The sequence below is a fragment of the Phyllobates terribilis genome, unplaced genomic scaffold, assembly GCF_046119375.1.
Source record: "Phyllobates terribilis strain yellow unplaced genomic scaffold, ASM4611937v1 Scaffold_5__5_contigs__length_657084704, whole genome shotgun sequence".
Taxonomy (NCBI): Eukaryota; Metazoa; Chordata; class Amphibia; order Anura; family Dendrobatidae; genus Phyllobates; species Phyllobates terribilis.
Window position 1 is genome coordinate 230,867,456 of NW_027362765.1, and position 251,472 is coordinate 231,118,927.

Below are 251,472 nucleotides of genomic sequence, written 5' to 3' on the forward strand. Positions count from 1 at the left end.
TGGGCCAGATCATGGATACCAACGCGTGGCCTTGCCCGCGGTCACTTCATCTGGCGTAGTCGGCAGGATCTGTGACCAACAGGATTCCCACCCAGGCCACGTGTACAGTCAGAAAGCCCCGCCGGTGTCTATTGTGAATCAGGTCAGGAAATTTGGCGGACGAAACTACCCTGTACCAGAGTGGGCGGAACAAGTCCGGATACTGGGGGAAATGTATAATATTGACCCTAAGACCTTGGCAGAAATGGCGGTACTGACGCTAGAAGGGGAGGCATGGACGACAGTCAGACTGGAGACGGGAACACTGCGACACATGTTCTTTAGACGGACGCAGCTTGAATGGGAGGATATTCCTCAATATGCGAACGCCCTTCAGGTACTCCTTGAACAAGCCTGTGGAAAAGGGGAACAACTAGCTGGTATGGCTCCTCGTGACCTGGTACTGAGAGACCAATTTGTAATAGGACTGAGAGACCAGTATCTTAACCGCACGTTACAGGACTTGATCCGGATGATGCCGACTCTTACTTTTGCTGAAGTCAAACAGGAAGCCATAGAACGTTCAAGGGGACCCGTCATTGATGTGGGGATTCAAGGTGCTGCGTGCAGATCCATATCTGACATTAAAAATCCGAACAGTGACACGGAAGACCTGAAACAGATGGTAGCAGACTTACAGAAACAGATATTATAGTTAACATTAGACCGACAGGGAGACCAGCGAAGACAGCCTAGCCGTCTCGTGGGACAGTGTTGGTCATGCGGTGATCCTCGCCATAGGGCAAATCATTGTCCTCAACACTTCCCTCCGCAAAAACCTCCGTCGCACCAACGAACAAACCCTCAGTCACCTCAGCGAAGGGAATTCCGATCAGACCAGCGAATGGAACCCCAGCCATATCCACAAGCAGAGCTACCACGCCGGGCCTCACCACAATGGCCGCCATTAAACTAGAAACCCCTGCAGCTGAGGCTCGCGCAGCAGGGGAGGCCAAAGAGAGGGGTGTGGAAAAACAGAGTTGACGGCGGAGTGCTCTTGCCTCGAGTAGCCCGACACTTGAAGTTGTCCTGGAAGGAATTGCCGTACAGGGACTGATGGACACTGGGTCACAAGTGACCACGATCTCTGAACAGTTTTACGAAAATTACCTCAAACCAAGAACTGCTTGTGACCCGGACACCGCCATTAAGATTATTGCGGCTAATAATCTACCCATTCCAGTGACCGGAGTTGCTTGGATGGACACAAAGGCCTGCGGACAGGACTTAGGGAAACGAGGGATCGTCATCATCAAGGAAGGTTTCGGCTCCGAGACCCCAGTGATAGTTGGAATGAACATCTTGAAAGACCTGGATCTTATGCTGTTGACAAGAAAAGGACCCAAATACTGGCAGAAAGTCACCAAACATAAGCCGACTTGTCTGGCGTTCCAGCGCGTAATCCGGACCGTTGGACTTCAACAGATGGCAGAGGAACAACTATCCCTAGCCGCCATTACGGTGCCACGCCTTACCCGGATTACTTTGCCCGCTGAAAAAGAGACAGTCATTTCCTTACCCCTTAACACCCACCGACAACTTGAGGGGGTTGAAGTGTTGATCGAGCCGAGGACCCCAAGTGGGGGTAAGCTAAACCCACTAGTTGCTCGCACTCTAGCCGTCGTGAATAACGGGAGAGTCCCTGTCAGGCTAAAAAAAAAACCCAGTCGTAGGCCTAGCCCTTGAAGCCGGCACTTAACTTGCCCGGGTATATGCTCTACCCACGGAAGTGAATCCCATTGGACCCCTAAAATTCACCCCGTCTACAGAAGGCGACTGGACGGTAACCGTCTCAGCCATAAATGCCCAAGTAGACGATGAAGACATTGGGTGAAAACTACGGGAAAAAGTACAGCTAGACACGTCTCAATACACCAAACAAGAAGTGTCTCAAGTGGAGGAACTTCTGCGGGAACACCAAGACTCCTTTGCAAAGCATGACACAGACTTTGGGTGTACCCCCAGTATCCAGCACGAGATACCCACGGGCGATACCCCCCCTATCCGCGAGAGGTACCGGCAGATACCACCTCAACAATACCAGGAGGTGAAAAGCCTATTAGAATCCATGCTACATGCCGGAGTGGTACGTGAAAGCCAGAGCCCGTGGGCTGCACCCGTGGTTATAGTCAAAAAGAAAGATGGTTCCCTGAGATTTTGCGTAGACTACCGTTGGCTGAACGCTTGCACTATCCGGGACTCATATCCACTTCCCCGGATCGAAGAGTCACTGACCGCCCTGAAGAAGGCCAAATATTTTTCGTCCCTAGACCTGGCCAGTGGATATTGGCAGGTTCCAATGAGTGAGAAGGACAGGGAAAAGACCGCCTTCATCCTTCCCATGGGCCTGTATGAGTTCGACCGGATGCCGTTCGGCTTGAATAACGCATCGGGGACCTTTCAGAGACTGATGGAACGCTGTCTGGGAGACTTCAACTTTGAGTTGACGCTGATATACCTTGACGACATTGTGGTATACTCCGCCATCTTTGAGGATCATCTTCACAAGCTTGGCCAAGTGTTCCAGCGCTTGAGGGGACACGGCTTGAAGTTGAAGCCCAGCAAGTGCCGTCTGTTCCAGCAGGAAATCGACTACTTGGGTCACCGGATCTCGGCCGAAGGTGTACAGCCCTCTCCGGAGAAGATAGCAGCCGTTCAAGAGTGGCCGCAGCCAACTACCGTCAAAGAAGTCCAGGCTTTTCTGGGACTGGCAGGCTACTACCGTCGGTTTGTCAAGGACTTAGCTCGGCTTGCTGAACCACTGCATGAGGTTCTCCGAGGGACCGCGAACAGTCCCAGAGGACGACGCATCAGTTGGGGGCCTGACCAAGAAAAATCCTTTCAGGCACTTAAGGCTGCTCTAACATCACCCCCTTTTCTGGCATATGCAGATTACACATTACCGTTTCAGTTGCACACCGACGCCAGCCTTCAAGGTCTAGGGGCGGTCCTCTCTCAAGTTCAAGATAATAAAGAACGTGTGATAGCCTATGCCAGTAGGTCTCTCCGTGACACCGAAAAGAATCCCGTCAACTACAGCGCCTTCCGCTTGGAACTCTTGGCTCTGACTTGGGCTATGACGGAGAAATTTGCTGGCTATCTGACAGGAGCGGAGGTGCTGGTCATGACGGACAACAATCCTCTTGCCCACCTAGAGAATGCCAAACTAGGGGCAATGGAACAGCGCTGGATGGCCAGGCTCTCTAGATTCCAGTACAAAATTAAATACAGAGCGGGGAACGAGAATCAGAATGCTGACAGCCTGTCTAGAGTGACATCATCCCCGCCAGTGGGGGACCGGGATGAAGAGTTGGAGGAAGATGAGATGCCTGACTTTGCCCGGCTCACAAAGCAAATAGAAGATAGCCGCCAGTATGCTGTAGGAGGGATTGAAGCCGTAGTGGGATCTCCCCTGTCCCAGCAAGAATGGGCCAAGCTTCAAGATCGAGATCCCGAGCACGTCTTACTGAAACAGTATGTGAATAAACAAGAGAAACCGCCCTCTGAAGTGAGAGCCCGACTATCGACCGGAGCCTTGACTCTGCTTGCCCAATGGGATCGGCTGATCGTGAAAGATGGAGTCCTGTATCGCAGGGCCCTTTTATCCCATATGCTGGAGGAGTATTTGCAGATTGTCGTCCCGGTGCAGTTGGCCCATGAGATGGTGGGCGAAGCTCACAGGAGGAACGGCCACTTCGGCATAGACAAGACCCTTCGGTGGACCCAGCAGTTCATTTTTTGTCCGGGGCTCCGTAAGCTGGTTGAAAACGTCTGTCAAGAATTCCGTACCTGTGAATTCCACAAGTCAGCTGAGCAGCGTGCACCCGTCCAGACTATTAGGACGTCGAGGCCCCTCGAGCTGTTGATGGTGGACTATCTGTTGATCGGAACGGCGAATAGTGGCTACCAGTACTGTCTGGTGATGGTGGACCACTTCACGAAATTCACCGTCGCTGTTGCTACAAAGGATCAGACTGCCGAATCAGCTGCACAGGCCATCTGTCAGCAGTTCGTTCGAGGACTACGGGTGTCCGGAGCGGCTGCACTCAGGGGGCTTGTATCGAAGGGTGAGTCATTGAAGAACTCCAACGGATGTATGGAATCAAGAAGTCCAGGACCACCCCTTACCATCCACAAGGGAATGGCGCGTGTGAACGCTTTAACCGGACCCTCTTACAACTGATCCGGACATTGGCTGAAGACAAAAAGCCCGACTGGCCTCGATTCCTCCCAGAACTGCTGTGGGCCTATAATAATCAAGTTCATTCCGTCACGGGATACACCCCATACACCCTTCTCTTTGGCCGTCCAGGCAAAGACATCCATGAGTTGCAACTGTCTAGCTCCGAAGAAGATACCTGTGGTACATATCCTTCCTGGCTACAAACACACCGCCAGAGAATGGAGACTGTCTACCGGCTAGTAGGCCGACAAATCCAGAATCAAGTGCACGCTGACCCACTTCCGGTACAAGAGGACTCACTGAATGTAGGTCAACTGGTCCTAGTCCGTATAAAGAAACCGCAAGGGAAACTCCGGCCCAAGTGGGAGACCGAAGTCTATCGAGTAATTGGACACCCGTAACCCGGTGGCCCCATCTATCGAGTGCAGGGCGAAGACAGCGGCAGCATCCGAACTTTTCACCGTAATATGTTGCGCCCCTGTCGCTCCCAGCCTGACTCCCCTACTGTGATACCTAGAGAGATGGATATCACTAATACTGTCGGAGACACTGACCCCGGGGATGTAGAGATTGAATGCATGCCTACCCCTGTCCGTCTGACTGATGCACTTGAACCGATTACCTCCTCTACAGACATGCCGACTGGGAAAGAGAGTGGGGTGACTGATCGGAGAGAGGGGATCCAACCCGTTAGGCGGACAACGAGGACCACTGCAGGGGTACCTCCAGGACAGTCCTACAGAGACCAATATGTGTGGCCCTCTTCCCAGCCGCCCCCTGTAACATCCACAGCCATCGCCGCCCTGGAGCCGGTCGTTGGCAGGGACTGCCAACCTTTGAGCGGGGGGGCGTGTAGTGAGCTGGCAGGCTCTGGCTGTTCTGTGACAATTGAGATAGAGCCTGTGACAGAAATGATAATGCAGGATGGTGTTGCCACCTTGTGGCCAGAGGTTGCACCTGCGCAGGATGTGATGACAGAAAAAAAGACTGAGTCTCCTGTGTCCCTCCCTGGAGAGTCACGTGAGCAAAGTGAGAAGCAGAAAAAACGCGCGAAGAGTCTGAGGTAGTCTGTGAAAAGAACCAGGACGGTGTGCAGGTCCTCGTGTGTGCCGTAGAGGATACTCTCAACGTGGCTTCTGTTATCTGACACCTCATCCTCAGAGTTTTCCCCAGCTTCCGCACTGCTGAAGGATTCAGCTGTTACACTCCCCGCTACTGGAGTGTGAACTACATAAGGGAATCCACAAGAGCTGCTACCCGGATCAGAGAGACTGTAAGCGGGACCTCTGGCGAGAGGCCGAAGCATTCCTTCCTTTCAGCGAAATTTGTTGTTCCTGTTTTCTTCGGCTGGGACGCCTTCCTGCAAAGACAGACAGGCCTGCGACGGGGGACACATCCTTCTGGAGTAAAGGACTGGTAACGTGTGAGTAGGGACAGTGAGGGTCAGCTTATAAGTACACGTTATTGCTGTGAACATTTACGGTTGTCATTTATAGTGTTCTCCTGTGTTAAAAATGTATACAAGTAAAGATATGGTTATCAAGGTAGAGTCTGTGTGTGGGGATCTTGCTGGGCCAGATCATGGATACCAACGCGTGGCCTTGCCCGCGGTCACTTCATCATGGCCGGATAATTTGAAAGAAGCTTCATCACCCCACATAATGTTATCTAAAATTACTGGATTTTCATCAATTTCGTTAAGCATAATCTCACTAAATTTCAGCCGCCTGTCTGAATCATCCTCGAAAAAACCATGAATTAGACGTGAACGATAAGCTTTCCACCCAATAGATTTCAGGATTCGCATGATAGAAGCTCGTGAAATTCCCAATTCCAATGAGGCTCTTCTGGTGGACTTTTTTGGACTCTGAACAAATGTTTCAGCAACAAGTTGTTTATTATCTTCGGTACAGACTGTTTTGGGTCAACCAGTTTTTGGAGCATTAAGGATTGAGCCAGTGGCATTGAATTTGTCACGAATGCGGTAAATGGTTTGTCTCTTTGGGGCTTGAGTACCAAATGTTTCAACCCAATTTGCTCTAACGATTTCAGCATTTTGAGATTTCCAATACTCTGTTAAAATCCATTTTCTTTGATCTGTATTTAAATTATTTGCCATTATGTGTTATCTGAATTATCTGAAAAGAAAACAGATTTGGGGGAGATCTATCTGTGAAAACTAGATATGTGAAACTGGTTCAGTTGCCATTAGCAACCAATCAGATTCCACCTTTCATTTTCCAAAGAGTCTGTGAGGAATGAAAAGTGGAATCTGATTGGTTGCTAAGGGCAACTGAGCCAGTTTCACTTTACACCATGTGTGATAAATCTCCCCCTTCATAACCTTATTACACTTTCTGTCCACCTACTTTTGGACAACCCTGTTTATATACAGCTCTGGTAACAATTAAGAGACCACTGAACAGTTTTCTTTTGGAAAGCATGGAAGGACTGGTGGAAAGCATGCCAAGACACATGAAAGCTGTGATTAAAAATCATGGTTAGTCCACCAAATATTGATTTCTGAACTGTTCCTGAGTTAAAACATGAGTAATTTGAGGTCTGAAAGCACTGTTTCTTTTTTAGTATTTCGACGCTTTATCATTTGCTGCAAATAAATACAAAATTTTTAGCTTTGAATTTCGGAGACATATTGTCAGTAGTTTATAGACTAAAACAACAACAATGTACATTTTACTCAAAAATATACCTATAAAGAGAAAAATCGGGGAAACTGAAAATTTTGCAATGGTCTCTTAATTTTTGCCAGAGCTGTATATTATCTCTCTCTCTCTCTCTCTATATATATATACATATATATATACTGTATATATACACATTTTCTGTTAAAAATTGTTTTTAATTACGTTACATTGTACATTTTAGGTGGAGCAATATCCTCAGATCTTGTATCCCGCATGTCCTGGATACAAGGACAAACTGCAGCGGGACCAGTGCTGGCACAATGTTATCAAAAACCTTTATGTGGAATGGGAGGACGCTTCGACACCTATCCAGAAAGCAATTGGTAAGTGTTTGTTTTTGTTCTTTTTAAATTTACAAAAATTTCTATAATGCAGTAAATAAACAGTGTTTTTGTATTGCAGAAAAGGACATCCGAAACAGGTAGCGGTCAGTAACAGACCGCTACATGAAGACCCAGCAGGGGAAAAGCGGCAAGTCCTTTTGCGGATCTGCTGCACTTCATTAGCACTAGCCAGACATTACGAAGGTAATTTTATATTAATTTTTTATTAATTATTTTTTAAATGTATATTTTTATTAACATGCATGCTTTTTTCTATTTCTCACAGTATGGAATGAAATATGGGTGCTGCTGTTCACGGTGAGGAACAGGATGTCACGATGGAGAATGTAGCAACAGGCCAAGATTATGACATCTTCCTCACATCCTCTCTGGATCCTGCTGCTGCTTCTTCTGCCGCTGCTGCTTCTTCTTCTGCCACTGCTGCTTCTTCTTCTGCCACTGCTGCCTCAGCTGCTGCTGCTGTATCAGGGGCCACAGTGATGGGCACTGACACTGCCTGTCCCGTGGCACAAAAAAGGGCCCTAGGCAAAGGTAAGCAAAAAAAACAAAAAGGCTAACATGATGTGAGCGACGTTCAAACTCTGATGACTCACACCCTGAATCTTATAGACAGGGCCAACCGGGAGGACGAATTCGACCATTACAGGGGGAATGGTGGCTAGTCGGCTTCGGGCAATACCACAGGACAGGCAGTCCATTTACATGGCAGCGAACACATCTATGCTTACTGCTCTGGAAAGTCAGGGCGGAGTCTCCAGCAGTCTAGACAGACCGCACCCGGCAGCCAAGATGGAGAGTCAGGAGCCAGCTCCCGTCCAAGGCCTGCAGCGGTCATCAACGCCTCTCACCCAGGAGGAGGCAATGGCAGAGCTATCCCTGGAGGATACCGAGTTCCTCCAGGTTGAAATCCAGGAGCTAGGCCGGAGAATGGAGAGGGCCCAGCAGGACGCCATTGCCGGTTGGAAGAAGGAGCTGCTGGAGAAGCTTATTATACGGCAGCAGCCAGCGCTGCACTCCACCAGCAGCGTCCCAGCCCTGGAGGAGCCGGAACAGAACCAGGAGGCAGAGGATGGCATGAGCGCGGCCGCGGGAGCAGGTAAGGAGAGACTCCCTGTCCCGGGCACTGAGAGTGCTGACCTGCTCCTGGGCCCCCTGGCAGAACCTCAGATCCCGGGCACCTGCTCCACCAACATGCTACTGGGCCCCCTGGTGGAACCTCCAATCCCGGGCGCCTGCTCTGCCGATCTGCTCCCCGATCTCCAGGCGGAATCTCCCATCCTGAGCACCTGCTCCACTGACCGGCTCCTAGGCCCCCAGGTGGAATCTCTCATCCCGGGCGCCTGCTCCGCCGACCTTCTCCTGGGACCCCTACCGGAGCCACCTGCCCCCGCACCCGAGTGGGTGTATGGAACCCCCTCCTACAACTGGTCCGCCAGATATGAAGACCAGCAAGGACCCCCTCTGATACCTGCACCTGCACCCCCGGTTACCTGCCAAGAAGAAGAGGAGTTTCGGTGGGACAACTGAGAGGGGGACCTCATAGGGTTCCCGTGGGAGACCCAGGCCCAGGCCCGGAGGAGGGAAGAGCACTGCAGGAGGGAGCTCCTGCAGCTGGAGAAGGAGCGTCATGACCGGCAGGTGCAGTGGGAACAAATGGAGGCCCGGAACATGGCAGCCAAAACCCGGGCCCACAAAGCAAGAGCGGCCACCCCTAGTCCCCGTCTGGAGGGGATAGTCATCAAATTTGATCTAGACGCCAGGTGGGGCTTTGTGAGAGAGCCGCACACTAATCGGGACGTTTTCGTCAACAGACGTCGCCCGACAAGGCCCGCGGGTACTGGATTGAGACACGAGGTGTGAGGTGTAGGAAGACGGCCAGAGAGAGAGAGAACACACAGAAGGGGGTCCCACTAAGTACTCCGGAGATATCTGAGTGTTGGCTGAACCCCTCGCTGAGTAAGAGCAGCACGACGAGGGAAGTTACACTGGTACCTGTAACTTGGATTGCAACAACCGTGAGTAAAAACCCTGAAGACTGCACCCCACTGCCTCTGTCCGTTATTGCTGCTGCGCCATCACCCCTGCACTACACCGCCCAGCATCACCTATAACATCAACAACATTTCTACACTGCCCTGGAGCTAAGCTCTGCCTGTGGGGAGATGAACCAACTCTGCTGCGTCCACATCAGCTCCAGAGGACCTGCTCCGCAGCAGCGGCTCCCTTTAGTCGCATACCACAGTTGGCGTCACGAACTGTATATAAAAACTATAAATCCACTGTAAATATTCCCCTTTTGATTGACTGCCCTCGGTCACGGACCGGGTCACCGCCACTGTGACATCTCTCCTAGCAACGACGGGTCCGGCACCGAGTACCCCACGGCCCAGGGGGTGCGTCACTTCTCTGTGCTGAAGAGGGTCGAAAGTGCGCCAGCTTTGAGCGCCATACAAGAAGCATCATCCACATGAAGAACGACGGCCATTGCGGTGCTGGAGGAGGTGTCAGACCAAGAACGGCGACACTCATCAAACTGGATTATGACGTAGATGATTATAATAAAAGGTGTTTCGTTTTATATCTTATAAACAGAACGTGCCTACAGATGCTGGCTGTACTTTATATGGACCAAAACTGTTCACAGGTTGCAAAATAGTTTTTTTCCTGTTTGGGAAAGTTAAAAGTGGGTTGTATGACAATTAGTAGTTTATGAATAATTGTTATATTTTGGTTCAGGTTTAATGACAATGTTTGTCATGATTAGTTGTTTCATGTAAAAATTACAATGTTTGTCATCATTAGTTTATTATGTATTACTTTTTTGTTTACTTTCAGCACAGGCGCCGCTGGTGAGAGACTACTCCTCCCATCCAGCGGTGCCTGCTATTTCCTATGGTGGTAGTAGTACCATCAGCCGGCGCCTATGACCCGCAGTAAGCTTTTTCATCTGTCATCATGATCCCACAGCGCTCTTGTGGCGCCCCTGAGGGTTCGACCACCACAGGGATGCTGCATTTCTCTAATGGAGTGTAGTGTTCCTCCTCTGAGGTAAGAACAGTGCGATGGTCAGGACCCTTCCTCCACATCCAACACCACACTTCTCCCACCAGAGGGGGCTAGTAGGCACTAGGTGCTGCCCCTACTGGCAATCGGGAGACTGGGGAACCAAGAGATAGGGGAACCAAATTAGTGGGTGAGGGTGGAGGATTCACATTTTAGTGACACTTTAAATTTCATATTTAACCCTAGAACGCATGACCATAAAAATCTACACTTTCACATACCTGGGGCCTTTTAGGCCCGTGTGCAAATAACATGGAATAACTCAAACTCAAATGACAAATAACTATATACATGAAGAATACCTAGAGTTTCAAAATTCTAACTAAAGTAATCTTGCAGAAAATAGAAAACAATTAACAGGGCGGGCCTGCGAGGCCCCAGGTATGCGTTCTAGGGTTAATACACAGCCATTTTGGTTCTTGGTTCTTTGATCGTCTCTTGTATTGTGATCTCCCACGCTGAACGTGGATCCTGTGTGGACCTGCAGCGGAGGGAGACACGGCCCTCGTACTCTGGCCTTGGGTCGAGGGGCAGGTTGCAGATGAGGTATGTCTACGCCCGGTCAAGGACCATGACCAAGAAGGCCCGGAGCTTAGGAGTGTAGCTCCACCGCAAATGGATCCCAGGGAGGATGCAGACGGAGCGGTATACGCCACCTGTCCTCGCCAACCTGATTTACTCAGAGGGATTCCGGCTGCAAGAGGGGTACCGGCCCCCGACACCTGACCTTGCTACTCTACGTACTGGTCAGGGAAGTCCGGTAGGCCCTGAGGATCCCACCGGGTAACGGAAGGAGCGAAGCTGCCACCCGTACCCTTTTTCTGAGACAAGTTCAGAGGGAGGCCCGGCCTATCTACACACACAGACAGGAAAGGATCTGGTTTGAAGTCTAGGAACACTCTGGTGTGGGGTCCTGATTGAACACTGTACTTACTCGGAGGTTGTCGGACCCCCCCGTCTCTGGTGACCGCAGAACTCCGCGAGCAGCAGGGAGATGCCTTACTACTGCCATCTCCATCGTGAGTAAAAACCCTGGAAGTTAACCCCTATGGCCTCCGGACTCTTTATTCTGCACTACACCGCACTACGCAGCACCAGACCTCCTAGACTACTACCCCCTCCATCCTGACTCTCTCTGCCCTGAGGCCCTGCTCCGCCTGTGGGGAGTAGTACCAACAACGGCTGCCATAACACCCGGCCTCAGCGGTCTGCAGCAGCGCTGGTGGCCTTCACCAGGTGCCACAGGTGGTGTAGTCGAGATCAGCCACTCAACCCGGATAAGCCCATACCATCCTTTTTTTTAAGTGCGATGGCCCTGGGCACGGAGCGGGTCCGGGCCACGGCTGCACCCCATCTACCACACAGGACCCGGCTCCGAGTCCCCATCTCCCAGGGTAGGGCTTTCGAGCGTCACACTCTGACCGCGATAACCATGTACTAACGATCAGAGCCTGTGTGTCCTGCGCTGTCATGCAAATGACAGCGCGGGAAACACCAGAACCCGAACAGTAACACGGACTTCCTGATGAAGTCCATGTTCGGGGTCCGTGCCCGAACAGTAGGTGTTCGGTATGGACCCCGAACTTTAGTGTTCGCGTTCTCCCATCACTAATTAGAAGTTGTTTCATCACATTGCTTCCCCATCTTAATCAGCCAGACATGATAGGATCCCAATCCTCCTTGTCCACTTATTGGGAACAGTCCATCAGCATGTCTTTAAGCACAGACAAGAATGTAACATATCTCACCTTCATGAGAACAAAACTTTACATCATCCAGTTTCCTCAGAGCATATTCCATGTCTTCCTTGCGAATATACTCCACACATAATTGACGACAACTGACTCTTATCCATTGTGTCTACAAATGCCGCCCTCAGCATCCTGTGGTTCCTGAATTAAATCCGATGAGTGTCGGAGGCCTGGTATTCAATCCGTTGAAGCTGGCACAGCTCCTGTAGTTGCCATTTCTTGTTGCTGCTGTATATCCTCACCGGTCCTCCTCCCAAGGCCGGGCTGGTGGGGTCTGATATGTTAGCATCCGAAACCTGCTGTGTACAGTACAGACCAAAAGTTTGGACACACCTTCTCATTTAAAGATTTTTCTGTATTTTCATGACTATGAAAATTGTACATTCACACTGAAGGCATCAAAACTATGAATTAACACATGTGGAATTATATACTTAACAAAAAAGTGTGAAACAACTGAAAATATGTCTTATATTCTTGGTTCTTCAAAGTAGCGACCTTTTGCTTTGATGACTGCTTTGCACACTCTTGGCATTCTCTTGATGAGCTTCAAGAGGTAGTCACCGGAAATGGTTTTCACTTCACAGGTGTGCCCTGTCAGGTTTAATAAGTGGGATTTCTTGCCTTATAAATGGGGTTGGGACCATCAGTTGTGTTGTGCAGAAGTCTGGTGGATACACAGCTGATAGTCCTACTGAATAGGCTGTTAGAATTTGTATTATGGCAAGAAAAAAGCAGCTAAATAAAGAAAAACGAGTGGCCATCATTACTTTAAGAAATGAAGGTCAGTCAGTCCGAAAAATTGGGCAAACTTTGAAAGTGTCTCCGAGTGCAGTTGCAAAAAACATCAATCGCTACAAAGAAACTGGCTCACATGAGGACCGCCCCAGGAAAGGAAGACCAAGAGTCACCTCTGCTTCTGAGGATAAGTTTATCCGAGTCACCAGCCTCAGAAATCGCAGGTTAACAGCAGCTCAGATTAGAGACCAGGTCAATGCCACACAGAGTTCTAGCAGCAGACACATCTGTTCAACAACTGTTAAGAGGAGACTTTGTGCAGCCGGCCTTCATGGTAAAATAGCTGCTAGGAAACCACTGCTAAGGATAGGCAACAAGCAGAAGAGACTTGTTTGGGCTAAAGAACACAAGGAATGGATATTAGACCAGTGGAAATCTGTGCTTTGGTCTGATGAGTCCAAATTTGAGATCTTTGGTTCCAACCACCGTGTCTTTGTGCGACGCAGAAAAGGTGAACGGATGGACTCTACATGCCTGGTTCCCACCGTGAAGCATGGAGGAGGAGGTGTGATGGTGTGGGGGTGCTTTGCTGGTGACACTGTTGGGGATTTATTCAAAATTGAAGGCATACTGAACCAGTATGGCTACCACAGCATCTTGCAGCGGCATGCTATTCCATCCAGTTTGCGTTTAGTTGGACCATCATTTATTTTTCAACAGGACAATGACCCCAAACACACCTTCAGGCTGTGTAAGGGCTATTTGACCAAGAAGGAGAGTGATGGGGTGCTACGCCAGATGACCTGGCCTCCACAGTCACCAGACCTGAACCCAATCGAGATGGTTTGGGGTGAGCTGGACCGCAGAGTGAAGGCAAAAGGGCCAACAAGTGCTAAGCATCTCTGGGAACTCCTTCAAGATTGTTGGAAGACCATTTCCAGTGACTACCTCTTGAAGCTTATCAAGAGAATGCCAAGAGTGTGCAAAGCAGTCATCAAAGCAAAAGGTGGCTACTTTGAAGAACCTAGAATACAAGACATATTTTCAGTTATTTCACACTTTTTTATTAAGTATATAATTCCACATGTGTTAATTCATAGTTTTGATGCCTTCAGTGTGAATGTACAATTTTCATAGTCATGAAAATACAGAAAAATCTTTAAATGAGAAGGTGTGTCCAAACTTTTGGTCTGTACTGTATGTCTCACCTATGGTCTGCTGGGTCTGTCTACATGCCTCCCTGGTTGTGGAGCCCGTTGGAAGGTGTGTGCTAACACTAGTCCCCTTGCAACTCCCCCAGATCCTCTGGGCTGAGTAGTATCCCACTGTTGCCACCAATAATGTGAAGACCTGGGTCTTCCAAGGGCGTGATGCTACTCAGACAATACAGGTTGAGGGTAATACAATGTGGCAATACATTATTGAACCGCCAAATGGACAATACACACGTAGAATAGTCCAAGCAAATACCCAAGATGGGACAACATTACACAGTCTCACCCTTCCGCTGGCCCGCCTGGGATAGAACAACTGTGACTTTGGGACTTCCAGGGCCAACTACCTCAACCAGTGGCCCCCTGCTTTTGGTGGACCCCCACCAAGAGGAGCTAGCGACAAGCTTAGGAAGCTAACAGTCCATGGAGGTCTGGCCTCTCCGAGAGTTTCCATGGGGCCAGATGACCGGCTGGTCCCAATCTGGCTTCTCCGAATGTCTCCATGGGTTCCAGGCAACCGGAGGGTCCCAACTGACAACCCCAAACAACATATCCATGAGGTCAGTTGACTTCATCGTCCCAACCTGGTCTCCCAAAATGTATCCATGGGCTCTCTGATGGTCAATGAAGCAGTTCCATATCTTTCCAGTCAGGGCCATATACCCTTAGGCTGGAATCATGTAGTATCCAAATCTGTGTCTCTTTGGATAAACCCATGCTACCAAGCTGATTGTTTGAAGAGAGTCTGATCTTTGATTCTCCTTGTAAAGTCTTTTTCACTTCTCTGTTTCAAATCTGCCTGCTACAGAGGCATATGTCACTTAAATAGTTCACATTTGTTCTTTCAAGTACACATCTACAAAGTGAGGGTTAGGGAGGGTATTATTTCACAGGACTCAGGTCTAATTCCCGGCAGGTCAGCGGAAAGGGTGATACTCTGTCATTTGCATTATCTTATGTGCTTGTTGGGACTATACTATATGTTATTGACTCTTGGTGATCCAATAAAGTATCACCCCATTGTGTTACCCTCACCCTGTGTTGCCTGAGTAGTATTCTGCCCATGAGGAAGGAGAACGGGCATTCAGTGGGATGAGCCCTGGTCCCGGTGGGATGAGCAACTGCTCTGGGGCCCATGAGCTCCCGCACCGGGCTCCCCCTCAGCTTGTCAGCACCGGCAATGATGATAGAGGAGGGAGCGTTGGCTGATGCTTTCAACCCCATCACTCTACCTCAGTGTCTGATGTGTCAGAACAGCAGGTGCAATTACATCTTTACAGTGCCCCACTGTTCTGAGATTCACACCACATGCTCAGGAGATGGAACGAGGAAAGGTGAGTAATGTATTTTTTTTTAATCAGTGATTGGTGGCCATAATAGAGTATGGAGGACCATGGGGGTGCATTATATTGTATGGAGGACCATGGAGGTGCATTATATTCTATTGAGGATTATGGGGGTTCATTATATTCTATGGAGGACATTGGGGGTTGCATTATATTCTATGGAGGACTATGGGAGTGCATTATATACTATGGAGGACCATGGGGTGTGCATTATATTCTATTGAGGACCATGGGGGTGCATTATATTCTATGGAGCACCATGGGGGGTGCATTATATTGTATGGAGGACCATGGGGAGTGCATTATATTCTATGGAAGACCATGGGGTACATTGTATTCTATGGAGGACCATAGGGTATTGCATTATATTGTATGGAGGACCATGTGGAGTACATTATATTCTATGGAAGACCATGGGGGTGCATTATATTGTATAGAGGATCATGGGAACGTATTATAATGTATAGAAGGCCATGGCGGGTGTATTATATTCTATGGAGGGCCATGGGGGGGTGCATTGTATTTTACGGAGGACCATAATGGAATGCATTATATTGTATGAAGGACCATGGGGAGTGCATTATATTCTATGGAGGACCATGGGGGTGCATTATATTGTATATGTGTGGAAAGCTGTGTGGGGGCCATTATACTGTTTGTGTCACGCAAGATGTGGGAAAGACACCTCTGCTGTCAGGGCAAACCGGGAACTGCAGGTTGGCAACAAATGCACCCCTTGTTTATCCAACTCCAGACTACCAAGAGTTAATAGAGTCTCCTTTTGTTTAGGAATTGAAGGACAGGTCCCAATAAAATGTCCCTTTTTCCCACAAAAAATACATTAACCTTTTTTCTTGCGAATCTCCGGGGGAATGTATGATGCAGAGTGTGAAGAATATTCAAGATAATCCCATGTCTATCACTGTGCCCTGTTTGACGGGAGATTACACAGATCACAGTGTAAAGATGTCATCCGACACTATTGCAGCTCAAGCAGAAGGGAGGGGGCTGAGGGACAGTGAGTGACAAAACCCCCCACCAGCAGTTGTGGAGCTGCCACAGGAAGGCCCCCTGTGGACCCAGCCATGCGGCTTCCTTTATGTCTGATAGTATAATTCAACACTGAGTTATGGGAATACGATACATCCCAGTGATACACCAAGTAGATTTTTGGAAACCCAAAGAATGGGGAATGTCACCCTGGCTTTCAGCACAGTCCAGCGCGTAGGGAAAGGAAGATATAAGGCGCAGCCTTGCGGGGGCCCGTCGGGCCCCGGTGCTTGGTATCCACAAATTGCAGGGGCCCAGCTGTATCCGATGATACCAGAACCGGCTCCCTAGGACCATCCGGTAAGGACATATAGCCCATTTTAGTTTTGGGAGTTTTTATCTGAGAGAGACAAGGGGTGGAGATTTAGGTTCAACCAGGGGGCAGTAAGGGGAGTAACCCAGCTAGAGCCCAGTGACTTTTTTCCGTCGAGGTTGTGACGTTACATCATGTGGGAGAAGTCCTGCAACAAAGAGAGAGGGCCCCACAAGCCTCCCATGTGGCAGCCCTTCCCCCAAAAGCCAGGTCATCCATCTAACTGGTAACTGACTCTTAATAACTGCTTTATATCTTTTGTACCCCTACCATTGTGCTTGAAACTCTGACCATTGTGTTTGTATAACCCTTATGTATATAGCATATTTTCTTGTGTGCCCCTAAGGCAATTAAATATATAATTTAACCTTGGGCTGCTCTTTTATCTCGATCCACGAACTCTCAGGTCCGTTGTTCGGTCCAACGAACACGCTACCGGGCTGGTCTCTAGCCCGATATAATTCCGTTATATCTAATAGCAACTGGTGGCAGCTCTCCAAGGTTGACCAGGCTCTGCTTCACTGGAGCTAGTGAAGGAGCCTCTCAGCCTGTCAGGGGTGTGAGCGAGTGTGGTTCCACATCAGTAACTGAGTGGGCCACCTCTTCTCACTCCCTGGTGCCTTCCTGTACCCGTGTGGACAGGGGGTGTCTGTGTAGAACGGTACCAATCTGACCTTACTTGTCCCCGAGGTGGGTGCGGAACGTCACGTTGGTGCAAAGGGCAGATCCGTATCACGTGTTCCATCTGATGTAATGGTGACGTCAGGCGGGTGGTGGGGTGTGGATCCATCACAAGTGGTGGCAGCGGTGGGATTCTGCGGGGTCTCTCTGCTGCCATTTCATCACATTGGTGGCAGCAGTGAGATTCTGCAGGGTTCCTCTGGTGCCATTTCATCACATTGGTGGCAGTGGTGGGATTCTACGGGGTCTCTCTGCTGCCATTTCTTCACACAGAGACACCCCCTAACTGCATGGGTTCCTCCACCTCCCCCAGTACTGGTCCATCGCCAGACAGCTCACTCGGCAGAAGTACATAACCCCGACAAGAAAGCCCCGGAGAAGGTGGTCTCACACTCATATCCCGAAGGCGTCTATAAAGACGTATGGCCAATGGCATGGCAGCCTCCAAAGACTGACGGGTTTCATACACTGCCAAGGCATCTTTCAACCTTTCAGTAAGACCCTCACAAAATTGACTTCTAAGGGCAGAGTCATTCCATTTGGAATCCGTTGTCCATCTTTGAAATTCCGAACTGTACGTCTGCACTGACCAATTCTCCTGCTGAAGGCGACGTAGCCTAGACTCAGCTAAGGCAACTCAGTCAGGGTCATCATAAATGAGGACCAGAGCCACGAAAAAAAACCTGTACAGACTGGAGACAAACCGAATCTTGTGGTAAAGAAAACGCCCACGATTGAGGATCTCCCTGCAGTAGAGAGATTACAATTCCAACCTGTTGCTCCTCATTTCCAGAGGAGTAAGGACAAAGTTTAAAATACAGTTTGCAGGCCTCCTTGAATACAAAAACTTGTCCCTTCCTACTGAAAACCTGTCCGGGAGGGCAACCTTGGGTTCAGGCTGGACAGGCCTACCTGCAGAGACCCCCACATTAGCGACCTGTAGCCGCTGATGTTGTTGCTGAACCTCACAGCGGAGGTCATTCACCTCCAGAGACAGACTGTTCAGCTGCTCTGCGAGCTCTGCAACAGAACCCATACCAAGGGAGGAAAGGAAAAAAAGTCCATGCTCAAAAAACACACACACAAAAAAAAAGTGTCAGTTTTTTTTTTCGAAATGTACACGGCCGGAGATAATGTAACGCAAGGTGTGGGAAAGACTTTGTGCAACACAAAGGGAAAGGGTGGAGAGGAGACCTCCTAGGCTGATCTGATATCAACCTGTCTCCACTAACTTCCCTATATTGGTTCTTCACCAATCGCAGCATGCGAAACCCTGTATTTCCTTAGCGCTTGGCCCTGTATAGGGAAGGGGGAGAACGAGCGCTAGTTAGTTCCCACTAAACACTAAAGACAACAAGGTGAGACAGACAAGGAGGAAATAGCTTAGCATTAGCTGAATTCAGAGAGATAACTCCAAGCATCCTCCTAGCACCACAGAGGAAGATAGCAGTCTGAGAGCTCCAAGCATTCACAAGGAAACATGTGAATATCACCGGCACCTCCCTCTAGCAAACATCAGGTATTCATACACCCAGGCCAGGGTGTTAATTAGCAAGAGGAAGGTAGCCACTGAGTCCTAGAGAGACAGCTTCTAAGAAGGTATCTGTAATGCCAAACGAAGAGATTTCCTGCAACCAACTGCAGGGCGACTGCCTGTAACTTCTGACACACTCGTGACATTTTGGAGGGCTAGTGGGGGCCATTATACAGTGTGTAGAAGTGTGGGGCTATTATACTGCATGTAGGCCCATTATACTCCATGAAGGATCATACTATGTTGAAGTCACCATACTTTGCCTTGGGAGTTGAGGTGGGGTACAGTAGGGTCATTATACTGTGTATGTGGAGGCTAATGTGGAGGGACTCATAATGGGGGTATCATACTGTGATTGGGGGGCACTTTTGTTGGCATCATACTTTATCGGGGCAATGAAAGATGAATCTAGGACTTCAGCAGGAGGAAAATTACTATGTAAAGGATGAAAAGTTGCGAGTTATACTCTTCTGGGGCCCCATCAATTATTTATTTCTTTTTTGAGGGGGAGGGGACCCAATTAGAATTTCTGCTATGGGCCTTATGATTTCTATGTACGCCCCTGTCACTGACCTTCATGTCTCCACAGAAGGTTATTCCACTCCGGAGCAAATAACAGCTGATCAGTGGGGTGTGAAATGTCAGGTCTTCACTTATCTCATATTGATGGAATTGAGCTTGCCACGACTGTATTCATCGAACATTACCTTTTCATGTCTGTGGTTGCCACTCCTTTCATGGACTTTCAACTTAATATGCATTTTTTTTGTAGCATCGGCATCTCTGCCCCCTGCCAGGCAGAGACGCTGTCCCCCTTACCGCCGCGCTCCTGGTCCGGCGTCTTCCCCCCTCCCTGCTGCTGCTGGTGCTCGCAGCTTCCTGGGCACTGTGCTTAGGACACGCGCGCGCGCGCTCCCTCCCTCTTAAAGGGGCCTCGCGCGCCATCCTAAAAAGTCCCCTTCCAATGGCCGGAGGACTTTCCCTATTTAAAGCACCTCTTCCAATATGGAGGTGCCCGTGCAAGGTCGTTGATCTGTGATTCTTACTGTTGCTTCAGCCCTCAGGTCCCTCTGCAAGTCAGTCCTGTCCGCCAGTCTGTTCTTCAATCCAGTCCGCCAGTCTGTCTATGGGCTCTGCCCGCCTGCTTACCTGGAAGCACCTGCCTGTTACCTACCGTGCCTGCCAGCCTGCTTACCTGCATGCACCTGTCTGTTACCTGCCGTGTCCGCCAGCCTGCTTACCTGGAAGCAGCCGAATCAGCCTGCTTGTCTACCCAGACCACCCGTCAGCCTCCCTGCCGTGCTCATCCGCTGTACCGGTCAGTTCCTGCCATCTGACCCGTGGGAGTCACCTGCTCTCATACAAGGTCGGTCCCAGAGTGGCACCTGGTCCCCCTGCTCGGTCCCTCCCTGGTTCACGGAGTCAATTGAGCCGCCGTGCGAGCTTGTTCAGGCCGAGTAGGTACTTAGTTACGCCCCTCTGGTCCCTCCTTGCACCGCAGCACAGAGGTTCCACCACCCAGATCCTTAACAGTTTGCACGGGCCATGGAACCCGGTGGCCCCCTGGCTCCTTCGCTCTCTGACCTTTACTAGGAGGTTTCTCGTCAGAGATCCCAACAGGAAACTATCCTGACCTACCTGTGATCTGTCAACTCCCGCCTGGACATGCTGCCCACCCCATCTGTGTCCGTCTCGAGCTGAGCGGCACCCCCTCCGGCGGCGCCTCAGCCTACTAGTGCCATGGCATCCAGCTCTGGTCCCCAGCTCTCTGCGCCTCCACATTTTGGTGGTGACCCCGTCTTATGTCGGGGTTTCCTAAATCAATGCACGCTGCACTTTGAACTCCTGGCACATCAGTTTCCCTCCGAACGGGCCAAGGTTGTGTTCATCATGTCTCACCTCACCAGGGAGGCATTGGCATGGCTAAACCCTCTGTGGGAGAGAGGGGATGCCCTGGTGTCAGATCGGAAGGTCTTCGATGAGCCCAGACGAAAGACGTCTACTGCCTCCTAACTTCTCCGTCTCCGCCAAGGGAGTCTCACCATAGGCCAGTATGCCATACATTTCCGTACCCTCGCATCTGAGCTTGCCTGGAACAATGAGGCCCTGGTGTCCACCTTCTGGGAGGGTCTTTCTGGACGGATCAAGGATGAGCTAGCCGCTCGTGACATCCCTTCCACCCTGGATGACCTGGTGTCACTAGCTACCCGGATTGACATCAGTTTTTTGGAACGAGCTAAGGAGACTACCCGGGAGAGAAGATTTCCACGTCTCGCTACTGTATTCCAAAGCCTGCCTCTCAACCAGCAATTCCCCGGGCACGCTCACCTGAACCCATGCAAGTTGACCAAACCAAGATGGTCAAGTCTCGCCAGGAGACGCGCCGAGCCGAAGGTAGTTGCTTCTATTGTGGCAGTAAGGAGCATCTAATCCGTTCCTGCCCGGTGAGGCTGGGAAACTCCATTGTCTAGGACCGCTCAGAAAGGTCGCCGTAGGCAAGAGTAAATCCTCTCCGACCTTGACTCTATCCATTTCTATTTCCAGTGGTGAGACCCGCTTCTTTGAGACCGCCCACCTGGATTCTGGAGCCACTGGTAATCTCATTTCTCAGGCCCTTGTGGAGCGGTATCAGATTCCTACCATACGTCTGGCTTAACCATTGGCAGTCGCTTCTGTGGATGGGAGACTTCTTCCGGAGACCATCTTGCTCGTCACAGAGCCTTTAACCCTTCAGGTGGGAATGCTGCACTCGGAAAAGATCTCCTTTCATGTGCTGTCCGGTCTCTCTCACTCCTTCTTGCTTGGTCTACCCTGGTTACAGAGACATGAACCCGTCCTGAATTGGCGATCTGGTGAGGTGCTATGTTGGGGGTAGGATTGCCATGAGTCCTGCCTGGTTCCGGTTCGTCCAGCTCGACCCCCGTCTACTCCAGCTAATCTACTTGGTCTGCCGGCACCCTACTGGTCCTATGCAGATGTCTTTGACAAGAAGGAAGCTGAGACACTACCACCTCATAGGCCGTATGATTGCCCAATCGAGCTGGTACCCGGTGCTTCTCCTCCCGGCGGGCGTATCTACCCCTTGTTGCAGGCTGAGACCCGGTCCATGTCTGAGTACATAGAAGAGAATCTTGCTAGGGGATTCATCCAGAAATCTACCTCCCCGGCTGGAGCAGGATTCTTCTTCGTTAAGAAGAAAGACGGCTCGCTACGTCCGTGTATCGACTATAGGGGTCTTAACCAGATTACCATCAAGAATAAGTACCCCCTGCTTCTCATCTTAGAGCTGTTCTACCGCCTTAAAGGCGCGAAGATCTTCACCAAGCTCAATCTTCGTGGGGCGTACAATTTGGTCCGGATCCGCCAGGGAGACGAGTGGAAGACGGCATTGAACACCCGGGACGGTCACTATTAATATCGCGTGATGCCCTTTGGCTTTCGTAATGCCCCAGCCGTCTTCCAGGAGCTGGTTAACGTCATCTTCCGTGATCTCCTGTATTCCTGCGTGGTGGTGTACCTGGACGATATCTTGGTCTTCTCTCCGGATCTGCCCACACACCAGAGGGATGTTCGTCAGGTTCTGCTAAGGCTCCGGCAGAATCGCCTATACGCAAAATTTGAGAAATGCCTCTTCGAGCAGACCTCCCTTCCATTCCTGGGCTATATTATCTCCGAGACTGGTCTGCGGATGGATCCCGAGAAGGTTTTTGCCGTCTTAAAGTGGCCCCAACCAGAGGGGTTGAAGGCGCAATTTATTACCGCCTCTTCATCCCTCATTTATCCTCCCGGACCGCTCCCATCTCCGCGCTCACCCGTAAGGGAGCAAATCCCAGGGAATGTACTTCCGAAGCGGAGGAGGCCTTCGTCTCCCTAAAACAAGCCTTCTCCTCCGCCCAAGTGCTGCACCGTTCGGATTGCAACAAGCAGTTCTTCCTGGAGGTTGATGCATCCTCCTCCGGAGCCGGAGCGGTGCTCACCCAGAAATCCCTGTCTGGGAGAATGGTAACCTGCGGCTTCTTCTCCAAGCTCTTCTCCTCATCCGAGTGCAACTACTCCATAGGAGATCGTGAGCTGCTAGCCATCAAATTGGCACTGGAGGAGTGGTGTTACCTACTGGAGGGGGCTCTGCACCCTGTGGTCATCTACACTGACCACAAAAACCTGGCTCATTTACAAACGCCCAAAGACTTAATCCGCGTCAGGCCAGGTGGTCTCTATTCTTTGCCCGATTCTGCTTCACTCTGCATTACCGCCTGGCAGACAAGAACATTAAGGCTGACGCTTTATCCCGCTCGTTCCTGTCTACTGACCAAGAGGAGGAGCCTCTACATATCATCGACCCCTCCAAAGTAATGATTGTGGCTCCGTTTGACCTGTCTCTTCTTCCACCCGGTAAGACTTTTGTGGCAGTTCCAGATCGTAAGAAGGTTCTACTCTGGGGCCATTCATCCAAACTAGCCAGTCATGCTGGTCAGAGGAAGACCTTTCTGTTCATCGCCCGACATTACTGGTGGCCTTCTCTGCGCAAGGATGTTGCGGCTTTTTCCTCCTGTGCCCGGAACAAGGTTCCCCGGCACCTTCCATCCAGCCGTCTCCTTCCTCTTCCCGTGCCTTCCACTCCGTGGCAACACATAGCTATGGACTTCATTACGGATCTCCCTGTCTCTGCCGGTTGTACAGTCATTTGGGTGGTCGCTGACCGCTTCTCTAAAATGGCCCACTTCATCCCTCTGCCTGGTCTTCCGTCTGCATCTGTGCTAGCCAAGGACTTCATCCATCACATCTTTCGTCTTCACGGCCTACCCCACCACATTGTGTCTGATCGAGGGGTTCAGTTCACTTCGCGCTTCTGGAGAGCTACCTGCAAGCTGCTGGACGTCTCCTTGGATTTTTCCTCTGCTTATCACCCTCAATCCAATGGTCAAGTGGAACGTATCAACCAGGTCCTTACCAGTTTTCTCCGGTACTTCGTCAATGCTCACCAAAACGATTGGGTTGAGCTCCTACCATGGGCCGAGGTCTCCTATAACAACCATGAGAGCGAGTCTTCTACTAAATCCCAGTTCTTTGTGGTCTACGGGCAACACCCCCAGATTCCGTTTCCCGTCTCCTCTTCGGTGGACAATCCTGCCGCGGAGTCTCTTGTCAGCGAATTTTCGGCAATTTGGGAAGCCACTAAATCTGCACTCCTTGAGTCCTCCGAGCGGATGAAGAGACATGCTGATAAGAGACGTCTGGATCCTCCCTCCTCAGTTCCGTCCGGGAGACAAGGTCTGGCTTTCCTCCAAATATGTCCGTCTCAAGATACCTTCCTATAAGTTGGGTCCGTGGTTCATCAGTCCGTTCAAGGTTCTGAACCAAATCAATCCCGTGGCCTACAAGCTGAAACTCCCGGTCACCTTACGCATTCCCAACTCCTTTCATGTATCACTCCTCAAACCTAAACATTTTGGCCACCAAGAGGGTAAGAGGAAAGACTTTCTTTCTTGTGGATTGGAAGGGGTTTAGCCCTGAGGAGAGGTCTTGGGAACCCAGGGAGGACATTCATGCCCCTCATCTTCTTAAAAAATTTCTCTCAGGCTTAAAGAAGGGGGGTGTAAAGGGGGGGGTACTGTAGCATCGGCGTTTCTGCATCCTGCCGGGCAGAGACGCCGTTCCCCTCACCGCCATGGTCCTGGTCCGGCGTCTTCCGGCTCCCGTCCTGAAGCTACTGTGGCGCGCACTGCGTGCAGCTTCCTGGGCACTGTGCTTAGGGTGCAAGAGCGCACGCTCCGTCCCTCTTAAAGGGGCCGCGCGCACCGTCCTAAAAACTCCCCGGCCAATGGCCTGAGGACTCCCCCTATTTAAAGCACCTCCTCCAATATGGAGGTGCCTGTGCAATGGTTGTTGTTCCGTGTGCTAACACTTGCTTCAGCCCTAAGGTCCTTCTGTTTGTCAGTCCTGCCCGCCAGTCTGCCTGTCAGTCCTGCTCACCAGTCTGCCTGCCAGATACCTGTTGTGCCCGCCAGACTGCTTACCTGGAAGCACCTGTCTGTTACCTGTCGTACCTGCTAGGTTGTCTACCCGGACCACCCGTCAGCTTTCCAGCCATGCTCATCCGCTGTACCGGTCAGTTCCTGCCATCTGACCCGTGGGAGTCACCTGCTCTCACACAAGGTCGGTCCCAGAGTGGCACCTGGTCCACTTGCTCGGTCCCTCCCTGGTTCACGGAGTCGATTGAGCCGCCGTGCAACCTTGGTGAGGCCGAGTAGGTACTTCATCACGCCTCTCTGGTCCCTCCTTGCACCGAAGCACAGAGGTTCCACCTCCCGGACCCGTTACAGTCTTTATCTCTTTAATTGAAAATTCATTATAATTTTATTAATTAATTGTGTTTGTACATGATTGGTCACTTTTAAATTATTTTCACATGATATTTTGGTTCACTCTATGAATAAGGGTACAGAGTTGCCAGAAATGCAACAGTGAATACTATGACCTTGTCATATGGATTTTAATCCATTGTCTACTCCCTATGGATTTCCATTAAAGAAGTAATGTCTTTAATGAAAACTGTGGAAGACGTATCCTAAGCGTAGGTCAATATTACTGTAGTTGAAAATCCCTTTAATACTGTAATAATAAATGCTCATGCATTTTACAAATGCTCGGCACTCAAAATTGAATCTTTCATAATATATTTCTTTATTTCATAAAGAAATCCCAAAATTAGGTGTAACGTTTCAGCCCTATACACTGGGCCTTTCTCAAACACGGATTGCAGGTACAGTATGTATAGAGAATATAAGATGGGGCGCTTAGAAAAGCAGAATGTGCTGGTAATATTAACTTTTGAAAATATGAAGAACAATGTTATATGATGCTTAGAAAAAGATGTTACCTGGGAGCTGCACTTAAAATATCAGTTCTCCATGGGGAAGCACCAGAAAATACCTCAGGTCTACATGGTATGTCTGCAACAGCCACCTTCTAAGAAACAGATCTTTACCGTTCTTCCTATCACATGTCCCCCTTTTATGGCTGATCTCTATATTGTGTGTATTTTGTTCTCATAAAAAGAATATAGAACATTATTACAAAGCTGGAGCACTATATGTTCGAGCCTTAGTTAAATACAATGTATAGCCTCATATATTTCTCAGTGCATGGTAGAGATTTTCAATAAAGGCAGTGTATATAAAAAAAATTGAACAGTTCCTTATTGGCGACAACAATTTTTCTAAGATCAACAGAGCAACATTACGCCCTGAATTTTCCATCATAAGAGGAACTGACTAATCTGGTGAGGTTGATACAACAAGAGAATAGGTGAGTGTTTCCAGTACAGGTGTTGTAAACCAGATCTCAGGATTGATGATTACAAACGGTAAGAAGACTTGTGAGTACATCTATATGTGTATTGCTAGTGCCTTATAACATGGTTATAGGTAGATATCTAATGGATACAGTACTTTGCAACTTAGACATCTTCAACTTTAGTTCTTGTATTTATGAAATATGAAAGGCCTCAGACTGGTTTTAGTTAATGCTAGATCCTACATGCCATTTAAATTTGTAGGCTTTTAGCCTGGGAGAGGAATGATATTAGGTTAGGGTCCCATCAAAGAAAGTTACGCCTTGTTGGGGCTCGTGGGTTGTCATGAATTGACTAGGTAATGTGTGAAGTACCTTCACTTTATAAGCATATTCTATACAACAGCAGCAATGCAGTCCAAATTTCACATCTTCAATGTTTTCACACATTTTTAAACTTACAGGGGCTGCTATATTCTTTGGTTTGTATATGATATGGGCTCCAGAAATTCTAGATTTGGAGACTTGTTTGGTGAAGTTCTCACATTGTCGAGCTGTAAGTGATGGGGACAAAATACTGATTTTCATGAAGTCTATTTTTGTCTCCTTGGCTAAATAAAAGAGGTCGCTCTTCCCTTCATAGCACAGACAAGTACAGTTACAGCTGAAGCAACCCACACGGTGTGAGAACCTAACCAAATAGCTCCCCATATCCCAGCTTCCTGGAGCCTGTGCGTTGGACACAGGGAAATGGAATATTGGGGTTTGAGACAGTTACCACATAATTTTTAGGTTCTGAATTGATTTAAACTTTTTATGTCTCAACTGTCCTTAAAAGCGTTGTCCAAGATTTTTATGTTTCTTCTTTGTACCTAGGGTTTGAGCTGTACAGTAGGAAATAACAAACAGCTATACTTACCCACTCCAGGTTCAATGCTGCATTGAATTGCACTAATTTTATTTATATAGCGCCAACATATTCCGCAGCACTTTATAATTAAGCTGGGACATGTACAGACAATAAAGACATTACCGAATAACACATAACTCAACAATTACAGGAGAAGTGAGGGCCCTGCTCGCAAGCATCAATCTATAAGGAAATAGGGAGGACACAATAGGTAGAAAGTGCTTGTCATATATGGTCCAGCCATCATTTGAAATAGGGCATTTCAAATAAGCTGCATGTTCCGATTATCAGCCAATATCTAAGTACGGCTATCAAGTGATATTGGGTGCATGGCGGAATTGGAGACAGATGAATAAGAGGGACCAGATTCTGAGGAAAAGTTAGAAAAGGGAAACAGGAAAGAGTTAGAATTGTGAAGTGAGGTGATATGCCAGGCTAAAAAGATGTGTTTTTAAAACATGCTTAAAAATGTGGGGGCTAGGTATTAATCGGATTGTCTGGTGTAGTGCATTCCAGAAAACTACCATTTTTGTTGATGGACTGCAGCGGGACATCGCAACTTCCATGAACATGATTGCTGCCATCTATGTTGGCATCAACGCTGATGCCTGTAATTGGCGGTCATGTTCATTATAACCATGGTGTCACAGCTGCAAGCTATCAACAAAGACCGGCGTAGTGGTGGAGAGGATGAGTATTGCAGAGTTTCTAATTTTCTACAGATTATATTATATTTCATGCTGGAAATGTTGTGGTCAATGGCATATATTTATTGAACACTGTTATTGACAAAGCACATTATATTTTGTTATAAAACACCCAATTATTTTTTTTCTCCCAACTAATTTTTATTGGAGTATATTTATTTTGCAAAGGAACACAAAAATGACACGAATGAAACTAAAGTCGCAATAGGCTGAAAACATCACTGATTAAGTACCCAATAATCGAAAAAGCCCATAGTTTTTCATTGTGAAACTAAGAAGGACTGAGAGACAGAAACAACAATAATTTTACACTAAACATTTGACATGAAAGATACGGACAACCGAGATATTGAATGCTAGTGCAGCTGTCACAGTTATTAGAATTAATCTAAGCAAGGCTAGCCTTCATTTTCACAGATCCCAAATCATCTCAAAGAGTTCCAGGTTGTTGTCTAAAGAGGCAATAAGTTATTCAAAGGATTTAATATCCTTCAGTTGCGTGACAAGATCAAGGTGGGAGTGAGGAGCAGTTTGTTTCCACAAACAGGCTATAAAGGTCTTGGCAGTGATTAGATTGTGCGGGAGCAGCTCCGCTGGCCTCTAACCTACAGTCCTTACTTTTCAGTAAATACTCGAGAGGGCGGAAGGGAATATCACTGCTGAGTACTTCCCATTTACCTTGTTCCAAAAAGGCGTGATTCTAGGGCAGGTCCAAAAGATATGGAAAAATAGACCCAGTGGCTACCTGGCATCTCCAGCACGGTGATGGAACTATTAACATTATTTAGTAATTCAGGAGTATGGTACCAACTTATCATTAGCTTGTATTGCCATTCTTTGCATGCTGTGGAAATGGATGTCCATATAACGTTCAACATTTATGGAGAGATGAATAACCCTAGAACAGATTCTCTCTTATTCATATACATATGTGAAATATAGGTGTTAACAGGTAAAGAATTGAGATTAGTCCCCTGGTTGATGTGCTCATTCTATACAGCCTTTCAAACATAGAAGGAATAGCTACCTACAAAATAAGAAAATAATTTTGGTGAGTCCCAAAAATAATTAAAATCCTCAATTTATTACAAAATAATTTAAAATATCATACAGGTTGGGAATACATCTCAACGCGTTTCTGGCAAAAAGCCCTTATTCACTGAGATATAGATTCCTTATGATACATGGTATAAAAACAAATGGTAACCAACCGTTGATCAATAAACACATGTGTTAACAATCAATCACATTTGAGAATAATTATCATAATCACAAGGCTAAATCACAAGGAAAACCAGAAGGAGAGAAAAATAAAAAAAAATAAAAACCCACAGAAAAAAAAAAAACACCTGCATTCAAATCCCTAAAATGTAATATAGGTAAAGAGTATCATTCCTATGGTTCATGCCGTTGGGGTATTTTGTATCAAGCTTATGATCCAAAATAATTCTCTTAGGAGGAGTTTTTTCCTCCAATCCCCTCCTCTAATAGGAATATCCACTTTTTCTATCCCATAGAATGAAAGATTGTTTAATTCCCCCTTATGTCTCTCTACAAAATGCTTAATGCTCCTGAATAGAATGCGTTTTTATTTTTGATGTTGGTAACATGTTCTGCCATCCTTTTCTTTAATTTACATATTGTGCAGCCAATGTATTTTATTTTACATTCTTTGCAAAATATGCAATACACAACATAATTTGTATGGCAATAAAGCTTTTAATATCATTGGCTGCATCAATGTTTTGAGTTTGCAATGTATATTGGCACATCGTACATTTGGAACATGCACATTTAAAAAAACCTTTACAACTTAGCCAGGTTCTTTTATCACTTTTTTTGTGGCATGTATATATTGGGGAAAGAGTAGCACCTATTGATCTCCCTTTTCTCGGCACACATACTAATACATTTTTCAGGATTTTATTTAAGTCCCGATCTTGGAATAATACAGGGACATATCTGTTTATAATATTTTTTATTTCCTGAAATTGGCAACTATATGGGGTACTGAAGATGTTTTTTTTGTCCATATTATTCAATTTTATTGTTTATTGGTTTCTGGTTGTTATTAGCCATGAGCAAGCATGCTCGCTACTGCTCGGTGCTCACCCTAGCATCTCACTGCTCGAGATGCTCGCCGAGTATTTCCGGGTTGCTCGGGCGGGAACTCGGGTCCCCTCCCTGCATGTTTGGCGCTCATTAGAGAGCCAATGAACATGCAGGGATTGCCTGCCATGCACTGTAATGCCGTAGCCATGTTGGTTGTGGGCATTACAGTGATTGGCTGGCCGCACAGCGTAATCAGGTCTATATCAGAACTGGCACCGCCATGCTCGTCACAGTCACTCTGGATCAGACAGCGTCAGGGAGAGATTTGATTGTGTATTAGGTAGTGTAGGGAGAAAAACCATACATTACACATATTCATCTTAACAAACAGTCTTTCTGAGGACTAATCCATCTGCAGAGATATCAGGCAGGCAGGGTGTATAGACAGGCAGTGTATATAGCAGACTGCAGTGCATATAGTACAAGAGGCTCCATTTCAATACTGCCTTCTGCTGCTGTTATATATTTCTATACAAAGGCCCAGGTCTCAGGAGCCAGGAATACTTTTCTTTGGATCTTAATCCTCATTATTTGCTTAAAAAGCAATCCAGAGAACACCATTTTTCTGTGCCATTTGCTTGTTGGCACTGCAGAATACAGCCAGGTCCTTCCCATATTACAGCGCTAGAAATCCAGCTATTTAAAACCGTGTTTTCTCCGTCAAACGGATCACATATACATTGTCAGAAAATACTGCCATTTCTGGCCTCCATTAAAAATTTCCTTTAGTGTGTCATTGAAGCAATTCACAGCAGTTTACTGTTCAAACTACTTACCTACAGGCCAGGTATTTAAAACTGTGTTTTCTCTGTCACACGGATCACATGTAAGTTCACTCCAAACTCAGTCATTTGTAGTGAGCGTGGAAGATACTGTCCTCCATTTAAAATGGGCAAGGCAGGGGGCAAGGGACGAGGAACTTGACGTGATGGTAATGGTGCATGCAGACGCCGAGGACAAGGCCGTGGGCAAGCCGAAATTGTACCACAACAAACACCCATATCTTCTCGCCTGACCTTCCTGTCCCAATTTCTAGGGGACCACAGCACACCACTATTGAACCCAGAGCAGTGTCAAAAGGTTGTTGGTTGGATAGTGGGTAATGCTTCCAGTCACTTAGCCACCACCACCACCACCCTGTCTTCCTCACGGTCAAGTCTCAGTAGCCGTGAGTCAGGACCGCATATTCCTCACCCTGATCCTCCTTCCTCCCACCATGCCGAGTACCCAGAGACAACTGATCCCACACTTGGACACTCTGAAGAGCTGTTCACTTTTCCATTTATAGATTTGGGCCTCTCACCGGGTCCACTTGAAGCGGAGCAAGAGGAGATCGCATGTAGCAATGCCCAAATATTTGAGCAGCCACGGTCACACGAAGGCGACGGTGGGAAAGTGTCACAAGAGGTGGACGATGATGAGACACAATTACCAGAAAGTCAGGAGGAGGACCAGGGTGTGGAAGTGGAAGACGACGTGGTGGATGATATAGTAACTGCCCAACCTGGCAGGAGGACATGCAGAGTGAGGACAGCAGCACACAGGGGGAGGGAGGCAGAGCACCCCAACAGGCAGGAAGAAGCAGTGCGGTGGCCGCAGACAGAAGGCAGGCAACCGTTCCCCGTAACACCAACATGAAGGAAGTTGTCAGTACAACTGTTAGGTCTTCCCGAGTCTGGTTGTTTTTTAAAGACTCTGCCGATAACCCCAAAAAGGCCATTTGCACCACCTGCCAGGCCAGCATCAGCAGGGGTGGCAAAACGACCAGCCTGACCACCACCAGCATGATCAGGCACATGGCAGCAAAGCGCCTGACTTTGTGGGCCGAACCCCAGGGTCCAGGAACAGTGTCTGCGGGTGGCACCATTGCTTCTTCCACTGTTGTGCATGCAAGCCAATCCCCTGTCCATGGTGCATGCGAAGATGCCTCCTGCCCTGCACCTGTCGTTGCACACTCTCAAGTAGCAGCATCAGGAAGCACGTCCATGTCCTTGTCCCAGCGCAGTGTTCAGTTGTCCATAACCCGGTCCTTGGAACGCAAGCGCAAATATGCAGCCAACGCCCCACAGGCCACACTACTAAATTCTCACATTTCACGACTGCTTACGCTCGAAATGTTGACTTTTATGCTTGTGGAGACGGAAGCATTCCGCAACCTGATGGCGGCGGCCGTCCCTCAGTATTCGGTCCGCAGCCGCCACTATTTCTCCCAGAGTGCCGTCCCCGCAGTACACAAGCAAGTGTCCCAAACCATTAGCCGTGCCCTCAACAACACAGTTACCTGTAAAGTCCACCTAACCACGGACACGTGGAAAAGTGCTTGAGGGCAGGGACGGTACATCTCGCTGACAGCACACTGGGTTAACATAGTGGAAGCCAGGACCCAGTCAGACCTTGGGACGGAACACGTCCTCACGACGCCAAGGATTGCGGGCCCTAGGTCAATCAGGGTTGCCCCCACAGTCTACAGCTCCTGCACCTCATCCTCCTCAGCCTCCTCCTCCTCTTCAGCCTCCATCTCTGAAATGACCACATCTGTCACAAGCTAGAAGCACTGCAGCACTGCCACGGCCAAGCGGTAACAGGCTGTGCTGAAGCTAATATGCTTAGGTGAAAAAACGCACAATGCTGAAGAGTTGTGGACAGCTCTGAAAGAGCAGGCAGATCTGTGGCTCACACCGCTGAACCTACAGCTAGGCATGGTCGTGTGTGACAATGGCCAGAACCTGGTGGCGGCTCTGAGGCGAGGCGAGCTCACACACGTACCATGCCTGGCCCATGTGCTTAACCTCGTGGTTCAGCGGTTTCTCAAATCCTACCCGGAGCTGCCGGATCTGCTTGTTAAAGTATGCCGCCTGTGTGCCCATTTTAGAAAGTCAGCTACAGCTTCCGCCACCCTTGCAGTGTTTCAGCAGCGTTTACAGCTTCCGGCTCACAGACTGGTGTGTGATGTCCCCACGCGTTGGAACTCTACACTGCAGATGTTGGGAAGGATTTGTGAGCAGTTGTTGAGTACCAGCATCAACAAGGCCGTCGATATTCAGTTCAGACTCCACACATAAGACCTCAGGAGTGGACATGGATGTCAGACATATGTACCATCCTCCAAAACTTTGAGGACTCCACCAAGATGGTGAGCGGCGATGACGCCATAATTAGCATCACCATCCCGCTTCTCTGTCTTCTGAAACGCTCTCTGCTCACAATCAAAGAGGATGCATTGCAGGCAGAGCACGATGAGATGGAGCAAGGAACCATACAGGGTGATTACACACAGCCAAGCCTCATCTCATCCCTACATGGATTGGGTGATAATGAGGAAGAGGAGGAGGAGGAAGGACAGGAGCTAGTTTCATTCACTATAGATGGTACTACCTGCACAGCTGTCATACCGTCTGTTCAGCGTGGCTGGCCAGAGGACAGAGAGGAGGAGGAACATGTCGTACTCATTACTCTGTCCCTGCTCTGTGTGTCTTTAAATTCTTAGTGGGGTTTTTCCTAAAATTGGTCATCCGTTGGACTCACTGCATACCCTATAACTGTATAGCAGACTCTCTCCTTTCTTATGGGAATTTGGCGTTACTGTGGCCCTGCTCTTTGTGTCTTTAAATTCTTAGTGGGGTTTTTCCCAAATTTTGGCAGCCCTTGCAGTCACAGCATGGGCATTACCACTATAGGAGACCCGCTCCTTTATAATGGGAACATTTTTTTTACTGAGACCCTCCTCTATGTCTCTTCAAAGGGGTATTGGGTTGCGTCCAAATTTTTGGCAGCCCTTGCAGTCACTGGATACACAATAACAGTATAGGAGACCCACTTGTTAATAATGGGAACAACAAAGCATAGCCGGCTGATGGCTCTCTAACAATAGCGAGGGCCGACTGCTGGCCTTTTAAGAATAGTAAGGGCCGTCTGATGTCCCTATAAAAATAGGCTTTATGATTTTCAGAGTCCCTCCATCATAAATAAAACAGGATGTGTCTGATGATGTGTCACACACCACATTGCCAGATAAGGTTGTAAAATGTTAAAATGACATTTCCCGGTGAATGCATTTGTCTTAAAAAATAACGTTAAAAAAACAAAACAATAGGATCTTTCTATAGTATAAAAAACAGCGTCACCACTTTAACCTCAATGTAATCACATTATTCAGCTCATGCACCTCCTCCTCCATCTCCGAAATGACCACATCAGTCACAAGCTGACAGCACTGCAGCACTGCCTTGGCCAAGCGGCAACAGGCTGTGCTGAAGATAACATGCTTAATGCTTAATTGACAAACCACCCAGCGCTGCCGAGTTGTTGAAAGCTGTAACACAGCAGCCTGATCTGTGGCTCTCACTGCTGAACATACAGCCAGACATGGTCGTGTGTGACAATGGGCGGAACCTGGTGACGGAGAAATGACAGCCGGAGTAGATACGGTTTACCTATATGTCAGTCCTTTCTCCGAGCTAAATACAACTCTCAGCAAAAAGTGGACTCCGTACCGTCCCTCGCCACATTCACCTATCTATCATCATGGCCTCACCTCGGCACTATGAACTCTCCTGAAGGAGAAGCCAGGGCCCACTGGAGGAGTCTCCGGTTCTCTGGTGGGCCCGTCCAACCCTGCCGAGAAGCAGCCCTGGCTTAGAAAAGTGTGGCGGAAGGTTCCCGGACACTCTATGGCTGCTTTTTTAATGTGGATAGGCCATGCTTATGCATGTTATTTCTTAAATCGCATTAAAGGCCATTGTACAACTCTATATGCAAGAAATTAAATGCGCAAAGAAAGATGTGTGTGTGTCAAAGCACTACCGACAACAGCGAGTTGCTGTTGGACGGGCTGCCATTGCTTCTCCAACAAGGTGCATTAGAGGACTTCCTAGGAGAAATGACACGCAGGGTAGATACGGTTTCCCTCTATGCCAGTCCTTTCACCGAGCTAAATACAACTCTCAGCAAAAAAAGTTTTGGACTGGCTCCGTACCGTCCCTGGCCACATTCACCTGTCCACGTGTTTGTGGTTAGGTGGTCCTTCCTAGTAAGTGCACTGGGGAGGGCACAGGTAATGTTGTGGGACCCGTGCTTGTGGAAGGCGGAGGCGACACCGGGAGAAACAGTGGCGGCTGGGGACCGTCTATGGACACCCGGCCGCCGCCGGCATGAGGTTGTGAAAAGCTTCCGCCTCCACGAGCTTAAAAGGCCATATTTCAAGTGCAAGCAGCTGCCCAGAAATCTCGCAGTTTAGTGTTGTGGCCTGTAGGTGGGTGGGTGGCTGGCTGCATACTTGCACTTGCATTCCAAGTAACAGAAAACAAAGCAGATGGTGGCCTCTATCATCATCATGGCCTCACCTCGGCACTATGAACTCTCCTGAAGGAGAAGCCAGGACCCACCGGAGGAGTCTCCGGTTCTCTGGTGGGCCTGTCCAACCCTGCCGAGAAGCAGCCCTGGCTAAGAAAAGTGTGGGGGAAGGTTCCCGGACATTCTATGGCTGCTTTTTTAATGTGGATCGGCCATGCTTATACATGTTATTTCTTAAACTGCATTACAGATCAGGCCATTGTCCAACTCTGTATTCAAGAGATTAAATGCGCAAAGAAAGATGTGTGTGTGTAAAAGCACCACCGACAAGGGCGAGTTGATGTTGGATGGGCTGCCATTGCTTCTGCAACAAGCTGCATTAGAGGACTTCCTAGGAGAAATGACACGCAGGGTAGATAGGGTCTCCCTCTATGCCAGTCCTTTCACCGAGCTAAATACAACTGTCAGCAAAAACAGTTGTGGACTGGCTATGTACCGTCCCTGGCCACATTCACCTGTCCACGTGTTTGTTGTTAGGCGGTCCTTCCCAGTAAGTGCACAGGGGAGGGCACGGGTAATGTTGTGGGACCCGTGCTTGTGGAAGGCGAAGGCGACACCGGGAGAAACAGTGGCGGCTGGGGACCAAGTATGGACACCCGGCTGCACCGGCATGAGGTTATGAAAAGCATCCACCTCTACGAGCCTAAAAGGCCACATTTCAAGTGCAATGCAGCTGTCAAAAATTTGGCAGTATAGTATTGCAGCCTGTGGGTGAGTGGGTGACTGGCTACATACTTGCGCTTGCATTCCAAGGAATGGAATAGAGACAACTGAACGCTGCACTGGGACAAGGACGTGGACTGTGATTGTTGCAAGTCTGCAACGACAGGTGCATGGCGGGAGGCATCTTCGCATGCGCCAAGGATCACTTATGATGGGCACACTTTTAGGCAGTGACCTGGGAGTCAGAAATGCTTCCAGAGATCTTCCCCATGCTGTTCCCATGTCTTTTCAGCACTGTATGCATGTGTCTGATGATGTGTCACACACCACATGGCCAGATAAGGTTGTAAAATGTTAAAATGACATTTCCCAGTGAATGCATTTGTCTTTGTTGATAGCAATACAAAAGTGCAAAAACGCATCAAAAACGCTACGTGTGAACATAGCCCAACGTGTGGAGGAGTATTTTTGTTTTTGGTTATTTATTTTGCTTTATATACATTGTACATGTCATGGAAAGGATGTTCCTTAACATATTTCCCAGGAAAATCCATTTTGGCTTCGGTTTGGTATGTTTTATTGTGAGTCCGTAAAAGTGGTGTAATACCTCTGACAACGTTGTTGACAGCAGTGACCTGGGCATCCGAAATGCTTCAAGGTGTCTTCCCATGCTGTTCCCATGTCATTTGAGCACTGTTCCCATCGATTTGGGCAATTTTTAGGTCCTCTGCAGACCGCCGGGGGGAGCCGCCTGAAAAATGCTCGAGTTTCCCATAGGCTTACATTGGGCTCGTTGCTCAGGTCGAGCACTCGAGTATTCCAATTTGCTCGACCCGAGCAACGAGTACCCAAGCATTTTAGTGCTCGCCCATCACTAGTTGTTATTAATACCATCGTCACTGTTGTTTAAATGAGTATTTCTTACAATAACTTTTTTTAATGCTGAATCAATATGTTTTTTCTTATATCCCCTTTCATTAATCTAGATGTTGCTGCCTTTGCTTGTTCATTGAATAGTGTGATATCAGAGCTATTTCTATAAATTCTATTTAATTCACCATAGGGGATTGAATTCACAGTATGGGCGGGGTGGCAGCTGTCTGCTCTAAGTGTAGTGTTCCCACTAATAGGTTTTCTATAGTTGCGATATCTAACCTTTTGTTGTTTTACATCCCCCATGAGATACAAATCCAAAAAGCTGATTTTATCCTGCAGTTCAGTATAAGTAAATTTTAAATTTACATTATTAGCATTGATATAGGATATAAAATATGGGATTTTTTCCACTTCTCCTACCCATATTAGTAAAACATCGTCTAAATATCTAACATATAGTTCAATGTCATTTCTAAAAGGCATCCTATTCAGGAGCATTAAGCATTTTGTAGAGAGACATAAAGGGGAATTAAACAATTTTTCATTCTATGGGCTAGAAAATTGGATATTCCTATTAGAGGAGGGGATTGGAGGAAAAAACTCCTCCTAAGAGAATTATTTTGGATCATAAACTTGATACAAAATACCCCAACGGCATGAACCATAGGAATGATACTCTTTACCTATATTACATTTTAGGGATTTGAATGCAGGTGTTTTTAGTTTGTTTGTTTTTTTGTGTATTTTTTTTTTCTCTCCCTGTGGTTTTCCTTGTGATTTAGCCTTGTGATTATGCTAATTATTCTCTAATGTGATTGATTGTTAACACGTGTTTATCGATCAACGGTTGGTTACCATTTGTTTTTATACCATGTATCATAAGGAATTTGTATCTCAGTGAATAAGGGCTTTTTGCCAGAAACGCGTTGAGATGTATTCCCAACCTGTATGATCTTTTAAATTATTTTGTAATAAATTGAGGATTTTAATTATTTTTGGGACTCTCCAAAATTAATTTCTTATATGAAGCCGTAAGTCACGGCTACTGGTTGGAGACCTCCAACATTGTAAGACGGACTGAGTCATATAAATAGGACACGGTGAGGCTGCTTTTTTGTTTATCTACCTACAAAATGTTTAAATTGAAGATTGTGAAATTGTTCCAATTTAGGTAATACATGTGCAAATTGTCTGCAATTCATGATAGTGGGGATCCACCACACCCACCACATAGAAGAGACCTAATGAAGACCAAGTCTGCACCAGAGGGGAAGTTAGACTATGAGGAAATGAGGCATTAAGGAGAAAGTATTGGATAATTCTCCCCTAATTTCCTATCTTGAAATGTTTAAAGCATACTGTCCATATGTGGTTTGTGAATTCGACTGGATCTACAAGGGGTGGTAGAGGGAAGCATTAGGGAAACTTGCTAATAAAGTAAGGCATTAGAAAAATAGGGCCGGCCACCTTCCACTCTAAATCCATTCACTTGTTTTAAGCTTGGTACAAAGTCCTTTCGGAAATAAGTTGCAAATAGACGGCCTAATAATATATAATCAAATCAAGGACAATCATGTCTCCTTGGTGTTTGTTTGAAATCATCAGGATCCTGAGTTTTTTTAAAGCCCATATAAATGTAAGTATTAGCATCTGAAAAGATTTTAGTTTTGACTTAGTTCAAATTGGCATAGCAATTGTAGTAGGAGGTTCACCTTGACAGGAGAGATACATCCCAAGGCCATAGCCCCACTATCAGTATTTGGTCAGTATTCGGTCAGTATTTTTTCTCAGGAGTGGGAGCCAAAACCAGGAGTGGGTGATAAATGCAGAATTGGTGACTTGTTTCTATTATACCTTTTCTCTGACTGTTCCTCACCTGGTTTTGGCTCCAATTCCTGAGAAAAAATACTGACCGAATACTGATCAAATACTGATAGTGGGGCCGTAGCCAAATACTGATATCTGGAGAGGTTTTCAATCTTACAGAAGCAATTTCCTAAATAGCCGAAGAAAAATAACAGTAGAGCAAGGAATATGTAGAAGTAAGTTTCACTCCAAAGTAACTGAAGTAGAGTTCCAAAGTTAATGAAAGTTAGAACAGAGTAGATCCATTGCAAATGGGGAAATATTTAGAGGCATCACCTCGGTTTTAGAGGTATTGACCTTATAGCCTGATGAATTGACTTCATAGAACTACAGAAGCATGGTCAAACAAGAAATTGGTTTGCTTTTATTTTTTGCACTTTACAGTAGATGGAGAGTCAATGTATTCCCAAAGAGATGAGAGAAAAAAGTATAGGACCTTTTTTTAGGGTGGTTAATCCTCCATGAATTGTACAACCAGTATGAATGAACAGATAGGTGAAAATCAGAGCAAAGGAGAGATTAGATTTGGGATGGGAGCTTATCAGAGAAGGATAATCTGTCAAAGGTCTCTGACATGCTTTTGATGCATTTTTTGAAGCATTTTTGTACATCAATGAATGCTTTTTTGAAAAGGAACGTGGGACATTGCTTTAACCCTTGGATTACCATGATAACTGGGGTGAGTATATTGGTTAATTTAAGAATGTGTCTGCTGTATTTCAAATAAAGTGTTTGCTCTGTGTCTGTGTGTTTATTTAACTCTTTACTTTAGTTTAATTAGGTTTGGTAATGAGAGGGTCTGATTGACACCTTGTCATCACTAAACAAAAGAGCTAGGTGTCAGTTAAGCCCATATATACAATCTTCATTAGCATTCCCATTCATGTCTTTTCTATGGCAGTTGAGAGCTGCTATTTTTAGCCTGGGAAGGTGACATTAGTCAAACATGTTCCCTGGCTATTATTAATAGCTCACAGCTGTTTCGTCAGCCGCTACATCCCCATGAACAGCAACAAGCAGCGCTTTGGACGCAGCATATTTTTGCTGTGTCCAAAACGCAGTGTTCTAATGCTGCACTTTTGCTGTCGGTACATGTGGATCCACCGCATATATTGACATTTCAATTGGTTAAAATCTGCAGCGGTGACTAGCATGTCCGCTACAGAAATTGACATTCTGCGGGTGAGTTTGGGTACATGGCCACGTTTAGGAGCCGCTGCCGGATTGACGCTGCGTGTTTATACAGCATGAAACCCGCAGCGTCCAGATGTTACTGCACAGAGGATGGGATCTCTAGAAATCCCATGTCCACTATGCGTGCATCAGAGGCTGCGAATCACCCGCGGACACTGACATGCAGCGCATCTTTCAGGACCGCATGTCAAATTCTCTTGCAGAGTCACTAGTCTCCATAACAGAAATTTGACCACTAGAATGTATTGAATGTGGTAAATACGCATGGTTCAGTGAACACATGCGGATTTACCTGTGTTCAATACAATGCAACGATTTGGACGCAGCAAAAATATGCGTCCAAAGTGCTGCTAAGTCTGAATCATAGGCACATAGCCTAAAATGTAAAAAAAAATGGTGTGGGCTCCTGCGTCATTTTCATAACGAGCAGAGGGAAAGCCGACCACTGGGAGCTGACATTAGTAGCGGGGGAAGGGGCCATTAGCCAAAATGTTCCCTGGCTATTAATAACAGCCCACAGCTGTTTGCTTAGCCTTTACTAGCTAGATTACAGGGGGACCCCAGAAAAAATTTACTTAGGGTCCCCCTATAAAATCTAACCAGAAAAGGCTAAACAGACAGTTGCGGGTTGATATTAATAGCCAGGGAAGGGGACATGGATCTTGGTCCCCTCCGCAGCTAATAATATCACCCCTCCAGAGTCCCAGAACTGACACATAAATAAGATGTGCCAAATCTGGCACTTAGCCTCTGCTCTTCCCACTACCCTGTAGCAGTGGCGAGTGGGATAATGGGGTTGGGGTTCATGTCAGCCTTGTATTGGCGGCTGACATAAAGCCCAGGTTAGTGATGGAGCGGCGTCTATAGGACGCCCCCATTACTAACCGCGTACTAAAGTTTTCGCTGCTTTTTCAATAAAAGACACGGCCAGAAAAAAGTATTTTATTGAAATAAAATGACACACAGTTTTAATCATTTTTTAATTGCACGCCCAGTTCCCGAATCTCTCAATCTTCTGTAAAAAAAATAAAAATAAAAAACAACCATATCCCTCACCTGTCCGCCGTCACAACATAATCCAGATTGTCCCTCGGCGATCAGGGTCACTTCTGCAGCAGTGACATCAGCAATCACTGATGTCACTGCTGTAGAAGACAACAATGTACACTGACAGGAGTGTAAAATCACTCCTGTCAGTGTACATTGCCCTGCCCGAGCAGTGTACCTGTCGGCCACGGGGCTGAGCGCATCGCCGGGGACATCGTGAGGACTAGGAGGACACCGGAGGGCGCCGGACAGGTGAGGATAGGTGTTTTTTCATACTTTTTTTTTTTTTACACAGTGCGCAGCCTCAGCTCGGTTGAGGACACTACTACTCCCCTCAGCCGTGCCGCTCTCGCTGTTATCAGCGGGAGCGGTGGTCGGATGATGAGAGAAGTAGTCTTCCCCAGCCGACCCGGGTACCACGCTATGTGCGTTTCTGCACATAGAATTGAATTAATTGAACCGCAGCAAATTCGCAGGTATAAATATTATACCCGCAGATTTGCTGTGGTTCAATTAAATTCAATGGGCGGGAAACGCTGCAGAAACGCTACATAGAAAGGACATGCTGCATTTTTAAACACAATGACAAGTCTGAGCGGAAATTTCCGCATCATGTGCACAGCACATTAGGATTGCCATAGCATTAGCTGGCAGACCGATTACCAAGCATTTTTGACGCATTTCCGCACAGAAAAACCTCCGCGAAAATGCATCAAAATCGCTACGTTTGCACTTAAATGCATCCAAATAATCAGCTTTTCTGCAAAACAGATCATAAATAATTTTGCCATTGAAGAAAGTGCTTAATGCAATATAAACATCTACATTGTTGCTGAGATGTAAAATATGCTCTATAGAAGGAAAATAGACCTCTTGAGATAACACTATAATGATCAGCCTCACTGCAAAGTGCTATGGGATATGGGATATGGAAAGTGCATAGTGCAAAATAACTGCAATATGGTGGATATTCTACAGAGGGAAGTCCCATCAAAAATAGTTACTTGATTATTTGAGGACCTCCTTTTACCATGCAGCATGTCCACCATACGCACAGAGGATGTATGGTTCATCCTCAGTAGGGGTCTTGTTTCGCAATATGTATTTCTTTCCCCTAAATTTATAAATTTTTGTATTGATGTTTTGTATTGATATATATATATTATGAATTAAAATGAATCTGGCTCGGGCAGACATTTTCCTGTAGATCACGGCTTCAGAAAGATGGCCATGGCCACCAGAAAGTCGCGCATGCCGCTCTGCCTTGCTGCCGACAGCCGCAGCATCTCACCTTTTCTTCTGCTGTTGGCACCACTGGGTTCAAGAGGGAGGGAGGGAACAGAGGGCCCTGCGATCCCGCTCCACCATCACCAAAACTATCCGGTAAAGTAACGCTCGAACCATAAAACGCACCCCCCATTTTCCTCCCAAATTTGGGGGGAAAAAAGTGCATCTTATGGTCCGAAAAATATTGTAAATATAAATGCTATGATAATCCTATAGCTCAAAAATAAATTACTCCCAATATGATGCAATACCTATTCTTTAATGTGTATATATACAGATTGGAGCCCAGTTTAAAAGAATAAGTCTGCTCTGACAGTCTTTGCTAGTTAATTACTAATACAAAGAATGCCACCTTTCAGCATATAGCCGTCAATAGGTCAATACATTATATGATACATATGATGATACAAGTACATACTTGGCGAGCAATAGCAGAAAAGTATGAGTGAATGTAACAAGCTATTACTTACTGAGTAATTATGGGTTGTGCCCTGCTGACAGACTGAAATAGGTTTTGCTCAAGAATATCCCTGTATTTCGCACCATCTTCCCCTCGACTCGGACCATTTTCCCTGTCCCTGCTTCCGAAAAATATCCGCACAGCATGATGCTGCCACCACCATGTTTCACTGTGGGGATGATGTTCTTGCGGTGATGAGCTGTATTGGTTTAGCGCCAGATATAGTGTTTACCTTGGTAGCTTAAAAGCTAAATTTTGGTCTAATCTGACCACATCACCTTCCTCTATACATTTGGGGAGTCTCCTACATGTCTTTTGGAAAACTCAAAATGAGCCTTACAATTTTTGTTTGTAAGTAAAGGCTTTTTTCTGCTCACACTTCCATAAAGGCCACCTCTATGGAGTGTATGGCTTATTGTGGTCGTATGGACAGATACTCCAGTATCCGCTTGGGAACTCTGCAGCTCCGTCAGGATTACCTTTGGTTTCTGTGCTGCTTCTCTGATTAATGCCCTCCTTGCCTGTGCTGAGAGTTTTGGTGGCTGGCCCTCTCTTGGCAGGTTTGATGTGGAGCTTGTTCATTACATTGGATGACAATGGATTTGATGGTGCTTGGGGGATCATCAGAGATTGGGATATTTGTTAATAACCCAACCCTGACTTGTACTTCACAACAACTTTGTCTCTGACTTGTTTGGAGATTTCCTAGGTCTTCATTGTGTTGCATGGTCAGTGGTGCATCTTGCTTAATGGTGTTGCAACCTCGGTGGCCTTTCCAAAAAGATGTGTATATACTGACAGACCATGTGACACTTACATACAGGTGGACTTCAAAAAGATGTGTATATACTGACAGACCATGTGACACTTACATACAGGTGGACTTCAAAAAGATGTGTATATACTGACAGACCATGTGACACTTACATACAGGTGGACTTCCTTTCATTAAGCATGTGATTTATGAAGGTAACTGTTTGCACCAGAGATGTTTAGGGGCTTCATCGCAAAAGGGGTGAATGTATATGCACATGCCAATTTTTACTTATTTGATCCCATAAATTTATTTACGCCTATATTTTGGTCACTGTGTTTCACCAATTTAGTCTATTTAGTTTTGATGCATCACACAAATCTCATTACAAAAATATTTAAACACAGGTTGTAATGTAAAAAAATAGCTAAAAAGCCAAGGGGTCTGAATACTTTTGAAAACCACTGTACATGAATAGGGATTTACACTGTAAATGCTGTGATAATGTTCAGTACTATAAACATAGATAAGATTTTCAAAACTATATCGACACTTAGTAGAGAAAACCATTTGCATAGCAATATAAGCATTCTGCAGATTTTTAATATTCTCACCATGCTCAATACGTTAAGGAAATGTTGCAGGTTAAGGCTATTGATGCGTTTTCGCTGTTTTTTTCCGTGCGGAAAAGCACCGAAAACACTAGGTAATCCGTGTGCCAACTAATGCAATGACAAGCAAGATGTGCTGTGCACATGATCAGGAATTTTCCTGACATTTTTGTCATTGTGTTTAAATCTGCAGCATGTCCATTCTTTTTACTTAATTTTAGTAAGAACACAAAAAAAATTCTGCATTGTTTTTTTTTATTACATTTTTCATTTATGATGACCTAAAATATATTTATAGAATATGTATGCATGTAAATATATATTACATGTTGCATGTTTGGTATGCTTAGAGTTTGGCATACTAGATATTTGAACTTTATATTATCGTGTTTGATTTTTTACAATAGTTTTTTTTTACCTTTGTTCTCTCATAAGGAAACTTTTATTGAAAGTTCTATTTATTGTTACAAGAAACTCGAGTTTAGAGATCACAGATAAATGGCAACTTCCTTTTGTGCAGTGAAGTGATCAGAGTTTTTTCCAATCATAGCAGTTTAGTTGCTATTTGCAGTAAACCTTACACCTAGTGTTTTTATGGACAAAGAGGCCACATTATCCCCTTGGCACAGGGACCTACTATTCTGCGTGTACTATGGTTTTAGAGCATTACAATAAAAGTAAAATTTTATAGTTTCAAATGCTTTATTGTTTCATCTACTTATGGACTGTACCTTGGAGTAATAGCATAAGAAGGTGCAGCAACTGCACGTGCATCTCACTAAATTAGAATATCATAAAAAAGTTAATTTATTTCAGCTCTTCAATACAAAAAGTGAAACTCATATATTATCTAGAGTCATTACAAACAGAGTGATCTATTTCAAGTGTTTATTTCTGTTAATGTTGATGATTATGGCTTACAGCCAAGGAAAACACAAAAGTCATTATCGAAGTAAATCAAAGTAATTAAAAAAACACCTGCAAAGGCTTCCTAAGCATTTAAAAAGGTCCCTTAGTCTGTTTCAGTAGGCTCCACAATCATGGGGAAGACTGCTGACTTGACAGATGTCCAGTCAGTCATTGACACACTCCACAAGGTCCCAGAGTTCCAAATTTCATTTGAAAATCAAGGTCCCAAAGTCTGGAGGAAGAGTGCAGAGGCACACAATACAAGCTGCCTAGTCTAGTGTGAAGTTTCCACAATCAGTGATGGCTTGGGGAGCCATGTCATCTGCTGGTGTCGGTCCACTGTGTTTTATCAAGACCAAAGTCGACGCAGCCATCTACCAGGAAATTTTAGAGCACTTCATGCTTCCCTCTGCCGACAAGCTTTTTGGAGATGGAAATTTCATTCTCCTGCAGGACTTGTCACCTGTCCACACTGCCAAAAGTACCAATACCTGGTTTAAAAACAACAATATCACTGTGCTTGATTGGCCAGCAAACTCGCCTGACCTTAACCCCATAGAGAATCTATGGTGTATTGTCAAGAGGAAGATGAGAGACACCAGACCCAACAATGCAGATGAGCTGAAGGCTGCTATCAAAGCAACCTGGGCTTCCATAACACCTCAGCAGTGCCACAGGCTGATCGCCTCCATGCCACGCCGCATTGGTGCAGTAATTGATGCAAAAAGGAGCCCGACCAAGTATTGAGTGCATTTACTGAACATACATTTCAGTAGGCTAACATTTCGGATTTTAAAAACATTTTTTAAGCTATTGTTATAAAGTATTCTAATTTACTGAGATGATGACTTTTGTGTTTTCATTGGCTGTAAGCCATAATCATCAACATTAACAGAAATAAACACTTGAAATAGATCACTCTGTAATAACTCTATATAATATATGAATTTCACTTTTTGTATTGAAGAACTGAAATAAAATAACTTTTTGATGATATCTTAATCTAGTGAGATGCACCTGTACTTGAAGTACAGTACTTGGTGTTCAAATTCATCAAGGTGTTGAGGGCAATGTGTTATGAGAAAATTACTTTTGTTTAAATACTTTTTTTATGTTACATTTATTTATTTATATTTTTTATTATTTTTCATATGACTATATTAAAAAAAAATCTTGCCATTTTCACACTGGCCGCTAGGCCTAAGTTAAGAATCATATTTTCTGCTATGCACAAGGACATTAGCAGCAATAAATATTTATTTATAGATTCATAGAATGTTAGAGTTAGAAGGGACCTCCTGGGTCATCTGGTCCACCCCCCAGATGTCTGTCCAGCTTGTTTTAAGACGTCCATTGAAGGAGAACTCACCACCTCTCGTGGCAGCCTGTTCCACTCATTGATCACCCTCACTGTCAAAAAGTTGTTTCTAATATCTAATCTGTGTCTTCTCCCTTTCAGTTTTTTTTGCGCCTTAATTGTGCACTGAATAGTTAATACTTTATTTGTACAGCACATTACAAGTATAACAGTTAAAATGGCAAAAACAACTGCAGAATTGCTGTTTTTTATCTTTCTTATAAAGAGTTAATAAATGTTAGATAATATGTTATATGCAGCCTAAAGTGGTGTCATGGACAAATATAGTTCATACGGCAACAAAAACAATAAAAAAAGAGAAAATACTATAAATCCTAAAATACAACGAATTTAAAATAAAAAAAAAATGTTTGGTTTTTATAGCCAACTTGGACTATGTCCTCTTTTTCAAGGTAGCAGGATGTTTATTGTTCTGAACCCACTTTCTCTTCTAAACTAAACACTGACAAAATATTGATCAACCTGAAAACCAAGTTTGGTTTATTGTTCCTTAAACTGTACCATAAACTACCAGAACCGAACTGTCATATGCGCTCATAAAATTGATTATCTTTCCATAAATCAAGTGCGTACAAAGAGTGGCTACAATGGCTATTATGGCTATACTGTATGAGTGTTTGGTGTCTCATCTCAGGGATTGTGGAAGACATGCAGATTTACACTGGGCACTGTGCAAGATACAGTAACATTACTCACGAAGAGGCAGCGAGATTTAAGGCTAATGGCTTCCTAAGAGGCAGAATGCTTGGTGGTTACAAACATTTTATAAGAGGCAACAAATTTAACAAAAGTATGTATATTGGCATAAACCTCAATAGTTAGCTTAAACTTGCGATATTTTACTCAACTTGCTAGCAGACTCTTCAACAGTACCTTGTTACTTCAGCACCATCTCCATGTCACTCCTGTAACAGCACAGCACTGTCTCTTTAAGTCAGGGATGTCAAACTCAAACACAGAGGGCCAAAATGAAAAACTTGGACAAACGTGGGCCAACCAGTATACAGTGTAATGGGCCCCACATAGTCCTCCATACAGAATAATGGGCCCCACATAGTCCTCCGTACAGAATAATGGACCCCACATAGTCCTCCATACAGAATAATAGCCCCACATTGGGTGGCTGATTTTGTGTCGCAGGACAAATATAACCACCCTGCAGGCCAGATTTGGCTCACGGGCCAGAGTTTGGCATGTATGCTCTAAGTGCTTATTTCATCCCCTCTTTTAATCATGTCTCTTGACTGCAATACAATTAGCAATTAGCACATCTGGCAAATTAGGGCCCTCCTGTGGTCAACTTGCATATTACCACTTATTCTGTGGTGATAAAAGCACTCACTTACTGACTCACAAGCAGTAAACAGTAAACCTAACAGTACCTAATATAATGGCCCCCATATACATGACAAAAATTGGCCAAACCCGTCGTTATTGGATCAGCCAACAGTCTAATGTGTATCGGGGCCTCATAACTTTTCCCAGCCACCAGACATCATTTATCATAGTAGGATTGAGAGGTTTCTATACACTTTGGGGTCAGGCGGCTTGAAGTTTAACACCTAATCTTTTTGTTATACAGGAGAAAAGCCATAACATGTCTGGCAGTAGCATTCTCTAATCTCTAGGCAGAGCACACGTTCACTCTGTCAGCACCATTATAATCTATGGTCCTATCAGCACATATGTCCAAATCCAGTTTTGAGTTGAGTTCGGATGTAAGCCCCGACGTGAGCCACTGAACGGGTGCCTAAACGCAATGTGAAAGCACCCTAAGCCTCCTCGCCCTCCTCTGTGGTGGATTTCCTAGCCCTCTCTAAGCAATGGTGGTACTATCTTTAGCAGTTAACAAAAAAATAGTTCATTAGCTCACTGTAATTTGCATTGTTAGTGGACCTGGAGGAGTCTCAGGTGGGATAAACAGAAAGTTTAATCCTCACTGGTTTCCAGGTACATTTCATGCATTCAATGTTAGGAGCACACCATGATCACCCATGTAGTTACAACTCCAATTTATATTCATAAATGCAATAAAACAGCTAATAATGTGCAAAAAAGAAGAGGGGAGAGTGGGGATACTAGCTTGTTTTGAACCACTTACAGGTTTTTCGTCATAGTGAATTATACTTTTTGCAGGTCTTTTGGTAGGTCTTTCCTACCTGAGACAAAAAACAAGGTGGGCAGTTGAAGCTTGAGCTTCATGCTTTGTTCTTCTGCTGCCTTTACTCCATTACTATAGCCCTGAGGTCACCCACCATATATAGTGAGTGCTACTGACCCCTACTTCTATCTATCTATGATGCAGCGACTTTCTTCTGTGCTCCACAACTCTCCACCATTCTGCCAAACTGTTTTGCCGAGTCTTACCTATACTGCCAAGAAGCAGGACTTTTTAATGGACTCATTACTAGGACTATACATGTGCATTTAATGTCAAACCTATTACGCCCTCTGACCAAACCATGTCACCTGCACCCAGTACATTAACTATTGGAAGGACACAACACAACCCTTATTTTAACTAGCAGCAGTTCATATCTGTAAGCCGCTATCAGTGACAACCTGTGGGAAACAACTGATCTAGAATGTTTCTACCATAAATTGTCACTCACTCACATTACATTACTGTATGAGTGTCCCCCCCCTCAGGGATGGTGGAAGACATGCAAGTGTACACTGGGAACTGTGCAAGATACAGTATTAGAAGGATAAAAACTTGGATGAGAGTGCATCTTTAATGCGCAACTTTTTTTTTGAGTACGTGAACCTGTTGACTATTTGCAGCAAAACTTTTGATGGTTCTGTGATTATGCCCAATATCTTAGCAATTTCAAGAGTGCTGCATCTCTGTAAGACTTTTAAAAATATTTGACTTTTCAGGGTCAACTACATCTCTTTTTGGCCCATTTTAATAAATAAGCTGCCTAATATTTCTGTATATCTTGAGGAAGCAAATATGGCAAACTCTAACTTGCAGGGTGATTATATTTGGCCTGTGATGCCAGTGTGACGCTCATAGCCATCACCCTGGGAAGTGGGGTTACTCGGAGCCGGGTCAGATGTTGGGGGGGGTTGCAGTCGTGGCCCGGACCCGGTCCGTGCCCAGGGCGGTCACATAAAAATAATGGGCTGTCAGGGTTGAGTGGTAATTTTCCGACTACGCCACCTACGGTTTCCGGTGATGGACACCAGCGCTGTTTCAGTCCACTGAGGCCGATGTTACGGACAGCTAAGATGGGAAGGCTCCCCGCAGGCGGAGAAGGCCTCAGGGCAGTATGAGGAAGGATGGTGGGTGCAGTGCCGCGCAGTAAATAACAGGCTGAAGCGGGGTGTGAAGTCATCCAGGGTTTTTACTCACATTAAGATGAACTTTAGCCGCAAAGCTTCCCTCTGCTCCTCGCGTCGTGCTGCAGCTACCAGGACGGGGGTCCAGCACTTTCCAGATAGATCAGGAGCACCTGTCGAGACCCCTCTGGTGTGTGTTCCTCTCCTTGGTAAGTTCTCCCACTAAGTCTTCACTCGACTGTTTGTGTGGTTAGAACTAGGTGTAAGGCCGGGTCCCACTGGATGAACGGAGGTAGAGAGGTACGGGTGGCGTATGCCGCTCCGTCCGTATCCCTCCTGGGATCCACTAAGCCTCCGGGTTTTCTGACAGAGACGTGAAGTAACAAAGTCAGATATCGGGGGCCGGTCACCCTTCTTGCAGCAGGAGTCCCTCTGGCTAGGCCAGAGTAAGAAATACAGGTGGCGTACGCCGCTCCGTCCGTATCCCTCAGGGATCCTTTTCCCTGTGAAGCTTTTCTCCTCTACTCCCCTCCAGGCCTTCTTAGGTAGGGACCTTGACCGGGTAGAGGCAGTGGTTAACTCAGACCCGCTCCTCGTCTCAAGGCCAGAGAAAGAGGACCGTGTATCTTCGATAGGCTGCAGGTTCTATCAGAAAGCCACAATCAGCGATGAAGATCACAATGGGTGCAGCGATGATGTTATAACCCCCAACGGGAGGGGTATGGCCTCAGGGCAGCAGATGAAGATGATAGGGGTTGTGACGGTGCAGTAAGAAGAGTCAGAGTCAGGAGATGCAGTTTCAGGGGTTTTACTCACAAGTGTTCTCTCAGTCACTCTGGCCTTGAGTGACCACCCGAGCCGTGCTGCGTCCACCAGGTCCTGGACTCGGCTAACCCCCAGGCAGTTCCGGAGCGTGGTCCTGAGCTCCCTTCTCCCTCTCTGTCTCTGGCCATTCCCACCAGGGATCCACCTTTGGCCGGCTCCCTCGGGTCTCTTAGTGGTCAAACCTCCTCTGGGTTCCCTGACCCTATGCTTGGTGTGCCTTTCTGGTGGATTTGGTGAGGGTCGTGGCAAATCTTGACCACGACCTCCGGTTCCTGGCTGAGGATAAGTGGCCTCCACCAGTTCGGGTTCCGGTACCCATGTCCGCCAACCCTTCACCCTTTTTGGTCTGATTCTGGGTTCTTAGGGTTCCTTCTGACTCTGCTTCTCTGGGCCTTTCTTTCTCCTCTCTCCTCTGCAGGCTTGGCTCTGGAGCTGGGCCCAGCCGGAGCCACAGCTCCCTGTCAGCCCTCCTGGCTGAGCTCCCCTGCTAAAAAGACCCTGTCCTAAGATGGTGCCCACCATATATACTCCCTCTATGTGTGAGCCCAGGTGACTAGCACCCAATGAGCTCCTAGCTTTACCCAGAGTACTCCCCCTATCTGCCCCTACACTACTGGGATGTTCCACCCCCCTCCCACTCCAGCCAGGGACAGACGCTGTCGTACCTGCACATATACTTGGTGGGAGTACCGTAGTTCTGTCCCCCGGAAATGGGATGTATGTAGTGCATGCAGCCTACTGAGCTCAGTCCCACACTCCATCCTTACCCGGGAGTGGAATACCACACCTCTGGAGTGAGGTGCAATACCCCTGTAGCAGCCGAGTCCTCAGGGTGCTACAAGTGCATCCTAAAAGTGTGTCCTCCACCCTCACCCACTACATGGTTCCCCCTATCTTTGGTTCCCCCCATCTCCTCTATCCTGGGCCGGGGCAGCACCCTGGTGCATTTAGGCCCCCTACAGGACAGGAGTGGTGTAGTGTTGAATGATGAAGTAGGGTCCCGAGAAGTGCTCCATCCTTACCTGGAAGAGGAGATACCACACCTCTAGCTGAGGTGCAGTACCCCTGTGGCGACTGAACCCTCAGGGGCGCCACACCAGCATCAGTATTGCACTTCAACTATATTGGCATTGTAGTTTCATTTTCTACTTTCCAGGGTGCTTCATTTGATACACTGCCAGGCAGACAGGCGAGAGACAGGACTCTCCGGGTGGAGCTGGCGGAGGACAAGACTTCATTGATCTTCTGCCTGATTTCATTTAGTTAGAATTCAAAAATATGTTTAGTGGGTTAAGGGCTGTTCATTATCCATTCAGCAGTGTGTTTATGACTTAAATCTGGGATTCCATCTGAATCAACGAAAAAAGGATTCAGACTTCGGCTCTAATGGGCCCATAGAGTTGAGTGAGGCAAACGGAGTCCAAACTTTAAATTTTAGCTTCAGTCAAATTTCAACGGGTTGTGAAGTTGGAAACAAGGTTGAGTTGTGTTTTTGCCAAGCCTGAAGAGTGTGCTATGGAACATAAGATCATTTGAAATAGGCTGACACCAACTTCCTCAAGCATGCATATTTGTGAAAGAAATGTTGCACATTTAAATGTAGGAAGTGGGCCAGGCTCATGCATGGAGTGTGAGTTACTTTGCCCGACCATAAGGCAGACAGAATTGTCGCTCATGACAATTCCAAGTTGCAGTTCGCAGAGAAACAGCAACCTTGTGAATTGCGACTTCATGCACATGAGAAACTTGTCCACTGCATGACTTTTCTTACTCAGTATTTAAAACAGTAACATTGCTTGTCAGTCCTTCACTTTGCATGAGCAAAATAATGAGGTCAGAATGTGGAATCAATACTGTGCTCTATGCTTATTGGGGATGGTGCATTTTCTGTCCTAGCTGTGGTGGTACATAGCTGCTACAAAACCCATTCACTTAGTGAGTCATGAAACTCATGCATTGTCTCTCCTCATAATTGCTGATCCGGGTATCTACAATGCAGGGCACTTTAGAGCTCAAAGACAAGTAGTGATGTTGTCTTGTCTGTTGAGCAGGATCCAAAGGAAGTGTAGAAGGAGACATATAAACGCTATCTGGAGGTGGAAACAGACTTAGCTCCCAGTCGCGGAGGCTTCATCACCTGTCCCACTTTGGAGAAGACTAGTTGAGAAAACATCCCACATTTTCTTGTACACGACAACAGAGAATGGGCACCCCTTTCTGCAAAAAATATGGAGGCTGGATATCTTCTAGCAAGGCTGAGTGCCCACCATCATCTCTCATGAGGCAAAAGACTCTACAAAGTGGTACAGCAATAACCTCATCACCAGCAACTTAATAAGATGAGACTTTTATTGACAAATCAGCTTTAGGCTGCTACTTGTGGGTGCAACCTGGCAAAAAGAAAGACAAGTGTGGAAAGGTGGGGGAGAAGGAAAAATTGAGGCTAGCTCTGATTCTTGGTCACCTTGACTTTGCCAAATAAGCAGGAAATGTTGCTACACGATGAAGAGATTGTGGGTTGTGACACATCTGCCCAACCAAGGACATGATCCCAAGAGGGAGGTATTAAGGAAAAGACACTGTGACGATACAGCCTATAATCTTAATAAGCCAGATGTTTAGTTTGTTAATCCAAGAGAAATACATTATTTTCTTTGGGTTGACTTGTAAATATATGTGTATTTATGTGCCTGGTCAAGAAGAAAAGACCAGTATTTGTATAACCCTGATTGCTGTCTCCTATTTCATTCTGGACCAAAGAATGCTTGCTAATTATTTTGATTAACGATTGCGGACCCTGTGGCTTATTGACTCACAAGACAGGAGGACAAACTAAGCAAATTCATTAAATGCTCAAACAATGAGACATGAGGCTGCCCTCCCTGCCCCTTACTTGTGAATGTGTACTTGCAAGGACAACTGTAACTATTTTAAGAGGCATGTGCTTCTGTAGCAGTCAGACTTGAGACAGAGAGTCAGAAAGGTTTTTCAAGGAGAATGAGAGACATCCTTCAGGACAGTAGATGGATACGATGGCGGCTGCATCCAAAGAGACACAGATTTGGATCAGACTCGCAGACCATCAGCTTGGAAGGATGGCTTTACCCAAAGAGACAAAGAGACACAGATTTGGATTCTACATGATTACAGCCAAAGGGTATATAGCCCTGACTGGAACGATATGGATCCGCTTGACTGACCATCAGAGAACCCATGGATACATTTGGGGAGACTAGGTTAGGATGATGAAGTAACCTGGATTCATGGATATGATGTCTGGGGTTGGCAGGAGGGACCCACCAGTCGCCTGGAACCAATGGAGACATTAAGAGAAGCCAGATTGGGACCAGCCAGTCATCTGCCCCCATGAAAACTCTTGGAGGGGCCAGGGTGGGACCCTCAGGTCTACTGGCCTTGTACCTTGATGGACTGCTAGCTTCCTAAGTTTGCTGCTACTTTCTCTCTGTGGGGGCCAGCCAGAAGCGGGGGGCCACTGGTTGAGGTAGTTGGCCCAGAAAGTCTCAAAGTCACAGCTGTTCTATCCCAGGCGGGTGGAGCGGAAGGGTGAGACTGTGTAATGTTGTACCATCTTGGGTATTTGCTGGGACTGTTCTATGTGTTTATTGTCCGCTTTGTGGTTCAATAAAGTATTGCCACGCTGTTTTACCCACATCCTGTGTTGTCTGAGTAGTATTACGCCCACGGAAGACCCCGGGTCTTCACAGACACATGTTTGTGTATTAGGAAGTGGGTCTCCCATTGTGTTTGCCTATGCAGTGAATGCAAGGGTTGCCAAAAATTTGGAGGCATTCCAATGCCCCTTGAAAGAGACGTGGAGGTCAGAGGGCCTCCTGAAAATAATGTTCCCATTATTAGGAAGTGGGTCTGCCATTGTTTTTGCCTATGCAGTGAATGTGAGGGCTGCCAAAAATTGGGAGGACTCCAATGCTCCTTGGAAGAGACGTAGAGGGTCTCATGAAAAAATGTTCCAATTATTAGGAAGTGGGTCTCCCATTGTGTTGGACTATGCAATGAATGCAAGGGTTGCCAACAATTTGGAGGTACTCCAATGCCCCTTGGAAGACAGGTGAAGGTCAGAGGGCCTCCTGAAAACAATGTTCCCATTATTAGGAAGTGGGTCTCCCATTGTGTTTGCCTATGCAGTGAATGCAAGGGTAGTCAAAAATTAGGAGGCATTCCAATGTCCCTTGGAAGAGACATAGAGGGCCTCATGAAAAAAATGTTCCCATTATTAGGAAGTGGGTCTCCCATAGTGTTGGTCTATGCAGTGAATGCAAGGTGGCCAAAAATTTGGAGGCACTCCAATGCCCCTTGGAAGAGACATGGAGGTCAGAGGGCCTCCTGAAAACAATGTTCCCATTATTAGGAAGTGGGTCTCCCATAGTGTTGGCGTATGTAGTGAATGCAAGGGTTGCATAAAAATTGGGAGGCACTCCAATGCATCTTGGAAGAGATGTAGAGGGCCTCCTGAAAACAATGTTCCCATTATTAGGAAGTGGCTCTCCCATAGTGTTGGCCTATGCAGTGAATGCAAGGGCTGTGAGAAATTGGAAGGCACTCCAATGCCCCTTTGAAGAGATGTAGAGGGCCTCATGAAAAAATGTTCACATTATTAGGAAGTGGCTCTCCCATAGTGTTGGCCTATGCAGTGAATACAAGGGCTGCCAAAAAATGGAAGGCTCTCCAATGCACCTTGGAAGAGACGTAGAGGGCCTCATGAAAAAATGTTCCCATTATTAGGAAGTGGGTTTCCCACAGTGTTGGCCTATGCAGTGAATGCAAGGGCTGCCAAAAATTGGGAGGCACTCCAATGCCCCTTGGAAAAGACGTGGAGGGGGATCATAAAAAAATGTTCCCATTATGTTCCCAGGACGTTGGTACGGTCGGCAAGATACTCCCTCAGCATCTTCCCAAACTTTGCACTCCTTGTAAGAGTACCCGCTTCTCAGGGCCTGTGCAATGGGAGGGGCTGAGAAAACTCTCCCAAAACTTTGACATTGTTCCCCTGCCTCTCCTGGATTGGAGTTATGTCTCTCTCGCCTGTACTCATTGGTTGTCCAATGAACTGTGACCTCTACCGCCAGCGTTTTCATATGGGAATTTTTTTAATAGTTCCGCAACAAGGGCCTTCTTGTACTGCCCCATTTTTGTAGACCTGTCCGCCTCAGGAATAAGAGATATAAAGTTCTCCTTGTAGCGTGGGTCTAGAAGTGTCACCAACCAGTAATGACTGTCACCCAAAATTTTCAGAACGCGAGGGTCAGGGAAAGGCAGCTTAACATAAACTCAGCCATGCATGTCAGACTGCTAACAGGCAAGACTTCCGTGTCCTCACCAATAGGATGACTGACCATGCTCTCTTCCTCCTCCTCCTCCCTGTCCTCAGGCCATCCACGCTGAACAGACGGTATGACAGTTGTGCAGGTAGCACCCTCTATAGCGCATGAAACTAGCTCCTGTTCTTCCTCCTCCTCCTCTTCCTCATTGTCACCCAATCCACGTTGGGATGAGATGAGGCTGGGCTGTTTGTAATCACCCTGTATGGTTCCTTGTTCCATCTCATCGTGCTCTGCCTGCAATGCATTCTCTTTAATTGTGAGTAGAGAGAATTTCAGAAGACAGAGAAGTGGGATGGTGATGCTAATTATGGCATCATCGTCGCTCACCATCTTGGTGGAGTCCTCAAAGTTTTGGAGGATGGTACAGATGTCTGACATCCATGTCCACTCCTGAGGTCTTATGTGTGGAGTCTGAACTGAATACCGACGGCCTTGTTGATGCTGGTAGTCAACAACTGCCCTCTTCTGCTCACAAATCCTACCCAACATCTGCAGTGTAGAGTTCCAACAGGAGGGGACATCACACACCAGTCGGTGAGCGTGAAGCTGCAAACGCTGCTGAAGCACGGCAAGGGGATGTGGAAGCTGTAGCTGACTTTCTAAAATGGGCACACAGGCGGCGTACTTTGACAAGCAGATCCGGCAGCTCCGGGTAGGATTTGAGAAACCGCAGAACCACGAGGTTAAGCACATGGGCCAGGCATGGTACATGTGTGAGCTTACCTCGCCTCAGAGCCGCCAGTGGAATAATAATGCATACATGGATAAAAGAATAATCCGGTAGCACAATATCCTTTACCACACGATGGAAAATGGCCCTAGCAAAACCCCAAAGCTAACCTATGAACATGTCTGTGACGCGCCCCTGGGCCTGTGTCGCGCTGCATTGCGCACGCGGGAGCTTACCCGGAGCCGTATCTCTTGAGGGTTGTAGTCTCGTGGCGGTGATCCGGTCCGTGCCCAGGGAGTCAGACTAAGTGGCGCTGTATTAGCGGTAGATGTTGGATGACTACGCCACCCGTTGAGTACAGCTAAGGAGCTGCTGCTGCAGGGCAGACCGCTGAGGCCGGTGGTAGGATTGTGCAGCGTGATAGTATAACCCCCAACGGGAGGGGTATGGCCTCAGGGCAGCCGACGTGGATGATGGGGGTAGCAGGAACCACTCGGAGACGGTACGGTGTAGTTCAGGGTCTTTACTGGTGACAACGATAGACCCTCCCGGAGTACTGGCTAGCGATTGGGGCCTGGTCAGTCCTTGAGCAGATGGGATCTCCCCTGGCCAGGCGGAGTTGTAGGCCTCCCAAACTAACGATACTCTTCTGGCTACCTTGCTAGAAGCGGGTATAAGTAGCCCACGTCCCTGAGTGTACCGTGTGGTGCTCACCCGTATGGCCGGTGACTCGGGGCCTTCTAGTAGCTTCCGCTCCATGACGGCGGTGCTGGTCCCACGCGTGTGACCGTGCCTTCGGGTTTCTGGGCCAGAGGACCTGCAATCCCCTGCCGGTCGGTTTCTGCTGCTGGATAGGAGTTAGTCCCCACAGCCTCGGACTCCGGGTCCGGTGATAACTTCTCAGTCAGGGCGAGCTCTGCAGCTGCCAGCCCCTGACTCCTTGTAGCACTGCTCCCACAGAGCTCCTGATGTTCTTTTCCTATATCTGCTTCTCTTCTCTGTCTCTACTTCTTCTCTACTCACTAACCCTGCCTCAGCCCCAGGTTTATATAGGGGAAGTTCTTCCCCTCCCAGGACTGGGCAGGAGGTGTGGCATGCACAGGATCCCTGACCAAGAGACCTCCCACCTGCTCTCAGACATAACATTGCTGTTACTGTGGAAACCAGACCCCTGGGGTGCCACATTCCCCCCTAGTGAAATTTAGTACTCCGGGACTAAACATATTTTTAGAAAAACATAACAAGGTATAAACAATAATAATACAATAAGAAAAACACATAAAGATGGTTACGGCGTGTCCGCAACCGGGTGCAGTCTTTGAAGAAAACAAAGGTGTCCATTTCACCAAAACAGGGAGACGTAACCAGGTAGGGGTCTGTCCTGCCCCGAGTCCTTAACAGTCTTTAGTCCATTCCTGGGTTACGCTCCAACCATGTACAAGGATTCCCGGTAAATCCACCAAGGACTCCTATAAACAACTAGAAACACATAATTATACACAAGCAACAAGAAAAACAGGTAACCACAAATAAAACTATTTATACACTTCAAATCCTCCAACGTGCGGGTAACTGGCCTCTAGTGGCCCTAGTGGACCTACGAAGCTGACTGTCTAGCCCTGAACTACAGGGTGTAGGAGCTGTCAAGGGTAAACTGGGCAGCTGTCTACCGGCTCTTTGGCTCACTAGGGGTACGGCAGGCTCACTATAAGCAGAGGGTTGATCCTCCTGTTCTGCTTGTGTGGAGTCTTCTGCCTCCTGGACCGGCTGCTCTTCCAGCTCTACCTGTTGCTCCGTAGGCACTTGGGATGCTGGTTGGAGGAACGTGAGGACGGGTACCACAACTGCACCATTGACTTGAGTCCAGGACCGAGGGAAGTCTCCGAGCACAGTACTAACCATATCTTCCCTTTCCTCTACGGGTCGATGGTCTTCTTGTTCCTCTTCAGGGTTCCGTAGCTGTTCAGGACACTTCTTCAGGTGATCCCGGGATACAATGGCTATGGTCTCCCCTCCGTCTTTACTGATGGTACAGACTTTCGGGTTCTCGTGGCTTGAGGGCAGTACGGTGTACGGGTCCTTCTCCCACTGGTCGTCCAACTTGTGGAGCCGTCTTTTCCTCTTCAAGACCTGCTCTCCGGGTACCAGGGGAACAGCGGGAGCATACTGGTTGTAAGTTTTCTCTTGTCTTTCCCTAGCCTGACAGAGACTTCGCTCCACGCTCTCCTGTACTTTCCGGTACTGCTGCTGCCTCTCTGTGTCCCAGTCTGCTTCTGGTGAAGTGTCCTCGGGTGTCAGGACTCCCATTTCCAGGTCAACAGGTAACTTACCAGGTCTCGCCCTCATTAGGTAAGCCGGGGTACAGTTGGTGGAACCCACCGGGATGTGGTTGTATAGGTCCACCAGATCGGGCAGCTTCTCAGGCCACAGACTGCGTTCTTCCAGGGGCAACGTTTTCAGGAGATCCATTACCACCTGGTTCATTTTCTCACAAAGTCCATTAGTTTGCGGATGATAGGGTGTCGTCCTTATCTTCCGGCAGCCATACAGATTGCAGAATTCCTGGAAGACCTCCGCTTCAAAGGCAGGTCCCTGGTCCGTCAGCACCTGGTCCGGGTACCCGTGTGGACGGCAGAAGTGCTGCTGGAAGGCTCTAGCTGCTGTTTGAGCCGTTAAGTCCTTAACGGGGACGACAACCAAGAACCGGGAGTAATGATCCACAATGGTTAACGCGTAGACGTAGCCACTTCTGCTTGGGGTCAGTTTTACATGATCCAAGGCTACCAGTTCCAACGGCTGCCGGGTGACGATGGACTGCAGGGGAGTCTTCTGGCTGGCACGGTCCTTCCTTCTTAGGTTGCACGGGCCACAGTCTCTGCACCACCTCTCGATGGTTCCCCTCATGCCTACCCAGTGGAACCGCCCACGCAGCAGGAACTCCAGCTTCTTCCATCCGAAGTGTCCAGCCCCGTCGTGGTATGCTTCCATCACCATGGCTGCGTCTCTCCGTGGCACCACTACTTGCCAGATTAATTCATGCGTCCGGGAGTTAACCATTCTGCGGCACAACTTCCCCTTGTAAAGGAACAGTCGACTCTTCTCAGCCCACAGTTGTTTGGCTTCCTCCGCAGCATCTGGGTCAAGGCGAGCCTCTGGCCGAGTCAGCATCTCCTTCACCAGCCGGACGGCAGGGTCACTGTCTTGCGTTTCCTCCCAGTTGTAGTGAGGCAAGGGGTTAAACGTAGCGGCTTGCTTACTCCTTACCCGATGGGAATACTGGATAGTCCCATGACGGTGGAACGCGGGGAGTTCGACTTCTTCCAGTCCCTCTGGATCTTCTCCTACGTCCGGTAGGTTTGGCATCCTGGACAGGGCGTCCGCGTTGGTATTGGAGCGTCCTGCCCGGTATTTGATTGTGAACTCGTAGTTGGACAGACGGGCCATCCATCTCTGCTCTAGGGCACCGAGTCTTGCCGTGTCCAGGTGTGTCAACGGGTTGTTATCCGTGTACACGGTGAACCGGGAAGAAGCGAGGTAGTGCTTAAAGCGTTCGGTGACTGCCCACACCACTGCCAGGAACTCTAGCTTAAATGAGCTGTAATTCTCAGGGTTTCTTTCGGTGGGTCGCAGTTTTCGGCTGGCGTAAGCGATTACTCGTTCTTTCCCCTGCTGGATCTGGGACAGCATGGCTCCTAGCCCGATGTTACTTGCGTCGGTGTAGAGGATAAAGGGCTGGCTGTAATCAGGGTACGCCAGGATTTCATCCCCCGTGAGGGCCATCTTCAGCTGGCGGAAGGACTCTTCTTCTAACTTCTCCCATCTGAAGGGTGGCTTCTGGTTCTTGGCCTTCCGGGACTGGCCTATCAGGAGGTCCTGCATAGGAGCTGCCTTTTTGGTGAAACCGGGGATGAATCTGCGGTAATAGCCTACCAACCCGAGGAACTGCCGCACTTCCTTTACACTGGAGGGACTTGGCCATTCCTTAATTGCGGTGATCTTATCAGGGTCGGGAGCCACTCCATCAGCGCTCACCACGTGTCCCAGGTACTGCACCTTTGGTTTCAGGAGGTGACACTTGGAGGGTTTCACCTTTAGGCCGTAGCTTGCCAGAGCTTCGAACACTTCCGCCAGGTGTTTCAGGTGGTCCTCATACGTCTTGGAATATACGATGACATCGTCCAGGTACAACAGGACCGTCTCGAAGTTTCTGTGGCCCAGACAACACTCCATTAATCGTTGGAAGGTTCCTGGTGCATTGCAGAGTCCGAACGGCATGCAGGTAAACTCGCTAAGTCCCATCGGGGTGGTGAATGCGGTCTTCTCCCGGTCCGCCTCTGCTACAGGAACCTGCCAGTACCCACTAGTGAGATCCAAGGTAGAGAAGAAGTTAGCAGATCTTAAAGCAGCCAAAGACTCCTCTATCCTTGGTAAGGGGTACGCATCCTTGTGTGTGATACGGTTGATTTTCCGGTAATCTACACACATCCTCATGGTGTTGTCTTTCTTTTTGACTAAGACTAGTGGAGCTGCCCAGGGGCTACAGCTATCCCTGATCACCCCAGCCTCCTTCATGTCTCTAAGCATCCCCTTGGCGTGTTGGTAGTGTGCAGGGGGTACGGGTCGATACCTCTCTTTTATGGGAGGATGGTCTCCCGTGGGGATGTGGTGTTCTACCCCCTTGACTCGCCCGAAGTCTAACGGGTGTTTACTAAACACTCTCTCGTACTCTTGAACCACCCGATAGACTCCCTGTTTCTGGTGTGAGGGAGTGGAGTCAGTACCCAAATGTAGTTGCCGTTACCTTCCTCCAGGGAAGATGGAGGCAAGGGTTCTACGGACTGTATGGAATCTTGATTGATGGTATACAATTTGGCTAGCGTGGCATACCGGGGCAGGTACACTTCCCTCTTCCCGATATTTATTATGCGAACGGGCACCCTCCCATGGCGTACATTGACCACCCCCCGTGCTGTCAAAATGGTGGGCCTACTGTCTGAGTAAACTGGTTCTACCATTGCCTGGTAATCTCTACCTCTCAGACCAATAGCTGCCCGGCACCAAATCATCATTTCACTTTTCGGGGGCATGGCAATAGGGAAAGGGTCACACATTCGCACGCTACCAATCTCACCACCGGAGAGTTCTAGCTGTTGCCGTCGCATCAGTGCCCGGATCTCTTTCTGGAGCACTCGCTGCTGGCCGGAGCTGGCGTTCTTGGCAACCTGCTGTAAAAGGAAAATCACCTCTGCAAGACAATTTTCAATTACATTAGTTCCTAGAGTTATCTTTGGGTGACTCTCGTGTTTATCAATGTCTACAATGATCAGTCCCTGTGCTGCCAGTTCGACTCTACCGATTTTAATGGTCACCTCTTTAAATCCAATCTGTGGCACGGGCTGACCATTGCTGGCGATGATACTCAAGTCGTCGTCAGGGTAGCGGGTGATATCCGAGTCATTCCAGTACTGCTTGAAGAGCACGTACGGGATGGTGGTGACCTGTGACCCGGTGTCCAGTAGGGCACTCATAGGAATGCCATCCAGTACCACGGGTAAGACTGGACGTCCTCCCACATATTTGTCGTGCCAGTTCGATGGGCCTGGTGATCTTTTTCCTGGGGGTTGGCCCTCTACCCCAGGTTGTGCCAGTTTAAAGGACAGTACCTTGCCATATGTCCGGGTTGATTGCAGCGGCGGCAGATGGGTCGTCCGTCCTCGTTGTATCGGTCGCTGGGTCTTCCTCTGGCCGGTGGGGTCCTCCTTGGTCGACGCCACGGGATGTCCTCCGGTCCGGATGCCAGCTGGATCTTCCCTGGAGTGGAAACCTGTAAAGACTGCACAGTTCGGGTTAGCGCAGCAACGCTTTTAGCTAGCTCTTGGACCTGATGGTGCAAGTCTGGAGCCGGGTCATTGTTCAAAGCCTGCGCATCAGCTCCCACAGGCCCTGCCGACAAGGGCGCCGCCTCCTGGTGGTAAGTGGTAGTGGGGCGTCTGGGGGTCACAACGCCACCTGGTGCCGGTTCTCGAAGCACCCGGATGGCTCTGTCCTTGAACTGTGCAAATCCCAGATGAGGGTCCTGTAAGGCCATTGCCCGCAACTGGGTTCGGTGGGCATTGCAATATAAACCCTCTATAAATTGTTCAGTCAACAGCCTGTCCTCGTCTCCCACGCCGTCAGGGTCGGTCTGCTTAATGGCTCTCAGGGCCTCTTGTAGGTTCAGGGCATAGTCCCTTATACTCTCATGTGCCCGCTGTTTGCACCCGTAGAATCTAAGCTTGATCTCGGCTGAGGTGCGGGTATCAAAGGTGTCCCTCAGCCGGGTTAGTATCCCTGCGACAGTCCTCCCCCCAGGTGGCCAGGACTTTACCTCCCTTTGGGCTGCCCCGGTTAATTGGGCCACCAGGATGCTCACTTTTTGCTCCTCTGTGAGGGGGTACACCTGGAAGAGGCTATCCAGCTTTTCTCTAAAGTCATGCAGGGTATGTGACTCCCCTGATTACTGGGGTAGCCAGGCTGCCCCCGGGATATAGGGCATGGTGAAAGGCATGACCGCAACAGCGGTGGCGCTGGCGGGGGTTGAAGCGGTGAAGCTCTCCTCCATATCCGGCATCCTTCTCCCCCCTAGTGGACCGTGGCCTACCTTGCGATGATCCTCTTCCGTAGGCCGTGGCTCCGCAGTGGATCGTCAGGGTTGAGGACCTTCCGTCGCGCTCCTGTGACGTCGGCGTCTGCTGGGCTTCTTCCAGGACCTTACGCAACGTCCGGACGTGAGGCGGGGCTTCAGTTCTCGCGCGCTTTCGGAGTCCACGCCCCTCTTCTTCCCGCGCGGCGTCCTCAAGATGGCGTCCAATGGCGGGAAAACTCCACGTATGGCGGGAAGAAGGCTGAAGATGGCGCCGGATGGCGGGAAAACTCCACCGATGGCGGGAAGGAAGCGGAAGATGGCGCCGGATGGCGGGAATCTTCACCACAGGTAAGTTTGAACAGTCTTTTTCAGGCACGCAGTACCCGGTGGTTGCGGGCACGAAATCCTGCCGACTACGCCAAAAGTTGACGCGCCCCTGGGCCTGTGTCGCGCTGCGTTGCGCACGCGGGAGCTTACCCGGAGCCGGATCTCTTGAGGGTTGTAGTCTCGTGGCTGTGATCCGGTCCGTGCCCAGGGAGTCAGACTAAGTGGCGCTGTATTAGCGGTAGATGTTGGACGACTACGCCACCCGTTGAGTACAGCTAAGGAGCTGCTGCAGGGCAGACCGCTGAGGCCGGTGGTAGGATTGTGCAGCGTGATAGTATAACCCCCAACGGGAGGGGTATGGCCTCAGGGCAGCCGACGTGGATGATGGGGGTAGCAGGAACCACTCGGAGACGGTACGGTGTAGTTCAGGGTCTTTACTGGTGACAACGATAGACCCTCCCGGAGTACTGGCTAGCGATTGGGGCCTGGTCAGTCCTTGAGCAGATGGGATCTCCCCTGGCCAGGCGGAGTTGTAGGCCTCCCAAACTAACGATACTCTTCTGGCTACCTTGCTAGAAGCGGGTATAAGTAGCCCACGTCCCTGAGTGTACCGTGTGGTGCTCACCCATATGGCCGGTGACTCGGGGCCTTCTAGTAGCTTCCGCTCCACGACGGCGGTGCTGGTCCCACGCGTGTGACCGTGCCTTCGGGTTTCTGGGCCAGAGGACCTGCAATCCCCTGCCGGTCGGTTTCTGCTGCTGGATAGGAGTTAGTCCCCACAGCCTCGGACTCCGGGTCCGGTGATAACTTCTCAGTCAGGGCGAGCTCTGCAGCTGCCAGCCCCTGACTCCTTGTAGCACTGCTCCCACAGAGCTCCTGATGTTCTTTTCCTATATCTGCTTCTCTTCTCTGTCTCTACTTCTTCTCTACTCACTAACCCTGCCTCAGCCCCAGGTTTATATAGGGGAAGTTCTTCCCCTCCCAGGACTGGGCAGGAGGTGTGGCATGCATAGGATCCCTGACCAAGAGACCTCCCACCTGCTCTCAGACATAACATTGCTGTTACTGTGGAAACCAGACCCCTGGGGTGCCACATCTACAGTAGGGCCTAAGACAAACAGAAGAGGATGATACCAAATGGTGGGGGCCATTCCACTGGCTTGCTTCCTTGTTATTGCACATGGTTACATTAGTCTGACTGTAGGCACCTCAAGCTATATTTTGCTGTTTCAGCTATTGTATTTTACACGCCTTCTGTTAGCTACTCTTGTCTCTGATACATGTTCTGCTGGGTCTTTGTAGTATTGACCATCACAGATATTGCATTGAGCCTGTGCGTTTGATTTTACGCAACTTTTTCCTTGCATTATTATATATTGCATTATCACTTATTATTTTCCATTTTCAGTGTATCAGCTGGCGTCTTAGACAGTGGTGTTCTCCCACTACTATTTTTAATGATGTTTCACTTGTTTGTCGGTCTGTCATTTCTGTGTATTTGTGTCAGGAATTTTTTGTACTTAATAAATTGATATATATTTTTATAGATCATTGTTGATATTGATTATTTGGGTGATCACTGCTATTTTGCACCTCTTCTTTTTGTTGTTTTCATCAAAATTTAAATGTAGGCCAGAAATGGCAATATTTTCAGGGCAATTATATATGATCCGTGTGACGGACAAACCACAGTTTTAAATAGCTGGCCTGTAGGTAACTATTTTTTAACAGCGCCGACCTCGTGTCAATAAGTTCACTGACATACTGCAACAAAATTTCAATGGAGGCCAGAAATGGCAATATTTTCAGCGAAATTATATGTGATCCGTGTGACGGACAAACCACAGTTTTAAATAGCTGGATTTTTAGCGCTGTAATATGGAAAGGACCTGGGTGTATTTTGAAGTGCCAACAAGCAAATGGCACAGAAAAAGGGTGTTCTCTGGATTGCTTTTTAAGCAAATAATCAGGATTAAGATAAAAAAAAATATTCCTGGCCCCTGATACCTGGGCCTATTTCTACAAATATCTGTAAAAGCACCAGCAGACAGAACTGGAACTCTTTTTATTAGAAAATTACAAAAACACAGATACACAACACAAATACAAACATTATACAATAAGAAACAAAAACCCCAGCAAAACACTGCCCCAAATCCCAAAATTATGTAGAGTCCAATAAATTAACGTACGACACAGAAATGTCCACACAAAAATGTCTCTGTAGGAGACCCCCCAGCAAGGGAAGACCCTAACACACCCTCTTCCTGCCTGAAGTATACTTGACCCCCAACACTCTTCCCACTCACACCTGCACATTTACACCTAACCCCCTAAAAAGGAAAACTAAAAACCTGGCCCATCGCCCAAAATCAAAATATAGGCCACCTGGCCAAAACTTAACCCACTCTATAACACAAATTTTTTTTTTTTTTTTTTCCCCACCACCATTTTTTTTTAACACCCAAGGTCCCACTAAAGTCTGTGGCCTTATCACAGCAAGGTAACCACGAAAGTTTGTGGCCTACACAAAAAGGTCCTTTTGCCTTTTCTGGCATCCCGCAGGACGTCCAAAATTCCTCACAAAAACACCACAACACCTACCCCCCACCCCTCTAAAGCCCCCCACCCAACCTAAACTAACCCCCCCACACGCACAATACACATACATAATTTATATACAGTACACAACACAACAGTAACAACAATACACAACATAATAACAATATAACAAAGACTAACCATATACCTACATGACATAACAACTTAACCATAAGACCACTAACCATGTACCAAAAGATCAGACCCAAGTTCAGTATTCCAAGCCCTATATTCACATTCTGATACTGTAAAACAAAAACCTACAATGTGAGGGGAGCAGCCCACCACCAGGAAACTGGAGACTACCGAGGCTCTCACCCTAATCTAACACACAAACAGCCTGTCCCTCCCTATTAAAGAAAAAGAAAAACCTGTCCCTACCGCCCTACCAATCTTTCCCTACCTGTCCCTCTCTGACCCTCACTACCAACCTAATGCTAACTACCTATCCCTAAAGACTGTCCCTGTCTGTCCCTCCCTGACCCTACACATCCATCTGACCCTACAAATAAATATAAAATATAGAAAGGGACTAAACTAACCCTATCACAGACACACATACCCTAACTCTCCCTAGGGCACATTAAATGAGAACCCCCTCCATAGAAGGGAAGCCCTCCCTGCACACAGCCTCTCATACTCCAGTGAGCGCACTTTTGCCAGGTCACCCAGGATGTTCCTAATCACCTCTTCCCGGGGGAGGACTTTCTGCTGGGTGGACACTAAACACCGTGCGTTCCACGTGTAAAACCTAGTCACTAAGCTAACTAAGAAAACAGTGCCCCGATCTCGGCCACCAAGGGATCTGAATGCCCCATAGGCCCACTCCGCATAGGAAAGGCCTGCCAGCCTGGGCCAGCCAATGGAAGCACCCACCCTCTTGTAGACCTCTGTATTAAAAGGACACCGAAGCAGGAAGTGCTCCATGCTTTCAAGCATGTCGCCACACTCCTCGCGGGGACAATCCCGGTCATCAGAGTTCCTGTACTTCAGGTTGTCCCTCACATACAGTCTCCCATGGAAGCAGCGCCAAGCCAAGTCCCAAAACTTCAAGGGGATCCGCTTAGAGTTTAATAACCCGAGCCCCACCTCCAGATCCCGGCTTGGGCAATCCTTGAGGGCCAGGGGCTTCTGGAAGTGGGTCAACAGAACCCTATTGTCAAGTAACCTCCTTGACAAGGTCCTGATCTCCCACACTCCCAGACCCCACCGGCGGATCACCTTCACAACCAGGGTAGCATAAGCCGGAAGATGCCCATGAGGCGTGCGAAGGTCCTTCACCCGCCCTCCTGTCTCCCATTGCTGGAAGAAAGGCCGAAACCACCCCCTACAGGAGAATACCCACGGAGGAGCCCTCTCTAACCAGAGGTTGGCGATGTTTGCCTTAAGAAAGGTGTTTACTAGAAACACCACCGGGTTGACCATACCCAACCCTCCTAGTCTCCTCGTGCGGTACGTGACCTCCCTCTTGATCAGGTTCAGCCTATTCCCCCATAATAGTTGGAAGAACAGGCTGTAGACCCGTGTCCAAAGAGGTTCTGGCAAGATGCAGACGCTGCCCAGGTATATTAATAAAGGGAGCAAATACCCCTTGGCCAGGTTAACCCTTTCCCTCAGGGTCAAGGACCAACCCTTCCACTGATCCACCTTCTGGGCGGCAATCTTAAGTCTGCCCTCCCAGTTTTGCTGGGGATAGTCCCCCGGGCCGAAACTGATGCCTAAAATTTTTGCTGTGGCCTGAGGCCCTGGAAGGATGTCCGGGAGATCAAAACTAGGATCTCCCCCTCCGAGCCAGAGACTCTCACACTTATCCCGGTTGATCATGGACCCAGATGCCACAGAGTAGTGCTCAACCTCAGACATGACCCAGTCTGCCTCCTCTCTTGAGGATACAAAAAGGGAAACGTCGTCGGCGTACGCCACTACCCTCAAGGTGGTCTCTGGCTCTGCCCGGTCCATCCCGACTCCCACCAACGGTCCGCGTTCCACTCTCCTTAAAAAGGGGTCGATCGCGAACACGTATAACAGTGGGCTCAGAGGACAGCCCTGGCGGACACCAGACTTCACCTCAAAAGGGGGTCCGACCCAACCGTTCACAAGCGGAAAAGTCTCTGCCCCATTGTATAATACTCTCAACCAATCAACAAACCTCCCGGGCAGACCGTACCTCAGAAGGACGGACCAGAGGTACTCATGGTTAACCCGGTCAAAGGCCTTCGCTTGGTCTAAGGACAGCAAGTACCCCTTCCAGTGACCTGCCCTGCCCTGCTCCACTGCCTCTCGGACACCGAGCACAGCACTAAAAGTACTGCGGCCTGGAACAGAGCAGTGCTGGGCCCCCGAAAGGAGCCGGGGTGCAAACTTCACCAACCGATTAAAAAGCACCTTTGCCAGAACCTTTCGGTCCGTATTGAGAAGCGCTATGGGACGCCAATTCTCAATACGGGACCAGTCTTTACCCTTCGACAGAATAATCAGGGCGGACTTCCTCATTGAACCGGGCAGAATGTCCGAGGAGAGACATTCATTAAAAACCTCAGTCATGAGGGGGACCAAAGAGTCCCTAAAAGTCCTGTAAAACTCGGATGTTAAGCCATCCGGACCGGGCGATTTTTTGGGCCGGAGCCCATCAATGGCCCGTCTCACTTCCTCTTCCCTGATTGCTTCTGCCAAAACATGAAGAGAGGGGTCATCCCCTGGCTCAGGGATGGTGTCAGCCAGGAAAGCCGACATCTCATCCCGATCTGGATCCCTCCTTCCCAAGAGGTGCGAGTAGAAGGATCTGACCACCTCCAGGATCCCTGATTTGGATCTGTTCAGGGAACCCGTACTGTCGATCAGTCCTGTTACCATCTTGCAACTCACTGACATCCTGCAGTTCCTGTAGGGGTCGGGCGAGCGGTACCTCCCGAAATCCCTCTCAAAAACTAAGGATGTGTGCCTATCATACTGGCACCCCTTCAGCAAGGCCTTCACCATGGAGATTTCCTCACGGTCCCAGTCGAGACGAGCTGCTCGAGTTTCCTCCCCAGCTCCCGATACAGGCGGTACCTGTTCAGGCCTCTGAGGCTCGAGAGCTGACGGAAGAACCCCGCAACCCTTGTTTTGAAGATCTCCCACCACTCAGACTTACTGCTACAGAGACCCAAGAGAGGTACCTGGCTCTGAAGAAATTCCTCAAAGGATTGTCTTACATCCGCCTCTTCCAACAGGGATGAATTCAGCTTCTATAGGCCTCTCCCTATCCGGGGAGTCTCTGTAACATTCAAGGAAAAGAAAATGAAACAGTGATCGGAGAATTCCACCTCAACAGCGGACACTGCAGAAGAGACGGCTTCCTCCTTTAAAAAAACCTATCTATCCTAGACCTACAACTACCCCTATGAAAGGTGAAACCCCCGTGACCTGGGGTGTGCCGGATGTGGACATCCACCAGGCGAGCTTCACTTGCTATGCTGTTAAGGGTATTACTATCAAAAGCCAGCCTTCGGTCTCCGGGGCCTCCCCTATCACGGGATCTGGTTATAGTATTAAAGTCCCCACCGAAGACCACCTGCCGGCTGGTAAAAAGATAGGGCTTGATCTTCAGGAAGAGACATTTACGGTCCCACTCTGACTGTGGACCATAGATGTTAATGAGCCGGAGCTCCTGTCCCCCCATGAAGACGTCAAGGACCAAGCACCTCCCCATTTCTACCTCGATCACCCGTCTGCATTCCACCGAAGCGGCCTTAAAAAGGACCGCTACCCCGCTATACGGCTCGGCCGCAAGAGACCAGTATGAGGGCCCGCACCTCCACTCCCTCCTTGCTTTGTAAATGGCCCCCATGTCCGTTAGTCTGGTCTCCTGCAAAAATAAAATGTCAGCCTCAACTCGGTTGAAAAAATCAAAGGCCTTAAATCTGGCCGTATCTGACTTTATACTGGCGACATTAATCGACGCCAGAGTCAACGGGGTAGGTTCCGCCATCATGGGTGATTGAGTTAGACGGCCTTCTTTTTGACCGTACCCCCAGATTTTTTGTGCTCACCTTCAGAGGAGGAGCCAGACTCTCCCCTCCTCTTTAGTGACACAGAGGTGTCCATGGTTGTTGTCACCTCCTTCCCAGTACTGGGTTCCTCACCTCTGGACCCCGGGGCAGTCCCCCCCCCCCCCCAGAGGAAAGTGAGCCCCCCAAAGGATGGACCCCGCCGCTCCCTGAAGGCACCTCAGATGTTACCGCCGGTCCCTCGCCCCCGACCTCCGACACAGCAGAGTCATCGAGGGCATGGAACCGGTTGGAGAGGGGGATCAGAGGGGAGCCGGTGAGCCCTTCCGTAGGCACCTTAGTGGCCAGGGGGGGGGGGCTTTAGATGTTTCTGCCCCTTTTCGGTTCCTCCTCCTCCGACTCTTACTGGCCTTACTGTCACCTGATTTTTTAGGCTGCTCCACCACCTCCTCGTCCAGACTTTCATACTGGGAGGAATCATCAGAAGCAGCCACCTCCTCCCTCTCCATCCTCCTGATCTCCTCGTTCACCGCCTCCTCCCCCAGGGCCTCAGGGGCTCCGGCTGCCGCTTTTGGGGTGGGGACAGACATCACTCCAGTTGCCTGAGGCTTATCCTGCCCCCTACCCCCACGGCGCCTCACCTGTTGCCACTGGTGGGCAGATGAACTGGCCTCGCCTTCCCTCACTGGCCCCTCAGCTCCTCTCCCGCCCCCATCTCCAGCTCCAGCAGAGGATGCACCACCGGGGACCCCCCCACGGCTCTCCCCTGCCTGAGCAGAGACGGTGTTAGAAACGGAGCGGGGGCAGCGGCTATACGGGTGACCTAGGTCACCACACAGGTGACACCTAATGTCACCACAGGCCGCGGCAAGATGACCTACCCCGCCACACAAGGCACATTTCTGCACCTTGCAGCCCGCGCTGAAGTGACGGGGATCACCGCACCTGTGGCAGACCTTCGGTTGCCCCTGGTAGAAGATCAGGATCCTGTCCCTCCCCAGAAATGCTGAGGAAGGGATGTGGGTGACAGTACCACCTGAGACCTTCAACCTCATCATGAAGGTCCAGCCCCCTGACCAAATACCAAACTCGTCCCTGTTTTTTTTTGGGACGTCCTTGACCTCCCCATAGCGAGAAAGCCACGTCACGATGTCAATACCAGAGAGTGACTCGTTATTGGTTAGAACGGTCACTCTCTTTACTCCGTTCTGGCGAGACACCGCCTGCACGGCAAAGTCTCGCCAGCCGGGCTCCCCCTTCACCAGTTCAAAATTCGACCAGAAAAGCTCTAGGCCCTCCGGTCGAACAAAGCTGATGTCGAAGATGGGGGTACCAAAAGGATGGATCAGGGCAAAGATGTCAGTTGCCCTGAAGTTCATCTTCAGGAGGAGCTCCACGACCCTCGCTCTTGGCGGGCACACTTCACTGCCCCTCCATCGAAGACGGACTACATTCCTCCTGGCCACCCCCTGCCCGGCTGTCGGGAGGGACCACGCTGTCTCCCCCTCCCTTTTATCTTGGAAGGCGGCCAGGCCGTGTCTATCCAGCCAAAAGGCCAGGTCCACCTCTCTTCCCTCTTCCTGGATCGTCCGTTCTCCCTTTTTGAGGGCCTCCAGGAAACGGCGCCGCAAGTCACCATCCCTGAGGTCCAGAGGTGAGGAAGCCCCCCTAGAAGACCCCGAGGCCCCGGCTACTACCCCCGCAAAACTCCGGGGACCAGCAGTCGGGGGGGCAGATGGACCAGCCCCGTCCCCACTCCCCCCACTACCCACAGACATACCATTCTTACCCCCTGCCACAGACACACCAGCACTCGTATCCTCAACCACAGCCACATTCATACCCACGCCATCCGCATCCATGTCAACAGTCACCCCACTCCCACTCACATGCACACTGGGGTCACAATTTTTCATTTTCTGCAAACGTTTTTTTCCTGCAGTTTTTTCACTGCTGCCACCTGCTGGCAGCACCTTCCCTGCCGGGGGGTTTTGGGAGCCAGTTGCTGCTGGCAGTTTTGCCGGCGCCCCTGCCCCAGATAAGCCCACGGGCACAGGGGACAGGCAGGCACCATCTCTGCTGTCTGTTGCAGCCGTAGCACTACTGCTCCCAGCAGCTTCCAGCGCTAAGCCCCGCCCCTTTTCGGGCGGAGCCACGCCCACTTTGGCGGGGTTTGCCTGCGAGGCCACGCCCCCCGCACCAGGCAGCACGGTGGGGGCCCCAGAGGCCACTCCCACCGGTGCCGTGGGTGACAGGGAGACCAAGCCCCCCGCACCAGGCAGCACAGTGGGGGCCTCAGAGGCCACTCCCACCGATGCCTTGGATGACAGGGAGGCTACGCCCCCCACACCAGGCAGCACAGTAGGGGCCCCAGAGGCCACTCCCACCGGTGCCGTGGGTGACAGGGAGACCAAGCCCCCCGCACCAGACAGCACAGTGGGGGCCTCAGAGGCCACTCCCACAGGTGCCTTGGATGACAGGGAGGCCACGCCCCCCACACCAGGCAGCACGGTGGGGGCCCCAGAGGCCACTCCCACTGGCACCGTGGACGGCTGGGAGGCCACACCCCCCGAAGCCGGCCGCGCCGGGACCCCCGAAGCTGACCCAGAACCGGGTCTACTCACAGGGGCCCCTGGACCAGCGGCACCAGCTCTCAGGGGCATAACACCCCCTACCGTCACACCTTTCACCACAAATAGCCTGGCCACCCCAGCTCCGGCGGCCGGCCCCAGGCTAGGCCACTCCCCATCGGCACCCAGCGGCGGTGGAGCCCCCCGCGCTGACCCATTACCGGGCCCCTGCGCAGGGGGCCCCGACCTCGCCGCGGATTTTGCCAGGGGAGCAAGCCCCATCTTACGCTTATGAGCCGGCTCTGCCGGAGCCGCAGGCCCCGCGCCCTTCACCTTAACAGGTCTCTGGGTCCCTAAAAGTGATCCAGATTTTTTAGTGGATCCGTGTGTGAGGGACCCAGACACCCCAGCACACGCCGCCGGAGATGCGGCCCCGGCTGTCGGTGCGCCGCCGGCAGCGCAGGAGGCAGCGGCAGATGTACACGCTGCCCCCTGCACGCCAGCAGGCGCACCAGGCGCCAGGCCAGACACCCCTCCTACAGGGGATCCAGCACGAGCACCACCACTGATAACACCCACCGCCGGGCCGCCCTCCGTGCCATGCTCCATATCAGACACCTCTGACCCACTGCCTCTATTACCACAAACAGAGGCAGCGCTCTGCGTGCCATGGCCTATATTCTCCCTGCTCCCTCGCTGTGGACCCACAACAGAGTCCAAGCCGGGGTGGGTGGCGGGTGCTGCACAACGGGACAGGGGGGCCCCAGAGAGGGGGACATACACAAATTTATGTGCAATAGATGTTTTCTTTTTTTTTTCTGCTTTTCTCTTCGTCCCCCTCCCGGGTGCCTCATCCTCGCAGATCTCATCCCCGAACATAAGTTGACCAAAACGTACCGGGGACTCGATCTGCTGGATCTGCTGCATGATAAGGCAGCCCCCCTCACTGCTGCTACTCCCATCCTCCTCATCCTCCCCCTCGCTCCCGCTGCCCTCTGAAGGGCTAGAATCAGACGGGAGAGCCATCTGCTCAGGGGCTATCCCGCTATGCGATGCCTGGAGATCATTTACCAGGCCATCAGGCGGTGGGTAGGGTGCAACCTCCTCCACGCATGCCTCTTCCTCCTCCACCGCCTGGCCGGGGACCTGCGACCCCTCCAGAGCCCGACCGGTCATGGCTCTGAACCGGTCATCGTTCATCAGCTTCTCCCGAAAGGGTCCACTGCCCGCCAATATGGTGGCTCTGCGGTCCTCTAGCTCTTCAATGGCCCGTTTGATTTTCCGGACCGCGGCGGATAGCTCAGGCTTCTTGCTGCCAGGGGCCCTCTCGGACCTCTCCTGAGCTACCCTCAACTCCCCCCAGAGGGAACTCAGCTTTTTAGAGGTGTCCTCATACTCGCAGAGGTGCGAATGGACACGGGAGGCATAGGTGACGGCTGCCTCCCTCGACACCTTGGTACCCCAATCAGGGGGCACCGCTGCAGCACCTCTGCTGGCACTCGACCTACCTCTGGAGGGAGGAGCCGCCGCGGTCGTAGCCTCGGGGGTCCTCCGGGTCTTCATGGTGGATCCCTTGCTGCCTTGGCCAGATCTTGCAGCCTTAGCCTGGTTGGTGTTGCTCCCACCCCCCGCCGGCTTAGACCGGGAGGTGGGAGCCGGGGGCCCAGCCCCGGAGGCCAGTCCCACTATTAGCTTCCTTTCCTGGGAAGGGGGCAGACAAAAAGTCCCAGATGGAAAAGATTACCTCCCTTCCCAGGAGCTCTCTCCAAACACAGCCAAACAGTACAGGAAGAACACTGCACACAGCACACGGCAGGCTCCGCCTCCACCACTTCCTGAATGAAGGTGCAACAGTCTGAACTGGAACTCTATTTTATTATAAAAGTACAAAAACACATATACAAAACACAAAAACCAAACCACAGATACAATTATACAACAAACAAACAACTAACAACCAACAAAACCCCAGCAAGACATAACCTAAAATCTGAAATTATAGAGAGTCCAACAAAGAAATATATGACGACACAAAGTTCAAGTCCTCCGGCAGACTCTCTAGGAGACCCCCCAGCAAGGGAAGACCCTACCATACCTCCAGGGTGCGCCCTAAAACGCACCCGACCCCCAGCATACACAACATCCATACCTGCACATTCATACCTAACCCCCTAACAAAAAAGGAAAACTAAATAACTGGCCCATCGCCAAAAATAAAGAAATAGGCCACCTGGCCAAAAATTTAATGCACAGCAACCCTATTTTTTTTTTTTATATATATATTTTTTTTTTCTCCCCATCACCATTTTTTAAAACACCCAAGGTCCCACGAAAGTTTGTGGCCTTATCACAGCAAGCCACGAAAGTTTGTGGCCATCATTTCCCGCATCCCGTAGGACGTCCATTTTCCCAAAACCCCTCCCCCCTCCCCCCCTGAAACCCCCCACCCATACAATACACAAAACTATACACGTATATACATTACACAACATAACCAAAGCAAACACAACATAACAATAGCACAATATAAACAACTGACCATAAACATGAACCAAAAGTCAGACCCAAGTTCAGTGCTTGCAAGCCCTATATTCGGGTTTCCAATGCCGTAAAACAAAAAACTATAATGTGAGGGGAGCAGCCCACCACCAGGAAACTGGAGGCTACCGAGGCTCTCACCCTAATCTAACACACAAACAGCCTGTCCCTCCCTATTAAAGAAAAAGAAAAACCTGTCCCTACCGCCCTACCAATCTTTCCCTACCTGTCCCTCTCTGACCCTCACTACCAACCTAATGCTAACTACCTATCCCTAAAGACTGCCCCTGTCTGTCCCTCCCTGACCCTACACATCCACCTGACCCTACAAATAAATATAAAATATAGAAAGGACTAAACTAACCCTATCACAGACACACATACCCTAACTCTCCCTAGGGCACATTAAATGAGAACCCCCTCCATAGAAGGGAAGCCCTCCCTGCACCCAGCCTCTCATACTCCAGCGAGCGCACTTTTGCCAGGTCACCCAGGATGTTCCTAATCACCTCTTCCCGGGGGAGGACTTTATGCTGGGTGGACACTAAACACCGTGCATTCCACGTGTAAAACCTAGTCACTAAACTAACTAAGAAGACAGTGCCCCGATCTCGGCCACCAAGGGACCTGAATGCCCCATAGGCCCACTCCGCATAGGAAAGGCCTGCCAGCCTAGGCCAGCCAATGGAAGCACCCACCCTACTGTAGACCTCTGTATTAAAGGGACATTGAAGCAGGAAGTGCTCCATGCTTTCAAGCATGCCGCCACACTCCTCGCGGGGACAATCCCGGTCATCAGAGTTCCTGTACTTCAGGTTGCCCCTCACATACAGTCTCCCATGGAAGCAGCGCCAAGTCAAGTCCCAAAACTTCAAGGGGATCCGCTTAGAGTTTAATAACCCGAGCCCCACCTCCAGATCCCGGCTTGGGCAATCCTTGAGGGCCAGGGGCTTCTGGAAGTGGGTCAACAGAACCCTATTGTCAAGTAACCTCCTTGACAAGGTCCTGATCTCCCACACTCCCAGACCCCACCGGCGGATCGCCTTCACAACCAGGGTAGCATAAGCCGGAAGATGCCCATGAGGCGTGCGAAGGTCCTTCACCCGCCCTCCTGTCTCCCATTCCTGGAAGAAAGGCCGAAACCACCCCCTACAGGAGAATACCCATGGAGGAGCCCTCTCTAACCAGAGGTTGGCGATGTTTGCCTTAAGAAAGGTGTTTACTAGAAACACCACCGGGTTGACCATACCCAACCCTCCTAGTCTCCTCGTGCGGTACGTGACCTCCATCTTGATCAGGTTCAGCCTATTCCCCCATAATAGTTGGAAGAACAGGCTGTAGACCCGTGTCCAAAGAGGTTCTGGCAAGATGCAGACGCTGCCCAGGTATATTAATAAAGGGAGCAAATACCCCTTGGCCAGGTTAACCCTTTCCCTCAGGGTCAAGGACCAACCCTTCCACTGATCCACCTTCTGGGCGGCAATCTTAAGTCTGCCCTCCCAGTTTTGCTGGGGATAGTCCCCCGGGCCGAAACTGATGCCTAAAATTTTTGCTGTGGCCTGAGGCCCTGGGAGGGTGTCCGGGAGATCGAAACTTGGATCTCCCCCTCCCAGCCAGAGACTCTCACACTTATCCCGGTTGATCATGGACCCAGAAGCCACCGAGTAGCACTCAACTTCAGACATGACCCAGTCCGCCTCCTCTCTCGAGGATACAAAGAGGGAAACGTCGTCGGCGTACGCCACTACCCTCAAGGTGGCATCTGGCTCCGCCCGGTCCATCCCGACTCCCACCAACGGTCCGCGTTCCACTCTCCTTAAAAAGGGGTCGATCGCGAACACGTATAACAGTGGGCTCAGAGGACAGCCCTGGCGGACACCAGACCTCACCTCAAAAGGGGGTCCGACCCAACCGTTCACAAGCGGAAAAGTCTCTGCCCCATTGTATAATACTCTCAACCAATCAACAAACCTCCCGGGCAGACCGTACCTCAGAAGGACGGACCAGAGGTACTCATGGTTTACCCGGTCAAAGGCCTTCGCCTGGTCTAAGGACAGCAAGTACCCCTTCCAGCGACCTGCCCTGCCCTGCTCCACTGCCTCTTGGACACCGAGCACAGCACTAAAAGTACTGCGGCCTGGAACAGAGCAGTGCTGGGCCCCCGAAAGGAGCCGGGGTGCAAACTTCACCAACCGATTGAAAAGCACCTTTGCCAGAACCTTTCGGTCCGTATTGAGAAGCGCTATGGGACGCCAATTCTCAATACGGGACGAGTCTTTACCCTTTGACAGGATAATCAGGGCGGACTTCCTCATTGAACCGGGAAGAATGTCCGAGGAGAGACATTCATTAAAAACCTCAGTCATGAGGGGGACCAAAGAGTCCCTAAAAGTCCTGTAAAACTCGGATGTTAAGCCATCCGGACCGGGTGATTTTTTGGGCCGGAGCCCATCAATGGCCCGTCTCACTTCCTCTTCCCTGATTGCTTCTGCCAAACCATGAAGAGAGGGGTCATCCCCTGGTTCAGGGATGGTTTCAGCCAGGAAAGCCGACATCTCATCCCGATCTGGATCCCTCCTTCCCAAGAGATGCTAGTAGAAGGATCTGACCACCTCCAGGATCCCTGATTTGGATCTGTTCAGGGAACCTGTACTGTCGATCAGTCCTGCTACCATCTTGCAACTCACTGACATCCTGCAGTTCCTGTAGGGGTCGGGCAAGCGGTACCTCCCGAAATCCCTCTCAAAAACTAAGGATGTGTGCCTATCATACTGGCACCCCTTGAGCAAGGCCTTCACCCTGGAGATTTCCTCACGGTCCCCTCCAGTCGAGACGAGCTGCTCGAGTTTCCTCCCCAGCTCCCGATACAGGCGGTACCTGTTCAGGCCTCTGAGGCTCGAAAGCTGACGGAAGAACCCCGCAACCCTTGTTTTGAAGATCTCCCACCACTCAGACTTACTGCTACAGAGACCCAAGAGAGGCACCTGGCTCTGAAGAAATTCCTCAAAGGATTGTCTCACATCCGCTTCTTCCAACAGGGACGAATTCAGCTTCCATAGGCCTCTCCCTATCCGGGGAGTCTCTGCAACATTCAAAGAAAAGGAAATGAAACAGTGATCGGAGAATTCCACCTCAACAGCGGACACTGCAGAAGAGACGGCTTCCTCCTTTAAAAAAAACCTATCTATCCTAGACCTACAACTACCCCTATGAAAGGTGAAACCCCCGTGACCTGGGGTGTGCCGGATGTGGACATCCACCAGGCGAGCTTCGCTTGCTATGCTGTTAAGGGTATTACTATCAAAAGCCAGCCTTCGGTCTCCGGGGCCTCCCCTATCACGGGATCTGGTTATAGTATTAAAGTCCCCACCGAAGACCACCTGCCGGCTGGTAAAAAGATAGGGCTTGATCTTCAGGAAGAGACATTTACGGTCCCACTTTGACTGTGGACCATAGATGTTAATGAGCCGGAGCTCCTGTCCCCCCATGAAGACGTCAAGGACCAAGCACCTCCCCATTTCTACCTCGATCACCCATCTGCATTCCACCGAAGCGGCCTTAAAAAGGACCGCTACCCCGCTATACGGCTCAGCCGCAAGAGACCAGTATGAGGGCCCGCACCTCCACTCCCTCCTTGCTTTGTAAATGGCCCCAATGTCCGTTAGTCTGGTCTCCTGCAAAAATAAAATGTCAGCCTCAACTCGGTTGAAAAAATCAAAGGCCATAAATCTGGCCGTATCTGACTTTATACTGGCGACATTAATCGACGCCAGAGTCAACGGGGTAGGTTCCGCCATCATGGGTGATTGAGTTAGACGGCCTTCTTTTTAACCGCACCCCTCAATTTACCTTTTTCACCCTCAGAGGAGGAGCCAGACTCTCCCCTCCTCTTTAGTGACACCGAGGTGTCCATAGCACCCGTCACCACCTTCCCAGTCTTACCGGGTTCCTCACCCCTGGACCCCAGGGCAGTCCCCCCCCCCAGAGGAAAGTGAGCCCTCCGGAGGACGGACCCCGCCGCTCCCTGAAGGCACCTCAGATGTTACCGCCGGTCCCTCACCCCCGACCTCCGACACAGCAGAGTCATCGAGGGCATGGAACCGGTTGGAGAGGGGGATCAGAGGGGAGCCGGTGAGCCCTTCCGTAGGCACCTTAGTGGCCAGGGGGGGGGCCTTAGATGTTTTTGCCCCTTTTCGGTTCCTCCTCCGACTCTTACTGGTCTTATTGTCACCTTTTGTTTTAGGCTGCTCCACCACCTCCTCGTCCAGACTTTCATACTGGGAGGAGTCATCAGAAGCAGCCACCTCCTCCCTCTCCATCCTCCTGATCTCCTTGCTCACCGCCTCCTCCCCCAGGGCCTCAGGGGCACCGGCTGCCGCTTCCGAGGAGGGTACAGACATCACCCCAGTCGCCTGGGGCTTATCCTGCCCCCTACCCCCACGGCGCCTCACCTGATGCCACTGGTGGGCAGATGTACTGGCCACGCCTTCCTTCACCGGCCCCTCAGCTCCTCTCCCGCCCCCACCTCCGGCTCCAGCAGAGGATGCACCGCTGGGGACCCCCCCATGGCTCTCCCCCGCCTGACCAGAGATGGTGTTAGAAAAGGAGCGGGGGCAGCGGCTGTACGGGTGACCTAGGTCACCACACAGGTGACACCTAATGTCACCACAGGCCGCGGCAAGATGACCTACCCCGCCACACAAGGCACATTTCTGCACCTTGCAGCCCGCGCTGAAGTGGCGGGGATCACCGCACCTGTGGCAGACCTTTGGTTGCCCCTGGTAGAAGATCAGGATCCTGTCCCTCCCCAGGAATGCTGAGGAGGGGATGTGGGTGACAGTACCGCCTGAGACCTTCAACCTCATCATGAAGTTCCAGCCCCCTGACCAGATGCCAAACTCGTCCCTGTTCTTTTTTGGGACGTCCGTGACCTCCCCATAGCGGGAAAGCCACGTCATAATATCGACCCCAGAGAGCGACTCGTTATTAGTTAGAACGGTCACTCTCTTTACTCCATTTTGGCGAGACACCGCCTGCACGGCAAAGTCTCGCCAGCCGGGCTCCCCCTTCACCAGTTCAAAATTCGACCAAAAAAGCTCTAGGCCCTCCGGCCGAACAAAACTGATGTCGAAGATGGGGGTACCAAAAGGATGGATCAGGGCAAAGATGTCAGTCGCCCTGAAGTTCATCTTCAGGAGGAGCTCCACGACCCTTGCTCTTGGCGGGCACGCTTCACTGCCCCTCCACCGAAGACGAACTACATTCCTCCTGGCCACCCCCTGCCCGGCTGTCGGGAGGGACCACGCTGTCTCCCCCTCCTTTTTATCTTGGAAGGCGGCCAGGCCATGTCTATCTAGCCAAAAGGCCAGGTCCACCTCTCTTCCCTCTACCTGGATCGTCCGTTCTCCCTTCTTGAGGGCCTCCAGGAAACGGCGTCGCAAGTCACCGTCCCTGAGGTCCAGAGGTGAGGAAGCCCCCCGAGAAGACCCCGAGGCCCCGGCTACTACCCCCGCAAAACTCCGGGGACCAGCAGCCGGGGGAGCAGATGGACCAGCCCCACCCCCACTCCCCCCACTAGCAACAGACACACCAGCACTCGCTTCCTCCACCACAGACACATCCATACCGACAGTCACCCCACTTGCCCCACTCCCACTCACATGCACACTGGGGTCACAGTTGTTTTTTTTCTCCACACACTTTCTGCCAGCAGGTTTTCCAACAGCATTACTACTACTGCCACCTGCTGGCAGCACCTTCCCTGCCGGGGGGTTTTGGGAGCCTGGTGCTGCAGCTATTTTTGCCGGCGCCCCTGCCCCAGATAAGCCCGTGGGCACAGAGGACACTGGCAGGCAGGCACCACCTCCATTTTTAGCCACAGCTGTGGCACTACTGCTCCCAGCAGCTGCCGGCGCTAAGCCCCGCCCCTTTTCGGGTGAAGCCACGCCCACTTGTGCGGGATTTACCCGCGAGGACACGCCCCCTGCACCAGGCAGCACAGTGGGGGCCCCAGAGGTCACTCCCACTGGTGCCGTGGGTGATAGGGAGGCCACGCCCCCCGCACCAGGCAGCACAGTGGGGGCCCCAGAGGCCACTCCCACCGGTGCCGTGGATGACAGGGAGGCCACGCCCCCCACACCAGGCAGCACGGTGGGGGCCCCGGAGGCCACTCCAACCGGTGCCGTGGGTGACAGGGAGGCCACGCCCCCCGCACCAGGCAGCACAGTGGGGGCCCCAGAGGCCACTCCCACCGGTGCCGTGGATGACAGGGAGGCCACGCCCCCCACACCAGGCAGCACGGCGGGGGCCCCAGAGGCCACTCCCACCGGTGCCTTTGGTGACAGGGAGGCCACGCCCCCCGCACCAGGCAGCACGGTGGGGGCCCCAGAGGCCACTCCCACTGGCGCCGTGGACGGCTGGGAGGCCACACCCCCCGAAGCCGGCCGCGCAGGGACCCCCAAAACTGACCCGGAGCCGGGTCTACTCACAGGGGCCCCTGGACCAGCGGCACCAGCTCTCAGGGGCATAGCACCCCCTACCGTCACACCAGTTGCCACAAAAAGCCTGGCCACCCCAGCTCCAGCGGCCGGCCCCAGGCTAGGCCACTCCCCCTCGGCACCCAGCGGCGGTGGATCCCCCCGCGCTGACCCATTACTGGGCCCCTGCGCAGGGGGCCCCGACCTCGCCACGGATTTTGCCAGGGGAGCAAGCCCCACCTTTCCTTTATGAGCCGGCTGTGCCGGAGCGGCAGGCCCCGCGCCCTTCACCTTACCAGGTCTCTGGGTCCCTGAAAGTGATCCAGATTTAGTGGATCCGCGCGTGAGGGACCCAGAAACCCCAGCACACGCCGCCGGAGATGCGGCCCCGGCTGTCGGTGCGCCGCCAGCAGAGCAGGAGGCAGCGGCAGATGTACAAGCCGCCCCCTGCACGCCAGCAGGCGCACCAGGTGCCAGGCCAGACCTCCCTTTTACAGGGGATCCAGCCTGAGCACCACCATAGATCACACCCACCGTCGGGCCGCCCTCCGTGCCATGCTCCATATCAGACACCTCCGCCCCACTGCCTCCATTACCACAAACAGAGACAGCGCTCCGCATGCCATGGCCTATATTCTCCCCGCTCCCTCGCTGTGGACCCACAACAGAGTCCAAGCCGGGGTGGGTAGCGGGTGCCGTACAACGGGACAGGGGGGCCCCAGAGAGGGGGACATACACAAATTTGTGCGCAACAGTTCTTTTTCTCTTTTTTTTTGCTTTTCTCTTCATCCCCCTCACGGGTGCCTCATCCTCGCAGATCTCATCCCCGAACGTAAGCTGACCAAAACGTACCGGGGACTCGATCTGCTGGATCTGCTGCATGATAAGGCAGCCCCCCTCACTGCTACTGCTCCCATCCTCCTCATCCTCCCCCTCGCTCCCGCTGCCCTCTGAAGGGCTAGAATCCGACGGGAGAGCCATCTGCTCAGGGGCTATCCCGCTATGCGATGCCTGGAGATCACTTACCAGGCCACCAGGCGGTGGGTAGGGTGCAGCCTCCTCCACGCATACCTCTTCCTCCTCCACCACCGCCTGGCTGGGGCCCTGCGACCCCTCCAGAGCCCCACCGGTCATGGCTGTGAACCGGCTATCATTCTGCAACTTTTCCTTAAAGGGTCCGCTGCCCGCCATGATGGTGCTCCTGCGGTCCTCCAGGTCTTGTATGGCCCGCTTGATCTTCCGGACCGCGGCGGATAGCTCAGGCTTCTTACTGCCAGAGGCCCTCTCGGACCTCTCCTGAGCCACCCTCAACTCCCCCCAGAGGGAACTTAGCTTTTTTGTAGCGTCCTCATATTCACAGAGGTGCGCATGTATACGGGAGGCATAGGTGACGGTTGCCTCCCTCGCCGCCTTGGTACCCCAATCAGGGGGCACCGCTGCAGCACCTCCGCTGGTACTCGACCTACCTCCGGAGGGAGGAGCCGCCGCGGTCGCAGCCTCGGGGGTCCTCCGGGTCCTCATGCTGGAACCCCTGCTGTCTTGGCCAGATCTTGTCGCCTTAGCCGGCTTTGTGTTCCTCCCACCCCCCGCCAGCTTGGACCGGGAGGTGGGAGCCGGGGGCCCAGCCCCGGAGGCCAGTCCCACTATGAGCCTTTTTTCCTGGGAAGGGGGCAGACAAAAAGTCCCAGATGACAAGAAAAAAACCTCCCTTCCCAGGAGCTCTCTCCACAGCAGCACACAGTCCAGACAGCACACTCAGCACAGCTCGCTGCAGGCTCCACCTCCACCACTTCCTGAAACAAGCTGCAACAGGCTGAACTGGAGCTCTTTTATTATAAAAGTACAAAAACACATATACAAAACACAAAAACCAAACCACAGATACAATTATACAACAAACAAACAACTAACAACTAACAAAACCCCAGCAAGACATAACCTAAAATCTGAAATTATACAAGTCGAACAACGAAATATGTGACGACACAAAGTCCAAGTCCTCCAGCAGACTCTCTAGGAGACCCCCCAGCAAGGGAAGACCCTATCATACCTCCAGGGTGCGCCCTAAAACGCACCCGACCCCCAGCATACACAACATCCATACCTGCACATTCATACCTAACCCCCTAAAAAAAAAAAGGAAAACTAAATAACTGGCCCATCGCCAAAAATAAAGAAATAGGCCACCTGGCCGAAAATTTAATGCACAGCAACCCTATTTTTATTTTATTTATTTTTTTTCCCACCACCATTTTTTAACACCCAAGGTCCCACGAAAGTCTGTGGCCTTATCACAGCATCTCTTTTTAGGTCCCACGAAAGTTTGTGGCCCACAAATAACGGGTCCTTTTTCCCGCATCCCGTAGGACGTCCATTCTCCCAAAAACCCCTCCCCCTCCCCCCCTGAAACCCCCCACCCAACCTACACTAAACCCCCCCGTGCGCAAATTACACATACATACAATACACAAAACTATACATGTATATACAGTACTCAACATAACCAAAGCAAACACAACATAACAATAGCACAATATAAACAAATGACCATAACCATGAACAAAAGTCAGACCCAAGTTCAGTACTTGCAAGCCCTATATTCGGGTTTCCAATACCGTAAAACAAAAAACTATAATGTGAGGGGAGCAGCCCACCACCAGGAAACTGGAGACTACCGAGGTTCTCACCCTAATCTAGCACACAAACACCCTGTCCCTCCCTATTAAAGAAAAAGAAAAACCTGTCCCTACCGCCCTACCAATCTATCCCTACCTGTCCCTCTCTGACCCTCACTACCAACCTAATGCTAACTACCTATCCCTAAAGACTGTCCCTACCTGTCCCTCCCTGACCCTACACATCCACCTGGCCCTACAAATAAATATAAAATATAGAAAGGACTAAACTAACCCTATCACAGACACATATACCCTAACTCTCCCTAGGGCACATTAAATGAGAACCCCCTCCATAGAAGGTAAGCCCTCCCTGCACCCAGCCTCTCATACTCCAGCGAGCGCACTTTTGCCAGGTCACCCAGGATGTTCCTAATCACCTCTTCCCGGGGGAGGACTTTATGCTGGGTGGACACTAAACACCGTGCATTCCACGTGTAAAACCTAGTCACTAAACTAACTAAGAAGACAGTGCCCCGATCTCGGCCACCAAGGGACCTGAATGCCCCATAGGCCCACTCCGCATAGGAAAGGCCTGCCAGCCTAGGCCAGCCAATGGAAGCACCCACCCTACTGTAGACCTCTGTATTAAAGGGACATTGAAGCAGGAAGTGCTCCATGCTTTCAAGCATGCCGCCACACTCCTCGCGGGGACAATCCCGGTCATCAGAGTTCCTGTACTTCAGGTTGCCCCTCACATACAGTCTCCCATGGAAGCAGCGCCAAGTCAAGTCCCAAAACTTCAAGGGGATCCGCTTAGAGTTTAATAACCCGAGCCCCACCTCCAGATCCCGGCTTGGGCAATCCTTGAGGGCCAGGGGCTTCTGGAAGTGGGTCAACAGAACCCTATTGTCAAGTAACCTCCTTGACAAGGTCCTGATCTCCCACACTCCCAGACCCCACCGGCGGATCGCCTTCACAACCAGGGTAGCATAAGCCGGAAGATGCCCATGAGGCGTGCGAAGGTCCTTCACCCGCCCTCCTGTCTCCCATTCCTGGAAGAAAGGCCGAAACCACCCCCTACAGGAGAATACCCACGGAGGAGCCCTCTCTAACCAGAGGTTGGCGATGTTTGCCTTAAGAAAGGTGTTTACTAGAAACACCACCGGGTTGACCATACCCAACCCTCCTAGTCTCCTCGTGCGGTACGTGACCTCCCTCTTGATCAGGTTCAGCCTATTCCCCCATAATAGTTGGAAGAACAGGCTGTAGACCCGTGTCCAAAGAGGTTCTGGCAAGATGCAGACGCTGCCGAGGTATATTAATAAAGGGAGCAAATACCCCTTGGCCAGGTGAACCCTTTCCCTCAGGGTCAAGGACCAACCCTTCCACTGATCCACCTTCTGGGCGGCAATCTTAAGTCTGCCCTCCCAGTTTTGCTGGGGATAGTCCCCCAGGCCGAAACTGATGCCTAAAATTTTTGCTGTGGCCTGAGGCCCTGGGAGGGTGTCCGGGAGATCGAAACTTGGATCTCCCCCTCCCAGCCAGAGACTCTCACACTTATCCCGGTTGATCATGGACCCAGAAGCCACCGAGTAGCGCTCAACTTCAGACATGACCCAGTCCGCCTCCTCTCTCGAGGATACAAAGAGGGAAACGTCGTCGGCGTACGCCACTACCCTCAAGGTGGCCTCTGGCTCCGCCCGGTCCATCCCGACTTCCACCAACGGTCCGCGTTCCACTCTCCTTAAAAAGGGGTCGATCGCGAACACATATAACAGTGGGCTCAGAGGACAGCCCTGGCGGACACCAGACCTCACCTCAAAAGGGGGTCCGACCCAACCGTTCACAAGCGGAAAAGTCTCTGCCCCATTGTATAATACTCTCAACCAATCAACAAACCTCCCGGGCAGACCGTACCTCAGAAGGACGGACCAGAGGTACTCATGGTTAACCCGGTCAAAGGCCTTCGCCTGGTCTAAGGACAGCAAGTACCCCTTCCAGAGACCTGCCCTGCCCTGCTCCACTGCCTCTCGGACACCGAGCACAGCACTAAAAGTACTGCGGCCTGGAACAGAGCAGTGCTGGGCCCCCGAAAGGAGCCGGGGTGCAAACTTCACCAACCGATTGAAAAGCACCTTTGCCAGAACCTTTCGGTCCGTATTGAGAAGCGCTATGGGACGCCAATTCTCAATACGGGACGAGTCTTTACCCTTTGACAGGATAATCAGGGCGGACTTCCTCATTGAACCGGGAAGAATGTCCGAGGAGAGACATTCATTAAAAATCTCAGTCATGAGGGGGACCAAAGAGTCCCTAAAAGTCCTGTAAAACTCGGATGTCAAGCCATCCGGACCGGGCGATTTTTTGGGCCGGAGCCCATCAATGGCCCCTCTCACTTCCTCTTCCCTGATTGCTTCTGCCAAACCATGAAGAGAGGGGTCATCCCCTGGTTCAGGGATGGTTTCAGCCAGGAAAGCCGACATCTCATCCCGATCTGGATCCCTCCTTCCCAAGAGATGCTAGTAGAAGGATCTGACCACCTCCAGGATCCCTGATTTGGATCTGTTCAGGGAACCCGTACTGTCGATCAGTCCTGCTACCATCTTGCAACTCACTGACATCCTGCAGTTCCTGTAGGGGTCGGGCGAGCGGTACCTCCCGAAATCCCTCTCAAAAACTAAGGATGTGTGCCTATCATACTGGCACCCCTTGAGCAAGGCCTTCACCCTGGAGATTTCCTCACGGTCCCCTCCAGTCGAGACGAGCTGCTCGAGTTTCCTCCCCAGCTCCCGATACAGGCGGTACCTGTTCAGGCCTCTGAGGCTCGAAAGCTGACGGAAGAACCCCGCAACCCTTGTTTTGAAGATCTCCCACCACTCAGACTTACTGCTACAGAGACCCAAGAGAGGCACCTGGCTCTGAAGAAATTCCTCAAAGGATTGTCTCACATCCGCTTCTTCCAACAGGGACGAATTCAGCTTCCATAGGCCTCTCCCTATCCGGGGAGTCTCTGCAACATTCAAAGAAAAGGAAATGAAACAGTGATCGGAGAATCCACCTCAACAGCGGACACTGCAGAAGAGACGGCTTCCTCCTTTAAAAAAAAACCTATCTATCCTAGACCTACAACTACCCCTATGAAAGGTGAAACCCCCGTGACCTGGGGTGTGCCGGATGTGGACATCCACCAGGCGAGCTTCGCTTGCTATGCTGTTAAGGGTATTACTATCAAAAGCCAGCCTTCGGTCTCCGGGGCCTCCCCTATCACGGGATCTGGTTATAGTATTAAAGTCCCCACCGAAGACCACCTGCCGGCTGGTAAAAAGATAGGGCTTGATCTTCAGGAAGAGACATTTACGGTCCCACTCTGACTGTGGACCATAGATGTTAATGAGCCGGAGCTCCTGTCCCCCCATGAAGACGTCAAGGACCAAGCACCTCCCCATTTCTACCTCGATCACCCGTCTGCATTCCACCGAAGCGGCCTTAAAAAGGACCGCTACCCCGCTATACGGCTCGGCCGCAAGAGACCAGTATGAGGGCCCGCACCTCCACTCCCTCCTTGCTTTGTAAATGGCCCCCATGTCCATTAGTCTGGTCTCCTCCAAAAATAAAATGTCAGCCTCAACTCGGTTGAAAAAATCAAAGGCCATAAATCTGGCCGCATCTGACTTTATACTGGCGACATTAATCGACGCCAGAGTCAACGGGGTAGGTTCCGCCATCATGGGTGATTGAGTTAGACGGCCTTCTTTTTAACCGCACCCCTCAATTTACCTTTTTCACCCTCAGAGGAGGAGCCAGACTCTCCCCTCCTCTTTAGTGACACCGAGGTGTCCATAGCACCCGTCACCACCTTCCCAGTCTTACCGGGTTCCTCACCCCTGGACCCCAGGGCAGTCCCCCCCCCAGAGGAAAGTGAGCCCTCCGGAGGACGGACCCCGCCGCTCCCTGAAGGCACCTCAGATGTTACCGCCGGTCCCTCACCCCCGACCTCCGACACAGCAGAGTCATCGAGGGCATGGAACCGGTTGGAGAGGGGGATCAGAGGGGAGCCGGTGAGCCCTTCCGTAGGCACCTTAGTGGCCAGGGGGGGGGCCTTAGATGTTTTTGCCCCTTTTCGGTTCCTCCTCCGACTCTTACTGGTCTTATTGTCACCTTTTGTTTTAGGCTGCTCCACCACCTCCTCGTCCAGACTTTCATACTGGGAGGAGTCATCAGAAGCAGCCACCTCCTCCCTCTCCATCCTCCTGATCTCCTCGCTCACCGCCTCCTCCCCCAGGGCCTCAGGGGCACCGACTGCCACTTCCGAGGAGGGTACAGACATCACCCCAGTCGCCTGGGGCTTATCCTGCCCCCTACCCCCACGGCGCCTCACCTGATGCCACTGGTGGGCAGATGTACTGGCCACGCCTTCCTTCACCGGCCCCTCAGCTCCTCTCCCGCCCCCACCTCCGGCTCCAGCAGAGGATGCACCGCTGGGGACCCCCCCATGGCTCTCCCCCGCCTGACCAGAGATGGTGTTAGAAAAGGAGCGGGGGCAGCGGCTGTACGGGTGACCTAGGTCACCACACAGGTGACACCTAATGTCACCACAGGCCGCGGCAAGATGACCTACCCCGCCACACAAGGCACATTTCTGCACCTTGCAGCCCGCGCTGAAGTGGCGGGGATCACCGCACCTGTGGCAGACCTTTGGTTGCCCCTGGTAGAAGATCAGGATCCTGTCCCTCCCCAGGAATGCTGAGGAGGGGATGTGGGTGACAGTACCGCCTGAGACCTTCAACCTCATCATGAAGGTCCAGCCCCCTGACCAGATGCCAAACTCGTCCCTGTTCTTTTTTGGGACGTCCGTGACCTCCCCATAGCGGGAAAGCCACGTCATAATATCGACCCCAGAGAGTGACTCGTTATTAGTTAGAACGGTCACTCTCTTTACTCCATTTTGGCGAGACACCGCCTGCACGGCAAAGTCTCGCCAGCCGGGCTCCCCCTTCACCAGTTCAAAATTCGACCAAAAAAGCTCTAGGCCCTCCGGCCGAACAAAACTGATGTCGAAGATGGGGGTACCAAAAGGATGGATCAGGGCAAAAATGTCAGTCGCCCTGAAGTTCATCTTCAGGAGGAGCTCCACGACCCTTGCTCTTGGCGGGCACGCTTCACTGTCCCTCCACCGAAGACGAACTACATTCCTCCTGGCCACCCCCTGCCCGGCTGTCGGGAGGGACCACGCTGTCTCCCCCTCCTTTTTATCTTGGAAGGCGGCCAGGCCATGTCTATCTAGCCGAAAGGCCAGGTCCACCTCTCTTCCCTCTACCTGGATCGTCCGTTCTCCCTTCTTGAGGGCCTCCAGGAAACGGCGTCGCAAGTCACCGTCCCTGAGGTCCAGAGGTGAGGAAGCCCCCCGAGAAGACCCCGAGGCCCCGGCTACTACCCCCGCAAAACTCCGGGGACCAGCAGCCGGGGGGGCAGATGGACCAGCCCCACCCCCACTCCCCCCACTAGCAACAGACACACCAGCACTCGCTTCCTCCACCACAGACACATCCATACCGACAGTCACCCCACTTGCCCCACTCCCACTCACATGCACACTGGGGTCACAGTTGTTTTTTTTCTCCACACACTTTCTGCCAGCAGGTTTTCCAACAGCATTACTACTGCTGCCACCTGCTGGCAGCACCTTCCCTGCCGGGGGGTTTTGGGAGCCTGGTGCTGCAGCTATTTTTGCCGGCGCCCCTGCCCCAGATAAGCCCGTGGGCACAGAGGACACCGGCAGGCAGGCACCACCTCCATTTTTAGCCACAGCTGTGGCACTACTGCTCCCAGCAGCTGCCGGCGCTAAGCCCCGCCCCTTTTCGGGTGAAGCCACGCCCACTTGTGCGGGATTTACCCGCGAGGACACGCCCCCTGCACCAGGCAGCACAGTGGGGGCCCCAGAGGCCACTCCCACTGGTGCCGTGGGTGACAGGGAGGCCACGCCCCCACACCAGGCAGCACAGTGGGGGCCCCAGAGGCCACTCCCACCGGTGCCGTGGATGACAGGGAGGCCACGCCCCCCACAGCAGGCAGCACGGTGGGGGCCCCGGAGGCCACTCCCACCGGTGCCGTGGGTGACAGGGAGGCCACGGCCCCCGCACCAGGCAGCACAGTGAAGGCCCCAGAGGCCACTCCCACCGGTGCCGTGGATGACAGGGAGGCCACGCCCCCCACACCAGGCAGCACGGCGGGGGCCCCAGAGGCCACTCCCACCGGTGCCTTTGGTGACAGGGAGGCCACGCCCCCCGCACCAGGCAGCACGGTGGGGGCCCCAGAGGCCACTCCCACTGGCGCCGTGGACGGCTGGGAGGCCACACCCCCCAAAGCCGGCCGCGCAGGGACCCCCAAAGCTGACCCGGAGCCGGGTCTACTCACAGGGGCCCCTGGACCAGCGGCACCAGCTCTCAGGGGCATAGCACCCCCTACCGTCACACCCGTTGCCACAAAAAGCCTGGCCACCCCAGCTCCGGCGGCCGGCCCCAGGCTAGGCCACTCCCCCTCGGCACCCAGCGGCGGTGGAGCCCCCCGCGCTGACCCATTACTGGGCCCCTGCGCAGGGGGCCCCGACCTCGCCACGGATTTTGCCAGGGGAGCAAGCCCCACCTTTCCTTTATGAGCCGGCTCTGCCGGAGCGGCAGGCCCCGCGCCCTTCACCTTACCAGGTCTCTGGGTCCCTGAAAGTGATCCAGATTTAGTGGATCCGTGCGTGAGGGACCCAGACACCCCAGCACACGCCGCCGGAGATGCGGCCCCGGCTGTCGGTGCGCCGATAGCAGAGCAGGAGGCAGCGGCAGATGTACAAGCCGCCCCCTGCACGCCAGCAGGCGCACCAGGTGCCAGGCCAGACCTCCCTTTTACAGGGGATCCAGCCTGAGCACCACCACAGATCACACCCACCGTCGGGCCGCCCTCCGCGCCATGCTCCATATCAGACACCTTGGACCCACTGCCTCCATTACCACAAACAGAGGCAGCGCTCTGCGTGCCATGGCCTATGTTCTCCCCGCTCCCTCGCTGTGGACTCACAACAGAGTCCAAGCTGGGGTGGGTGGCGGGTGCCGCACAACGGGACGGGGGGCCCCAGAGAGGGGGACATACACAAATTTGTGCGCAACAGTTGTTTTTCTCTTTTTTTTTGCTTTTCTCTTCATCCCCCTCACGGGTGCCTCATCCTCGCAGATCTCATCCCCGAACGTAAGCTGACCAAAACATACCGGGGACTCGATCTGCTGCATGATAAGGCAGCCCCCCTCACTGCTACTGCTCCCATCCTCCTCATCCTCCCCCTCGCTCCCGCTGCCCTCTGAAGGGCTAGAATCCGACGGGAGAGCCATCTGCTCAGGGGCTATCCCGCTATGCGATGCCTGGAGATCACTTACCAGGCCACCAGGCGGTGGGTAGGGTGCGACCTCCTCCACGCATACCTCTTCTTCCTCCTCCTCCACCGCCTGGCTGGGGCCCTGCGACCCCTCCAGAGCCCCACCGGTCATGGCTCTGAACCGGTCATCATTAAGCAGCTTCTCCATGAAGGGTCCACTGCCCGCCAAGATGGTGCTCCTGCGGTCTTCCAGGTCTTGAATGGCCCGCTTGATCTTCCGGACCGCGGCGGATAGCTCAGGCTTCTTACTGCCAGAGGCCCTCACGGACCTCTCCTGAGCCACCCTCAACTCCCCCCAGAGGGAACTTAGCTTCTTTGTGGCGTCCTCATACTCGCAGAGGTGCGCATGTATACGGGAGGCATAGGTGACGGTTGCCTCCCTCGACGCCTTGGTACCCCAATCAGGGGGCACCGCTGCAGCACCTCCGCTCGTACTCGACCTACCTCCGGAGGGAGGAGCCGCCGCGGTCGCAGCCTCGGGGGTCCTCCGGGTCCTCATGCTGGAACCCCTGCTGCCTTGGCCAGATCTTGTCGCCTTAGCCGGCTTGGTGTTTCTCCCACCCCCCGCCAGCTTGGACCGGGAGGTGGGAGCCGGGGGCCCAGCACCGGAGGCCAGTCCCACTATGAGCCTTTTTTCCTGGGAAGGGGGCAGACAAAAAGTCCCAGATGGAAGAAAAAAAACCTCCCTTCCCAGGAGCTCTCTCCACAGCAGCCAAACAGTCCAGGAAGCACACTCAGCACAGCTCGCTGCAGGCTCCACCTCCACCACTTCCTGAATGAAGCTGCAACAGGCTGAACTGGAGCTCTTTTATTATAAAAATATAAAACAAACCATAATTACACACTATATAAAATCCAAAACACAAAACCCCAACAAAACACATCCCAAAGGAAACCCCAAGTCCAAAATTATAATGTCCAGTTAAAATGTCCTCGAACATAAGCTGTTCATTTTCCCAAAATCCCCCCCAGCAAGGGAAGACCTTAACCTCTTTTTTTTTATTTTATACCAGAAAAAACCCCTACAACATTCACTCACATCCATACCCATACACTTATAACTAACCCTAAAGAAAAAACAACAAAACTGGCCCACTGCCAAAAATGTAAAGAAATAGGCCATCTGGCCGAAAGCACAATACACAGCAAACTCTCTTTTTTTTTTTTTTTTTTTATATATAATTTTTTTTTTTTTTTTTTCCCCACCACCATTTTTTAACACCCAAGGTCCCACGAGAGTCTGTGGCCTTATCACAACAAGGTCCCACTAAAGTTTGTGGCCATTTCACACACAAAAAGGTCCCTTTGCCTCTTCCGGCATCCCGCAGGACGTCCACATTTTTCACAAAACCACCGCAACCCCTCCCCCCTCCCCCCTAAAGCCCCCCACCCAACCTAAACTAACCCCCCCACACACACAATACACATACATTACATACATTATTTATATACAATACACAACATAACATAACAGTAACAACAATACACAACATAACGATGTAACAACAACTAACCAAATCATCATGACATAACAACTTAACCGTAAGACTACTAAACATGAACCAAAGGATCAGACCCAAGTTCAGTGCTTGCAAGCCCTATATACAGATTCTGAACCGTAAAACAAAAAACTACAAATGTGAGGGGAGCAGCCCACCACCAGGAAACTGGAGACTACAGAGGCTCTCACCCTAATCTAACACACAAACAGCCTGTCCCTCCCTATTAAAGAAAAAGAAAAACCTGTCCCTACCGCCCTACCAATCTTTCCCTACCTGTCCCTACCTGTCCCTCTCTGACCCTCACTACCAACCTAATGCTAACTACCTATCCCTAAAGACTGTCCCTACCTGTCCCTCCCTGACCCTACACATCCATCTGACCCTACAAATAAATATAAAATATAGAAAGGGACTAAACTAACCCTATCACAGACACACATACCCTAACTCTCCCTAGGGCACATTAAATGAGAACCCCCTCCATAGAAGGGAAGCCCTCCCTGCACCCAGCCTCTCATATTCCAGCGAGCGCACTTTTGCCAGGTCACCCAGGATGTTCCTAATCACCTCTTCCCGGGGGAGGACTTTATGCTGAGTGGACACTAAACACCGTGCGTTCCACGTGTAAAACCTAGTCACTAAACTAACTAAGAAGACAGTGCCCCGATCTCGGCCACCAAGGGACCTGAATGCCCCATAGGCCCACTCCGCATAGGAAAGGCCTGCCAGCCTAGGCCAGCCAATGGAAGCACCCACCCTACTGTAGACCTCTGTATTAAAGGGACATTGAAGCAGGAAGTGCTCCATGCTTTCAAGCATGCCGCCACACTCCTCGCGGGGACAATCCCGGTCATCAGAGTTCCTGTACTTCAGGTTGTCCCTCACATACAGTCTCCCATGGAAGCAGCGCCAAGCCAAGTCCCAAAACTTCAAGGGGATCCGCTTAGAGTTTAATAACCCGAGCCCCACCTCCAGATCCCGGCTTGGGCAATCCTTGAGGGCCAGGGGCTTCTGGAAGTGGGTCAACAGAACCCTATTGTCAAGTAACCTCCTTGACAAGGTCCTGATCTCCCACACTCCCAGACCCCACCGGCGGATCGCCTTCACAACCAAGGTAGCATAAGCCGGAAGATGCCCATGAGGCGTGCGAAGGTCCTTCACCCGCCCTCCTGTCTCCCATTCCTGGAAGAAAGGCCGAAACCACCCCCTACAGGAGAATACCCACGGAGGAGCCCTCTCTAACCAGAGGTTGGCGATGTTTGCCTTAAGAATGGTGTTTACTAGAAACACCACCGGGTTAACCATACCCAACCCTCCTAGTCTCCTCGTGCGGTACGTGACCTCCCTCTTGATCAGGTTCAGCCTATTCCCCCATAATAGTTGGAAGAACAGGCTGTAGACCCGTGTCCAAAGAGGTTCTGGCAAGATGCAGACGCTGCCCAGGTATATTAATAAAGGGAGCAAATACCCCTTGGCCAGGTTAACCCTTTCCCTCAGGGTCAAGGACCAACCCTTCCACTGATCCACCTTCTGGGCGGCAATCTTAAGTCTGCCCTCCCAGTTTTGCTGGGGATAGTCCCCCGGGCCGAAACTGATGCCTAAAATTTTTGCTGTGGCCTGAGGCCCTGGAAGGGTGTCCGGGAGATCGAAACTTGGATCTCCCCCTCCCAGCCAGAGACTCTCACACTTATCCCGGTTGATCATGGACCCAGAAGCCACCGAGTAGCGCTCAACTTCAGACATGACCCAGTCCGCCTCCTCTCTCGAGGATACAAAGAGGGAAACGTCGTCGGCGTACGCCACTACCCTCAAGGTGGCCTCTGGCTCCGCCCGGTCCATCCCGACTCCCACCAATGGTCCGCGTTCCACTCTCCTTAAAAAGGGGTCGATCGCGAACACGTATAACAGTGGGCTCAGAGGACAGCCCTGGCGGACACCAGACCTCACCTCAAAAGGGGGTCCGACCCAACCGTTCACAAGCGGAAAAGTCTCTGCCCCATTGTATAATACTCTCAACCAATCAACAAACCTCCCAGGCAGACCGTACCTCAGAAGGACGGACCAGAGGTACTCATGGTTAACCCGGTCAAAGGCCTTCGCCTGGTCTAAGGACAGCAAGTACCCCTTCCAGAGACCTGCCCTGCCCTGCTCCACTGCCTCTCGGACACCGAGCACAGCACTAAAAGTACTGCGGCCTGGAACAGAGCAGTGCTGGGCCCCCGAAAGGAGCCGGGGTGCAAACTTCACCAACCGATTGAAAAGCACCTTTGCCAGAACCTTTCGGTCCGTATTGAGAAGCGCTATGGGACGCCAATTCTCAATACGGGACGAGTCTTTACCCTTTGACAGGATAATCAGGGCGGACTTCCTCATTGAACCGGGAAGAAAGTCCGAGGAGAGACATTCATTAAAAACCTCAGTCATGAGGGGGACCAAAGAGTCCCTAAAAGTCCTGTAAAACTCGGATGTTAAGCCATCCGGACCGGGCGATTTTTTGGGCCGGAGCCCATCAATGGCCCGTCTCACTTCCTCTTCCCTGATTGCTTCTGCCAAACCATGAAGAGAGGGGTCATCCCCTGGTTCAGGGATGGTTTCAGCCAGGAAAGCCGACATCTCATCCCGATCTGGATCCCTCCTTCCCAAGAGATGCGAGTAGAAGGATCTGACCACCTCCAGGATCCCTGATTTGGATCTGTTCAGGGAACCCGTACTGTCGATCAGTCCTGCTACCATCTTGCAACTCACTGACATCCTGCAGTTCCTGTAGGGGTCGGGCGAGCGGTACCTCCCGAAATCCCTCTCAAAAACTAAGGATGTGTGCCTATCATACTGGCACCCCTTGAGCAAGGCCTTCACCCTGGAGATTTCCTCACGGTCCCCTCCAGTCGAGACGAGCTGCTCGAGTTTCCTCCCCAGCTCCCGATACAGGCGGTACCTGTTCAGGCCTCTGAGGCTCGAAAGCTGACGGAAGAACCCTGCAACCCTTGTTTTGAAGATCTCCCACCACTCAGACTTACTGCTACAGAGACCCAAGAGAGGCACCTGGCTCTGAAGAAATTCCTCAAAGGATTGTCTCACATCCGCTTCTTCCAACAGGGACGAATTCAGCTTCCATAGGCCTCTCCCTATCCGGGGAGTCTCTGCAACATTCAAAGAAAAGGAAATGAAACAGTGATCGGAGAATTCCACCTCAACAGCGGACACTGCAGAAGAGACGGCTTCCTCCTTTAAAAAAAACCTATCTATCCTAGACCTACAACTACCCCTATGAAAGGTGAAACCCCCGTGACCTGGGGTGTGCCGGATGTGGACATCCACCAGGCGAGCTTCGCTTGCTATGCTGTTAAGGGTATTACTATCAAAAGCCAGCCTTCGGTCTCCGGGGCCTCCCCTATCACGGGATCTGGTTATAGTATTAAAGTCCCCACCGAAGACCACCTGCCGGCTGGTAAAAAGATAGGGCTTGATCTTCAGGAAGAGACATTTACGGTCCCACTCTGACTGTGGACCATAGATGTTAATGAGCCGGAGCTCCTGTCCCCCCATGAAGACGTCAAGGACCAAGCACCTCCCCATTTCTACCTCGATCACCCGTCTGCATTCCACCAAAGCGGCCTTAAAAAGGACCGCTACCCCGCTATACGGCTCGGCCGCAAGAGACCAGTATGAGGGCCCGCACCTCCACTCCCTCCTTGCTTTGTAAATGGCCCCCATGTCCGTTAGTCTGGTCTCCTGCAAAAATAAAATGTCAGCCTCAACTCGGTTGAAAAAATCAAAGGCCATAAATCTGGCCGCATCTGACTTTATACTGGCGACATTAATCGACGCCAGAGTCAACGGGGTAGGTTCCGCCATCATGGGTGATTGAGTTAGACGGCCTTCTTTTTAACCGCACCCCTCAATTTACCTTTTTCACCCTCAGAGGAGGAGCCAGACTCTCCCCTCCTCTTTAGTGACACCGAGGTGTCCATAGCACCCGTCACCACCTTCCCAGTCTTACCGGGTTCCTCACCCCTGGACCCCAGGGCAGTCCCCCCCCAGAGGAAAGTGAGCCCTCCGGAGGACGGACCCCGCCGCTCCCTGAAGGCACCTCAGATGTTACCGCCGGTCCCCCACCCCCGACCTCCGACACAGCAGAGTCATCGAGGGCATGGAACCGGTTGGAGAGGGGGATCAGAGGGGAGCCGGTGAGCCCTTCCGTAGGCACCTTAGTGGCCAGGGGGGGGGCCTTAGATGTTTTTGCCCCTTTTCGGTTCCTCCTCCGACTCTTACTGGTCTTATTGTCACCTTTTGTTTTAGGCTGCTCCACCACCTCCTCGTCCAGACTTTCATACTGGGAGGAGTCATCAGAAGCAGCCACCTCCTCCCTCTCCATCCTCCTGATCTCCTCGCTCACCGCCTCCTCCCCCAGGGCCTCAGGGGCACCGGCTGCCGCTTCCGAGGAGGGTACAGACATCACCCCAGTCGCCTGGGGCTTATCCTGCCCCCTACCCCCACGGCGCCTCACCTGATGCCACTGGTGGGCAGATGTACTGGCCACGCCTTCCTTCACCGGCCCCTCAGCTCCTCTCCCGCCCCCACCTCCGGCTCCAGCAGAGGATGCACCACTGGGGACCCCCCCATGGCTCTCCCCCGCCTGACCAGAGATGGTGTTAGAAAAGGAGCGGGGGCAGCGGCTGTACGGGTGACCTAGGTCACCACACAGGTGACACCTAATGTCACCACAGGCCGCGGCAAGATGACCTACCCCGCCACACAAGGCACATTTCTGCACCTTGCAGCCCGCGCTGAAGTGGCGGGGATCACCGCACCTGTGGCAGACCCTTGGTTGCCCCTGGTAGAAGATCAGGATCCTGTCCCTCCCCAGGAATGCTGAGGAGGGGATGTGGGTGACAGTACCGCCTGAGACCTTCAACCTCATCATGAAGGTCCAGCCCCGTGACCAGATGCCAAACTCGTCCCTGTTCTTTTTTGGGACGTCCGTGACCTCCCCATAGCGGGAAAGCCACGTCATAATATCGACCCCAGAGAGCGACTCGTTATTAGTTAGAACGGTCACTCTCTTTACTCCATTTTGGCGAGACACCGCCTGCACGGCAAAGTCTCGCCAGCCGGGCTCCCCCTTCACCAGTTCAAAATTCGACCAAAAAAGCTCTAGGCCCTCCGGCCGAACAAAACTGATGTCGAAGAAGGGGGTACCAAAAGGATGGATCAGGGCAATGATGTCAGTCGCCCTGAAGTTCATCTTCAGGAGGAGCTCCACGACCCTTGCTCTTGTCGGGCACGCTTCACTGCCCCTCCACCGAAGACGAACTACATTCCTCCTGGCCACCCCCTGCCCGGCTGTCGGGAGGGACCACGCTGTCTCCCCCTCCTTTTTATCTTGGAAGGCGGCCAGGCCATGTCTATCTAGCCAAAAGGCCAGGTCCACCTCTCTTCCCTCTACCTGGATCGTCCGTTCTCCCTTCTTGAGGGCCTCCAGGAAACGGCGTCGCAAGTCACCATCCCTGAGGTCCAGAGGTGAGGAAGCCCCCCGAGAAGACCCCGAGGCCCCGGCTACTACCCCCGCAAAACTCCGGGGACCAGCAGCCGGGGGGGCAGATGGACCAGCCCCACCCCCACTCCCCCCACTAGCAACAGACACACCAGCACTTGCTTCCTCCACCACAGACACATCCATACCGACAGTCACCCCACTTGCCCCACTCCCACTCACATGCACACTGGGGTCACAGTTGTTTTTCTTCTCCACACACTTTCTGCCAGCAGGTTTTTCAACAGCATTACTACTGCTGCCACCTGCTGGCAGCACCTTCCCTGCCGGGGGGTTTTGGGAGCCTGGTGCTGCAGCTATTTTTGCCGGCGCCCCTGCCCCAGATAAGCCCGTGGGCACAGAGGACACTGGCAGGCAGGCACCACCTCCATTTTTAGCCACAGCTGTGGCACTACTGCTCCCAGCAGCTGCCGGCGCTAAGCCCCGCCCCTTTTCGGGTGAAGCCACGCCCACTTGTGCGGGATTTACCCGCGAGGACACGCCCCCTGCACCAGGCAGCACAGTGGGGGCCCCAGAGGCCACTCCCACTGGTGCCGTGGGTGACAGGGAGGCCACGCCCCCCGCACCAGGCAGCACAGTGGGGGCCCCAGAGGCCACTCCCACCGGTGCCGTGGATGACAGGGAGGCCACGCCCCCCACACCAGGCAGCACGGTGGGGGCCCCAGAGGCCACTCCCACCGGTGCCTTTGGTGACAGGGAGGCCATGGCCCCCGCACCAGGCAGCACAGTGGGGGCCCCAGAGGCCACTCCCACTGGTGCCGTGGACGGCTGGGAGGCCACGCCCCCCGAAGCTGGCCGCGCCGGGACCCCCGAAGCCGACCCGGAACTGGGTCTACTCACAGGGGCCCCTGGACCAGCGGCACCAGCTCTCAGGGGCATAGCACCCCCTACCGTCACACCCTTCACCACAAACAGCCTGGCCACCCCAGCTCCGGCGGCCGGCCCCAGGCTAGGCCACTCCCCCTCGGCACCCAGCGGCGGTGGAGCCCCCCGCGCTGACCCATTACTGGGCCCCTGCGCAGGGGGCCCCGACCTCGCCACGGATTTTGCCAGGGGAGCAAGCCCCACCTTTCCTTTATGAGCCGGCTCTGCCGGAGCCGCAGGCCCCGCGCCCTTCACCTTACCAGGTCTCTGGGTCCCTGAAAGTGATCCAGATTTAGTGGATCCGTGTGTGAGGGACCCAGACACCCCAGCACACGCCGCCGGAGATGCGGCCCCGGCTGTCGGTGCGCCGCCAGCAGAGCAGGAGGCAGCGGCAGATGTACAAGCCGCCCCCTGCACGCCAGCAGGCGCACCAGGTGCCAGGCCAGACCTCCCTTTTACAGGGGATCCAGCCTGAGCACCACCACAGATCACACCCACCGTCGGGCCGCCCTCCGCGCCATGCTCCATATCAGACACCTTGGACCCACTGCCTCCATTACCACAAACAGAGGCAGCGCTCTGCGTGCCATGGCCTATGTTCTCCCCGCTCCCTCGCTGTGGACCCACAACAGAGTCCAAGCCGGGGTGGGTGGCGGGTGCCGCACAACGGGACAGGGGGGCCCCAGAGAGGGGGACATACACAAATTTATGTGCAATAGATGTTTTCTTTTTTTTTTTTGCTTTTCTCTTCGTCCCCCTCCCGGGTGCCTCATCCTCGCAGATCTCATCCCCGAACGTAAGCTGACCAAAACGTACCGGGGACTCGATCTGCTGGATCTGCTGCATGATAAGGCAGCCCCCCTCACTGCTGCTACTTCCATCCTCCTCATCCTCCCCCTCGCTCCCGCTGACCTCTGAAGGGCTAGAATCAGACGGGAGAGCCATCTGCTCAGGGGCTATCCCGCTATGCGATGCCTGGAGATCACTTACCAGGCCACCAGGCGGTGGGTAGGGTGCGACCTCCTCCACGCATACCTCTTCTTCCTCCTCCTCCACCGCCTGGCTGGGGCCCTGCGACCCCTCCAGAGCCCCACCGGTCATGGCTCTGAACCGGTCATCATTAAGCAGCTTCTCCATGAATGGTCCACTGCCCGCCAGTATGGTGCTCCTGCGGTCTTCCAGGTCTTGAATGGCCCGCTTGATCTTCCGGACCGTGGCGGATAGCTCAGGCTTCTTACTGCCAGAGGCCCTCACGGACCTCTCCTGAGCCACCCTCAACTCCCCCCAGAGGGAACTTAGCTTCTTTGTGGCGTCCTCATACTCGCAGAGGTGCGCATGTATACGGGAGGCATAGGTGACGGTTGCCTCCCTCGACGCCTTGGTACCCCAATCAGGGGGCACCGCTGCAGCACCTCCGCTCGTACTCGACCTACCTCCGGAGGGAGGAGCCGCCGCGGTCATAGCCTCGGGGGTCCTCCGGGTCCTCATGGTGGAACCCCTGCTGTCTTGGCCAGATCTTGTAGCCTTAGCCGGCTTGGTGTTCCTCCCACCCCCCGCCAGCTTGGACCGGGAGGTGGGAGCCGGGGGCCCAGCCCCGGAGGCCAGTCCGACTCTGAGCCCTCTTTCCTGGGAAGGGGGCAGACAAAAAAGTCCCAGATAGAAAAAAAAAACCTCCCTTCCCAGGAGCTCTCTCCACAGCAGCACACAGTCCAGGAAGCACACGGCACACAGCTCACTGCAGGCTCCACCCCCACCACTTCCTGTAGGGAACTGCAACAGGCTGAACTGGAATGGAGCCTCTTGCTATGTGCACCCATATATACCCTGACTGCCTGCCTAGCACTGATATCTCTGCAGCTGGATTAGTCCTCAGAAGCACTGTTAGTTGAGATGGATATGTAGAGAATCTTGTAGAATACCTACACTAACTAATAAACAACCGAATCTCTCCCTAGCTCAGCAGTACATCTCCCTACATTATAGAAAACACTTTGGCCAGCATATTGAAAACAGCGGATAGGTGGTGTGGAGGGGATACCACTCACACCCCATAACCGCGAAGCAGCGTCTACTCAAAAAATCAATGGAAAAATGAAGAGGGCAAATGAGTAAACTGGCATAAATAAGCTTTATTGTTAAAATTTATTTTTTATATAAACAGTATCAAAAATATAAAGGCAATGTGTAGACATGCGGATCAAAAGTCCCACCATATCCTTAGCCCCATGGAAAAGTAAAGGACTAAGTATCTAGACAGTACATCACAAATTTGAGATGAAAAAATGAGCACAGAGAAAGATGACTATAAATAAGCGTGGGTCCCCTAGAGGATTGCGTCCTGGGGGGAACCACGAAGATACATGAACTTCACAAGATGGGCTCAGGTCAGTGACTAGGTTTGACGCTTAACCTAGAGGTATCATCCAAGAAAAATAAAGGTAGAGAGTGAGTAAAAGGAAGGAGATGGGAAAAAGAGAAGGCGGGAAAGGTGGTACAAGCAAACATAGAAAATACTAAACAGTGAAATGTGATCAAGCAATATGGCCGCCACCGGGGCGGCATCTACGGCGCATGCGCTGGAATCGTCATCGGGGCACTATGTACCGCTATCAAACCTAGTCACTGACCTGAGCCCATCTTGTGAAGTTCATGTATCTTCGTGGTTCCCCCCAGGACACAATCCTCTAGGGGACCCACGCTTATTTATAGTCATCTTTCTCTGTGCTCATTTTTTCATCTCAAATTTGTGATGTACTGTCTAGATATTTAGTCCTTTACTTTTCCATGTGGCTAAGGATATGGTGGGACTTTTGATCCGCATGTCTACACATTGCCTTTATATTTTTGATACTGTTTATATAAAAAATAATTTTTAACAATAAAGCTTATTTATGCCAGTTTACTCATTTGTCCTCTTCGTTTTTACATCTCCCTACATTGCCTGATTGCAGAGTAGACTGTGACGAGCATGGCAGCGCCAGGTCTGATGTAGACCTGATGACGCTGTGCGGCCAGCCAATCACTGTAATGCCAAAACCAACATGGCTTCGGCATTACAGTGTGTGGCAGACAATCCCTGCATGTTGATTGGCGCCAAATATGCAGGGAGGGGACCCGAACTCCCGCCGAGCAACCACGGAAATACTCGGCAGTGAGATGCTCGGGCGAGCACCGAGCAGTAGCGAGCATGCTCGCTCATCACTATTCTCATGTCGTCAGACAGTTCTCTTCTTTTTCTGTCCTCCATGCTTAGTGTGGAACACACAGGCACACAATGCAACGCTTGAATCCACTTCTCCCCTTTTTATCTGGTTTCAGGTGTGATTTTCATATTGCTCACCCCTGCTACTTGCCATAGGTGAGTTTGAATGAGCATCCCATGATTGAAACAAAGTTGTTTACTCATAATTTTAGAAAAATGCCAACAGTTTTGGGGGTTTTGTGTGAAATTATGTCCAATTTGCTTTTTTTTCTTTGCTTTTTAGTGATGTTCCAGTACACACAAAGGAAATAAACATGTGTATAACAAAACATGTGTAATTGCAATAATTTCCTGGGAGAAATATTTCATTTTCTGGAACAATTTCAAAGATGCCAACACTGCCATGACTATAAACCACATAAACTCAACGGTCTCATCCTCCAGGGGTGTATAGTGTCCATTACCGGAGATACACTGACCCCCAGAATACAGAGTCCCAGTTCTTTGGGCCCATGGGCCAACACACATCAGTTTGACCAATAGTCCATGGGCATGGCTTGTTACATTCTCCTCCTGCGCCTTACTTAAGTTTTACAGTTATTCACCAGTTAGAGCACTAAGTATCGAAGACCCAGACTCCATCTTCTGCACAACACTTAAGTTACTGAACGTCTCTTTCCACTCAATATTAGCCGATCCTCTTGGTTAGGACCAAGTAACCTGTGTCCATCCGAGTCCATGTTTCTTTTAAAACAATGGCCCTTAGCCCCACACAACAATGGCTCATCAGTCCATGAGCACAGTCCATTATCTTCAACTCGGTTGGGACATCGGGTCATCCATACCCCCTTCTCAAACATTTGTCCTTGTGGCAAGGACACAGTCCATAAAGTCCTCACCCGACTGGAACATCGAGTTATCCGTTTTCCTTCCCTCCCCCTTTTGTGAGCAACAGTCCCTTTAATTGCACAATGCCACCCGTGTGTCAGGCTCACAGCCCCTTGGGGTCAAAGTTCACGGAGGGTATGAGGTAGAGTTCAGGGGGGAGATGAGTCCATGGGGCTAAGTGCACAGTCCTCAGGGACAGAAAAAGGGATTGAGATCCTTCAGCCAATCACAGTCACTGAATCCAGCAGGGGAATGCGCAAACGTGCGCAAACAAAAGTGGGAGGGGGAAACACAAACTTCTCGGCCGTTCTGGCCAACACTGGGGATCCCGGTCACTATTGTGCCTTCCGCCCCGGAACGCGGAACAGATCAATTTTCACATGCAACTAGCATAGCTGTAACATCGTCAAGGCTGACCTTTCACCTACGACCGCTATATTGGATTCCTGCAGCCGTTCTCAAACCCAGGACTTTTTGGCACCAGATTTGCCAATGCAACCAGTCGAGTAGGGGCTCTGAGACACAATCACTGCGGCTAAAGCACTGGCTGCTTCAATTAGGCCCGAGGTCTGGGTGCTGCCCTTGGAAAATGCGGAGCTGATAACTGTTTCCCTGCTGCTTTTTCGGGTGCGTTCTGTTGGGCCTGAGAGTGCAGGGCTCGGAGGGGTGGGAGCCCTGGCTATGGGCTGCTCTTGCCGGAATTGAGCAGCCGCCTGGGGGTTCACCTCTTCTGGCTGGATGACTGCCACAGCCACCACATACCATCACTGCGGCCCATATTCTTTTATAAATTGGTACAGCCCCCTTGCTGCAGAGTGGGTATGTACCGCTGGAAACCATCATTCACATACACTCGATTGCCGGTTCCATCCTCCAGACAAAGCCGTACACCCACATAGGGTCAAAGTACCTGACGCACCCACTCGTCATTTGGTCGCCAACCTCGCCACCTCCAGGGCACTCTAGTTGGGCCCACACCCACTTCTCCCATTCCTTCTTCCTCTGGATGATCTTTGCCTCCCATCTGGCCTTAGCGGAGTACCGGGCTGAGGTCTCTTCTTCATTTACAATTGGCAGGTGAACGGGGGCTGCTTCCCGGGCGGGTATCTCTCTAGGGGGCCGTGGTTTACTCACCACAAACGCTGTCACCATGGCTTTCTGCCATCCCACCCATCAACAGGGAATCAGCCATCCTGACACGGCTGCCTTCATCTTGGGATCGTGGTCCGGATCTTGGGCCATTCGCTGGGGCCTTGGCTAGGACCTCCGCTAGGGCCTCCGCAGGGACTGCTGACGTGCCCCCTGGGCCGTGGGGTACCCGGTGCCGGGCCGGTAGATGCTGGGGATGTCACAGTGGCGGTGACCCGGTCCGTGACCCAGGGCGGTCATTCAATAGGGGTTTATTTACAGGGGATTTATGTACAAAGTTCGTGACGCCACCTGTGGTATGCGGCCAGGGGAGCCGCCGCTGCGGAGCAGGTCCTCTGGAGCTGTTGTTAATGCAGCAGAGTTGGTTTAGCTCTCCACAGGTAGAGCTTAGCTCCAGGGCAGTGTAGATGTTGCTGTTATGGTGTAGTTCAGAGGATGGCGCAGATAATGATCACAGAGACAGTAAGTTGCAGTCCTCAGGGTTTACTCACGGTTTCTTAGACTTCCAGTTACCAGTACTAGAGTAACTTCCCACGACGTCCTGTGCTTACTCAGGGAGGGGTTCAGTCCACCCTCAGATATCTCCGGAGTACTTAGCAGGACCCCCTTCTGTGTCCTCTCTCTGGCCGTCTTCCTGTACCTCACACCCAGTGTCACAATCCAGTGACCGCGGACCTTGTCGGGCGACGTCTTCTCTGTCTATGGCCACCTTTCTGGTGATCAGATGTGTTTTTTTGGCTGCAGTACCTGAAATACTGCAGCCTCCGGTTTTCTAGTTGAGGCTTAAAGAACTCTACTAGTTTAGGGACCGGTCCCCTTTGTGCGACCTGACCCCTCCACCTCCTGGTAGATTTGGGTAAACGGGTGGCCTCCAGCACTACCCGTACCCCACACCTCTGGGTGAGATGCAGTACCTCTGTGGCGACCGAACCCTCAGGGGCGCCACACTGCCATTGCTCACAATCCTCCCAGCCACATCTCTTCCTCCAGCTGGGCCATCCTCCGCTTCCACTTCAACCATCCAGAGCCTCCGTGGAGTGCGATGCTACAGAACTGGCTGTCCCTTTCTACAGGATACCAATAACACTCCATCATGACCTGATCGCTATTCTCCTTGTTCACCAACAATGGTGCTGGTCCACTCTGCTTTGGGTGTACTACTCATTTGCACATTTTCTGGGGTGGGGCTACTTTTGGCTCATCTGTCCTTTTCTTGGGAGTCTCCGCCCATTCTCCCTTGGCTTGTTATAATGGGCGTGGTTTCTTTTTCTTTCTCCGCACCCAGCAGGGATGGGCACCTCTCACTATGAGCCGACATCTCAAGACATGCCCCCTTCTGGGCCGGGTGGATTTTGCGCCTTTCTGATGGGCCTTTCCACTACGTGCGGAGTTTCCTCTGCCTCGTGCATCACCATATGCCATCCTAGGTCTGGCTGCGGCTGCCATCATTTTCACAAGTATCCTTTCCCCATTCTTCAAGTCTACTTGATGCATGAATCAACCCTGCTCGCAGCGCCAAATGTAAAGTGACCGAGAGTGGTAGCCATGACCGAGCTACAGCCTCATTACGCCCTAGCACTTTACAGTTAAATCATGTCCCAGTCACAATTTTCTGCCCAGTGTGGGGTGCATCACACTCACGTGAGGGCCACAGACCTCCACTGCTTCCAGGCCTCCATCTTCCAGAGCCGATGCAAATAACTCAGAGGACACGCAATTTGTATCAACCAACAAAAGTTTACTGGACAGTTCATGTTCACCAGATTGCAACATGCAGTATCGGCACCACACTTCTTGTTCCTCATTTCCTTAACACAGTCTGTTTCCAGCATTACTATCCGTTCCTTCTGTCTGCCCTAGGGATTTCCTGTCTAGTCCCACAATACACCCGGGATCTGTTGCTTTCCCTTCTTGTGGTTCCGCTTTCATAATAATCCCCTGTACGCCAGGGGATAAGGCACTCCTTCCAGTACCTATGCCAAGCCCTGAGCTCTGGACGTTGCAGAAATGTCGGCAATGGATATTAGAAAGGCCTGCCACTGCCATGAACGATAGATCCTCGCTGCTGCCAACAGCCCACTGCATTTGAACTTGACCTTGGTTAGTGTACTTCCCTATCTGACTAACTATCAGGACATAGTCTGCTTTATACTAGCACTAGATCCATTCCATTATGGGCTAGTCCCAAACATTAACTTTAACTTATCCTATGTCCCCAGCTAACTACAGTTGCTATCTTATACCAGTATGTACTAAGCCTATTGCCTTTATCTTATGTCCTAGATATTAATCTACATCTTAGCCTATGCTGTACAGTACCATATCACAGTCTATTCACATTATACATGGTATACTTATGTATTACCTCTACATTACTCATGCACTATACATTATCAAGATATACAAAAGACGTATAACACCATATACATGCAGCAAGAGCTGGCCCTACACTACCAGATATCTCCTTGCCATCCCCATCATATTCTACACTGTGTGGTTGTTTCCAGCTACCACTTCCATGGCTACTGTCATTAGATGCTCACCTCACACACATATCCTATACTTGTCTATCATGTTGTATAGCTAGTATACTTTATTGCTGCTGTGAAGCATATATTCTTCACAATACATAAACATAAATCTTCTCCCAGCAAAAGATACTTTTTTCACAGTTTAATTACAAGTCATAGATTTTTCGCTTTTAAAACTCCAAATATTTCGCTGTTCCATAAATGATGGGATAATTTTTGAATGACTTGATAAAGAGATTGTAACTTTTTTTTTTGCAAATTGCAAACCTATTGCGAGTCCTCAGAGATATTTTTTTTAACTCCAAGTTGAAAAGTCTTTACTTCTTAACTTGTTCTGGTCCCTAAATAGATACTTTTTTCACAGTTTGACAATACGCCATTCTTTTTTCATTTTGCAAGTAGCATTTCTCTGGCATATCCCAAAATAGGGATAATTTTTGAATGGCTCTATACGAACTTGCTTTAGCTTCTTTTCTATCTCAACAGTGAACAGGTTGTTGTCTGCTGTTTCCAAAACATAGATAATTTTTGGATGGCTTGTGAAATGATAAACCACTTGAGATTACCCAAACAGAGAAAACTTTTGCACCTTATTGTGAAAAAGCCACATCTTCTTCCATGTTCTCCACATGTATATAAACACCTGTATGGCAGACATCTGTCCCTAAAAAGGTATAATGACTGGGTCAATTTTGACAATTGAAAAGCTTAAAAAGTCTGTTAGTGCTGTCTGTTGTTAAAAAGGCTGTTGGTTACTAGCTGTTATCATCTATTTATATGATGAGGACACTTCTAAGAATGGTTTTAAATTAAAGATATTAAAAGGAACCTGTCACCAGAAAAAGAAGACTATTAACCTGCAGATATGGTGTTAATCTGCAGGTTAATAGTGTTATTAACCTGCCCAGCGGCCGCACTTGGCTGAATGCTGCCGAGAGAAAGCCTCTGGGACTGATTTACAGCCAGACCTAATGCAGAGCCAGTGTCCGTCGGGGCACGGTTACAGCTGCCCCTCTGTATACTCAGAGCGGTGACTGAACCCGCGCAGGCTCTGTGAATGAAACTGGAACGGTGACAGGGAGAATAAAGTTCATTTTCTCCCGACAGCGTTTGGCTAAGTGCACGTGCCGGGCAGGTTAATAATGCTATTAACCTGTAGATTAACCCCATACCTGCTGGTTAATAGCATTTTTTTCTGGTGACAGGTTCCCTAAGGGGTTCAATACATCCCTAAGAGACTTTAGTGTGCTACAAGTCTTTTTTTTCTGGAAATTAAAGGCTTAGCAGTACTGGTGATGTGCTGTAAATTGATTAACTGAAAATGTAATTTTTTTGAAAAATGAATCAAACTATGTACATTTGAATTTCAAAATCTTACTACATAAAGAGCTTAATGTTGAGGTGAGTCCGATTTACTATGGCTCTGTCATTATTACAATCAACAACATTAACTTACCAACACAGCTTCTACTGATCTGTTCTTTTCTAATTAACTCAAAGCTTAATGCTACAACACAGAATCAACCTGCTTATGAAATACGTATTTAAACGTGGGGAATCCAGGAATGTAATTAGTTTGTTTTTTTTATTGGAAGTGGTTACAAAAATATGAAGTTTCATTAAGGTATTTCCATCATACAATAATGCATGTGCTAGAAATCCAAGTGGCCGAATTAATTCTTTAGTATAAAACACATATCCAAATTGTTTTCATTCGCGTGTGGCCAGGATGCTTTGTATATTATACACTGCACCTATTTGCCCTTGCTCTTATTAAAGCCAGAGCAAATAAACACTTTAACTGTTTTTTTCAAAACAAATCTGCGGAAGTGCAAATAAGTCTCATGGGCAAACACTTAAACGAGTCCGAATTTATTTGCCTGAGCTCGTGTTTGGACATGGCCAATTATATGTGGCGTTTTCAACAGTTCGTAGGAGAGCAGATATAAGGGTGAAGGTATTGGATTGATTGAAAATTGTGAAAGAGTATTCACTCGGAACATTGTGTACCAAAAGGTACTTTAACGTAGAGATAGAGAATTTAGCCTGCGGTGGCTGAAAAAACTGCCAGTGTCTACTTCAGTAGGCCGAAGGGGCAGCATACAGGGAGATTTCCACGTCATCTGCCGTGGGCAATTCACTTTTTGAATTGGCGAACGACTCTGTAATCTTCTAAATTGTTTTTTTGTTTTCCGTAATGCCAATTACTAATTTATTAATTATGACAACTTTGTTGTTTATTGTGTAAAAAGGCTGAAAGTGAATAGACCTGTGTAATTTGAGTTAGTTTTTATTATGTAGAGCGCACTTTTCTAGCTTCCAAAAAGTATTTGTTTCGGAACTCGGGCTGTTAGTATTTGATAATCTCTTCTGATGACTATTCAGCTTCTGCTATGTTCTCTGTAATGAGGGTCAGTATTTATCTCACAATGAGAGGTGACCCTCTTTTCATAAAGCTAAGGTTATGGGAAGAGCTTAACAGTGAGCATGCTTAACTTTAATTTAAGTCAATTGCTTGTTTTCTAACTGCATGTCCTACAGTAGCCCTGTATAGAAAACATGACAAAAGTATATTAAAAACCGGAATATGATTTGATGTGTATTTTGAAATCGTAAATGTGATATATTCTGTTTAAGAGGTTATAACTTGAGAATAAAAAGCAGTTAAGTTATAATCATTACTAAGCTCACTTTACATTTCTACTTGCAGTGCCAACATCCACAATGTTTGCAACAAACAATGAAAATGTTCCTCATACATACGAGACCATACAGAACCAAGCTTCACCGGCTGTCCCTAACTGGAGAACATCAGTTCCAACATGTCAGCAAAATGTGTACCCTCCTATACCTGCATATACTACCTCCCCTTCAACACAGGTGTGGCCTGCTCCCGCTGTAGCACCACAAATGAATGCGACTGCTATACTGGCACCAAATACACTTCCTTCATCTACTTTTTACCAAACATTTTTGAAAAGCAAACCAAAAGCCTTGGGGGTAAGTAGCCATTAAACAGTAGGTACCTATTGTAGAATTATATTATTTTATTTTTAATTTTGTGATATTTAACTGAAAATGATTTTCTGAATTAATAAAAAATTAAGTATCTAGATGTTTTTGAATGCTCATCAGACGATGTAAGCGTAGTTCAGAAATGTTTTTTTTCTTCTTCATAATCTTGAACAGCAATGAGCAGCACTGTTGTTTTAATCCTGCCAGAGCTTGCTGCTGGGTTCAGGATTACCACTGTAAAGATCTTTCGTTCCCTTGATTTCTCTCAACAGACAGACAATGCCATTCTTTACAAACACCTCTATAGCCCTCAAGTGCAAGGCTCAAGGGGTTGCCTACCCACAGTGGTTATTAAAATAGAGCAAAACAGATATTCACCTACTGAACACCTGATGTTCCTCCTTACATCTGCCTATCTCTCCCTTGGTCCCTTCACTTCCTCCCTTTCCCTTCGACTCTTTCTTCCAGCTTGAATAGAATGTCAAAGCTGCAGCCAATCAGTGGCCGCAGGCCAAAAGAGAAAGTGAGATTGGTTGATTACAGAGGCAGCGCTATGGAAGAGAAAGGGAGGTTCAGTAGGTATCTGTTATTTTTGTCTTAATAGAGATGGGCCAAATTTTAGTATAAAATATGTAGTGGACAACCCCTTTATGGAAGTGCCGTAATTACCACTTGTCTTTGTAGACAACACAGTGAGACACTTCTCTGCTACTTAGCTCAGAAACAGATATCAAATTGAAAACTCCAAGAAAGTACAATATAATAATATTTAAAATACTAATAATATATTGAATTTTTGAAGCTCAAAATACTAATAGGAACACATAAGATGTGTTTACTTTGTACTGCAAAATGTAATTACTAGTGATGAGTGAGCATGCTCGCTACTTCTCTGTACTCACCCGATCATCTCACTGCTCAAGATGCTTGGCGCTTGGCAAGTATTTCCAGGATGCTCGGGCGGGAGCTCGAGTCCCCGGCCCGCATGTTTGGCGCTGCTTTAGCAGCGAATAAACATGCAGGATTGCCTGCCACTCACTGTAATGTCGCAGCCATATTGGTTGTGGCATTACAGTGATTGGTTGGCCACATAGCATCATCGGGTCTATATCAGACCACCGCCATGCTCATCACAGTCTACCCTTCAGACAGGCAGAGAAGGGAGAGGTGCTGCTGAGCCTAAACTAGGGAGACTATTGGCGGTTTATTAGTTAGGTATTCCACATCCACAGCAACATATATACTATTAGTTCAGATGTGTATATATATATACATATATATATATATACATATCTGAACTAACAGTCCTTCTAAGGACTAATCGAGCTGCATATATTATTACTGGTGACAGCAGGAGTTAGGCAGACAGAGTTTGTGGAAAGTGTATAGAGCAGAATAGGGTCCATTGCACATGCTGTCTGCTGCTGTTACTGATAACTAGAGATGAGCGGTGTTCGACTAGAACTGTTCGCCAATCTCAAATTCGAGCTGTTTTGGGCAGTGTTCGAGTTGTTCGACGAACCCGAACGATTTGCAAAAAATTCGGCTGTTCGAGGTTATGTTCGATAACTGTTCGTGCACCAAAAGCGTGTCCTGCATGTCTGGCGCTATTTAGAGCACCAATCATGCAGGGATTGTCTGCCACTCACTGTAATGCCACAGCCATGGTGGTTGTGGCATTACAGTGATTGCCCAAATCGATGGGAACAGTGCCAACAGTGAAACATGAAAAGCCGGCAATTCAGCAGCGGCATACACCGGTACCCGACAATTTAGAACCGAAAGAATAGAGCTTCACACATAGATTAGATAGATATAAACATGTCAGCCACATATATACGAAGTACAGTGAAAGTGCTGCTTACTGTACTTGTCATTTAGCGTAAAGGATTTATCAAAAAAAATAATAGTGTTTTCATGCACCGTCTCTTTAAAAAAGCCGGCCGGCAATTCAGCAGCGGTACCCGACAATTTACAACAGACAGAATAGAGCTTCACACATAGATTAGATAGATAGAAACATGTCAGTCACATATATATGAAGTACAGTGATAGTGTTGGTTACTGTACTTGTCATTTAGTATTAAAATAAAGGATTTATTATTAAAAAAATTGGCGTGGGGTTCCCCTTAATTTTAGGCTCTAGCGGAGGTTAAGCAGACGGCTGGGGCAGATGTTTGAAGCCTGGGAAGGGGGTAATACCCACGGAGCTTCCCAGGCTACTAATATCAGCCCCCAGCTGAATACATAGCCTTTACTAGCTATTAAAATGGGGGACCCCCCAAAAAAAATGACGTGGGGTCCCCCCTAATTTAATAGCTAGCAAAGGCTAGGCAGACAGCTGGGGGCTGATATTAATAGCCCAGGAAGGGAGCCATGAATATTGGCCCCCTCCCAGGCTAGAAACACCAGCCGTCAGCCGCCCCAGAAATGGCGCATTCATAGGATGCGCCAATTCTGGCACTTAGCCTCGCTCTTCCACGCTGCCCTGGTGCGGTGGCAGGGGGTAATAGGGTTGGGGTTGATGTCAGCTTATAATGCCAGCTGACATCAAGCCCAGGTTAGTAATGGAGAGGCGTCTATAAGACACCCCCATTACTGACCCCATAGTCAAAGTTAAAAAAAACACAAACACCCAGAATAAAGTCCTTTAATTGAAATAAAGACACAATCCTTTATTGTTCTAAATTAAACCATACTTACCGTCACGCCCATTCCAGCTGAAGCCAACGATCTCCTGCAATAAAAGAAAAATAACAAAGCAACCTCATCCTTACCTTTCCATGGTTCCCACGACAGCTTCAGCTCTGCTACATCGAGATGACAGGCTGGACCGCAGCAGAACGCTGCCATCCAGCCTCTCATCCCGCAGACACTGAGAAGCGCAGGCTTGCTTGCGCTGCTCAGCGTCTCTCTGTGACGACATCCAGATGAGCCGAGTTCATGTCCAATGAACTCGGCTCACCTCATGCACGTCACTGACAGCGTGGGAAAATTCTCACGCTGAAGCGGTGAGTGCAGGAGAATTCTCCCACGCTGTCAGTGACGTGCATAAGGTGAGCTCATGTCCAATGAACTCAGCTCACCTCCTGCACGTCACTGACAGCGTGGGAGAATTCTCCTGCACTCAGCGCTTCAGCGTGAGAATTCTCCCACGCTGAAGCGCTGAGTGCAGGAGAATTTTCCCACGCTGTCAGTGACGTGCATAAGGTGAGCTCATGTCCAATGAACTCAGCTCACCTCCTGCACGTCACTGACAGCGTGGGAGAATTCTCTTGCACTCAGCGCTTCAGTGTGAGAATTCTCCCACGCTGAAGCGCTGAGTGCAGGAGAATTTTCCCACGCTGTCAGTGACGTGCATGAGGTGAGCCGAGTTCATTGGACATTAACTCGGCTCATCTGGATGCCCTCACAGAGAGACACTGTGGAGCGCAAGCAAGCCTGCGCTTCTCAGTGTCTGCGGGATGACAGGCTGGATGGCAGCGTTCTGCTGCGGTCCAGCCTGTCATCTCGATGTAGCAGAGCTGAAGCTGTCATGGGAACCATGGAAAGGTAAGGATGATGTTGCTTTATTATTTTTCTTTTATTTCAGGAGATCGTTGGCTTCAGCTGGAATGGGCGTGATGGTAAGTATGGTTTAATTTAGAACAATAAAGAATTGTGTGTTTATTTCAATTAAAGGACTTTTTTCTGGGTGTTGTGTTTTTTTTAAATACTTTACTAGAAATTCATGGTGGTCATGTCTAATATTGGCGTGACCCCATGAATTTCGGGCTTAGGGCCAGCTGATAATGCCAAGCTGGCCCTAACCCCTTTATTACCCAGTGAGCCACCGCATCAGGGCCCTGGATGAGTTGGGTACAGCGCCAGAAGATGGCGCTTCTATGAACGCGCCATTTTCCGGGGTGGCTGCGGACTGCAATTTGCAGCGGGGGTGGCCCAGAAAGCTTGGGCCTCCCTGCGCTGCGGATTCCAGCCCCCAGCTGCCTAGTTGTACCTGGCTGGACACAAAAACAGGGCGAAGCCCCACGTCAATTTTCTTTAAATTATTTCATGAAATAATTAAGAAAAAAAGGGCTTCCCTATATTGTTGTGTCCGGCCAGGTACAAATAGGCAGCTGGTGGTTGGGGGCAGCCCGTTCCTGCTTGCTGTACCTGGCTGGACACAAATATAGTGCGAAGCCCCACGTCAATTTTTTTTAAATTATTTCATGAATTTCCTGAAATAATTTAAAAAAATTGAAGTGGGGCTTCGCACTATATTTGTGTCCAGCCAGGTACAGCAGGCAGGAACGGGCTGCCCCCATCCACCAGCTGCCTATTTGTACCTGGCCGGACACAACAATATAGGGAAGCCCTTTTTTTCTTAATTATTTCATGAATTTCATGAAATAATTAAAAAAAATTGAAGTGGGGCTTCGCACTATATTTGTGTCCAGCCAGGTACAGCAGGCAGGAACGGGCTGCCCCCAACCACCAGCTGCCTATTTGTACCTGGCCGGACACAACAATATAGGGAAGGCCTTTTTTTCTTAATTATTTCATGAATTTCATGAAATAATTAAAAAAAAAGTACGTGGGGCTTCGCCCTATTTTTGTGTCCAGCCAGGTACAACTAGGCAGCTGGGGGCTGGAATCTGCAGCGCAGGGAGGCCCAAGCTTTCTGGGCCCCCCCCCCGCTACAAATTGCAGTCCGCAGTCACCCCGGAAAATGGCGCGTTCATAGAAGCGCCATCTTCTGGCGCTGTACCCAACTCATCCAGGGCCCTGGTGCGGTGGCTCACTGGGTAATAAAGGGGTTAGGGCCAGCTTGGTATTATCAGCTGGCCCCAAGCCCAAAATTCATGGGGTCACGCCAGTATTAGACATGACCGCCATGAATTTCTAGTAAAGTATTTAAAAAAAACACAACACCCAGAATAAAGTCCTTTAATTGAAATAAAGACACAATTCTTTATTGTTCTAAATTAAACCATACTTACCATCACACCCATTCCAGCTGAAGCCAACGATCTCCTGCAATAAAAGAAAAATAATAAACCAACCTCATCCTTACCTTTCCATGGTTCCCACGACAGCTTCAGCTCTGCTACATCGAGATGACTGGCTGGACCGCAGCAGAACGCTGCCATCCAGTCTGTCATCCCGCAGACACTGAGAAGCGTAGGCATGCTTGCGCTCCTCACTGTCTCGCTGTGACGGCATCCAGATGAGCCGAGGTCATGTCCAATGAACTCGGCTCACCTCATGCACGTCACTGACAGCGTGGGAAAATTCTCACGCTGAAGTGCTGAGTGCAGGAGAATTCTCCCACGCTGTCAGTGATGTGCATGAGGTGAGCTCATGTCCAATGAACTCAGCTCACCTCCTGCACGTCACTGACAGCGTGGGAAAATTCTCCTGCAATCAGCGCTTCAGCGTGAGAATTTTCCCACGCTGTCAGTGACGTGCATGAGGTGAGCCGAGTTCATTGGACATGAACTCGGCTCATCTGGATGTCGTCACAGAGAGACGCTGAGCAGCGCAAGCAAGCCTGCACTTCTCAGTGTCTGCGGGATGACAGGCTGGATGGCAGCGTTCTGCTGCGGTCCAGCCTGTCATCTCGATGTAGCAGAGCTGAAGCTGTCGTGGGAACCATGGAAAGGTAAGGATGAGGTTGCTTTATTATTTTTCTTTTATTGCAGGAGATCGTTGGCTTCAGCTGGAATGGGCGTGATGGTAAGTATGGTTTAATTTAGAACAATAAAGGATTGTGTCTTTATTTCAATTAAAGGACTTTATTCTGGGTGTTTGTGTTTTTTTTAACTTTGACTATGGGGTTAGTAATGGGGGTGTCTTATAGACGCCTCTCCATTACTAACCTGGGCTTGATGTCAGCTGGCATTATAAGCTGACATCAACCCCAACCCTATTACCCCCTGCCACCGCACCAGGGCAGCGTGGAAGAGCGAGGCTAAGTGCCAGAATTGGCGCATCCTATGAATGCGCCATTTCTGGGGTGGCTGACGGCTGGTGTTTCTAGCCTGGGAGGGGGCCAATATTCATGGCTCCCTTCCTGGGCTATTAATATCAGCCCCCAGCTGTCTGCCTAGCCTTTGCTAGCTATTAAATTAGGGGGGACCCCACGTCATTTTTTTTGGGGGGTCCCCCATTTTAATAGCTAGTAAAGGCTATGTATTCAGCTGGGGGCTGATATTAGTAGCCTGGGAAGCTCCGTGGGTATTACCCCCTTCCCAGGCTTCAAACATCTGCCCCAGCCGTCTGCTTAACCTCCGCTAGAGCCTAAAATTAAGGGGAACCCCACGCCAATTTTTTTAATAATAAATCCTTTATTTTAATACTAAATGACAAGTACAGTAACCAACACTATCACTGTACTTCATATATATGTGACTGACATGTTTCTATCTATCTAATCTATGTGTGATGCTCTATCTTTCTGTTCTAAATTGTCGGGTACAGATGCTGAATTGCCGGCCGGCTTTTTTAAAGAGACAGTGCATGAAAACACTATTATTTTTTTAAATAAATCCTTTACACTAAATGACAAGTACAGTAAGCAACACTATCACAGTACTTCATATATATGTGACTGACATGTTTCTATCTATCTAATCTATGTGTGAAGCTCTATTCTTTCTGTTCTAAATTGTCGGGTACAGATGCTGAATTGCCGGCCGGCTTTTTTAAAGAGACGGTGCATGAAAACACTAATATTTTTTTTAATAAATCCTTTACACTAAATGACAAGTGCAGTAACCAACACTGTCACTGTGCTTCTTATATGTGTGACTGACATGTTTCTATCTATCTAATCTATGTGTGATGCTCTATTCCTTCTTGTCTAAATTGTCGGGTACCGGTGTATGCCGCTGCTGAATTTGCCGGCCGGCTTTTTTAAAGAGAGTGTCTTCTGAGCAGTTTGTCAGCTTTTGGACACCTTTGCAGGTGTTTTCTATGTGTTTCTATGTGTTTTTGTTTGCCTGCCATTGGTTTTAACGGTGTTCGACGGTGTTCTAAGGTGTTCGACGAACAGTTCGACGAACAGTTCCTCGAACATCCCGGTGTTCGACGAACCGAACCGAACCCGAACACTACGGGGATGGCTCAACACTACTGATAACCATAGATATCAGGGCTAATTTTTTTTTTGCTCTTAATCCTGATTATTTGCTTAAAAAGCAATATAGTACACCATTTTTACTGCTTGATTTGGTTGAATTTATTCGCATTGCTGTATTGTGAAAGCAGAGAAACTTGTCCATCATCAGAAGTGATCCGATATTACTGCCGTAATAATCGTGACATTTTTTGGAGCCTGCCAAATATTGCACTCCAGTTAAAGTCTGTCAGTTGTGTGTTGTTCAACCTATCCACACTTGGTCGCTGACCAATACTATATCTCTGACGCTACTGCCTAAAACTGTGGTCAACAGACGTGATCCAATATTACTGCGGTAATAATCGGCACATTTTTTGGAGCATGCCAAATATTATACTCCAGTTAAAGTCTGCCAGTTGTGTGTTGTTCAACCTATTCACACTTGGTCGTTGACCAATACCATATCTCTAACGCCACTGCCTAAAACCGTGGTCATCAGAAGTGATATTACTGCGGTAATAATCATCACAGGATAGTGAGCTGTGAGTCTGGACCACATATTCCTCACGCTGATCCTCCTTCCTCCCACCATGTTGAGTGCACGGAGAGAAGTGATCGCACACTTGGACACTCCGAAGAGCTGTTCACTTTTCCATTTACAGATTCAGGCCTCTTACCCGGCCCTCTTCAAGCGAGACAAGAGGAGATCACATGTAGCAATGCCCAAATACTTGAGCAGCCTCGGTCACACGAAGGTGACGGTGGGAAAGTGCAAGTACTGTCAGAAGAGGTGGATGATGATGATAAGACACAATTGCCAGCAAGTCAGGAGGAGGCTCAGGGTGCGTAAATGGAAGACGAGGTGATGGACGATGAAGTCACTGACCCAACCTGGCAAGGTGACATGCATACTGAAAACAGAAGCACAGAGGGCGAGGGAGGCGTAGCACCACAACAGGCAGGAATAAGCACTGGGCTGACCACTACCTGTCATTGCACACTTGCAACCACCACCATCAGCAACCACGTCCTTGTCCCAGCGCATTGTTTAGTTGGGTTATAGGAAGTTTCGCCCCCAGCAGTTCGCCCCCAGCAATTTGCCCCCAGCAGTTCACCCCCCGGTACATTTCGCCCCCGCACATTTCACCCCTATCATTTCGCCCCCAGGAAGATTCGTCCCCGCACATTTCGCCCCCGCACGTTTCGCCCCGGACGTTTCGAACTGGGGGCGATATCTGCGGGGGTGAGATGTGCGGGGGCAAAACATCCTGGGGGCCAAATGCTGGGGACGAAATGTGCGGGGGCGAAATGTACCCAGGGGAGAATTGCTGGGAGCGAACTGCTGGGGGCGAACTGCTGTGGTCGAAACATCCAATTCCAGTTTAGTTGATTCTACTCCAGTCCTTTGAACGCAATCGCAAATATGCAGCCAACCACCCACAGTCCACAGCGCTAAACTGACACATTTCTAGATTGCTTGCACTTGAAATGTTGCCTTTTAGGCTTGTGGAGACGGAATCTTTCCGCAACCTCATGGCGGCGGCCGTCCCTCAGTACTCATTACTCAGTCCCCAGCCACCACTATTTCTCCCGGTGTGCCATCCCCACCTTGCACAAGCACGTGTCCCAGAAAATTACCGGTGCCCTCAACAACACAGTTATTGGGAAGGTCCACCTAACCACGGACACATGGACAAGTGCTTGTGGCCATGGATGGTACATCTCGCTGACAGCACACTGGGTTAATATAGTGGAATCTGGGACCCAGTCGGTCCCTGGTACGGAACACGTCCTCCCGACGCCGAGGATTGCAGGCCCTGGGTCAATCGGGGTTTCCCCCACATTCTACAGCTTCTGCATCTCCTCCTCTTCTTCAGCCTCCATCTCCGAAATGACCACATCAGTTGGAAGCTGGAAGCACTGCAGCACTGACTCGGCCAAGTGGCAACAGGCAGTGCTGAAGCTAATATGCTTAGGGGACAAACTGCACACCGCTGCAGAGTTGTTGATAGCTGTAACAGAGCAGGCAGATCTGTGGCTATCACCGCTGAACCTACAGCCAGGCATTAGCCAGAACCTGGTGGCGGCTCTGAAGCTAGGCAAGCTCGCACCTGTACCATGCCTGGCCCATGTGCTCAACCTAGTGGTTCAGCGGTTTCTCAAAACTTACCCGGATCTGCCTTATCCGCTTGTGAAAGTACGCCGCGTGCGTGCCCATTTCCGAAAGTCACCTACAGTTTCCGCCACCCTCGACATGCTTCAGCAGCATTTGCAGCTTCCAGCTCACCGACTGGTGTGCAATGTTGTCACGCATTGGAACTCAACGTTGCATATGTTGGGAAGGATTTGTGAGCAGCAGAGGGCAGTTGTTGAGTACCAGCTTCAACACACCCGTCGGTATCCAGGTTAGCCTCTGCACATAAGAACTGATAAGTGGACATGGATGTCTGACATCTGTGCCGTCCTCCAAAACTTTGAGGACTCCACCAAGATGATGAGCGGTGATGACGCCATAATTAGCGTCACCATCCCACTTTTCTGTCTACTGAAACGCTCGCTGCTCACAATTAAAGAGGAAGCATTGCAGGCGGAACATGATGAGATGGAGCAAGGAACCATAAAGGGTGATGCCACACAGCCCAGCCTCATCTTATCTCAACGCAGATTGGATAATAATGAGGAGGGGAGGAGGAAGACGAGGAGGAGGAGGTACAGGAGCTGTTTTCCTGCGCTACAGATGATATTACCCACAAAACAGTCATACCGTCTCTTCAGCGTGAATGAACTGAGGAGAGGGAGAACGAGAAGAAGGACCAGGAGGAGGATGCGGAGGAAAAGAGCATGGACTGTCGTCCTCTTGGTCAGGATAGGGAAGACTTGGCTGTTGGCAGTCAGGCACACATGGTTGACTTTATGTTCCTCTGCCTTTCCCATGACCCTCGCGTTGTACATATTTTGGCAGACAGTAATTACTGGTTGGTTACACTTCTAGACCCACGCTACAAGAACTTTCTATCTTTCCTTCCCATGGTGGAGAGGTCTAATAAAATGTTGCAGTACCAGAAGGCCCTTTTTGAGGAATTATTAAAAAAAATTCCCATTGGAAAACGCTGGTGGCAGAGGTCACAGTTCGTTGGACAACCAAGGAGTACAGACAAGGGAGACACAAATATGATGCAGCAGAGGCAGGGGAATACTGTCAAAGGTGGGACAGTTTTCTCAGACCTTCCCAGCACCCAGGCTCTGATGCGTGGGGTACTCTGACAAGGAGAGAAAAGTTTTGGAAGATGCTGAAGGAGTACCTTGTCAACCAAACCAACGTCCTCCGTGGTTCCTCTGTGCCTTATAACTATTGGGTATCCAAGCTGGACACGTGGCATGAACTGGCTCTCTACACCTTGGAGGTCCTGGCCTGCCCTGCTGCTAGCGTTTTGGGGGACATACTACGACGGAAAATTTGAATTTCAAAAGATTCGCTCAGTTACAGCACCTTAATAACAGCCTATTTTTTTATTCTTCACACATTACAAAGAAGGAGGGCAGTATTAATCCCATTGCTGCAAATTTTGCTGCTAAACCAAAATCCTGATTCTAAAGCCTGTGTATCTCAGAAAGTGCGCTTTCTACATTGTATGGACAAGCCATATTTTTATTTTATTTTTGTACATGAGTAAGATAAATTTCCATAATTCAGAAAGTCTGTACGTTGTAAAAAATTATTTACTTTGCACATTTCGTTATTGTAATAGTCCAATATTAAACTCATACACACACCACCTGAATACAAAAAACTGTTTCAGGTCCTTGCTTTTGGGACATAAATCTATTAAGCTTTTTTATTCTTTCATATTTTTGAAAAACAAGCCTTTTTGGTCATCACGGGAATCCTGCACATTTCTGGTTGATTTAATATTCTTCTCACGTTGGTTAAATTTTTAAACAAATTAAACGCTATACTTGTGTCCTAAATGTATATTAAACCAAAATGTGGCACTGGCTGCGAACGTAGTAGTGTGATAGAAAAAAAAAACATGGGAGCCACAAGCAGCAGCACCACCATCGTCATTGCCACCAGCAACGGTCCTAACAGTAGTAGTACAAAACACATGGACTCATTTGCCTCTTGCAAGCAAATTAGTGAGGAGAAAGCATAGGGCGTAATAGAATATGTTACATCACTCATTTCAATCACACTTCTAAGAGTGATACCCAGTAGCGTAGCTGCCAGGAGGGCAGGGGTGGCGGAAGCCCTGGGACCCGTGCACAGAGGGGCTTTCCAAGAGCTACTATTGCCCTTAACTGTATCACTGTGCACAGCACTCCAATGTACCAATGTACTGTACATAAACTCTTCAGTAGATCAGGGAGATATGAACTCCCTGTATTATGGCTCTCCTTTCTGTAGACCGAAGGTCACTTTATGTATGTGGTCTACAAAACAGCAGGGTGATGCAGGGACATTAGTGCCAGCGCACTTACAGGACATCAGAATCCTGGCATCGTGATGTCATCACACCACGCCAGGACTTTGATGCCTAGTGCATGCGCCAGTGTTTTGCAAGTGGACTTATCATGGTCCTGGATTATCTGAGTATATTATGTTTTTTATTTTAAATAAAATGTGTGGTGTGACTGCGGAGGCATCATAAATTATGGAGGCCGCTTATACATTGTAGGGACTACTGTGGGGGTTCCTCATACAGTTTGGGGGCCCCTCATACAGCATGGGGGTACTGTGGGGAGACCTCATACAGTTGGGGATTACTGTGGGAAGCCTCTTATACATTGTAGGTACTACAGTGGGGGGCCCTCATACAGTGTGAGGCCTCCATAAGTTTGGGGGACATTATAGAGCATGGAAGCTAATGTGGGGGAACATTATACAGCATGGGAGCTAATTATAAAGTTTGGAACCTACCGTTGGGGCATTATATGGTTGGGGACTACTGTGGGGGCCTGTCACGATGCTGTTGTCTGACAACATGGGACTAGGGGCTCCTACCCTGTTCCTAATTCTAGGGGCGTCCTATCTATCCCTGTTCCCCAGGTTACTTCAGATGGCGAAGATGCTGGGGCCACGTACCTTGCTGTTCTCCTGAATCAGCTCTTATCTGTCCCTTCACCCACCCAGGGAAGTGGGGAGGAATAGTGTATGTATATACACCAATCAGGCATACAAGGAAGGACGTACAGGGATAAATGAAAATATCAAACATACAAATATGAACTCACAGACAACAGAGGGAAAATGCTAAAGGGATTAGGAAGGTAAACAAAAATAGAAGAGAATCGGGCCTATGCACACAGCTAAAACACCAAGCAACAGTATTTTGTCCCCATGGCTGTGCTGTAAATATAGGGCTCTGTGAGACAATGTTTCCAGACTGTCTCTTCACCTTACTTACAAGGGCAATGGTCGCAGATAGCTTTAACTCGGCTGCAGGCCGAAACGTGAAGATTTAGAAGAACTTTCTTCTTTTTTGAAGGAATCTTGTAGAAGTGCATACAACAGCAGCAGGTAAAAAGAACTTTCCTGAGAGACAGGCTGTGAGCACATGAGCTTCTAATGGTGGTTAGCATGAAGAATGAGGGGAAGCAGTAAGAAGAAGGGAGGAGTTAGTTAAATTACAGCCACATCAGAGGGAGACAGGGATAAGGAAGGGACAAACTTAAAGAAGGTAAACATTACAGCAATGCAATGAAACGGTATACATAGCAACTGTAAGAAGTCCCATATAGTCCATGAAATTCCCAATCATGGGACATAACACTCCCCGTCTGAAATCTTTAGATTTCATGATGATTTATTTGACGTGATGTCCTTTGATGATATCAACGTTGACCTAAAAGACAAAAAGAAAGAAACACACAGGTATACAACAATAACTATAACAGTTGTAGTCCAATTTTTAGTTGGAGGTCTGAAGTCCTCAACAGCCGGATAATCCGAGTCCTAATGAAACCCATCTTTGGATTGGGGAAGCCGCAATGTGCAAACACTTCCACCAACCCAACAATCCACTGGAGAAGTTCCATCGTCCTAACACAGCTGGAGACATATGGCGGTAGGCTTCCCGCCGTAAGCTGTGTCCAGTAACAATGTCCTTCATGTGATGCCTTCTCCCATGAAGCACTTGGCAGTATAAGTCGGATGAATACCAGCCTGCACAACTGGTGACCAGCTCGAGAAGCGTCCAGAGTGATGAGGCATCAGCTTCAACTTTGATGTCACAGGTATGCAGCATGTAGAGGTGGCTGGTCTGATGTCTCCATCAGCGACTGATTCCTCAAGTTTAAATGTGCTGCCATCATTAATAGAACAAGGGGCCTCAGGAACAAAACTTGGAGACGACAGCCAGGTATTGTCACAAAGGCTAGATGCAGCCATGAGTCCTGTTCCTGGGTAAGTTGGATGCAAGTCAGTGGAGATGAGGTGCCACTGTCCAGGGGCAACTTCAGCAATCTCCACCGCTAGTATAGCAGCACAAAGACCAAGTCTTGGTGCAGTGTGAGTAGGCCTTGAGGCTAGTTTGGCCCTGTCCAGGACAAATCTACCATGTACCTGGTTAACGGCTTCTGAGGTCTTCGCGTAGGCCACTGCAGCTGTGGCCTATGTTGGTGTGTCAGAGAAAATGTGGACTTCTCTTCTAGTGGCGGCTGAAAGAGACCTTAAGGTAGAACCAGATAGGAATGAGATGGGATGTTCTAACATCTTCAGAGACGTTTTCCATGTTCCCCACCTTTGTGGTTTCTGGGACGGTAGTGGAGTTTTCCAATCCGTATTCTCAGCGGTCAACTGTCTCAACAGTTGTAACATACCTGGCGGCGTCCTTGCATAGTGGTCCATCTCCCACTGTGCAAGAGCGCGCACTTGATCTCCAGTCCAGGGTGTCTCTCTGGCTTCCCTCCATGCGGTCTGTTTGCTTCTGTGTCTGCTGCTTAAGGGCGGCGCCCGATCACTTCCTGCTTTTTGTACCTGCTGCAGGCACACCCCTTGTGCGTCCTCAGCCTATTGCTGTCTGTCACCTGGTATTTAAACCAGCTGCCCCAATTAACCCATGCCTGAGCATCTTGCCCTGTCAGTTGGCTTTTGTCTCTGACATGCCAGGTCCTGTCTATGTTACCTGTCTTGCAGTATCTGTTCCCATGTCTGTACTGTGTCCTATCTGTGTACCTTAACCTGCAGTCTGTACTCGTTCCTTGCCTGTTCCTTCCTGGAGGCTGTATTTCCAGGCCAGTCTGAACACGCTCCTTGCCTGTTCGTCCTGCCTCTCTGGGGGCCGTCTTCCCAGACCCGCTCCTGTATCCCGCTGCAGTGTCGGTCTCCTCCGTACACTCAGTTCCAGTCTGAACTCTCTCCTATCTTTTACCTGTTTTTTCTCTATGTCCGTTCCATTCCTTTTTCTGCAGAGTCTGAACTCGTACCTAACTCCTGCTCGTTGTCACTGTTCTTCCGTTTGTGAGTTTGTGGTCCACTCGCTACTTCTCTGCAAGTACCCTGTGGGTATCTGGTTCTGCCTTTCCCTTCTAGTCTGTTCTGTGTGAACAGAGCCCTGTTCCCACCGTGTCTGCGGTTTTAGCTTTGCTCAGCTCTGTCCGCCGCGTCTGCGGTTTTAGCTTTGCTCAGCTCTGTCCGCCGCGTCTGCGGTTTTCGCCTTCCTCAGCTCTGTCCGCCGCGTCTGCGGTTTTCACTTTGCTCAGCTCTGTCCGCCGCGTCTGCGGTTTTCGCTTTGCTCAGCTCTGTCCGCCGTGTCTGCGGTTTTCGCTTTGCTCAGCTCTGTCCGCCGCGTCTGCGGTTTTCGCTTTGCTCAGCTCTGTCCGCCGCGTCTGCGGTTTTCGCTTTGCTCAGCTCTGTCCGCCGCGTCTGCGGTTTTCGCTTTGCTCAGCTCTGTCCGCCGCGTCTGCGGTTTTCGCTTTGCTCAGCTCTGTCCGCCGCGTCTGCGGTTTTCGCTTTGCTCAGCTCTGTCCGCCGCGTCTGCGGTTTTCGCTTTGCTCAGCTCTGTCCGCCGCGTCTGCGGTTTTCGCTTTGCTCAGCTCTGTCCGCCGCGTCTGCGGTTTTCGCCTTCCTCAGCTCTGTCCGCCGCGTCTGCGGTTTTCGCTTTGCTCAGCTCTGTCCACCGCGTCTGCGGTTTTCGCTTTGCTCAGCTCTGTCCGCCGCGTCTGCGGTTTTCGCTTTGCTCAGCTCTGTCCGCCGCAGACGGTTTTCGCTTTGCTCAGCTCTGTCCGCCGCGTCTGCGGTTTTCGCTTTGCTCAGCTCTGTCCGCCGCGTCTGCGGTTTTCGCTTTGCTCAGCTCTGTCCGCCGCGTCTGCGGTTTTCGCTTTGCTCAGCTCTGTCCGCCGCGTCTGCGGTTTTCGCTTTGCTCAGCTCTGTCCGCCGCGTCTGCGGTTTTCGCTTTGCTCAGCTCTGTCCGCCGCGTCTGCGGTTTTCGCTTTGCTCAGCTCTGTCCGCCGCGTCTGCGGTTTTCGCTTTGCTCGGCCCTGTCCACCGCGTCTGCGGTTTCGAATTTGTCTCCCAGTCTGTACTGGACCCTACCCAGCCTGCGCTCTAGTCTGCCTGTTCCAGTATTCCCCGGTGTGGGTCAACAGCCGTGTCCGGAGTCTGACCTGGAGTAGACCCTGGTTCCTCTGCTCGGTTCCTCCCTGGTGCACTGGCGTCGTATGCCGTCGTGCGACCTTGGTCGGATCGGGCAGATACTTAGTTACGCCCCTCCAGGCACTCTCCGGTTCATGGCACAGTGGAATCACTACATAAACACGCACACGCCAGTCAGTCCGGGCGTGTGCATTACAACAGTATCTTGCCTTGAATGGTGATGGGTGCGATGAACCCGAGAGGATCGTAGATGCTGTTCACAACAGGTAAGACTCCTCGTTTGGGAAAGGGTTTAATGCAGACTGACACCTGGAATGAAAACGTGTCCTGTTTAATGTCCCAGAGCAGACCAAGGTTACGTTGCATAGGAGAAAAGTCAAACCCCAGATCAAAATCCTCATCTCGTTGTACGGTCCTCAGATGGAAATGCCTTCATTACCTCCTGGATGATGGAGATGATCTTGTGAGGTCTGAGGTTTGCTGCTAACCGCATTTCCTGCGTTCTAGAGAGCAGATCAATTGTCTCTTCACTTGTGGGTAGAGATTTAAGCACATCATCTACATAGAACTTCTTCTCCACAGATAGACAAGTATCAGATCCATACTCTCTCTCACCTTCCTCGGCTGTCCATCTCGGTCCACAGATTGCTACAACAGGTGAGGGGCTGTTCCCGAAGACATGTACCTTCGTCCGGTAGTCTATGGCCTCATTGTGGACATCATTGTCCTTGTGCCATAAGAACCTGAGGTAGATCCCACTGTCTTCTCTTGCAGGTACCAGCCGGTTGTCTTCACTTGTAGAGTTGAACGCTGTTGACCCAAGGTTGTCATCACAGGACAGGAACATGTTCATGTTGTCAGGGGTTTCTTGCTGCCACTTACTGTCACTCAGCTTCTCTTTCACCCAGTAATGATGTGGGCATGGCTAAACGTAAGTGCTGCGACCATTTGGCAAGACATTAGTCTTAAATGAGAAGTTCTTCTCCACGGATAGATAAGCATCAGATCCATACTCTCTCTCACCTTCCTGGACTGTAAGTCTCAGTCCACAGATTGCTACAACAGGTGAGGGGCTGTTCCCGAAGACATGTACCTTCGTCCGGTAGTCTATGACCTCGTTGTGGACGTCATTGTTCTTGTGCCATAAAAACCTGAGGTAGATCCCACTGTCTTCTCTTGCAGGTACCAGACAGTTGTCTTCACTTGTAGAGTTGAACCCTGTTGACCCAAGGTTGTCATCACAGGATGGGAACATGTTCATGTTGTCAGCATACATATTTACTGTTTTCTCTGGTTGACCCTTAGGATGCACGTTCACCAGACATATCTTCTGCACTGACTTCTGTGCATGAAGAAGATATTGTGGTAGGACTTGCTGGTGGCTTTGCATTCTCCCCGCTATGCCTTGTGGTGGGGGGAAGGCGTAAGCGGTGCAGAGTCAGGTTGGGATGGATGGAGCGCTTGTACGTGGTCCTCACTGTCAGACCAGACTCAAAACACTTAATAGAGATTTTACAGATGTTGTCCCAAGGTTGTCATCACAGGACGGGAACATGTTCAAGTTATCAGGGGTTTCTTGTTGCCACTTACTGTCACTCAGTTTCTCTTTCACCCAGTAATAATGTGGACATGGCTGAAAGTAAGTGCTGCGACCATTTGGCATGACATTAGTCTTAAATGAGAAGATCCTTGTAGGTCTCTTCATTCTTTCCATGCAGACAACACCTCTGATAACCCAACCGAGATCAAAGCGTTGAGCAAATGGAGCATCATGTGGCCCGTTGATTTGCTGACGTACCTTGTGTAGCTGCAGAATGTCTCTGCCAAGCAGAATCAGGATATTCACGCTGTTGTCAAGAGCTGGAATCTTGTTGGCTATAACCTTTAGATGGGAGTGACGAAGAGCAGCCTCTGGAGTTGGGATCTCCTCTCTGTTGGATGGTATCTGGTTGCACTCGACCAAAGTGGGTAGGGGTAGCTTCACAATGTTCTCAAGAGAAGATACTATAAGACCATTGGCTCTTCTCCCAGACACCTCTGTAACACCACTACAGGTGCCCAGGGTGTAGGGGTGAGCGTTTCCCTTTACGTCATACAGATCAAAGAGTTCTGACCTTACAAGGGATCGGTTGCTCTGATCGTCCAGAACAGCATACATATTTACTGTTTTCTCTGGTTGACCCTTAAGATGCACTTTCACCAGACATATCTTCTGCACTGACTTCTGTGCATGAAGAAGATATTGTGGTAGGACTTGCTGGTGGCTTTGCATTCTCCCCGCTATGCCTTGTGGTGGGTGGAAGGCGTAAGCGGTGCAGAGTCAGGTTGGGATGGATGGAGCGCTTGTACGTGGTCCTCACTGTCAGACTCAAAACACTTAATAGAGATTTTACAGTCTTTGGCAAGGTGTTCAGCAGACACACAACATCTGTAACATACCCCAAACTTCTTTAGAAGCTCCTTATTTTTCTGTAGCGGTTTCTTTCTGAAGCCGATGCACTTCTTTAGGGGATGTGGCATCTTATGAATAAGACACATACGATTAGGATTTTCAACCTTTTCACATTCATCGCTCTTGTCTGGAGCTGGTGAAGGTGTGGGAAGAACATCAGTCTTCTTCACTGACACTGGACTGATGCAGTTTCTGTTGCTTGAACGTGGACTTTCATACTTGGGAGGGAATGAACCAGGGCCGCTGGGTTCTCCATGGAAAAAGCTTGGGTCAGTCTTACACTCTGCAATATTTTCGATAAACTCACAGAAGTAGGAAAATGGAGGAAAGGAGACTCGGTTTTCCCTTTTGTATTTTGATCCAAGTATGGATATTTGGATATTGAATGGTAGCTTATAAACTATTGGGATTACCCCACGAGCAGTGTCCAGGTAGCTGAGGCCAGGCAGGTGCGGGTCTTCTTTGGCTAGCTGAAGCTCTAACAGCAGGTCGCTGAGCTCTTGGAATTTTAGACTGTCCTTGTTGGATATTTTTGGAAAGTCCTCTAGACACTTGAACAGTGCATTTTCTATGGCCTCAGGACTACCATAGCTTCGTTCTTAGTCTCTCCCATGCAGCAGTGAGACCAGCCATTGGATTACTGATGTGGACAGATCTCAGTCTCTTGACCCCTTCTGTGGATTGCAGTCCAAGCCACCTGATGAGCAGGTCTAGCTCTTCAGCAGCGGTGATGCTGAGGTCGCTAATTGCAGTTCTAAAGGTACATTTCCAACTTTTGTAGTTTTCAAGAGGATCATCAAACTTTGTAAAACCGGTCTTAGTTAAATCACGGCAAATCATGTACCTTGCAAAGGCGGACATGTCACCATTCTCTGATTCTGGAAAGACAGTTGCCGGCTGGGTAGCATTGTTCATACAGTTTGTGGTGTTTTGACCTAGGAGTGCAGGAAAGTATGGTGCAGTGTAGGCATTCAGTCCTGTAACCGGCTTAATGTGCATAGATTCTGCCATACATGGAGCTGTAACTGTGTGGCTGACCGGAATGTGATGACTTGCCTGCATACAGGCCTGCTTCTGTGTATAGGGTTTGGTGAGGTGCAGGGGCCTGGTACAATCTGGTGCACAGAGGAGGATCAGGATGAAGGATTGGCAGCATGTTGTACTGACCTTGAATGCAGGATGCTAATAAACGCTCTGTGTCCTGCTGCCTTAGGGGAATGTCTGTGGCATCAGGAATGATTGCTGGAATCAGGGGTGCACTATTTTGGCTTTGTACAAAGTCGGGGTCTTCAGTATCAAAATCACTAAAACTGATGCTGTCTCTTTGGCTCCCACTGATAGCATGGCTGTGGCATGTTCACATTCCTTCTCTAGGACCTCTATTTCTGCCTTTTTGCGTGCTGCTTCGGCTGCTGCGCTGGCTTCCATTTCTGCTGTTTTGCGTTCTGCTCCGGCTGCTTCCACTTCCATTTCAGCCTTTTGGCGTACTGCGCTGGCTTCCATTTCTGCCTTTTGGCATGCTGCGTTGGCTTCCATTTCTGCCTTTGTTTCCGCCTTTCTGTGCACTGCTTCGTCTGCCTCTACTTCCATCTCAGTTTTTCTTTGTGCAAAGGCAGCTTGTACCTTAGTAGCCTCGGCTACAGCATGCGCTTTTATAAGCTGTTCGCTGTGGGTTGAAGATTTTGAAGCGAGTGACTTAGATGATAGCTTTGACTGCCTGGCTGAGCCAGAAATGCAAGATGACATCTCGGCCATTAGTGCAATTCTTGCCTCTGTCTTAGCTTTAATATCACGCACCATGCAATCTCTCTCAGAGCTAAGTTGTTGGAAAGCTTGCAGCTCTTTAGAGGAAACAGATGTGTTACGTTTTTGTAGAATTGTGACATATTCCTCCTTGTTCTGACATACAGTTGATAATCTGAAAACAGTTGTGCAAGGGCTCCCTCTGGTGGTAGTTTGAGAGAAGCAGGCTGAGAGAGGCTGTCAATGTGACTCCGCAGTTTTTGTATAAGTCTGCTAAAAGGCTGTGTGCCCACGATGCGTTTTTAAAGCTTTTCCGCAGCTGCAAAAATGCTGCAGAAACGCTTAAAAAACACATAGTAGAAGGTCTGCCATGTTCCCCAATGATAATCTGCATGTGCTGTGCACATGCTGCGGAAATTTCTGCTGCGGATTATCATTGCGGAAAAAAACGCAGCACTACCAATTATTTTGCGGAAGCGATGCTTTTTCGCCACCATTGACTTTCATTGGAACGCTTGGATTCCACATCACTGGATCTGTACATGCGGAATCCAAACGTATCAATGTGCGGATGGTACCTGGGTGTGGAGGACAGGAGACTCTCCTCCGGACCTGGGTACCATAGAAAACTGTAAAAAAAAAAGAATAAAATAAAAAATAAATATTATACTTACCTTCTGATGGCCCCCGGTCTCCTTCTCTTCGCTTGCCGGCAGCTCGCGGTGGATTGAAGGACCTGCGCTGACGTTATTTAGTCATGTGATGGCAGGTCCTTCGGTGTAGTACACCGCGAGCTGCTGGCAGCCAGGATGCAGCGAAGCAAGACTGCGGGGGCCATCGGAAGGTAAGTATAGATTTATTTTTTAATTTTTTACCATTCTTTAAGGTCACAGTATATAAATCCATGCCGTTTGCATGGATTTATATAGGGTGACCAAGTTGACAAGCACTTTCCAAGTGATGCTAAAATTGCTTGGAAAGCGCTTGACAACCCGCATGCGGAAATGCATGTGAAGAACGCTTCACTTCCGCATGTCCCTGGCAGGAAAACGCATGTACAATCCGCATGTACAATCCGCATGCGTTTTTTTCTGCCAGGGAGATGCAGAAACGCTGAGGAAAAAATCGGGAGCATTTCTGCATCGTGGGCACATAGCCTAACACAGGAAAGTTCATGTTTAATGGTTTCAAAGTTCTCTCTAACTTTCCATGTAGGTTTTGTAGGACGTTTAGACTTCTCACTAGACCGTGGATCAAGGTCTATGTAACATACCTGGCGGCGTCCTTGCATGGTGGTCCATCTCCCACTGTGCAAGAGGGCGCACTTGATCTCCTGTCCAGAATGTCTCTCTGGCTTCCCTCCATGCTGTCTGTTTGTGTCTGTTTCTGCTGCTTAAGGGCGGCGCCCGATCACTTCCTGCCTTTTGTACCTGCTGTGGGTCACACCCCTTGTGCGTCCTCAGCCTATTGCTGTCTGTCACTTGGTATATAGCTCAGCAGCTCCCTTCTATCCCTGCCTGAGCATAGTGTTTCCTTCAGTGTGTGCTTGCACTCTGAAGGTGCCAGGTCCCGTTCTTTGTTTCCTTCTCTGCCTTTCCTGGAGGCTGTATTTCCAGGCCTGTCTGAACTGAGTCCTGTATGTCTTCTGCTTTGCGGTATCAGCTCCCGTGTCTGTACTGAGTCCTGTATGTCTTCTGCTTTTCGGTATCAGCTCCCGCGTCTGAACTGAGTCCTGTATGTCTCCTGCTTTTCGGTATTTGTTCCCGTGTCTGAACTGAGTCCTTTCTGTGTTCTCTTGTCTGACCTGTCTGAACTCGCCCCTAGCCTGTTTCTCTCGCCTTCTAGTGGCCGATTTCCTAGACCCGCTCCTGTGTCTGGTCTGTCCTGTCTGAACACGCTCCTTGCCTGTTCGTTCCGCCTCTCTGGGGGCCGTATTCCCAGACCCGCTCCTGTATCCCTCTGCAGTGTCGGTCTCCTCCGTACACTCAGTTCCAGTCTGAACTCTCTCCTGTCCTTTACCTGTTTTGCCTCTATGTCCGTTCCCTTCCTTTTTCTGCAGAGTCTGAACTCGTACCTAACTCCTGCTTGTTGTCTCTGCAAGTACTGTGTGAGTATCTGGCTCTGTCTTTCCCTTCCTGTCTGTTCCGTGTGAACAGAGCCCTGTCCTCCCTGCTCAGCCTTGTCTGCACTCTAGCTGTGCTTGCCTGTAACCCTCTGCCTGTATTGTTCCTGAGTCCCGGTGTGTACTGGGTCCTATCCCGCCTGTGTTCCTACCTGCTAGTGCCTCCCTGTCTGCACTCTAGCTGTGCTTGCCTTTACCCCCCTGCCTGCATACCCGCCTGCCTGCATACCAGTCGTGCCTGCCTATACCCTCCAGTCTGTGTGCCAGCCTACCAGCCTGTTCCTGTATTTCCCTGTGTGGGTCAACAGCCGTGTCCGGGGTCTGTCCTGGAGTAGCACCTGGTCCCTCTGCTCGGTTCCTCCTTGGTGCACTGGCGTCGTATGCCGTCGTGCGACCCTGGTCGGATCGGGTGAATACTTAGTCACGCCCCTCCAGGCATTCACTCTCCGGCACGGTCCAGTGGAATCACTACCAATCACACGCACACGCCGCTTAGCCCGGGCGTGTGCATAACAGTCTATACAGTTTTCATCTAACAATGGGTCTGACAGAGACCACGGGTAGTTGTTCCCTCAGCCATATTAATTCACAAGAGAAGGAACACTGGATGATCTCTTATATGCTGAGAGCAGATGCTCTGCTGTATGTTCATCAATGTGAACAATGCTTTTTCGCTTTTTCCAGCATGGTGGAGCACAGAGTCACAAGGCAAAAAATATAACTAAGTGGCTCAGTGAACAAAACATTAACATTTTGGTTCCATGGCCAGGAAACACCCATGATCTCAATCTTATTGAAAACCTGTGGTCAATCCTCAAATGGGTGGACAAACAAAGACATGGAAATTGGGATAAACTCCAAGCGCTGATTAGGAAAGAGTGGGTCAGGATTTGGTCCAAAAGCTGATATCCAGCATGCCAGGGTGAATTGCAGAGACATTGCAAAATAAGGGTCAACTGTAAAAATTAGTCTTTTCATAAATTTGGAAGCCTCGGGGGATTTACGTAAGTACCACCACCATCGATCCGATGATGCGACGATGGCTGGATGGGTGGCTGCGAGTAGTGTAGGGACCGGAGAGGTGACTATAATTTTCTAATATTTTGATGGTCTTTTATGATTTTGTTGAATCTTTGCGGGAGTGAATTACAGAAAATTTACGTTTTGGGCAATGTAGATTTTTGTAAAATTTTAGCAGAATTTAGAGCTACTCTAATTATTTCGGTCATCGCTAGTGGCAAGCCCTCCTTACACGTGTTCCATATTCTAGTTTGACACGTGTTCCATATTCTAATTTGACAGTCCTAGTGGCAATGCAGTCAAGTGTATTTGTGTAAATTAAATTATTAAAATGTCCACTGCAACAAGGTTTATTGTAACATATCTCCAAACTACAGAGGAGCAAAAAATAAGAATTGACACTGGTTGAGCAACACTGATCTAAATGATTTCAAAAGGTGTCAGTGTTCAGTGGCATACATATAAATCACAGGGCCCCATAGCAAAAGTTTTAATTGGGCCACCCTCCTCCCCCCAAAAATAAAACTATACATCTCCCTATTGCAGCCCCTTAGTGTTCTAACCAGTGATACCCTCTATTGGCCATTTTAGAGTATGATGCTCCCAAAAAAAAGGGAGAGACCGGTGCCTTGCTGCCGCTATGGACGGTTCGCCCCTAGCAGTGGGGGTAATCTATAAACAGTGATTTCAATCCCTTACAAAAATATGTTTGGTTGCCCTAACATTTAATATGTTTTACATATTTGTGCCTACTTTTTTTCAGATTGTATTGATCATTTCGGCCATCTTGGAGATTGGTTTGGGAATTGGTCTGGTTTTCACCATATTGTCTTCAAGTTTAACAAGTGGTATTCATTTTTGGGGACCAATTTGTGTAAGTACCATGATTTTTCTGTACTATAATACACCTACATTTGATATCAAGCACCACTAGAAATTAACAGTTTAGCTCAGAGGCCTAGTCACACAAGATTCTACTTTTACCTATTACCGTATATGCCATGCAACTCTAGAGACTCTAGATTCTTTTGTGTACTAATCTGCAGCAATGATATACCCGTTTATGCAAGGGCTGATATTGACAGTGAAGTGCCCCTGTGCAGGCCTTGCATTCCACAGTCTGACTGCTATAATTGTTAAAAACTCTTTCCTATTTAGCTGCTGAAATTGTCATTCCTTTACATGTAATGAATGCCCCTTGGTCTTTTGGAAGAAATAAATCACGTGCCAGTCTTTTGTATTGACCACACATGTATTTATAGATATATAACAGAGTTCTCACAATAAAAGCTAATATGTCATCAGAAATTAGTCTACTGTTTAAGTAAGGTTTTTATGTATGCTGCAAAGCAAGAATGTTTTGATAAATAGAAGTGTTAATACTTTATTTATTAGCAAAAGGTTAAGTAAATCAACAAAAGAGAAATGTACACATATGCATGTTTTTCTCAATATCTGACATGAAATCAGAATAAACTTTTCCCATTTTAGATCAATTAGGATTACCATAATTTTTAATATTTGCCAAATGTCAGAATAATAAGAGAGAGAGAATGTCTTAAGGCATTTTTATTACTTGCTGCAAAGTCAAAACTTTACATAAACTAAGATTACTATGCCTTTAAACAATTCTGAACTGCCCATATGATGATGTCATGCAACATCTGAGTTAATTAGAGACACACCTGTGGATGTATTTTAATGCACACTTCAAACACATTGCTTCTTTGTGTAGCATCATGGGAAAGTCTAAAGAAATCAGCCAAGATATCAGGAAGAGAATTGTGGACTTGCAGAAATCTGGCTCTTCCTTGGGTACAATTTGAAGACACTTAAAGGTGCCTCGTTCATCTGTACAAACAGTTATATGCAAGTACAAACAGAATGGGAATGTCGAGCCATAATACCGCTCAGGAAGGAGATGGGTTCTGTGTCCCAGAGATGAACATGCTTTGGTCCGACATGTGCATATCAACCCAAGGACAAACGCAAAAGCCCTTGTGAAGATGATGGTGGAAGCTGGTAAGATTGTGTCAATAACCACAGTGAAACGAATACTGTATCAACATGGGCTGAAAGGCCCCTCTGCCAAGAAGAAGCCATTACTCCAAAAGAAACATAAAAAAGCCAGATTAATGTTTGCAAATGCACACAGGAACAAATACCTTAATTTTTAGAGACATGTCCTGTGTTCTGATGAAACTAAAATTTAACTTTTTGGGCATAATGACCATCGTTACGTTTTGAGTAAAAAGGAAGAAGCTTGGAAGCCTAAGAACACCATCCCAACTGTGAAACATCGGGGGGAGCATCATGTTGTGGGGTTGTTTTGCTTCAGGAGAGACTGGTGCACTTCACAAAATAGATGGCATCATGAGAAAAGAAGACTATGTGGCAATACTGAAGCAACATCTCAAGACATCAGCCTTCCTGGCGGATATGGGTCTTCCAAATGGACAATGACCCGAAGCATACTGCCAAAATGGTAACAAAGTGGCTTAAGGATAACAAAGTCAATGTTTTGGAGTGGCCATCACAAAGCCCTGATCTCAATGCCATTGAAAATTTATGGGCAAAGCTGGAAAGGCAGGTGTGAGCAAGGCGACCTACAAACTTGGATCAGTTACATCAGTTTTGTCAGGAGGAATGGGCCAAAATTCCGACAACTATTGTGAGAAGCTTGTGGAAGGATATTCCAAACGTTTGACCCAAGTCATTCAGTTTAAGGGTAATGATACCAAATACTAATGAAATGTATGTAAACTTTTGACTTTGCAGTAAGTAATAAAAATGTCTTAAAACATTCTCTCTCTCCCATTATTCTGACATTTGGCAAATATTAAAAATTATAGTAATCCTATTTGACCTAAAACGGGAAAGGTTTATTCTGATTTTATGTCAGATATTGGAAAAACATGCATATGTGTCTTTTTATATAGTGTGTGTAAACTTCTGGTTTTAACTGCAAATCAAATCAATATTTGCTGTGATCTTCAAAACAGCATCAATTCTTCTAGGTCCAGTTGCAAGTTTTTTAAAGGCCTCCTTGCTTCTTCTTTACGCTGGAGATTGTTCTTAATGACATTGTATTTTTGTGGTCTTTTTTCCTGTTGCACAATAAATTTGGATCTAATTAGATGCCTCCATGATAGTATTGTATGATGGATAAGTATCTGCCTGTTTTTCCCAGCATTGAGGATACCATTAAGCCGGAATAAATCCCCAACTCTATTTGCTGAAATGCAGCCGTGAACTCGCAAGGATCTTCCACCACGCTTCATCGTAGCCTGAAGACACTCATTATTGTACCGCTCTCCGGTCCTTTAGAAAACAAACTGCCGACTGTTGCAATCCAAATATTTTATATTTTGGCTTACCAATCCAGGGCACCTGCAGCCATTTTTCTGCACCCTGTTCCTGTGTTTTCCTGCATAGTTGAATCACTTGACCTTGTTTCCATGTTGAAGTTATGGCTTTTTCTTCCACAAAGAAAACTTCTGGCCAGACTTCTCTGAAAAGTATATGGGTGTAGCTGGGTCCCTCTGGTTGCTGCCAGTTCTGAGCTGATGGCACTGCTGGACATCTTCCTGTTTTACAGAGAAGTAAGCATGATGTATCTTTCATCTGCTGCACTAAGTTTTTTTGGCCGACCAATACATTTACGGTCCTCCACATTGCCCAAGGAACATTAAATATGTGTCTAAAACAGCCCCAGTGGCCAGTGTGAAAATTGCATTTTTTTTTAATACAGATCATGATATGCAAAATAATAAAAAAAAATATAGAATACATTTATCATAAAAACCAGATTTAACGCTGTTGGACAGCGAACAATTTTTTTTTGTTTTTTCTCTTTTGTTTTTTCTTCTTTTCTTCTAAATGTCTTATTTTTTTCATTTTTCTGTTCAAATAGTCAAATAAGGATTTGGATTTTAAGCTTTTAATGACACCATTCTCTTTCCATACAATGTACTAGAGAATGGCAAAAATATTGCAAGTTTTGTTTTTACAACAATCATTGTCCAGTAAAAATGACCTGGCAGCATGATTCTTTATAACTTAACTTAATGTATAACTTAATTTTCTTCCTGTAGCTGCCCTATCTGCTAGACAGACGATCTTGTTTAAAACAGTATATACCTGCAGACTCTCACTATGTCTGCAGGTAAATACTGTTTTATCTACACCTATATTGTATAAAAAGTATTTTTTATTTTTACAGTACATTATCGCAGGAGCTCTGACCATTGCTGCTCATCCAAAACCCAATGTCTGCTTGGTGAGTGACCTTATAAAAGTTCTGTATTGACAATGCACCCATATCCTGTGAGGGTATTATTTATTATTATTTTGGTTATTTTTTTTGTCAACTGATAATCATTTTATTGCTCGGTCAAAAGGTATCTAACATGTGTGGACACTTTTCATGGACTGGAGTACATCTCTTTTAAAATTAACACCACATTTGTGGTATAAATAATATTGGACTGCGTTAAATAATATCCCTTTCACTAAACTTCACAAACTTTTCAAAATGTTAGTGGAGCTGGTTTAAAAAAGGCAGCAGTCGCTACATACCCTTTATTCCTCCTTGACACAAACACCATAGTTACTCATTGCTCTTCTCACTACGTTACCATTACATCCCCCAGGCCCATCTCCCAGAAAAAAAACACAGATTCTAGTTGTGGTAAAAGGCCACAGTAGTGGCCACTTTTATTATACGCCAATTCTACTTGAACCAATGGCACCAAGCCTAAATCATGTGCACTATATTCACCAAAATTACTCAGGTCTGTAATCACCACTAGAAGATCCAACCAATCCAACTTTTCCAGCATCAGCTGTATTATCACTATTCCTTTTGAAAGCCTTATCCTTATGTTGTGCCTCCAAAGACCCTTCATTTGCACACATAATCATCCACCCTAACCTAAGTTCTTAAAGGAAAGGTGCCTCGATTTTTAATTTTGTATTAATAACTACACTGTGTTCCAAATTATTATGCAAAAAGTGTTTAGGAGTGATAAGGTAAGAATTTTTTTGTTTGTCAGTTAAACTCATTGATGGTGATGTTTGTCAGGGCTCTTTATATCACTGTAAGCAATTGTAGACACCTGTGCTAGATAGTTTGGCAGGTGTGTCCAATGAAAGGCAAGACTACTTAAGAAGGCTGTCCCGCATTATTAAGCAGCCTACATTTTCTGCCAAAATGGGAAAGAAAAAGAATGTGTCGGCTGCTGAGAAGCAACAAATTGTGGAGTGTTTAGGTCAAGGCATGACTACAATCAACATTGCCAAGACACTTCATCCTGATCATTGCACAATCAAGAAGTATGTAACTGATTCACAGTACACACGTGTGCGTGCTGATAAGGGAAAATTGAGGACTCTTTCCTACAGGCAATTACGTCAGGTTAAAAGAGCAGCGGCAAAAAAGCCTTGTCATAGCAGCAGACAAGTTTTTGAAGCTGCTGGTGCCTCCAACGTCCCCCGAACAACAAGATGCAGGGTCCTTCAGAGGTTTGCAGCTGTGCGTAAGCCATCCTGTCGACCTCCTCTATCCACTGCACACAAGCAGAAACGGCTCCAGTGGGCCAAACAATACATGAAGACTGACTTCAAAACTGTTTTGTTCACCGATGAGTGCCGTGCAACGCTCGATGGTCCAGATGGATTTAGTGGAGGATGGCTGGTTGATGGACACCCCATGCAAACACGGCTACGGCGCCAACAAGGAGGAGGTGGAGTAATGTTTTGGGCTGGAATCATGGGGAGAGAGATTGTCAGCCCCTTTAGGATCCCTGAAGGGGTAAAGATGAACTCTATAATGTATGTTGAGTTTCTCAAAGAGCACTTCCTGCCATGGTTCAAGAAGAAGAACCGTGCATTCCGCAGCAAGATCATTTTCTTGCATGATAATGCACCATCTCATGCTGCACATAACACATCTGCATCTCTGGCTGCTATGGGCATAAAAGGGGACAAACTTATGGTGTGGCCCCCATGCTCCCCTGACCTCAACCCCATTGATAACCTCTGGAGCATCATCAAAAGGAGTGTCTATGATGGCGGGAGGCAGTTCACATCTAAGCAACAGCTCTGGGAGGGTATTCTGTCCTCATGCAAAACAATTGAAGCAGAAACCATCCAAAACCTGACAAATTCAATGGACGAGAGAGTTCAGAAGCTCCTTTCGAACAAGCGGTCCTATATGCAAATGTAACATCACCTAGAATAAAGTTTTGAGTTGAAAACTGTTTGATTTCAGATTGTAATTGTTATGTTCTGCTACCAGAGCTAAGGAAAGATCTGTCCCTACGATAGAACTCAGCTGAATCCCTACGATGTAACAGGGAACCTGATCCTGCGATCAGACCTGCTAAAGTCCTAAGCTAGTCTGTACGGAGACCTATAGATGTGGGGAAGGAATCCCTACAAGTACTAAGGACTGGGAGGAAAATGGGACACCTCCTAACAGAAATAGTAGCAGACAGACGAACAAACAAAATATATAGAACATAGAGGTCCGTAGACCAAGCAAACTAACAGAGTTAGATACAGAGCACAGGCTAGCTAGAAAGTAGTTATACAATGAAGTCCAGCAAAGCCAGAAGGGCGGAGCAGGATTAAATAGGCCAACAAGGTCATGTGACCAGCAAAGGAAAAAACCTAAGAGCAAGGTTCTAACAGTACCCCCCCTTCTAAGAGGATCCTCTGGATCCCCTAGGACCAGGCTTATCAGGAAATCTCCTGTGAAACGCTCTGATAAGTCTGGACGCGGAAACATCATCTGACCTCACCCAAGAGTTATCCTCGGGTCCGAAACCTTTCCAGGCCACAAGATACTGCAAACTACCTCTATACCGTCTAGAGTTAAGGATGCGAGAAATTTCATATTCCCCGTCCTCCACCACCGGAGGAACAGAGGCAGAGGCGTCACAATCCGATACAACCGCTTTTTTCAACAGAGAGACATGAAATACCGGATTAATTCTCCAGGAGGTAGGAACCTCCAACCTAACAGCAGATTGGTTGACAACCTGAAGCACCTTAAAGGGCCCTACAAACTTGGGACCCAATTTCTTAGAAGGAATCCTCAACCGCAGATTCCTAGAGGACAACCAAACCATGTCACCAACAGCGAACAAAACCTCCTGTCGTTTCCTATCAAAGTAGTCTTTAGATTTTCTGTTGGCCTCCTGAAGATTACCACGCACATCCGTCCAAACTCTCTCCAAATCACCGGAAAAATTCTCCTCCTCAGGCACGGCAGATCCCAACTTGGAGAACGACCCAAACGACGGATGTCTCCCAGAACAACAAAAAAAAGGCGAACAACCAGCAGAAGAAGATGTATGATTGTTCAGAGCAAATTCAGCAAGTGGCAGAAACTCAGACCACCCCTCTTGATTGTCTGCCACAAAACAACGCAAGAACTGCTCAACATCCTGGTTTTTCCTTTCTGTCTGGCCATTAGATTCAGGATGATATCCGGACGAGAACGACAAATGAACTCCCAACCTGTCACAAAAGGCACGCCAAAAACGAGCCACGAACTGAGGACCCCTATCAGAAACAATGTCAGTAGGAACGCCATGAAGTCTGACAATTTCCTTGACAAAGGCCTTAGCGAGAGTTTTAGCGCAGGGCAGTTTGACGAAGGGAACCAAGTGACACATCTTGCTAAAACGGTCCACGACCACCCAGATGACAGTAAAACCCTCAGAGGGGGGAAGGTCAGTTATAAAGTCCATAGCCAAATGTGTCCAAGGAGCACTGGGAACCTCCAAAGGACAAAGCAACCCCGCAGCAGGAGTATGTGAGGACTTAGATCTAGCACATATAGTACATTGACGCACCCACTTAATGACTTCCTTCTGCCATCCAGGCCACCAAAAACTGCGACCCACCAGTCTCTTGGTCTCAGAGATTCCGGGATGACCTGCCAACCGAGATTCGTGACACTCAACAAACAAATCTCTCCTAAAGGTCCCAGGCACAAACAACCTCCCATGAGGAGTGTTAGATGGGGCATTCTCCTGTGCTTTAAGAATCTCATCTTCCAAAACGGAGTCCAAAGCAGCTATCACAACACCTTCTTGTAAAATGTTCTCCTCTTTCTCAGCACCGACTATGGGAGAAAAACTGCGAGACAAGGCATCCGCCTTAACATTCTTAGTACCAGGGATGTAAGTAACGGAGAAATTAAACCGCGAGAAAAACAGTGCCCACCGAGCCTGACGGGCATTCAGGCACTTGGCAGCATCAAGATATATCAGATTTTTATGATCCGTAAGAACCTGAACGGGAAATTTCGCACCTTCCAAGAAGTGGCGCCAGTGTTCAAATGCGAGTTTAATAGCCAATAATTCCCGATTACCAATATCGTAATTCAATTCAGTCTCCGAAAATTTTTTTGAAAAAAAGGCACAGGGATGTAATCCATCCCCGTTATCCTGAGACAATACTGCGCCAACCCCCACAGAGGAAGCATCAACCTCAACCAAAAACGGCCTAGTAACATCAGGCTGCATAAGGATGGGAGCAGAGGTGAACCTCTCCTTGAGATACACAAAAGCTTCAATGGCCTCAGAAGACCACTGAACCGCATCAGCACCTTTCCTGGTGAGATCGGTCAGAGGTTTGACAATACTAGAAAAATTTTTTATGAATTTTCTGTAATAATTGGCGAAACCCAAAAACCTCTGTATCGATTTCAAACCAATAGGCCTAGGCCATTCCTGTACAGCTTGAACTTTAACCGGGTCCATCTCAAAACCTTCGCTGGAGATAATGTAACCCAAAAAACTAATTCTCTGTACAGCGAACTCACATTTCTCCAGCTTAGCAAAAAGCGAATTGTCCATTAATAACTGTAATACCTCACGTACGCTCCGCCAATGAGACTCCAGATCCGGCGAATAAATCAAAATGTCATCCAAATACACAACCACATTTTTGCCGATCAAAGGTCTAAGGATGTCATTAATAAGATTCTGAAAAAATGCAGGAGCATTAGTAAGACCAAAAGGCATAACCAGATTCTCAAAATGACCCACAGGAGTGTTAAAAGCAGTCTTCCATTCATCACCCTCCTTCATGCGCAACAGATTGTATGCCCCCTTAAGGTCAATTTTAGAGAACCACTTGGCCCCCATTAACTGGTTAAACAGATCAGGAATCAATGGCAGTGGGTAAGGATTGCGTACAGTAATTTTGTTAATCTCACGAAAATCCAGACAAGGACGTAAACCGCCGTCCTTTTTTTTTACAAAAAAAAATCCAACCGCCACAGGAGACTTAGAGGGCCTAATGTGACCGGCGGCCAAACTTGTCTGTATGTATTCCTCCAAAGCCTTCCTCTCAGGAATAGTCAGATTAAATAAACGACTTTTAGGAAGAGTCGCTCCAGGGACAAATTCAATAGAACAATCATAGTCTCTATGGGGAGGCAAAACCTGCGATTCCTTCTCAGAAAAAACTCTCCAAAAATCCTGAATAGGAACAGGCAATTCTCCCCTATCCAAAGCTGCAATACGCCCGTTACAACACTTGTCATAACATTTATGGCTCCAGGATTTAATTTCACTGGTAGACCAATCCAGTACAGGATTGTGAAATTTTAACCAGGGCAATCCCAATATTACTGGAGAAGGCAAGTTATTCAAAACTACCAAATCCAATTTCTCATGGTGAACACCATTAATAGTGAGAGGAAATTCACAGACCTTGAGAGTAATATTCTTCAAAGGGGAACCATCCACAGAAACCACAGCAATAGGGGATGATAAAGGTTCGGGTTTTAAATTGAGTCTTTCCAAGAATCCCCCATCAATTACATTCAGAGTAGACCCACAATCAACAAACACCCGAAATTCCATTAATTTCTCCTGAGCAATCGTGGAAGCAGCTAAAAATACACCCTTGGAATTTAAACAGGCAATACGGGCATGACTGACCATTTTTTTTTTCTTTCTTCATACGAAGCTCACAGCCTTTAATCAAATGACCAGATTTTCCGCAATAGAAACACAAGCCTTCAGAAAATCGACGGTCTTTCTCTTGAGAGCGAGGTGCCACCGATCCAATCTCCATCGGTTCACCACTGTTAGTACACACATTCTCATAACCAGAAACTGACATAGCAGAGGATTTGCTCTCATTAACCCTTGCACGCAGTCTCCTATCCACCCGTATAGCTAATTGCATAGCCTGTTGCAAATCTTCAGGTGTAGGATAAGCAATTAGCAGGTCTTTAACCCTTTCATTGCGCCCAGCAAGAAATAGACTTTTCAGAGCAGAATCGTTCCACCCTGTTTGAGTAGACCATCGACGGAAATGAGTACAATATTTTTCCACATTACCTGATCCCTGTTTCAAACATCTCAACTCAGTCTCAGCTGATGCGACACGGTCAGGATCATCATATAATAGTCCCAAAGCAGAAAAAAAACTATCCACTGATCTGAAGCATGTATCACTAGGTTGCAAAGAAAAGGCCCACTCCTGAGGCTCTTTGTGCAAAAGTGACATTATGAACCCTATGCGCTGGGATTCATCCCCAGAGGACTTGGGTCTCAAACGAAAATACAATAAGCAAGCATTTTTAAATGAAAAAAATTCTCGGTGTTCACCAAAAAATATATCCGGCAAACATACCTTAGGCTCCAAGAAAAGTGCTCCAGGACAGTTACTCACGTGCTGACGGAGCTCGGCCACCTCCAGAGAGAGTCCCTGCAGGCGATGAGCCAAATCCTGAACCGACACCATGATGGAACAGAAAAATCTTTCCTTAGAGAATTTGCAGGCTGGACTTACTGTTATGTTCTGCTACCAGAGCTAAGGAAAGAGAGGAGATCTGTCCCTACGATAGAACTCAGCTGAATCCCTACGATGTAACAGGGAACCTGATCCTGCGATCAGACCTGCTAAAGTCCTAAGCTAGTCTGTACGGAGACCTATAGATGTGGGGAAGGAATCCCTACAAGTACTAAGGACTGGGAGGAAAATGGGACACCTCCTAACAGAAATAGTAGCAGACAGACGAACAAACAAAATATATAGAACATAGAGGTCCGTAGACCAAGCAAACTAACAGAGTTAGATACAGAGCACAGGCTAGCTAGAAAGTAGTTATACAATGAAGTCCAGCAAAGCCAGAAGGGCGGAGCAGGATTAAATAGGCCAACAAGGTCATGTGACCAGCAAAGGAAAAAACCTAAGAGCAAGGTTCTAACAGTAATAACCTGCTAATGCTTATAATTTCAAAAATGGACATTTTTTTGTTCTTTATTAAAATGAAAAGGTTGAAAACTCTGCTGTGCATAATAATTTGGAACATGCATTTTGAGTGCAGTTTGAGTTTTTTATTTTTTTAAAAATATACTGTTATCATAGGCAGTTTGTACAAAAACCTTTCAATTGTACTCTAATAGTTATTTGACTGGAAAATTACAATGACTGCAATTCATATAGGTAATTTGGGAAAATCTGAGAAAATATTATTTGCATAATAATTTGGAACACAGTGTATTGACTGTATAATCAATTATTTTAATACAAAATTAGATATGCCATGCCATACCATATATAGGTTTTTTTTATTAATTTTTATTTCAGCCACTGGGGGCTGCCATTTGCATTTGTCGTGCTCAGCTCAGACACTTATACACTTAAAATACGGCAGCCCCTGGGTATAAGAGACTGCGGTCGCTGTCCGACCGCATCTCTTGTACTGAGGCTGCTCCTCCTGCTTCTAGCTGTAAACTGCGAATGCCCCCTGGGCTGTCCAGCCCCCAGCTGTGGGAGGAGATCGTGGCCATCTTTTTGGAGTCTGCCATGTATGCTGCGGGCTCACTTTCCCCCTGTCATCATACACAGGGCCGGAGTTAGAGGCAGGCAGACTAGGCATCTGCCTAGGGCCCCCACTCTCCCAGGGGCCCCCAACCAGTGGCGCGCTGCCCGTGAGTCAGGGTGGCCCAACACCAGCGCTGGCCCCCCTCCTCTCTTTCCGCATCGCGCATTACACTGGATCGGCATGACATCTATGATGCCGTTACAGTTGAAAGCAATGATGGAGTCATGTGACACTCCCTCTTCCATCATTCCCCCTCTGCCTGCAGCGGGCGCGATGACACGCCACGATGTGTCGGCAGTGGAGCTGCTGAGACGCGCTGCGGACACCGGGGCAGCGAGGAAAACAAGAAGGAGAGGTAAGTATGTATTTTTTTTGTAAATCAGTGAGTACGCGGTCGCTATAATACTGCAGGACTGGGGGGCTGCATTGTACCATATGGGGGAGCTACATTATACCATATGGGGGCTTGCCGTCATTATACTCTATGGGGACCTGCCTGCATTATACTCTACGGGGGGCCTGCCTGCATTATACCCTATGGGCGGCCTGCCTGCATTATATCCTATGGGGGGGCCTGCCTGCATTATACCCTATGGGGGGGCCTGCCTGCATTATACCCTATGGGGGGCCTGCCTGCATTATACTCTATGGGGGGCTTGCCTGCATTATACTTTATGGGGGGGCCTGCCTGCATTATACTCTTTATGGAGGGCCCAGCCTGCATTATACTCTATAGGGGGGAGGCTGTCTGCATTATACTCTATGGGGGGGCTGCCTGCATTATACCCTATGGGGGGGCCTGCCTGCATTATACTCTTTATGGAGGGCCAGCCTGCATTATACTCTATAGAGGGGGAGGCTGCCTGCATTATACCATATGGGGGAGGCTGCCTGCATTATACTCTATGGGGGGGCCTGCCTGCATTATAGTTTATGGGGGGGGGGCTGCATTATACTATATGGGGAGGTTGCTGCATTATACTCCATCAAGGACTATGAGGTGCATTATACTATATGAAGGACTTTGGGGAGTGCATTATAGTATGTGGAGGACTATGGGATGTTCATTATACTATGTGGAGGACTATGGGGTGCATCATACAATATGGAGGACTATGGGGTGTGCATCATACAATATGGAGGACTATGGGTTGTGCATCATACAATATGGAGGACTATGGGGTGTGCATCATACAATATGGAGAACTATGGGGTGTGCATCATACAGTATGGAGGACTATGGGGTGTGCATCATTCAATATGGAGGACTATGGGGTGTGCATTATAAATACAACTGAAATGTTTCTGTGTGATGGTGTAATATGTGAGAATTTGGGGTCTCACTTTAAACTTTTGCCTAGTGCCCCACTTTGTCTAAAACCGACCGTGATCATGTTGATTCCTTGTGTTCTTTAGCCCAAACAAGTCTCTTCTGCTTGTTGCCTGTCCTTAGCAGTGGTTTCCTAGCAGCTATTTTACCATGAAGGCCTGCTGCACAAAGTCTCCTCTTAACAGTTGTTGAAAAGATGTGTCTGCTGCTAGAACTCTGTGTGGCATTGACCTGGTCTCTAATCTGAACTGCTGTTAACCTGCGATTTCTGAGGCTGGTGACTCGGATAAACTTATCCTCAGAAGCAGAGGTGACTCTTGATCTTCCTTTCCTGGGGCGATCCTCATGTGAGCCAGTTTCTTTTTAGCACTTGATGGTTTTTGCAACTGCACTTGGGGACACTTTCAAAGTTTGCCCAATTTTTTTCGGACTGACTGACCTACATTTCTTAAAGTAATGATGGCCACTCGTTTTTCTTTACTTATCTGCTTTTTTCTTGCAATAATACAAATTCTAACAGTCTATTCAGTAGGACTATCAGCTGTGTATCCACCTGACTTCTGCACAACACAACTGATGGTCCCAACCCCATTTATAAGGCAAGAAATCCCACTTATTAAACCTGACAGGGCACACCTGTGAAGTGAAAACCATTTCCAGTGACTACCTCTTGAAGCTCATCAAGAGAATGCCAAGAGTGTGCAAAGCAGTCATCAAAGCAAAAGGTGGCTACTTTGAAGAACCAAGAATATAAGACATATTTTCAGTTGTTTCACACTTTTTTGTTAAGTATATAATTCCACATGTGTTAATTCATAGTTTTGATGCCTTCAGTGTGAATGTACAATTTTCATAGCCATGAAAATACAGAAAAATCTTTAAATGAGAAGGTGTGTCCAAACTTTTGGTCTGTACTGTACCAGGATGGGGGACATATTCCGGGATGGGGCCATATGCCAGAATGGAGCCATATACCAGGATGGAGCCATATGCCAGGATGGGGACCATATACCAGGATGGGGGCCATATACCAGGATGAAGGCCATATACTAAGAAGCACTATATGGGGCACATTATACTGTGGGGTACTATATGGGGCCATTATACTGTGGAGCACTATGCGAGGCACATTATAGTATGGGGCACTATATGGGGCCTTTATTCTATGGGGTACTATATGGGGCTATTATACTGTGGAGTACTATGTGGGGCCACAATACACTGTTCAGAGCTGCCGGGTCTTGCAGAGCGCAGCGGGACCCAGAGTGGCTGCTGCTACAGCCTATGGAGCTTCGTTCTATGAACGAAGCTCCATAGCCTTTGGACGTCGGATACAGGGATCGTCGTGGAAACGCCATGGACTACGTCGGACATGCGTGTGAACTTTTTGTTTTCTAATAAATTGGTGAACAAGGGACAGGGTCTTGTCTTTATTTCTCTCTTTTTATGTTTTTCAGGTTTCCATTTGTGGACTACTGTGGATTCCCTGGACTACGTCGGACCAGCATGGATTTTTTTTTTCCAAAAATAAATTGGTGAACCATGGAAAGTGTGGGGGAGTGTTTTTTTTAAATAAAATATATTTTTCTGTCTTTGTGGTTTTAGTTTCATTACTGTGTGAATAATCAAGGTGTCAGACACCTCTCCATTACTAACCCCATGGCTTGATGCCAGCTGTGATTTTTGACAATTCACAGCTGTCATCAATCCAGCTGCCATTACCCCGATTGCCACCGCATCACGGCAATCGGGAAGAGCTGAGACAGGGCTAGAAGCCTCCACATTTAAGTGGGCAGGTAGAAAGCAACACTACTAAAATGTAAGAAGGGCATGTGTAGCACCCTGAGGATTCGGCTGCTACAGGGGTATTACACCTCAAGCCAGAGGTGTGGTATTCCACTCCCGGGTAAGGATGGAGTGTGGGACTGAGCTCAGTAGGCTGCATGCACTACATACATCCCATTTCCGGGGGACAGAACTACGGTACTCCCACCAAGTATATGTGCAGGTACGACAGCGTCTGTCCCTGGCTGGAGTGGGAGGGGGGTGGAACATCCCAGTAGTGTAGGGGCAGATAGGGGGAGTACTCTGGGTAAAGCTAGGAGCTCATTGGGTGCTAGTCACCTGGGCTCACACATAGAGGGAAGTATATAAGGTGGGCACCATCTTAGAACAGGGTTCAGTTCAGGCAGGAGGAGAAGAGGAGAAGAGTTCAGCCAGGAGGGCTGACAGGGAGCTGTGGCTCCGGCTGGGCCCAGCTCCAGGGCCAAGCCTGCAGAGGAGAAAGGAGTAAGAAGGACCCAGAGAGAAAGACAGAGGGAACCCCAAGAACCCAGAAACAGACCAGAAAGGGTGAAGGGTTGGCGGACACGGGTACCGGAACCCGAACTGGTGGAGGCCACTTATCCTCAGCCAGGAACCGGAGGTCGTGGTCAAGATTTGCCACGACCCTCACCAAATCCACCAGAAAGGCACACCAAGCATAGGGTCAGGGAACCCAGAGGAGGTTTGACCACTAAGAGACCCGAGGGAGCCGGCCAAAGGTGGATCCCTGGTGGGAACGGCCAGAGACAGAGAGAGAGAAGGGAGCTCAGGACCACGCTCCAGAACTGCCTGGGGGTTAGCCGAGTCCAGGACCTGGTGGACGCAGCACGGCTCGGGTGGTCACTCAAGGCCAGAGTGACTGAGAGAACAACCGTGAGTAAAAACCCTGAAACTGCACCTCAAGTCTCTGACTCTCCTTTCTACAACATAACTACACCCATCATCCACACCTGCTGCCCTGAAGCCATACCCCTCCCGATGGGGGTTATACCATCACTGCTGCACATATACCACCGGCCTCAGCGGACTGCTCTGCAGCGGCGGCTTCAAAGCCGCACTCAACGGGTGGCGTAGTCGATCAAATTAACATCTACTGCCATAGACTGCCACTTAGTTTGACACCCTGGGCACGGACCGGGTCACCGCCACAAGGACTACTACCCCCATCGAGATCCGGCTCCGGGTATCCCTTGCACATGGCCCAGGGGGCGCGTCAACTTTGGCGTAGTCGGCAGGATCACGTGCCCGCAACCACCGGGTACTGCGTGCCTGAAGAAAAGTTTATCTGTACCGTAAAAAGAAGTCTCCCGCCAATTCCGGAGGGTCCCCGCCATCGGACGCCATCACGGGTCGGTTCCCGCCGTTTGCCCGCCATCTGCAGCCTTTTCCCGCCATCCACAGAGTTTCCCGCCACTGGGAGACGATTCCCGCCATCTGAGAAGATTTCCCGCCCTGGCAGAGCGGACGCCATTATGGGCGTGCCAGAGGGTGGCAAGAGACGACCTTCCATCGTGGGCCAGGACCAAGAATGGCGCCAAAAATGAAGACCGCCCCCACCAGCAGAGGCTGCGATGCTAGCGATGTCCATCAGTGTGAGAGAACTGCCCCTGGAGCTGACAATCACCAAGTTGCCCCAGGACCGCCCTGAGTGTGGGCGGATACAGAACAAAAGAGCGAAGATGGGTGCAGCCTGGAGGAGTCTGGAGGAGCCGTACCCGGAGATGGAGGGAGAGGCAGGCAGCACCGACCCTGTGGTCAGGAGCCTGATGCAAGCCACCACCCCACAAGACCTAGTGGAGATCCTGGCCCAGCTCCCCCGAGACCGGGAGCGTGCACAGACCGCGCTGGAGGGCCTCGCACGGAGGATGGCCCAGGTGCAGCGAGAAACGCTGATGGAGTGGAGCAGGGAGATGGCCCAGCAGGCTGGAACCCGCCAGCGGAGCACACCACCCGCAACGAGGAGCACGCCTGCCCCTGAAGAGGATGCAGAAGGGACGGAGGCCGGAGACGACGCCGCAGAGGGAGCTGAAGAGACGGAGGCAAGTAAAGGGGACGTCACTACCCCAAGCCCAGCCACCGTAAGCCTACCCCCGCTCCCCGTCGCAGAGCCCGAAGTCCCACTGATCGTGCCCGTTGCCGCACCGCTACCGCTCCAGACTAGGCCCCAAGCAGGAGCCGCGACCACGCCCCCTGTGACGTCACGCGCCTCAACCCTGAGCGCGGCCAAGCAGGAGACGCCACCGGCCTGGTCGCAAGGCCGAGTGCCCCCGGGCGCCGCCGTCTTCACGGTGCCCTTTACCTTCAGGGTACCCCAAGCCTGGTCGCAAGGCCTAGTGATCCCGGGCGCCGCTGCCACCACTGCGCCCTCAACTTTCACTGTGCCGCACCTGGGTGAAGACTTGTTTGCCCAGCCCACTTGCCCGGATGGGCAGCCCTTTTCGTGGCCACCGGAGTACCACCATCCCCGACTCCGGAAAGAAAGACCCCTGGATGAGCCCCTAATCCCAGCTCCGGCGCCCGTCAAGATGACCCCGCTCTCGTTAGAGGAGGCGCAGTTTGAGTGGGACCCCGCAGGAGGAGACCTCATCGGGTTCACTCAGGAGACCCGGGCGGCCGCAACTGAGCGTGCGGAGTGTTGCCGCCAGCAGTTGGAAGTCTTTGAGCGAGAACGGAGAGAGAGACGGGTCCGCGAGGAGCGGCTGCAAGTAAAGAGTGCAGAACAAAAGAGCCGGACCCGAAGGAACCCCCGTGCAGCCCACGGTCCCCGTGCCACCGGGACTGTAATCAAATTCCAACTGCAGCACGGTTGGGGCTTCATCAGAGATCATCACACCCCCGGCGACGTCTTCGTGACCAGAAGAGATGTCGAGTCCCACCTACCGGAGGGACACAGAGGTCGTGATCTTTACCTGGGTGATGAGGTCACCTTCACCCGGCACCAATGTGTCAAAGGACCCTATGCCCTTCATGTACACCGACTGACAGAGAAAGAGCTGAGGTGTCAGGAGGAGCAAGAGGACCCGGACGGGTCTGAAGAATACAGGGAGGAAGCATCAGGAGGACGCCGCTACTAAAGTACGGTAAATGGAACTGTAAAATAGTTACCCGTTAGGGTACAGGAACTGTTACCATTATAGTCCCCGTTGGGACCAGTGAACTGTTCCAGTGTGTCCCATCTCCCCACAGGCTGAGGACTGTGAACAGCCATTCCTTTTCCCCACTGGCCGAGGACTGAGAGCGGCCATATCCCTTGTATATAGTTGCGCTTTCTAAGGCGCCCCCTACTGGTTTTATAGGAAACTGTTTTTTCTACCAGAGACTGTGGCACTTACCTGGTCACAATTTGCACAAGTGGCCAGAGGACAAGAATGTTTATTATGAAAGAGTTTTATATGAAAGAAAAAGTTTATCTTGTTTAAATCTGATAATGTTTAATGTTTGATATGTTCTTGTATGTTTTGAAAAAAAATTGTATGTTTTTGGATATTTTGCTCTTTTACAGCCCGAGGACGTGCTGTGGTTTACCAGGGGGGAATGTAGCACCCTGAGGATTCGGCTGCTACAGGGGTATTACACCTCAAGCCAGAGGTGTGGTATTCCACTCCCGGGTAAGGATGGAGTGTGGGACTGAGCTCAGTAGGCTGCATGCACTACATACATCCCATTTCCGGGGGACAGAACTACGGTACTCCCACCAAGTATATGTGCAGGTACGACAGCGTCTGTCCCTGGCTGGAGTGGGAGGGGGGTGGAACATCCCAGTAGTGTTGGGGCAGATAGGGGGAGTACTCTGGGTAAAGCTAGGAGCTCATTGGGTGCTAGTCACCTGGGCTCACACATAGAGGGAAGTATATAAGGTGGGCACCATCTTAGAACAGGGTTCAGTTCAGGCAGGAGGAGAAGAGGAGAAGAGTTCAGCCAGGAGGGCTGACAGGGAGCTGTGGCTCCGGCTGGGCCCAGCTCCAGGGCCAAGCCTGCAGAGGAGAAAGGAGTAAGAAGGACCCAGAGAGAAAGACAGAGGGAACCCCAAGAACCCAGAAACAGACCAGAAAGGGTGAAGGGTTGGCGGACACGGGTACCGGAACCTGAACTGGTGGAGGCCACTTATCCTCAGCCAGGAACCGGAGGTCGTGGTCAAGATTTGCCACGACCCTCACCAAATCCACCAGAAAGGCACACCAAGCATAGGGTCAGGGAACCCAGAGGAGGTTTGACCACTAAGAGACCCGAGGGAGCCGGCCAAAGGTGGATCCCTGGTGGGAACGGCCAGAGACAGAGAGAGAGAAGGGAGCTCAGGACCACGCTCCAGAACTGCCTGGGGGTTAGCCGAGTCCAGGACCTGGTGGACGCAGCACGGCTCGGGTGGTCACTCAAGGCCAGAGTGACTGAGAGAACAACCGTGAGTAAAAACCCTGAAACTGCACCTCAAGTCTCTGACTCTCCTTTCTACAACATAACTACACCCATCATCCACACCTGCTGCCCTGAAGCCATACCCCTCCCGTTGGGGGTTATACCATCACTGCTGCACATATACTACCGGCCTCAGCGGACTGCTCTGCAGCGGCGGCTTCAAAGCCGCACTCAACGGGTGGCGTAGTCGATCAAATTAACATCTACTGCCATAGACTGCCACTTAGTTTGACACCCTGGGCACGGACCAGGTCACCGCCACAAGGACTACTACCCCCATCGAGATCCGGCTCCGGGTATCCCTTGCACATGGCCCAGGGGGCGCGTCACATGGATGCCTTTCTTGAAAAGTATAATATTACAGGTTATAAATACTAGATTCCTTGATAGGGCGTTGATCCAGGGAACTAGTCTGATTGTCGTATAGAGTCAGGAAGGAATTTTTTTCCCCAATGTGGAGCTTAGTGTTTGCCACATGGTTTTTTGCCTTCCTCTGGATCAACATGTTAGGTTATGGGTTGAACTAGATGGACTTAGTCTTCCTTCAACCTTAAAAACTATGTTACTATGTTACTTTGCTTTTAATTAGTGTTGGTTTCTACCTGCCACTTAAATTTGTAGGCTTCTAGCCCAAGAGAGGCTTGTTTGCCCATTTATACTGTAGGCTTATAGCCCAAGAGAGGCATGTTTAGGAGGATAGATACCCATCATGCGGAGGCTACCTTGTTGTGGTTGATGGGCATACATGAATTGGCCAATTTATGAGCTTAGAGCCTTTATTTTTTTGCAAGAACAGTACATTTTATTTAGCAATAATGCAGTTTAGCTATTATATTCTCAGTGTTTGCATATGTCTTGGCCCTTACAGTGTGCTGCTGTGCTTTCTTATTGTATGTTATGTAGTCATTGCAGCGTGCACCTGTTCACACTATATGGAGGTTCTGGTCCGGTTTTTTGTTCTTTGCAGTGTCCTCTCTGACACTCTCTACTTGTCAGTATCACGTTGCAGTCACCAACAAAATAGCTCCACACTGTGATCCTAAACTTCATGCTCTCTTATCTTTTTAAAAACACCCAGAAGGGGAGGAGAGGAGCGACATCACACACGTGAGCAGATCCAGCCCACATTTACTGCAGTCGTAATGTGAGGTAGTTGTGCATGGCAAATTTCATCAGCTGCTCCCCCTAGTGTTTAAAAGTGGAAATACCATGCCTTTTTAAATTACTGTTCATATTTTACTTCATTAAAAACAAATTATAATATTTAAAAAATAAAATAAAAACATTAATATATTTTTTTCAATTGTTGAAAAAAATATTTTTTTTGATGGCACCTTCAGTTTAAAGCTTTGGTCCCCAAAGTACACTCTTTTGCCCCTTACATTTACTACTAGCAACATGAACATTATCATCCTCACTTTATTCACTGCTAAAAGGCTTGTCAAGCTGCCTACTTCTCATTGCATGGATCAGATCATGATTTATTAATTTGATTCCAACTTGGAGCACTACCAACTTTGATAAGTCATGGGCCTCCATATGCTAGAGGATGTGTGCATTTATTTGACATTTTATATACGTATACAAGGTTTCCTGTCCAATGTCTATGGTAGATTCGGAACCCCAATTCTTAGATTTTCTAAATGTCTGTGATGAAAAAAACACTTTTTACAATAAATATGAATATTTAAATAACCAAAACTATAAGACAAGAGTCCCATACCAAATTTTAAATACAAACTTCATGCTTACTGATATTTTACAATGTGTATAATAAATTGCATTTGTATTTTATTTCAACAGATCAGAGGATCCCTCTCCCTAAATATCATCACTTCCGTGTTTAGTACTATTGCTTTAATCATAAATATTGCTGATCTGGCAAACATGGCAACTTTTCATAGGTGCTATTACTACAGTGGCGACTATTATTATGATGATGACTACTATGAAAGATGCAAGAATTTGCTTGTAAGTTTTATTCATCTTTACACAGACAAAACCATTTAGAAAAATAATTGATAGTAAATAGTTCAATATGTCTTCTGAGAACCCTGACAACTGCTGGATTGTTAGGCATCCTGAAATTATTTTTAATGGAGGAAATCTTCTATTACAGGGGGTTTAAAACAATTAGGTTTTCTTTCAAAACTCCATGTACCCTCTTAAATATAGGAAGAAAACTGTAATTTGTTCTCAGGAACCTACTATTAGTTTTTCCTCTGTTGATTTAGGTTCTGTTTCATCATTTTTCATGTCGTGTTCCTAAAGTATATGGAATGGTCCTGCCGAGCTTCACAAGTAAATGATATTTCACTGTTCAAAACTACAGATCCCATAAGCTAAGATTGTATTATCCCCATATGGTGCCATATAGTGTTAGATGTCAATCCTGCAGACCATATAAGAGATTATAGTACCGATATAGGTGGTGACTTACAGCTGACGTTCTTTTTGATGGAGTCTTTCACTTTTCCCATCCTTTCCATTGGGCCCAAACTGACATGGCAACTTCTTCCATCCACGACTCATTTTAGGAGATTACAACAATGACACATTAGACTTTGTACATTTCCTGCACCGACCCCATCTATTCCCAACCTGAACAACCTCCTCATCCTGCTGTCACCTCAATACTGAGCAACTGCTGCTGCATGTGGCCATATGATTGCACCTGCTGTTCCGCACAAAAACAGTGTTCCTCTTAGCTCCCCACATAATAATCCCCACCACTGTGCCCCTTACACAATAATAATGCCTCATTTGTGCCCTCTAGATGGTAAAATGTCCCCTAGAAAATATTAAAGCCCTATACAAGTGACCTAGAAAAGTGTCCACATTTTTCTCCTAGAAAGTAATAATGTCCCCTGTGCACCTTTGATGGGTAGAGTACTCTGAGTGCCCCTATAACAATAATGCTTAAGTACCCGCTTAACATTTAATAATGTCCCCTGAGTCCCCCAATGTACAGTTCGTTTATTCACAATATGATGGGCCCACATCTCCCCTATACACAGAATGACGGGCCAACAACTCCCCTATACACAGTATAATGCTCCCACAGATCCCCTATACACAGTATGATGAGCTCAAAGCTCTGCTATTCAGAATATGATGTCCCCACAGCTCCTCAGCTCCCCTATACATAGTAAGATGGGCCCACAGCTCCCCATTTACACAGTATGATGGGTCCACAGCTCCCCTTTACCAATTATCATGGGCCACCACAGCTCCCCTATACACAGTATAATTCCCCCACAGCTTCCCTAAACACAGTATGATGGGCCCACGGCTTTACTATACACAGTATGATGTCTCCACAGCTTCCCTATACACAGTATGATGGGCCGACAGCGCCGCTATACATAGTATGATGTCCCAATATAATCGCATGATGGTCCCACAGCTCCCCTATACATAGTATGATTGACTCACAGCTTCCCTATATACAGTATAATGGGCCAACAGCTCTTGTGCATAGTATAATGCACCCACAGCTCCTGTATACACAGTAAGATGGACCCACAGTTCTGCTAAACACAGTATGATACCCCACATCTCCTCTGTATATAATATGATGGGCCCACAGCTTCCTTATACACAGTATGAGTGTCCCACAGCTCCCCTATACACTGTATAATGCAACCACAGCTCCCCTCTTCACAGTATGATGGGACCACAGCTCTCCTATACAAAGTATTATGCCCCCACAGCTCCCCTATGCATAGTATGATGTCTCTACTGCCCCCCCCCCCCCCAAAAAAACAAAACAAAACACAGTATGCTCATGTAAGGGGAGTGAGAAGAAAACGCAAAGTCAAGAAGAGTTAACAGTAATGATCATTAATCTTTTTATGGTTGTGTTTTATATAAAGATAAGTATATAGTTAAGAGTTTGGGAATAGCCCACATACTGGGAGGGATTAGATCAGATAAGAAGGGGGAGCACTTCCTAGTTAGCAGGGTAGTAGAGGAAATCTCAGACTGTGACAGTGAAGTAGAGGTTCAAGTGCAGCGGAGATAATAGTGGCAAGAAGTCCTGTCAGTTTCAAGTCTCCCGAACAGTATGAGAACACATCCGAAGTTTTGTGCAGATCCCGGGGTGGTCTCGGGTCTAGGGCCCAGAGGAGGCATCATATTCCATGGCTCTGTCACCCCTGAGGGGAAGAGGCCGGTCGGATCACAGCGAGAGGGAAAGATGGTAATCCTCAGAAAAACTGTTATGCCAGATAGGATCTTCCTGGTACTAACAGAAGCTGTTGAGGTGAGGGCAGGTCGGGCAGAATGGGGGCAAGAACTGATAGTGGACTGGGCAAAGGGAACATCACCTAAAAGGGACTCTGTCTCAATCTGTATGCTGCAGTCATATGTATCCGAAATGCACAGTAAAGCTGAACCTGTTGAACCGGACCAAATGTCTCCTGGTATGTGTGCAACTTTATCCGGTTCCATAGACGGAGAGCTAACAAGGAATCCCATATGACAAGTGAGTACAGAACGAATCACACAGCACATCACACATGTTAGATTCCTGTTTAGAAGAGGGGTTTCAGGGCAAAAAGAACTCAGTACCAGCCCACAGCACAGGCCCGGGCCCACCCCTTCAAGTGGCCCTGTGAGCAGGGTCCAGCCCTTGCAAATGAAAGAAACGGAGAACTTAGCACCTTAAAGGCGAACAAAATGGCAGACAGCGACGCAAGCTCCAAGGTGCCGGATGGCGCCATGATTCCCAAGATGGCGGACAGCAGAATGAGTCCCAAGATGGCAACTACTGGTGGTCCGAAGCGGGGAGATCATGTCCATCGTGGAAGTGGTCGATATCCGAAGGCGCGAAAACTGTGTGTCCAGCCCACCGAAGTGATGACCTCGAGGAGGAGGTGTGCGGGATCCAAGGTCCAAACCAGAAAATGTGGAGCTGCGCATAACGAGGCGCAACTCAGGAAGAGAGACGACAAGAGGGGAGGACGTGTTCAGAGGCGGAGTCACGGGGAGTGATAGCGGAGGTGCCGGTCAGTGGTGCGACTGCCGGAATGGCGGAGCCAGTTCAGCGGTAAGCGCATCGGAAGTCACTGGCAAGCGCCATTTTGCTTACAGCATCGGACCGGAGCAGACATATGCGACACCTCTCCCAATATGAGCTATGCACCCAGCGAGTTTCCTAGTGCAGGGATAATGGATGCATCATCCGATGAGGAGATCATTTACCTCACCACCCCGGGGGCCGCGGCTGGCAAAGATCCACCCGTGAAGAGCAGGAGACACCGCTGTCGATGGCGGTCCAGTGGCAGATGCCGTTGCAGGTGGGCCTCTATCAGCATGAGGTCAGACTGGTTTACTGGAGCCGGATATCTGCCAAGGATCAAGGATGTTCCTACTTCAGGTCTGTCAATCCCTGCTGGGCCGTTCTTCCTGCCCCTGGAGGAAGAAGCTGAGGGAGAAGAGGAGGAAGAGGAAGCCCCGCTACCTGCCCCCGTCCCCCCAAAATGGGTTCAGCCTGAAATATTTAATTGGGAACAAGGACAGTGGGAGTCCCCAATTCCTGTGAGGCTGTCATCTGCCGGGATCTGATGGCGGGCGATTCCCGATGTAGTGGAGAAGAGGATATGGGCCGAAACTCTGACCTGGGAGCCTTCTTCGATGAGCAGTGTACCGAGGGCCGGGTGGTAGACTTTCACTTCATCAAAGGATACGGCTTTATAAAAGAACAAGATTCAGACGATGAAGTCTACGTGAACTAGAACGATGGTCAAACGGGACACATTGCCATATCGCCTCCATAGTTTAAACATTGGTGAGAAGGTTCACTTTTGCAAAGTGTGGTGCAGAAAGGACTGGTATGCCACGGGGGTCACCCAACCTGCCTCCAGCAAAGAAGTAGTGAAGTAGGAGGAGGAGGCGGAATTTGAAAACAACATCACCATCAGCGCCATAACCCATCATCCCAGCCCATGTTCAGAGAGCAGAAGTTGGCCAGGCCACTACCACAGAAAAAAGAGAGTGCTGGTACCCAAACCCCCATTCAGGCCGATGAGAAACAAAGCCTTAGCGCCGAAGCTCCCCCAGTGGCCGGTACTGGCACTAGCATTTGCCTGATGGGCAATGCCTCGGCGCAGGTCTTTGTCTCAGGGACTGGACTGATGCAGGATGACTATGGAAGACACAGGTGTCATGATCAGCTGTAGAGGTGGGACCAGCCTCCATCCCCTGACTCCTGGGCAGCCTGGAAAAAGAAGAGCGTGTGTAGAGGACGTTTTTTTTTCTGTCACCACTGTGGATGTGATGTGAGGCACATGTGATGGCTCCGTTACCACAGCGGATGTGATGTGGAAACATGTGATTCTCTATCACCGCTGTGGATGTGATGTGGGGACATGTGAAGCTCTGTGAGAGTGTGAAATGTGATAACAGCTGGAGAGCTCTAGGACCCTGTGACTTTTGCATGGCTGGGCTCAGAGGAGGGGCAGGGCTAGAAACTGTGTGGGGCTAGAGCGTCTGATGTGTGAGTCTAGACAGGAAGTCTGAGAGAAGGAAGTCTGAGAGAAGGAAGTCTGAGAGAAGGAGCTCCAAGAAGACGCTGTCTTTACTCTCTTCTGTGTGGAGTTTGTTGACCCCTATCCCTGTTTAAGGACAAGTGCTGAGCTGGGGAAGCTGTGTGGCTCTGTGGAGTTTTTGTGAAAGTCCATGCTGAGTGGATTATAGACTTTGTGCTTGGGGAGTCACTGTCGGGTGATGAAGAGGCTGAGCAATCCATCTCTGTGACTGAACATGTGTATGGTGTACTGGATAACAGTGAGAGACTTCGGGAGGAAAGACGATTTCTGGTGCTATTTCCACTGAGAGGATATTGACAAGACTTTGTGAGGAGATCTTCCCAGACCTTAATCTGAGGCTACAGGACTTAAGTCCCCGGCGTGTGGGCTCGGCATCGGCCGACAAGACAAGGAATTTTTGCTGTTTTGTGAACTTTGTTTTTAGTTTGGCGCCAAAGTTTTCCGGGACTAGCTGCAGCCACCGCGATTCACAGGCCAGTGATAGACTGCATCCGAGGTTAACGGTACCATAACTTTAAGATATCCGGATATCCTAATAATAAGAGCAATTGATATAGTTTCATGCATTATTATTGTTTATAGTGGTAGGATTGTATGCAGTGTGCCATCTCAGGGGGTCCCCATATACCGCCCTCGCTAGTCTGACACTGTGTTTAGGTAAAATTGTTCCAGATCTTTAGAATAATTTACATGAGCTGGAAACCTTGAGATTGGCACATTGATTTCAGCTCTTGCTGATTGTGTGTATCTAGTAGAGGTAGTGTCCCAGGCAGAACCTGAGACTGATTCATCCAATACTGAATTTTAGTCTAATCTCTGTTTTAGTAAAGAAAGTGTTGTTTATTTCTGTCTCTGTATCAGTTTGTGACTCACTGGATCTCTCTCGGACCACCGGTCATTACAGCTCTTTCACCACTGTGGATGTGATGTGGGACATGTGATGCTCTATCACCGCTGTGGATGTGATGTGGGGGACCTGTGATGGCTCTGTCACCACTGTGGATGTGATGTGGGACATGTGAAGCTCTACCACCACTGTAGATGTGATGTGGGGCACAGGTGATGGCTCTGTCCCACTGTGGATGTGATGTGGAGTGCAGTGATTGTGCTGCTTTCCACAGATGAGGACACTGTTCTGTTATTTCCAATACTGGAGCGATGACAGAGGTCAGTGCCAGGGCAGATACTGACAGCAAATGAGTGTGCAATGGGTGGGCAGAGGGTGGTGCTGTATACTGAGGCCGGGTGGCGCCAGCTCTGGCCATGAGGTTACATAATACAGTACACGGAGCTGTCAAGTTTGGTAGAGCCACAGGTAAACAAAGTGGGTGCAGGGAATGAAGAGGTATAGTTTGTAAAATTGGGTCACTTATGAGGGATTCTGCTGTTTTGGCACCTCAGAAGCTCTCCCAGTGGGTCATGGCACCCACGAACCAGAACAGTAAAATCTGCACTAAATTATGGTGCTCCTTCTCTTCTGAGTTTTGCACTGTGCTTCAAAAGTATTTCCCGATTACATGTAGGGTATTGGCGTACTCAGGAGAAATTGCACAACAAACTGAGAGGTCCATTTTTTCCTATTAGCCCATATAAAAATTTGGGGCTAAAACAACATTTTAGCGGTAAAATGTAATTATTCTTTCTTCACCACCTAATGGTATAAATTTCTGCAAGGCACATGTGGTGTCAACATGCTCATTGCATCCCTAGATGAATTAATTCGGGATGTAGTTTGTAAAATTACATCACTTATGGGGGTTTCTGCAGTTCTGGCACCTCAGGGGCTCTGCCAATGTGGCATTGCACCCTCAAACCATTTCAGCAAAATCTGAATTCCAATATGGAGTTCCTTTCCTTCCTAGCCCTGCCGTGCGCCCAAACAGTAGTTTTCCCTTACATATGGGGTATCGGCGTGCTCAGGAGAAATTTCACAACAAATTTTGGCATCCATTTTCTTTACCCTTGTTAAAATTAAAAAATTGGGGTCTAAACTAAAATTTTTGTAAAAAAAAAGTGAAATATTAATTTTTTCCTTCCACATTGCTTCAGTTTCTGTGAAGCACCTGAAGGGTTAATAAGCTTCTTGAATGTTGTTTTGAGCACCTTGAGTGGTGTAGTTTTTAGATTGGTGTCAATTTGGGGTATTTTCTTTCATATAGGCTCCTCAAAGTCACTTCAAATGTGATGTTGTCCCTCAAAAAATGGTTTTGTAAATGTTGTTGGAAAAATGAGAAATTGCTGATCAACTTTTTACCCTTTCGAACTTCCTAACAAAAAAGTGATGTTTCAAAAATTGTGCTGACGTAAAGTAGACATGTGGGAAATGTTATTTATTAACTATTTTGTGTGACATAACTTTCTGGTTTAAGGGCATACAAATTAAAAGTTTGAAAATTGCAAAATGTTAAAATTTTTTGCCAAAGTTTTGAATTTTTCACAAATAAACGCAAGTCATATCGAACTAATTTTACCACTATCATGAAGTACCATATGTCTCAAGAAAACAGTCTCAGAATCAGTGGGATCCGTTGAAGTGTTTCAGAGTTATTACCACATAAAGTGACACTGGGCAGAATTGTAAACTTTGGCCTGGTCATGAAGGTGAAAACAGGCTGGGGGCAAGGCATTAAAATTAGTTGTTTTAATAGTTTGGTTGATCACCTCTGAACTCATTCAAGCTCTTCTATGACAATGTACATAGGGTACATACAGGGGTGGATTAAGAGTAGCAAGGGCCCCGGGCAGTTTAGAAGGCGCGGGCCCCCCCCCACACCTGTTTATCACGTGACATGTCACATGATCCCCTGTGATAGATCATGTGATAGTTCACGGGAAATTAATTTGGCACAATATTAATTGTGCTGCCTCATCTGAGAGCAGCACAATATAGGGGCAGATACCCTGATTCCAGCGATGTGTCACTTTTTCAGCTGCTTGTTGTCATTTTGAGAAAATCACCGTTTTATCTGCTGCAGATCTATCAGCTCTCTGAATGCTGTGCTCTGTATAGCCCCACCCACACCATGATTGGCAGCTTTCTGCCCATGCTCAGTGTACACGGAAATCTACTGATCAGTGATGGGGTGGGTACGGGGCCCCACCTCCCGCCACTGCTACCGGTATGTGCCGCGGCGGCCCGCACATATAATGAGGGAAATCCGGCATTAGACACCCCGCCCGAAGCCGCGGGCCCCCTGCAGGCTCGGGGCCCCGGGCGGTCGCCCGGATTGCCCTCATTATAATCCGCCTATGGGTACATAGGTACTAGTATGCTTGGTTAGTTGCTCTACTTGTACGCAGTAATAAAAACATGTGTAAATAAATAATGAAAAATGCTATTTTATAGAGGTTGATTAATCATATCTTGTAAAATTGTTTATAGACTTTTTTTGTTTTGTGTTTGCAGTATGGTGGATACGGAATAATAGCAGTCCTTCTAATCATAAATTTGTTGCTATTTTGCGTGTCCTTATCTCTCTCCATTTTTGGATGTCGTTCTCTGTCAAAGGTCTCTTCAAACAGTCCTCAGGTAAGATTACTATTACTAAGATATACTATGCACACTGGATACAATGTGTGAATATTTGCTATGCATTCCCCAAAACCACCAAACTAATAGACTGATCTTAGCAAAGAAGTAAACATAGGCACTAATAAAAAAAAAATGGCTCTTGATCTAGTTGACCTGGCTGTCCATCAGAGGTGTAACTAAAGTCCTATGGCCCAATGTTAAATTTGCATGTTGGTCAGATGTACAGGCTTCTGCAGCATTTTAGATCCTAAAAGGCTTATGTATTATATCCCCACCCTCCCCCTGACACCTGACATAATAAAAAGAAAATAATACAGATATAATGTATAAATCTCACAGAAAGGATGGCAATAAGATAATTTTCTAAGTAATACTTCTAAATAGTAGTCATACAGTTACGATATAACAACTATCATTATATTATTACTGAACAAGTCTGCTATACCGTAACTAATATACAGTGCCTTGAAAAAGTTTTCATAGCCCATGAACTTTTCCACATTTTTTTCAAGTTACACCCACAAACATAAATGTATTTCATTGGGATTTTATGTGATATACCAACATAAAGTAGCAAGTACTTGTGAAGTGTAAAGAAAATGATACCTGGTTTTCTAATTATTTTATATTGCATATGTGTTCAGCTCCCCTGAGTCAATACTTGGAAGGATCATCTTTCACTGCAAACACATGAATATCTAAACCATTCCATTGCAGCTTTGGCAGAATGTTTATAGTCGTTGTCCTGCTGGAAGGTGAACCTACTCCCCAGTCTCAAGTCTTTTGCAGCCTCCAACAGGTTTTCGTTCAGGATTGCCCTGAATTTAGCTCCATCCATCTTCCCATCAACTTTGACCAGCTTCCTTGTCCTGCATCCCACAGCATGATGCTGCCTCTACCATGTTTAATGGTGGGGATGGTGTTTTCAGGGTGATGTGCAGTGTTAGTTTTCTGCCACACATAGCGTTTTGCATTTAGTCCAAAAATTTCTACTTTGGTCTCATCTGACTAGTCTAACTTCTTACACATGCTAGCTGTGTCCCCTACATGGCTTTTTGCAAACTCTGAATGGGATTTCTTATTGCTTGCTTTCAAAAATTGCTTTCTTTTTGCCACTCTTCCATAAAGGCCAGATTTGTAGAGTATACAACTAATAGTTTTCCTTCAGACAGATTCCCCCACCTGACATATGGATCTCTGCAGCTTCTCCAGAGTGACCTTTGGCTTTTTGGCTGCTTCTCTAGCTAGTGCGTTCCTTGTTTGGGATGTCAGTTTCGATGGACAGCCATGTCTTGGTAGGTTTGTGTGACGAACGCCTCGAAAGCCCTACCCTGGGAGATGGGGGACTCGGAGTCGGGTCCTGATGTTGTCGATGGGGTGCAGCCGTGGCCCGGACCCGCTCCGTGCCCAGGGCCGTCACATTAAAAAGGATGGTATGGGCTTATCCGGGTTGAGTGGCTGATCTCGACTACGACACCTGGTGAAGGCCACCAGCGCTGCTGCAGTCCGCTGAGGCAGGGTGTTGTTGCAGCCATAGTTGTTACTACTCCCCACAGGCGGAGCAGGGCCTCAGGGCAGAGAGACAGGATGAAGGGCATAGTAGTCTAGGAGGTCTGGTGCTGCGTAGTGCGGTGTAGTGCAGAACAAAGAGTCCGGAGGCCATAGGGGTGAACTTCCAGGATTTTACTCACGAAAGAGATGGCAGTAGGAAGGCGACTCCCTGCTCCTCGCGGAGTTCTGCGGTCACCAGAGACGAGGGGGTCCGACAACCTCCGAGTAAGTCCAGTGTTAAATCAGGACCCCACACCAGAGTGTACCTAGACTTCGGACCGGGTCCTTTCCTGTCTGTGTGTGTGTAGATAGGCCGGGTCTCCCTCTGAACTTCACTCAGAAAAAGGGTACGGGTGGCAGCGCCATTCCTTCCGTTACCCGGTGGGATCCTCAGGGCCTACCGAACTTTCCTGACCGGGACGTAGAGTAGCGAGGTCAGGTGTCGGGGGCCAGTACCCCTCTTGCAGCCAGAATCCCTCTGAATAGATCAGGTTGGAGAGGACAGGTGGCGTATACCGCTCCGTCTGCATCCTCCCGGGATCCATTTGCGGTGGAGCTACACTCTTAAGCTTCGGGCCTTCTTGGTCATGGTCCTTGACCGGGTTGAGACATTCATTATCTGCAACCTGCTCCTCGACCCAAGGCCAGGGTACGAGGGCCGTGTCTCCATCCTCTGCAGGTCCACACAGGACCCACGCTCAGGGAGTGAGGTCACGATAAAGAACAGTCAAAGAACCAAGAACCAAAAATGGCTGTGTATTAAATATGAAATTTAAAGTGTCACTAGAATGTGAGTCCTCCACCCTCACCCACTAATTTGGTTCCCCTATCTCTTGGTTCCCCAGTCTCCCGAATGCCAGTAGGGGCAGCACCTAGTGCCTTCTAGCCCCCTCTGGTGGCAGAAGTGTGGTGTTGGATGTGGAGGTAGGGTCCTGACCATCACACTGTTCTTACCTCAGAGGAGGAACACCACACTCCATTAGAGAAGTGCAGCATCCCTGTGGCGGTCGAACCCTCAGGGGCGCCACATTTGCAGTTGTGCTATACTCCTTCTCTGTGAGATGTTCAAAGTGTGAGATATTTTTTTATAACCTAATCCTGCTTTGCTCTTCTCCATCACTTTATCCCTAACTTGTCTGATGCATTCCTTGGTTTTATTGAAGTTGTTTGCTCTATAATGTTCTCAAACAAACCTCTGAGGGCTTCACAGAACAGCTGTAGTTAAGCTGAGAATAAATTACACACAGGTAGACTCAATTTATTGCTTTTGGAGGCAATTTGTTACTTAGGATTTTATTTAGGGGTATCAGACTTCAGGGGGCTGAATACAAAAGCACGTCACAATTATCAGACTTATATTTTGAAAACCATGTATAATTTTCTTTACACTTCACAAATGCTTGCTACTTTGTGTGGGCGTATTGCACAATAATCCCTATAAGATACAGGTGCATCTCACTAAATTAGGATATCATCAAAAAGTTAATTTATCTCAGTTCTTCAATACAAAAAGTAAAACTCATTTATTATATAGAGTCATTACAAAGTGATCTATTTCAAGTGTTTATTTCTGTTAATGTTGATGATTATGGCTTACAGCCAATGAAAACACAAAAGTCATTATCTCAGTAAATTAGAATACTTTATAACAACAGCTTGAAAAATGATTTTAAAATCCGAAATGTTGGCCTACTGAAATGTATGTTCAGTAAATGCACTCAATACTTGGTCGGGGCTCCTTTTGCATCAATTACTGCATCAATGCGGCGTGGCATGGAGACGATCAGACTGTGGCACTGCTGAGATGTTATGGAAGCCCAGGTTGCTTTGATAGCAGCCTTCAGCTCGTCTGTATTGTTGGGTCTGGTGTCTCTCATCTTCCTCTTGACAATAGCCCATAGGTTCTCTATGGGGTTAAGGTCAGGCGAGTTTGCTGGCCAATAAAGCACAGTCATACTGTTGTTTTTAAACCAGGTATTGGTACTTTTGGCCGTGTGGACAGGTGCCAAGTCCTGCTGGAGAATGAAATTTCCATCTCCAAAAAGCTTGTTGGCAGAGGGAAGCATGAAGTGCTCTAAAATGTCCTGGTAGACGGCTGCGCTGACTTTGATCTTGATAAAACACAGTGGACCTACACCAGCAGATGACATGGGTCCTCAAACCATCACTGATTGTGGAAACTTCACACTAGACCTCAATCAGCTTGGATTGTGGCCTCCCCACTCTTCCTCCAGACTCTGGGACCTTGATTTCCAAATGAAAATTGGAACTCTGGGACCTTAGTGTGTCAATGACTGCCTTCAGGACATCTGTAAAGTCAGCAGTCTTCCCCATGATTGTGAAGCCTACTGAAACAGGCTAAGGGACCTTTTTAAATGCTTAGGAAGCCTTTGCAGGTGTTTTTTGTTAATTATTTTAGTTTACTGAGATAATGACTTTTGTGTTTTCATTGGCTGTAAGCCATAATCATCAACATTAGCAGAAATAAACACTTGAAATAGATCACTCTGTTAGTAATGACTATATATAATATTGAAGAACTGAAATAAATTAACTTTTTGATATTCTAATTTTGTGAGATGCACCAGTACATATGATCTAGTTGACCTGGCCTGTCTATCAGAGGTGTAACTAAAGTCCTATGGCCCAATGTGAAATTTGCATGTTGGTCAGATGTACAGGCCTCTGTAGCTTTTTAGATCCTAAAAGGCTTATGTATTTGACCCCCCCCCCCCCGACACCCGACATAACAAAAAAAGAAAATAATACAGATATAATGTATAAATCTCACAGAAAGGATGGCAATAAGATCATTTTCTAAGTAATACTTCTAAATAGTAGTCATACAGTTACAATATAACAACTGTCATTATATTATTACTGAACAAGTCTGCTATACCGTAACTAATATACAGTGCCTTGAAAAGGTAATCATAGCCCATGAACTTTTCCACATCATTTTTTTCAAGTTACACCCACAAACTTAAATGGTATATCACATAAAATCCCAATGAAAAACAACACAAAGTAGCAAGTATTTGTGAAGTGTAAAGGAAATGATACATGTTTTTCTAATTATTTTATATTGCATTTGTGTTCAGCACCTCTGAGTCAATACTTGGAAGGATCACCTTTCACTGCAAACACATGAATATCTAAACCATTCCATTGCTGCTTTGGCAGAATGTTTATAGTCGTTGTCCTGCTGAAAGGTGAACCTACTCGAAACCACCAACTGCTCTACCACTTCCCCTCCCGGTTTAGTGACCTGATAAAGGAGCTCCTCATTTACTGAAAATATGGGAACCTGGTGTCAGCCCTCGGATCTTGAGCAACCCCATTTATTACAGACACATTATCAAAGGCAGCTGTGAAGTTCCAAAATTCCCCCCATAAACCCCCGACTCAGGAATCTCGGCCTCTGGGGTCACCGTCTAGTCCTCGTCACTGGCAAGGACACACAGGGGGAATTCATTAGTCTTCAACTGCGTTGGGGATTCCACATGGTGGAATCGACTCCTTCCTGGGACGCGTGGAACACCTGCTTTCCGTCATAAGTCCCAGAACAGGCTAAAGTCTCGACCTATTATTACTGGGTGTAGCAGGTCCTTAACCACTTCGACCTCATGGGACTCAGCCTCACAGTTCATTTTTATGGTCACCCTGGCCACAGGGTAGTCCTTGGCGTCCCAGTGAATACAGCGTACACCCACGGTTTTTCAGGGAATCAACTGGTAGGGAAGTGTGGCCCTTACCAGAGTCACTAAACTCCCTGAGTCCAAGAGTCCTACCACCAGTACCCCATTTATGGTCACGGGACATGACTGTGGCCCCTCACCGGGCTGATAGTCCACACTGCAGGCAGGGTAGGTGTAGTAAGAACACCGGCGTCCCAGGCTACAATCCATTTGCTCGGGGGTCAGGAAGCAGCGGGCGGCTATATGGCCTGGGCCGTGACATCTCCAACATATAATATCTCCTGCAGGGACCTTGGGCATTACCTCCCCCACCCCTTTGGACCTTGGACGCCCTACCCCTTTTTGGGCCTCTGCCCCTGGTGAGTCCCCCAGTATGGAGTGGGCTGCTTTCCTCAGGAACCCTCGGCCCCCACTACCTCTCGAGCAGACCAACCAGTTCATCAGTGTTCTGGGGATCACCCTGGGCAACCCAAGTCTGTATTGGCCTTGGCAGGCAATGCACGAACCGCTCCATAACCACTTGCTCTACCATTTGCGCAAGGGTAGAGGACTTCGGCTGCAGCCATTTTTGGACCAGGTGCAGTAAGTCAAACATATGGGAGCAAAGGAGTTTGTCACGGTAATACACCCAGCGGTGGACCCGCTGTGCCCTGACTGTCATTGTCACCCCCAAGCGCGCCAGGATTTCTGTTTTTAATTTTCCATATTTCTTGGCGTCTTGCACAGCCAAGTCATAGTAAGACTTCTGGGGCTCCCCTGTCAAGTATGGCGCCAACACCTCTGCCCATTGCTCTGGCAGAAGCTTCTCCCTTTCAGCGACCCTCTCAAATACCATCAGAAAAGCTTCTACGTTGTCACCCAGGGTCATTTTCTGCAGGGCTCCCCTTACCGCCTTACGGATGGAAAAGTCATCCACTGACCTTAGCGTTGGAACTGTCGCTTTGCCACGAGTTGCCTCAGTGAGCAAATCAATCTGCTGCTGCTGTTGTCGGCGCTGGTCCTGTTGCTGCTGCTGGAGCTGTGCATAAGCAGCTTAGTGAATACAAAGCAACTCATATAGCACAAAATCATGATAATGGTAATGGACAAGAGTTTAATGTCCCACCATATAGTGAATTATTACCACCATATCAAAGTAGTGGAGTACTCCTGACATAATATTCAAACAAAGAGAATGGATTAACCATAAACCACCAGTAATTATAAAAACAAATATTTTATTGAAACACTTCATTAAAATTAGTAATCACCAGTAATATGAGCATGTCAAAATAAGGAGGAAAAAGACAAAGGAGGGCAACAACAAGATCCAATATAGAATCCTACAATACAGTATGCACTACGCCTATAAGAACAGCCTCCAACATGTGAAGGGCAGAAGTAGTCATACCAGGTGAAAAGAGGCTAAAAGAATAGGTCAAAGTAAATATGCCTTATCCATAATCAGGGAGGATCGGTGTTGGGCCCGCCAGCACTACCCGACGCGCGTTTTGCGTGGCTTTCTCAAAGGGAGGTTCTTATAGGCGTAGTGCATGCTGCATTGTAGGATTCTATATTGGATCTTGTTGTTGCCCTCCTTTGCCTTTTTCCTCCTTATTTTGACATGCTCATATTACTGGTGATTACTAATTTTAATGAAGTGTTTCAATAAAATATTTGTTTTTATAATTACTGGTGGTTTATGGTTACTCCATTTTTTTTTGAATAAGCAGCTTAGTGGTCTCCTGTTGCGCCATCTGTTTCTGTTGCTGCTCCTTGTGCTGCTGTAGCTGCTGCTGGTGCTGTGCCTGCTGTGTTTGCACCAGATGATGAATTATTTCCTCCATTTTGTCCTGGGTCACATGCTGGCTTATGGTAGACTTCACCCAGGACATGCAGCACCTCTTATAACAGTTACACATGTTCGCTGGGAATGCTGCCCGCAATTCTAACACCACCTGTGGTAAAGCGTCTTACTCAGCTGTACATGGAGGTAGACACGGAACACTGTCTCTTTAAGTTTCAGGTTGGTTTATTAAAAAAGTCATAAACCAACACCGAGTCCATAAAGTAAACACATCCCATTCAGCATAACAGCAAAGCAAAATAAAAAGATACATCACATTTCGTATATCGCCTGGGGTCTGGTCACTCAGGGTTAACTACATACGGTTCAGTTTTAGCACAACGCATGCAAGCTCCTCTCTGGAGCACGCCTCTCCAGATACTGAACAACACCTGAGTACCCAAGTCTGGCTATTTAAAGCCCAAACCACACTGGGGTGGAGATATGGTAAATGGCCTCTCACCCGCACTATAGCCATTCACAACAAAACATGCCCTTTTTAAATATGGCTGATTAACCCTCTCTGCACCTACCATGCAGGGAAGACTTCCACGTTTCACATCACTGAAGCTAATAATAATAATAATTTTTTATTTTTATAGCGCCAACATATTCCGCAGCACTTTACAAATTTTAGGGGGGACTTATACAGACAATACAGAATAAGCATATTTCATATCGAAAGGAGTGAGGGCCCTGCTCGCAAGCTTACAGTCTATGAGGAAATGGGGGAGACACGAAAGGTAGAATGAACATATATTGTATAATGCAGCCTTGATATACTAAATACGATAAATAATACATGGACTGGTTGCCTGCCAGTATGTGTGCAGTCCTGAACGAGGCTATTATGTGCATGGTTGGTATGAACCTGAAAATGAAGAAGATTTTAATATGGGGGAAAACTGGGACGGACAGATAGTGTGTGGAGGCGATACGCCAGTCTAAAGAAATGGGTTTTTAGGGTCCGCTTGAAACTGTGGGTATTGGGAATTAATCAAACTGTCCTAGGTAGTGCATTCCAAAGAATTGGCGCAGCACGCGAGAAATTTTGGAGACGGGAGTGGGAAGTTCGGATTATGGAGGATTTTAGTTTTAAGTCACTTTCAGAACGGAGGGCACGTGTAGGGTGGTAGACTGAGACAAGGGAGGAGATGTAGGGGGGTACTGAAGCATGGAGCGCTTTGTGGGTAAGCGTGATAAGTTTAAATTGAACTCTATATTGGATGGGTAACCAATGCAATGACTGGCACAGGGAAGAGGCATCGGTGTAGCGGTTGGGAAGGAATATGATCATGGCTGCTGCGTTAAGGACGGATTGGAGAGGGGAGAGTTTAGTAAGAGGGAGCCGATAAATAGAGATTTGCAGTAGTCCAGACGGGAATGAATAAGAGCTGCAATAGCTAATAGCCTCAGTGAAACATATCTCCCCTCCAGCATTCTGCTAGTGACTTTGTCACAATATATACTGTATATATATTTATTAGTGGCAAATTAATGCTTGCCATAGCGCGATACTGCATCGGGGTGCTTGGGCACGCTTGTTACTCGATCGAGTATTGCGGGTGCTCGAGCACCATGCTTGAATCACTGCCTGCTTATTTCTAGAGGGTCATCAGGCGGCCCTCACTCATAAGTTTTAAGGGGTAAAAAGGGGGCGGCCCTCGATCATAATTTTTAGAGGGTCATCATGTGGCCCTCGCTCATAAGTTTTAAAGGGTAAACAGGCGGCCCTCGCTCATAAGTTTTAAAGGGTAAACAGGCGGCCCACGCTCATAATCTTTAGAGGGTCATCAGGCAGCCCTCGCTCATAATTTTTCCATGCTGTGTATGATGCCCTCTTTCATAATTTTTACACGATGTGTACAAGGTCTACCTCTAGAATTCTCTCTCTCTCTCTTTATATATATATATATATATATATACACTACCGTTCAAAAGTTTGGGGTCATTTAGAAATGTCATTATTTTTGAAAGAAAAGCACATTTTTTTTCAATGAAGCTAACATTAAATGGACCAGAAATACACTCTATACATTGTTAATGTGGTAAATGACTATTCTAGCTGCAGACGTCTTGTTTTTATTGCAATATCTACACAGGTGTATAGAGGCCAATTTCCAACAACCACTATTCCAGTGTTTTAATGGTACATTGTGTTTGCTAACTGTGTAAGAAGGCTAATGGATGTTTAGAAAACCCTAGAAAACCCTTCTACAAGTATGTTAGCCCAGCTGAAAACGGTTTGGCTGATTTGAGAAGCTATAAAATTGACCTTCCTTTGAGTTAGTTGAGAATCTGGAGCATTACATTTGTTTGTTCTATGAAACTCTCAAAATGGCCAGAAAAAGAGAACTTTCATGTGAAACTCGACAGTCTATTCTTGTTCTTAGAAATGAAGGCTATTCCATGTGAGAGATTGCCAAGAAACTGAAGATTTCCTACAACAGTGTGTACTACTCCTTTCAGAGGAGAGCAAAAACAGGCTCTAACCAGAGTAGAAAGAGAAGTGGGAGGCCCCGCTGCACAACTGAGCAACAAGGCAAGTACATTAGAGTCTCTAGTTTGAGAAATCGACGCCTCACAGCTCCTCAACTGGCAGCTTCATTAAATAGTACATGCAAAACGCCAGTGTCAACGTCTACAGTGAAGAGGCGACTCCGGGATGCTGGCCTTCAGGGCAAAGTGGAAAAGAAAAAGCCATATCTGAGACTGGCTAATTAAAGGAAAATATTAATATGGGTAAAAGAACACAGATATTGGACAGAGGAAGATTGGAAAAAAGTTTTATGGACAGATAGAATCAAAGTTTGGATCACACAGAAGAACATTTGTGAGACGCAGAACAACTGAAAAGATGCTGGAAGAGTGCCTGACACCATCTGTCAAGCATGGTGGAGGTAATTTGATGGTCTAGGGTTGCTTTGGTGCTGGTAAAGTGGGAGATTTGTACAAGGCAAATGGGATTTTGAATAAGGAAGGCTATCACTCCATTTTGCAATGCCATGCCATACCCTGTGGACAGCGCTTGATTGGAGCCAATTTCATCCTACAACAACAGGACAATGACCCAAAGCACACCTCCAAATTATGCATGAGCTATTTTTAGGGAAGAAGCAGGCAGCTGGTATTCTATCTGTAATAGAGTGGCCAGTGCAGTTACCAGATGTCAACCCCATTGAGCTGTTGTGGGAGCAGCTTGACCGTATGGTACGCAAAAAGTGTCCATCAAGCCAATCCAACTTGTGGGAGGGGCTTCAGGAAGCATGGGGTGAAATTTCTCAAGATTACCTCACCAAATTAACAGCTAGAATGCCAAAGGTCTGCAATACTGTAATTGTTGCAAAGGGAGCATTCTTTGACGAAAGCAAAGTTTGAAGGAGAAAATTATTCTTTCAAATAAAAATAATTATTTCTAACCTTGTCAATGTCTGGACTATATTTTCTATTCATTTTGCAACTCATTTGATAAATAAAAGTAGGAGTTTTCATGGAAAACACAAAATTGTCTGGGTGACCCCAAACTTTTGAACGGTAGTCACCCCGATCGCGGCCGCGACCAATCAGTGAACCGTGTTAGTGAGGACCGGGGAGCGGCGCTGCCTGTGCGGGTACTTCTGCTGCGAGCAGCCGGGAGATGACCGGCTAGCGCCGGTCATCTCCCGGCTGCATCGCCGCTGACCTCCGTGCGGCAGATGAGCCGCTAACGGCCGCCATCTTGTTCTGAAATCCCGCGTCGCTGATTGGTCGCGGCTGGACCAATCAGCAACACGGGATTTCCTGGACGGACAGACAGACGGGATAAGCCGATTGTATAGTAGATATATATACACATACATACATACATACACTGTATGTACACACATACCCCCAGGGGTAAAAAAAAAAAAAAAATTCAGCCCTTGCATATGCTTTACCAGTCTAGGAGTCCCACTCCTTAATAATGGGAAAACATGTTTTCTGAGGTCCTCCTCCGTGTCTTCCAGAGCTATTGCAGTCCCTCCTTCTAATTTTTGGCAGCCCTTGCACGTACTGCATAGGCTTATGAGTCTAGAAGTCTCACCATCTAACAATTTTAACAGAATGTGTATGAGGCCATCCTTTATGTCTAAGTTCCTCTTCAGAAGTCCTGATATTTCCAGTGCTGAAAAAACTAGTACCGGTGCTATCCATGTCCATGTGTCCGTGTGCACGTCTGTGCCATTCGTGTGGCATCCGTGTGCTGTCCGTCTGATTAGATAATAGACAAGTCACAGCTGTCATCAACCCCAAGCCCCATTACCCGATTGCCACCGAACCAGGGCAATTGGGAAAAGCTGGGCAAAGTGCAGAATTGGCGCATCTAATAGATGTGCCAATTCTGGGGTGGCTGCAAGCTTGAAACTTTTTTTCATTTATAAGCTAAATACAAGTACAGTACACTACACATGCACAGCACTAATTATATATCTCACGGATATCTTTCAATCTACGCAATATCTATCTCTATCTTTGCACATCTAACACCTAAACATCTGTCATATCTATTCTGCATTCTATTCCAGTACGTGTCACATGGACGGCGCAGAGATGCCACACTTTATGTCATCGGTGTGCACGTGTGCGGGACATATTGACGTTTGTGCTGCGGGAAAAAAATTGACATGTCCACGTGTGGGTCACATGGACACACGGTCCTTGTGAACACACAGGCATGTGCGCAGTCCCATAAATTTAATGGGTGTGCATGTGTAAGTGTTCTCATTACGTGGGAAAACTGTCACCACACATACTGAAAACACTGACTTGTGAAGGGAGCCTAGTACAGGGTGTATCGGAGTCCCTCTTCCTTCTACTTTTTGGCAGTACTTGCATTGACCGCATAGAAACATAGAAAGTTGGAAGGGACCTTCAGTGATTCACTAAATCATCTCAGACAGATGTCAGTCTAGCCTCTGTTTGAAGACTTCCACTGAAGGAGAACTGTTCCACTCATTAATCACCCTCATAGTCAAAAGGGTTTTTTTCTGATATCTATTCTGTATCTTCTCCCATTCAGTTTCATTCCATTGCTTCTAGTCTTTCTTTGTGCAAATGAGAATAAAGCTGATCCCTCTACAAGTGAGACAGCCCTTGAGATATTTGCAGACAGCTATTAAGTCTCCTCTCAGTGTTCTCTTTTGCAAGCTAAACATTCCCAAATCCTCTAACCATTTCATATAGGACATTGTTTGCAGAACAGTCACCATTCTGGTCGCTCTTTTCTGAAACTTGCTCCAGTTTCTTCATGTCTTTTTTAAAATGTGGTGCCCAGAACTGGTCACAGTATTCCAGATAAGGTCTGACTCAGGGCCGACGTCAGCACCTGGCTAACCCGGGCAAGTGCCGGGGCCCTGAGCAGGCGGGGGGGGGGCCCACTCGCAGTCGGGCACCCCGCTGGGCTATGGGTGGAGGAGAGCGGTGCCAGCCCCCGCCCTTCTCCCCCGCTTGCTCAGGGCCCCGGCAGCCGGATACTTACCTATCCCCATGCCTCCGCAGATCCGCTGTCTTCCCGCTGTGCGCTCCCTGTGACGTCTCAGGTCAGAGGGTGCGGTGACGTCTTTCCACGGCGCCCTCCCCTGAGTCATCACAGGTAGCACAGAGCGGGAAGACGCTGGAGTCCGGACCTGAGCAGCAGCAGCAGGTGAGGAGGAGTGAGGTGAGTATTTGATTTTTTTTTTTTAATGTATGGAGGCATGGGGCATTATATGGGGGGGGGGGCTGACATCCTGCATGGGGGCACTATATTGGGGGGGTGAGATCCTGCATGGGGCATTATATGGGGGGCTGACATCCTGCATGGGGCATTATATGGGGGGCTGACATCCTGCATGGGGCATTATAAAAACAGGGGGTGACATCCTGCATGGGGCATTATAAAGGGGGCTGACATCCTGCATGGGGCATTATAAAGGGGGGGTGAAATCCTGCATGGGGCATTATAAAGGGAGGGGTGACATCCTGCATGGGGCATTATAAAGGGGGGGTGACATCCTGCATGGGGCAATATAAAGGGGGGGTGACATCCTGCATGGGGCATTATATGGGGGGCTGACATCCTGCATGGGGCATTATAAAGGGGGGATGACATCATGCATGGGGCATTATATGGGGCGTGACATCCTGCATGGGGCATTGCAAAGAGGAGGGATGACATCCTGCATGGGGCATTATATGGTGGGGGAAAGGGACATCCTGCATGGGGCATTATATGGTGGGGAAAATTGATATCCTGCATGGGGCATTATATGGGGGGGAAAGGGACATCCTGCATGGGGCATTATATGGGGGTGGGAGGGACATCCTGTATGGGGCATTATATGGGGGAAAAGGGACATCCTGTATGGGGCATTATATGGGGGGAAGGGACATCCTGCATGGGGCATGATATAGGGGGGAAGGGACATCCTGCATAGGGCATTATATGGGGGGAGAAGTGACATCCTGCATGGGGCATTATATGGGGGGTGACATCCTGCATGGGGCATTATATGAGGGGTGACATCCTGCATGGGGCATTATATGGGGGGTGACATCCGGCATGGGGCATTATATGGGGGGTGACATCCTGCATGGGGCATTATATGGGGGGGAGAAGTGATATCCTGCATGGGGCATTATAATGGGGGGGAACAGCCTGCATGGAGCGTTATATGGGGGCCAGTATTCTGTACGGAGCGTTATATGGGGGCCAGTATTCTGTATGGAGCATTATATGGGGGTCAGTATTCCGTATGGAGCATTATATGTGGGCCAGTATTCCGTATGGATCATTTTATGGAGGCCAGTATTCTGTATGGAGCATTTTACGGGGGGCAGTATACTGTGTGGAGCGATTCACCGGTTTCTGAGCTATTGTGGAATTTACAATAGATATCACTCATGTAATGTAAGAAGTGAACTCTTTGGCCTTGTACTATATACAGTTAGGTCCACATATATTTGGACAGAGACAACATTTTTCTAAATTTGGGTCTAGACATTACCACAATGAATTTTAAACAAAACAATTCAGATGCAGTTGAAGTTCAGACTTTCAGCTTTTATTTGAGGGTATCCACAGTAAAATTGGATGAAGGGTTTAGGAGTTTCAGCTCCTTGACATGTGCTACCCTGTTTTTAAAGGGACCAAAAGTAATTGGACAATTGACTCCAAGGCTATTTCATGGACAGGTGTGGGCAATCCCTTCGTTATGTCATTCTCAATTAAGCAGATAAAAATTGATTTGAGGTGTGGTGCTTGCATTTGGAAGGTTTTGCTGTGAAGTAAACATGCGGTCAAAGGAGCTCTCCATGCAGGTGAAACAAGCCATCCTTAAGCAGCAAAAACAGAAAAAAACCATCCGAGAAATTGCTACAATATTAGGAGTGGCAAAATCTACAGTTTGGTACATCCTGAGAAAGAAAGAAAGCACTGGTGAACTCATCAATGCAAAAAGACCTGGGCGCCCACGGAAGGCAACAGTGGTGGATGATCGCAGAATAATCTCCATGGTGAAGAGAAACCCCTTCACAACAGCCAACCAAGTGAACAACACTCTCCAGGAGGTAGGCGCATCAATATCCAAATCTACCATAAAGAGATGACTGCATGAAAGTAAATACAGAGGGTTCACTGCATGGTGCAAATCACTCATAAGCAGCAAGAATAAAAAGGCTAGACTGGACTTTGCTAAAAAAAAAACATCTAGAAAAGCCAGCACAGTTCTGGAAGAACATTCTTTGGACCGATGAAACCAAGATCAACCTCTACCAGAATGATGGAAAGAGAAAAGTATGGCGAAGGCATGGTACAGCTCATGATCCAAAGCATACCACGTCATCTGTAAAACACGGCAGAGGCAGTGTGATGGCTTGGGCATGCATGGCTGCCAGTGGTATTGGGTCACTAGTGTTTATTGGTGATGTGACACAGGACAGAAGCAGCCAAATGAATTCTGATGTATTCAGAGCCATACTGTGTGCTCAGATCCAGCCAAATGCAGCCAAACTGATTGGTCGTCATTTCATACTACAGATGGACAATGACCCAAAACATAAAGCCAAAGCAACCGAGGAGTTTATTAAAGCAAAGAAGTGTAATATTCTTGAATGGCCAAGTCAGTCACCTGATCTCAACCCAATTGAGCATGCATTTCACTTGTTAAAGACTAAACTTCAGACAGAAAGGCCCACAAACAAACAGCAACTGAAAACCACCGCAGTAAAGGCCTGGCAGAGCATCAAAAAGGAGGAAACACAGCGTCTGGTGATGTCCATGAGTTCAAGACTTCAGGCAGTCATTGCCAACAAAGGGTTTTCAACCAAGTACTAGAAATGAACATTTTATTTACAATTATTTAATCTGTCCAATTACTTTTGGTCCCTTTAAAAACAGGGTGGCACATGTTAAGGAGATGAAACTCCTAAACCCTTCATCCAATTTTAATGTGGATACCCTCAAATGAAAGCTGAAAGTCTGAACTTCAACAGCATCTGAATTGTTTTGTTTAAAATTCTTTGTGGTAATGTCTAGAACCAAAATTAGAAAAATGTTGTCTCTGTCCAAATATATATGGACCTAACTGTATATATATATATATATATATATATATATATATATATATATATTTCTCTGCTGTATCTTTGCATCATGAATCGAGGTATATGTTATAGGGGCCCACTGAGACTCTTTCGCCCGGGGCCCAGAAAAAACTGGAGCCGGCCCTGGTCTGACTAAAGAGTAGAGGGGGATAATTACGTCACGTGATCTAGACTGTATGCTTCTGTTAATGCAACTCAGAATTGTGTTTGCCTTTTTTGCTGCTGCATCACACTGTTGACTCATGTTCAGTCTGTGATCTATTAGTATACCCAAGTATTTTTCACATGTACTGTTGCTTAGCCATATTCCTCCCATTCTGTATATGCTTTTTTCATTTTTCTTGCCCAGATGTAAGACTTTGTATTTCTCCCTGTTAAAAACCATTCTGTTTGTTGCTGCCCACAGTTCCAGTTTTAGATCTTTTTGAATCCTCGCTCTCTCTTCTCTAGTATTAGCTATCCCTCCTAGCATTGTGTAATCAGCAAATTTAATCAGTTTGCCTTGAATTCTTTCATCTAAATCATTGATAAAGGTGTTGAACAACACAGGCCCCAGGACAGAGCCTTCTGGTACCCCTCTTGAGACATTGTTCCAACTGGATGTGCAACCATTTATGACCACTCTTTGGGTCCGATAACTAAGCCAGTTATGAATCCACCTATCCGTTGCCTTGTCCATTCCATTGGTCATTTTATCAATAAGGATGGTATGAGATACTTTATCAAATGCTTTGCTGAAGTCAAGCTTTACTACATCTACTGCGTTTCCATGATCCACCCAGTCAGTGATTCTGTTACAGAAGGAAATTAAGTTAGTCTGACATGACTTATTAGTGACAAACCCATGCTGGCTCTGGTTCATCACTTCATTCTCATAAAGGTACTTGCACACATGTTGTTTAATAATTTGTTTAAAGATTTTCCCTGGTATAGAAGTAAGGCTCATAGACCCATAGTTCACTGGGTCCACCTTCTTCCCCTTTTTGAAGATAAGGACAACATTCGCTCTTCTCCCGTCTCCTGGGACTTCTCCTGTTCTCCAAGAATTTTCAAAGATTATGGAGAGTGGTTCAATAATTTCCTTTGCTATCTCCTTCAGTACAGTAGGATGAAATTCATCTGGAACTGGAGACTTGAATTCATTTATGTTAGCGAAGTGTTCCTAGCAATCTTTCTGTTTATAGATAGTGTGGATTCATATATTCCTTCAATAGTACAGTGAAGATCAGTTGATGTTACATTTGCTTTCTTAGAGAAAGAAGCAAAATAAGAATTTAAAAGTTCGGTCTTCTCAGCATCATTTTTTACCACTTTACCATTTTCATCCAGTAAAAATCTATAGCATCTTTGACTTTTCTTTTACTTTTGACAAACCCCCAAAATCCTCTTTTTACTTTTGACATCTCTTGCAAGACAATTCATTATCAGCTTTAGCTAATCTGATACGTGCCCTACAGGTTCTGCAAACAGCATTATATCCATTTAGATATGCCTCCCTCTTTCCATTTGATAAACATTTCTTTCTTCATTTGTAGCATGTGTTAAAGTTCTGTGTTCATCCATGCTGGTTTCCTTAAATGTTTCCTATTCTTCCCTCTTTTAGGGATTTTTAACGATTGTGCTGTGAGAATCTCATTTTTCAAAATTTCCCATCTTTCCTGGACATTTCTATTCTTAAAGGGGTTGTCAAGTCAAAAGCGGTAAGTCTGCATTCACTCTGTGTGACTGCAGACTTATGAATCCCTCCAGCGCACACAATGTGCACTGTGGGGATCCGCCGGTTTGAGACCCGAAACCTGAGTCTCAGTCGGACACGCCCACTGGCTGTCCATTTCATTAGACGGGGCGTGGCCTTTCTCAATACAGGTGTATAGAGCGAGGCCGCGCCCACTGGCTGGGGGTATGAATAACTCATACATACCCTCCATTCCCGGGTCTGACATCGGCGAATCCCCGCAGTGCACAGTGCGTGTGCTGGGGGGATTCATAAGTCTGCAGTCACACAGAGTGACTACAGACTTATCACTTTTGACCGGACAACCCCTTTTAGGACATAGGCTTTGGGAGTTTCAGAGTCGCTCCTTCATGAATTAAACACGATGTGTCTGACCATGTCACACACACCACATGCTCAGATAAGGTAGTAAAATGTTAAAATTACATTTACTGGGGGATGTAGTTTTAATTCCCCCTCTACTTTGTCATTTACTGTAGTTATAGGTGATAAGGAAATACAGCTATTAAGGGGTGGAGGAGGTTTTTTTTTATCTCTTTTTAATTTTGTCTTATACAAAAGTCATTATGCAGGAAAGACTATTTCTCAACATTTTTTCCTGTAAAATCCCTTTTATCTTCGGTTTTGTATGTTTTATTGTCAATCCGTAAAAATGGAGTAATACTCGGACAACATTGTTCCCAGAAGCAACCTGGGAGTCAGAGCTGAGTACAAGCGTCTTCCCCATTCCATTTGTGTGCTGTTTCCATCAATTTCAGCAATTTTTCTGCCCCCAGCCTTCCAGGTAGGGTATTCCAGAAAAATGCTTGAGTTTCCCATTGACTTCCATTATACTTGGTACTCGTGTCGAACCCATCCGAGTGCCCGACCTGCTCAATTTGAGTACTGAGAACTCAGGCATTTTAGTGCTCGATCATCACATATACACACGTGGTCAAAATTGTTGGTACCCCTCGTTTAATGAAAGAGCAACCCACAATGGTCACAGAAATAATTTGAATCTGACAAAAGTAATAATAAATTAAAAATCTATGAAAATGAACAAATGAAAGTCAGACATTGCTTTTCAACCCTGCTTCCACAGAATTTTTAAAAAAATTAAACTCATGAAATAGGCCTGGACAGAAATGATGGTACTCTTAACCTAATATTTTGCTGAACAACCTTTTGAGACAATCACTGCAATCAAACGATTCCTGTAACTGTCAATGAGACTTCTGCACCTCTCGACAGGTATTTTGGCCCACTCCTCATTAGCAAACTGCTCTAGTTGTCTCATGTTTGAATGTTGCCTTTTCCAGACGGCATGTTTCAGCTCTTTCCAAAGATGCTCAATAGGATTTAAGTCAGGGCTCATAGAAAGCCACTTCAGAATAGTCCAATGTTTTCATCTTAGCCATTCTTGGGTGTTTTTAGCTGTGTGTTTTGTGTCATTATCTTGTTGCAAGACCCATGACCTGCGACTGAGACCAAGCTTTCTGACACTGAGCAGCACATTTCTCTCTAGAATCCCTCGATAGTCTTGAGATTTCATTGTACCCTGCACAGATTCAAGACACCCTGTGCTAGATGCTGCAAAGCAGCCCCAGAACATAACAGAGCCTCCTCCATGTTTCACAGTAGGGACAGTGTTCTTTTCTTGATGAGCTTCATTTTTCCGTCTGTGAACATAGAGCTGATGTGCCTTGCCAAAAACTTCCATTTTTGTCTCATCTGTCCATAGGATATTCTCCCAGAAGCCTTGTGGCTTGTCAACATGTAGTTTGGCAAAGTCCAGTCTGGCTTTTTTATGATTTTTTTCAACAATGGTGTTCTCCTTGGTCGTCTCCCATGAAGTCCACTTTGGATCAAATAATGACGAATGGTGCGATCTGACACCGATGTTCCTTGAGCTTGAAGTTCACCTTTAATCTCTTTAGAAGTTTTCCTGGGCTCTTTTGTTACCATTCATATTATCTGTCTCTTTCATTTGTCATCAATTTTCATCCTGCGGCCACGTCCAGGGAGGTTGGCTACAGTCCCATGGATCTTAAATTTCTGAATAATATGTGCAACTGTAGTCACAGGAACATCAAGCTGCTTGGAGATGGTCTTATAACCTTTACCTTTAACATGTTTGTCTATAATTTTCTTTCTAATCTACTGAGACAACTCTTTCCATTGCTTCCTCTGGTCCATGTTGAGTGTGGTACATACCATGTCACCAAACAGCACAGTGAGTATCTGTAGCCCTATATACAGGCCCACTGACTGATTACAAGATTGTAGACACCTGTCATGCTATTTAGTGGACACATGTCCCTTTTTGTCACATTATTTTCAGGGGTACCATCATTTCTGTCCAGGCCTCTTTCATGAGTTTAATTTTTTTTTAAATTCTGTGGAAGCAGGATTGAAAAGCAATGTCTGACTTTAATTTCTTCATTTTCATAGATTTTTAATGTATTACTTTTGTCAGATTCAAGTTATTTCTGTGACCATTGTGGGTTTTTCTTTCATTAAACGAGGGGTACCAACAATTTCGACCACGTGTGTGTGTGTATATATATATATATATATATATATATATATATATATATATATATATATATATATATTCCAAAAGAAAACCAGGCAGCACTCCATTAGTACTAGCAAAAGTGAGGACTTTATTACCCATCAAAAAGTGTCAACGTTTTGGCTGAACACAGCCTTTTTCTTTTGGAATATGTGACTATCCGACAACAGAATCATTGTCTGGGAGGTCTTGCACCCACTTGTGGATTTCTGGTACTGTTCCATTCTCTTTTGATAGAGATATAGAGATATACATATATACAGTTATATGAAAAAGTTTGGGCACCCCTATTAATCTTAAGCTTAATATTTTATAAAAATTGGTGTTTTTGCAACAGCTATTTCAGTTTGATATATGTAATAACTGTTGGACACAGTAATGTTTCTGCCTTGAAATGAGGTTTATTGTACTAACAGAAAATGTGCAATCTGCATTCAAACTAAATTTGACAGGTGCATAAGTATGGGCACCCTTATCATTTTCTTGTTTTAAATACTCCTACCTACTTTTTACTGACTTACTAAAGCACTTTTTTTGGTTTTGTAACCTCATTGAGCTTTGAACTTCATAGCCAGGTGTATGCAATCATGAGAAAAGCTACTTAAAGTGGCCACTTGCAAGTTGTTCTCCTGTTTGAATCTCCTCTGAAGAGTGGCATCATGGGCTCCTCAAAACAACTGTCAAATGATCTGAAAACAAAGATTATTCAACATAGTTGTTCAGGGGAAGGATACAAAAAGCTGTCTCAGCGATTTAACCTGTCAGTTTCCACTGTGAGGAACATAGTAAGGAAATGGAAGAACACAGGGACAGTTCTTGTTAAGGCCAGAAGTGGCAGGCCAAGAAAAACATCAGAAAGGCAGAGAAGAAGAATGGTGAGATCAGTCAAGGACAATCCTCAGACCACCTCCAGAAAGCTGCAGCATCAACTTGCTGCAGATGGTGTCACTGACTGTGCATCGGTCAACTATACAACGCACTTTGCACAAGGAGAAGCTGTATGGGAGGGTGTTGCGAAAGAAGCCGTTTCTGCAAGCACGCCACAAACAGAGTCGGCTGAGGTATGCAAAAGCACATTTGGAGAAGCCAATTTCTTTTTTGGAAGAAGGTCCTGTGGACTGATGAAACCAAGATTGAGTTGTTTGGTCATACAAAAAGGCGTTATGCATGGCAGCAAAAAAACACAGCATTCCAAGAAAAACACTTGCTACCCACAGTAATATTTGGTGGAGGTTCCATCATGCTTTGGGGCTGTGTGGCCAATGCCGGCACCAGGAATCTTGTTAAAGTTGAGGGACGCATGGATTCCACTCAGTATCAGCAGATTCTTGACAATAATGTTCAAGAATCAGTGATGAAGTTGAAGTTACGCAGGGGATGGAATCTTTCAGCAAGACAATGATCCAAAACACCGCTCCAAATCTACTCAGGCATTCATGCAGAGGAACAATTACAATGTTCTGGAAAGGCCATCCCAGTCCCCAGATCTGAATATCATTGAACATATGTGGGATCATTTGAAGAGGGCTGTCCATGCTTGGCGACCATCAAACTTAACTGAACTGGAATTGTTTTGTAAAGAGGAATGGTCAAAAATACCTTCATCCAGGATCCACGAAATCATTAAAAGCTACAGGAAGCGACTAGAGGCTGTTATTTTTGCAAAAGGAGGATCTACTAAATATTAATGTCACTTTTCTGGTGAGGTGCCCATACTTATGCACCTGTCAAATTTTGTTTGAATGCAGATTGCACATTTTCTGTTAGTACAATAAACCTCATTTCAAGGCAGAAACATTACTGTGTCCAACAGTTATTACATATATCAAACTGAAATAGCTGTTGCAAAAACACCAATTTTTATAAAACATTAAGCTTAAGATTAATAGGGGTGCCCAAACTTTTTCATATAACTGTATATATATATATATATATATCTATCTATGTATTTATATACTGTATATATAGCAAAAGAATGCAGCAGCACTCCATATGGCCAAGATACGTCTTAACAATGAAAATAATGAAAATATTAAATCTAAACTGTTTTGCTTAGCAACAAGTACTTACAAACAATGAAGGTTTTTATCGCATAAATTGGCCAATTCATGTGTGCCCATCAACCACGGCAAGGTAACCTCCCCCTGATGGGTAACTACTCTGCCTAACATGCCACTTTTGGGCAACAAGCCTACAACTAAACGGACAAACATGTCTTCTTCTGGGCTAAAAACACCTACATTTAAAGGGCTAGCTGAGCTGTTTGTACAACACGTATCTTGACCATATGGAGTGCTGCTGCATTCTTTTGATATATTTCATAGTTACGGCAGCTGGCACCAGTTCACACTAGGAGGTGCTGGTTAGGTTTCTCTGGTTTGTATATATATATATACAGTACAGACCAAAAGTTTGGACACACCTCCTCATTTAAAGATTTTTCTGTATTTTCATGACTATGAAAATTGTACATTCACACTGAAGGCATCAAAACTATGAATTAACTCATGTGGAATTATATACTTAACAAAAAAGTGTGAAACAACTGAAAATATGTCTTATATTCTAGGTTCTTCAAAGTAGCCACCTTTTCCTTTGATGACTGCTTTGCACTCTCTTGGCATTCTCTTGATGAGCTTCAAGAGGTAGTCACCGGAAATGGTCTTCCTACAATTTTGAAGGAGTTCCCAGAGATGCTTAGCACTTGTTGGCCCTTTTGCCTTCACTCTGCGGTCCAGCTCACCCCAAACCATCTCAATTGGGTTCAGGTCTGGTGACTGTGGAGGCCAGGTCATCTAGCGTAGCACCCCATCACTCTCCGTCTTTGTCAAATAGCCCATACACAACCTGGAGGTGTGTTTGGGGTCATTGTCCTGTTGAAAAATAAATGATGGTCCAACTAATGGTCCAACTGATGTCACAGTCATGTGACCAGTCACCTGAGGGGGAGGTACATGGTCAGCCAAAACACATCCTGGACCATTACCGTAATGCCGCAAGTAGCTGCATTACACAGGCCAAAAAGGTTAAGAAACAGTTTTTCCTGCATAATCACTTGTATATAAGGCTAAATAAACCAGAGAAACTAAAAAATATCCCTTTTAGGTGTTTGTTCACACATACTGTTGTAGCTTTTTTTCGCCTTTTATAATTGTGAGGGCCCTGACTTATACATTTTGTAGGTCCCGCTGTCATACATCATTTTTAGTTCGCTATTCCCCAGCACTTTACAAGCACAGCTAGAACGTACTAGTAGATATGTTTATCTTTGACCTGAGAGGCCTCTGGTGGCTCTGTAACATGCGTTTTGGAGGGACAGCTGTTACTTAGACATTTGCGCGGTCCCTCCATCATTGACACTCAGATAGTGGAATACAAATTCAATAGCAGTTTACAATGTGCCCATTGTAGCGTTGGGCTTGACCCTCTTCCTCCTCCACAACCATGTGATACTGCGGCCCTAAATTCAAATGTTCAGAGGCCATGCAGTAGGCGGGAAAGCTGAGTTTTGTGAGAGCCCTCGTGTGGCCCTGTAATTTGAAGTGCCCTCCTCTAGAAATTTTGGAGGTGCCTCTTGTGTACATTTGGGAGTGCTCTCACTTATTCATATTGTAGGGCCCTCACTCTATTATTTAACTCATTAAAGGGCAGAGACTATAGAGAAAAAGGCCAAGGGACATGGAGTACTAGAAGGTAAAAGTGAGTGCGGCCTGCGATCCTCAGGTTTGGCTTAACTCTGTGAACCGGAAAAATAAAGCTGCACTAGTCAACTGGATGACGAGCTCAAATATATCACTTGTACAAGTCAATGGACAAAGGATATATGGTACCCCCCTCCAAGATGGGTTTGAGAAGCTTCTCCAAATGGCTCAGAGATTTTGGTTGTCAATATTCCCCAGATTATATAGGAAGAGAAGACTTCTTGATACTGTACTACTTGGTCCAGTGCAGAATGTGCATAGTATTTCCAAATATTACTTCTGGGGGCTGTATCATAGGTGTCATAGGTGCAGGAAGATTCCATGACAAGGGCCTCCCTTGACAAACATTATTTACGATGGAGTACTGTAGTAGTTGTGGCCCTCAATTCAAGTTTTCAGAGGGCCATCAGTCGGTCATCAACAGTCAGTGTAAATTTCTTTCGAATATGTATCCCCTATCTCAGTCACAATGTGGCACAAGACAGGCATGCTTTTTTGCCAAATAGGGTGACTGACTGTACATTTCTATTGAATATGTATCCCTATCTCAGTCACAATGTGGCACAACCTGGCCTCCAATGACAAATATTAGTTTGGTAGGACCACTGTACATTCCAGATTTGTTCACTGCACAATGTGCATAGGGTTTGTAAAAATTAGCCCTATGGGCTGAGTCATGGTTGACGCAGGAAGCCACCATCTCAAGGGCCTCCAATCACAAATAGTTAGGTTGGAGTAGGAATATTGTCCTGGTTTGTCCACTGCACAGTGTGCATACGGTTTGTAAAAATTAGCCCTATGGGCTGAGTCATGGTTGACGAAGGAAGGAAACGGATTTTTATGGGAAGGGGGTGACGTTAACAGCAGTAGCATGAATCTGCATTTTTGGTGAATTTAGGTTGGCTTGCTGTCATTTGGAGGGATTACAAACTGTGGAGATATCCAGTCCTTGTTGAATTTAATCAGAGTAAGTCTGTCTGCATTTTCCGTGGAGAGGCGTGTGCGCCTATCAGTGATGATTGCCCCAGCGGAACTGAAAACACTCTCTAACACTACTCTAGTAGCCGGGCAGGCCAGCACCTCCAAGGCATATAAGGAGAGGTTGTGCCAAGTGTTCAGCTCAGACACCCAATAATTAAAAGGAACTGAAGTGTCAGAAAGGACGCATGTATGGTCTCTTAAGTACCCCTTGACCATGTTCTGCAACTTATCCCTCCTTGGCATTGTTACAGGCACAAATAGCCCCTGCTGTTGTAGTTGTTTGTTGAAAATTGCCCAATTTGTGCACATTTTCCCCCACCTCTGTTGGAACTGGTGTTCGTGTCTCTCCCCATTATCCTTTGGTGTTGAAAAGAGACGGTACCTCTGCCACCAGCATTGTCTGAGGGTGATGTTTTCAGTAACTGATCTACAACAGCCCTCTTGAACGATTCCATTGTAAAACTGTTTGGTGACTCCAAAAGGAGTGAAGGAAATTTCTCCTTGTACCGTGGATCGAGAAAGGTGGCCAACCAGTATAGGTTGTTGGATAAAATGTGTATCATGCGAGGGTCTTGCCACAGACACTTACACATGAACTGTGCCATGTGGGCCAAGCTGCAAAAAGGCAAATGTTCTATGTCCCCAACATTAGAAGCAGTACCCATCCTCTCCTCACGCTGACTAGCCTCCTCCTCCTCCTCCACCTCCTCCTCTCCGCCCATCCAGGCTGGACAGACATAAAGCTTGGGTTGGGTGTCCCCTCTGTAGTATTATGAGTCCCCTCAGTAGCACAGAAAAACAAGTTGTCTCAGAATGTTGCCTCAGAATATTGGCTGGACTGGGTAGTATCACCCATTTGGAAATCTGCCTCCATACCAACATGCTGGGCACTCAAAGCTTCCTGATTGTTTCAAGAGACACAGCAGCGGGATGGTTATGCTGATAATAGCCTGATCACCACTCAGGAGATTAGTGCAGTACTTAAAGTTCTCAAGAACCTCACAAATGTCAGCGATCCACACCCAATCGACAGTTGTTATGTGTGGTGGCTGACTCTCAGTCTGACGTCCATTTTGAAGCTGGTATTCAGCTACTGCCCTCTGCTGTTCAATAATCCTCGCCAACATATGATAGGTTGAGTTCCACCTCGTGGGCAGGTTATAAATGAGTCGGTAACTTGGCAAATTCAAGCGCTTTTGCAGCGCTGTAAGAGCAGCAAAAGCGGTAGAGGAATGGCGGAAATGGGCGCTAATATGGTGCACCTTCTCAAGTAGGTACGGCAAGTCACGGTAAGTTTTCAGAAATTTCTGAACAACTAGGTTCAGCACGTGAGCCATGCACGGCACGTGTACCAGCTTGCCAACCTTTAAAGCCGCCACCAGGTTACGCCCATTATCGCAGACGACCAGACCAGGTAGGAGGTGCAGCAGGGAGAGCCACTGATCAGTCTGATGTTTTAAAGCTTGCCAAAGCTCTGCTGCAGTGTGTGCTTTCTGACCTGAACAGATCAGCTTCAGCAGAGCGTGTTGCCGCTTTGCCAATGCGCTGCTGCACAGGTCCCAGCTTGGCAATGATGGGGAGGGTAATTCAGCAGAGGATGAGGAGCAGGAGGAGGGGAGAGAGGGAGTGGAATATGAAGAGGCAGAAACCCTGACAGAAGTTGGGCCTGCATATCTTGGCGTGGGTAGGATGTGTGATGTTCCAGCTTGCACCTATGTCCCACCCTCCCACCAGGTTTCCCCAGTGTGCCGTGACAGAGATGTATCGTCCCTGTCCACAACAACTTGTCCAGGTGTCTATTGTTAGGTGGACCCTCCCAGTTACGGCGTTGGTGAGAGCACGGTCCAGATTGTTTAACACGTGCTTGTGTAACGCAGGGACAGCACACCAGGCAAAATAGTGGCGGCTGGGAACACTGTATCGTGGGGCAGCCACAGCCAAGAGATCACAGAAAGACTGTGTTCTCACAAGCCTAAACGGCAACATCTCCACAGCTAGCAATTTGGCAATGTGCGAGTTTAGTATATGGGCCTGTGGGTGCATGGTTGGGTATTTACACTTTCTTTCCAAGCTCTCAGGCACGGACAATTGGACGCTTCGCTGGGACATGGAAGTGGATGTGGCTGCTGTTTGTTGTGTGTGAGCAGCCACAGCTTGTGGGCAGGAGGTATGAGCGCCTGCTTCCTGAACAGCAGATTCTGAAGGACATAGCCCAGATGACATGGCATTGGTTTGACCCGCAGATGCAGATTTGGTACCCTGGTGTTCCGCCCACCTACTGGGGTGCTTGGCTGCCATGTGGTTTTGCATACTGGTGGTGCTCAGGTTGCCTTTGCCCTGGCCTCTGCTCAACTTGGTATGGCCGATGCTACAGACTACAATGTTTTTCTCTGAAGGACTTTCAGAAAATAAATTCCACACAGCAGCTGAACGCCCCCTTGCCCTGACTTGGCGCACAGCGGTGGTGCTCTTGGGAACAGTAGACCCAGTTCTCACAATGGGCAAACCACGACCCCTTGGTGCCTGTGTTGGTGCTACATATCAATCTTCCTCTGTGTTGTTGTCATGGTTATGCATGCCAATAGTCCAGGTCGGATCAGTGGACTCATCATCGACCACCTCGTCTTCCAGCTCATCCTCCTTCTCAGTTGACATTGTAGGCTGACCTGATGGCAACTGTGTCTCATCATCATCAGCCTCCACCTCTGGAGAAATGACATTCCTCCAAGTGGCTTTCTTCTGGCCGTAGGTCCTCAAATACTTAAGCATCAAAGCACACCACCTCCTCTTGTCCCTCTTCAATGCTGCACTGTGATAGGCCAGAGCCAACCAAAGGATACGTACCAAGCAGAGTGGCCAAGCTTGGGGGCATATGTCTCCTGTGACTGATGATGGCGGGAGGAAGGAGAACCAGCTTCAGGATTGGATGGGCCAGCGTTCTGTGTATCCACAGTAGACTGTGTGGTCGTGGAAGATTTGTTGCTGCTTGGCAAATGCGTAGAGGCCTTGTCTGCTATCCAAGACAAAATCTGCTCTCGCTCTTCTGGCTTTCACACACGTTTACGTTGCAGACCGGGAAATTTTTCCAGGAACATAGTGAATGCATCAAGCTTCTTCTGACCTGACACATACTGAGTGCCTTCTCACGCACACCACGTCCATGTCCCTTAACAACAGGCTTTTTTGGCATTTTGGGTTTTGTTGACAGATTTTCAGATGCTGATGGCACAAGCCAAGCTAGATGTCACACACAAAATAGTGGGTAAAATGGCCTGGTGCATGCTTGGTAGCAGGCAGTAGGAAATGTTTGGACTACTGCTTTGCATAGTGTACTAAACGCCTTTTTAAGTGGACTAATGTGGACAGAATGCAGGCTGTCACCCCAAAACAGTGAATATGGGCTGGTGCGTGCTTTGTAGCAGGCAGTAGGAAATGTTTGGACTACTACTTTGCATTAGGCACTAACCACCTTTTTTAAGTGGACTAATGTGGACAGCAGAAGCCAGGCTCTGACCCCTAAAACAGTGGGGAAATTAGACGGGTGCTTTTTAAAAAAAAAAAGGCAGCACAAAATGTTACTACTCTGTGTGTGTGGCGCCCTGCTGTGCATTGGTGCCACAGATCGCAGAGGGGTGCATGGACGGACTTCTCCACAAGAGGCCCTCATAGCATTCACACACCTCCACCTTCCACCTCAGACCAGCAGAGGGAGCCCGTTTGGGATACAAAAAGGGAAGGTGGAGCTAGGCAGTTCAGTCTGGAGTAGCAGTCTAGAGTCTACAGTCTGTGAGAAGGTCAGTCTGTTAGAAGGTCAGTCTGTTGAGAGGAGCTACTGCAGAAGCTAGCCTGCAGTGGAGCTCAGTCAGTTCAGTCCAGACTCAGAGAGCTCGAGTTAGTGAGCCTAGGGCGTGCCGATGCCAAAAGAGCGGTGAAGAGTAGCGAGGCCTACTGCCCGTGTGAAGCCTAGAGAGGGCCCCGAGCGTGGCTGAAGGCGAGTGGAGTAAGCAAGCAACATAGGGGGCAGAGGAGCTTAACCAGCTCACCCCGAAACCATTTACCGGACACCGGGTCCACGTCTGCAGGGATTCCTTACATCCAGCAGAAAAAACCGGAACCCCTGGCAAACTATATGCCCCAGGAACACCAAAAGCTGATTACGTACCAGGGTCAGGAGTCACGGAGGCCCAAGAGACCAGGGAGTGTGATCTCCAACAGAAGGCCCTACCACCAGGTCAGCAGGTGCAAGACAGAGACCAAGTTAGGCCTAGCTCCAGGCAGGTCAGAAACTTATCAAGGAAAGGCAAGGAACAGGAGGCCCCACACCCGCTCACTGGGGAGAGTCCTGATATGCGCCCTTCACCCTGAAGTACCCTGGACCGTGCCAGAAACACCACCAGTAAAGGTACTGAAGTGAACTGTTGTGTGTGTGCCTATTCTTCCTCTGACCCAGCTGGGTCCCCTCTGTCCTGCATCCCTACACTTACGCTGCCCTGAGGCCCCGCTCCACCTGTGGGGATCCGCACCAACTAAGCAGCTTGAACACCGGCCTCAGAGGACTGTCGCAGCGCTGGTGATCCTCACCAGACACCACAGGTGGCGTCACGACCATTCCCCTATCCCATATAACTTCCCCCTTCTTTTAAGAGCGACCCCAGGGTACGGGCCCAGGAGCCGACCACTGCGACATCCCCCAAGGTCAGGCAACAACAAGGCCCGGGCGCCGAGTCGTCCCCATCCCCTGGGCGCGTCATCTCCTGGAAAAATATTGCTTTGACTCTGACAAGAGCTGTTTTAAGATGGACACTGGAAGAACACTTTAACCTCTCCCTACCTAATACACAATCTCTCCCTCCCTGTACTCTGACTTTGTTGTGTGTCTTCAGCTCTGAAAAGAGCTATTTTTTGGTGGTATTATGGAGCTAGTGAGCGGCTCCTTTAAACACTGAACTAGTATACACTGCACGTAGCCCTTACAAGGGCTTTTGTTTGATCAAGAGGCCTAAACACTCTCCCTAGCAGCTCAGCGATCTCTCCCTATGCTTGTAGAACGCAGGCTCCGGACACAATGTGCACAAAATGGCGTCGGCAGGGCTTAAATAGACCCTATGATGCTGGGCAGCCAGCCAATCACAGTAATGCCACAACCAAGATGTCTGCGGCATTACTGTGATTGGTTAAGAAGCCCAGCATGTTTAGTGGCTGCAAAGGAGGCGCCAAAACTGCAAAGCGGGACATCCGAATATAGCGAGGCGAGTACACAAATACTCGCAATATAACGAGTAACCCGAATTCCGTACTATCCGTGCGAATAGTAACGAATACACTAGCTCATCACTAAAAAGCACTCCCAAAGTATGATGTTTGCCACACCATGCTTCATGGTTGGGACGGTGTTCTTTGGGTTGTACTCATCCTTCTTCCTCCAAACACGGCGTGTGGAGTTGATACCAAAAAGTTCTATTTTGGTCTCATCTGACCATATGATCTTCTCCCATGTCTCTTCTAAATCATCCAGATGGTCATTGGCAAACTTCAAATGGGCCTGGACATGTGCTGGCGTGAGCAGGGGGACCTTGTGTGCCCTGCAGGATTTTAATCCATGACGGCGTAGTGTGTTACTAACAGTAATGTTTGAGACTGTGGTCCCAGCTCTCTTCAGGTCATTAACCAGATCCTCCTGTGTAGTTCTGGACTGATTCCTGACCTTTCTCAGAATCCTTACCCCACGAGGCGAGATCTTGCATGGAACCCCAGATCAGGGAAGATTGACAGTCATCTTGTGTTTCTTCCATTTTCTAATAATTGTGCCAACAGTTATCGCCTTCTCATCAAGCTGCTTGCCTATTGTCTTGTAACCAATCCTAGGCTGGTGCAGGTCTACAATTTTGTCCCAGGTGTGAATAGATAGCTCTTTGGTCTTGGCAATGGTGGAGAGGTTGGAACGTGATTGATTGTGTGGACAGGTGTCTTTTATACAGGTAACAAGTTCAAACAGGTGCAATTAATACAGGTAATTAGTACAGAGTAGGAGGGCTTCTTAAGGAAAAACTAACAGGTCTGTGAGAGGCAGAATTCTTGCTAGTTGGTAGGTAATTAAATACTTATTTCATGCAACAAAATGCAATATAATTATGTAAAAATCATACAATGCGATTTTCTGTTTGTTTGTTTTTTTAGATTCTGTCTCTCACAGTTGAAGTGTACCTACAATAAAAATTACAGACCTCTCCATTCTTTGTAGGTTGCAAAATTGGCAGTGTATCAGATACTTGTTTTCCCCACTGTATATAAAATTCTATATATATATATATATACACACACGCACAAATATACAGTGGGCGAAATAATTATGGAGCAAGTCACCAATTTTCAAGTAAATATATTTCTAAAGGTGCTATTGACATGAAATTCTCACAGATGACGGTAACAACCCATCCAGTCCACACAGGCAAAGGATTCAAACCATAGATGTTCATAAATTAAGTTATGTGTAATAATGAGAAATGAAACAGGAAAAAAGTATTGAACACGCTTACTGAAATTTATTTAATACTTCATACAATAGCCTTTGTTGGTGATGACAGCTTAAAGACGCCTCCTGTATGGAGAAACTAGTCACATGCATTGCTCGGGTGTGATTTTGGCCCATTCTTCCATACAAACACTCTTCAAATCCTGAAGGATCGGTGGGCTCCTTCTATGAACTGAGATTTGCTTCCTTACACAAATTTTCTATTGGATTCAGGTCAGGTGATTGGCTGGGCCATTCTAGCAGCTTTATTGTCTTTCTCTGAAACTAATTGAGAGTTTCCTTGGCTGTGTGTTTGGGTCATTGTATTACTGAAATGTCCAACCTCGTTTCATCTTCATCATCCTGGTAAATGGAGCATATTTTTATCAAGAATGTCTCAGTACATTTGTCAATTCATCTTTCCATCAATTACATGAAGATTGCCAGTGCCATATGCAATCCCCCTCTTCACACTATGCCCTCCATGCTGCCCTCTCCTAACTGTGCCCACGTCTCACACTGTCCCCCTTCACAGTATGATGGCAGCTGCTCATACAGTATGATCACCACAGCCCCCCAAACACACTGTGATGTCCACCACAGCCTCCCACATAGCGTGATATCCACCACTGACCCCATACAGTATGGTTACCACAGCCTTCCATTTACTGTAGTTTGATGTCCCCCACAGCTGCCCATAAAGTATGATGTCCACCACAGCCGCCATATATAGTATAATGACCACCGACCACCAGACGACAGTTCCCACAACTGTAGCACGTTTATCCAGCCCAGTTGGCAACCGATCTCCACACTCCATAGGCCATTCATCCGGGGCTTCAGGACTGCAGCCTAGATCCTATCCCATTGACGTCATTCCACCAACTCTCTCACTAAACATGTGGCTTCTTTTCCTCCCTCCCTAGGATCAGCCCTCTGAGTGGGTAGAAGTGTTCACACCCTCCCCCTTAAACAATTGCTTTTACCTGAAAGAATGAAGAATATTCCAGCAGCTCTTTACCTAAATCTGCATTTGAGACCCATTGTGGTGATGGCTCTGCTGTGTCTACTGTCCCCGTCCACACAATGGGGCTAGTGGCTGGGAGACAATGGAATGATTGCTTTCATTAATTACCAATCTTGGGTCTGGCCTTATGCATGCTTACTGTAACTGAATGGAAGCATTGATTCCTGAGGCTGAACTGAGGAGCAAACAAATTACTATTAAAAGACAGTAAGCAAATCTCTAATAAAAAATAACAAGTAAATCACTAATAAAACACAATAATATGATCGACGGAACCGGTGATCCGTGTTGAAAAAAGTCTGCATCCCTTAGAGCCATGAACTCCACTCTACGTCCATTGGTCCAGTAGTCTCAGAACAAGACAAGCTCTTCACACTACCTATCTTATGTCCTAAGTCCTAACCTACAGTATGTCTATACTATCCTATACTGTGCACTACTAACATTATACATTACTACACATTACATAGGCAAACATCTCATGACACAATATATACAAAAGACGTAGAACGTAATTTACACTACAATACAATGCGATTGGTGTCTTCAGGGATAGGAACGTGACAGTCCAGTCCACAACCCCTTACAAATAGCACAGCCATCATCTGCTGGCAATAAAGCAACTTTTGAGCCTGCTTCAAAGACCGGAACCTGACATTGGACATATCAGTACATCCAAAGTCAGGAAGGGGTAAATACATTTTTTTTAAAAGACTTTATTTTTGTAAAATATTTATAAAAGCTGTACTCATTGCTCCAAACCCCATTGCTCCAGTACAGGGTTTCCATCAGGACAGAGAGCAATTATGTCACATTATTTTCCTGCCTGACGGCTGAGGCCTGTGGTTTGATCTTATTATGACATCTGGACCAATGAGGCTTCTGAATCTTGAGTGCTTGTCTAAGTTTTTAACAAATTAATCTATTGTGGACCATCTGCAAAATGTATTCGTTTTTCCTTATTGGTTCCATGCAAGTAGTACTTTGGTGTTAATTTCCTGTGTAGGTAATGCTAGTATTGTTGTAAATTTGATGAAAAGTATTTTGACAACAGAACTAACAGAGTAATCTCTAAATATATTGATCAAATATTTACACTAAGGAAAATAATATTAATTTTGCATATAATCCAGACAAAAATACACTGCTCAAAAAATTAAAGGGAACACTTACACAACACAATGTAACTCCAAGTCTGTGAAATCTACCTGTCCAGTTATGAAGCAACACTGATTGTGAATCACTTTCTCCTGCTGTTGTGCAAATGGAACAGACAACTGGTAGAAATGATAGGCAATTAGCAAGATACCCCCTACAAAGGAGTGGTTCTGCAGGTGGTGACCACAGACCATTTCTCTGTTCTCATCCTTTTTGCCTGTTGTTTTGGTCACTTTTTCATGTTGCCATTGCTCTCACCCCTAGAGATACAGTAGCATGAGGCGGTGTCTACAGTACAACCCACATAAGTTGCTCAGGTAGTGCAGTTCATCCAGGATGGCACATCAGTGCGAGCTGTGGCAAGAAGGGTAGCTGTGTCTGTCAGCACAGTGTCCAGAGCATGGAGCAGATACCAGGAGATGTGGAGGGGGCCATAGAAGGGCAACAACCCAGCAGCAGCACCGCTACCTCCTCCTTTGTGCAAGGAGGAAGAGGAGGAGCACTGCCAGAGCCCTGCAAAATGACCTCCATCAGGCCACAAATGTGCATGTGTCTGCACAAACGGTTAGAAGCCGACTCCATGAGGGTGGTATGAGGGCCCACCGTCCACAGATGGGGGTTGTGCTCACAGCCCAACACCGTGCAGGACGCTTGCCATTTGCCACAGAACACCAGGATTGGCAAAGTCGCCACTGGCGCCCTGTGCTCTTCACAGATGAAAGCAGGTTCACACTGAGCACATGTGACAGACGTGACAGAGTCTGGAGACGCCATGGAGAGCCATCTGCTGCCTGCAACATCCTTCAGTTTGGCAGTGGGTCAGCAATGGTATGGGGTGGCATTTCTTTGGAGGGCCGCACAGCCCTCCATGTGTTCGCCAAAGGTAGCCTGACTGCCATTAGGTACCGAGATGAGATCCTCAGACCCCTTGTGAGATCATATGCTGGTACGGTTGGCCCTGGGTTCCTCCTAATGCAGGACAATGCCAGACCTCATGTGGCTGGAGTGTGTCAGCAGTTCCTGCGAGATGAAGGCATTGAAGCTATGGACTGGCCCGCCCCTTCCCTAGACCTGAATCTGATTGAGCACATCTGGGACATCATGTCTCGCTCCATCCACCAACGTCACGTTGCACCACAGACTGTCCAGGAGTTGGCGGATGCTTTAGTACAGGTCTGGGAGGAGATCCCACAGGAGACCATCCGCAACCTCATCAGGAGCATGCCCAGGCATTGTAGGGAGATCATACAGGCACGTGGAGGTCACACACACACCTGAGCCTCATTTTGACTTGTTTTAAGGACAGTACATCAAAGTTGGATCAGCCTGTAGTGTGTTTTTCCACTTTAATCCAGGCCTCCATTGGTTAATAAATTTGATTTCCATTGATGATTTGTGTGTGATTTTGTTGTCAGCACATTCAACTTTGTACAGAACAAAGTATTCAATGAGAATATTTCATTCATTCAAATCTAGGATGTGTTATTTTAGTGTTCCCTTTATTTTTTTGTGCAGTGTAATTCTTAAAGCGTAACTGTCGTTTTAATTTTCATCCCATAAATCAATAGCATACATGAAAATAAGCAGTTTTGTAATATATCTTATCAGAGAAATTGGTTTCTTTCTCTGCCAGAATTGATCATTATCAAAATTCTCATTTCTGAGGTAAAATCTGTATTCAGTGAAGACAGACTTTCCCATTACTGAGATAGGAGATATCAGCTGGTACTGATACACTTCTATGTAGAGGAGAGGAGGGAGGAGCTAGAGGCAGAGCTCCTCCCCCTTCCTCCCCCTCCTATCTATATAGAATCTTATCAGTAGCAGCTGAGCTGCCATCTCCTATCTCAGTAATGGGAAAGTCTGTCTTCACTGTATACAGATTTTACCTCAGAATTGCGAATTTTGATAATGACTGATCAATTCTGGCAGAGAAAGAAGCAGATTTTTATTATCAGATATATTACAAAGTTGCATATTTTCATGTGTACTATTGATTTATGAAATAAAAATTAAAACGATGGTTACTCTTTAACCCCTTAATGAGAAATAAGAGTCAATGAGGTAATTCCAGGGGATGGGAGAAGCCATGACCAATACAGAGGTACTGAGAGACTACAGACATTACAGGCGGCATGTTTTTTAGAAACAGCATATCCTCTGAGAAACCATTTGAACTCAACAAAGATATACAGTGCCCACGTTGTGTATTGGCCACAGCATTAGCTTCCACGCTGTATAATGACTCTCACACTGTTTGAGGGTCCCCCATACTTCATGATGCACCCACAGTCCCACCACACATTTAAATAAAATAAAAAAACACCCTATACTCAACTAATCTAGGATCTTGACGACTCCACCCCACAAAGCACTGGCAGACCAAAGCGCTGTCATCGCAAGCAGAGGACATCAGAGTCCTGGAGTGGCGCGGTGAAGTCACCATGCCGAGATTCTGAAGTCCTGTGCTTACATCGGAGCATAATCTGCTGTTCTGTAGAGCCTATGCTTAAAGCGACCTGCTATCTACAGAACAGAGAGCAGTAGTGCAGAGAGATCATGTTTCCCTGCTCTACTGCAGACCTTAACTATATCTGTGTTGTGCACACTGATATGGTTAACAGTGTCAGTAGCTCCAGGTGGGCACCTGTGATCACGGGGCCCATGGCGACCATACCATCTGCCTTCCCTAAAGCTACAATAGTGGAAAGACGATATGACCAATACAGAGGTACTGATAGACAACATACATTACAGGGGGCACGTTTTTTAGAACCAGCATATCCGCTGAGAAAGCGTCTGAACTCAACAAAGATATAAAGTGCCATGATAGGTTCCTTTTAAGTAAAACATGTGTTACGACAGTCAGGGACAGGCATCTAAATACTATACTATACTTGCATAGTCAGGCACAGGTTTACATTTCCAGGTATCACACATAGACTCACATATTATAATTATCTGCTTTTGAGCATTGACATCAGATTCTGAAAAGCGAGCAGCATCTATAATATACTTACCTTGTAATGTCTTCACATCCTGTTCCTTCCAGATGTGTCTGGATCCCAGAATTCCAAGTGGCGGAAGTTTGTCGACCGCCATATTGGGACACCCAAGTGATGGGTGTCTCAATATGGAAACCGCTGGTGGTACCAGCCTCTTGCGCGGTACCACCAGAGGAACATTGTCGCGAACACGCTATACACGCCGCTGCCGGGATCAGCCGAATGATTCACTGACCGCCGCCATCTTTGTACAGGAGGAGCACATGCACAGTTTTAATGTGACCGCCGCTATCTGCCTGCACAAAGATGGCGGCGGTCTGATTTACTGCGCCTGCACGAATTCCGCGCATAACACAGGGGGAGGGGTGAGTGCAAATAGGAAAGAGAGGACACACAGGGCGGAGACAGCTCAAACGAGAGAACATATGAGGGAAGAAGACAGCACAGGGGTGAAGAGAGAGAGCAGACAAGGGGGAGAGCACATGGGGTACACAGGTCAAAGAAGAGATCACATGAGAGGAGAAGACAGCAAATGGAGGAGAGAGAAAGCGCACAGGGGGGAGAGAGACAGAGCACAGGGAGGAGACAGCTCAAATGGGACAGCACATGAGGGGAGAACACACCACAGGAAGGAGAGAGACAGCAGACAAGGGGGATAGCACATGAGGTAGACAGGTCAAAGAAGAGAGCACAGACGGGAGAAGTCAGCACATGGGGGGAAAGAGAGAGTGGATAGGTGGGTGAGCACATGGGGGGGGGGGATTCTCAACGCTGCAAAGCCTGCCCCCATCGTGACATTACCGTCCTCCCAATGAGATAGCATTGGGCCTCCATCTAGTCTTTAACCACTTCGCACCAGAGCCTGTTTTTGCCTTCATGACCGGGCCAATTTTTTCAATTCTGACCACTGTCACTTTATGAGGTAATTACTCTGGAACGCTTCAACGGATGCCGCTGATTCTGAGTTTGTTTTTTCGTGACATATTGTACTTCATGATAGTGGTAAAATTTCTTCGATATCACTTGCATTTATTTGTGAAAAAATTGGAAATTTGGCGAAAATTTTGCAATTTTCAAACTTTGAATTTTCATGCCCTTTAATCAGAGAGATATGTCACACAAAATAGTTAATAAATAATATTTCCCACATGTCTACTTTACATCAGCACAATTTTGGAACCAAAATTTTTTTTTGTTAGGAAGCTATAAGGGTTAAAAGTTGACCAGCGATTTCTCATTTTTACAACAAAATTTACAAAAACATTTTTTTAGGGACCACATCTTATTTGAAGCGACTTTGAGGAGCCTTTATGACAGAAAATACCCAAACGTGATACCATTCTAAAAACTGCACCCCTCAAGGTGCTCAAAACCACATTCAAGAAGTTTATTAACCCTTCAGGTGCTTCACAGGAATTTTTGGAATGTGGAAGAAAACAATGAACATTTAACTTTTTTTCACAAAACTTCTACTTTGACCTCAAATTTTTAATTTTCACAAGGGCAGCCAGAAAAAATGGACCCCAAAATGTGTTGTGCAATTTCTCCTGAGCACGCTGATACCCCATATGTGGTGCAAAGCCACTGTTTGGGCGCACGGCATGGCTTGGAAGGTAAGGAGCGCCATTTGACTTTTGTAATGGAAATTTGGCTGGAATCGATAGCGGACGCCATGTTGCATTTGGAGAGCCCCTGAGGTGCCTAAACAGAGGAAACCCCCAACAAGTGACCCCATTTTGGAAACTAGACCCCTCAAGGAACTTATCTAGATGTGTGGTGAGCACCTTGAACCCCCAGGGGCTTCACAGAATTTTATAATGTTGAAGTGTGAAAATAAAAAAACACATTTTAACACAAAACTGCTACTTTAGCCTCAAATTTTTAATTTTCACAAGGGCAGTCAGAAAAAATGGACCCCAAAATGTGTTGTGCAATTTCTCCTGAGCACGCTGATACCCCATATGTGGTGCAAAGCCACTGTTTGGGCGCACGGCATCGCTTGGAATGTAAGGAGCGCCATTTGACTTTTGGAATGAAAATTTGACTGGAATCGATAGCGGACACCATGTTGCATTTGGAGAGCCCCTGAGGTGCCTAAACAGAGGAAACCCCCAACAAGTGACCCCATTTTGGAAACTAGACCCCTCAAGGAACTTATCTAGATGTGTGGTGAGCACCTTGAACACCCAGGGGCTTCACAGAATTTTATAATGTTGAAGTGTGAAAATAAAAAACAAATTTTTAACACAAAACTGCTACTTTAGCCTCAAATTTTTAATTTTCACAAGGGCAGCCAGAAAAAATGGACCCCAAAATGTGTTGTGCAATTTCTCCTGAGCACGCTGATACCCCATATGTGGTGCAAAACCACTGTTTGGGCACACGGCATGGCTCGGAAGGTAAGGAGCGCCATTTGACTTTTGGAATGGAAATTTGACTGGAATGGATAGCGGACGCCATGTTGCATTTGGAGAGCCCCTGAGGTGCCTAAACAGAGGAAACCCACAACAAGTGACCGAATTTTACAATCTACTCCTCTGTATAAATTAATCTAGTGGTGGGAAAATAAGTAGATAGGTAAATGGTCACTAAACCCATAGATGAATTCCCACAGAGGTGTCATTTCTATAATGGGGTCACTTCAGGGGGGATTATGCTGATCTGGCACTTTTCAGAGTACCAGAGCTAAAGAATCCCCCCTGAAGTGACCCCATTTTGGAAATGACACCCCTCTGGGAATTCATCTATGGGTTTAGTGACCATTTTAACTCAATGGATGATTTCCAGAAACAAGCACGCAATGGAAGGTTTAGATTCTGGAGAACCCCCCCCTGGAAATTAAGTGAGCTCTACTCGAATGTGTCATTCACTAAATGAACCAAATGTTTGAATGACATATTGGGATACATTTTTACAGTTTAAAAACGTGGTTCTGTGTGGAAGATTTTAAAGCAGTCAGTGACGCATAAGGCTGGCAATGATGGGCATTGTGGGCAATAGTAGCGGGTATCACGCCTCATTCCTCTCTTAGTACATACACGACATCTTTTCTGGGGGTTCCTTCTTGTTTCCGTTGCTGGAATAAGTGCAATAAAATGTCACTCAGTGAGTCTTTTCACATCCTCAGATTCTAATGGATGAGCGGGGCTAACACTTTGAAAGACAAGATTTTCAATTACCTTTTCTTGATAATCAAGAAAAGGATCTGAATTTCCTGCTTTTTTGTACAACACAAAAGAATTGTATGTGGCCACCTGAAACAAATAAATAACCAACTTTTTATACCAGGTATAGGACTTTCTTGATACCTGGTATGGCTGTAGAACCTGGTCTGCAAGGTCCACACCCCCCATGTGTTTGTTGTAGTCAATGACTGACACAGGTTTTTGCTTCGGAGTGGTGGATCCTAGTTCTACAGTGGCCCTTGAGGCATCTGTGTGGATCGAGCTGAGGACAAAAATATCCCTCTTATCCCTATATTTCAGGGCAAGCAGCTCTCCGTTGCGTACAGCCCCTGACTGCCCCTTTTGAAACTTTTGGTTGACCAATGGTTGTGGAAACCCCTGACGGTTTTTACGGATGGTCCCACAAGCCCCGATGTTGTGTTCAACCAGACTTTTAAATAGGGGTATGCTGGTGTAATAATTGTCCACATATAGATTGTAGCCTTTTTGAAAAAATGGACTTATCAGCTCCCAAACAATTTTTCCAGATGTCCCCAGATAAGTAGGGCATCCTGGTGGGTTTAGTTGGCTATCTTTCCCCTCATACATGCGGAAAGTGGATGTATATCCGGTTGAACTTTCGCACATTTTATAGATCTTTATTCCAAACCTTGCCCTTTTAGATGGGATAAATTGCTTGAGGTGCAGTCTTCCTTTAAATTTTACAAGGGACTCATCTATAGAAATATTTTGTGTTGGGGTGTAGAGGCTTAAGAATTTTTCTGACAAATTTTCAATGATGGGTCTAATTTTATATAACCTGTCATGTTCTGGGGCATTTCTGGGCAGGCATTGACTATTGTCGTTAAAATGCCAAAACCGCATGAGCATTTCATAACGGGTCCTAGGCAGAACGACTGAAAACATAGGGGTGGCTTGAACAGGGTGGTTGGACCAGTAGGATCGAATGCTCGGTTTTTTAACAAGCCCCATGGCAAATGTAAGTCCTAAAAAAAATTTTATTTCCGGGACATTAGTTGGTGTCCATAAATTTGCCCTAGCATAGTAACATCGGGGATTCTGGCTTATGAATTGGGATGCATATAAATTTGTTTGCACGACAATATGCTCTAGCAAGCTGTCTGTAAAAAACAAATAAAAAAAATGAATTGGTCCAAAATCTTCCACCTCCACATTTATACCAGGAATGGCGTTGAAATCAGGGCTGAATGGAGCAGCCGAATCCGAAGCCTCCCATCTGGGAAATGCTAGATCATGTGGCAAAGCCCCTTGTACACTGGCGTGTGTCAATTCACTAGTAGCAGGGACAGCACTTGTACTGGGCAGTGTTCCCTGATTTGGAGACGTTTCTCCAGTAGCGCTACTTGCCCCTATTGCTGTACTGGTCCTTGGGCTTGAGGATGGAACAGAATCACTGCTCATTTCTGAGCTCTCAGTGTCGCCGCTACTAAAGCCCTCAAAATCCATATCTCCATCTGAGATTGCACTGTCATCAGTGTCAGAACATAGCAGGGCATACACCTCTTCTGCGGTATAAGTCTGACGGGCTATTTTATTTTTATATTTTTTGACTGGACTGAACGGACCGGACTGAACGGACCGGACTGAACGGACCGGACTGAAAGGATGGGACCGGACTGGACTGACCGGACTGGACTGACCGGACTGATCTGACAGGACTGACTGATCTGACAGGACTGACTGACTGACAGGACTGACTGATCTGACAGGACTGACTGACTGACGACTGACTGACTGACTGATCTGACAGGACTGACTGACTGATCTGACAGGACTGACTGACTGACAGATCTGCAGGACTGACAGATCTGACAGGACTGACTGATCTGACAGGACTGACTGATTTGACAGGACTGACTGACTGATCTGACAGGACTGACTGACTGATCTGACAGGACTGATTAACCCTAACTCTTACTTTCTTTTTTATTTTATTTTTTTCACTTTTACTGTGGCAAGGCTGACAGCTCTTGTCACAGTATTTCTCCTCTGCTCTCTCACTGAGATCGGAGGAGAAACAGTGTATTTATCAGGCAGATCGCCCGGGAAAGTTTGTTGCTAAAACAAACTTCCCTGGTGATCTCTCTGATTGGCTGGTGTGACGCTGACATCATCGAGACCTGAGCCAATCAGGTCTCGATGATGTCAGAGGTCACAGCACCGGGATCCCCGCCGCTGGCAGGTATGTGGGGGGTCCCGATCGCCGACCACCGGCTGTCACTATCTTTTAAATGCCGTGATCCCTATGGATCGCGGCATCTAGAAGATAGGAACAGGTTAAAATCATGGGGACCTGATCCAATCAGGTCCCCATGATGCCACATGTCAGAGCTATCGCTCTGAACCGGTACCACCCACCGTTTTTAAACGTCGGTCCCCATGATGCCACATGTCAGAGCTATCGCTCTGAACCGGGACCACCCACCGTTTTTAAACGTCGGCGCTGCACAGAGCCCAGGCAGCGCCGACGTTTATGTACAGTGGGCGGTCGGGAACCGGTTAATATATGTCTACGCATTTACACTTACTATGCCTACAAATATTGGAAACCTAGTCTGCTTAAATCACAAGTTGTAAATATGATTCCTTTATCACATCCCAAAATGTTTACCCCACAAAATTAGAAACCCAGAAAAGTTACTTGTTTACTTTACGTTCCTCATGTTTTACTGTCTTTTCTGTTTTCTCTGACTGTAGGTGTTTATGGTGCAAAATGATGTTCTGGTTTCCACAAATCCTTCTACAGTTCCAGCCCCATTTCCAGGATATGCTCAACCATTAGCACCTGAAAATGCTCCACCACGTTATGTGTTCCATGAAGTCAAAGCTAGACCAATGTAACAATTTCAGAAAATTCACTTTATCAAGACACTGCCAATCAGTTTAAATAATCTCTACGAATTAAACAAATTTATCCTATCTGTTAACTTGGAATTGGTATTTAATTAATATGGAGAGAGCTGAATTTGAAGTTTACACAACTTCTTAAAATTGGTTCAAAAGTTGTGATATTAGATAAGTGATATAATCCTAAAACCATTGAGTAATATCTATAATATACTAACCTTGTAATGTCTTCACATCCGATTCCGTCCAGATGTGTCCGGATCCCAGAATTCCAAGCGCCCGAAGTTTGTCGACCGCCATATATGGAAACCGCTGGTGGTACCAGCCTCTTGCACGGTACCACCAGTGGAACACCGTCGCGAACACGCTGCACGCGCCGCCGGGATCAGCCGAATGATTCACTGACCGCCGCCATCTCTGTAAAGGGGGAGCGCATGCGCAGTTTTAATGAGACCGCCGCTATCTGCCTGCACAAAGATGGCGGCTGTCTGATTTACTGCGCCTGCGCGGAAGAGGAAGCACAGGGGAGAGAGCAGACAAGGGGGATAGCACATGGGGTACACAGGTCAAAGAAGAGATCACATGAGAGGAGCGCACAGGGGTAGAGAGACAGAGCACATGGGGGAGACTGCTCAAATGGGACAGCACATGAGGGGAGAACACAGCACAGGAAGGAGAGAGACAGCAGACAAGGGGGATAGCACATGGGGTAGACAGGTCAAAGAAGAGAGCACAGACGGGAGAAGTCAGCAGATGGGGGAAAGAGAGAGTGGATAGGTGGGTGAGCACATGGGAGGGAGGGATTCTCAACGCTGAAAAGCCTGCCCCCATCGTGACATTACCGCCCTCCCGATGCGATAGCATCCGGCCTCCATCTTGTCTTATATATCCATTTTCAAGACTTATCAGAAATAAAGATAATTTGTCAATTTTTATGATCACATGAATTGTTTTAATTATCTTCTACATCTGCTACATTTTTATCACCATTTGTGGTTTTGTGATTTTTTTATACATTTATCTAAGTGGTTTTTCCATTATCTAATAAATTCCTAAAGTTGTAATAACCCGCAGAGCTGCGCACGTGTATGATTGCTGTACTTGATAGAAATGTAAAAGAATCATTTTTCCTTGGAGCTCATGTTATTACTATTATTATTCTGTTTCACTGTTTTTATTAAGTTTAAAAAAACATGGAAAACAACATAGGGACGCAAGAGTATAAAATAGTTGATAATACGCGTGACATAAAAACAGTGCACTCAAAGATAACAATCCTGACCAAAATAGTAGACACTAGACAATGTTCTAGAGTTGTATAAAATAAAAAATGTACTGGAGTAAGATTTCTCAAGCAAAGTACGCCACGGCTTGTCACGAATTAGATGAGCTGCGGCATGACGCCCTCATTCAACCCCCATCCTGTCCTAGCTCCACCTATTTTGACAGAGCTTGGCGAAACTGGTGTGAAAACAGAAAAAGTTGCAACATTTTTGCTCAACTTCGTGCTGCGCAAACATTTTAAAACTTATCAAAGAGTCAGATTTCTAGCATAAACACTTTGATGAATTGATGGCAGTTTTTATTTTTTAATTTCTCCTTTCTCATTGCGGAGATATTATTTTGTTAAAGAAGTTGGCCACAATTTTTTATTATGCCCCCAATGTATCCCCCCGGGGCCCTTAGGGTTTTTTGTAAATACCTTCTGTTGCAGTTACTGCCTGTGAGCGGCGCTATCGGTGGCCGCTCTCAGGCATCACGTGACCCGCCACTGATGTCACGTCAAGTGAGGAGTGACATCAGTGACGCGGTCCCTGCGGTGGATGCTGGGTTCTGGGCGGGGTTACCCCACGTCACACCCGGCATTCACAGCGCACTTTTCCAATGAATGAGGAGAGGGAAAGCGTTCGGTGGATGCCGTGTGTGACGCGTGAGGTAACCTCGCCCACAACCCAGCATCCACCGTTGACGCAGAAGACAGAGACCCCCGGCTGCATCCGTAACCATGATGTGACATCAGCGGATGTCAGAGCCGGCTGCAGCTGGGGTCACGTGACTGCGGTAACTGCAACAGAAGATATTTACAAAAACCCTTATGGGCCCCGGAGGGATACATTGGGGGCATAATAAAAAGTAGTGGACAACTCCTTTAAGTTTAAGTTATAATTTATGTTAAGTCTAAGGGGGCATAATAGCTTTTTCACTGAGGGCTTGTACTTGACACATCAAAGGGAGGCAGCAGCATACTGGGGAAAAAAATAACATTACGGCAATTTCTTGGAGCAGGTTTCTCAGTGTGAGACATGTAATGACAGTCTAATCTCATTGATATCACTACAGAACTATGAGTGTGATTATATATACATCCAGCTTTTATCTCACGCAGAGCTGAAGTTTGTCTTATTACAAACACGTCTGCAGCTGCAGCACCCCTCTCACAGTGCGGTCAGGTCAGCTGTACTATTCCTTTCCTCACAATAACTGCAGTGAGATGAAAGCTGAAGGTATTAATAATCTCTGCTTTGCTCTACTCCCAGCACTTTGTAATTACATACAGGCCTGCAGTGAGAGCAGTGAGGAGAGCAGACTATGACATTACATGTCTTACCCTTAGAAACCTGCTCTAAGATATTGTGGGGGCATTGTTTTTTTCAATTGTATATTGCTGCCTGTTTATAATTGGTCAACCTCATGCAGGGGAAGAAATACAATGTACACGCCCCCTTGAAAAATCTCTGGTAACGCCCACTTGGACTTATAAATTATAACCTAAACATTACAAGCTAATATCTCCGCAGCAGAGCAGATAAATTAAAAAAATATATATGTTTTCCTAAGCTTTTCAGCCATTACTTTATGATTAAGACAGGATATTTTAAGATTTTACAAGAATTTACACATGATTCAGTGACCTGTCTTCTATTTTAAATACTGTGCTTGCCAATAGATGCTACTGCGCATGCGCCGCCGGCATTTTGCAGGAGCCAATTTTTTTTTTTTGCTCCAACAAAATGGCACCAGCGCATGCGCAGTAGCATCTGTCTGCAAGCTATGCTCTTAGTCTGCATAAGCCTCGCCCACTGGTGGGCGGCATATTGAGAGCATCGCTTGTTGACATATGCTACTGCGCATGCACGGCCGCCATTTTGCTGGAGCCAATTTTTTTTTACTCCAACAAAATGGCACCGGCACATGCGCAGTGGCATCTATCTGCAAGCGATGCTCTTAATCTGTGCATGCCCCACCCACTGGTGGGCGGCGCTTGCGCAGATTGAGAACATCGCTTGCCGATAGATGCTACTGAACATGTGCTGCCGCCATTTTTTTTCTGGAGCCAAATTTTATTTTAGCTCCAACAAAATGGTGGCGGCACATGAGCAAAAGCATCTATCGGCAAGGGATACATGCTACTGCGCATGCGCCACCGACATTTTGCAGGAGTTAAAAAAATGTTTTTAAAGTCCACAATATTAACTGCGCAAGCGCAGTATTTAGGATAGGAGGCAGGTCACTGAAAGTTTAAGCCAGAATGATGATGATGAGGCCAGAGCACCAAATAAAAACCCAGCCACAAGCATCTCATTAATTCCAAACTGCAAACACAGTTTAAGCAACAACTACAAGATGGATTATTTCAACCCAGGTATCATTTTAATCAGTGTAACAGCGCTAACCTGACAATGCCTGTAGTTTACGTAGCAAAATCCTGATGACAGGGTTCCTTTAATTGAAAAAAAACACCCCCCACAATAACCCCCTTTTACCCTTTTATTAACCATAAAATTATTTATTAACCATAAAATAAAATTAAAAAATCAAACTCATTCTCACCTGTCTGCCGATAATCCATTAATGCTGATGTCCCACGACGATCCGGATGGTTTGGTGAGCGGTCACATCAGTGATGCGACCTCTCTGTGGCACCTCAAGGGTCTGGTTGCCACAGTGGTATTGCTTCCCTCAAAAGAAGTAATGCCATGTCTGGAGGCAAGCAGGGGTTTCCTGGTCAGGTACACTATACATCAGGGGTGGGCAATTAATTTTCCCGAGGGGCCACATGAGAGACCGTGACTGTTGGGGAGGGCCGAACCAATAGGCTGAAATTAATTCTGCTCAATATTAATATTAACATGAGCATGAGCCCCACACAGCCTCCCCATGTCCAGCATGAGCCCCACAAAGCCCCCCATGTCCAGCATGAGCCCCACACAGCCCCCCCATGTCCAGCATGAGCCATACACAGCCCCCCATGTACAGCATGAGCCCCACACAGCCCTCCCAAGTCCAGCATGTGCACCACCCACCCCCCCATGTCCAGTATGAGAGCTCGAGAGCCTCCTCATGTCCAGCATGACAGCCCTTCCAAGTGTCCAGCATGACAGCCCCCCAGTGTCCAGCATTAAAGCCCCCCAGTGTCTAGCATTAAAGCCCCCCATGTCCAGCATGAGAGCCCCCCCTGTGTCCAGCCTGACAGCCCTCCCTAGTGTCCAGCATGAGAGCCCCCCCCTGTGTCCAGCATGAGAGCCCCTCTGTGTCCAGCATGACAACCCTCCCTAGTGTCCAGCATGAGAGCCCCCCTATGTCCAGCATGAGAGCCCCCATGTGTCCAGCATGACAGCCCTCCCTAGTGTCCAGCATGAGAGCCCCCCCTGTGTCCAGCATGAGAGCCCCCCTGCGTCCAGCATGAGAGCCCCCCTGTGTCCAGCATGAGACCCCCCCTGTGTCCAGCATGACAGCCCTCCCTGTGTCCAGCATGAGAGTCCCTCCTGTGTCCAGCATGAGACCCCCCTGTGTCCAGCATGAGACCCCCCTGTGTCCAGCATGAGAGCCCCCCCTGTGTCCAGCATGAGAGCCCCCTGTGTCCAGCATGAGAGCCCCCCCTGTGTCCAGCATGAGACCCCCCTGTGTCCAGCATGACAGCCCTCCCTGTGTCCAGCATGAGAGCCCCCCACTATGTCCAGCATGAGAGCCCCACTATGTACAGCATGAGAGCCCCCCTGTGTCCAGCATGAGAGCCCCCCCTGTGTCCAGCATTAAAGCATCTCTTGTGTCCAGCATTAAAGCCCCCCTGTGTCCAGCATCAAAGCAAAGCCGTCCCTGTGTCCAGCATTAAAGCCCCCCCTGTGTCCAGCATATACTTACTTCACTCCCCGTTTCCCTACGCTCCTGTCTCTGTTGCACTGACTCTCCACAGTGTGCAGGCTGATGCCATTGTGTCAGCTGTTTCTAACGCTGATTGGTGGAAGAGGGAAGTGGCGGCCCCTCCTCCACCAATGCATTCACCGCGGATTGAGACCACGGATTGAGACAGCGGTGACGGTGTGCAGGCGGGCAGTGACGGCGAGCGGTGACGGCGTGCGGTGCAGTGCGGCCCGTGGGCCACTGTTATCAGCCCTTCGGCTGTCTCGGTCCGCGGGCCGGACTGGAACAGCCAGAGGGCCAGATGTGGCCCGCGGGCCGCACGTTGCCCAGATCTGCTATACATGCAACACTTTCCTGGCTCCAGGCCAGCAAGGGGAGCTCCTCCCCTTGGCAACTGGATCTAGAGGCGGGGTTAGTTAGCTTAGTGCAGGAGTCGAGTTTAGGACACTGAAGAGAGAGGAGCTAGGGACTGGAGCTGGAGAAAGGTCGTCCTAGCTGGAGCTACACAGGAACCGGACACCGGAGTCCAAGGCTGTGGGATACTTCAGGCCCAGCAGCAGATACTGCAGGGCGGGAGATTGCAGGTCTCCAGGCCCCATCAGATGCCCGGAGGCTCAGCAGCCCCGAGGGACCAGTACCGTCAAGGAGGAGCGAGGCATCCACAAGGCCTGAGCTGCCAGCCATACGGATTAGCACAGCACGTTACACTCAGGGACGTGGGCTACAACACAGCTAAAAGCAGAATCGCCAAAGAGTATAGTTTGAACGGCAGGCCTACAACTCCCCCTGTCCAGGAGGACTCTATGCTTGCTCCCAGACTGACCAGACACTTATCTCTAGCCAGTACTCTAGTCCAGGCCTGTCTAATTGCCACCAGTAAAGACCCTGGGACTGCACTATATGGACTCTGTGGTTATCTCTGCACCGCGCCACCCTGCACAACCACCATCATCCACACACATTGCCCTGAAGCTACACTCTTCCTGTGGGGAGTTATACCACCCTTGCTTCCAACCCATCAGCTTCAGAGGACTGTTCCGCAGCGGCGGTCTCTATTAAGCGCACTCCACAGGTGGCATAGTCGGACATTATAAACCTATACGTAAACTACCCTCGGATTGACCACCTGGGTCACGGACGGGGTCACCGCCACGGTGACTACAACTCCCAGCATCTACAGGCCCGGCTCCGGGTACCCCACGGCCCAGGGGGCGCGTCAACTTTGGCGTAGTCGGCAGGATTACGTGCCCGTTACCACCGGGTACTGTGTGCCTTCACGAACTGTGTCACATACCGTGGTGAAGTTTTCCCGCCAAATACCGCTGTTTCCCGCCATTGTCCGTCATTTCCGGGTCGCCGCGCGGGAAGAAGAGGGGCGTTACCGCTGGAAGCACCCGAAACCCAAGCCCCGCCTCACGCACTGACGCAGCGCTAGGTCCTGGAAGGAGCCCCAACAAGCGCTCAAAGGAGACCATCGCCTGCGGAACTGCAGCCTATGGAAGCAAAGTGAAAGAAGGTAGGCCACGGTTCACTAGGGGGGAGGAAGACGCCCAATATGGAGGGAACTTCAGCCGCAAGCGCGACCGCTGCCACGGTAATGCCATTCTCCATGCCATATATACCGGGGCCGGCGTGGTTGCCCCAGTACTCAGGAGAGCAACACACCCTGAGTGATTTTAAAGAAAGATTGAGCAGCTTGTTTAAAGTGTACCCCCTGTCCGAGGAGCAGAAAGTGAGCATCCTCATAGGCCAGTTAATTGGAGCAGCCCAGAGAGAAGTGAAGTCCTGGTCAGCCAGAGACAAAGGGACTGTGAAAGAGATACCGGCCCGCCTAAAGGACACCTCTGACACCCGTACTACAGCTGAGATAAAAATGAAGTTTTATGGGTGCAAACAACGGGCGCAGGACAGTGTACGGGACTATGCTTTAAACCTGCAGGAGGCGCTGAGGGCCATCAAACAGGTAGACCCCGACAGTGTGCGAGATGAGAACAGACTGTTAACTGAGCAGTTTATTGAGGGTCTACTGTCCAGCGCTCACCGGACACAGCTGCGCATAATGGCTCTGATCTGGACTTTGCACAATTTAAAGACAGAGCCATCCGGGTGCTGCGTGAACCAACACCAGGTGGCGCTACGTCTCACCGGCGCCCAGCTATCACCTACCACCAGGAGGTGGCACCCTTTTCCCCAGAGCCTGTGGGAGCTGATGCACAGACTCTGGACAATGATCCGTCTACAGACCTGCACCTTCAGGTCCAAGAGCTGACTAAAAGTGTAGCAGCAATAACCAAAACTGTGCAGTCCTTGCAGGTGTCCCCCAAGGAAAAGATCCAGCTGGCTTCCAGTCCGGAGGACGTCCCGTGGCGACGACAGAGGAGGATTCCACCAACCAGAGGGAGGAACAGTGACCGCTATGACCAGGACGGGCAACCCATCTGCCGCCGCTGTCACAAGCCAGGACATTATGCAAGGTACTGTAATTTAAACGAGCAAAACCTGGGGCAGAGGGCCAACCCCCAGGAGTAAGACCACCAGGCCCACACAACTGGCGAGACAAGTATGTGGGGGGACAACCGGTCCTACCTGTCGTGCTTGACGGCATCCCAATGAGCGCGTTGCTGGACACTGGATCCCAGGTGACCACTATCCCCTACATTCCCTACAAGCGATACTGGACTGATTCGAACATTACCCGTCGTCCAGATGAACATTTAAGCATTTATGCCAGCAATGGTCAGCCTGTACCTCAAGTGGGGTATAAAGAAGTGACCATAAAGGTTGGCAAGGTGGAATTGCCAGCGCAAGGAATGATAATTGTTGACATTGATCGCCAAAAAAGTCATCCCATGATAACCTTAGGCACTAATGTCATTGAAAATTGTCTTTCAGAAATTATTGTCTTGTTACAGCAGGTTGCGGAGACCGCCAGTTCCAGTCAGCAGCGGGTTCTGCAGAGAGAGATCAGAGCCCTGATGAGAAGACAACAGGTAGAACTGTCTGGTGGTAAAATTGGCAGTGTCAGGATGAGTGACCCGTTCCCCATTGCCATGCCCCCTAGAAGTGAAATGTTGATATGGTGTTGGGCAGCAATCAGTCTCAGGGGTCGAGATTACCAGGCCCTGGTAGAGCCCGTATACTCTGACAGTAGGCCCACCATCTTGACAGCCAGGGGGGTGGTTGATGTCCGCCATGGGAGAGTGCCAGTCCACATCCTAAATATTGGGGAGAAAGAAGTCCATTTGCCCTGGTATGCTACCCTTGCCAAATTATTCACCGTCAGCAACAATTCTATAAAAACCGTGGAACCCTTACCTCCATCCAAACCGGCGGAGGATAATGGCTCCAAGGGACAGATGGAGGACTGGTGTCAGAAGCTACATGTGGGCACTGACTCCACCCCTCAGCACCAAAAACATGGAGTATACCGGGTGGTCCAGGAGTATGAAAGGGTCTTCAGCAAACACCCACTTGACTTCGGGCAGGTGAAAGGGGTTCAACACCATATCCCCACGGGAGACCATCCACCCATTAAAGAGCGGTACCGGCCTGTACCCCCTGCACACTACCAAAATGCCAAAGGGATGTTACGAGAGATGAAGGAGGCTGGGGTGATAAGAGACAGTTGTAGCCCCTGGGCAGCTCCTTTAGTTCTCGTAAGGAAAAAGGATGGCACCATGAGAATGTGTGTAGACTACAGGCAAATTAACCGCATTAAGCATAAAGATGCATACCCATTACCCAGGATTGAGGAGTCACTAGTAGAGATGAGCGGTGTTCGACTCGAACTGTTCGCCAATCTCAAATTCGAGCTGTTTTGGGCGGTGTTCGAGCCGTTCCGCGAACACGAACGATTTGAAAAAAATTCGGCTGTTCAAGGTTATGTTCGATAACTGTTCGTGCACCAAAATCATAACTGGATTTTTTCTCAGTAATGCTGAAAATTAATGTTAATGCGCAGTTTGAGTGTACAGCGGGGCGGGGGGAGGGGCAGGGGATGGATCTCTGCAGGAATAATGAAGATCTCCATTTTTTTTTCTCTTTCTCGCATTTACAGTGGGGAGGTGCAATCTGTCAGCCTATCAGCAGAGCACACACGGAGCGAAGTGCTTTTTTCACACAAGCAAGGGCATGTGTCATTGGCAGTGTATGTCACATGTCCTTGCTCTAGAAGACCCAGCCATTTTCCCCGTCGCCACCATTTTCTCACTGCTGCAGCTGCGTGTTAGACGGCACCGCTGTTGCTGTGTGCGCTATACCTTGTTAATTTCAAGCCATTTTTCGCACAAATCTACAGATAGCTTGGGAGTAGGGAAGAGTTGTGATTGCAGTCCTTTTAAGGACTAGGTTACATCATTTCCTACGACTTTTATCAGGTAGGTATGTGCTCTTAAATAGATAGGTTGGGAGTAAAGACTAATTGTAATTGCAGTCCTTTTCAGGACTAAGTTACATCAGTTCCTATCAGTTTTTGCCAGGCAGGTCTGTGCCAGTGCTGTGCAAGTTTTTTTCACAGCATTTGGCTAAATCTAGCAAAGCAAATCCTTTTTGGCCTATTGCAGAGTGTGTTAGTCAGTGGAGTAGCCTATCTGTGTTGCAAGCTACACCACCTGTGTATAGAATACCAATTTTTTTACTGCACCTAGTGAAGTAAAACCTTTTGGGCATAGCATCATTCTATTAGTCCATCTATACTAACCTCCACCAGGTTGCAAATTCAATCTAATATTTTTCTGCATCTAGCTCTGAAAAAATATTTCGGCTTCTAGCAGTGTGTGGGACTGGGTCTATTAGTCCATCTATACTGACCTCCATCAGGTTGCAAATTGAATATAATTTTTTTCTGCATCTAGCTCTGAAAAAATATTTGGGCTTCTAGCAGTGTGTGGGACTTGTTCTATTAGTCCATCTATACTGACCTCCATCAGGTTGCAAATTCAATATATTTTTTTTCTGCATCTAGCTCTGAAAATATATTTGGGCTTCTAGCAGTGTGTGGGACTTGTTCTATTAGTCCATCTATACTGACCTCCATCAGGTTGCAAATTCAATATAATTTTTTTCTGCATCTAGCTCTGAAAAAATATTTTGGCTTGTAGCAGTGTGTGGTACTCATTGTATTAGGCCATCTATACCAAGCTCCACCAGCTTTGAAATTAATAATAATTTTTAGCTGCATCTAGCCCTGAAAATTATTTTTCTTCCCAATAGTGGTAGCAATAGAAATATGGGGCGCGCGCCTGGCTAACAAAAATATACGCTTCATAACAAAAAACACCAGCCTAGTGCATTGCATTAATAAGATGGCATCATCGTCTCTCCCAGTGCTAGGCCTACTACGCCGGCTAGCATTCCTGTGCCTAAAACACAATGTATGGGTCCGCGCTAGCCACTATGCTGAGGGGTGTAAAGCTGCTGCTAACGCTTTATAACAATTCAATTGGCAGATTTTCACAGAGCTCTTCCCCAACGCCCACCCATCGGGCAGCAGTTGCCCACCTTCCCTATGGGATCTAGTGGCGAATAGTTGATGCCATTAATCAGAGCGTCAGTTGCCCCGTCGACATGGCAAGCATACGGTAAGGCATGGGAAGAGTGGACACGACTAGTAGCAGGCAGACGGGTTGACCAATGTGAACAAGCCAGATCACAAGTCACCATAGAATTTCTCCACCAGCTAATGATGAGGGGCATATCAGGGGCGTCAGCGCAGCGGTGTCTGACCGGAGTAGCATTTCACTTCCAACTATTGAATTGGGGAGATGTGACAAAGATTCATTATCAGACAATCCATAAAAGGGTGGAAAAGGGGTCATCCAAGTCAGGAGTGTAGACGTCCCGTCCCGTGTCACTAAAACTGATTTCTCACATCATATCCCTAACACCATTAACATGACACTCACAATTTGAAGCAACACTACTGTCTACTGCATTTGTGATCGCCTTCTTCGGGGCGCTATGCATAAGCGAATTAGTCCCTCAATCCAAAATTACCACCAGTGGAGGCTTATTACACCAGGACGTAGTCATAGCCAATAATGCAATACGTCTACGCATACGCTAATCGAAAACGGTTCCAGCGGGCAGGGGCACTTGGGTACTTCTACAACCCACAAACGGTACACTGAGTCGGGTAACAATAGTAAAAACATATATAACCATCAGATCACAAAGTAATTTCTTCCTATCACACATTGATGGAACGCCATTATCAAGATACCAGTTCCAAGCTATATTTCATAAATGCATAACATCGGCAGGGAACCACCCCAAAGATTACGGGACACACTCATTCCGCATAGGCGCGGCCACGGAAGCAGCAAGAGCAGGACTGTCAGAAAAGGAAGTTCAGAGGATAGGGAGATGGCGATCCACGTGTTTGGCGAGATACATAAGACCGGACTTGTTATCCTAACGTGGTTTGTTTCTTTTACAGGTGACGCTAAGCCAACAGTGTGGGTGATAGGCCACTCGTATATATATTGGGCAGAAAAAAGGGCGAAAGTCCGCCCAGGCGGGAGGAAATTAGAGTTTCATAACACATATTTCAACTGGAGAGGTATTAGAGGCCAGCTATGGCCACAGGTGCTAATGGAGGTAATCAAGGTAGGGAGAGAGGTAAGAGGTCTGGTCATCTTAGTTATATAGGCCGGGGGAAACGACCTAGGTCATCACAAGAGCGCATAACTAATGGCAATAATAAAACTAGACACTGAGCGTTTCAGAGAATTTTTCACAAAAGTAGCTATAGTATGGTCAGAGATTGTGCCGATAGCGGTATGGCAAGGTGCGCAAGACATCACGGCCATCGAACGGACAAGGCGGGTAATAAATATTCGGATGGCAAAATTTAGAAGAGACAGAGGCGGTGTAGTGATACGACACCGACAACTGGAAGGAGATAAAGCAGGCCTTATACGGCCCGACGGTGTTCATTTAATGGATATTGGACTGGACATATTCCTGTCAGGACCCCAGGACGGAGTGGAACAAGCGTTAAGAGTGATGGGTGGGGGTCAGAGTCCTGCATACGAGTACACAGGATCCTCCGTGGCCTGGAAATAGAAAGGACATGTTGGAGAGTTACCAACTTGCCGGAGTGGAGACCCAGGGCATGCTGCAACAAGCTGAATTATTTTAGAAATAAAATACCTTTCTAATGGAATGAGTATAAAGAGTTAATAAAGCTGTGACTGATCCTCACCGCTCCAGTTGTAAGAGTTACATTATTGTATTGTCAATGAAAGGGGGGCGGTAGGGGGGCTGAGCGTCTGGGTTTGGTTGGGGGTCCCCACAGTCTGCCTAGGCTAGATGCATTTAAAAATTCTTATTAGATACACAGGCGGTGCAGCTTGCTTCGCAGCTGGGCTACTATGCCCAAAGTATTGCCTAGGCTAGATGCAGTTAAAAATTCTACGCTGACTAGCAGACACTGAAGCTTTGGAGCAGACCTCTGAGTAAACAGCTCTTCACACTCAACCATCTGTGTTACCCCAAGCCATAGTGTATGTAGTTTCTTACAGTTAAAAGGGGGGGGGCGACCCAACCCACCTGGAATTGACGATGCCAACGTCACGTAAGACACAGCAAGGGGACTCCAAAAAGAGTCTCCATTTTTTTCGTAAAATTGTGGCACAGACACCACTTAACCCTAGAACGCATACCTGGGGCCTCGCAGGCCCGCCCTGTTAATTGTTTTCTATTTTCTGCAAGATTACTTTAGTTAGAATTTTGAAACTCTAGGTATTCTTCATGTATATAGTTGTTTGTCATTTGAGTTATTCCATGTTATTTGCACACGGGCCTAAAAGGTCCCAGGTATGTGAAAGTGTAGATTTTTATGGTCATGCGTTCTAGGGTTAAGTGGCATCAATTGCCCCAGAGTTACTTAAAATGGTTGGTGAGGTGATTTTACGAAATCCTCAAGCTTCTAGTCTCCCCAGGATGACATAGGGGTAGAAAAGTCCTTGCGAATCCATGATTTGTTCATCTTTATGAACGTGAGTCTGTCTACATTCTCAGTGGACAGCCGCGTGTGCTTATCTGTCAGCACACCACCAGCAGCGCTGAACACACATTCAGAGAGAACGCTGGCTGCAGGGCAAGACAAGATCTCCAAGGCGTGAGTGGCGAGCTTCGGCCATTTTTCCAGATTGGAATCCCAAAATGAGCAAGGGTCCAGTGACACAGTCATGGCTTCGATGTTCACTTGGAGATACTCCTGTACCATCCTCTCTAGGCGTTGACTATGTGTCAGACTTCTTGTCTCCTGTGGCCTTGCAAAGGATGGTCTAAAAAAGTGGTGAAACTATTCCACAAAATTGCTGTTACCAGAAGATACTGTGTTACTGTTACGGTTTGAGTGATGAAGACTTGACAGTCCCACGGTTGGCAAGTTAGAACTGTGAGATTCACTACGTGCGCCACTGGTGTTTTGTGAAAAAGCACATGTAAGATTCTGCAACAGCATCTGCAGATACTCCTGCATGCGTAAATCCCTTTTTATGACAGGAATTATTTCGGCAAATTTACTTTTGTACTGGGGATCTAAGAGTGTAGCAACCCAGTAGTCGGGATTACTTCGAATTCTGACAATCCGAGGGTCATGTTGCAGGTAGTGCAGCAAGAAGGCACTCATGTGTCTTGCGCATCCAGGAGGACCAAGTCCTTGTTGTGTTGGTAGCGAGGTAAGAATCATGCTTCCTACCTCTGCCCTCTCCCCCCAACCTCGCACAACAAAAATGTGATCAAGGTCTCCCTCATCTGATGAGTCTTCCATACCCATCGCCAGTTCATCCTCCACTTCTTCCTCGGCTCCTGCACCTTCCTCAACAGTTTGGCTGCTACCATGCACCCTGGTTAATTCCTCTCCCCCACCCTCCCATGCCTGCCGCCTTGGTGCTGCCGACCGTGTGGACCTTGGAGATGTTATCCCTTCCGCATACGACTCCTCCTCTACTTCCTCCACCTCCTCTTGTCCCACCACCTGACTCTGAATTCTGTTTAATGTGTGCTCCAGCATGTAAATCACCGGAATAGTCATGCTGATAATGGCATCATCGTCAGCACTAAACATCTTCGTCACCATTTCAAAACTGTAAATAAATCCAAGAAAACAGAATAATGGGTGACCAGATATCCCTTATTAAATAAAGAACCTATAAATGTGACTCATGGTCAATATAAAATAAGCATTTATTGAAGAATTCATAAAAACACATAAAGACCAATAGTACAAACGAGGAAAAAAGAAAACAGAAAAATGGGCATCTGAGGGAAGGTAGAAGCATAAATCAATAAATAAATCATGTCACACAGTGACCCAAGTCAGCCTGAGGTAAAAATACATATGGAGACCATCATTCAAGTAAAGTGCAAAAGTGCAAAAAATGTCCCAAGTGGGTAAATACACAGACCATATAGAAAAGGGATCAATAAGTTAATAGGTAAGACAGCTGGTACAGGGGTCAAAGGTACTAGAAAAGAGACATAAGTATATCGAATGAGCTACCTGAAAGTCCCTCAGAGTCCACACAGGTCCGACGCGCGTTTCGCCGTAGGCTTTTACCAGGATACAGGAAGAGGGATGAGGAGGGGGTATAAATAGGGCAATTGGCCAATGAGGAGAAGGTCATAAGGACGGAAGCATAGCTCTATGCAAAAAAGCGCCAAGCAGCGATCTGTCAGGAGACCGCGTCTCATCAGAGCGCCGTCCACCTGCAGCATCGGTGCTGGCGTGCGTGTCACGTTGGAGCGCAGCAGCGCCCGGAAGTGACACAATCAGAACATCCGGGATGCATGTGGAACGCAAACCGGAAGTGAGGTAATGAAAAAAACTCAGAGAAAGTAATAGCGGAGAGGGGAGAAAGATATCTGCAGAAGATTGGTGCGTGTCAACATTGAACGCAAAGAGACAGTGGTATAGGTAAGTGTGGAAGAAAAGACAGAAGAATGTAGAAAAAAGAGTGTGAGCGTGTCTGGAGGAGCAAAAAAAGAATGGGGGACACAAAAAGAGAAGGAAAATGACAAAAAAAGGGGGGTGAGAAAAAATAATAATAATACAATGGAAAAATAAATAAAAATAAATAATAAATATAGAAAATGTGAATGAGGATATAGGTGAAAGTAAAACACAAGACAATATGATATGTAGGTAAATAAATAAGACAGGTGAAACGCTGTACACCTGATGGATATTATGTCCACGCCCACAGAAATGAGAACGTGGAGTGATCGTGATAAGTGAAACAATACAAAAAAGAGCATGAAACGTACATATAAAAAACATGAAAAAAAGTAAAAAAGTCATAATAAAATGTGTGTGTTCATATTGTGGCACGCTTGCAGTCCATCCCAGTGAATAATTTGAGATAAAGCATAATGGTATATTTCTTCACTTCAACTCATGGCAAAATGGAAATCCTCAGGGAATACGTCAGGTAGGCGAAAGAACTAATGAACAAAAGAAAGATGAATAAGTAACAAATAATAAAAACAGCATGAAAAAACAACAACAATAAAAAATAATAAAAATAAAAGATATATATAGTGAACCGATAAAAATAATAAAAAACAGAAAAGTTACCACCAGCCTTGATAGAAAAAGAAGAAGAAGAAGAAGAAAAAGAAAAGGAAAAGAAAAAGAAGAAAAGGAGGCCGCAAGGGAAAGGAAAAGAGCTGAGAAAGCAGAGTACAAAAGGGAGAGAGAGTATATTTAGAGGAAAGGAACAAAGCTATTGGATTCATTAAGACCATGAGGTACCATGGTATTAAGAGTAAAAATCCATTTCACTTCTTTTTGAGCAAGGACCTTTTTCCAATTTCCGCCTCTAATCCCCACATAGACCCGGTCTATTCCACTAACCTTGAGGAGAGAGGCATCACACTCATGGTATTTTTTAAAATGGCGGGGTAAGGTCTTCAGTTCGTCCAAATTGGTTGATTCTTTGGCTGCTATAATGTCCAAAACATGTTCCCTTGTTCGTCTACGAAGCTCCCTAGTAGTCATGCCGATATATATCTTATCACAGGGGCATCTAGCACTATAGATAACCCCTGTTGTTGTACACGTAATGGCGTGAGTTATAGTGTACTCCCTAGATTTATCCGCATTAGTAAATGCCTTCTCAGAACAAATGTTTGGACAGGCCACACATGACCCACAGGGTCTACATCCCCATAAGGGGCCTTTTGATCCAAATATATAAGTTTTTTTCTTATTAAAAAGATGACTATGAACAAGTCTATCGCGTAAATTCTGAGCCCGTCTATAAGTGATCATCGGGTTACGGGGAATATAGGAGGAGAGGGTATGGTCCAGGAGAAGAACCTGCCAGTGTTTGTTCAAGGCATTCCATATCTCATTACTTCTGGAGTTGAATGTCGAGATAAATCTCACAATATCTTTTCCTCCAGTTCTTTGTGGTTGGTAGAGTAGGTTCTTCCTATCTGAGAATTTAGCTCTCCGGTAGCTTCTCTGAATGACTTTCTCACTGTAGCCCCTCTTTCTGAACCTATCTTTGAGGTCCAGTGCTTGTTTTTCAAAACTCTCATTGTTGGAACAAATTCGGCGAATTCTCAAAAATTGGCCTGTGGGGATACCATGAATCAGTTTCCTAGGATGAGAGGAATTTGCATGCAGAAGGGCGTTAGTCGCCGTAGGCTTCCGAAAAACATCCGTTTGGATGAGTCCATCACTGTCAATATTCAGTATAACGTCCAAAAACTCCATATTGTGTCTCCCAGTCTTGAAAGTTAGATTGATGTTGAGGCTATTGAGATTTAGAGTGGAGATGAGATGCGCAACCTCTGTGTAAGAGCCCTGCCATAAAAAGAAAATATCATCAATATATCGACCCCAGTACAGGATCTTATGAATACCCTGCACTGGATCGGTCATGAAGATCTCCCTCTCCCACAGCCCCAGGAACAAATTAGCATAGGAAGGGGCACAAGCCGCTCCCATTGCTGTCCCCTGGAGCTGTAGGTAGAAGGACTCTCCATGCAGAAAAAAATTGTGACTCAAGGAAAACTGTAAGAGCTCGACCACAAGGTCGCGCATCCCAATCTCCATGTCCGACATCTCCAGAAAAACTTTGGTAGCCCTAACTCCGTCCTCATGGCGGATGGACGTATAAAGAGATTCAACGTCACACACCACCATGAGGACATCCTCATCCACATGTACCCCATCCATTTGTTTTAGAAAATTGGTGGTGTCCCTAAGATGGGACGGTAATTTCTCTACCAAGGGATGGAGGGTATGGTCGATAAACCGGCAAATTGGTTCGCAGAAATTTTGTACACCAGACACTATAGGTCTACCTGGGGGGGCAATCATATTCTTGTGAATCTTCGGAAGAAGATAAAAAGTGGCAATACGTGGGCTCTTATCAAAAAGGCAATCAAATTCCTGTTTCGATAATGTCCCTGATGATACTGCCTCAAGCAGAATGGACCTAAGAAGATCCTGAAATTTTGAAAGGGGGTTAAAGGTGAGTTTTTTATAAGTGGTCAAATCCCCCAGATGTTTTTTAATCTCATTTTCGTATTTTGAAATAGGCCAAAGAACAATATTGCCACCTTTATCTGAAGGTTTTATCACTATATCACGAAGTTCACTAAGTTCGTCAATAGCCCGCCTCTCTTCCCTACTGCAGTTATCATATGGGCGTCTGGTGGATATATTCTTAAATTCCTCAGTGACCAATTGAACAAACAGGTCAATGTGAGGGTACAGTGAAAGGGGAGGAAATTTTTGGGATTTGGGTTTGATAGAATCGGGCAACTTACATATATTTGGTGTTGTTTGTTCATCCATAAGGTCCTGTAAAGTCTCTACGGCTTCCTGTTCTTCTAGAGTGGGAAACATATAAGGATCAATAGGTTTGTGAAACATCTTTTTGAAAACCAATTTGCGGGCAAACAGGTGAAGGTCTTTTATTGCCACGAAGGGGTCAAAATTACCCGAAGGTGAAAAGGAAAGACCTTTACCCAAGATGTCAATCTGAGCTTGGCTCAAGACATGCTCAGAGAGGTTAATTACCTTAAGATTAGTATCGGATGATTCTTTGTCATTAACAGGTCCACCGCGAGGATTATTTCTCCGTGGATCTCGTTTATTATGTCCCCATCTAGTGTTGTAGTTATATTTAGAAGACGAAGATTCATTGGATTCATTATCGGTGGATAGGGCGGAAGATACTGATGATTTTCTATCATTCTGGGTTGCTCTGGATTTCCATTTGTAAATCTTCTCATTCTCTTTATCAGATAGATCACGTTGGTATTTAGTGGCTTTAGTAGTCTTAATTTGTTTTTCCCAGGTTGTAAACAGACCATCAATTTCACCATTAAATTTATCAAATTCATTCTGGGAAACCAATGTTTTAAGCTGGTCCTGGAGAGAATCAATTTCTTTGTCCGTCTCAGTCATTGTCATCCCATTTTTCTCAATAATTAATTGTAAGAGCTTCCCTGAGCAATCATTACAAATCGCTTCCCATTGCGAAGTAAATTCAGTGTCCTCTTTTCCGTAAGATGGAAATACTTGGACTCTAAGTCCTCTAGGAATTAAGCTCTCCTCTACGTACCTCTCTAGAGTAAATTTGTTCCACCAGATCTTGATCCGGCGGTGGTATAAAAGTTTAAGTTTCTGCTTAAGATCACGAATATTTTTATGGTCACTAATATCAGTCTGAGAACTTTTTCCTCTAAAAACAGACAGGGCTAAATCATGCCATGTCGCCTCTTTGGCACGAAAATCCATATTAGGCAAACCTCTGTAAAAATACAGGAAAGTAAATAAATCCAAGAAAACAGAATAATGGGTCACCAGATATCCCTTATTAAATAAAGAACCTATAAATGTGACTCATGGTCAATATAAAATAAGCATTTATTGAAGAATTCATAAAAACACATAAAGACCAATAGTACAAACGAGGAAAAAAGAAAACAGAAAAATGGGCATCTGAGGGAAGGTAGAAGCATAAATCAATAAATAAATCATGTCACACAGTGACCCAAGTCAGCCTGAGGTAAAAATACATATGGAGACCATCATTCAAGTAAAGTGCAAAAGTGCAAAAAATGTCCCAAGTGGGTAAATACACAGACCATATAGAAAAGGGGTCAATAAGTTAATAGGTAAGACAGCTGGTACAGGGGTCAAAGGTACTAGAAAAGAGACATAAGTATATCGAATGAGCTACCTGAAAGTCCCTCAGAGTCCACACAGGTCCGACGCGCGTTTCGCCGTAGGCTTTTACCAGGATACAGGAAGAGGGATGAGGAGGGGGTATAAATAGGGCAATTGGCCAATGAGGAGAAGGTCATAAGGACGGAAGCATAGCGCTATGCAAAAAAGCGCCAAGCAGCGATCTGTCAGGAGACCGCGTCTCATCAGAGCGCCGTCCACCTGCAGCATCGGTGCTGGCGTGCGTGTCACGTTGGAGCGCAGCGGCGCCCGGAAGTGACACAATCAGAACATCCGGGATGCATGTGGAACGCAAACCGGAAGTGAGGTAATGAAAAAAACTCAGAGAAAGTAATAGCGGAGAGGGGAGAAAGATATCTGCAGAAGATTGGTGCGTGTCAACATGGAACGCAAAGAGACAGTGGTATAGGTAAGTGTGGAAGAAAAGACAGAAGAATGTAGAAAAAAGAGTGTGAGCGTGTCTGGAGGAGCAAAAAAAGAATGGGAGACACAAAAAGAGAAGGAAAATGACAAAAAAAAGGGGGGTGAGAAAAAATAATAATAATACAATGGAAAAATAAATAAAAATAAATAATAAATATAGAAAATGTGAATGAGGATATAGGTGAAAGTAAAACACAAGACAATATGATATGTAGGTAAATAAATAAGACAGGTGAAACGCTGTACACCTGATGGATATTATGTCCACGCCCACAGAAATGAGAACGTGGAGTGATCGTGATAAGTGAAACAATACAAAAAAGAGCAAGAAACGTACATATAAAAAACATGAAAAAAAGTAAAAAAGTCATAATAAAATGTGTGTGTCCATATTGTGGCACGCTTGCAGTCCATCCCAGTGAATAATTTGAGATACAGCATAATGGTATATTTCTTCACTTCAACTCATGGCAAAATGGAAATCCTCAGGGAATACGTCAGGTAGGCGAAAGAACTAATGAACAAAAGAAAGATGAATAAGTAACAAATAATAAAAACAGCATGAAAAAACAACAACAATAAAAAATAATAAAAATAAAAGATATATATAGTGAACCGATAAAAATAATAAAAAACAGAAAAGTTACCACCAGCCTTGATAGAAAAAGAAGAAGAAGAAGAAGAAGAAAAAGAAAAGGAAAAGAAAAAGAAGAAAAGGAGGCCGCAAGGGAAAGGAAAAGAGCTGAGAAAGCAGAGTACAAAAGGGAGAGAGAGTATATTTAGAGGAAAGGAACAAAGCTATTGGATTCATTAAGACCATGAGGTACCATGGTATTAAGAGTAAAAATCCATTTCACTTCTTTTTGAGCCAGGACCTTTTTCCAATTTCTGCCTCTAATCCCCACATAGACCCGGTCTATTCCACTAACCTTGAGGAGAGACGCATCACACTCATGGTATTTTTTAAAATGGCGGGGTAAGGTCTTCAGTTCGTCCAAATTGGTTGATTCTTTGGCTGCTATAATGTCCAAAACATGTTCCCTTGTTCGTCTACGAAGCTCCCTAGTAGTCATGCCGATATATATCTTATCACAGGGGCATCTAGCACTATAGATAACCCCTGTTGTTGTACACGTAATGGCGTGAGTTATAGTGTACTCCCTAGATTTATCCGCATTAGTAAATGCCTTCTCAGAACAAATGTTTGGACAGGCCACACATGACCCACAGGGTCTACATCCCCATAAGGGGCCTTTTGATCCAAATATATAAGTTTTTTTCTTATTAAAAAGATGACTATGAACAAGTCTATCGCGTAAATTCTGAGCCCGTCTATAAGTGATCATCGGGTTACGGGGAATATAGGAGGAGAGGGTATGGTCCAGGAGAAGAACCTGCCAGTGTTTGTTCAAGGCATTCCATATCTCATTACTTCTGGAGTTGAATGTCGAGATAAATCTCACAATATCTTTTCCTCCAGTTCTTTGTGGTTGGTAGAGTAGGTTCTTCCTATCTGAGAATTTAGCTCTCCGGTAGCTTCTCTGAATGACTTTCTCACTGTAGCCCCTCTTTCTGAACCTATCTTTGAGGTCCAGTGCTTGTTTTTCAAAACTCTCATCGTTGGAACAAATTCGGCGAATTCTCAAAAATTGGCCTGTGTGGATACCATGAATCAGTTTCCTAGGATGAGAGGAATTCGCATGCAGAAGGGCGTTAGTCGCCGTAGGCTTCCGAAAAACATCCGTTTGGATGAGTCCATCACTGTCAATATTCAGTATAACGTCCAAAAACTCCATATTGTGTCTCCCAGTCTTGAAAGTTAGATTGATGTTGAGGCTATTGAGATTTAGAGTGGAGATGAGATGCGCAACCTCTGTGTCAGAGCCCTGCCATAAAAAGAAAATATCATCAATATATCGACCCCAGTACAGGATCTTATGAATACCCTGCACTGGATCGGTCATGAAGTTCTCCCTCTCCCACAGCCCCAGGAACAAATTAGCATAGGAAGGGGCACAAGCCGCTCCCATTGCTGTCCCCTGGAGCTGTAGGTAGAAGGACTCTCCATGCAGAAAAAAATTGTGACTCAAGGAAAACTGTAAGAGCTCGACCACAAGGTCGCGCATCCCAATCTCCATGTCCGACATCTCCAGAAAAACTTTGGTAGCCCTAACTCCATCCTCATGGCGGATGGACGTATAAAGAGATTCAACGTCACACACCACCATGAGGACATCCTCATCCACATGTACCCCATCCATTTGTTTTAGAAAATCGGTGGTGTCCCTAAGATGGGATGGTAATGTCTCTACCAAAGGATGGAGGGTATGGTCGATAAACCGGCAAATTGGTTTGCAGAAATTTTGTACACCAGACACTATAGGTCTACTTTTATACCACCGCCGGATCAAGATCTGGTGGAACAAATTTACTCTAGAGAGGTACGTAGAGGAGAGCTTAATTCCTAGAGGACTTAGAGTCCAAGTATTTCCATCTTACGGAAAAGAGGACACTGAATTTACTTCGCAATGGGAAGCGATTTGTAATGATTGCTCAGGGAAGTTCTTACAATTAATTATTGAGAAAAATGGGATGACAATGACTGAGACGGACAAAGAAATTGATTCTCTCCAGGACCAGCTTAAAACATTGGTTTCCCAGAATGAATTTGATAAATTTAATGGTGAAATTGATGGTCTGTTTACAACCTGGGAAAAACAAATTAAGACTACTAAAGCCACTAAATACCAACGTGATCTATCTGATAAAGAGAATGAGAAGATTTACAAATGGAAATCCAGAGCAACCCAGAATGATAGAAAATCATCAGTATCTTCCGCCCTATCCACCGATAATGAATCCAATGAATCTTCGTCTTCTAAATATAACTACAACACTAGATGGGGACATAATAAACGAGATCCACGGAGAAATAATCCTCGCGGTGGACCTGTTAATGACAAAGAATCATCCGATACTAATCTTAAGGTAATTAACCTCTCTGAGCATGTCTTGAGCCAAGCCCAGATTGACATCTTGGGTAAAGGTCTTTCCTTTTCACCTTCGGGTAATTTTGACCCCTTCGTGGCAATAAAAGACCTTCACCTGTTCGCCCGCAAATTGGTTTTCAAAAAGATGTTTCACAAACCTATTGATCCTTATATGTTTCCCACTCTAGAAGAACAGGAAGCCGTAGAGACTTTACAGGACCTTATGGATGAACAAACAACACCAAATATATGTAAGTTGCCCGATTCTATCAAACCCAAATCCCAAAAATTTCCTCCCCTTTCACTGTACCCTCACATTGACCTGTTTGTTCAATTGGTCACTGAGGAATTTAAGAATATATCCACCAGACGCCCATATGATAACTGCAGTAGGGAAGAGAGGCGGGCTATTGACGAACTTAGTGACCTTCGTGATATAGTGATAAAACCTTGAGATAAAGGTGGCAATATTGTTCTTTGGCCTATTTCAAAATACGAAAATGAGATTAAAAAACATCTGGGGGATTTGACCACTTATAAAAAACTCACCTTTAACCCCCTTTCAAAATTTCAGGATCTTCTTAGGTCCATTCTGCTTGAGGCAGTATCATCAGGGACATTATCGAAACAGGAATTTGATTGCCTTTTTGATAAGAGCCCACGTATTGCCACTTTTTATCTTCTTCCGAAGATTCACAAGAATATGATTGCCCCCCCAGGTAGACCTATAGTGTCTGGTGTACAAAATTTCTGCGAACCAATTTGCCGGTTTATCGACCATACCCTCCATCCTTTGGTAGAGACATTACCGTCCCATCTTAGGGACACCACCGATTTTCTAAAACAAATGGATGGGGTACATGTGGATGAGGATGTCCTCATGGTGGTGTGTGACGTTGAATCTCTTTATACGTCCATCCGCCATGAGGACGGAGTTAGGGCTACCAAAGTTTTTCTGGAGATGTTGGACATGGAGATTGGGATGCGCGACCTTGTGGTCGAGCTCTTACAGTTTTCCTTGAGTCACAATTTTTTTCTGCATGGAGAGTCCTTCTAACTACAGCTCCAGGGGACAGCAATGGGAGCGGCTTGTGCCCCTTCCTATGCTAATTTGTTCCTGGGGCTGTGGGAGAGGGAGATCTTCATGACCGATCCAGTGCAGGGTATTCATAAGATCCTGTACTGGGGTCGATATATTGATGATATTTTCTTTTTATGGCAGGGCTCTGACACAGAGGTTGCGCATCTCATCTCCACTCTAAATCTCAATAGCCTCAACATCAATCTAACTTTCAAGACTGGGAGACACAATATGGAGTTTTTGGACGTTATACTGAATATTGACAGTGATGGACTCATCCAAACGGATGTTTTTCGGAAGCCTACGGCGACTAACGCCCTTCTGCATGCGAATTCCTCTCATCCTAGGAAACTGATTCATGGTATCCCCACAGGCCAATTTTTGAGAATTCGCCGAATTTGTTCCAACGATGAGAGTTTTGAAAAACAAGCACTGGACCTCAAAGATAGGTTCAGAAAGAGGGGCTACAGTGAGAAAGTCATTCAGAGAAGCTACCGGAGAGCTAAATTCTCAGATAGGAAGAACCTACTCTACCAACCACAAAGAACTGGAGGAAAAGATATTGTGAGATTTATCTCGACATTCAACTCCAGAAGTAATGAGATATGGAATGCCTTGAACAAACACTGGCAGGTTCTTCTCCTGGACCATACCCTCTCCTCCTATATTCCCCGTAACCCGATGATCACTTATAGACGGGCTCAGAATTTACGCGATAGACTTGTTCATAGTCATCTTTTTAATAAGAAAAAAACTTATATATTTGGATCAAAAGGCCCCTTATGGGGATGTAGACCCTGTGGGTCATGTGTGGCCTGTCCAAACATTTGTTCTGAGAAGGCATTTACTAATGCGGATAAATCTAGGGAGTACACTATAACTCACGCCATTACGTGTACAACAACAGGGGTTATCTATAGTGCTAGATGCCCCTGTGATAAGATATATATCGGCATGACTACTAGGGAGCTTCGTAGACGAACAAGGGAACATGTTTTGGACATTATAGCAGCCAAAGAATCAACCAATTTGGACGAACTGAAGACCTTACCCCGCCATTTTAAAAAATACCATGAGTGTGATGCCTCTCTCCTCAAGGTTAGTGGAATAGACCGGGTCTATGTGGGGATTAGAGGCGGAAATTGGAAAAAGGTCCTGGCTCAAAAAGAAGTGAAATGGATTTTTACTCTTAATACCATGGTACCTCATGGTCTTAATGAATCCAATAGCTTTGTTCCTTTCCTCTAAATATACTCTCTCTCCCTTTTGTACTCTGCTTTCTCAGCTCTTTTCCTTTCCCTTGCGGCCTCCTTTTCTTCTTTTTCTTTTTCTTTTTCTTTTTCTTCTTCTTCTTCTTCTTCTTCTTCTTCTTCTTCTTCTTCTTCTTCTTCTTTTTCTATCAAGGCTGGTGGTAACTTTTCTGTTTTTTATTATTTTTATCGGTTCACTATATATATCTTTTATTTTTATTATTTTTTATTGTTGTTGTTTTTTCATGCTGTTTTTATTATTTGTTACTTATTCATCTTTCTTTTGTTCATTAGTTCTTTCGCCTACCTGACGTATTCCCTGAGGATTTCCATTTTGCCATGAGTTGAAGTGAAGAAATATACCATTATGCTGTATCTCAAATTATTCACTGGGATGGACTGCAAGCGTGCCACAATATGGACACACACATTTTATTATGACTTTTTTACTTTTTTTCATGTTTTTTATATGTACGTTTCATGCTCTTTTTTGTATTGTTTCACTTATCACGATCACTCCACGTTCTCATTTCTGTGGGCGTGGACATAATATCCATCAGGTGTACAGCGTTTCACCTGTCTTATTTATTTACCTACATATCATATTGTCTTGTGTTTTACTTTCACCTATATCCTCATTCACATTTTCTATATTTATTATTTATTTTTATTTATTTTTCCATTGTATTATTATTATTTTTTCTCACCCCCCTTTTTTTTGTCATTTTCCTTCTCTTTTTGTGTCTCCCATTCTTTTTTTGCTCCTCCAGACACGCTCACACTCTTTTTTCTACATTCTTCTGTCTTTTCTTCCACACTTACCTATACCACTGTCTCTTTGCGTTCCATGTTGACACGCACCAATCTTCTGCAGATATCTTTCTCCCCTCTCCGCTATTACTTTCTCGGAGTTTTTTTCATTACCTCACTTCCGGTTTGCGTTCCACATGCATCCCGGATGTTCTGATTGTGTCACTTCCGGGCGCCGCTGCGCTCCAACGTGACACGCACGCCAGCACCGATGCTGCAGGTGGACGGCGCTCTGATGAGACGCGGTCTCCTGACAGATCGCTGCTTGGCGCTTTTTTGCATAGCGCTATGCTTCCGTCCTTATGACCTTCTCCTCATTGGCCAATTGCCCTATTTATACCCCCTCCTCATCCCTCTTCCTGTATCCTGGTAAAAGCCTACGGCGAAACGCGCGTCGGACCTGTGTGGACTCTGAGGGACTTTCAGGTAGCTCATTCGATATACTTATGTCTCTTTTCTAGTACCTTTGACCCCTGTACCAGCTGTCTTACCTATTAACTTATTGACCCCTTTTCTATATGGTCTGTGTATTTACCCACTTGGGACATTTTTTGCACTTTTGCACTTTACTTGAATGATGGTCTCCATATGTATTTTTACCTCAGGCTGACTTGGGTCACTGTGTGACATGATTTATTTATTGATTTATGCTTCTACCTTCCCTCAGATGCCCATTTTTCTGTTTTCTTTTTTCCTCGTTTGTACTATTGGTCTTTATGTGTTTTTATGAATTCTTCAATAAATGCTTATTTTATATTGACCATGAGTCACATTTATAGGTTCTTCATTTCAAACTGTGCAGAAGGGTGTGTGGCGCCCCTGAGGGTTCAGTCGCCACAGAGTTACTGCATCTCACCCAGAGGTGTGGTATCTCACCCTCAGGTAAGCAAGGCGTATGGCTCGGGACCCTAACACCTTCATCCAACACATACCCGCAGTGGGGGTAGGGCGAGATTACTCCTAAGGGAGAGCACAGTCCCAGGTCCCTAGCTGGCGGGAGGGTCCTATGTAGTGGGTGCTTAGGGGAGCAGCTTAGGGGAGCACATGACAGGGAGACTATAAATAGGAAGCCATCTTAGAAAGAGCAAGCCAGTCAGAGGAGGAAAAGTGACAGGAGCAGAGGCTCTGCATGAGCTCTGCTCCGGAGGCGGGCCTAGTCTGGGAGGCCCAGGACTGAAGGAGAGAAGAGAGGAGTGGGAGCAGGAAGGCTCCAGGAACCGAAGTGACCCTAGGGGTACGGGCCGTGCAGAAGGCCACCCGTACTCCCGCTGCTACCAGGAGGTAGAGGGGTCAGGCCAGATAAGGGGAACCGGTCCCTCAACTAGCGGAGAAACAGCAAGGCTCAACTAGAAACCGGAGGCTGCAGCATTTCATGTACTGCAGGCCAAAGTCCACACCAGTCTCACTAAGAAGGTAGCCACATAGGACCCAGGGGACGGAACACACGTCGCCCACCAAGGCCCGAGGATACCGGATAGAAGTGTCACTGGGTGTGAGGTGCAGGGAGAAGGCCAGAGAAAGGACACACAGAAGGGGGTCCTGCTAAGTACTCCAGAGCTATCTGGGGGTGGACTGAGCCCCTCACTGAGTACGCACAGCACGACGGGGGAGATTGCTCTGGTACCTGTAATCTGGACTGCAACAACTGTGAGTAAAGATCTTGGGACTGCATCACACGGACTCTGTGTTCATTACTGACTCCCTGCACTACAACCACCATCATCCACCCACACTGCCCTGAAGCTACACTCTTCCTGTGGGGAGTAATAATACCATTGCTGCAAAACCACCAGCTTCAGAGGACTGTTCCGCAGCGGCGGCCCCTTTTGCCGCACTCCAGAGGTGGAAAAGTCGGACATTATAAAACCCATATATACAAATTACCCTTGGATTGACCGCCCTGGGTCACGGACCGGGTCACCGCCACAGTGACTACAACCCCCAGCGTCTACCGGCCCGGCTCCGGGTACCCCACGGCCCAGGGGGCGCGTCATCTTCATAGGTCCCTGATCTGAGACCACTCCTGCAGCGTGATTTGCCCCACCTCTGGATCTCGTTGGCCCAGGCTATACGTCAGAACGTATTGCACCAGGGCTTGTCGGTGCTGCCACAGTCGCTGCAACATGTGCAGAGTTGAATTCCACCGTGTCGGCACATCGCATTTCAGCCGGTGAACTGGCAGGCCCAACGACTTCTGTAGAGATGTAAGTCGTTGAGCTGCGGGATGCGAACGGCGGAAGTGAGCACACAGCGACCGTGCCGTCTGCAGAAGGCCATCTAGTCCGGGATAGTGGGCTAAAAATTGATGGACAACCAGGTTCAACACGTGAGCCATACAAGGCACGTGTGTGACATTGCCCCGGCGAAGGGCCGCACCCAGGTTTGCAGCATTGTCGCACACGGCCTTCCCTGGTTGCAGGTCCAGTGGAGACAACCATTCATGAAACTGGGTCTCCAGAGCTGACCACAACTCCTCAACTGTGTGACTCACATTTCTCAGACATTTCAAAGTAAACACTGATGCCATTGAGCCCTGCTGCCAGCATAGTAAGGAGGTGTGCAATATTCTTTCTGCGCAGTTAGAAAGCAGGTGGCATTACCAGACAGGCTTTGGGTGCAGGTGGAGGATCGAGAGGAGGTTGAGGAGGCACAAGCAGTGAAGGAACTTCGAGATAAAGAGGATTGACGCACAACTCGTGGGGACGGTAAGACTTGGACAGCAGCCCCTTGTCCTGCTGTCACCATAGTTACCCAGTGCCCAGTCAGCAACATGTAACGCCCCTGTCCATGCCTACTCGTCCAAGTGTCTGTGGTGAAATGCACCCTGTCACACAGAGAGTTTCTCAAAGAAGCGGTGACGTTGTGTGCGACATGCTGGTGGAGAGCAGGCACACCTTTCTTTGAGAAGTAGTGCCGACTGGGCATCTGCTACTGGGGCACTGCGATGGACATAAGGTCTCGAAATCCTCTGTGTCCTCCAGGCGGAAAGGCAGCATTTCTGTAGCCAACAGCTTGCAGATGGTGAAATTCAACCTCTTAGCTTTGTCATGGCTAGGAGGAAATGGTCTTTTACTTTTCCACATCTGAGGGACCGAGGGCTGGCTGTTGTGCTTAGACGGGGTTGAGTAGGGTGTCCCCGGCAAACTGCCGGTCTGTGAGGAAGATGCAGGCGGACATGTTAGGTTGCCTTGATCCAAAGGTGGTGCTCTCGATGTAAAAGAGCGCTCAACACCAGCAGGTGTTTCCACTTCCCAATGAACTGACGACCTGCCAATCACACTGGCTGTTGCGGGTAAAGAGGTGGCAGGTCTGCGTCCAAAAACATGTGTGACTGCTGTCCCCCCAGTCACAGAGGATGAAGAGGCTGCGGATGCACAAGATGGGGCAGACAGTGGTTGGCCCGGCCCGCTAGGCCGCATTGTAGCACAGTGAGCTTCCCACTGCAACTTATGCTTCATATCCATGTGACGGTACATGCATGAAGTACTCAAACTATGGATTTTTTGGCCTCTACTTAGCTTTTGGTGACAAATATTACAGATAACACGAGTTGGGTCATCCTTATCGATCTGAAAAAATGCCCAGGCTATGCAAGGCTTAGAGCCCATGCGACCTGAAGAGCCACTACGACTTGTGGTCAGAGGCAGAGTTGTGGTTGAGGATGCAGTTGTTGATGTGCTTCCAGTACTCCGTCTCTGTCCAGGAAGGCGCAACCTAACCTCATCGTCAAAAGCATCTGTGACGCCCCGCTGCGCTTGGTATCACAGATCCTAGAAGAGTGCATTGATGGAACCCTCCACAAGAGGCCCCCATAAACATTCACACATCTCCACCTTCCACCTCAGACCACCAGAGGGAGCCCGTTAGGGATATAAATAGGGAAGGTGGAGCTAGGCAGTTCAGTTCCTCTGAAGAGTTCCTGCAGTAGAGAAGCCTAAGAGAGGTCAGTCTGCAGGGAGCTCAGTCTAGTCTAGAGAACTCAGTTAATAGTTCAGCAGTGGAGCACGAGGTTCCTGCTAGCTAGATTCAGGGAGCCCAGTTAGAGCTTAAGGTGTGCCGGCGCCATAAGATCGGTGAAGCGCGGCAAGCTGCCGTTAGTGTGTATAGCCTAGTGAGGGCCCGAGTAGGCCGAAGGCGAGTGGCGAGTTAGTACATAAGGGGCAGAGGAGCTTAACCAGCTCACCCTGAAGCATTTACCGGACACCGGATCCGAGCTTACCGGGATCTCTATGACCCAGTAAGGCATAACCGGAATCCCTGGAGAACTACAGGTCCCAGGATCGCTAAGGTGCTGATATGTAACAGAGCCAGGAGACGCTTAGGCCCCGCATACTGGGAGCGTGAACTCCAAGAGAAGGCCCTACCACAAGGTCAGCCAGCGCAGGACAGAGACAAAGTTAGGCCTAGCTCCAGGCAGGTCAGAAACTTACTACGCAGAGGCAAGAAACAGGAGGCCCTACACCCGCTCATTGGGGAGGATCCTGATATGCACCCTTCACCCTACAGTGCTCCGGGATGTGCCTGAATTTCCACCAGTAAAAGGTACTGAAGTGACTACCATGTCCGTTCCCGTTCTTGCTCTGACCCAGCTGGGTCTTGCCTGTCCTGCATTCCCCCTGCATACGCTGCCCTGAGACCTAGCTCCACCTGTGGGGAGCTATACCATCGAGCTGCCTTATCACGGGCCTCAGTGGACTGCTGAAGCGCTGGTGCTTCTCACCAGATACCACAGGTGGCGTCACGAACTCTTATAAAATTAACAATTATCCACCCTTTTAAAGAGTGACCCCAGGGTACGGGCCAGGGAGCCGACCACCGCGACATCCCCAAGGCCAGGCAAAGGCCCGGGTACCGAGTCATCCCCATCCCCTGGGCTAGTCACATCCTCCTCCACCTCCTCTGCTGACCTCATCGACTAGCTGACTGTGGGTTGACAGTAAGTGGGATCTCCAACCTCGTCATCATCACCCTGTGTGTTCTCACACCCGTCGTCCTCAGAGCCAACCTCTTCCTGCCCTGACCGAAAAGTCAAGTTGTCGCTCCAATCAGGTATTTGAGTCTCATCATCGTCTTCATCATTGTCTCCACCAACAGGAGTTACAGTTTGGGAACGAGGGTCTACATTATGCTCAGAACCTTCTTCATCTGGTCCTGGATCCGACTTATAAAGATTCTGGGCACCAGTGCAGATCATTTCCTCGTCTGGATTAACAGAAGTTCTGGAGCAGACCTCCGTTTCCCAGGCTATAGTATGAGTAAACAGCTGTGCAGACTAAACCATCTGTGTTACCCCATACTCAGACGGGCAGCTGGAGACTTGGGAGCTGTGAGGAAGCAAGTGCGATTGCGGTGACACCTCTGAGGACTGGAGTATTTGTGATGTTGAAGTTGAGGTGGAGGAGAGCCCACTTGAAGGAGCACTTGATATCCGTTGAAGCACCTGCTGTTTTTGTGCCTCATCTGGAATTTGTAGCGATGGGCGTGTCCGTAAGAAAGGGATCGTATCACATTGTCCACGAAAAGAAGTCGACATCTTAGTTTGGCTGGAAGATGGTCTTTCTTCTGCAGATGTTGGCTTGACCCACCAACGGACAGGCACCAGTATTGGGAGAGGGGGGCTGGCCATCAGGGTCCACCGCGGCTCTGGCACAAACCCGGCGATACGGAGGTGGCACGGGCAGGAACGGACTGGCCGTGTCGGCTTCGCACTTTTTTGGTTTTAGAAGGGCATGACATGCCTATATCTGTGTCTCCCCCTCCTTTTACTCCTCCACCTCTTTTCTTTTCGCATGACTATATGTACTTGTCACTTTTCCATGTGTTAGTTATGTCTTCTGAGCAGTTTGTCAGCTTTTGGACACCTTTAAAGGTGTTTCTATGTGTTTCTATGTGTTTTTGTTTGCCTGCCATTGGTTTTAACGGTGTTCGAAGGTGTTCGACGAACAGTTTGACGATCAGTTCGGCGAACATACGGGTGTTCGACGAACAGAACTCGAACACTACGGGGGTGGCTCAACACTAGTCACTAGCTGCATTAAGATCTGCTAATTATTTCTCTACTTTGGATCTCACTAGTGGGTATTGGTAGGTTCCTGTAGCAGAGGCGGATAAAGAAAAGACCGCATTCACAACGCCGATGGGCCTCAGCAAGTTCAACTGCATGCCATTCGGGCTCTGCAACGCCCCAGGAACCTTCCAGCGGTTGATGGAGTGCTGTCTAGGACATAAGAACTTCGAGACAGTCCAGCTGTACCTGGATGACGTCATAGTATACTCCAAGTCCTATGAAGATCACCTGAAGCACCTGGCAGAGGTATTTGAAGCCCTAGCTGGTTTTGGCCTGAAGGTGAAGAAGTCAAAATGCCACCTGTTGAAGCCCAAGGTGCAGGACCTAGGTCATGTGGTAAGCGCTGAAGGTGTAGCACCAGACCCTGACAAGGTCACAGTAATCAAGGACTGGCCAAGACCCTCCACTATCAAGGAAGTGCGGCAGTTCCTCGGGTTGGTGGGCTACTACCGAAGATTTATCCAAGGCTTCACCAAGCTGGCGGCACCCATGCAGGACCTCCTAGTAGGCCAGTCCAGGAAGGCCAAAAACCCGAAGCCTCCATTCAAATGGGATAAGCTGGAAGACGAATCCTTCAGCAGGCTGAAGATGGCTCTCACAGGAGACGACATCCTGGCCTACCCTGACTATGGCCAACCCTTCATACGCCATACAGACGCAAGTAACGTGGGGCTAGGAGCGGTGCTGTCTCAGATACAGCAAGGCAGAGAAAGAGTGATTGCCTATGCCAGCAGGAAGCTCCGGCCCACAGAAAGGAAGCCCGAAAACTACAGTTCCTTCAAGTTGGAGTTCCTCGCCGTAGCCTGGGCTGTGACAGAACGCTTTAAGCATTATCTCGCCTCCTCCAAATTCACCGTCTTCACGGATAATAACCCGCTGACGCACCTGGACACTGCGAAACTTGGTGCCCTGGAACAAAGATGGATGGCCCGACTGTCTAAATATGAGTTCACCATCAAGTACCGGGCTGGGCGCAAGAATGCAAATGCTGATGCGCTGTCCAGGATGCCTAACTTGCCAGATGGGGGAGAAGACCCGGAAGAGCTGGAGGAGATAGAGATCCCCGCTTTCCCCCGTCATGGAGTAACCCAGTGCTCCCATTATGTGAAGAACAGGTGCTACGCCAACAGAGAGGCCACGTTCAATCCACTGCCCCACCATGGATGGGCAGAGACACAAGATAGTGACCCGGCTGTCCGCCTAGTCAAGGAGTTGCTGACACGAGCTGACTCATACCCTGATCCAGATGCTCCAGAGGAGACCAAACAGCTGTGGAAGGAGAAGGGCAAGCTATTCATCTATGAAGGGAAGCTGTGTCGAAGAGCCATCAACTCCCGGACACATGAATTGGTCTGGCAGGTGGTAGTCCCGAGGCGGGATGCATCAATGATCTTGAAAGCGTACCACGATGGGGCGGGACACTTTGGCTGGAAGAAGTTGGAAGTCCTGCTACATGAACAGTTCTACTGGGCTGGCATGAGGAAAGCAATCGAGAGGTGGTGTCGAGAATGCAGACCATGCAACCTGAGAAGAAAAGACCGTGACAGCCAGAGGGCTCCCCTACAGCCCATCATCACCAAACAGCCACTTGAACTGGTAGCCTTGGACCACGTGAAGCTAGCCCCAAGCAGGTCAGGCTATGTCTACGCTCTCACCATCGTAGACCACTACTCCTGGTTCCTGGTAGTAGTGTCAGTAAAGGACCAGATGGCTCAGACAGCAGCCAAAGCATTCCAACAGCACTTCTGTCGCCCGCACGGTTACCCAGAACGTGTACTTACTGACCAAGGTCCAGCATTCAAAGCGGAGGTGTTCCAGGAATTCTGCAACCTGTACGGCTGCAAGAAAATCAGGACAACGCCGTATCACCCCCAAACCAACAGGTTGTGTGAGAAGATGAACCAGGTGGTGATAGACCTGCTGAAGATGTTGCCCCTTGAGTAACGCAGGCTGTGGCCAGAAAAGCTACCAGATCTGGTGGACCTCTATAACCATATCCCAGTAAACTCTACCAACTGCACACCAGCTTACCTGATGAGAGCAAGACCTGGTAAGCTGCCCATCAACCTGGGCATGGGAGTCCTAACACCAGAGACAGCCTCACCGGATGCAGATTGTGACACTGAGCGGCAACAACAATACCGCAAAGTGCAAGAGAGTGTTGAAAGAAGTCTGTCCCAAGCAAGACAGAAACAAGAGAAGACCTACAATCAACACGCACCTGCTGTTCCATTGTCACCTGGAGAACAGGTCCTTAAGAGAAAGAGGCGACTCCACAAATTGGATGACCAGTGGGAGGTAGAGCCATACACCATCCTACCCTCGAGTCATGAGAACACCAAGGTGTGCCTCATTAGTAAAGATGGAGGGGAAATATCAGCAACAGTTTCAAGAGACCACTTGAAGAAATGTCCCGAGCAACTGCAATACCCTAAAGAAGACCAAGATAGCCCTCAACCCACAGAGGAAGGGGAAGAAATGGTCAAAACAGTACTCGGAGAATTACCCCGGTCGTGGACACAAGTGAACAATGCAACTGTTGTGCCAGTCCTTACCTTTCTCCAACCAGCCCCTCAGGAAGCTGCAGAAGTCCCAGAAGAGTTGGAAGAACAGTTGGCCCCGGAGGCAGAAGTTTCATCAACAGCAGACCAGGAGAATCAACCCTCTGCTAATAGTGAACCTGTCGTGCCCACGGTGAGCCAAAGAATCCGTAGGAAGTTGCCCAACCTACCAGTGTCACCTCAAAATACTAGTGATGCAGTTTACACTGAACCCACCACACCAGGGGTAGACACAAGGGACCAGGGTAGAGCATTGACAGATAGTGTACTCCGTAGATCTACAAGAGCTACAAAAGGTCAGCCCCCTGCCCGTTGGAGAATTTAAAATGCAGAAATTTAAAGTATAAACGTATTTAAATGTTTTATATGTGTGCATTTAACCTGTTTATCCAGTTACCCGAAAGGGATTCCGAGACTTTTAGGTTATGGACAGTGAATAACCAAGAACTTTCCCTTATAAATAGTTGCACTTGTAAAAGTGCCCCTTTGTGACAGACCACTGAACAAAAACCCGTTGGAGGTGGCCGAAGACGTGGTCCAACACCTGGATCAACTATGCCCTGCAGCCACCCCAGGGCCTTCGTTGAGGGTTTGGGATGGGTCCCTCAAACTACATCTTCTTCAGTGGAATGGACACCTGGTTGCGGGTTATACTGTAACCTGTTAAAGACTATAATGCTTGTAAATATTCTAATGTACTTTATTATTGCTATTGTTATTGTTACCTGTTATTTTGCAAAAATATGTTCAGTCCCGGAGTACTGAAATTAACTAGGGGGAATGTGGCACCCCAAGGGTCCGGTTGCCACAGTGGTATTGCTTCCCTCAAAAGAAGTAATGCCATGTCTGGAGGCAAGCAGGGGTTTCCTGGTCAGGTACACTATACATGCAACACTTTCCTGGCTCCAGGCCAGCAAGGGGAGCTCCTCCCCTTGGCAACTGGATCTGGAGGCGGGGTTAGTGAGCTTAGTGCAGGAGTCGAGTTTAGGACACTGAAGAGAGAGGAGCTAGGGACTGGAGCTGGAGAAAGCTTGTCCTAGCTGGAGCTACACAGGAACTGGACACCGGAGTCCGAGGCTGCGGGATACTTCAGGCCCAGCAGCAGATACCGCAGGGCAGGAGATTGCAGGTCTCCTGGCCCCATCAGATGCCCGGAGGCTCAGCTGCACCGAGTGACCAGTACCGCCAAGGAGGAGCGAGGCATCCACAAGGCCCGAGCTGCCAGCCATACGGGTGAGCACAGCATGTTACACTCAGGGACGTGGGCTACAACACAGCTAAAAGCAGAATAGCCAAAGAGTATAGTGAGAACGGCAGGCCTACAACTCCACCTGTCCAGGAGAACTCTATGCTTGCTCCCAGACTGACCAGACTCTTATCTCTAGCCAGTACTCCAGTCCAGGCCTGTCTAATTGGCACCAGTAAAGACCCTGGGACTGCACTATACGGACTCTGTGGTTATTTCTGCACCGCGACACCCTGCACAACCACCATCATCCACACACATTGCCCTGAAGCTACACTCTTCCTGTGGGGAGTTATACCACCCTTGCTGCCAACCCATCAGCTTCAGAGGACTGTTCCGCAGCGGCGGTCTCTATTAACCGGACTCCACAGGTGGCGTAGTCGGACATTATAAACCTATACATAAACTACCCTCAGATTGACCACCTGGGTCACGGACCGGGTCACCGCCACGGTGACTACAACCCCCAGCATCTACAGGCCCGGCTCCGGGTACCCCACGGCCCAGGGGGCGCGTCATCTCCCCACGCCAGCTGGCTAACACTGAGCTGAGCGTGAGAACTGCGGCCTGTGACCGGTGGTAATCTTTTTGATGTCATCACTCATCACTGCAGCAGTTGTTCTCAAGCTTAGCTCAGTGTAAGCCGGCTGGCGTGGTGAGAGGTCGCATCACTGATGTGACCGCTCACCAAACCATCCGGATCATTGTGGGACATCAGCATTAATGGATTATCGGTGGACAGGTGAGGATGAGTTTACATTTTAATTTTTATTTTAAGGTTAATAAATTATTTTATGGTTAATAAATGTGTAAAAGAGGGTTATTGTGGGGAGCATTTTTTTTAATTAGGGACTTTCTCACTTTTGATTATGGGGTTAATAATGGGGGTGTCTGATAGACACCTTTCCATTACTAACCCCTAGGCTTGGTGTCAGAGAACATAAAACAGCTGACATCAACCCCCAAACTATTACCCCACTTGCCACCGCACAAGGGAAAGTGGGAAGAGCTGGGCAAATTGGCATATCTAATGGATGGGCCTTTTCTAGGGCAGCTGCGGGCTGCTATTTTTAGGCTGGGGAGGGCCAATATCCATGACCCCTTCCCAGTCTGAGAATACCAGCACCTAGCTGTTTGCATTAGCTTGGCTGCTTATCAAAAATGGAAGGGAGGACCCACGCTGTTTTTTCTAATTATTCAAATAATTAACAAAAACGGTGTGGGGACCCCACTATTTTTTTCTGCACTGGTTATCAAGAATAGGGGAGAGCCCTTTTCATTGGCCACAAGCGCGCGGTGGATGCTGGGCTGTGACGTGCGCTGAAACCCCGTTCAGAGCCCATCAATCAGGGGGGTGCCGGTGATTGGGTCATGCCTCCATGAATCTAGAACTTGATGTGACATCAGCGGATGTCAGAGGAGCCTGCAGCCGGGGTCATGTGATGCCTACTGAGCGGTTAGCGATAGCGCCACTCACAGGAACAATTGGCATCCGTATGTATTTGCAAAAACACTTGTGTACCAGGTTTAAATAGTATAGTATAGTGGACAACTTCTTTAAGATGGAATCTCCTATGTAAGTGCTCAGTGTAGAGCACAGGATAAATGTGAACCAAGCCTTAAAAGTGATCCAAAATGTTATGTACCCCAAAATATTACCAATAAAAGCTTCAACTTAAGCATAACAAACAAGTCCCCACTCTGGTCCGTCATCTGTTAACAAAAATATAGGGTGCGTTTCCTCGTTACTGGTACCAAATTGGCTTTGGAAATGTGACATGGCTCCTCCCCAAAAGAAATCTGCACTCTTGAATGGTAGTATACTTCTTGGACTTCTTGTTAGCCTCTTGAAGGTTGCAACGTATATTAGTCCAAACTCTCTCCAAATCACCGGAAAAATTCTCCTCCTCCGGCACCGCCGACCCCAATTTGGAGAACGAAAAAACAAACAGTACAACAAAAAAAAGAACACCCAGCTTAGGAGGATGTATGATTGTTAAGAGCAAATTCTGCGAGAGGCAGAAACTCAGACCACCCCTCTTGATTGTCCACCACAAAACATCGCAAAAACTGTTCTACATCCTGGTTCTTTCTTTAAGTCTGTCCATTAGACTCAGGATGATACCCAGACGAAAATGACAAATGGACTCCCAACCTGTCACAAAAAGCATGCCAAAAGCGAGCCACAAGCTGAGTTCCTCTATCAGAAACAATATCCGTGGGAATGCCATGAAGCTTGACAATCTCCTTAACAAACGCCTTAGCAAGTGTCTTCGCGCAGGGCAACTTAATGAATGGAACCAAATGACACATCTTACAAAAGCGGTCCACGACCACTCAGATGACAGTAAAACTCTCGGACACGGGCATATCAGTAATAAAATCCATTGTGAGATGCGTCCAAGGCGCACTAGGAACCTCCAGAAGGCAAAGCAACCCCGCAGCAGGAGAATGTGAAGCCTTCGACCTAGCACACACAGTACATTGATGCACCCACTTGATGACTTCTTTCTGCCATCCAGGCCACCAAAAACTGCGACTGATAACTCTCTTAGTCTCAGAAATTCCTGGATGACCTGCCAACCGAGACTCATAACACTCCACAAACAAGTCTATCCTAAAGGTTCTAGGCACGAACAACCTCCCATGGGGAGTGTTAGATGGAGCATCATCTTGAGCTTTTAGAATCCCATTCTCCAAAACAGAGTCCACTGCCGCCATCACAACTCCTTTCTGTAAAATGCTCTCCTCCTCCTCGGCACCGACCGCAGGAGAGAAGCTGTGAGATAAAGCATCGGCTTTAACATTCTTACTACCAGGGATATAGGTAACAGAAAAATGAAACCAAGAAAAAAAAAGTGCCCACCTAGCTTGACGGGTATTCAAGCGCTTGGCAGCATCCAGATAGATCAAATTCTTATGATCTGTGAAAACCTGAATAGGAAATCTAGCGCCTTCCAAAAAATGACGCCAATGTTCAAACGCAAGTTTAATAGCCAGCAACTCCCGATTTCCAATATCATAATTCAATTCGGTTTCCAAAAAATTTTTCAAAAAGAAGGCACAAGGATGTACTCCATCCCTATTCTCCTGAGACAAAACTGCTCCGACCCCCACCGATGAAGCATCGACCTCGACCAAAAAAGGCTTGGTCTCATCAGGCTGCATAAAGATAGGGGCTGAACTGAACCTCTCTTTGAGATATTTAAACACTTCAATGGCCTCAGTAGTCCATTGGACCGTATTCGCACCTTTCCTGGTGAGATCGGTTAGAGGCTTAACAATTACAGAAAAATTCTTAATGAATTTCCTGTAATAATTGGCAAAACCCCAAAATCTCTGTATAGATTTCAAACCAATAGGCCTAGGCCATTCCTGCACAGCCTGAACCTTCACCAGGTCCATCTCAAAGCCCTCGCTGGAGACAATGTTGCCCAAAAAACTAATTTTCTGCACAGCAAACTCACATTTCTCCAGCTTAGCAAAGAGTGAATTATCACTCAATAACTGCAAAACTTCACGTACATTCTGCCAATGTCATCCAAATACACAACCACATTCTTACCAATCAAAGGTCTCAGTATGTCAATAATAAGGTTCTGAAAAAATGCAGGTGCATTGGTAAGACAAAAAGGCATCACCAGATTCTCAAAATGACCTAGCGGAGTGTTAAAAGCAGTTTTCCATTCATCACCCTCCTTCACCCATAACAAATTGTATACCCCCCGGAGATCAATTTTGGAGAACCACTTGGCCCCCACTAACTGGTTAAACAAGTCAGGAATTAACGGCACTGGGTAGGAATTGCGTACGGTAATCTTATTGATTTCACGAAAATACAGACATGGACTTAAACCCCCGTCCTTTTTTTTAACAAAGAAAAATCCAACTGCCACAGGCGACTTAGAAGGTCTAATGTGACCAGCAGCCAAGCTAGTCTGTATGTACTCCTCCAAGGCCTTTCTTTCAGGAATAGTTAGATTAAACAAGCGACTCTTGGGAAGAGTAGCTCCCAGAATAAACTCAATGGTGCAATCATAATCCCTATGAGGAGGTAAAACTTGCGACTCCTCCTCCAAAAAAACACTCCAAAAATCTTGAATAGGTACGGGTAATTCCCCATTTCCCACAACCGCAATGCGATCATTACAACATTTATCATAGCATTTCGGACTCCGTGACTTTATCATATTAGTAGACCAGTCCAGCAAAGGATTGTGCAGTTTTAACCAAGGCAATCCTAGAACGACCAGAGAGGGTAAATTATCTAATACAACCAAGTCCAAAATTTCTTGGTGAAGTCCATTGATAGTGAGGGGAAATGCAGCAACCTTGTGAGTAATACATTTCAAGGGAGTGTTTTTAATTGCAATCACAGAAATAGGTGATGACAAAGGTTTGGATTTCAATTTAAGTTTTTCCAAAAACTCTTTATCAATCACATTAAGTGTTGAACCACAATCCACAAATACCTGAAATTCAATCAAATTTTCTTGCAAAGTAGTACCCCCTGAAAGAAATACTCCTGCAGTGCGTAAACAATATATACGGGTGTACCTGACCTTTTTTTTTCTTTACTTAAACGAAGCTCACAATACTTAATCAAATGGTCAGCTTAACCACAATAAAGACACAATCCCTCGGCGAACCTCCGGTCTCTTTCCTGAGAGCGGAGAGACATCGCCCCAACCTCCATCGGTTCTCCGCCGTTTGAGCAGATTTTCTGCGGACTAGGACCTGACATTACAGGAGTCTTTACCTCATTCTGCCTAGATCTCAGCCTCCTATCCACACAAACAACTAATTGCATGGCATCCTGCAGAGTCTCAGGTGCGGGGAATGCAATTAGCAAATCCTTAACCCTTTCACTCAGACCAGCAAGAAATAGACATTTCAGAGCAGGATCATTCCATCTGACTTCAGAAGCCCACCTTCTAAAGTGTGTGCAATAAATCTCAGCATCATCTGACCCCTGAATCAAACGTCTGAGTTCTGCCTCAGCAGATGAGATTCGATCAGTATCGTCATATAATAGACCCATAGCAGAAAAAAACTCTTCTACCGACCTCAAGCATGGATCAGTAAGTTGAAGAGAAAAGGCCCACCCTTGTGGTTCGTTGCGCAAAAGTGACATAATAAAACCAATGCACTGTGATTCATTCCCAGAGGACCTTGGTCTCAAACAAAAATATAACAAACAAGCATTTTTAAAGGAAAAAAAAATCTTGCTGTTTACCATAAAAAACATCCAGCAGTCCTACCTTGGGTTCCACAAAATGCGCTCCGGAACAGCTACTCACGTGTTGCTGGAGCTCGGCCACCTCCAGAGTCAACCCCTGCAAGCGTCGAGCCAAATCTTGGACGGAAGCCATACTGTTCCCCGTATTAATATTTCTTCCTTTTTTTTTTGGGGGGGGGCTGGACTTACTGTTATGATCTGCAACAAGTACTAAGGAAAGAAGGGGAAAGCTTTCCCTACAGTAAGACTAAGCTGAATCTCTACGATGTAGTGGGCTGCCTGTTCCTAGCGAACGGACCCACCTTAGTCCTAGGCTAGTCTGAACGAAGACCTATAGAATAAAGGGAAGGGGTCCCTAAAAGAACTAAGGACTGGAACAAAAAATGGGACACCTCCTGAACCAAGAAAGTTGTTGCAGAACACAAAAAGATAAACTGACAAAAAGGTACTAGAGGTCCCAAAAGGACCAAGCGAACTGACAGAGATAGGCACAGAAGCACCTGGCTAGCAAAACAGTCAAGCAACACTGAAGTCCAGCACAGCCAAAAAGGTGGAGCTGGAATATAAAGGCAGAGGGTCACGTGATTGCAAAACACAAGATGGAAAAAACAAATAGGAGGGTTCTAACACTCTCCTTCACAATCAGCATCACCTTTGTGATCTGGTCCTGCATCTGGGCCACAAGTTCGATGACGCTCCGGTGGGGTGTTACCTCGGCTTCCCACGTCTCCTTTGCAATGTCCAGAAGACTCCGAGGGTGCCGTTTATATAACAGTTCGAAAGGCGAGAATCCAGCAGAGGCCTGTGGGACTTCCCTAATAAAGAACAGAAGGTAGGGGGGTAGGCAATCCCAGTCTCGGCCATCCTTCTCCACGACCTTATTGATGGACTTTAGGGTCTTATTGAACCTCTCCACCAGGCCGTCTATCTGCGGATGGTACACTGATGTCCTGAGTTATGTAATCTGGAGAGCCTTATACAACTCCCTTATCACTTTAGACATAAAAGGAGTTCCTTGGTCCATCAGGATCTCCTTCATAAGGCGATGTCCGGGAGAAAATATGCAGCAGCTCTCGAGCTATACTCCTGGCAGAGGAGTGTCTCATTCGTAACGCCTCCGGGTATTGTGTTGCGTAGTCCATCACCACTAGAATGTATTGGTGCCTCCTGGCTGACTTAACAAGGGGCCCGACAAGATCCATGGCAATCCGGTCAAAAGGGACCTCTATAATGGGCAATGGCACTAGGGGACTGCGAGGTGGGATACTGGAGCAGTTAGCTGACAGGTAGGGCAAGACTGGCAGAAATTAACAATGTCTTGGTGACATCCAGGCCAGTAGAACTTCTGCAGAACCCACTCTTGGGTTTTATCAACTTCTATATGCCCACCCAAGACATGAGAAGGTGCCAAATCTAACACCCTATACCTATAGGGAGCCGGCACCAACAACTGCTCTGTCACTTCCTCTCTTGGTTTAGTGACCCGATAAAACAGCTCCTCATTTAATGTGAAATATGGGAATCTGCTGTCAGCCCCCGGCTGCAACCCCATTGATCACAGTCACATTATCATATGCACCTTTCAATGTAAGATCCTGCATTTGAGTGGTACCAAAATCCCCCCTCCCCCAGAAATCCCCAACTCAGGAATGTCGGCATCCTGGGTCACCGTCTCGTCCTCATCACCAGCAAGGACACAAAGGGGGAACTCATCCGCCTCCGACTGTGATGAGGATTCTTCATGGTGGCACCGGTTCCTGATTGAGTCACCTGGTACCCCCTCTTTCTGCCATAAGTCCAAGAACAGGCTAAAGTCCCACCCTCTAATCACCACATGTAGGAGGTTCTTAACCACTCCGATCTCATGGGACTCATCCTCTCAGTTCATTTCTATAGTCACTCTGGCAACAGGGTAGTCCTTGGCTTCCCCGTGAATACAGCAGACGCCCATGCTTTTCCCGGGGATTAACTGGTGGGAGAGTGTGGTCCTTATCAGAGTCACCAAACTCCCCGAGTCCAAAAGTCTCGACAACAGTAACCCATTTATGGTCACGGGACATGACTGTGGGCCCTAACTGGGCTGATAGTCCACACTGCAGGCAGGGTAGGCATCATATGAACAGCGACTCCTTAGGCTGCAGTCCATCTGCTCGAAGGGCAAAGGACAGTGGGCGGCTATGTGTTCAGGACCGTGACATCTCCAGCAGATCATGTCTTTCCCAGCGGCCTTTGGCAACCCCTCAGCAACCCCTTGGGACCTTGGACTTCTCCCATTTATGGCTCTACTACCCCTCTGTAAAGGTCCGGGCTCCTTCTGGGTACCCCAGTATGGGGATGCAGCATTGCTCTGCTTCCTTAGGGACCTCTCAACCACCTGCTACCTTTTACTAGGTCAACTAGGTCGTCCGCGTTTCATGGGTCCACCTGGGCAACCCAGATCTGCACTGGCCTGGGGAGGGAGTGGATAAGCCTGTCCAACACCACCTGTTGTACCATCTGGGTTGGGGTGGAGGACTCTGGCTGCAATCACTTCTGCACCAGATGCAGGAGATCAAGAGTTTGGGAGTGTGGGGAGGGAGTGGATAAACCTGTCCATCACGATCCGTTCTACCATCTGGATTAGGGTGGAGGACTCCGGCTGCAACCACTTCTGTACCAGATGCAGATTGAACGCTTGGGACCGAGTGGGGTTTATCAATGCAATATACCCAGTGGTGGACACTCTGAGCTCGGACAGACATAGTCACTAGTGTTAAGCTAGTATGTTCTGTCCGAGTACGCTCGGGCCGAGCTCCGAGTATTTGTAGCTGCTCGGTGATATGCTTGAATCCCTCCCATGTGCATGATTTGCAACTGTTTGGCAGCTTTATTACTTGTGAGGAATGTGTAAGAAATAGACATTCCTCCCATGTAATAAAACTGTCAAACAGTTGCAAATCATGCACACGGGAGTGATTCAAGCATATCACCGAGCAGCTATAAATACTCGGTGCTCGGCCGGAGCGTACTCGGCAAAAGGGTTAACAGAACATACTCGCTCAACACTAATAGTCACACATGAGCATGCCAGTATCTCAGCTTTTAACTTTGAATATTCCTGGGCATCCTGTAAGGCTAAATCATAATAAGCCTTTTGGGGCTCAAAAGTCAGATAGGGGGCCAGCACCTCCACCCACTGCTCCAGCGGCACCTTTTCCTGCTCTGCTATCCTCTTGAACACAGTCAAAAACTCCTCATCATCATCACATCATCACCTGGGGTAATCTTCTGCATGACTCGTCTTCCAGACGTAGGAGTCATCACCTGGAGTGGGGGATGTGGCTGCCGGCCTCCCACGAACCGCCTATGCGAGCAATTTCATCTGCGGCTGCTGTTGTCGGTGCTGCTGTTGTTGCTGCTGCTGATGTTGGTGGATGTTACATAAGCAGCTTTCTTGTCTCCTGCTGGGCTAGTATAAGGTGCTATTTCAGGTCCTCCATGATTTCTGTCGTAGTTTCCTTGCTTATGGCCACCTTTACCCAGGACATTTGGTTTGTCCACAGCTGCTGTACGTATTCCTGGAATGTTGGCCGCATGTGAAACACCACCTCTCCAGACATACTGAACACTGAATGTCTCAGCAGGTCGTCTATTTAAACCCCAGACCACACCCTGGGGTGGAGATATGGAGAACAACCCCCCACCCGCTCTATGATTGTTCTCAGAAACCCAGCCCTTAACATGGCTGCTTAATCCCTAACAACACTTAGTGTGTTGGAGTAAAACTTCTGGGTTTCAAATCACTGAAGCTAATAGCCTCAGTGAAACATACCTTCCCTCCAGCACTTTGCCAGTGACTTTGTCACAGTGTATAGGAAAAAAAAAAGAAAGTGGCCAGCACACCTGTTGGTGTAAGTGCAATGTATATGTGCACATTCATACTGTAGGCATTAACAGACAAAACGAAGGATGAAAACAATGAATAAATACCCTGCAATAAGTAAGTAAATATTAATAGTACATGTAAAAAACATAGGATACTTTGTTGACAATATTTTGATCAAAAAATGCGAAAAAGCCATTTCACTACAACAATGTGTATCCAATCAGGATGGTCCTATCTTTGCACCTGCACGTGGAAAGCTAGATAGACAAGATGCACAGTTCAAAAAGGGGGGCCACGGACCTACTGTATTTTAAGGAACTAAAGCAAAACTGAAGAAATGGGCCGGCACACTGTGGCGCCCCTGAGGGTTCAGTCGCCACAGGGGTACTGCACCTCAGATAGAGGTGTGGTATCTCCTCTTCCAGGTAAGGATGGAGCATCACACAGGACCCCACTTCACACTCAACACTACACCACTCCTGTCCTGTAGGGGGCCTAAATGCACCATGGTGCTGCCCCGGTCCGGGATAGAGGAGATGGGGGGAACCAAGTAGTGGGTAAGGGTGGAGGAAACACTGACAGGAAGCACTTATAGAATCATGTATATTTGGCCATCTTAGGTTCAAGGTCTTTGATTGTGGGTCTTCTGTCGGGGTCCAGCAAGAGTCTGTAGCTGGCTGAAGATTCGCGGTCCTCGCTGTCTGGCCTTGAGATGAGGAGCGGGTCAGAGTTAACAAGTGTCTCTGCCCGGTCAGGGTCCTGTTCTAAGAAGGCCTTGGAGGGGAGCAGAGGAGATAGGCTCCACAGGCAAAAGGATCCCAGGAGGGTATGGACGGAGCGGAGTAGCCACCTGTATTCTTCACTCTGGCCTAGCCAGAGGGACTTCTGCTACAAAAGGGGTAACCGACCCCCGATATCTGACTTTGTTACTTCACGTCTCAGTCAGAAAAGCCCGGAGGCTTAGTGGATTCCAGGGGGATAAGGACGGAGCGCAGTCGCCACCTGTATCTCTCAACCTGCGTTTACCCAGTGGGACCCAGCATTACACCACGTTCATACCACACACAGTCAGGAGTGGACTCAGTGGGAGAACTTACTAAGGAGAGGAACACACCAGCGGGGTCTTGTCAGGTGCTCCTGGTCTACCTGGGGAGTGCTGAATCCCTTCCTGGTGGCCGCAGCGCGCCACGAGAAGCAGAGAGAAGCTTTGCAGCTGCTACTTCACCAAAGTGAGTAAAGCTTGGATGAC

General features: G+C 47.9%; 1 protein-coding gene across 4 annotated transcripts; it reads left to right on the forward strand.

Moving 5' to 3' along the window:
• Window positions 1–26,134: 26,134 nt before the first annotated feature.
• Window positions 26,135–206,404, forward strand: LOC141271075 (membrane-spanning 4-domains subfamily A member 4A-like). 4 transcript variants are annotated; one of them, XM_073681179.1, is made up of 7 exons: window positions 26,135–26,269; window positions 110,082–110,371; window positions 134,182–134,292; window positions 137,641–137,697; window positions 154,649–154,816; window positions 162,803–162,925; window positions 205,182–206,404. In XM_073681179.1, the coding sequence occupies exons 2-7, from the start codon at window positions 110,096–110,098 to the stop codon at window positions 205,323–205,325; spliced, it is 879 nt and encodes a 292-aa protein (XP_073537280.1). In that variant the 5' UTR covers window positions 26,135–26,269; window positions 110,082–110,095; the 3' UTR covers window positions 205,326–206,404. The 4 variants fall into 4 exon arrangements, with proteins under 4 accessions (XP_073537280.1, XP_073537279.1, XP_073537278.1 ...); XM_073681178.1 differs by having other exon boundaries at window positions 26,201–26,327; XM_073681177.1 differs by having other exon boundaries at window positions 26,248–26,339.
• The last annotated feature ends 45,068 nt before the right edge of the window (window positions 206,405–251,472 follow it).

Coding starts and splice junctions, on each gene's coding strand:
- LOC141271075 (XM_073681177.1), top strand. CDS start 26,315: ATGATTACAAACGGTAAGAAGACTT. Junction 26,340..110,081: donor TACAAACGGTAAGAAGACTT/GTGAGTACATCT, acceptor TTCTACTTGCAG/TGCCAACATCCACAATGTTT. Junction 134,293..137,640: donor ATTTTTGGGGACCAATTTGT/GTAAGTACCATG, acceptor TTATTTTTACAG/TACATTATCGCAGGAGCTCT.